This window comes from Saimiri boliviensis, chromosome 16 (assembly GCF_048565385.1).
Source record: "Saimiri boliviensis isolate mSaiBol1 chromosome 16, mSaiBol1.pri, whole genome shotgun sequence".
In the NCBI taxonomy this organism is placed as follows: domain Eukaryota; kingdom Metazoa; phylum Chordata; class Mammalia; order Primates; family Cebidae; genus Saimiri; species Saimiri boliviensis.
In genome coordinates this window covers 59,681,910-59,940,000 of record NC_133464.1, presented here as the reverse complement: position 1 = coordinate 59,940,000, position 258,091 = coordinate 59,681,910, and the positions used below count along the sequence as shown (strand labels likewise).

The window sequence follows — 258,091 nt, the reverse complement described above, 5'->3', positions numbered from 1 at the left end:
GCACGGTAGCTCATGCCTATAATCCTAGCACTCTGGGAGGCCGAGATGGGTGAATCACCTGAGGTCGGGTGTTCAAGACCAGCCTGACCAACATGGTGAAACCCCATTTTAGAATTAAAAAAAAGAAAAAAAGAAAATATATATCTTTTGTGACTAAAATTCTCTGAACTACCAGTAACTCCAGAAATCCTATTCTGGAAAACAGTGGGTAACATCTAATTCATTATCTTTGAATTTTCACAAAAGGAATATGAAAATGTGGTTTCTACTATAATGCCGTTAGGATGGGTATTCTTGGAGGCCATGATTCCAAGAAATTTGTTTGACAACTGTACTGAGTAGTATATTTCTCCACTTCCTTTATTTTTTCCCTTGCAAAAAATTAATATGTTATTCTTCCCTCAAGTTCTTTTTTTTCCTGGCTTACATAGTGAGTATGTTACTAGCAGAACTTTCTCTAAAATGAAAGTCATTGCTAAGAAGAAACAAAAAGTTAACAGGATTAAGGAAGTAAAAAGGCACATGGAATTGCTGGGTATGTCCAAAATCTTGAGAAGATTTGAGAAGAGGAGCAGCAAGGATTTTTGTATTTTAGAATTTGAGGGGCTCTCCTGGCCTAGTTTGAAAAACACAATCAGATTAAAATTTGAAAAAAATCTGGTAAGATCTAGTGGGAAGATAAGCTAGAATCTTGTTAACAAAAAGGGTCACAGGCCTTGATTGTATATTTTAAATGAACTTCTTAATTTCATATCAAAATGCATAGATACCCTCTTACCCCCTGTTCTTGCCCTCCTCCGTTTCCTTGTTTCTGGCGCGTGCCACATCCTGTGCTGCACAAGGTTCAAAGACCTAAGAGGGAACGGTGGGGGATAAAGAAAGACACAAACATAACATAGAGAAAGCTGAGACTGGGTCTGTGAGACCCTTTAAGCCTGGGATGCTTTGCAGGATGCCAGGCGGTCGGGGAGAGTGAGATGTCAGTCTCTCCAGCCCAGGCCTGTCTCAGAGTAGTACTTTATTTTATATGTTTACAAAGCACATAGCAGAGGGAGGGTGCAGTTACCCAGAACAGCCTGTGGTTATAATTCTCATACTTCTGTTAACATATTTCAGCTAACAACATCTTGCAGCAAGGTCAGTGAAGGCTGGTTATCTCTCTAGGTCCTTCTGCTCTTCTCCGAGACATACACATTTTCCTATTATGGTTTCACTTCTCTGGAGTTCACCCAAAGTTCACAACAGCCTTGCTGCTGTTCCCCCAAGAGGGGTGGGCTACTCTGGCTCTCTACACTTGTTAAATCCTGACCTTTCTCTGTATCCCCTCCCATTTCTACCCTGGAGGTCTGGCTGTCAGGACTACTCCCAGGTTGCCTGGGTCTCCAAGGTAGCACCCATTGGCCATCTTGCTTCTGGACAGGGCATCTGTTTCTGTGCAAGAGAAAATGCTACGGTGAGTCACCAGTTCTCCTTTCCTAACAAAAGAGCATTGTACTGTGCTGTTTGATTTGGGCTCTTGGGTGCAACTTGTGATGGCAAACTAATGGGGCCATGAGGCACCGCCCCAGTGACACACCTCTCAAGTTGCGTTATAATGATCTGATTGGGACACGCTGCATTAGACTGTGAGACCCTTTAAGCCTGGGATGCTTTTAATTTTGTGTTGCCAGCCCTAAGTACACTGTGCCTAGCTCAGGGTAAGTGCTAAACAAACGTCTCTTGATGAGAATACTACAGGAGGAAGGGAAGGGTTGTGCTGTACACCAAGAGTGGAAGAGCTACACTTTAAGGAACAGGCTCACCTTCGTGTGGCCTGCAGAGGGTGCTCTTGCATCATAGCTATACCGTGCATCCATTGCCCATCAACGGTTTCCTTGAGCATACCTTTTCGGTAAAACCACAGATGGTGAGACTGCCTGGAAATTTAGACTTAAACCTGCCCGAACACATTAGGATATCATTAGTTACACAGAACATTACAGTTAGTCCAAAGGCACAAGAACATTCCAGAATTTGCATAAAGAATACTAAGCCATGACATCTCAGAAAGTCAAACCTAAGGAAGAAAAGTTGCCTATTTAGTCTTCTGTTTTAATAATTCTTAAATTGGAAGGCTCCTTATAATTACTTGATGAGCCAGTTCAATTAATCCAGCTACCGCATTTCTCAGATGAGGAAACAGGTTTACAAAACTGGTCCTTTAGACTCCTCAAGGTGATATCCACAGAAAAATTATACTCTCAATTCAGGCTTTAGATTTGTGTTGAGAACATGTGTTCATTTTTCCATTTGGAAAAAATGCACTTAAAGCCCTCTCTCTCCCTCTCCTTATTTAAAGAGAAAGATTTAAAAATAAAAATATGGCCAGTCATGGCAACTCATGCCTGTAGTTGTAGCACTTTGGGAGGCCAAAGTGTGAGGATTGCTTGAGCCCAGGAGTTTGAGACCAGCCGGTACAATATGGTGAGACCCAGTCTCTGCAAAAATTAAAAATTAGCCAGGTATAGTGTCATGGGCCTATAGTCTCAGCTACTCAGGAAGATAGCTTGATCCCAGGATATCAAGGCTGCAGTGAACCGTGAATCACAGCACCGCACTCCAGCCTGGGCAACAAAATGAGATCCTGTCAAAAAAAAAAAATGGTACTGTAATAACTGCTGAATAAAATACATAAGATTTTAGAAAGACACTATTTTAATGGTGAATCTGGACAGCACTCAAAGGGTACTTTTTAAAAGTTTGGAAGTAGGCTTTTAACATATTATGGGCAGGATCAATTGTGTAATAAATGATATAGAAGTAAAAAATGTTGGTTAGTCAAACTGACCATCAAATTGAGAGCCAAAAAGCCATTAAGTTATGATTCTGGACAAGGCTCTGATTGCCACAGATCAGAAAAGTTATCTGACATCTTTTTCACATTGGAAAGCTTAAAAAACAAATCCCAACCCAAATCCCCAAACCCTTAAAGCATCAAGTGCTTAAAGCATTTCTATTGTACCTTCCACATCAACCCTCACCTCCTTCTTGCTTCAGAGAAACTATGACCCTCCTCCAGGCTGTTTCTTAATCAGCACCCGCCTCCCTTCCCCGGGTGCCTCCTATTTATAGGCAGCCATAACTGGATGTATTTTGGTTGTGTTGAGGCTGGCAGGAAAGAGGAACAAGGATAGCATGTTCATGTGGCGTGAGTGGTCTTGGCTTCTGGGGAAGTTGGGGGAAAGAGCTGTCCTGTGGGCCTGTGAGAGGCCCACTCAGAACCTGGCCCAGCTCTAAGGGCTAAAGCAGCTCTGAGTGGTAGCACTTTACTTCTGTCAGTATTAGAGGCCCTACTTGGGGAGAAGAACAGCAGAAAAGCCCTCAAAGAAATGCTACCATGGGACATGGCCTCAAGAGAGGAGCCTCAGCCTGAGATGAGTTGGGGGGTGGCCTTGAAGAAAGGAAAGGGGCCCCGAAGAGAGACCCTGGCTTCAAGGGTCAGGAGGAAGACAGATGGTTTGTTGGAAGGAAGCCACTCAGGATTCTTTGGAAAGTGAGGACAGTGAAGCTAGAGATTAATGACTCTTAAACAGGGCAAGTTACAGGAATTCTCCCCAGCCAATGGGAGGAGAAGGACCTGAGCACTTTCCTGGCCTCTCAGGTTTGCAGATGCCTGGAGATCATTGAGGGATCTTGTTGAAATGCAGAATCTGATCCAATAAGTCCAGAATCCTGCCTCAGATTCTGGATTTCTACGAAGCTCCCTGGTAAGGCTGCAGGTTCTTAGGCCCTACTTTCAGAAGCAAGAGTGTCTTCTAGACTTCAGAATAGAGAAAGTTGAACAATAGAGACTATGTACCAGAGAGTCATCTATGGGCAAATTCTTCCAGCTCCAGTTCAAATCCAGGGTTGTCCTTGTAGATTCCCAGGTAGTAAAAGGACTTAAGGAGTTCAATTATTGGGCAAGGAAGGAAAAGGGTCCCAGATTTAGGAACTCCTCATCAATTTCCCTTGGGGGTGGGAAGAAGAGTGGCTGGTTTTTCATTAGGTAGTGGGGCCAAGATCACCGATAATCAGGGAGATCTGGTGAGGTAGAGGAAGATGCCAGCAAGAAAGGCCCTGGAGGGCCTGAAGCAGCTCCTGAATTCCCTATAGGCAGCTTTTCGCATGCTACCTGGAGGAGGCCGCTGGGAGGTTTTGAAAGAAGATGCTAGGTTACTCCACACTAGCACTTGCCAAACTAGATGACCTGGTGAGAGAAGCTGCTAATTGTAATAGAAGCAGAATGTTATCTGTACTGAGTTTAAAACAGTTTTCCATGGGGAAAGGAGGACAGGCCAATGCAGCCGAAAAGCACCAGGTGTTGGCTTTGCAAAAAGCTTAGTTATACTCACAAACAGGGTTGCCAGGTGTTCTGTGTTGAACTGGACAGCGTGGTATTTTAGCTTCTGGTGGATGAAAATGCAGTAAATGCCTGTTTTGTTTTATTTTGTTTTTGAGACGGAGTTTCGCTCAGCTGCCCAGGCTGGAGTGCAGTGGCACAATCTTGGCTCACTGCAACCTCCATATCCTGAGTTCAAGTGATTCTCCTGCTTTAGCCTCCTGAGTAGTTTAGACTACAGGCACACACCACCACACCCAGCTAATTGTTGTTATTTTTAGTAGAGACGGAGTTTACCAAGTTGCCCAGGATGGTCTCGATCTCTTGACCTTGTTATCTGCCTGCCTCGGCCTCCCAAAGTGCCAGGATTACAGGCGTGAGCCACTGTGCCTGGCCAGTAAATGACTGTTTTTAAAAAAATAATAATTATTACAGTCAGAGGCGGTGGCTCACGCCTATAATCCTAGCACTTTGGAAGGCCGAGGCAGGCAGATCACGAGGTCAAGAGATCGAGACCATCCTGGCCATCATGGTGAAACTCTATCTCTACTAAAAATATAACAACTAGCTGGGCATGGTGGCCCATGCCTGTAGTTCCAGGGGCTGAGGCAGGAGAATCACTTGAACTCAGGAGGTGGAGGTTGCAGTGAGCCAAGATCATGCAAAAAAAAAAAAAAAAAAAAAAGGATTGGGCACTGTGGCTCATGCCTGTAATCCTCATACTTTGGGAGGCCAAGGTGGGCAAATCACAAGGTCAGGAGTTTGAGACCACCCTGGCCAACATGGTGAAACCCCATCCCTACTAAAAATACAAAAAATTAGCTAGGTATAGTGGTAGGTACCTGTAATCCCAGCTACTCTTGAGGCTGAGGCAGGAGAATCACTTGAACCCAGGAGGCAGAGGTTGCAGTAAGCCACGATCACACCACTGCACTCCAGCCCTTGTGACAGAGTGAGACTGTATCTCAAAATATATATATATATATATAAATTATTTCACATGTGCTTTATCTTACGTTTTGATTGATTTTTAATCAGCAGTGGTTTGTAATTTCAGCTTTTAATTATTTCTGCTGCTCAGTATTGAATGGACAAACACTACTTAAACAGCCTTACACTTCTTTTAAAATGTGAGGAACTATTTATCTGTGTGCAAGTAACATGTTCCAACACTACTATTAAGTATTCTCTTCATATTTACAATAAAAACCCAGTCTTTCCAGGACTTACATTATCTGGCCTTACATGATCTGGCTCCCCATTGCTTCATGCAAACTCTTCGTTCATTCATTCAACCAATATTTACTGAGGGCCTGCTGTGTGCTGGGCACTCTTATAGCTGCTAGCATATTGTACAGAGCTCACATTCTAGTGAGAGGAGACAGTAATCAAAGAAATACAATGTATGTCAGGTAAGTGGCATGGAGAAAAATGAAGTGGGAAAGTAGACTAGGGAATGCTGTGTGGCAGTGAGAGGCTACCATTTGTAATAGGATGGCCAGGAAGGTCTTCTCAAGAAGGTGACATCTGAGCAGAAACCTGAAGGAGAGGAAGGAGTGAGCCAAATAGACTTTGGAGGAAGAACATTCCAGGCAGAGGGAAAAGCAAATGCCAAGGTACTAAGGAAGAGACGAGTTTGGTGTGTTTGAGGAATAGCAAGGAGGCGGATGTGGCTAGAGCAGAGAGTACAGGCAGAAGTCAGAGAGGGCTTGGCCATGGGCTGGAAAGAGGGCAGACCTGTAGGAATCTATTGGCTCCCAACCAAGGTACTTGGACTTGGACTAAGTAGGTGGGAAGCTAGGGAAGGGATGTAACCAGAGCAGTGATATGATTGTGTAGATGGACGATGTGGCTGTAGGGAGATGGGCTCAGCATCAAAGACAGAAACAATATATCACGGTGGCATGGGCCAGAATGGTAGCTATAGAGGAAGAAAGAAGTGCTCAAATGTTGCTGAATGAATAGTGAATAAATGAGTTCACTCAATGATGGAGCCAAGATGCACACACAGCAGTTTGACTTGAGTGGCCTTGCTCTTAGTGAGGGTGAACAAAAACTAGGAGAGAGGGGCTGCTGCAGCCCCCTTGGACTTTTCTAGCTCTGAGATTTTAGCAGCTTCCCTTCTGTGGGGTATGCAGGGAGGAAGGAAAATACTCCTATAATGGAAGCTTTATTGGAAAATGCACAAGGTAGAAAAACATCTGGAAGGACAAAAACAAACAAACAAACAAACAAAAAAAAAAACAACCCAACAGGCAACCAACCAGTCAACCAGTAACAATGTACAGGTCTGAGACTGGGGCATTGATCAACAGCCACTTAAGCCACACATAATCAATACATGTGGGTTTTTTTTCCCCCAAGAGAATGCATTAAAAGAAATGATTTGGAATTTAAAAAAAATTTAATTACCTTTTTAAAAAATAAACTGAATAATTTGTAAAACTATGGAGAATATGGTGTGAACACAAAGGCTATGACTTTAAGTCACCTGGGAAAGCAACTGGTTTAGAAGATTAAACTATGCAAACAAAAAGCAAAGATTCTGAACCATCCGGTCTAGGGTTGCACTTCCATTTTTAGGTTCATGAGGGATGGCTTGGAGCTGCTACGCTTGTCATGCAACATGTATTCCTCCGTGTTATTTTCCATTTGCTAATCAGTTGGATCCATTTGAGTCAAACTGTGCCTTTGTAGACTCGGCTGCTTCTTCTGGAAGTGTTTCTTCTTTCAAACTAGGTTACAGAAACAAGAGCTGAATTAGACACACAGCTGCAGAAAGCAGATTTCTACTATCAAATTTAAGATGAAAAATATTAATATTGAGAGTATTTATTTCATGTTGAAACCAAGCAACTTTCTTGGTAAAGTTCTATTTCTTAACTCACACAGTCAGAAATTGATAGGAGTGACCACATGCCCCGAGGAGGCAGGTAGGCCCATACAGAGCAGGAGCTCGGCTCATGCAGATGGACCTTTGACCCTAGCTCTGTTCCTCATAGTTGGATGACCCTGGCCAACTCACTGCACCCTGTTACTTTCCTCATCTGCAAAATTCATGTCTCTAAAATCCCCTTGTGGGGTTGCTGTGAGGATGAGCTGAAAAGATGTGTGTGGTGTCACAGCATGATTTGCTTGATCAATGGAAGTTGTTGTTAGCAGTCTACTTCTTGCTTTTGTAGAGTTGCGGTTTTTGTTTTGTTTTGTTTTGTTTTTCTGAGACGGAGTTTCGCTCGTTACCCAGGCTGGAGTGCAATGGCGCGATCTCGGCTCACCGCAACCTCCGCCTCCTGGGTTCAGGCAATTCTCCTGCCTCAGCCTCCTGAGTAGCTGGGATTACAGGCACGCGCCACCATGCCCAGCTAATTTTTTGTATTTTTAGTAGAGACGGGGTTTCACCATGTTGACCGGGATGGTCTCGATCTCTCGACCTCGTGATCCACCCGCCTCGGCCTCCCAAAGTGCTGGGATTACAGGCTTGAGCCACCGCGCCCGGCCTAGAGTTGCGTTTTTTGTAGAGTTCTAGCTCTTCTGTTCACAGACAGGGTGACTATGTAATTTATCATCCAAACTGGGAATGAATAAATGACATAAAAGATTAAGTGGAAGAGAGTCTGGACTCAAAGGTGTGGTCAGTACTCTTCCCAAAAAAACCTGAACAAATATGGTTACCTTCCCTAAGACTAATGCATGGTCAGACTGAGCAGCCTGTGGGAGAAAGCTGGCTGCCATCATTTTCTGCCACGTACTGCTGGAGGAACAACAAGTCAGAAGCAGACTGGCAGGCAAAGCTAGACCTTGTCTGTGTTGGGAAGACTTACATGGTGGGCTGGTGAAGAACTAACAACCACTGAGCACAGTGGCTCATGCCTGTAATCCCAGCACTTTGGGAGGCCAAGGTGGGAGGATTGCTTGAGACCAGAAGTTTGAGACCAACCTGGACCACGTAGTGAGACCCTGTCTCTACAAAAAAATCATTTTTAAAAAAATTAGTGGGTCCTGGTGACATGCATCTGTAGTCCCAGCTACTGAGAAGGCTAAGGCAGGTGGATCATTTGATCCCAGGAGTTAGAGATTGCAGTGAGCTATGATTGTGCCACTGCACTACAGCCTGGGCAACTGAGCAAGACACTATCTCAAAAAATAAACAAAAAGACTAACAACATGGTCTTTGAAAAATATTGAGTAACCAGGCACGGTGGCTCACACCTGTAATCCCAGCACTTTGGGAGGCTGAGGCAGATGGATCACTTGAGGTCAGGAGTTCAAGACCAGCCTGGCCAACCTGGCGAAACCCCATCTCTTCTAAAAATACAAAAAAGTAGCTGAGTGTGGTGACAGGCAACTGTAATCCTGGCCACTCAGGAGATTGAGGCATGACAATTGCTTGAACCCAGGAGGTGGAGGCTGCAGTGAGTCAAGATCAGGCCATTGCACTCCAACCTGGGGGAGAAGAGTGAAACTCTGTCTCAGACCAAAAAAAAAAAAAAGAAAGAAAGAAAAAGAAAATTACTGAGTGAAGAAGCCTCCTTCCCTTCCTCCCCACCACCTTATAATTTGGCAAAGGGCCTCCCTCTTTTGGGCCTACATTGGTTTCTAGGAGATAAAAATAGCCATGTGCCAAGATAGCATCAAACCTGCAGGGGCAGGTGAGGACTTCAGCATGGGGGTATAAGCAGGTCTTTTCTTGTGAGCCAGGCTACATGGCTTTATGCTACTCTGTTTATTTCTCTTTGTTACTTGCCAACACAGTGATACCAGAACTTGCAGAAATTTAAGAGTAATTGGTATTACTTTAAAATACTTTTTCCAAGGCTCCCACTGCAGACCTTCAGAATCCAAGCCCCTCAAGATTCAGTATATTTAAACTGGTGTCCAGAGCAGTTTCTATGACCTCAAAAGGTTGGGAAACATTGCCCTCACGTTTAGAAAAGTCCTTTAAACTTTTCAGCTTTGACTTAGTTGTGCTATGGATGTTGAAAAATGCCTTTTGTCAGGCCGGACGTGGTGGCTGAAGCCTGTAATCCCAGCACTTTGGGAGGCTGAGGCAGGCAGATTACAAGGTCAGTTCGAGACTAGCCTGACCGACTTCGTGAAACCCTGTCTCTACTAAAAATATAAAAATTAGCCAGGTGTGGTGGTGTGCACCTGTAATACCAGCTACTCAGGAGGCTGAGGCAGGAGAATCATTTGAACCTGGGAGGTGGAAGTTGCAGTGAGCCAAGATGGTGCCACGGCACTCCAGCCTGGGCAACAGAGTGAGACTTCATCGCAAAAAAAAAAGTATCATTTTGAAGACCATGGAAAAATGCAGAAGTGATTAACATCTTCAGTAGATATAGTGTAATGCAAAATGCTACAATGTTAAAAATCAGGGTGAGGTGCTATTAATTTTAAGAAGGCACTGTAGGCCAGGTGTGGTGGCTCACACCTGTAATCCCAGCACTTTGGGAGACCAAGGCAGGCAGATCACCTGGGGTCAGTAGTTCAAGACCTTTCTGGCCAACATGGTGAAACCCTGTCTCTACTAAAAATATAAAAATTAGCCGAGTGTGGTATCATGTGCCTGTAATCCCAGCTACTTGGGAGGCTGAGGCAGGAGAATCACTTGACCTCGGGAAGCGGGAGATTGAGCCACTGTACTCCAGCCTGGGTGACAGAGCAAGACTTTGTCTCAAAAAAACACAACAAAACAAAACAAAAACAAAGGCACTATAGCCATGTAACACAAAGATTATAGAATCTTACCCCTAAGCAATAGCCACACACAACCACACCCAAGGTTCCCCAAGGAAAACAGATGCATAGAGAACACTAGAAAATAGAATTAAAGCACCACTTTGCTACAAATACTCCAGTAAGTTGGGCCTGAGCACTGCTTTGGACTTCCAGGCTCTAGGCTTCCTCTGTCTCCCAGGCATAAACAGACTTACCTTAGCGAGAGCACATCAGACAAAGATGCCTGGTTCTCTTCCTGAGAGGCAAGAGATCCCGGTTTCAGCAGTGAACAAAGAGGCAGCAAAAAACAGACCTGGTTTCAGAAGTGAAAAACAGGCAGCAGAAAAGAGGCAGTGAACAAAGAGGCAGAAAAAAAAAAATTGGCTGGGGAGAGTTCCCTCTCATCATCTCTTCTCAACTCTGCATTTGCTGAAATCAAGTTGGTACCTTGAAACCAGCCATGTTGGGTGTCTTTATATCTTGGAAATGGGCAAACATCACAAAGTAGAGCTGCCCAATCCCCATCCAAAATTGACTGTTAACTATTTATCAGCATGCAACTGGGAGAGACCAGAAAGCATGCTAGCCTCCTCGACCTGTCAGATGGCCCTGGTTTTGTGCACCACTCTGTTTCACTGTAGGAAGAGAATGAAAGCTATGTCTGGATCACAGTGATAAAGATGATGACGATGATGACAATATCTATTGAGCACTTCCAGTTACTGTGTTCACTGATTCAAGTGTTTCATATGCATTCCCTTAATCTATACTCAAAGCACTTTATCAAATGAGGATTGCCATGATCTCTACATATGAGGAAACTGAGGATCAGAGCAGGGAAGTAATTTGTCTAGTGTTATGCAGCTGAGGAATAGACAATTCTGGATTCCAATTCAGGCAAGGCCATTCTAAAGGCTCAGCACTGACCTCAATAGCAACCATTTCCTGGGGAAGCCTGGCAGAGAGAATGGCAAAGCTTCTTCCTTAACTAGCAGTTGATAGCATGGATTGCCAATTGCTATAATAGAATCATTTATATTTTAAAATGTGCATCCTGGCATATTGTAATACAGTTTTTACATAAGGTTTTCTTTTCTTTTTTTTTTTTTGAGATGGGAGTTTTGCTCTTGTTGCCCAGGCTGGAGTGCAATGGTGCAATCTGGGTTCACTGCAACCTCTGCCTCCTGGGTTCAAGTGATTCTCCTGCCTCAGCCTCCCAAGTAGCTGGGATTATAGGCATGTGCCACCATGCCTGGCTAATTTTGCATTTTTAGTAGAGACAGGGTTTCTCCATGTTGGTCAGGCTGGTCTCGAACTCCTGACCTCAGGTGATTTGCCCACCTCGGCTTCCCAAAGTGTTGAGATTACAAGCGTGAGCTATATATCTCTTGGGTATAGATCTAGGAATTGATTTGTTGGATTATATGGTAAACCTATTTTAAAGTTTTCCGGGAACTGCCGAACTTTTTTACCGAGTGTAGGTCAGCAACTTTTATTTATTTATTTTTAAGAGACGGGGTCTTGCTGTGTTGCCGAGGCTGAGTACAGGGGCATGATCATAGCCTGCTGCTTCCTTGAATTCCTGGGCTCAAATGATTCCCCCACTTCAGCCTCCCAAGTAGCTGGAACTACAGGAGCATGCCACCATACCCTGGCTAATTTTTAAATGTTTTGTAGCAATGGGGTCTCACCAGCAACTTTTAGAAGAACTTATTTTTATCACTGTAAAAGTAATACAGTATAGAAACTTTGAAAAAAACCCAGAAAATTATAGAAATTTTGAAAAACCTAGAAAAGAATCAGGACAAAATACAAATAATTCTCACTTTTCACTACTGTGGGTAGCTACTGTTAATGTTGTAGTCCGTCTTCTTAATTGTGCATATGCACATGCACACACATACAAATACAGATAGGCCCTGACTTATAATGGTTCGACTTATGACTTTTTGAATTTGCTATGGGTTTACTGGGGCACTAAATGTATTGACAGTATTTTCAACTTACTATAGGTTTACCAGGACATAACCCCATTGTAAGTAGAAAAGCACCTGTAATTGGCATCATACTGTATATAATCTTTCAAAAAATTTTTTTTGGCAAGGCGTGGTGGCTCACGCCTGTAATCCTAACACTTTGGGAGGCTGAGGCAGGTGGATCACCTGAGGTAAGGAGTTTAAGACCAGCCTGGCCAATATGGTGAAACCCTGTTTCTACTTAAAATACAAAAACTAGATGGGCGTGGTGGTGCATGCTTGTAATCCCAGCTACTTGAGAGGCTGAAGTAGGATAATCTCTTGAACCCTGAAAGGTGGAGGTTGCAGTGAGCCAAGGTTGCACCACTGTACTCTGGCCGAGGTGACAGTGAGACTCTGTCTCAAAAACAAAAAGAAATTAGCTGGGTGTGGTGGTGTGTGCCTGTAATCCCAGCTACTCTGGACGATGAGGCATGAGAATAGCTCGAACCCAGGAAGGGGAGGTTGCAGTGAGCCGAGATCACACCACTGCACTCTAGCCTGGCAACGGAGAGAGATTCTGTCTCAAAAAAAAGAAATTTTTTTTTCACTTAGCAAAAAGTTATGATATTTTCAAGTTGTAATCTTCCAAAACATGATTTTAAAAGTTACATATTATTTTATATTAATGTACCAGGATTCATTTAACCCATATGAATAATGGGATATTCATCTTTTGATGAATAATTAGGATATTCCTAATTTTCCCCTGACAACTCTACAATAAATATATTATACTTGGTAAAAATATTGTGGTGTTTATTTTTTCCTAGAATAAATTTCTAAAGATTGGATTAATTATGTGTATTTTGAGTGTTTGGAATACAGATTTCCAAACCTTCCTCCAAAAGTTTGTATCCATCTGTATTGGGCTCCAGCAGCAAACAAGATGGTCTGACCACTAGACAGAAGTCTATGGTAATTATGATGTTTTAAGTATCTGCCAATTTAATTGACTGAAAATAGTCATGCCAGTATTTTGCTTGGCATCTCTTAGATTATCAGTGAGAATGGAATTTTTTTCTCATGCTTACTAATCATTTGTATTTCTTTTTTTTATGCCCTGTTTTTCAATCTTTGTGTTTGTCTTGTTATTCATTTGGAACAGTCTGTATTATAGATCCATACATTGCATGTATTTGTTCCAATTGAGTTTGTCTTTTCCTTTTCTTTTTTTTGAGATGGAGTTTGGCTCTTGTTGCCCAGGCTAGACTGCAGTGGCATGATCTCAGCTCACTACAATGTTTGCCTCTCGGGTTCAAGTGATTCTCCTGCCTCAGCCTCCCAAGGAGCTGGGATTACAGGCACCTGCCATCATGCCCAGCTAATTTTTGTGTTTTTAGTAGAGACTGGGTTTCACCATGTTGGTCAGGCTGGTATCAAACTCCAGACTTCAGATGATCCACCCACCTTGGCCTCCCAAAGTGCTGGGATTACATGTCTTTTCCTTTTACAAATTTATCTTTTTTTGGTTTACATTACAAAAGTAATAGATATTCCATGTAAAAATATTTAAAAATTATGAAGGAAAAATGAAGTAGGCAAACAAATCAGTATATAAATAAATAAAATGAAAAATAAAAATACAAAAAATTATGAAACTATAAAAAATAGATATTGAAAAATTCCCATATTCCATCCTTTCAAATTCAGAATTTGTTGTATATTCCTATAAATATCTTTTATTTTCCATTCTGTCAATTACATTTCTTTTCAAAATTGAAATCATAGTATGTTGGGATTCACTCAGGGTGGTTGGCAAAATGTTAAGAAAAACATTAGGGAAAGTTGTAAGATTAGTCTCAAGCCTTTTGGAAGTCCAAAATGTTTTAACGGGACAGGCTGAAGACAGTTAGTTCTTACCTTAGAGCATTAGGTCATAGAGTGAAGATTAGGGATAATAGAAGCTTCCCCAGTTAAGTGTGTTTACCTCTTATTCCTTTTTCTCTACTCTAACTACTTGTTTAGGCATGTAAACTTTGTGCTGGATGGTCTTCTCAGGGGGAGGTAGAAGGGGACTTACCCATTAATGGTGTTTACTCTGGGCCCTGGAACCAAAAGCTTTTATAATTCCTAAAACCACTCTTTTAACCATGTTAATTATCCATAAGGTGCTGTCTTAGAATCTCTGTTATTAAATCTATACCGAATAAATGTGAGGAGGAACAGCTAGTAAAGGTCAGGCAGCTGCAGTTGCCCTCTGAGAGTAGCTAACGACCTCCCTAGCCCACTCAATTCACTGTACTTTGTGTGTAAGTGTATTTATTCATCCATCATGGAGTCAGGGTTTGCAGGACAGACTCCCACAAGTGGTGATCAATGTCTCAAGAGTACATACACTGTTTTTAATTTGATTCTTCACTTACTATATCATATACATAGCTCTATGTCAATACATACAGCTTTATCTTCTTAATAGTTGCATACTATTATATGACATATGTTTTTTAACATTAAAAAGTTTTACATTTTTATTTAGTCATATCATTCCATCTTTTTATGGCATATTGCTTAATGTTTATGGTTAGAAAGAAGGTTCTCAAGTTTTTATAAGTACTCTCTGGCCAGGTGCAGTGACTCATGCCTATAATCCCAGCACTTAGGGAGGCTGAGGCTGGTAGATCACAAGGTCAAGAGATAGAGACCATCCTGGACAACATGGTGAAACCCTGCCTCTACTAAAAATACAAAAAATTAGCCAGGCATGGTGGTGCATGCCTGTAGTCCCAGCTACTTTAGAGGCTGAGGGGAGAATCGCTTGATCCTGAGCAGTGGAGGTTGCAGTAAGTCAAGATTGTGCCATTGCACTCCATCCTGGTGACAGAGTGAGACTCTGTCTCAAAAAAAAAAAAAAAAAAAAAAAAAAAAAAAAAAGGAAAGAAAATGACTATCAGCACATCTGTGTAAACTCTAGGAAGAGTTGGACAATAGAAGGAGCATAGTAAACCTTGCTGTATAAAGAAAGGATGGAAAGCTACTTTGTTTTGATAAGATAAAATGTACTGTAGTGCCTATTTGAAGTAAATTAAAATTCAGAGTACTTACCATTTCAGCTAGTCTCAACAGCAAATTTTTAGAAGTCTGAAATACATCAATATTGGGAAATAGAGGACTGTTGCTTCCTTAAGATTTTCATGAAATCACTGGGTTAGGTGCTGGGAATGCAATAATGAGAAAACACACACACACACACCCCAGCACACATACATACAATCCCAGCTCTTATGGACTGTATAGTCAAGTGGAGAGACAAACATTCTTTAAATAATGACACAAATAAATATCACAAACTGCAGTGTGCATGATGGAAAAGGAGTATTAGATGATATGAGATGATTAACAGGGATCTGTTATTGGCCTGAAATGTGGGAAACCTAACCTGAGACTGTCAGTTGTGCTATGGCTGGAGGATGGGGATGGGAGGTGGCTGGTGAGGGCCTGCATTAGGGAAGGAACTAAGGGTGCAGGAGCCCTGATGCTGGAAGTGGTATGAGCCTTGGATAACACAAGGGCTAACCCAAATGCCTACAGAGAGTAAGGATTGTGGGAGAGGAAGAAGTGACATCCTTCTTCTAAAGTATTTAAATTCAGTTTTCATCATTTAAAAATAGTCTAACAATAGGCAAACAATTTGTGTTTTTTATAGGGATTGTAAGAGTCAATAAATGATTACTGAACTCCTAAGAAGGTCCTAAAACTGACTGTTTGAGGAATTCCAGAATTTAAATGTTGGGTAGAAAAGGATGACCCAACAAGTATTCCTGAATCGGAAGAAGAAAAGCCAGGATTGAGTTTAGTGTTCCTAATGGCAGAGGAAAATAGGGACTTTTTTTTTTTGGTGGGGGGGACAGAGTTTCACTCTTGTTACCCAGGCTGGAGTGCAATGGCGTGATCTCGGCTCACCACAACCTCTGCCTCCTGGGTTCAAGCAATACTCCTGCCTCAGCCTCCGAAGTAGCTGGGACTACAGGCGTGCGCCACCATGCCCAGCTAATGTTTTGTATTTTTAGTAGAGACGGGGTTTCACCATGTTGACCAGGATGGTCTCAATCTCTATTTTTTTTTTTTTTTTTTTTGAGACGGAGTTTCACTTTTGTTACCCAGGCTGGAGTGCAATGGCGTGATCTTGGCTCACTGCAACGCTCCGCCTCCTGGGTTCAGGCAATTCTCCTGCCTCAGCCTCCTGAGTAGCTGGGATTACAGGCACGTGCCACCATGCCCAGCTAATTTTTTATATTTTTAGTAGAGACAGGGTTTCACCATGTTGACCAGGATGGTCTCGATCTCTTGACCTTGTGATCCACCTGCCTCGGCCTCCCAAAGTGCTGGGATTACAGGCTTGAGCCACTGCGCCCGGCCTTGATCTCTTGACCTCGTGATCCACCCGCCTCAGCTTCCCAAAGTGCTGGGATTATAGGCGTGAGCCACTGCGCCCAGCCAAAGAGGGCCTTTTAAGAAGGAGGCAGTGAGGCCGGATATGGTGGCTCATGCCTATAATCCCAGCATTTTGGGAGGCCGAAACAGGTGGATCACCTGAGGTCTGGAGTTTGAGACCAGCCTGACTAACATGGAGAAACCCCGTCTCTACTAAAAATACAAAAAAATTAGCTGGAGGTGGTGGTGCATGCCTATAATCCCAGCTACTTGGGAGGTTGAGGCAAGAGAATTGCTTGAACCCAGGAGGCACAAGTTGTGATGAGCCAAGATTGCACCACTGGACTCTAGCCTGGGTGACAAGAGTGAAACTCTGTCTCAAAAAAAAAAAAAAAAAAAAAAAAGGAAGCAGTGGTACTCAGAGTTGAAAGCTACTAAAAGATCAAAGAAAATGAGAACTGAATAAATATCTATTGGATTTTGCAACAGGGAAGCTAATGACTTTCACAAAATGCTTAAAATACACAGATATTGTATAATCAGCTCCAAGCATCTTCCTGGATTATCTGTGTCTTTTGTCTAACTGGGAGAGGTGCGGGTTGCTTTAGACGGAATTCATGCTTCTGGAGATCTGGGGGGCATTCTAGCAACAATCCAGATGGTGTTACAAATAAGACCATTATAAGATAAACACATTTTAACAAGACATTTATTACTCAATGCTTTAATATTAGAGAGAATCAATTGGGCTCATGTTAAAAACCATGAAGCATCTATTTCTTATGCAATGCTGTATAGCGAAGTATCTGAGAAGTCTAGATCCTCAGAACCAGAAACTTCTATGCATTGATCTATTGCCTTTATTTGAGACAGACAATGTGCTTATGGTACAGGTATCTACTAGCTACTGAAAACTGCAGAAGCCCTACTCATGATGTATCCTTATTTATACTCTAAAATGTATCCTTATGTATATTCTAAAAATCTCTCAAAACAGGATGAAAGTAGTTTTCTAACCCAAAATGTCATCATAATTGGCACTTCTCAGGGTAAAAATTAGCACATAATGATGAATGAACTCAGAAAGATTCAAAATAAACAATGTATACAAATCAAGCTCTCAAATAATTGCAAATATATAGTATCTATTAGTATTTAGCTGAATTAATCATTTCTTAAGCCCCTCATAAAGTTATTGTTTATAAAAGATAAAGTTCTATGTATATGGGAATTAAATTTAGAAAAACATTTGTCATAATTAAATGTAATCATTGTTAAAATATCAAAACAATAATACATTTCAGAGAATATATACCTAATGATTTTTAAAGCTCTAGTGAAGCATACTCTAAAATGTAGCTAAGCAATCTGTTAACACCCTTTTACACAACACAGTTACAATTATTCTAGTAAGATAAATTGGCTGGGTGCAGTGATTCATGCCTATAATCCCAGCACTTTGGAAGCCTGAGGTGGGTGGATCACCTGAAGTCAGGAGTTCAAGACCAGCCTGGTCAACATGGCAAAACCCTGTCTCTACTAAAAATACAAAATATTATCTGAGCAAGTGAGCCAAGGTTGTACCACTGCACTCCAGCCTGGGTGACAAAGCAAGACTCTGAAAAGAGAAAACAAAAAGATAAATTATACATACGACTGATATACAAGGAAATTATGTGTATTCACATATATATAATTTCCTTTTGGAAGATTTTAGAAAAATATTTGCCACAGTTAATGGTTTTTATATTTTATTTATACATTGAATATTTTGACAAAATATTATATTAAATGGTTCAATAGGATTGAACCATATAGGCTGTACTTTTATATATGCTATTGCATTTTTTAAAATCTGTAATTTTCAGTAACCTCAAGATATTAAAATGAATTTCTTGGCATAGTGGCTCATGTCCATAATTCCAGCACTTTGATTGGCCAAAGCGGGTGGATCACCTGAGTCCATGAGTTTGAGACTAGCCTGGGCAAAATGGCAAAACACCATTTCTACAAAAAATATAAAAATTATCTAGGTGTGGCGCAGGGTACCTGTAGTGCCAGCTACTAGGGAGGTTGAGGTGGGAATATCTCACTGCAGATCCGCTATTGCAGTGAGCTGTGACTGGGCAATAGAGCGAGACCTTGTCTCAAAATTAAATAAATAAATAATTAATTTTCTTCCTCTTAAAATCTTGGACCTAGTTATCAGATCAATCTTGCTAAAATTCTGCTTTCATTCATGCATATTATTCAGTGGTTCCTCACTTCCTACAAAATGAAGTTCAGCTCTTTGTTCTCACATGCAAAACATTTCAATATTTGGCTTCAAACTTTATTTCCAAACCAAGCCACGCTCATCTCCACACTGAGCTTGTGCCGTGTTCCTCATCTCGAAAGCTCTTCCTCTTTCTCTTCTTCAAATCTTGTGATCTTTAAAAAAGATGCAGTTCAACTCCCACCTACCTCCCTTATGAAATCTTCCCTTATGTTTCTGGTGCCTTCCCCGGCCTTGTCTTCATCACTTATTTTGGAGTTTAAACAACCACTATTTTTTTTTTTTTTTTTTTTTTTGAGAAAGAGTTTCGCTCTTGTGGCCCAGGCTGGAATGCAATGGCGAGATCTCGGCTCACTGCAACCTTGGCCTCCTGGATTCAAGTGATTTTCTTGCCTCAGCCTCCTGACTAGCTGGGATTACAGGCATCTGCCACCACACCCAGCTAATTTTTGTATTTTTAGTAGAGACAGGGTTTTGCCATGTTGGCCAGGCTGCTCTCAAACTACTGTCCTCTGGTCATCCACCTGCCTCAGCCTCCCAAAGTGCTGGGATTTCAGGTGTGAGCCACTGCGCTCGGCCTTGTGTCTCTTAACCAAATGGGAATTACCTTTGGTGCCTAGCACAATCCTAAGAATTATAAAATTTGGCAGAGTACTAAATTATAAGCATATGCTAGTATTACCTTAATTACCTCTGACTTATTTTACTTTATTTTTACAGTTTTTCTATCTACAGAAATAGTATAACTAAAGGCCACGTTTACTATTGCTTAAGTGTCTCTCATTCTCTTTCAAAACGAACTGATCTTGCTGTTGTCTCCATTTAATGCATGATCTTCACTGTGCAACTGAAATATAAAGGGTCTGGAATTTTCCTCAAACCATGGACTAATTCCCTTTAATTTCATCAAGTCTTAGGTAAGTTTCTGTGTTTTGTGATAAATGCATTTTTAGCTTCCTTTTAATGGAATATTTGAATGTTCAATTTCTCCAAAAATATGGAACTTAAACCCAAAAAACAGTAAGGTCTTCCTTTCATTGAGTTTGAAGTTTTTCATTTTTCTCTCCTTTATCCAAGCACAGAGGAAGAGATATAAAAGTGGAGAGATATATGTTTTTAAAGGCCACCCTGGGCTAGATGCAGAAAAGCAGAAATTATGGTGCTAGCTTCCTCTACTGCATAGGCAGTTTAACTCTGCTTAAGACTATTGTACTTGAGTCCCAAGTTTACAGATCTAGGGAAATCATGCCTACAAATGAGCATGGTTTTCTTCTTGCATATAACAGCACCAATTACTTATTAAACACCTACTGTATGTCAGACGCAATGTTGGTTGCTTTATATATTACCTAATTTTCATGATCTAATGCATCATGATTCCCATTTTACAGAGGAGAAAACTGAGCTTAGAGATGCTAAGTAACTTGAGCAACTAGTAAATGGCAGAGCTAGAGTTTAGATGCAGAACTGATTCCAAACCCTATGCTCTTTTCACGACCTCTTGCATTGTCAGTGTCTTTTATTGGCAGGAATTCTCACTGGGGAATGCTGGGGCTTGCATCTGTAACTGGCAGCTAAAGGGAAGGACAGAATAATAAAAAAAAAATCCATTGTATCTGAGGAGTTTTATCAGACCTCTTCCTCTATGCACAGTTGCTCCGGGCTTTATTAGATGTTCCTCACTCTGACAATTTACACTTCACTGTACACTAAATTTGGCACTGTTCCTTTTGTTATAGAACATCTGATCACTTCTGTCTGGGTAGGTGGGGAGGAGAGATGAGAAGATTTTATCTTTGTCAAGGCTCAGGATGAAAACAATACCAGGAAGTAAATCAATGCAAGAATATACATTTTATACTAAAAATTTATATATGATAATATGTAGTATATTTTAAATTTACTATTTATATATTTTTCAGGGGCCCAGTGGTGGTGGCGGGTGGCATGATACATTTATCACACAAGATGAAACTTAAAGTCTAGATATATCTATAGTCTTAGTGCTGTGCTGATATATAAATTCCAAGTTTCAGTTGTTAGTTTATCTATTTGAAGATCAATAGAAGGAAATTCCAGTGTGACAAGAATGTTGACAATCCCTGTGTTATCTCTACCAGGATTTAGTTCCACTGTGCTCTTCCAGGAAGGATATAGCTGTGTATGCAGGTTTTAGTTGGGCAATCAACTTTTTCTAGTCACTTTACCTGTGGCAGTTTCTGGTTCACTGTTCTGTGTATTAGGACCACAGGAGGAGATAAAGGGTTATTCCTCCTTCTCCATTTTTCCACACTTAAGAGAGTTTGACATACTACATTTTCTAGTTAGTAGTTAATTTCATTTAACAGTCTAGATTGCTACACTGATTTAATGAGTTTTACACTTAGTTGGGCAAAAGTTTATTAGTATCTACCACCAACCAGATCTAACTAAATAAATATGCGTCATATAATTTTATTAAGGATAATGTGTGGGTTTTGAATGTGAACCCTGAAAATCTGAGCCACATTCCAATTAATTTAGAAAGTTTATTTTGCCAAGGTTGAGGATGCGTGCCCATGATAATGGCCTTAGAAGGTCCTGACATACCCAAGGTGGTCAGAGCACAGTTTGGTTTCTCATTTTAGGCAGACATGAGACATCAATCAACATAGGTAAGATGAACTCTGCTTCGGTCCAGAAAAGGTGGAACAATTCAAAACAGGGAGGGGGCTTCCAGGTCTTAGGGAGCTAAGAGGCAAAACGTTGCATTCTTTTGAGTTTCTGATTAGCCTTTCCAAAGGAGGCAATCAGATATTCATTATCTGTGAGCAGAGGGGGTGACTTTGTATAGAACGGGAGGCAGGTTTGCCCTAAGCAGTTCCCAGCTGGACTTTTCCCTTTAGCTTAGTGATTTTGGGGTCCCAAGATCTTCCTTTTACATGAGTTAGTAACTGTTCACTCTTGTGAAATATCATTTTAATGTCAGGATATCTGAAATGTTTCCATATGGCTGGGCGCTGTGGCTCACGCCTGTAATCCCAGCACTTTGGGAGGCTGAGGCCTGACGAACACTTGAGCCCAGGAGTTTGATACCAGCCTGGGCAACATAGTGAGACTGTCTCCACAAAAAATAAAATTAGCCAGGCATGGTGGCACATGCCTGTGGTCCCAGCTACTTGGGAGGTTAAGGCAGGAGGATCACTTGAGCCCGGGAGGTTGAGGCTGCAGTAAGCCTCGATCCTGCCACTGTACTCCATCCAGCCTAGGAGACAGAGATAGACCCTGTCTTTTTTTTTTTTTTTTTTTTTTTTTGAGACGGAGTTTTGCTCTTGTTACCCAGGCTGGAGTGCAATGGCGCGATCTCGGCTCACCGCAACCTCCACCTCCTGGGTTCAGGCAATTCTCCTGCCTCAGTCTCCCGAGTAGCTGGGATTACAGGCACGTGCCACCATGCCCGGCTAATTTTTTGTATTTTTAGTAGAGACGGGGTTTCACCCTGTTGACGGGGTTGGTCTCGATCTCTCGACCTCGTGATCCACCCGCCTCGGCCTCCCAAAGTGCTGGGATTACAGGCTTGAGCCACCGCGCCCGGCTTAGACCCTGTCTTAAAAATCAATCAACAAACAACGATAACAAATAATGAGATGTTTCTATAGATCACTTTGTTTTTTAAAACACTAAATTGATTGATTGATTGATCGAGATGGAGTGCAGTGGCACGGTGTCGGCTCACTGCAACCCCAGGTTCAAGCGATTCTCCTGTCTCAGCCTCCCAAGTAGCTGGGACTACCAGCGTGCGTCACCATGCCCGGGTAATTTTTCATTGTTATTTTAATTTTTGTATTTTTAGGAGGGACGAAGTTTTGCCATATTGGCCAGGCCGGTCTCAAACTCCTGTCCTCAGGTGATCTGCCCGCCTCGACCTCCCAAAGTGCTTGGATTACAGCTGTGAGCCACTGTGCCTGGCCTAAAAACACTTAGTAGGGAACTGGGGTGCAGTTTTGTCACTGACAGTTACGGTGCTATAGAAAGAACCCATATCTGGAATCTGCCTTTAGCCTCAGCTCTGTCTCCTTTTACCTTGGAAAAGTGACTTCACTTGTTTTCTCATTTATATAGGGTGAGGATCATGATTTCTATATTGCAGTGTTCTTACGAGACTGAATGACAGAAGTTAAAAGAAGTTTTCTAAGAAGGCAAAATTAGGTTTCTTAAAGCAGGAAGAGAGATGCTCAAAGAGAAGTGGGAATCTCAGGAGAAGGATGTGGTCAGGGGCTTTTATGGAGGTTGGACTAAGGATTATTAGCCAAGGGGCTCAACTGCCATGTATGGTAAGTCTCGAATACCGTTTCTCCAAAATAACCGATGTCCCCCCAAACCCAAACTTCCTCAACTCGGATCAAACTCAATCCTGCAGCATGTTCTGAGATTCTGTACTCGCCTCACTTCCCCTAATTGTCAATTTTGGAGGAGCCATTCCTTCATCATCCATGTCTGCATCCTTCACACCGCTCACTGGTAAGTGCTTAGTGCGTTTGCTATCGTGGGATGGACAAAATAATCAGGTTAGCGACTTAATAACTGTTAAGTGGTGGATCTTTAAAGCCAATTTGAAAGTTCATCCTTTCCCCCAAAGGCAAAGCAGGGGTTCCTTTTCTTAAAAGAGAATTTTAAACAGAACTGGGTCTTTGGTGTCCTGCGTAAAGCCGGCAAAGAAAGAGGGTCACGGTTGGGGGTGGGGGTGAGGGGCGATACAGAACCCTCTTCTAAGGTGGTGCCTTGCCCGGAGCCCCAGGCTAGAGCCCTGGCGCGCTCCCAACGCGAATCGGTGACTCCGTGGGGAGCGCGGTGCGGAGGTGCCCGTCCCACCCTACCCCTTGTGGGGTGCGGGGCTCAATTTCCCGGAGCCACGGGGCCGGCTTCTGGTCCTGAGATGCGGATGAAGTGGTGTGAAGGGTTGGGCTTTTTTTTTTGTTCCTAAAAATGCAACGAACAAAAAAAAAAGTACAACAATCCAAACCCAACCATCTTATTGCACGGCGGCTTAACTGGGAGACTTTCTTCCTGGGCGGTTCCATCCGGGATGGCGCCGCGTCCAGTCGAGCCCACCGTCTGGGCGAACGTTGTCCACTTCCCGGAGCTGCGGCCCAGCCCCTGCGGGCGGACTTCTGGCGCGCGCAGGCCTCTGGAAGGGAGAAAAGCCCGCAGCCTGGCCCTCCCCTTCCCAGGTGGGCGGCGGGAGCCAGCGGCGGTTGGAGACGCCGGAAGAAGCGCGGCCGCACCTCCCGGCTCCCTCCGCTGGGACAAGGCGCGGCTGGGGAGGCCGGACGCAGACGAAGCGGTCGGGGAGGCGGGGCCCGAGGTGCCGGCGGACGCGGGCGCCGGGGTTTGGGAGGGAGGGAGGGAGAGGGCGACGAGGGGGAGAGGGGAGGGAGGCGGGGCGGGGGCGGGGCTCGCCGGAACTGCGAGTCCATTTTGCTGCCTTGCCGGGCGCGTACCGTGCGGTCCGTGCGGTTGGAGGACAGGCGGTAGCGCGGCCTCTCCCGCTTGCCGGAGGTCGGAGATAAGTACCCGCCGCCCGGCTACTCTCGGGGAAGCGGGGTGGTCCTCGAGCTTGCAGTGAGGGTGGGGACTTGGCCAGGCCAGCAGGGACCTGCGTGGGTGGGGGACTGGCGAAGGCCTTCTGAGCTCCAGTCCCGGCAGCGCGTTGGAAACCAGCGGGGCACTGTCACGGGCGTGGGGAGGAGCGGTCTGCGGTCGGCGCCGGGGCAGTGTATCTGTTGTCCCGAAGACCTGCTTCGGCCCTGCTACCAGCGTCTCCATATCTAGAAAAGAAAAGATGGGTGTGGGCCCTGGGTTAGAGCGCGCTGCTGCGTCTGGCGCTGACCTGGAGACGTTGCATGGCGCCGGGGGAGGGCGCCCTAACCGAGAAGCTGCTTAATAGAAAGAGCTCCAGGCTCCTGGCGCTTCACTAGGTCTAAACAGCCTGGCTTTATTTGTGGGGGCGATTGAAAAAAATGAGGGTCAAGATTTAGGATCCTGTGCACACAAATGCGTAATACTGTTCTTTTTCTTTCTTTGCAGTAGCCTCTAGTTCGTTAGTCAAAACGTGAAAAAAAGATCTGGGAAATAGTAACCCTGCCAAATACATCAGCTTGTAGCAGACAGAGGTAAACTACAATAGTTTTCCTGTTATCCTCACTTAAAAAAAAAACAAAAAAAAAAAACACCAAATTTCAATAGGCTCCCCCACAACCTTCCAAAATGGAACTGTGTGAAGAATACGTATGTTCCCATCCACTTTGACTGTGGTCTTTGTTCTTTCCATATTTTGTTAAAACTTAGAAAAATAGAATTCACTTTTAGCAATGATTTATGTGGTATTTATCTTAAATATATCCAAACATTTATATTACAGAGGGGCTTACGCACTTTTTTTCCTATTTTTTTTTTTTCCCCTCTTCTATGCTTAGTGAATTGTCAGGCTGCTAGGGCTTGTAGAACAGGGCTTGAGTTTTCTAGAGACCTTTATACAATAGGCATTTTAAAAGCAGAATTTCATTTACACAGGCACTCCTAGTAGAACTTGATGGAGCTGTTGATTAACTGGTTATACTTCCTTCTTGCAAAATGGAAGCCTCCCTATCCTTCCCTACAAATACCTTTTTTTTTTTTTTTAAACGTTTCTACCAGCTGGCTTACTAAACCTCCCTGGGAAGTCCTTGCATAACATAGGGCTGTTCTGTTCATTCTATGCATTTATGATTGGTTATCTGGCCTTAATTCTGCCACAGCTTTTGTTCACATATACTCATTTTCATGACACTGCTTTGTATCTGATATCCTATGTAATATTTGTTTTGCCTTGCCTTGAAATTACAGTTCAAGTTTAGAACCTTTTCTTGCTTGATACACTGATGCTACAAAATAACACCTTAAATGTGTAGAGTTTGCACATATGTAATTAAACTGTATGTTTGTATAGTTTAGTAGTTTATGGAATTCTGACACATTACTGTTTCTAACAACACTATTAATAAAGGAGTTAACTAAATTATTTTTGGGTAGCTAGAAAGGGCCAAAGTTATCAGTGGAATTCTCCTTTAATAAAAAGTAGCCCCTCCGGGTGCAGTGGCTCATGCCTGTAATCTCATCACTTTGGGAGGCCCAGGCGGGCTTATCATGAGGTCAGGAGTTCGACACCAGCCTGACCAACATGGTGAAACACCATCTCTATTAAATATAGGAAAATTAGCCGGGTGTTGTGGTGCACACTGGTAAACCCAGCTACTTAGGAGGCTGAGGCAGGAGAATCACTTGAACCCGGGAGGCAGAGGTTGCAGTGAGCCGAGATTGCACCACTGCATTCCAGCCTGGGCGACAGAGCAAGACTCTGTCTCAAAAAAACCCTTGGCTGGGCACAGTGGCTCACACCTGTAATCCTAGCACTTTTGGAGGCTGAGGCAGGTGGATCACTTGAGGTCAGGAGTTCCAAGACTAGCCTGGCCAATATGGTAAAATCCCATCTCTAATAAAAATACGAAAATTAGCCAGGGACTGCTTGTAATCCCAGCTGCTCGGGAGGTTGAGGAAGAAGAATCGTTTGAACCCAGGAGGTAGAGGTTGCAGTGAGCCGACATCGTGCCACTGCACTCCAGCCTGGGCAAGAGTGAGACTTCGTCTTGGAAGAAAAAAAAAAAAAAATTGGCCCCTAAAACATTTCTTTTCTAACAGAAAGCAGCCTGAAAAGTCAAGCAGCAAGCAGAAATATGCAAGCTAGAAGCTTTTATATGTAAATGTTGCCAGCTGTATTTGGAAGCCAGGTACCTTCAGTATGGTCTCCCACTCCCTTTTCCTTGTCACCATGTGGGGTGTCATGGCGACCACCAGCTAAAATTGTGGGTGCAGGTATCATGGCGGCCCCAGGTAGAAGCCCCATTTGCATAATGAAGTAATTTTTTTTTTTTTTTTGAGCTGGAGTTTTGCTCTTATTGCCTAGGCTGGAGTGCAATGGTGTGACATCAGCTCACTGCAACCTGCACCTCCCAGGTTCAAGCAATTCTCCTGCCTCAGCCTCCTGAATAGCAGGGATTACATGCTAATTTTGTATTTTTTGTAGAGATGGGATTTCTTCATGTTGGTTGGGCTGGTCTCAAACTTTGGACCTCAGGTGATCTGCCCGTCTTGGCCTCCTAAAGTGCTACGTTTACAGAGCCAGTTTTTCCATGGGCTGTGTAAATGGCACACCTGGTCAAACCAGTCTCCTGGGCCCTATGTAAATCTGTCACACCCTCCCCACCACCTTTTCAATTTTCTGTACAAAATCGATTGCATTCCACCTCAAACCCAGAGACCTTCTCTTGGGTGACCTGCTTTCTCAGCACGAGGAAGCTTTCTTTATTAAACTTTCCTCTTCTAAGCTCTTAAACCCACTCCTCGTGTGTGTCCCTGTCCTGAATTCTTTCTTGGCACTAGACAACAACAAGGGGTATCCCCGAGACAACAGAGCCCTTCATTACGAGGTAAATACTATAAAAATAATTCGAAAATTTTTTTCCAGTAGATGGGATTCTCAGCTCTGTTGCCCAGGCTGGTCTTGAACTGGGCTCAAGTGATCCTCCTGCTTCAGCCTTCAGAGTAGCTGAGCAGGTTCTGTGCTTTCTCTTTCACTGGAGAGCCTCTTAAACCTAGTTTGTAAAAATTGAAGAATTTCAGAAGGGATTTTAGAGAGCTCATGATTATACTTCTTCATTTTATGAATAAGAATATTCATGAAATGCCGGGCGCGGTGGCTCAGCCTGTAATCCCAGCACTTTGGGAGGCTGAGGCGGGTGGATCACGAGGTCAAGAGATCGAGACCATCCCGGTCAACACGGTGAAACCCCGTCTCTACTAAAAATACAAAAAAATTAGCTGGGCATGGTGGCACGTGCCTGTAATCCCAGCTACTCAGGAGGCTGAGGCAGGAGAATTGCCTGACCCAGGAGGCGGAGGTTGCGGTGAGCCGAGATCGCGCCATTGCACTCCAGCCTGGGGTAACAAGAGCGAAACTCCGTCTCAAAAAAAAAAAAAAAAAGAATATTCATGAAATTTCATGAGTCACTTTATAGGTAGTGCCAAGGTCTAAGAATTAGAAAACTCAGGCTCTATGATGCCTAGTTTGCTGTGTAGAGTTATACATCTCCATTTTTTGAGTGCTGGAGGTGTCTTGGTTTTTTGACTCCTAAAGGTGGGTATTTATCTAGATGATTTCTAAGATGCTTGCCTAGTATTTCTTTTATTTCTACCCCATAACTTTTATTACCATCTATTGCCAATATATATATAGGTAAGACACAGATGCAGACTAATGTTAACTTCCTTAAACTGTTTTATATTTTAAGCTCAGGTAGGTACGGTAACAAGTGTGTCTTATTCTTGTTTTTTTACTAAGTCTTATAAAAATATGGTTTTGTTATAAGGTTAGGAACTGCATAGAGAAGTGGAGCACTCTGATACATCATTTGATTAGAGTTCATAAAGTGATATATACCCTTTCTAGAGAGAAACCTAGTCATCTTTTCAAGAAAAGTGTCCTTACTCTTTAAACCAGAAGTACATTTAAAAGAATTGTCTATGGAGATAATCAGAGCTGTGGAGCAAGACTTTTCTCTACAAGGTGTTACTCTAAATGTTACAGTACCCCCCCCCCAAAAAAAAACCCCACACACAAAACAACAAAAACAACATCAAACCCATAAATAAGCAATAAGAAAGCATGTCATCAACATGGACTGTTATATTTTTCTAGAATATATAATGATAGGGGAAAGACATGTAATAAATGGATAAGGTAGATACACAATTGTATTATGCTACCAGTTTTGTTAAAATGTGTGCACATGTGGCCGAGCACGGTGGCTCACGCCTGTAATCCCAGCACTTTGGGAGGCTGAGGCGGGCAGATCACCTGAAGTCAGAAGTTCTAGACCAGCCTGACTAACATGGTGAAACCCCGTATCTACTAAAAATACAAAAATGAGCCAGGCATGAGGGCACATGCCTGTAATCCCACCTACTCAGGAGGCTGAGGAAGGAGAATCGCTTGAACCCAGGAGGCAGAGGTTACTGTCAGCTGAGATCGTGCCATTGCATTCTAGCCTGGGCAATAGAGTGAGATTCTGTCTCAAAGAAAAAAAATGTGTGCACGTAGACAGACACATGGGATTGGAATAAAGACACCAAAATAATAGTGGTGATTTCCTGCAGATGTGATTATCGATGGCTTTTTCTCTCTATTTTCTGTAATAGAAACAATTATAATTTAAGAAGACACAAAAGCTAGTTGCATGGATAACTTCCATTTTAGTATCGTGTATTTTATGGTTTTCTTTTAATTTTGGTAAGAACATTTAACATGAGATCTATCAGCACAAATTTCTTAAGTGTATAGTACAATAGTGTCAACTGTAGACATGAGCGGATCTCTAGAACTTATTTTTATGTGACTTTCATAAGGTATTTATCATACCTTTTAGAATAAAAGCACTTGGCTGGGTGTGGTGGCTCAGGCCTGTAATCTCAGCACTTTGGAAGACTTGAGGTAGGTGGGTCATTTGAGGTCAGGAGTTCAAGACCAGTCTGGCCAACATAGTGAAACCCCATCTCTACTAAAGATAAAAAAACATTAGCCAGGTGTGGTGGTGCATACCTGTAATCCCAGCTACTTGGTAGGCTGAGGCAGGAGAATTGCTTGAACCCAGGAGATGGAGGTTGCAATGAGCCAGGATTGTGCCACTGCACTCCAGCCTGGGCGACAGAGTGAGTCTCTGTCTAAAAAACAAAAAGAGTAATAGCATCTTTGTAAATGTTCTACATTTCTGAATTTATGTCAGGAATTATTTTTTGGCTTATCTTTTATCTTTTTAAGTATCTTTAGATCATTGGATTATCCATTTTAGTTCTTCATGAAAGACACTGCTATTGTCAGTATGTTGGTCTGGGACTCTAGATACTAGAATGAGAATAAAAGACTAGAATGCTGACTGGACACAATGGCTTATGCCTGTAGTCCCAGCAATTTGGGAAGCCAGGGTGGTAGGATCACTTGAGGCCAGGAGTTTGAGACCAGCCTGGGGAACATAGCAAGAGTGTCTCCACAAAAGTAAAAAAATTAGCTGGGCATGGTGGCATGTAGTTGTAGTCCAGCTACTCAGGAGGATAAGGCAGGAAGATCACTTGAGCCTAGGAGTTCAAGGCTGTAGAGAGCTATGATTGTATCATTGTACTCCAGTCTGGGTAACAGAGCAAGACCTTTTTTCTTTCTTTTTTTTTTTTTTTTTTAAAAAAAGGACTGTGTTCACTTCTAATAACAGTGCAGGTGTCCTTTCACATATATAACAATTATATTCCAGTCAAGCTTCCTATAAAGCAAATCTCCATAATATGAAGTCTAATTCATTTCCTTTTTTATTCTCTCCACCTTTCTTTGTGGAGATGAGGTCTCACCATGTTGCCCAGGGTGGTCTCAAACTCCTGGGCTCAAGCAATCCTCCTGCTTAAGCCTCCCAAAGTGCTGGGATTACATTCATTTCTGTTAAAGACACATTTCTAATGAAAAAACTTTTTTGCAGATAGTTAAAATTACTGTCTCTCCTTGTGGCATAAGCCCCTCAGGTGTATCCTACTTGGCAGTAGTCTGACTCACAATTTAAAACTCTCAGAGGAGCTCTTCTTTTTTCTCCCTGCCTGTTTGCAGTATTGACTATGAGCTAGGCATGCCAACAGAACATATAGCCAACCTGAAAACTGCTTAAGGTCAAGGATAATTAACTTTTTCTATTTCATATATTAGGAGGCCAGGTTTACTTAGAATAAGATATGCATATAATTCTGCACTGAGCTGTAGGAACTTTGTCCATATTAGTAATGTTTCTAATAGTCATCTCATAATGCGTATTTTTACTTGACAGAATATTAGAGACTAAATAAGTAGTCCATATGTCTAGATAAAACTATCTACCAAATGCTGGACTTTAACAGTACCTTTTTTTTTTTTTTTGAGAGATGGGGTCTTGCTCTGTCACCCAGGCTGGAGTGCACTGGCACAATCACAGTTTACTGTAACCTTGAACTTTTGGGCTCAAGTGATACTCCTGTGTCAGGCTCCCAGCTATCTGGGACTGTAGGTGTGTGCCACAGCACTGGGTTATTTATTTTTTTTTTTTTTAGTTTTGGAGGAATGGGGTCTTGCTATGTTGTGCAAGCTGGTCTTGAACTCCTGGGCTCAAGCAGTCTTCTTGCCTTGGCCTCCCAAAGTGTTAGCATTGCAGGAATGAGCCACCACACCCAACCAACAGTATTTTTTGAAAGCAGGCATTAACCTCGAATACAAAGTCATATGATTGAATATCACTCACAAAAGATTATTTTGTTTCAGGGAAAAAAAAAGCCACCTTCATTTAAACCCATTTACTTTTATTTGGGAGAAAAGAAATCAGACATTTCTGGTTCATAAAACCTTTTCAGAAGGCTGTAATTTCAACTTAACTTTTTTTTTTGTTTTAAAGACAGCCTTGCTCTGTTGCTCAGGCTAGAGTACAGTGGTGCGATCTCACTTTCCTGCAACCTCCACCTCCAGGATTCAAGCAATTGACCTGCCTTCAGCCTCCTAAGTAGCTGGTACTACAGGTGCCACCATCATGCCTGGCTAATTTTTGTATATTTAGTAAAAACGAGGTTTCACCATGTTGTCAGGCTGGTCTTGAACTCCTGACCTCAGGTGATCCGCCTGCCTCACCCTCCCAAGGTGCTGGGATTACAGGTATGAGCCACTACACTTGGCCACTTACTTAAGTCTTAACAGTTAATTCTTACTCTTAATTCAAGTTCTTAACAGGTCAAGAAAAATATCTGAGTTTGGTTGGTATCAGACAGGGGAATAATTTAGTCTACATTATGCTTCAATTAAATTCAGATACTTTTTCTCAAACTGATTTCATCTGGGTGTGGGAGAATGGCATTGAACACCTTTTAGGGTCTATCTAGATTTCTAGTAATCATATATAAATAGGAATATCTGATCTAGCTGGTATCCTAAAATACTATTGATTTAACCTGTTTATGGCTAGTGTTCCATTATTAGAACACTAAATTAGTGGGAATTATATCCTGCTCAAGGTCATTGCCAAGGTCTTTTCACACACAAAAAATTGCAGCTTCCAGAATAAATGGGTTAATGCTGCAGATTTACAGGAATTACAGAATAACCTGGGTGATTATCAAGTGAAACAGGAAAAAGGAAAAGATAATAAGGTAGAGGGGTGAGGGATAAGGACAGAATGAGAGGAAGTCTATAGTTTGTATTTACTGAAACACTATGGGGAAGATGAGTTAAAAGAAATACAAGGCCGGGTGCGGTGGCTTATGCCTGTAATCCCAGCGGTTTGGGAGGCTGAGGGCAGCGGATCACTTGAGGTCAGGAACTCAAGACCAGCCTGGCCAAAATGGTAAAACCCTGTCTCTACTAAAAATACAAAAAATTAGCTGGTCGCGGTGGCAGGCACCTGTAATCCCAGCTATTTGGGAGGCTGAAGCAGGAGAATCACTTGAACCCAGGAGGTGAAGGTTGCAGTGAGTCCACATCACACCATTGCCCTCCAGCCTGGGTGGCAAGAGCAAAACTTTGTCTCAAAAAAAGAAAAATTAGCAGGAAAAAGTCAAGGCTTTTCAGAGTACAGAGAAGAAAATGAAGGAAAGAAAGTTTCTGAGTGGTCTGAACTAGTCAGGTAATGAATGGCCTAGTTTATATTTTTGAGAATTTTACCTTAGTCTGACAACCCTTTGTGAACTTTCTGAGTAGAGGAACTTTCCAGGCTGGTGAACCTTCTGTCCTAGCTCTATTTTGCCCTGTTAGGATCCCTGCTAGAAATATTTTGGAAATTGTAGCTACTCTTCATTCTATGATAATACCAGAAAAGGTCGGTTACTTACTGACTTAAATGGACACATAGGTAACTTTTATATTGTTTGCAAGGCCACATAACAATCAGATACATTAGATACTGTCTGTAATATATTTTCATTTTTAGAGATTATATCTGAAACCTGATCTGTTTATCCTACTTTGTCCTGTTTTGATCATATAAGTCACAGAGATGCTATATGTAATATATTAATTTTCATTTATAGAGATTATATCTGAAACATGATTTCTGTATCTTATTTTGTCCTGTTTTGGTCATTGAAATCATGAGACAGTCTCTAAAAGAATAAAAAAGAATAAAGAGTAGTAACATTGATATAGAGTATTTAAAATAAAAATTTGTAAATAATAATAATTTTCATATGCTTTTTTTTTTTTTTTTGATAGTCTCACCCTGTTGCCCAGGCTGGAGTGCAGTGGAGTGATCTTGGCTCACTGCAACCACCTCTGCCTCCCAGGTTCAAGCGATTCCCCTGCCTCAGCCTCCTGAGTAACTGGGATTACAGGCACGCACCCCCATGCCCGACTAATTTTTATATTTTTAGTAGAGATGGGGTTTCACCATGTTGGTCAGGCTGGTCCCCAACTCCTGACCTCATGATCTGCCCGCCTAGGTCTCGCAGAATTCTGGGATTACAGGCATGAGCCATCACGCCTAGCCCTCATATACCTTTTAAAACAGCTGTACAAATGAGGAGAGAAACTAATATGTATAAGTGGTTTGTCAGAGGTCACAGACTGACAGCCAGACAAGTATGTCAATCTCCTTACAGGCCTGGATTCAGAGACTTTCAGTACATTAAAATTTTTTTTTTTTTTTTTTTTTTTTTTTTTTTTTAATAAAAGATGAAACTGTAGGCTGGGCATGATGGCTCACACCTGTAATCCCAGCACTTTGGGAAGCCAAGGTGAGCAGATCACTTGAGGCCAGGTGTTTTGAGACCAGCCTGGCCAATATGGTGAAACCTCATCTCTATTAAAAATATGAAAATAAGCCAGACATGGTGGCAGGCACCTGTAATCCCAGCTACTTGGGAGAATGAGGCAGGAGAATTGCTTGAACCTAGGAAGTGGAGGCTGCAGTGAGCCAAGATGGCACCACTGCACTCCGACCTGGGTGACAGAGCAAGACTCCGTCTCAAAAAAAAAAAAACCAAAAAAATCCCCGTACTATGGGAGATTAAACTTCTTATGAGGCTTATATGTAGCTAATGTTTTCAAAGTGTTACTTTTTAAACTCAGTATATTTTTCTTACAGTTGGCTCTTTAGTTTTTCCCCATTTTATTGTGAAAACATTCAAACATAGAGAAAACTCAGAAGAAAATTACAGTAAGAATTCTTATATCCTCTCTCTATATTTTAATAGTTGTTAATTAGACCCTTAGTTTCAAGAAAACATTTATTAATGGATGTCTTTTTTTTTTTTCTTTTTGAGACGAAGTCTGTCTGTTATCCCAGCCTGGAGTGCAGTGGTATGATCTCAGCTCACTGCAACCTCTGCTGCCCGGTTCAGGCGATTCTCCTGCCTCAGCCTGCTGAATAGCTTGGATTACAGGCACCTGCCAATATACCTGGCTAATTTTTGTAATTTTAGTAGAGACAGGGAACCATCTTGACCAGGCTGGTTTTGAACTCCTAACTTCATGATCCACCTGTCTCAGCCTCCCAAAGTGCTGAGATTACAGGTGTGAGCCACTGCGCCCAGCCTAATGGATCTCATACTAAAATACAATAAGATGCAGTGTCTCATACCTGTAGTTCCAGCTACTCTGGAGGCTGAGGTGGGAGAATATAGTATACTATTTGAAAATAATTAACTAGTATGCTGAGAGGAAATGATTTTTATTTTTTAAAATGAGCCATTTTATTATAGGAATTATTTTGAAATAAGATTTGTGGCTCTCAGTTCAGTAAAGCTTAGCATAATTTAATGTCTGTGAAGTGTCAGTGTTCGCTGTCTAGCCACCTGATAGATATTTAGGTACCGTTTTGAAATTCCTGCATTCAAAGATGCCTCAAAGCAGGATGGAAATTTCATTTAAATCCTTAAGATAAAAGCATAATATATTGGGTTTTCTTTTTGTTACCTAATGGAAAATGGAAAAACAAAAACAAAAACATGGGTAACATTTTGAACAACTTTATATTACTAACAGGCAATGGAATTTAAAGATCCTAATAGGAAAGTTTCTTTTACTAATAGATTTTATAAGGAGAAATTAACTTTTGTTTGATAGTGCAAATTAACTTTTGCAGTATAATCATTTTAGGTTGATCTCTTAAGAGAATTCTAGAAGTCTAATATTAACATAATAGACTTTAGTATGTAGAGTTAACATATTAACTATTAGTAGAGTTAACAGATTAACTCTATTATTTTATGATGGTTTTACTTTGTAAGTATTGGCTTTTCCATTTTTATTATTTTAGTGGTTGTGTTTTGGTTCTTATTTATAGAACCTATTGTGAAATACTAATTGAGGTAGGATTGATAAAGTACTTTTTGTAAACTTTCTGGTTTGTGGATAGCTTCACAACTTGTTCAAAAGTCTGTAGTGGTGGTATGCAGCTATGCATTTGTTTAAAACTGTAAATCAAAACGTGAATTTTATTATATGGAAATTTAAAGCATATATATTAGAAAATATCAGTATGGCAGGAGAACAAGGTTGACTTTTATCCCACAGCTAGTGTCTACTACTACCTCTCTAGAAACTTTAAAAAGTTGTCAGCTTTAAAAATTGGTGGTAGAAAACACTTGGGAAGTTTTTAATTGGTGGGAAAAAGGTATTTGTGCTTCAAAATATAAGAGTTTTCTAGGTATTCAGAAACATTCAAAGGAAGAAAATGAATTTTGGAAAACTTGTTTGCCTTTATGTGCTTAATTTAAGTTGAAATTTGAACAGTGAATAATTTTGTTTACATAAAGTCTTTTGACTTTTATATTGGGGAAGAAAAACCTAGCTTGATGCCAGGTGCTGTGGCTCACGCCTGTGATAAGCACTTTGGGAGGCTTAGTTGAGCAGATCGATTGAGCTCAGGAGTTTGAGACCAGCCTAGGCAACATGGTGAAATACCATCTATACAAAAACCTACAAAATTGGGAGTAGTGGTATGTGCCTATAGTACTAGCTACTTATGAGGGTAAGGTGGGAGGATTACCTGAGCCTGGGAGGTCAAGGCTACAGTGAGCTGTGTTTGGGCCACTACACTCCAGCCTGGGCGACAGAGTGATGTTCTCTCAAAAAAAAACAATAAAACAGACTGGGCATGGTGGCTCACGCCTGTAATCCAAGCACTTTTGGAGGCTGAGGTGGGTGGATCATTTCAGGTCAGGAGTTCAAGACCAGCCTGGCCAACATAGTAAAAGCCCATCTACTAAAAACAGCCAAGGTGGTGACACAGCACTCCAGTCTGGGTGACAGAGACCCTGTCTCAAAAAAAAAAAAAAAAAAAAAAAAGGCGAGCAAGATGGCTGATGCCTGTAATCCCAGCACTTTGGGAGGCCAAGGAGGGGGGTGGATCACCTGAGGTCAGGAGTTCGAGACCAGCCTGGCCAACTTGGTGAAACCCTGTCTCTACTAAAAATAGAAAAATTAACTGGATGTGGTGGTGTGCGCCTGTAATGCCAGCTACTCAGGAGGCTGAGGCAGGAGAATTGCTTGAACCTGGGAGGCTGAGGTTGCAGTGAGCCGAGATTGCACCATTGCACTCCAGCCTGGGTGACAAGAGTGAGACTTCCTTTAAAAACAAACAAAAAAACCCAGAAATCCTGAAAAAGGGTTAGAGGGGATGCATGCTTTTTAGTTCATGTCAAAGGAGTAAGCTGGGTTGATTACTTCAAATTTTCTGTTAGCCATACTTTTAAGATTCTGTAAGTTACTTTACTGTGAAGAGTACCTTTTATTTATGAGACTAAAAGCTTTAACTTTTATTATCCTTTAAAGCTTTGGAGGCAACAAAGAAGCCTGCCATGGTTTCTTGGACCAGGTAATAAGAGTCTGTGGAAGTGGTCACATAGTTTTGTCTTAGAGAAAGTTTTGAGTATAAAGAGAAGGCATGAAACTAAAAAGGAAGGAAAGTATTTAAAGTGAATGAAAATAAGAATCTTTAATTTATAAACCAAAATTTATAAGTTAATTCACTAAAAATAAAATGAGGATCTGTTGTAATTTTGGTGCAATTTTTTCAAAAAGAGACTTTCCAAATAGTATTCTTTTCCCTTCTGGTTCATTTTAAGTGCTGTAAGTTGATCATGACCTTGGAATGACTTTATTATTTCTAAGTTTTCCTGTGTATGACATTTTCCTTTTCACTTTTGATCACACTTGATTACCTTAAAATTCTTTCTGTGTTGTATCCTTCTCAATTTTCTTCAAAGTTTCTCTTTGCCTTGTGAGCTCTTTTTCTCCTCCTCATCCCAATCACTTGGTATATTGTTTTCTTATTTAATATGTTTGGATAGGATTCTCTGGAAGTATTAATATTGCAAGGATGAGTACATTAGGTTTATTTTATTGAGTGTTGGCCCTTACCACTTTCCTATTTGTATTGCCTTCTCGAAAAACCTGGCCTTTGTGGAGTAGATTTCTTAGGCAAAAAAGATAGTGGAGGTGAGAAGTATGGAGGAGGACTGGGGTTGGCAGATCATCAAAAGTTTGCCTTCATTGTTCTGAAAATTTTTGTGTTTTATAGCTGTGTGGTAACCTCTTTCAGAAGACATGCTAGGTTCAGTCTTTGTAGCCATTCTTTTTCCAGTGCGTTTCAAAGGTTATATGATTTGTCATATCACAAAAGATTTTTCAGAAAAATCAGCTAATTACACATTTTTTTTGCAATATGACACTAAATTTGAGACAGAATAATCTTTGCTTTAGTTCTCCATATGTTATATATTATAAATACATGTATCTTACAATGTAATATATAGCCATAAACTGGCTGGTGCAGTGGTCATACCTGTAATCCTAGCATTCGGGGAGGTTGAGGTGGGTGGATCACCCGAGTTCAGGACTGTGAGACCAGCTTAGGCAACATGGTAAAACCCCGTCTCCACCAAAAGATAAAAAAATTAGCCGGGCATGGTGGTGGGCGCCTGTAGTGCCTAGTTACCAGGAGGCTGAGGCAGGACAACCGCTTAAACTTGGACGCGGAGGTTGCAGTGAGCCAAGACCGTGATGCAGCACTCCAGCCTAGGCAACAGCGAGATTCTGCCTCAAAAAAAAGTATTTTTTAAATTTTTGAGATGGAGTCTCACTCTGTCACCAGGCTGGAGTGCAATGGCATCATCCCTGCTTACTGCAACCTCTGCCTGTATTTTTAGTAGAAACAAGGTTTCGCCATGTTGGCCAGGATGTTCTCGATCTCTTGACCTTGTGATCTGCCCACCTTGGCCTCCCAAAGTGCTGGGATTACAGGTGTGAGCCACTGTGCCCAGTCAGAAGTACTCATTTTTTATTATACATGGTCTACAGATTAAGTCCTATTTTATTATTTTGGTGATAATATGTTATGTGTGTATGTGTATGTATCTCTAAGTAAAGTGAATGTAGAAATATGTATTACTCTGGTTTTATAACTTTAGAGATAAATGTATATTTAAAATAAACTTGTGGCCTGGTGCAGTGGCTCACACTGTGACCCCAGTGCTTGGCGAGGCTGAGGCAGGAGGATTGCTTGAGGCCAGCCTGGTCAACATAGCGAGGCCTGGTCTCTATTAAAAAAGTAGCTAGGCGTAATGGTGCATGCCTATGGTCTTAGCTGCTTGGGAAGCTGAGGCAGGAGGATTGCTTGAGCCCAGGAGTTTGAGGCTGCAGTAAGCTACAATTAGGCTACTGCACTCCAGCCTGGACAACACAGCAAGACCCTGTCTCTAAAAAGTAATAAACCGCCATTGAGGAATGTTACTGCCTAGATCAGGGATCTCAAATATTTTGGTCTTAAGACACTTTCACACTCTTATGAGAATCCTGGCCTGTAATGTCAGTACTTTGGCAGGCTGAGGTGGGAGGATTACTTGAGCCCAGCAGTATGAGACTAGTCTATGCAATACAGTGAAACTTCGTCTCTTCAAATAAACTAAGAAAAAATTAGCTGGGGCTGGTGGCATGTGCTGGTAGTCCCAGCAACTCAGTGGTTGAGGCTGGAGGATGGCTTGAGTCTGAGAGGCAGAAGTTGTAGGGGACAGAGATTGCACCATTGTACTCAAGCCTGGGTGAAAGAGCTGTCTCAAAAAAAAAAAAACAAAACTGGGAACCCCAATAACTTTTATGTTTATACTGTCAACTCTATTAGAAATTAAAACAATTAAAAAAAATACTCATTTAAAATAACAGTGATAAACTCATTACAAGTTAACAAAAAATTTAGGAAAATAACTGTTTTCTAAAACAAAACTAAGAGAAGCATGCATGCATTGCTTTTTATATTTATAGGCCTCTAATGAATGGCTATTTAATAGAAGACAGCTGGAGTCTTTTGTCTGCTTCTGTATTCAACCTGTTGCAATAAATTATTTTGGTTAAAATATCCAGAGGCGGCTGGGTGTGGTGGCTCATGCCTATAATCCCAGCACTTTGGGAGTGGTGGTGGGAGGATTGCCTAAGAGATGGATTTCTAGGTCCGCCTGGGTAACATAATGAGACACCCTATCAAAAAATCTAAAAATAAATAAATAAATAAATAAAAAAGGCTGGTATGGCTCATGCCTGTAATCCAAGCACTTTGGAGGCCAAGGTGGGCAGATCACCTGAGGTCAGGAGTTCAAGACCAGCCTGACCAACATGGTGAAACCCTGTCTTAAAAACAAAAAAAAAAACCCCCTAAAAATTAGCTGGGCATGGTAGTGCATACCTGTAGTCTTGAGTTATTTGGGAAGATCATTGGCGCCCAGGAGTTCAAGAGTGCAGTGAGCTATGATCGTGCCAGTGCACTCTAGCTTGGGAGACAGGGTGAGACACCCATCTCTTAAAAAAAAAAATGCACAAAGAAAAATCTAGGCTTACACACATACGTAGTTGGTAAAGGAAGGAATATTATTTAAATAGCCTTTTCAGGTAAATTAATCTTTTTTTCTCCCTCTCTCAAGGTAAGATCTCACTGTCACATAGGCTGGGGTACAGTGGTGCCATCTCAGTTCACTGTAGCCTCAGCCTTCCGAGTAACTTCCAGGCACATGCCACCACACATGGCTAATTTGTATTTTTTGTAGAGGCAAGGTTTTGCTATATTGCCCAGGCTGGTCATGAACTCCTGACATCAAGCAGTCCACTCTCTGCAGCCTCCAAAGTGTTAGGATTACAGGCGTGACCCACTGCACCCAGCCCGAATCTTCTGATACTATTCAGGAACTCAGCAAGTGCTGGTTTCTTTGTTGGGGTATGGAATCTGAAATTGTATTTGTGAACCTGTTGGTCTTTCTGGAACTTCAAATGGATTTTTTACCCATGCCTGATTTATAACATGCATTGGTGACTTGAAAAAATATTCACTGTGTTTTGCAGATCTCCAAATATTGACACATTTCATCATACAGTACTCCTTCCCCCTCAAAAAACCCTCACATTAGTTAATATTACTACTCATCTCATCATAAGTCTTTAATTAATGGGCTTATGTCAAATGTTTTTCAAAATTGCAATTTTTACATAAAACCCAACTTTTTCATTGGAAGAGATACTGTCATTTGTTTCTCTGAAATAACAAGCTCTTTTTTTTTTTTTTTCAAGAAGATGTCTGTCAGGTAGCTAAGTCTGAATAGCCATAGTTTATCATTTGTTCTTTCAGAAAGTAAAAATGGTGTTTCATGAAAAAAGCAGCTGGTTCAGCTTGCAGCTCATCACTTAAGTGCTTTTTCTCCAGACAACATCTGCTGGTATGAAGAAGTGCTTTGTGTATACTGCCTATTTTGTCACACAAAACACTAAAAAGATGTATACAGGCTTAAGACTTAATAAAATGAATAATTTTTACTGCTAAATCAAGAACATTTAAAAATGGAACTGGTACTCTAACCCCAATTTGGGTGGTAATGAAGAATACAATTCAGTGCCTCTTAAAGCTTTGCTTGATCTCTTCTAAGGCTTTGGCAATGTCCACCCACCATTGCTTTAAATATCGACACGGTGCAAAAAGCAAATAATATCTTAGTGTTATAGTTTTGATCTCACAGATGCCCTGAAAGAGGGACATCCACGTTTCTGCCCACCACATTGTGAGAATTGATGATTCTAAATAATACAAAGTGGCTTTGATTACTGTTCTGGTGGTTTAAAAACAACAAAAAAACCTCATTTAGTTTTCTACCTAGAAGAGTGAATTGCAAGTCTCATCTTGTGCTTTTATCTGTGATTTTTAAAATTGTAATCTTGCCTTTGAAATAGAAAAATATGCCAATTCATAATAAAGTCTGCATGAGAGTATATGTTTGAATTTCTATTTCTGTGCTTCTTTCTTTTATATAGCATACCATTTTATATTTGTGGGCCCAGAGTAAAGAGCTCTTTCTATTACAGACACTGAATAGCTTTGTTTTTGTCAGTAGTCAGCTCTGTTTTAAAACAATCGGTTGGGTCCTGCTGGCTCAACTTGCAGTTGTCCTAGTCCTAACTCTGTCTTAGCCAAAGACTGTTATTGGAAAGCCCGCACAAAGGCCTTGTGTATAGGGTGCCCTACTATTAAAGGAGCATGTTCTAGTCTCAGCGGATTAAATTTGCTTTGGTGTGCATTTCCTTACTAAATTTCTCACTTCCTTTGTTTGGCTAGTTATTTCACTGAAAGATCATTTTAATGTGAAGACAGGTTCTTCTAATGATTACATAGTCCTAGTCGTGATGATTATTGGAGTAAAATTTTTTTTCTCTCTGGTAGGATGTGATGGAGCTGCTTGAAGAAGATCTCACGTGCCCTATTTGTTGTAGTCTGTTTGATGATCCTCGGGTTTTGCCTTGCTCCCACAACTTCTGCAAAAAATGCTTGGAAGGTATCTTAGAGGGGAGTGTGCGGAACTCCTTGTGGAGACCAGCTCCATTCAAGTGTCCTACCTGTCGTAAGGAAACTTCAGCTACTGGAATTAATAGCCTGCAGGTTAATTACTCCCTGAAGGGTATTGTGGAAAAGTATAACAAGATCAAGATCTCTCCCAAAATGCCAGTATGCAAAGGACACTTGGGGCAGCCTCTCAACATTTTCTGCCTGACTGATATGCAGCTGATTTGTGGGATCTGTGCTACTCGTGGGGACCACACCAAGCATGTCTTCTGTTCCATTGAAGATGCCTATGCTCAGGAAAGGGATGCCTTTGAGTCCCTCTTTCAGAGCTTTGAGACCTGGCGTCGGGGAGATGCTCTTTCTCGCTTGGATACCTTGGAAACTAGTAAGAGGAAGTCCCTACAGTTACTCACTAAAGATTCAGATAAAGTGAAAGAATTTTTTGAGAAGTTACAACACACGTTGGATCAAAAGAAGAATGAAATTCTGTCTGACTTTGAGACCATGAAACTTGCTGTTATGCAAGCATATGACCCAGAGATCAACAAACTCAACACCATCTTGCAGGAGCAACGGATGGCCTTTAACATTGCTGAGGCTTTCAAAGATGTGTCAGAACCCATTGTATTTCTGCAGCAGATGCAGGAGTTCAGGGAGAAAATCAAAGTAATCAAGGAAACTCCTTTACCTCCCACTAATTTGCCTGCAAGCCCTTTAATGAAGAATTTTGACACTAGTCAGTGGGAAGACATAAAACTAGTTGATGTGGATAAACTTTCTTTGCCTCAAGACACTGGCACATTCATGAGCAAGATTCCCTGGAGCTTTTATAAGTTATTTTTGCCAGTTCTTCTGCTTGGTTTCGTCATTTTCTTTGGTCCTACCATATTCCTAGAGTGGTCATTATTTGATGACCTGGCAACTTGGAAAGACTGTCTTTCAAACTTCAGTTCCTATCTGACTGAATCAGCTGATTTTATAGAACAATCAGTTTTTTACTGGGAACAGGTGACAGATGGGTTTTTCATTTTCAGTGAAAGATTCAAGAATTTTACTTTGGTGGTACTGAACAATGTGGCAGAATTTGTGTGCAAATATAAACTATTATAAAATCTGTTTCAATATATGCAGTTCTGTCTTTTGTTAGAAATTGTTGGAAAATAGATAATAGTAATTCAGATTTGGTCAGTGGTTCTAGTCAGATATTTTCCTCCAAAAGTATTCCTTCCAAAAATAATGTCCCGTACTCTTCGTATTAGGTAGCATAAAGAGAAAAGTGAAATATAGACCTGAACCATTTTTTTTTTTTTTTTTTTTTTTGGATAGAGTCTCGCACTGCTGCCTGGGTTGGAATGCAGTGACATGATCTCAGCTCACTGCAACCTCCACCTCCCAGGTTCAAGTGATTTTCCTGCCTCAGCCTCTTGAGTAGTTGAGATTACAGGCACCTGCTACCATGCCCAGCCAATTTTTTTTTTTTTTTTGTATTTTTAGTAGAGATGGGGTTTCACCCATGTTGGCCAGGCTGGTCTCAAATCCCTGACCTTGTGATTCACCTGCCTCGGCCTCGCAGAGTGCTGGGATTACAGGTGTGAGCTACTGTGCCCGGCCATGAACCCCTCCCCCTCCTTTTTAGAGTGCTTTTGAAATAAGCATCTACCCCAAATATTGATTGTGTTTATGCTGTGATAAAAATAGGTGAGAGATCATATGATCTAATATTATATTGATGAGGTATAAGTAGTATAATAGTGATTGTTCAAGCATGCAGTAAAGACTACTCTTTCTTTTTTTGAGATGGAGTCTTACTCTGTTGCCCAGGCTGGAGTGCAGTGGTGTGATCTTGGCTCACTACAACCTCTGCCTACCAGGTTCAAGCAATTCTGCCTTAGCCTCCTGAATAGCTGGGCAACAGTGTGTGCTACCATGCCTGGCTAATTTTTTGTATTTTTAGTAGAGAAAGGGTTTTACCGTGTTAGCCAGGATGGTCTCGATCTGACCTCGTGATCCACCATGCCCAGCCAAAGACTACTCTTAAAGCACTTTTTTTTTTTGACAGTGAACATGCTCTAATGAAATATATTGTAGAAGATTTCACACATACACACACACAGAGACAACTAAAGATACTAATGAATTAGATTTCCAAAACTTTGAGAGTTAATTCCTTTATCCCCAAAATGTGAATGTACATACAAAACCTGGCATTTCTTGTGATAAGTTTACATTTTTAAGAGGGTGGAGCTTTCAGTCTGCCCTTTTCTCCTTTTTGTAGTTTTCACTGAAGATGACCAACCAGAAATGTTAGGTGGGTGTGCAAGCAAAAGCATAGATAGGTTAAAGAAAAAAAGATCTAGTGGCTGGGCATGGTGGCTCATGTCTAATCTCAGCATTCTGAGACACTGATGTGGGAGAACTGTTTTAGGCTAGGACTTCCAGTTTGAAACCAGCTTCATAAACATAGCAAGACCCAGTGTACCAAAAAAAAAAAAAAAAAAAAAAAAAAAAAAAAAAAAAAACCAAAACACCTGTCTCTCAAACACATGGCAAGAGGAGGAAATGGGACAACTACCTTTTTTCTGGCAGCTACCTGTTTTGTTTCAAAGATGGCAACTGTATAACCAAACCACTTGCTTACAGAAACAATGTTTAGTAAGACTAATTTCAAAACAGATGAAACTGTCAGCTATTACAAAGTACAAATTAGCTGAACAGTAATGCTGTTGTCTGCTCATATGAGGTGAAGATTATGGAATAAAAGAATTCACGTTGCTTAGATTTCATATAACAAAGAACTAACCTTGTAACTGCTCTCTAGTCTGCCTTATTTCTGTCATAGAGTAAGATACTCCTTGAAAGCCCGTTAAGTAGACTAGACTTTCTGAAAATAGAGGTTATTTACCTCAGTCTTCCTTTAATTTGGTTGAGAGGAGGTAATAAACATGGGGACAGGATAAAAGGTGGCAACTAAATTTAAAGCACAGAAGAAATTATTTCCTTCTAGCTATGAGAAGAGTAAAATTGAGCTTGCCAGAAGAGGTAATGGCTGTCTTGTTCCTAACACATAATTCATGATTTAGCCCCTAAATTGCTAAGGAGATCATCGTTTGCTAACCCCTGCATGGTAGACAAGTATGGGGAAGGAGAAGTGCTTTTCCCCTCCCAGTAATTTTAAAATTCATGTGTGTGTGTATGTGTATGTGTGTGTGTATGTGTATGTGTGTGTGTGTGTATATACATATATGTATATATATAGTTTACCAGGTTTTCATGGAGAATTTTTTAAAATGGAAGACAGGAATCTATTTGATGTATATCTTCAGATATATTGGCAGTTTTCCTTAAACTATTTAGTTCCTCATCTGTTGCTTTTTCATATTGTATACTGCAAATTCCCAGGCAACTCAAATTTGCAAACACAGCTATGGATACACTATTTACCTTACAGTAGTTACCTGGGAATCCAAGTCTCTGGTTTTTGTTATTCTTTCCTCCCCTCTGTTGTGTAATCATATATAACAAGCAACACTTACGGTAGGTTGATTTCCTAAGTGTGGCTGATGGTAGCCTCTAGTTTGAAGTGAGGGAAGAATGAGTAGTCAGGAACTGGTCACTTTGAATGTGGGAGGAAAGACAGATATTCACAAAAAGGTTTTCTACGATAAAGCAGTTTCCTTCTCGGTTGGCATGCATGTTAGATGGCAGAGACCAAGAATTCAAGATGGTTGGTGGCCAGATTTTTGTAAACAGAGATGGTGTTTTATTTAGTTTCATCTTAGATTTTCTGAGAACTCACCAGCTTTTATTACCCAGTAACTTTTCAGACTATCTTAGGCTTCAGAGAGAGGCTCTTTTCTATGAACTTCATTCTCTGGTTGATCTCTTAAACCCGTATCTGCTACAGCCAAGACCTGCTCTTGTGGAGGTGCACTTCCTAAGCCAGAACACTCAAGATTTTTTCAGAGTGTTAGGCTCTTGCAGCAAAACAATTGAGATGCTAACTGGGAGGATTACAATGTTTACAGAACAACCTTCAGCACCAACCTGGAGTAGTAACTCTTTCCCTCCTCAGATGACCTTACTTCCACTGCCTCCACAAAGACCTTCTTCCATGACCTGGTTTTCCAGTGCAGATCTGACAGCACTACTGATAACCAAACTGGAGTCAGGTATTTTGCACTTTGCAGTATCTCTCTTGTGTATCAGTTTGTGATGTTTCCCTCAACATTTGAAGTTTCTCAGGCCTGCAACTTCTCCTGTAAAAGATGATTATTCAAAATCACGTTTTGGGGTAACCAGTGGAGTTGGAAATGACCAAATAATTATTTTCCAAACTGGGATACGTTTTAGAATGAAAGGGGCTATTGGGTGGGACAAAAGGAATAAATGAAGACTGCCTAGAAAAAACTGGGACTATGGACATTCAAATCATGGGAGAAAATAATTTTATAGATTATGTTCCATTGCTAATGAATTGGACTTAGAAAAGAATTGCCTTATTTTTAAGAGATTCTTTCAGTGGTTCACATAAAGTAAAGGTTCGCTCACTGGTTTCTCTTGATTTCTTACACAGTATATAATTTGTTCTTTCAGTTCTTATGATTCAACTACTGTTTTTTCTTCAGCTGACTTTATTTTTCAACACCCTTAAAGACAGATATATCTCATGGCAAATTTGGTATCCTGTTACAGCCTTGGCTCTTAAACTACTCAAAATATTGGGATAGGCTGTCAGTATGTTAAGGATAGTTGCTCCTGAGTTAATTCTTTACTTTCTCCCTCTATTGTTCTTGGCTGGATCCTAAGGCTGATTTCCACTCTGCTGTCACAAACATTTCTTCCCCCTGTAAAATGTCTTAATGCTGTCCTACCATTATTTTACCAACTGTGAAAGCTGGCTTTAATTTTTAGGAGGAAAAGAAAATCCTGCATGTGTTCTTTATTGGTAGCATTTAAAATATACTTTTTTTTGGGTAAAGGTAGCCATATTTTAAGATATTTTCTTAACTTCAGCAGTAGCCAACAGAAAAGACACCAGTGTCTCTCTTAACAACACATCCTTTGGTCTTGCTTACCAACTGGAGGACACTAGGTAATATAACCGAGTATGACAATTCCTAAGTGTTTACATTTTATAACTTCCTGTCCTTCCAAACAGGTTGAAATATTTTGGGAAAAAAGAGCTAGTTAAGCTAGTAGGCTGATTGTGAAGAAAACCTAATGCCTTATCTTTATCTCAAACCTCTGTACAACTTTATTACCATTGATGGGATACTTAAGAAAATGATCAATTTTTTTGTTTTTAAAATTTGAGTGATTATGACCTCTTTGGGGATCATGCTTCAAAAAGTCAGAAACCTAAAGAAAAAAAGTGTCATTGATTTTAAGAGAAGAAACACACTAGGTCAAAAGAAGATGTCCTGGAAATACGAAATACTCTAAAAACCATGAATTTGGAGAAAGTAATTGTTACTTGAAAAACACAACTAGAAACTAAAACTGGGATTTTCCTGTGTGTACACAGTGCCAAATGGTTTCCCCTTTTTATGTTATATGTTTGTGTTTTAAAAAGAGCACAAAAGTTTTTTCCATTTAAATGTAAGAAAGACATTATATTTAGACTTCCGTAATAATTCCAAAACCAGAAGCTATTTTAAAATTAGCATGTTCTTGCATCACCAAATGGTATTCAATTGTTTGAAGCTCAAAATTTTTCCCATGTTTGTCAATTTTTAGACAGTGCCAGTTTAAAAGTAGAGCTAGCCAATCTGAATACAGTGACATTATGGGTATCTCCAGTGACTGGGATGAAAACTCTGGCCTTAAAAAGGTCCACCTGTAGTATATAATTGCCTAGTTAGTAATAATTTTTATTTTTTGCTCACTCCCTGGTCTAAATCTGTCTATTCAGATATTTTTGGAAGGTTTGGAAAATGGAGAAGTGAGCCTAAATGGTGCCCAATCGTCTGGTATCATTCACCTTATTCAGTTTGTGCCATCAATATTATTTACCACTCAAGGTTATCCTAGTAGGTTGCTCTGTTATTATCTCTCAAGTTCACAGCACTAGAAGTACTTCACTTGCATGTTTCAGATGGTCATTCATGTGATACCAGTTGGTCACAGGATTCTAGAGTCTTTATTTGACTTCTCCTTTTTGAACTGGCTCAAATGGAAAAGTGTAGTTGCTTTTAAATTTTAAAAATAAGTTTAGACTTTCTATTTCCCATTGGTTTCTTCTATTCTGTCCTTTCTTTGTGTGCCCTGAAATCTTTTTATTTTTCAATTTGTCCTCAACGGGAGTCAAGTATTTTAGTTGGTGATTTCTTGCAAGTACATTCCACTTTGTTACCACCTACTATCTGTATATACTATTTGTGTCTTAATTCTTTTATGAGATGTTCTGTAACTTTTTTCTCTTTGACAAACATTTCTATACTATACAGTCAAGATCTGGGGCTTGGGGGTAAATGAAATGATTTGCTAATATTGAGAATCTGTTGTATCCAACATAATAAACATTTTTTGAGATGTGCTTTGCAGTTTAATAATTTTTAGATTTTACTATTGGTTTCTTTGCCTAGAATGAGTTTCTAAATGTAAGCTACAAAAACCACTCTACTTCAAGCATGATCATTAGAAGGTTAGGGATGTCCTCAAGTATCCTTTTATCCCTTAAAACTACAAATAGTTTAGGATTCTGCTTGAACTAATCTAAGTTAGCTTTTTCTTTTGAGACAGAGTTTCACAGTGTTGCCCAGGCTAGAGTGCAGTGGCACCATTTCAGCTAACTGCAACCTTTGCCTCCTGGGTTCAGGCAATTCTCCTGCCTCAGCCTCCCAAGTAGCTAGGATTACAGGCACCCCCACCATACCAAGCTAATTTTTTGTATTTTTTTTCTGTGGCGGGGGTGGGGTAGGGTGGGGAACAGAGTCTTGCTCTGTTGCCCAGGATGGAGTGCAGTGGCATGATCTCAGCTCACCACAACCTCCGCTTCCCAGGTTCAAGTGATTCTCCTGCCTCAGCCTCCCGAGTAGCTGGGAGTACAGGCATACAGCATCATGCCCAGCTAATTTTTGTATTTTTAGTAGAGACGCAGTTTTGCTATTTTGGCCAGATTGGTCTTGAACTCCTGACCTCATGATCTGCCCACCTCGGCCTCCCAAAATGCTAGAATTATAGGCGTGAGCCATTACGCCCTGCCTAAGTTAGCCTTTTCTTCATATCTCATAAACAAATGGTGGGAGGACACAAAGAATTTTATGAAAACATCGTTGATGCCAGATAAGGAAGGAGTCAAAGGCTGTATCCATGCAGATGTGTTATGCTGACAATATTAAAGGCAACAGACAGCTAATCTGAAAAGTTCACGTGCACTTTTCTTGAATTGGTTTTATGTACTACATTGATTCTGTGGAGCAGCTCAGGGAATAGATTTTGCTGTTTCCACTCCAGAGGCTTTGGTACTTTTTTTTTTTTTTTTCAGAGATGGGAGTTTCACTCATTCACCCAGGCTGGAGTGCACTGGTGCAATGTCAGCTCACTGTTACCTTCACCTCCTGGGTTCAAGCAATTCTCCTGACTCAGTCTACCAAGTAGCTGGGATTATAGGCATCTGCCACCACACATGGCTAATTTTTTGTATTTTTAGTAGAGACAGGGTTTCACCATGTTGGCCAGGCTGGTCTTGAACTCCTGACCTCAGGTGATCTGCCTGCCTTGGCCTCTCAAAGTGCTGGGATTACAGGCGTGAACCACTGTACCTGGCTTTTGCTTTTTTTTTTTTTTTTTAAAAGTAGAGACAGGGTTTCACCACGTTGTTCAAGCTGTTATCAAACTCCTGATCTCAAGTGACCCACCCACCTGAGCCTCCCGAAGTGCTCCACCAAGGCTGGCCCAATCCAGAGGCTCTTGACCCCAAGTTGTGCTCTTTGGCATGGAAAGTTACTGCATAAAAAGTGAAAATAAAAATCTTGACATTTTATATCTGCAAAATTTCACCTGGAAAAAAAAAAGGTGGATTTGATAGGAATGAGTCACAAAGAAAAATCCATGTCAGTGCTAATAATTGATAAGACTAGATCTGGAGGTTATGAAAATTGTTAAGTGCACAGCATTCATGAAAATGTTTGATTTAATCAACTAATTGAATCAAAAGTAGCAAATTCAAAACAAAATTGAAAAGTTACATAAAAAATAAGATAATTTAATTGATCAAACTGTTTTCTTTAGAAAATAATCTCTCAGATTGATGAGTGTTGGTTTATTTCAATTCCATCTAAATATGGAATTGAAATTACTTTCAAAATCACAGCAAGTTCTCAATTTTCAGCACCTGAAATTATTGATTTGGATTTTTCAATTAAATCTCAAAAAAAAAAAAATCTGTCTTGAGATGGTATGATGCCTGTATGGTTGTAAGTAAAATTTATGTGTGTAGTTTTGCTAGTTATTAAAGAGATGCATTATAATTAAGCTTTTTCTGTGTCCTAGGTATGTTTCTAGGTATGCCTGATAACCGAAAATTGGCCAATGGAATAAATGTCCTCGGCTTATTGATTGACACTGTATTAAAGGAAGGCTTTCGTTTGGTCAGTATTAGAACAGTATCTTCTGAAAACAAAACTGAATACTATAGCTTTTAAAGGATAAAAAGCCCTGAAGCATTCATCATCAATGAAACACCAAAACCAGAGACTATCATCATACCAGAATAATCTCAGATAAATAAATGAAGTTGCCTGTTCTCTTTTAAAGAGAAATTTCCATTTTTCTTGTTTCATTACATATTTAGGGCATACGTGTTAGCCAAATCTATACTCAGCCTAACTCTTGGCTTCATCTGCTACCATGCAGTCTCTGGGCAGCCAGGCCCCAACTGTGCTTAGGCCATAATGATTGCTGCTCTCTAGAGCGATCCATGTACTTGGTGCTTTGGTAAATGTCCTACCTTCAATATATCTTTCCATTGTTCTTCTTCATGAATGCTTATGAGCAAAGATTACGTCACTGCACTCCAGCCTGGGTGAAAGAGCAAGATCTGTCTAAAAAAAAATAATAATAATAATAATTAAAAAAAAAATTGATCAAACTGATGGATACCCTAAGTACCTTGACTTGATCATTACACATTCTATACATATAACGAAATATCACATGCACCCCATAAATATGTACAAATATTACATATTTGTAATATTTGTTGGGTCTCCCATATTTTCCCACTTATGTTTGTTTCAGCATGTTTTTATCACTCACAGTTTCATTTCTGATAAGGCATCAAAGATTCATTTATTTAATACTCTTTATATAATATTCTGTCACCAGGCCGGAGTGCAGGAGTTGGAAGATGTAGTGAGTTCTGGTGTAATCATAATTCACTGCAGCCTCAAACTCCTGGGCTCAAGTGATCCTCCCACCTCAGCCTCCCAAGTAGCTGGGACTACAGGCGCACACCACCATGGCAGGGTTATTATTTTTTACTTTATGTAGAAACCAGGTCTCACATGTTGTCCATAATCCTGGCCTTAAGTGATTCTCCCACTTTGGTCTCTCAAAGCACTGGGATTACAGGTGTGAACCACCATGCCTAGCCAAGGCACCAAGATTTTAACTTATGATTCTTGAACCTCAATAATTTACCTTATAAGTGATTAGAAGTTCTCCCTACAAACATTTTCTGAAAAAGAGCTCTAATGCTTAATTACTTTTGCATTTAATATACAAGTGGTAATTACAAAGAGTTCTTAGGGTATGGTAAAGTCAAGATTAATTTAGGCTTTTTTTTTGAGACGGGGTCTCTGTTACCCAGATTGGAGTGCAGCGTTGCGATTTCAGCTCACTGCCACCTCCACCTCCCAGGCTCAAGCAATCCTCCCACTTCAGCCTCCTGAGTAGCCGGGACTACGGGCACGTGCCACCACTCCTGGATAAATTTTTGTATTATTGTAGAGGTATTTCACCATGTTGTCCAGGCTGGTCTTGAACTCTGACCTCAGATGATTTGCCCACCTCAGCCTCCCAAAGTGCTGGGATTACAGGCATGAGGTACTGTGCCTGGCCTATTTGGGCTGCTTTAAAAATGTATTTGAAATTAGGAGCCTGAAGTAGTATCAAATGGTCACAAGAAAGCAGCTTGAGAAATATATGGTTTAGGGAATCATAATCTGTTTCTAATTTGTCCTGTATACCATTTTCAACTGACAAACTTCAGCTTTGCTTTATAAATTTTTGCACTGATTCTCTATCATAAATCACAGAAATGTTCATATTGATAGAGAATTATCCCACTAGAGGCTATGCTGGGGTAATAAAAGATTTGCTAAGAGTACTCAATCTCCTGTATTTTACTATTTTTTCCTCTGTGCTACGAAAGTTGACTGTTTAGCAAGTTACACTGCAAGTGTGAGGAAACTGCAAGTGTGAAGAAATTTTCAAAAATAATTTACAAAAATTTATGAAATTTTATTACCTGGAGCCAAAGGACTCATGGGAGAGAACAGACTTAGCATATTTTTTTAGACAGAGTTTCATACTTGTTGCCCAGGCAGGAGTGCAATGGCATGATCTTGGCTCACTGCAACCTCCACATCTCGGGTTTAAGCAATTCTCCGCAACCTCCACATCCCGGGTTTAAGCAATTCTCCTCAGCCTCCCAAGTAGCTGGGATTACAGGCATGTGCCACTATGCCCGGTTAATTTTTTATTTTTAGTAGAGATGAGGTTTCTCCATGTTGGTCAGGCTAGTCTTGAACTTATGACCTTAGGTGATCTGCCCACCTTGGCCTCCCAAAGTGCTGGGATTACAGGCATGAGCCACCTCACCTGGCTGCCCAGACTTAGCATTTCTAAACAAATGCTCAGAAATAAAGAGAAAAAATTTTAAAATTACAAAAAAAAAAAAAAAAAACAAAAAAAACTTAGATTTCTGGAATATCAATGACCTAGTAAAAAACACAAGTACTGGGCTGGGTGTGGTGGTTATAATCCCAGCGCTTTGAGAGGTCAAGGCGGAAGGATCCTTGAGCCCAGGAGTTTGAGATCAGCTTGGGCAAAAAGAGTGAGACCCCCATCTCTATTTGAAAACAACATTAACAACAGCAACAAAAAAAACTCCAAAAAATCGCAATTACCAGCTTTGCTATGGAACTATACCCCAAGACTTATTAGGATTTCTGGCCAGGTATGGTGGCTCATGCCTGTAATCCCAGCACTCTGGGACACCAAGGCGGGTGAATCATCTGAAGTCGGGAGACTAGCCTGGTCAGCATGGCGAAACGCTGTATCCACCAAAAATTACAAAAAATTGCTGAGCATGGTGGTATGCGCCTGTAGTCCCCAGCTACTCAGGAGGCTGAGACAGGAGAGTTGCTTGATTTCGGGAAGTGGAGGTTGCAGTGAGTCGAGATTGTGCCACTGCACTCCAACCTAGGTGACAGAGTGAGATTCTGTCTCAAAAAAAAAATTATTAGAATTTCTGTTGGCCTATTACAAAGGAAAAGTATAATTTTTATGAAAAAACTCATCATCTTAAATGCCTTAATATTTAACTATGAGATAGATTCAATCACAAAAATATTTTCATGGATAAAAAGCTGAAGTCTCACATGGGTGAAAATGGAAAATGGATATTAAACATGACACAGAATAAAAAGAGAACTAAACATGTAGCAAAATAAATAAGACCTTGCTTCCAAAACTAAACTGTACTTAAGACTTATTTAACCACACAACAGGTTTTAGGTAGGCAGTCTTCTGCACCTTCATATTCCACATCAACACCTCAAAATCCAGAAATCATTAAAACAAATGGCTATTTAAAAAATGGCCTTTTATCAACATGGTAAAACATACCAAATAACTGTTTCTATTTCATATTATTCTTCATCATTTCAAAACACTTCTGGAAAGAATGTGAATTTCTTTGGGTTCATGAGTATGAGGCCAAATAGGAGAGATTTATTTTATCCTTTTGATTTTGGTTTTGTTGTTGGTTTGTGTGTGTATGTTTTTGTATTTTTTTTTAAGCAGTATTTCACCCTGTTACTCAGCTAGAGTGCAGTGATGCTGCAATGGCTCACTGTAACCTAAAAATCCAGAGCTAAGGCTATCCTTCAGCCTCAGTCTCTTTTTTTTTTTTTTTTTTTTTTTTTGAGACGGAGTTTCGCTCGTTACCCAGGCTGGAGTGCAATGGCGCGATCTCGGCTCACTGCAACCTCTGCCTCCTGGGTTCAGGCAATTCTCCTGCCTCAGCCTCCTGAGTAGTTGGGAATACAGGCACACGCCACTATGCCCAGCTAATTTTTTTTGTATTTTAGTAGAGACGGGGTTTCACCATGTTGACCAGGATGGTCTCGATCTCTTGACCTCGTGATCCACCCGCCTCGGCCTCCCAAAGTGCTGGGATTACAGGCTTGAGCCACCGCACCCGGCCCAGCCTCAGTCTCTTGAGTACCTGGGACTACAAATGCATGCCACCATGCCTGGCTAATTTTTTCTTTTTGTAAAGATGAAGTCTTACTGTGTTGCCCAGGCTGGTCTTAAACTTCTGGGCTCAAGCAGTCCTTCCACCTCACCCTCCCAAAGTGTTGGGATTACAGGCATGTGCCACTGAATCTGGTCTACCCTTTTTGTAACAAGAGACCTCCAAAGAAATCTGGCTGCAATATTTAAGGTACCATGAGTTCTTTCAAGATGAGGACTGAGACTATGCTATAGTGGTCTTCATACTCCCCAACTGTGTTGTGCATCTAACAGGCTCAAGTGAGCTGAACTGAAACATTTGGAGACTATAGTCTGAGTGAACAGATGCTTGGAACAACAAGATTTATAATAGATTCAAAGATGGATGAGGACAGTTTAAATAATACAGTCTGAAAGAGTTGACTCAAGTTACAGATTACAGAAAGTACCCCAGAGTATCTTCAATTATAAGTTTACTTGGGTAATGCCACATGGAAATGAGATGAAAATATAAATGTTTATAAGGATATAAACTTATTGCAAATTACACAAAACTGTACATTTAAAGGGTAAAATAGTCCAGTTAAAATTGAGATACACCTAATTTGCTAAGAACAATGTAATGCTACAAGACTGCTTAGCAATTAAAAAAACTAAGAGAATGTAAGTTCAAAATGAATGTCACATGACTATAATTGATAGTAAATCTTAACTTACCTCCATAACTTAGGAGTCATGAAAAGAAAGGAGAAGTTAGCAGACCAGGCAGGTAAGTCAGATGTAAACAGAATGGAAATACAAAAATATTCCCAGTTCTGGGTAACCCAATTTGAGGTCATAGGTTTACTGAATTTGGATTAATCAAGTGGTTCAAGAATTAAGGTAAAATGGTCTAAAAGATCCTGATATATCCAGAAGACATATTACTGAGGTTTTACAAGACTAATTTGAAAATGCAGATTAACATTTTAAGGCTTCATTACATATCATTAAAAAAGACCACATTAAAAATCCATTTCAGAAGATGTTTTATGACGATTAAAAAAACAAAGATATAGAATAACATCGTATTTCTATCTGATGCTGGGAGGCTATTTCTTATGGCAAGTAATAACTGGGTAAACAGTGATACTTTAACTTTACAAATAGAAATCCTAAAAAACAGGTTTTGCTCCTAGAAAACCAAAATATTTGCTTTCAATTAATTTTCTAAAAATGGGTTGCACTGGTCACTTTTTAAACTCCTACAATCTAAGCATCACTGAATTCCTATTTGATTTTTTTTGGCTAAAAGTTTTCTTCAGAAGCAAACCGCTTTAGGGTGAGAAAAAGTTTCAGACCTTAGACAGAACCTTCATTTCCTCTTGTGTGTTTCTCCATCAAGAACAAGTATTCAAATAAGGAATCGCAATTATCTAAACCTATTTTTGGCCATCTTCCGGAATTTCTTGTTAAATCTCCTTTGAAATGCCACAGTTGCACTCTTGGAAAACTTGTCTTCCTGGTTTTCAAATTTCTGTTTATTATTACAGCTCTTCAGCTAGAATGCCAGGTCTTTGTGCTATACTGTTTCTTGAAACTGGAGACTAGCACACTTCCCCCAATTCAATTACTTGCTTTCCATTTGAGAAATTAAAGCCATATCAATTTTATAAAGTTTTAACTGACTGAATTATTTGGACTTTAAGTTCTCATTTTCATTCCATTAGCCTAATACTGGGAAAGATCTTCGTTTTATGAAGAGAAGGTAAGGCTCAAGAGTATTATTAACACATTTCAGTCATTGATTCTCATAACTGTTGTAAGTATAGGGATTTTCTAACAGGCACAGGCTTGAGATATGACACTACAAAAAAAGGCAGAGTTACTCAATTCTAAAAATGTCTAAGATTGCATACCTAATGAAATTATTTATTTACACAAGTATGTGTTAGAAAGGGACCTACTGTCCTTCATAAAGAGCTTCAGTCAGCTTTTCTACCCTTATCAGCTTTATGTAACTGCCAAATTTACCTTTCCAGCCTGACTTTTACATGGAACTCCAGTTTTGTATATCCAGGGACCTTAAATGAAGGCATTTGAAACTTAATGTCTAAATATCAAAAATACATTGCAAAAATGGGACACATTTCCCCTCTCTTAGTTTCCTTTTCTTTCTTCTCTTCTTTTCCTTACCTTCCCTTTCTCTCTCTCTCTTTTTTTTTTTTTTTTTGACAGAGTCACTCTATTGCCCAGGCTGGAGTATAGTTGACAGGAGCCTCCACTGCCCGGGTTCAAGTGATTCTCCTGACTCAGTCTCCCGAGTAGCTGGGATTACAGGCATGAGCCACCACATCCAGCTGATTTTTGTATTTTTAGTAGAGGTAGGGTTTCACCACGTTGGCCAGGCTGGTTTTGAACTCTTTTTTTTTTTTTATTGCATTTTAGGTTTTGGGGTACATGTGATGAACATGCAAGATTGTTGCATAGGTACACACATGGCAGTGTGCTTTGCTTCCTTCCGTCCCCTCACCTGTATCTGTCATTTCTCCCCATGCTATCTCTTCCCACCTCCCCACCCCCCGCCCCTCCCCCATTTCCCCCCAACGGATCCCAGTGTGTAGTGCTCCCCTCCCTGTGTCCATGTGTTCTCATTGTTCAACACCCGCCTATGAGCGAGAATATACGGTGTTTGATTTTCTGCTCTTGTGTCAGTTTGCTGAGAATAATGGTTTCCAGGTTCATCCATGTCCCTACAAAGGACGTGAACTCCTCGTTTTTGATGGCTGCATAATATTCCATGGTGTATATGTACCACATTTTCCCTATCCAGTCTATCATCGTTGGGCATTTGGGTTGGTTCCAGGTCTTTGCTATTGTAAACAGTGCTGCAATGAACATTCGTGTGCATGTGTCCTTGTAGTAGAATGATTTATAATCCTTTGGATATATACCCAGTAATGGGATTGCTGGGTCAAATGGGATTTCTATTTTTAGGTCCTTGAGGAATTGCCACACTGTCTTCCACAATGGTTGAATTAATTTACATTCCCACCAACAGTGTAAAAGTGTTCCTATTTCTCCACATCCTCTCCAGCATCTGTTGTTTCCCGATTTTTTAATGATCGCCATTCTAACTGGTGTGAGATGGTATCTCAATGTGGTTTTGATTTGCATTTCTCTGATGACCAGTGATGATGAGCATTTTTTCATGTTTGTTGGCCTCCCGTATGTCTTCTTTTGTAAAGTATCTTGAACTCTTGACCTCACATGATCCGTCTACCTCTGCCTCCCAAAGTATCAGGATTACAGGTGCGAGCCACTGCCTGGCCTTAAACTATTTTCTTGCCTCCTTTTTTCTAGTGATACTGCCACTGTCTTCCAGTATAGAAAACGTATAATCTTTTATACCTCCCATTTATCCAACCCATCATGATGTTCAAAAATATTTTCTTTGAGATATCTCAAATTTATTATATCACCTCCATTTCTCATGCCACTATTGCTGTTCAGGTTTTCTTCACCCCTAGATTACTACAATAGTTATACGCCCAGTTTCCTTGCTACCTTACTTTATTTCTTAGACATTTCTATATATAGTATTGCCACATTTATTTCCAAACAAGTTAACAGGCTATAATGCTCCCTATTCCCTGCCATATCAAGACTAAAATCCTCTAATTGGTTTTCCAGGCAAAGCTCAACAGCCTAGTTTTAACCTAGCTATGCAAATTCACATAACCTTTGCTTCAGGTTTTATGGCACAGATCCCAGGTTACTTCTGGGGGAATGCTACATTCAATTTTGGCTTAAATTCCTACCTACAATCCAGACAAGTCCATTACTTGACAACTCAATGTATCTTAATTTACAAGCATGCAGGCCACAAATTATAAAATGAAGACATTTTTACTGAGTCAGCAGAAACAACTGTTCAATTCTCCTGCAAGTCCCCAGAGTTACTTACAGTTTTCTGCTGAGGGGATCATCTCATGTGGCATTTATTGCCCTCTACTAAAGTGAGCTATTGGCTGACACTCTGCTCTGTACAGACGTCTGCTTCTGTTTCCAGTTTCAGTTCCTTCTCCACATGGTCTAAATACCAGTAGTTTAGTCAGTTCTCACCTTTTTTGAGGGGAGGGTGGCAATGGTGATATCAAAATTTACACCTGGAAAACAGGTCATAAAGAAAATCAATATAGAAGGTAAAGTGCATCACCACAGGAATTATTATTTAATTGCTGGTTGAATTCTTGACTTTTGTTTAAAAGGTAAATATAACAAATATGTCAGCCACCCTCAAAGCCAAACAAAACCAGCAGCAACAGTCTTTTCAATGTAATTTATACACTGAGTTCTAGAAAACAGACATAAATGTCCTATAAATTTTATATAAATGCTATACAAGGATACATAAAAATGAATCCTTATTAGGACTTAAATGTCATAGCAGTAAACAAATGGTATTTATTTGATCCACAACTTTCTTTGCCTTCTTATATATTTTTTAAAATTTTGGTGTGACTTCCCTGGTTTGTTTCTTTTTGAAAGGCAGAGCTGGGAAGAGGAGGAAAGGCATTTGGTCTCTTATAAAATTGTCCAAGAAAATTTATGTGAAAGCCTATATCATTCAATAAGGTGACTCCAGTAAGTTCAGGCATTCAAAAGCATTCCATTAATTTTAGAGTTACCTTAAGGAATTACAGTAAATCCTCAATGCTTTTATTTCTGTGATTATGGAATGGTGTTTCTTGAAAAATATTTTTAAATGTAAGGATTCTTTATACTACTACCATTTCCTGTCTCCTCAGAGATACACAAATAAAGGCGAAAAAATAACAATTAAACTTTATAGAATTTCACACTTCACTGGAAAGGTTAGAAATTATCAATTAGATCACTAATAACCCCCCAAAAGATATAGAAATCTTATAGGCCTGATTATTCATACCCCTACCCACACGTTTCTGGTTTTGGTGGAAAAAAAAAATGACATTTTAAGGTACCCGAGACCTGAGGAATGAATGTTAATAGCTGGTATAGAATGAGAAGAGCTCTAGTCAGTGAAGTAGTAAAAGGTAGAGCACTCCTAAATTACCTGGAAATAACCTGCATATTTCTATATTTGTCTAGCTGATATGTAGCCTTTCTACTACTTTACCATGAAGGTATTACTGCTGATTTTCAGCATCAATGGTCACTTGTTTAACACCCACTATGTTTAAGATACTAGGCTAGACTTGCAGAGTATACAATAAAGAATAAGATGGCCCCTTCCCATAAGGCAGCATGTATTTGTTCTAAGTCAGGTATGGAAGCTCAAATGCGAGAAATGGTATTTTTGGCTGAGGAGGAAAAGTAAACTGGAAAAATTTCATGTAGAGGGTAAACAGCGTAAGATTTAGACAACTGAAGATGAGTGAAAGGACATTCTAGTAGTAAATAACGTGAGCTAAGACTTAGAAGAAAATCTGAGTGAGGTTTGAAAAAATATTATTTCTCTTTGGTTTAACAATAGTATTATGGTATTCATTCACAATTATTATTGTGGTAAAGTCACTTATTCCCATAGTGGTAAAGTCAATCTTAACCTAAGGCAAAAAATATCCTAGATAGTAGCATTTTGCCTAGGCAACCCTTTCCTTTCAAGATTTCTCACCTGATTTGCTGAGTTAAAAGCCACATACCCCCAATTATTTAAGGTAAACTTATTTATGCCTAGGTTTCCTTCCAGTATTTCTCAGAAGTTTTTGTTTTCTTTTTTTCTTCAAAGCAACACACCATGGCTCTCGAAGGGCTGCAGGCAATCTGAATACCCTTGTTTTCTTTGTTTAGAAATGAGGGTACCTTATGCAAAGGAAGGAAAACAATCTCAAACATGATTAGACTCATTTCCCTACCAATTCCCTAATTTCTGCTCTTTGCCTTCATTCTACTGTATCTACTCCTTCCTACTTCATCATGTCTTGGTTCATGTTTTTTCTGCACTTGCAAGTTATCATTCCTTCATTTCACATAATCAATCTTAACCACTTTTTAAGCCCAGCTCATCTTTCCTATCTTTTTTTTGAGACAGAGTTTTGCTCTTGTTGCCCATGCTAGAGTGCAATGGTGCAGTCTCGCTCACTGCAACCTCCGCCTCCTGGGTTCAAGTGATTTTCCTGTCTCAGCATCCCAAGTAGATGGAATTACAGGTGCACACCAACATGCCCAGCTAAATTTTGTATTTTTGTAGAGACAGGGTTTCACCAGGTTGGCCAGGCTGGTCTTGAACTCCTGACCTCAGGTGATCCACTAGCCTCAGCCTCCCAAAGTGCTGGGATTAGAGGCATGAGCCACCGCACCCAGCCTCATCTCTGCTTATAAGTCTTCTCTGATAAGTTTAAATCCACATTTCCTTTGAGCTTCTACCACACTTCAGGTTAGCAAGCCAGAGATTACATTCCATTATTCTCCACTTGTTTATTGTATGTTAGTATAATATTCCCATATAGGTTAACAGTTCTTTGCCGGCAGGGACCATCTTTTATAGACTATAGTGAAGTACTGGGCCTAGAATAGGCCCTTAATAATAAAGATAATGTCACTTTAAAAATGCAAGCAGAGGCCAGGTGTGGTGGCTCATGCCTGTAATCCCAGCACTGGCAGGCTGAGGTGGGCGGATTACCTGAGGTAGGGAGTTTGAGACCAGCCCGAATAACACAGAGAAATATAAAATTACTAGAAATACAAAATTAACTTGGTGTGGTGGCACATGCCTGTAATCCCATAAGCTATTTTGGAGGCTGAGGTGGGAGAATCTCTTGAACCTAGGAGGTAGGGAGGGTGCAGTGAGCTGAGATTGCGTCATTGCACTCCAGCCTGGGTAAAAAGAGTGAAACTCTGTCTCAAAAATAAATAAATAAAAATTTAAAAATAAAAATGCAAGCAGAAAACATGGCATTTAAAAGTAGTATTTTAACAATAACTTATGGATGAAATAAAACTATATTCATTATTTTCAGAATTTGAAACCTCAAATTATCACCACCTCAGATCATCATGCTATTAAAAAGTAGATTTGCATATGAATGAAACTGTCCAACTCCATCACTTATACAGAACACGGTCATGAACAAAAGCAGCAGCCATTCTTGATAACCCAGTCCCCTCTGAACCAAACAATTTCTGGCAGTAGGAGAGATTTACAAGTACATAGCCTTGCTAACAACTAATAGGTTATAATGGAAAAGGTTTGTAATTTTAGTCCTTTAGAGTGTACATCTTTAAAATGCGTAGGGAAATCATAAGTACAATGTAATTTTGTTCAGTTTGGAATGAAGTAAAATTTTGCTTAAAGAAAATAAAATTATTCAAGTTGAAGCTTTAGTTAACCTGCATTAGTCACTAGCACTCTACTTAAAAACAATGTTAATCTTAGGAAAAATTGTAATCAAACATCCTTGGCTTAAAACTCATTCAGCACAATTTTTAAAACCTCTATACCGATATCACATAATACAGAAGTTCACCTTTATCTACAGGGTATACATTCCAAGACCGTCCGTGAATGCCTGAAACTGTGGAGAGTATGAAACTTTATAAATATATACTATGTGCTTTCAAATACATATATATCTACGATAAAATTTTATTTATAAATTAGGCACAGTAAGATTAATAGTAAAATAAAACAATTTAACAAAATGCAAGCATCACTACTCTTGTACTTTGGGGCTATTATGAATAAGAGTTACTTGAACACAAGCACTGCCATCCCAGGACAAAGGATCTGATAACCATGATGGCTACTAACAGGCAGGTAGTGTCTATAGCATAGCATAGACAATGGAAAAAGGGATGATTGCCTTCCTAGGCAAGATGGTGCAAGATTTCATCATGCTACTTCAGAATGATGCACAATTTAAAATCTAAGCACTGTTTATTTCTTGAGCTTTTCCATTTAATATATCTAGACTTCAGTTGACTGCATGTAACTAAAAATGTAGAAAATGGGAGACATTACTGCATTGTATAAGACTGGATAATAAGGTACATCTTTATTTATAAAATGTAATAATATTCAACATACTTTTTTTTTTTGAGATGGAGTTTGACTCTTGTTGCCCAGGCTGGAGTGCAATGGCGCAATCTCGGCTCACTGCAACCTCTGCCTCCTGGGTGCAATTCTCCTGCCTCAGCCTCCGAAGTAGCTGAAATTACAGGCATGTGCCACCACGCACGGCTAATTTTGTATTTTTAGTAGAGATGGGGTTTCTCCATGTTAGTCAGGCTGGTCCCAAACTCCCGACCTCAAGTTATCCTCCTGCCTCAGCCTCCCAAAGAGCTGGGATTACAGGTGTGGGTCACTGAGCCCAGCCAAGATAGTTTCTATGATGGCAAAGTTAAATACAATTTCCAGAATTCTAAGATGATACCGAATTTTCCACATAAATCTACGAGTTTATATTTGTTTCTGTCTGCTATTTTAAATAATATGTCAGTGTACTAAATATTTGCAAAAGGAATATATTGAAGGCTGCCTTTTAGTATTATAAAAATTTGTGACAAGACAGGGCCAAGTTCAATATCTTACTTAAAATTTAAAGGCTTGGAGAGAGACAGTAACTTGCTTAAGGTCTCCCAACTAAGCAATAGCAGAGCCAATTTTCAAGTATTTGAATATGATCGTAATTAACTTCTCAGGGATAGAAACAGTTTAAGCTTCTGTTTACACTGTCATTCCTCTGGCAAAGTTACCGAGCTACCTAAAATACTTCCTTAGCATAATATTCAGAAATATAAATTTTATTATAGCACATTATAACCTTTTATTCTGCTTCATTTCATGGCCTTCTAAACCTGTGGGTAAGCTTTAGCTTCTTGTACATGCTCAATTGTTATCTTAATAAAATGCATCCCAATGACACTGAAGAGACTAGTAACAGAGGCAAGTGCCTCTGAACAGAGAGACTTGTTGGATGAATGAATAGCTGTACACACATAACTGAGAAGAAATAAAAGTTTCATTGTTTGAGACTTTAAAAATGAGGACAATGCAGAAAATAACTTATAGATTCCCAACATGAACATCATCAAATTAATCTAATGAACATTTTCACTTATAATTTGTATTTTCACTTCATTTTGCATATTATTCTTAATTCTTATATGAATTCTTCAATGAATCCTAAATTATTTCTTTAGATATGCCTATGGTTAAAGCATTTTCCCCCCATCAGAGCAAGTAAGATAATTGAAAGATTATAGAAAAGATTTAATCTAAAAAAATCACTTTATTATTTATGTGAGAACTTTTATCATTTCAACTGAAACTAAATAGAAAAATATTGAATATGAAAAGTAAATACTTTGAAAAACAGAGAATGCCCTAAGATTTTAAGACTGTACTGGAAACAGGATTCTTACAATTCTGATTTATCTTTTAAAATTGCCATGCTAAGGGCCGGGCGCGGTGGCTCAAGCCTGTAATCCCAGCACTTTGGGAGGCCGAGGCGGGTGGATCACGAGGTCGAGAGATCGAGACCATCCTGGTCAACATGGTGAAACCCCGTCTCTACTAAAAACACAAAAAAGTAGCTGGGCATGGTGGCGCTTGCCTGTAATCCCAGCTAGTCAGGAGGCTGAGGCAGGAGAATTGCTTGAACCCAGGAGGCGGAGGTTGCGGTGAGCCGAGATCGCGCCATTGCACTCCAGCCTGGGTAACAAGAGCGAAACTCCGTCTCAAAAAAAAAAAAAAAAAAAAAAATTGCCATGCTAAATAAATCAGATCGTTCGGTATTAACTCAAATAGTATTTTCTGTCAGATGGTTTCATTTTAATGTTTTCTTTATATATGGAAATTATGTTTAAACTATATTAGATATCACAAATTATAAAATTATACATTCTAAATGAATACATTAAAATGAAAATTAAGCAGAATTTTATAGAAAAGATTGTAACACTGTAACAGGTAAGATGAAAAGTACACTCAGCTTTAAAAAAGGGAATTTTCAGCAGGGCGCAGTGGCTCACACCAGTAATCTCAGCACTGTGGGAGGCTGAGGCCGGCAGATCATAAGGTCAGGAGTTCAAGGTCAGGAGTTCGAGGCCAGCCTGGTCAATACAGCAAAACCCTCTACTAAAAGCACAAAAATTAGCTGGGCCTGGTGGTGTGTGCCTGTAATGTCAGCTACTTGGGAGGCTGAGGCAGGAGAATCGTTTAAACCCTGGAGGCGAAGGTTGCAGTGAGCCGAGATCAGGCCACTGCACTCCAGCCTGGGCAACAGAGAAAGACTGTCTCAAAAAAACAAACAAAAAATTAAAATAAACAAACAAACAAACAAATAAAAAAGGGAATTCTCAACTACTTTTTAAAAAAGGAGTTCTCTTCATGGAAGGCCTAATTTGGAAATATACGTGGGTCCCTAAACAAAGTAGTCCAGAAGCCAACTTCAGGCCAGAGCATCTGAATGCTACGGATTTGGGCAGGCAAGATCCAGAGGCAGAGTACTGTTGATTTGGGTGGGCAGGTAGAATTCAGATACTGGGTAATCAGAGAAAAACAGAAATGAAATGCTAGGAAAAGGGGTCACACCCTTCAATCCAGGCAGAACAGATACAAGTGAAACAGTTTCTTAATGAGGTAGAAAGAGGAAGTTACTAACTCCTCTTCTGGTTGGATTTTAATATACAAGCTGATATGAATTCATCAGCCTAAGCAAGGTTGCCTTGGATTTTGAAGTTGTCTTAAGGAATAAACTGTAGAGAAACCAGAGGGCCAATCAGATGAATGATGAAATGGAAAAACAGCCATTAAATACTTTTAGAAAGTATTACAACTTAATACTTTAAAAACCCTGAATCTTGAGCTAGTAGTAAAACTAACTAGAATTCCTGACCTCCATAGTGCTTTATTGCAACATCTCAGAAAGAACATCTGGGGATTCATTTTAGTCTGCGAAGAGTCTTTTTCTTAAGATTTACATCAGCTATATCATCAGGGTTTATCTTGTCCTTGTTACCAAGGAGGTAAAAGAGGCTTTGTGAAATTTCTTCCTCAGCTGGCACATTATCTCAATGAAAAATAGAGCCCTTACAAAGACTTACTTTAGACACAAAACTCCATTACTGTACTTGGCAATTACTATTTCATGCTTCTCATTTTTTTCTTCTCTGATCCTTTAATGAAACTGTGATGCTGATGATCTATAAATTTGATCTGATTGAGCCTAGACTTTTACTGACAAAAATAATTTCTAAGTAGCCATGCCAATATTAATACCGATGTATATTTTTTTTAAAGATGTAGTCTTGCTGTCGCCCAGGCTGGAGTGCAATGGTGTAATCACGGCTCACTGCAACCTCCGCTTCCCAGGTTCAAGCAATTCTCCTGCCTCAGCATCCTGAGTAGTTGGGATTACAGGCGCCCACCACCACGCCTGGCTAATTTTTGTATCTTTAGTAGAGACAGGGTTTTACTATGTTGGTCAGGCTGGTCTTGAACTCCTGACCTAAGGTGATCCACCTGCCTCAGCCTCCCAAAGTGCTGCTATTACAGGGGTGAGCCACCACACCTGGCCAATGTATTTTTTAATCAGAGAATTAACATGTTACTGAATGTATATGGGGTTACCAGCTCTATTTACTATACTAGTCACCAAATGACCTGAGTTCAAGTTCAATAAGACAGTCTGGGCTCAAGCCTATTAGGCTTACAGGATAAAAGCAGGGAAATATAGAAACATATAAATCAGATAATGATTTAATGTAAGGAATGAGACTGTTTTAAGGGTGACAGTACAGAAAAGGCAGTTATTTTTTTTGAGATGGAGTTTCACTCTTGTTGCCCAGGCTGGATGGCAATGGCGCACCCGCAACTCAGTGCAACCTCTGCCTCCTGGGTTCAAGCGATTCTCATGCCTCAACCTCCCAAGTAGCTGGGATTACAGGTGTTCACTACCACACTCAGCTAGTTTTTTTATTTCTAGTAGAGACAGGGTTTCACCATGTTGACCAGGCTGGTCTTGAACTCCTGACCTCAGGTGATCCTCCTGCTTCAGCCTCCCAAAGTGCTGGGATTACAGGCATAAGACACTGCACCCAGCTGGCAGTCATCAATTTTCAACACAAGTTATCTATGTGGTAGGGGGTTGTCCCTCTGAGGTAATACCAGCAGTCATTAATTTTCAACACAAGTATATATGTGGTAGGGGGTTGTCCTTCTGAGGTAATACCTAAGAAAATGTCTGAAGGATGAATAGAAATTTGCTACACTACCATGATTGCTCTAGAAGAGGTAGAATGAAATTAGTTATTATGAAGCCTTGCCAAGAGTCCAAATTTTTAAATTGGCATGAATCAAGAAAATTTTATGTCTAAAATAATTCTACAATTTGGATTTATGTAGTCTGCAGCCTTTAAGTTGCAAAAGGTGTATTTTCTCTTCTAGATTTTGGCAAGCATCCAGAGGGACAACGCCCTTAAGTGAGATGACATTGACATTTAGTGCTTCTATATACATACCTACACATATGTGTGTGTGTGTGTGTGTGTGTGTGTATATATATATATATATATATATATATATATATATATATATATATTTTTTTTTTCCCCTTCTTTCTGAGACAGAGTTCTGCTCTGTCACCCATGCTGGAGTGTGGTGGCATTATCTTGGCTTACTACAACCTCTACTTCCTGGGTTCAAGTGATTCTCCTGCATCAGCCTCCCAAGTAGCTGGGATTACTGGCATGTACCACCATGCCTGGATAATTTTTGTATATTTAGTAGACAAGGTTTCATCATGTTGGTCAGGCTGGTCTCGAACTCCCAACCTTAGGTGATCCACCTGCCTTAGCCTCCCAGTGCTGGGATTACAGGCGTGAGTCACCGTGCCTGGCCTGGTGCTTTAATACTTTAAAAACGACCAAGTCTGACCTTTAGATTGTGTAGACTTACTTTGTACAATAGGATGAAGGTAGTTTTCTCAGGGAACTGTGCCATTACATTAGGGGCTCTGATTAAATTCATTTGTCTGTATGTATATCCATGTACCACAAATACACACAGGACATGGACACACAGACACCTCATCTCCATTGTTACTCAAATATAGTTCTCAGCACATGACTCCTTGGTGGTGGGACCATTACACAATATGAGAAGATAATTTGTACTTAGTACAGTATTTTCACATACAAACCTATCTTTAAGACATTACAAAAAGTAAGTCGTAAAAATGTCAGTTATAGTCTCTAATACTTTTTTTTCCCTTCTAAAACAAGTTCTTAAAAGCCTTTCATACTATTTCTGATGTCTATTTCAATGGAAGTAGTCAGTACAACGTGTGAAGACCTAGGCATTAAAGAAGCATTAAAAAAGACAATAAAGTAAGACTAAAAGGACTTTGGAAACTAAAAGTACTACCTAAAAGGAAGGCATCACTCATTTTGAGCATTTTATGGTTTAGTAGTTACGTAGTTTTGTCTCCTCTTCCTCTTGTTGGCTATAGGACAGAGAAGCTGTAGATATAATTCCTAGAAGCATAAACTTTGAAGTCAAACCATCTGAGCTTAAACCTGGACTCCTTGGCTTTCTAGTTATGTGACATGAGGCATGCTATTTCTGTGACTTGGTTTCCTTACCCATAACAACGGACCTCTCTCAGAGGGTAGCTGTGAGGACTAAATAAATTTACAAACCTGAAAGTTGCTGGCAAAGGATAAACACTAAATGTGTTAGCAGTTACTATTTCTACTGCTAATAATAGCACCTAAATGTTGAGTTTTCCGTATATACCTTAGAAAAAATCAACAACCCTTGCAGGTAGGTATTGAAATGGTTTTATTTGATGGTTTGGGTCCTTTTCACTTTGACAATCACTTAAACCATAAAAATTTACTGGCCTATTTTCCAGAGGGGCAAATAAATATTAACAAATGTGCCAGGGCTGATGTTCATTTACAAGTCTTTCTCATATCAATAATCTCATATATAATTTGGAAGAGAACCAGGGTAGTCTAAAAAGTACTTGAAAACTGAGGAGCCTGCATTAAAGGATGCACTAAAACCAATCTTTTCAACCAATCGATACCATTTAAACAACTCTCAACAATGATTTAAGTTCAAAAGACTGGCAAAGATAGTAAAGAATAAATATTTTCTGCATATATGCCAGAATCAACAAGACCCTCTGCCAATTTCAGAGACTGATCTTACTGGGAACATTTCTTTTAATCAATAACTGAGCACCTATTATGTGCCTGGTAGGTTAAAAAAAAAGAAACACAACTCTAATTGAAGCGAAATTCCTATTTAACTACAGAACAAGAATTTTAAGAGCATTATGTCTAAACCTAACCTGTGGCTTTGTAGTCTCATTAGTGTCTAAGCGTCCTAAAAGACAAACATAAAAAAATCCTCTTTCAATACTATTAATTCTCCCCAAAAGTGTATGATTATGTATCTTCGTGGAATTGATTCCTTCCTGTTTATCCAGATTCTTCACCTTTATTCACTTATGGTCTTAAGAGGGAAATGACTACTTAATAATCCAGTTCCATACTGGGTTTCCTACTGCCTCCAAGAAATTATTCTCGAAGACAAATGCTAACTTATAAAAGCTTTTAGAGATATTTTAAAACTATGTTCCTAGCTCTAGTATTTTCATTGCTTATATATATTTGAGATAAAGTCTTGCTCTGCCACCCAGGCTGGAGTGCAGTGGTGCAATCTCTACTCATTGCAACTTCTACCTCCTGGGTTTAAGTGATTCTCCTGTTTCAGCCTCCTGAGTATTTGAGATTTCCAGTGTAAACCACCACACCTGGCTACTATTTTGTATTTTTTAGTAAAGACAGGGTTTCACCATGTTGGTCAGGCTGGTCTTGAACTCCTGACCTTAAATGATCTGCCTGCCTTGGCCTCCCGAAGTGCTGGGATTACAGACGTGAGCCACCGTGCCCTGTCAACATTTTTATTTTATAGGTCTCAATACTGGCAGTTCTGTAAAAACTATGCTCATTTCTAGTAAAAACTATTCTAAAATTTAAACAAAGTCCAACTTTCTTATCATTTCCTTTTGTCAAAAATTGTCTTGTGTTAGCATCAATGCTTTAGATGTTTAAGGCAAGGATTTGTTCAAGCTGATACGGTAATTCTCTTCACTTCGAAAGATGCCTTATCTTGATTAACAGTGTTTTTCCCATTTTACCAATTTTAAGGTCCTGTAAGGCAGTCATTTCTATAATGTACACATCCACAACAGTAGAAAACTCTTGCTTTGGAGTTTATATTTGCCACCCTGAAACTGATGTGCCCAGTTTTGCCCTCTGGCGCAATAAAGAGTAAACAAGTCTCAAGATTGTTATTTTTTTTTTTTTTTTCTTTTTCCAGCAGGCTTCTCAGTATCTCTAGCCAGTCCTCATAACATTCAAACACCTCAAATAGTTTCCATTCTCTCAATCCACTCTAGTTTGTTCACATTCATCTACATATTCTACATGTGGCCTGACATAAGCTACATACCCAAGGCTGCCAATTAACAATGGTCTGGGGGAACAAATGTTTATCAGCAAACAGCAATAGTTTAACCCAAATAAAGATTTTGCATGCTAGCTTTGAAATTTGTTGAACTCTTACCTATAAACTCCAACTAAAATTCTCCAAAATACAGAAACCAAGACCATCTGGTATTACTGAAAATAAAGAAACATCGAAGGGATCTGGTTTCTTCATGAACTGAACATAGGGGATATTTTTAAATCATTACAATTTTTTTCTGAAGTTATACCTCTGTAGAACTTTCTGGAAAGAACCAGTTATCAATTCTTAAATCTTCAAATTCAGGCCAGGCATGGTGGATCATGCTATAATCTCAGTACTTCAGGAGGCTGAGGCAAGAGGACTACTTAAACACAGGAATAGATATGCCTAGGAAACAAGGTGAGATCATGTCACTAACAAAAAATTTTAAGTTTGCCAGATGCAGTGGTACATGCCTGTAGTCCCAATTACTCAGGAGGCTGGGTGGGGAAATCACTTGAGCCTGCAAGATCAAGGCTGTACTGAGCCATGATTGTGCCACTGCACTCTCAATAGAGCAAGACCCTGTTTCAAACATACAAACAAACAAAAAACACAAAAAAACAAACCCATAGACCTGAAACAAAAACCAAAAAAAAAAAAAAAAAAGCTCCACATTCCTTAGTTTTGGAGGTATCCAAACACAACTAAAAATTGTAAATTCAAAAATGGCACAACAGCTAAACTACTATGGACCTGAAGCTTTACTCTGAGTCATTTTTTTATTTTTTCTTTTCTTTCTTTCTTTTTTTTTTTTGAGACAGAGTCTCACTCTGCCGCCAGGCGCTAGGCTGGAGTGCAGTGGTACAATTTTGGCTCACTGCAACCTCTGCCTCCTGGGTTCAAGCAATTCTCCTGCCTCAGCCTCCCGAGTAGCTGGGATGACAGGCGCACACCACCACACCCAGCTAATTTTTGTATTTTTAGTAGAGACGGGGTTTCACCATGTTGGCCAGGATGGTCTCCATCTCTTGACCTTGTGATCCACCCGCCTCGGCCTCCCAAAAGGCTGGGATTACAGGCTTGAGCTCTTATTTTTTCAAAGAATGCAATGCCCGTTAAAATGCCGAGAAAAGTGGCATAACAGATTTGACTTCAAATCTGATCCATAGGTCTGTTGTGGCAACAAACACCCCTCCTCCTAAACAGCCAGACTTTCAGACCTCCAAAACATAGTTTCTTTATTCTGTTAGCACAGCTGTTTCTCAGGTTCTAAATCTTTTTTTTGTGACAGAGTCTCACTCTGTCATCAGGCTGGAGTGCAGTGGCATTATTTCAGCTCACTGCAACCTCCGCCTCCCATATTCAAGCAATTCTCCTGCCTCAGCCTCCCAAGTAGCTGGGACTTCAGGTGTGTACCATCACACCCAGCTAATTTTTGTGTTTTTAGTAGTGTCAGGGTTTCAACATGTTGGCCAGGATGGTCTTGATCTCTTGACCTTGAGATCCACTCGCCTCAACCTCCCAAAGTGCTGGAATTACCGACATGAGCTACAGTGTCCAGCCTATAAACCTGTCCTTTCTAATTAAAATTACTGTTACCTCTTTTAAATTATAAAATTAGTGTGTGAGACATTATAATGGTTAAGACACATCATTTTTGCTTATATTCTAAATGGGTCAAATTCTGAGAAAAACATTTATTTTTCTAGACAGGCCTAACATTTATTGAGTTTATTAGTGTCTTGTTTACATTTTATAAGCGCATGTTTAAACTGAAATATCCATAACTACTGGTTGTCATTAACAGTAAGAAATAATTTTGAATATGCAATGTGAATTCCACAATTTCACAACAGTTCAGCTTTTGCTAAATGTAACTACTGAGGTACAAAAGAAACAAACTCCTAATTTGATATGCTGGTCTTAGGTTTTTTTTTTTCACCCCCCCTGAGGTAGGGTCTTGCTGTCACCTAGGCTGGAGTGCAGTGGTGCCACCTTGGCTCACTGCAATCTCTGCATCCCAGGTTTAAGCAATTCTCCTGCCTCAGCCCCACCGAGTAGCTGGGACTACAGGCATATGCCACCACTCCGGGTAATTTTTGTATTTTTAGTAGAGATGGTGTCTTGCCATGCTGCCCAGGCTGGTCTGGAGCTCCGGAGCTCAGGTGATCTGCCAGCTTTGGCCTCCCAAAGTGCTGGGATTACAGGCATGAGCCACCGCGACAGGCCAGATTTCTATTTTTAAGCAAATTCTGACTAGTACACGTATTTTAGAAGTTATTTTTTTTACTCTCCTGCTCAGAATACTTCATGACCTCCCTTGCTTCAAATTGCTTTTTTCACTATGAAAAGGTATCCTTGGGGATGACATGAAGATATGGTACAGGAGGTAGCCAGAGTAAGCAAGATGTGTCTTCCTATATCCTCAGTCTTGAGGAAAACTAAATTCTAACCTTAGGTATTTTTATATTACAATACTATAAAACATTATAAAGTTAGTGGGATTTTTTTGATAAAACTCAAATTTGAAGAAAATATTTCTGAGTCAGAGCATAGCACTTAATCTCTTCTCTAGAGGTAAACATAATCTTTCTAGTCCCTGGCACAGTAATGAACTGGATTAAGAAATAAATTCACTAATCCAAATATGCAACTAGAAGGCAATATAAGGCTAGTAACAAATGCCTTTGGATGATGAAAATACGATTTTTAAATAAAATTTTTTTTGCTCTTCCTGAGGTTTCTGTGTCTACATAGTACTTTTATGCTAAGGAAAATCAAACTTAACAGAAAAATCCTTAATTTTTAGATGTGCAACTTTCACTGCATTATCAAATCTTTATAAAAGAAACCAGATTTGTATTTCTTTACTAATATAGTTTCAAATTAAAAGAGATTTAAATACCCCCTTTCTTACACTTACCTGTGTCTGAGGTTTTAAGGGCTTGAAGAGTGGGGAAATGACAGTGAAATCTCTCAATCATGAACTCAAGAAGGAATTCTTGAATTCCTTTTCAATATTGCTTTGAGAATTTAGAGCAAGCTGTTCCTCTGAAGCTGATTTTAAACTTATCTGATTTTGAAATTTTTCTTCCATTACAGTTAATTCTTCATTACCTTGTCTAAAGTTCCCGAACACAGTAGGATTCCCTTTTATAGATTTCCAAAGTTAATCATTATGTGGAGGTAAGGTTGCTTCAAATAAATACTTTTATTTTTCAAGAATTTCTCTCTCCTTTTCAAAAAACAAACTCTGCCCATCACAAAAATCATACATGCTTATTTATAATCAAGACGATCCCTCCCACCCCAATAAGATTTACCTCTTACCCAAAGTAAACCAGTAAAATAATTTAGCATGTTATTATTCTAGTGAATCTATTCAAACTATTTGATAATCTTTTACTTAATAATAAACAACTTTTTAGCTCATTATTCAATTGCTATTTTAAATAGCTGCACGGTATCCTACTAAACATGTTATTCAATCAACCCTTTATTATTGAATGCTTAATAAACAATACCATCACAAAGACATGGATTAATTCTTTAAAAAGTGTATTTGTTAATTGCTTTTACAATATTGGAAAATTGAAATAATTATTCTTTTAATGTTAATAAATCTTAAGAATATATTGCAACTGGTTGATACATAACTATTTGAAGAATTTAAAAAGTCAACTATATAACGTGTCAGCATAAAATTAATATCTGAACCTTAGGACTGATGTTTAGGCTACTGTTCTGAAGTTTCTTAAATTAAAAAAATTTTTTTTCATATTGCTAATACATTTAAAAGGTTAACCTATATGAGTAAATGAGAAACAATGAAAGAAGTGTTATGTATCTCAGTGTGTGAAGGCAGAGAAAAAGGTTAAGAACTACAGGTATAATATGTTCATACCATGGAAGGATGGTTAATGTCAGTCTGTTAAGGTCAATAAACAGTATACATGAGAAATTTTGCCTTATTAACAAAAATGTGCAGGCATTAGTTGGGGGAGAACTGTAGTAAAGAAATGGCATAAAGGCAAAGAGAAAGAAAAACTAGCGGATTAGGACTAGTTAGTTCATCTGAAGAATAATCAGCATAGAAAATGTTAGGACAAAATCACAAGGTATCAAAGTAAGCAATTTAAATGTTACACCCTAGGAAAAAAAACAGTGCTTTGGGAAGATTAAAAAAGTAATATATACTATATGGAAAATGAAATTGTTAGTTCAAAACAGCTAGAGGCAAATAACTAGTTAAAATGCCGCTAAATAGAAATAAGTGAAAAACAATGAAGTACTTATAGTAGAAATTTCAAGGATGAAGAAATCAAAGACCATTATGGTTCATTTGGGTATATGATAAACATGAGCAAATTCAGTGTATCTCTTGGAGTCATTAGTCTTGGCTCCACCTAAACTGATCACGCAGAAAACCATTTCAAAGCCATCAATGCACAATTCTCAAAGTCCTGATCACACACACATACCTATTCACTATCCGTTTAAACATTCTGTTTGTATTCTAGTCTGATGGAGGCTCTAATGTTGAATCAGACTCATAAAAATATTGTCCTATCTGCAGAGGTCAAATAGGCTGAGGCACATATGCCTGTCAAGAGTGTCGTAAAGAAGTATGAAAAGCTGTGCTGGGCAGGGTGGCTCATGCCTGTAATCCCAGCACTTTAGGAGGCTGAGGTAGGTGGATCACAAGGTCAGGAGTTTGAGACTAGCTTGGCCAATATGGTGAAACCCCATCTCTACTAAAAATACAAAAATTAGCCAGGTGTGGTGGCAGGCGCCTGCAATCCCAGTTATTCAGGAGGCTGAAGCAAGAAAATTGCTTGAACTGGGGAGGTGGAGGTTGCAGTGAGCTGAGATCACATCATTGCACTCCACCCTGGGCGACAGAGTGAGACTGAATCAAAAAAAAAAAAAAGAGAAAAGAGAAATGAAATCTGTAGATCAAGGTAAAAGCTTTAACAGCTATAAGATAAGGCCCCTATCAACTCTCTGATCCTATTAACTACTATTCCTCTTTACATGTGGTCACAGCCACACATGCTTTCTTGCTGTTCCATGTACAAAAAATGCTTCAGCCTCAGGGTCTTTGTATTTGTTATTTCATCTGCTCAGGTACCTACGTGGTTTGCTCCCTTATTGTTTCTAGGTGTTTGTTCAAATGCCATCTCTGTAGAGTATTTCCTACCCATAATATTTAAAAATACATCTCTCCTGCCTTCCAGACACCTTTATCACGTAATTGCCACTTTCCCTGCTTTATTTTTGCCACAGAACTTACACTCTCTGACATACCAAATATAGTAACTATCAGTTTTTTTGTCCATTCCATCACTCACTCCTCTACCCGCAAGATTAGTAAGCTCCATGGAGGCTGGGATATATCTTTTTTATTCAGTGACAATCTTCAACACCTTAACAGTAAATAAATGTGTATCTCTCTATATATAAATGTTTCAAATCTATTTTTAATGTTGCTTGTCAAACATTAACATTTTCACACTTCTAGAAATGACATTAATAAAAATATAAACAAATTGATATAAAAATCTGTATAGACTCAGCTAGAATTTACGAACTCTTAATAAAAGATGTATTTAAGCTTTCTCAACTATGGGACAACAAATACTAGACTTCATTGCTTAATACTAAAAATGGCATTTTTGACTATTCACATGGAAACTTAAAAAAACTACCCTATAGTTATTATCATAGGAATTCAGTTCAAGGAGGAAAAAAGTTTTAGTGGTACTATGAGAACCTGTATCTCTGAAAATGTTAGCTCTATAAATGTAAGCACTCCCAAAGATTATAATAAAATGTGGAAACAGGCAAACTATGGGGTGATTTCAAGTTGTTACCACTTCCTTAAGATTTTCTTTAATAGAATCATTCATGCTAAGTGGATAAAAGTTACAAATTACAAAAAAAAGACACAGAATACATCCAATAAGAAATTAATCATACTGAGGAATATTTAGTGTAGAACTGGCCTAAAATTTTTTTTCCAGCAGAATTTCTCAACATCTAACACTATAGCAAATAATACAAATAAGATTCTTCAAGCAGTTGGCATTTCTTCAAAACACAAGGGTCCAATTACAATATCCTGTTGTTCAAAGTCCCACAGAATTAGAGAAGAATCTGTACTACTCAATGTTTTTGCATAAATTCCCTGATTTATAAAAATAAACCCAAATATAAATTATGAATATTTAATTTCAATATAAACAAAAACAGCAGCTAACTTGTCATGTTTCATAGTAATTTTAGCATAAAACATTTAAACATTTATTTTGCCAATATATTTTTCATTGCATATAGGCTTAAAAAAAAAGAAAGACATCAGAAATACCTGCAATGTATTTTATATGCAAAGGAGATAAGAACATAAAGTTAAATTTCCAGTGGAGGAGTTAGTTTTTCCATATAAGTGTTCAAGTTATTAGTAATAAAATGGAAGTTATAAGTAATCCCTTGACATATGTAAAACAAAATTTTTTAGTAGATAGGAATGTATTGATGATAGCCTCTTATTTCTTCTCCCAGATATGCAAGTGATAGATCTAAATACTTACTAGAGCCAAATCTATCTCAAAAGTTTAGGTCATTTTTTTTCCTTTTTGATAGTATTCAATGAGAAATAACACTTAAAATAAAACTTTTTCCATGAGGAAGGTACAGTAATTATCCACCTGCAAAAGGAAAAAAAAAAAATTTGATTTAGAATGTCAACTTCTAAATATATTAATATATTAATTTAGAGAAAGAATAGTTTATGAAAGTATAATCTTGCTAATTTTAGTAGGGCTAACTGGTACATGTATCAGTAACAACATTTAGTGGCTTAAAAAACACCTATAACTCTGAATTAATCAAAAAGATACATAACTGGGCCGGGCGTGGTGGCTCAAGCCTGTAATCCCAGTACTTTGGGAGGCCGAGGCGGGTGGATCACGAGGTCGAGAGATCGAGACCATCCTGGTCAACGTGGTGAAACCCCGTCTCTACTAAAAATACAAAAAATTAGCTGGGCATAGTGGCGTGTGCCTGTAATCCCAGCTACTCGGGAGGCTGAGGCAGGAGAATTGCTTGAACCCAGGAGGCGGAGGTTGCGGTGAGCCGAGATCGCGCCATTGCACTCCAGCCTGGGTAACAAGAGCGAAACTCCATCTCAAAAACAAAAACAAAAACAAAAACAAAAAAGATACATAACTGAAGAAAATCTTTAATATTAAATATGGAATTTGGTCTATGGCTAGGTCAAGTTTTCAAATCTATTATCACATATTAATCCGTGCCATCTGGAGAGATTTGTCTTTGAATATAAGATGCAAATAGAATGACTGAAATACATTTCTTGCTACCTCCTGGACACTCTCCTGCAGTCCTCTGAGTAAGCTCCAAACTCAATCCATACTCCAAGTAACAGACTTAAGATGTTCAATACTGAAATTCTTTGGCATCAATTTAAAAAGAAACCTAAATGAAAAAGATTAGTATTTTTTCCAAATAAGAAAAAATGAAAACTTTATACCCATATATAACTATGTATGGTTTTTTTGCAAAACAAGAAGCCAAAATAAGATGAACACTGAAAGGTACAAACTTTCATTTTAGTACTGGCTCCTTATGTGTTTCAAAGTTACAACTCTATAAATAAAACATCCAGTCCTGTTGAGAGTTTCCTAAATGTTGTTTCATTAGATATCGACAGGTAACCTCCTCTTCTCTGAGAAGAGACTGGAAACTAAATAATATTTCAGTAAGTTTTAATGCAGGATTTTTCCTATATTCTCTTACTTCTCAAACATTTCAATTTTTCTTTAATCCACTGTCAGGATTAAAAACAAGAGAAGTTTTCATTTATCTATAAAAGCTCCAAATAATCCTTCTTCACATCTAGAGCACTTAATGATATAAACAATCATCTGGTAAATGGAAAAGGCAAATTTTTCTTGTCATTTAGAAGACAGATTGAATATAATTTTCTAAAACCTGACTTCAGCTACATTTAGGATACAAAAAAAAAAAGAAAGAAAACATAAGAAAGAAAGAAACAAGGAAAGAAAAAGAAAAAGGAAACAAAAACACGTAACTCCTGGGTTGTTCTGAAAACAGTATTCGGTAAACTGTGTCATTCATTCAATAAATATTCTAAGCATCTGTGTTAGGTCCTGGAATATTTTTAGTGGAACCAAAAGTTATATATTTGGTGCAATCTTTCATGCAAAGATTGAAATGAAATGAAGAAAACAAGTTAAGAGCTTGATAAATGATTTTTAAAAGCACCAAGGCAGTATTTCCATGTAAATGCTGGCATTTAGTTCTATCCACTATATATGGTATATTGGGAACAAAATGTTGCTGGGTAAAAAGTGACTGTTTTAAAAAATGACAGCTTTGTTTTATATAATATTTTATCTTCAAATTAGAATTTAAACAAAAAGGTCCTTTAGCTTTCAAATACAATGTTTTGTTTTGAGACAGTCTCACTCTGTCACCAGGCTAAGTGCAGAGGCACATCTTCGCTCAGTGCAACCTCTGTCTCCCAGGTTCAAGAGATTCTGCTGCCTCAGCAACCCATGTAGCTGGGATTACAGGTACCCGCTGCCTTACCCAGCTAATTTTTGCATTTTTAGTAGAGAAAGGGTTTTGTCATGTTGGCCAGGCTGGTCTCAAACTCTTGATCTCAGATGATCCACCACCCGCCTTGGCCTCCCAAAGTGCTAAGATTACAGGCGTAAGCTGCCACTCCCAGCCTCAAATACAGTTTCTTAAATTATAACTAAAATACTTCAGGAGTTTCCAAAATAGACAATTATAATTGGGAAGGATTAATTAACAACTGTTTTTATTTTGTAGGTTTTCTGCATGGTTACAATTGAAAACTCTAAGACACTCCTTGTAGAAAATAACACAGAGTTATGGTACACTACACAAACATACTCATCTTATCCTGAACATCATTTTTAAATTTAATGACTTCCTCCACCTCTCCGATTCAAGTGATTCTCCTGCCTCAGCTTCCTGAGTATCTGGGATTACAGGCGCCTGCCACCAACCACATCTGGCTAAATTTTTATTTCTAGTAGAGACGGGGCTTCATCATGTTGGCCAGGATAGTCCCGAATTCCTGACCTCAGGTGATCAACTCACCCTGGCCTCCCAAAGTGCTGGGATTACAACAGGCATGAGCCACTGCGCCCGGCCTTCTGTTCAGATTTGAATTAAATTAGGCCAGGTGTTTCTACTAAAACTTAGCTGGACATGGTGGGGGGAACTTGTCATCCCAGCTACTTGAGGCAGGAGAATTGCTTGAACCTGGAAGGAGGAGGTTGCAGTGAGCCGATATCGCGCCACTACACTCCAGCCTGGCGAGAGAGCTAGAATCCATCTTAAAAAACGAATAAAAAAGAAGACAGAGGGCCGGGCGCGGTGGCTCAAGCCTGTAATCCTAGCACTTTGGGAGGCCGAGTGGGTGGATCACGAGGTCAAGAGATCGAGACCATCCTGGTCAACATGGTGAAACCCCGTCTCTACTAAAAATACAAAACATTAGTTGGGCATGGTGGCTCGTGCCTGTAATTCCAGCTACTCAGGAGGCTGAGGCAGGAGAATTGCCTGAACCCAGGAGGCGGAGGTTGCAGTGAGCCGAGATCGCGCCATTGCACTCCAGCCTGGGTAGCAAGAGCAAAACTCCGTCTCAAAAAAAAAAAAAAAAAAAAAAAAAAAAAGAAGACAGAGGACTAAGACACTAATCTGCTATGTGTAGCAAATTGAGTTTTATGTTTCCTCAGCTATCCAGTGAGTGGGTTGGTTACCTACAAGGGTTTTCCTACCTTTAAAGTTATGGTTAAGTGTGTCTTGAGAATCAGAATTTCAGGTATTTAATTTCCTTATTTTGATGCCTTTTCCCCTTCACATATAAAGAAATATTTGGAAACAGTACTAAATATAGTCTTCTAGGCTCTGTTCAAAATGCTTAATATATTTTATAATTTATCTGTGAGACAATGGCATATTTTAAAATTAATTTCAAAACAAAGGGAAAACTTGAATTTGTTTTATCCCAAGTAAAATTCTGAATTAATGTCTATGTTGAATGTAAATGTGCATTAAAATAAATTCCTCTAATGCTGCATAAGCTCTTTCAAGAAACTTGATGGCATTTAATACAATTATTAGTAAATTACAATTATGCTATTTTAAGAGACACAATACATCTGATAAATTAATATTAACATTTTTACAGAGGCATACTAAAAATAACAAGATTATCAGTAATACTGAAAAGACATCAATAAAACTAAAGACACATTAGTAAACATTAATATACATTAAAATACAATTGTAGAGTATGGTCAACCTTACTTCAGCAGCACAGTTAATACTGGAGATAATTTTAGAATCTTAACGCCAATATTTACGTGCTGCTAAGGCACTGCTGACATTGCTATCATAAGAGCTATGAATAAGAAGAAATATATTTTTTTCAGAAGATCAGATCCTTGTATTTTTGAGGCAGCACAATATGGCCTGCACCTTTTCAAAATCCACAAACCATTATGTGCTGCTACTTTACTCCAAGGTTTTGTTTTGTTTTTTTTTTAAGACACATTAGCACCTAAAGAATGTAAAACATATTTTTTCAGAAAAAAAATGCATACAAAAATATCTCTCTAAACATTATAACACTGATGTAATATGTGTTATCAGTTATTTTTAAGAAGATTTAAAGTAGAATAATAAAACATTTCTACATCAAAAACTTAACTAAAGTCCGTTCTGTGCCCAGCACAGGGCTATCGGTTAGGAAACAAAGAATAAAATGCAGAAAAGAAAAGCATTTATTTGCTATGACAACTTATCAGGGGAATACAATTAAATGTTTAAACTTTTGAATATATTCAATATATTGTTATTTTTCCTAGTATAAACCAAAAAGTAAATTTATAAAATTTGATCTTTACCTTGGTAAAAGCAGAATTTACATTTTGTCCCTTGCAGTACACCTTTCAAAAGACATCTTCATCTTACCTACGACTTCACATCAAGGGAAAAATATGAAATGACACACAAGAGCTCAGTTTCAATAAACTTAAGCTAGCAAAATGCAAATATACTTTTAAAGAAAAATATTTTAATTCTAAATAAACTTAATTTTATTAAATTTCTAATTAAGACATTTAAATTCTAAATGTAGTTAATTAAAAAAAGCTCCAAACAATCCAATTCTCCCTTAGGTAATTTGTTATTAATAATCTAAATATTTTCATTTCATCATTGATCTCCACATTAGAAGGTCTCTTAGAGTTAGAGATAATTTCGTACAGTAACTAATTCTAAAATATGAATCCTTAGGATCATGAGTTAATTTGGTATCCTGAGATGAGAAATCAAACAAATCCTATAGCTCTTGATCTGGTCCATTTACCAGGTAAGAAAGAATACTCCTAAAGTTTCCACTTACTCAGCTGTAGAAATTAAATTCCTTTTCTCTAAAAGTGTCAGAAAATTGCCACCACTCTAGTGGTGCCACCACTCAAGCCTAGACATTCTTTTTGCCCCATTTTCTCATCATTAAAATGGCTATGCTAAAATTACATCTATTACAGAATAGTAAAGTGATGTATACAACCAAAGCATTAAAATTTGCCCCTCCATTCTAATATCTAATTACTTATACAAAGCACAGGGTCACATTTCATATTAATTTTTTCTGAATATTTTTCCCATTAATAAAACCTATCTGTAGCTAATCTCCTATCTAAGCAACCTGGATTTCACATATAACTCTGCTCCTTATTGTCTCAAGTTTCTGCACAACATTTTTTTTGTTTTTTTGTTTTTTTTAAGAGATACAGCAATTTCTGGTATCTTTTAGAGAAAAAAAATTTCATTTCTACATCTGAGTAAGTGGAAACTTTAGGAGTATACTTCCTTACCTGGTAAATGGACCAGACTGGGAGGGAATAGGAAGACCAAGGGCTACAGGATTTATTTCTCATCTCAGGGTACTCTTGCCCAGGCTGGAGTACAGTGTCATGATCGTAGCTTACTGCAACCTTGACCTCCTGGGCTGAAGTGATCCATCCACTGTAGTCTCCCATGTAGCTGGGACTACAAGTGCACGCCACCACGCACGACACTTTACATTTTTGTTTTATTATAGAGACAGGGTCTTGGTATGTTGCCTAGAATGATCTCAAACTCCTGGCCTCAAGCGATCCTCCTGCCTTGGCCTCCCAAAGTCCTAGAATTACAGGCAAGAGCCACCGTGCCTGGCCTGCACAATTTTTAACATGTAATCAAAATAAATCTGCTTGCATTCACTTGAGAAATACATATGTTTGTATTTATCAATTAAATTAAGGAATTGTGCTTCAGGCTCTCCCTCACCGCATACACTTTCCAGATTAAAACTTACACATAATTTTCTTCAAATATAAAAGGTGCCTGTAAATTATTTAACAAATATTTTACTGAATACTTACTATGCCTCAGGCACTATCCCAGTTATTACACTAGTTAGCAGTATACCAGATACACAGTCTCTTTTCAGAAAGAATTTTAAATCATTTAAATTTTAAGACACAAAATTATAAAATAGGATGGGTGAGGTGGCTTACACCTGTAATCCCAGCATTTTGGGAGGCTGAGGTAGGCGGATCACCTGAGGTTGGGAGTTTGAAACCGGCCTGACGAACATGGAGAAACCCCATCTCTACTAAAAATACAAAATTAGCTGGGCATGGTGGTGCATGCCTGTTATCCCAGCTACTCGGGAGGCTGAGGCAAGAGAATTGCTTGAACCCGGGAGGTGGAGGTTGCAGTAAAGCAGAGGTCTCGCCATTACACTCAAGCCTGGGCAACAAGAGCAAAACTCCGTCTCAAAAGAAAAAAATTAAATAAAATAAATAACTATTCAATACCACATATTTTTCTTTGTCCCTGAATAGTCAATGTAGACATCAAATAATTATTCTAAACATTAAGTGATTATTCCAAATTCAAGAAGAAATCACCTGGGTTATTTCATTTCCAATCCTTTTTTGTATGAAGTCCATATATTTTCAACTAAGCCAAGAGTGCTAAACTTGACAGAAACATTAAATATTCACCTATTTAAAAAAAATTTCACAGCAACGATATTCTCACTTATTACACTTGACCTGTGGAGTCTCACTCTGTTGTCCACACTGAAATGCAGCAGCATGATCTCAGCTCACTGTAACTGCTGCCTCCTGGGTTCAAAAGGTTCTCTTGCCTCAGCCTCCTGGATAGTTGGGATTACCGGGGTGTGCCACCATGTTGAGCTAATTTTTTTTGGTATTTCTAGTAGAGATGAGGCTTCACCATGCTGGTCAGCCTGGTCTTGAACTCCTGATCTCAAATGATCTGCCTGCCTCAGGCTCCCAAAGTGCTGGAATTATATGCCTCAGCCAGCTACATTTGACTCTTGAACAACGTGGGTTTGAACTGCACAGGAATACTTATATATGAATTTTTTAAATATACTGAAAAATGTTTGTAACAATTTGAAAAAACTCGCAGATGAACTGCATAGCCTAGAAATAGCTAAAAAATTAAGAAAAACATGTCACTATTGTGTAAGATATATGTATGTAGATTCTAGTCTATTTTACAATGTGCTCTCATAAAATATATACAAATTATGAGTTAAAATTTATCAAAACTTACAGACTGTACATACTGCTATTTGCAGGACAGAAACAAACATAAGATGCAGTATTAAATAACTGACTAAAATTATAGTTCATACAATACTACCACAATAATTTCGGAGTCACCTGTTATTGTGGTGAGCTCGAGTATCTGCTTAAAATACTCTGTGATACTAATCATCTCAGTGTTAGCAGTTTTTTCAGTAAATTGCATATTGCAGTAAAAAGTGATCTCATCTATTTTTCATTGTGTTTAATGCAATAGTGTAAACCATGAATAAAACTATGAGACCCAAATGAAGTGCCACTGGTGATGCTGAAAAGTGCTTCCAAAAAGCTGAGAAAGGTTATGACATTACAAGAAAAAGTTAAATTGCTTTGTATGTTCTGTAGATTGAGGTCTATAGCCACAGTTGCCATTTCAAGATAAATGAATCCAGTGTGATCATTGTAAAAAAAAAAAAAAAAAAAAAGGTGGGGGGGAGCGGGGATTTATGTAGCCATGCTGCAGCTACACAAGCAGTAACAAAAAACTTGCACTTTTTGTGAAACATTTTACTTCATATTAAAAATGCAGCTTTTATGTAGGTGTAGGATTGTTATAAAAAAGGCGTACCTATAGACTCTTATGATTTGAGAAACAGTAAAGTCATTATAAGACTGCTTTAAAGTAAAGGAAAGTCAAGGATCTTAAGCTGAAGAATTTAGTGCCAGCGAAGGATGGTTTGAGTTTCAGAAAGACGTTTGGTTTTAAAAATGTCAAGGTAACAGGAGAAACAGCTTTCAGGCAGATGAGTTCCTAGACACCACTAAGAAAATCGGTGGGGAGAAAGGATATCTGCCTGGACAGGTTTTTAATGCTGATATATGTGCCCTATTCTGGAAGAAAATGCCACAAAGGACATTATGAGTAAGGAAGAGAAGCAAGCACCAGGATTTAAGGCAGGACGGGATAGGCAAACTATACTGTTTTGTGCAAATGCAGTAAGGTTTGCTGCCCTTAGCCATAAAGCTGCGAATCCCTGAGCCTCAAAGGGAAAACAAAAACCGGCAGCCAGTCTTTTGGTTGTACAACAAGAAGGTGTAGACAATGAGAATGCTTTTTCTGGACTGGTTCCACCAATGCTTTGTTCCCAAAGTGAGGAAGTACCTCGCCAATAAGAGACTGCCTTTTAAAATTCTTTTGATATTGGACAAAGCTCCTGGCCACACAGAACCACAAGTTTAACACCAAAGGCACTGAGGTGGTCTACATTCCCCGACACAATGTCTCTATTTCATCCTCTGTATCAGGGTCATAAGGATCTTTACAGCTCATTATACACAGTACTTTGTGGAAATGACTATCAGTGCTGTGGAAGAGAACCTTGATAGAATATCATGAAAGTCTGGAAGAATTATACCACCAATTATGCTACTGTTGTTACAGAAAAAGCTGTGAAAGCCATCAAGTCTGAAACACATTCCTGGAGAAAACTGTGTCCAGATGTTGTGTATGACTTCATAGGATTTATGAGCGAGACAATCAGATATCATGAAAGAGACTGCGGATACGACAAAAAAAGGTGTGGTGGGGGAGGGGCAAAGGGTTTCAAGAAATGGATTGAGAAATTCAACAGCTAACAGACACCAGAGGAATTAACAGACGAGGTGACTGCTTCTGAACCAGTGCCAGATGATGAGGAAGACAACATAGAAGAAGCAGTGCCAGAAGACAATCTGACATTAGACAGTCTGGCAGAAGGGTTGCAATTATTAAAGACTAATTTTGATTTCTATAACATGGGCACTGAAACTAAAGCACAAGGTGGACAGAGAATTGGTAACCTACAAAAACATTTTTCAGAAAAGTAAAAAAGCAAAACTCAGACAAAAATTACGATGTATTTCTGTAAAGTTACACCAAGTATGCCTGGCCTTTCCTGTCTCCTCTCCCACCTCCTCCACCTCTTCCACCCCAGAGACAGCAAAACCAACCCCTCTTCTTCTTCCTCAGCCTGCTCAATGTGAAAACAGTGAAGATGAAGGCCTGTATGATGATCCACTTCCATTTAATTTTTTCTTTTTGTTATTATTTTCCTAATATTTTGTCTAGCTTACTTTAATATGGTATATAATACATATACCGTACAGAATACGTGTTATTGACATTATGTTATTGTCAAGGCTTCTGGTCAACAGGAGGTTATCAGTAGTTGAGTTTTAGGGAAGCCAAAACTTAAAGATTTTCAACTGTATGAGGGTTGGCACCTCTCATCTTTACATTGTTCAAGAGTCAACTGTATTTTTAAAATTGTGGTTTAATATACATAAATTTCTATTTTTAAAATTGTGGTTTAATATACATAAATTTCACCATTTTAACCAGTTTTAAGCATACACTTCTGTGGTATAAATATGTTTGCCCTGTTGTGCAACCCTCCATCTCCAGAACTTTTTCATCTCCTCCAACTGGTACTGCTTAAACGCTAACTGCCCATCTCCTCTGCCCCTCAGCCTCAGGAAATCACCATTCTACTTTCTGTCTCTATGAATTTGCCTATTCTAGTTATCTCATATAAGTGGAAACATACAGTATTTGTCCTTTTGTGACTGGCTTACTTCACTTAGCCTAACTTTTTCAAGGTTTATCCACGTTGTAGCGTGCAACAGAATTTTCCTCTTTACAGTTTAATAGTTTTCCATCGTGTGTGTATACATTTTGTTTGTCCATTCATTTGATGAGCATTTAGGTTGTTTCTGTCTTGAGCTATTATGAATAATGCTGCTACAAACATGGTGTAAAAAATATCTCTTTGAAATCCTTCTTTCAATTATTTTGGGTATTTGCCCAAGTGAAACTGCTGGATCATATAGTAATTCTATTTTTAATTTTTTTGAGGAACTGCCATAGTGTGTTCTAGAGTGGCTACACCATTTTACATTCTCACCAGCAATTTATAATTTCTCTCATCCTTGCCAACATGTATTTTCTTGCTTTATTTCTGATAATAGCCATTCTAATGAATGAAGTTGTAACTCATTGTGGTTTTCACTTTCATTTCCCTAATGAATAGTGATGTTGAGCATCTTGTGTTTGCTGGTCAATCGTATACCTTCTTTAGAGGAATATCTACTTAAGTCATTTGCCCATTTTTTGACTGGGTTGTTGGCTTTTCGATTTTATACATTCTGAATATTAATCCCTTGTTAGATACATGACTTGCAAATATTTTCTCTCATTCTGTGGGCTGAGTTTTCACACTGATAGTATCCTTCGATGCGCAAGTTTTAAATTTTGATAAAGGTCCAACTGATGTACTTGTTTTGTCTGTGCTTTTGGTGTCATATCTGAGAAATCATTGCCAAATCCAATGTCTTGCAGCTTTTGCCCTTTGTTTTCTTCTAAGAGTTTCATATTTTTAACTCTTATGTCTAGGTCTTTGATTCAAAAATTAATTTTTAGCTAATTTTTGCATATGGTGTAAGGTGACGGTCCAGCTTTCTTCTTTTCTTGTATAGATATCCAGTTTTCCCAATACCATTTGTTGAAGACAGTCCTTTCTCTACTAAATGAGGATCTCTGGCATTTCTTGGTATCATTGCTGAAAATCATTTGAACATATATGCTAGGGTTTATTTGTGGGCCCTTGGGTCATGAATCTGTACGTCTAGCTTTATGCTAGCAACATTACTGTTTTGATTACCATGGTTTTGTAGTAGATTTTAAAATTAGGTAGTGAGACCTCCAACTCTCTTTTTAAATTTTATTTTGGTTATTTGGTTTTCATTTGGTTATCTTCGAGATTCCATATGAATGTGAGAATAAATTTTCCCATTTCTCCTAAACGAAATTTAGTATTTTGATAGAATTCACATTTAACCTGTAGATCATTTTGGGTCGTACTGTCATTTTAACAATATTAAGTCTTAAAATCAATAAACGTGGAATGCCTTTCCATTTATGTGTCTTTAATTTCTTTCAGCAATTTTTTGTAGTTGCTATACACAAGTCTTTTACCTCCTTGGTTAAGTTTATTCCCAAGTATTTTATGCTTTTTGATGCTTTGTAAATTGAATTGTTTTCTTAATTTCCTTTTTGAATTGTTCATTGTTAGTGAACAGACATACGATCGATTTTTGTGTGATTTTGTATCACACAACTTTGTTGAATTCGTTAGTTCTAAGTTTTTGGTGGACTCTTAAAGCTTTTCTACATACGTAATTGTGTCATCTGTGAACAGAGATAATTTTTCTTTACTATTATCTTTCATATCTAAAATTTGTTTAAGAGTTTTCTGGCAATCTTGGTCTATTCATTCTCTCATTCTCCTAGAAAAACAGGGTACAGCTGTGTCCCCTTCTCCTCTTTCAAACTTCTAACACCTTCCCTTTCATTTTTACTTTGAGAAAACGGAAACTATCAGAAATTTCCCCAGTTCCCACCAAATCTAACATGCATCTGTGCACATATTACTCTTTCTTCTATTATGAATGAACCCTCACTGTTAATAAGACAAATTCCTTCTCTTTTATCCTTACTTGCTTACTTACTAAAGGATATTCCTTTAGTCTTTCCTGCATCATTATTTAATATTCCTTTCTGTTGCATGATTCCTATCAGCAAACATGCTACAATTTATCTCAGCATAATTTTATCTCTTAAAGATTGTTACTATCTGTGACAATATTACAATTTTATCACTGATATTTTAGTAAACAACCATGAAGATTTTTTTCCTTATCTATTTTCCTTTTATTTCTGATTTCTATTTGAAAGCCTAATAAATTTAAACTATTAAAGAAAATATTATAATTCTCCAGAAAAAAGGTATGAAAATTCTTGATTTAAATATATTAACAAATTGAAAGATTCGGTGGAACAATTCCAGGCACATAGAGAAGGTATATCTCTTTCTTTTCCTTTGTTCAATAGCAATAATAATCTCCTCCCAGTGTAGTATGGTCTATTTTTTCCTTTCCATTTATCTTCAATTTAGGTGCTGCCAAAGTTGGTTTTATACTATACCTTCAAAAAGGGACTATTTTAAATTTAAAATTCCCTTGATCTGCAAGTTTATATTGTTCTAACTCACATGATGGGGATATTCAAATACTAATACATGTCCTCAACATGGTTTTGCTAGTTTGTTGTTTAGACATGTCCTTATATGGCATTATGTTACTTTAAGTTTCCTGAACATTTAATTTTACTTTCAATCCAGCATCAACACAATGTGTAATGGTAATTACTTTCTCCACATATGCCTCAATTCTGTACTTGAAGCTCTAAGGAATTGTCTATATACAGTGTCCGAGCCGAAGAATGACTATCTTTGCTCAATGACAGTGGAATAATACACAGTAGGTCAGTATTATATCAGAAGGAAAATTTTAAAATACTATTCTTTAATATCTTTATGTAAAGTCCTGATTTATGAGGTCTAAACTAAAATGCATGACAATTTCACTAAGCAGTATTTATTTATTTATTTATTTTTAGACAGAGTCTTGTTTTTTCACCTAGACTGGAGTGCAGTAGTATGATCTTGGCTCACTGCAACCTCCTCCTCCTAGACTCAAGGCATCCTCCCATTTCAGCCTCCCAAGTAGCTGGGAAATAAAGGCTTGTGTCACCACATCCAGGTAAGATTTATTTTTTTTTTAGAGACATGGTTTCACCGTGTTGGCCAGGCTAGTCTCAAACTCCTGGCCTCAAGTGATCCTCCCCACTTGGCCTCCCAAAGTGCTGGTATTACAAGCGTGATCCACCATGCCTGGCTAAACATAGTAATTTTTTTTTATTACCCTATTATGCAGTTGAAAGTCTTACAAAGTGTCCAAATATATAACATTTACAGGAAAGAATAAAACGTACTTTTGTTTGATTCTTGTTTCTGGAATATAAATACTTAAAAAAAAAAGGCTATATTAACTAGAGAACATACCTTTAAAATTCAGTGTTAGGAATAGGCATTCAATAAAATAATCAGATTTAATCTAAAATGAGTATTTTATAATATAAACAACCTAGTTGTTGAGCTTAAGCAAATATAAAGTTTTACTGTTTCTACACTGCCTTGATTTCTGACGAAGTAATGAAAGATTGCTTAAAAACTGTCTATGAAGATTTCACTCTAGAATATTCCAGAAAGTCAGACTATATAAATCTGCTAAATGTTAATGTAATATTAGATTCCCTTACAATCATTTCCTTATACAAATAGTTAAATTTCTTAGAAACCAAACATTCATATTTTTTGACTTTAGTTCCTAAATATGACTAAATTACAAATATATCGTGTTAGTCAAGAAATGCAATATAAAAGGTTTGATAAATATGCTATTTACATTTTTTCTTCTTAGATACATTCTTCTTTTGCTCCCTTTTACATTTTTTTCATACTTGCCCATTTTTATTCTTTCTTAACACTCAATTTTCATCTTGTACCAACCATCTTTTGTATTCAGCTAGTCAATAAAACCAATTGATTCTTTAAGACCTCAGTTCATTGATTTGCCATTCTTGATTTCGTAACTTAAATCTAGGTTTAAGTACCTTATAACTCCAATTGCATTTTAGCTAGACCTCCTAGTCCTCAATCAGTTAATAAAACTTCCCAAAGCGCATATATTCAAGAATATATCTAGGCTGGATGAGGTGGCTCATGCCTGTAATCCTAGCACTTTTGGAGGCTGAGATGAGAGGACTGCTTGAGCCCAAAAGTTTGAGAGACCAGCCTGGACAATGTAGCAACACCCCATACCTACAAAAAAATTTTATTTAGCTTTTCTTTTAAGTTCAGTGGTACAACTACAGGTTTGTTACATAGGTAAACATCTGCTATGAGAGGTGGTTTTCTTCTTTTTTTTCGAGACAAAGTTTTACTCTGTCACCCAGGCTGGGGTACAGTGGCATGATCTTGGCTCACTTGTGACCTCAACCCGCTTGGTTCAAGCAATTCTCCTGCTTCAGCCTCCCAAGTAGCTGGGATTACAGGCCAGCGCACCAAGTCGGGCTAACTTTTTTTGTATTTTTAGTAGAGACAAAGTTTTGCCATGTCGGCCAGGCTGGTCTTGAACTCCTGACCTCAAGTGACCCATCTGCCCTGGCCTCTCGAAGTGCCGGGACTACAGGCATGAGCCACCATGTCAAGTCTGTCACAGGAGTCTGTTGCACAGATTATTTCATCACCCAGGTATTAAGCCTAGTGCCTATTGGTTATTTTTCCTGATCCTCTCCCTCCTCCTTCACCCTCCACTCTCTGAAAGACCCCAATGTGTGTTGTTCCCCTCTATGTATCCATGTGTTCTCATCATTTAGTCCCCCCCAAAAATTGTAAAAATCAGCTGGGCACCTGTAATCTCAGCTACTCAGGAGGCTGAGGTTGGGGGAACCACTTGAGCCCAGAAATCTGATGCAGCAGTGAGTCATGATCATGCCACTGCACTGCACTGCACTCTAGCTTAGGTGACAGAGCAAAACCCTGTTTCAAAAAAAAAAAAAAGAAAAAGAATTTCTAGTTTTCTAAGTAGAATCTCTACTTTCTGCCTAAGTATCAGGGTCTGTATGATTAAGACCTATCCAGTATTACCTACTTTTCTCCAAAGAAAACAACTTCCATTTCAGTTAAATGGTCTCTTTATCTATTTTAGTTATTTAAATTCAGATAGCCAACAGAGTGGATCTATCTGGGGACCAACGGCCTGAGAGCCTGTGGGGCTTGCAGCTCTCCAGGACTGAAGTCCTGTTTTTTGTTTGTTTTTAGAGTGAGTTTCACTCTTGTTGCCCAGGCTGGAGTGTAATGGCACAATCTTGGCTCTGTCTTCCCTGCTCAAGTGATTCTCCTGCCTCAGCCTCCAGAGTAGCTGGGATTACAGGCATGCGCCACAATGCCCAGCTAATTTTGTGTTTTTAGTAGAGACGGGGTTTCTCCATGTTGGTCCAGCTGGTCTCAAACTCCCGATCTCAGGCAATCTGCCCTCCTCAGCCTCCCAAAGTGCTGGGATTACAGGCATGAGCCATAATGCCCAGCCTAAATGATCTCTTTTAAGAGACATAGCAACCACTAAGAACTTTTGAATACAGAAAATTATTCTCATTATTGAGTACTGTACTGGGCAGAAAACTTGTTTCCCTATTCCGTACCTACCTCTCCATTCAAAATGGACTAGCTGTGAGGAAATCTGTACTAGTATAGACCATTGCCATTTCTTCAATCCTTTATCTTGGTCCACTGGAAGTTTCACTACTCTATCCCTTAAATCTCTGCTTTTAAGTTTGCTGGCTAAAAGAAAAGCCACTTTCTAACCAGACATGAAAAAAGCCCTAATGGCTAGATGTAGAACCCAAGAAAAGAGCTTCTAAGAAAAAAAAACCTAAAAAAAGAAAAAAAGAAAAAACCCAAAACAAACAAACAAAAAAGCCCGAAAATATTCCGAGGGCTGAATCATTCAGTCCTTATTTTTTACACAACAGTCATAGTTCAAGTCTGGTAGTTTATATTCTGGGCTATGGGCCTTTAATAGCTCTAATGGCCTTTGACATACCACAAATGTTTATTCTTATAATCTTCCAAGAAAAAAAAGTAGTCATGTTGCAAGGTGAGACAAATTAAGTAAATTAAATGTACTGCCTAAGAATTCAACTTGAATATGATAAATCTGAGTAGATGGGAATCTTTAAATATCTTAAGTTGATTTTCTTTCTATATTAGAAGTTATTTTAAGAAATATGGGGCCGGGCACGGTGGCTCAAGCCTGTAATCCCAGCACTTTGGGAGGCCGAGGCGGGTGGATCACGAGGTCGAGAGATCGAGATCATCCTGGTCAACATGGTGAAACCCCGTCTCTACTAAAATTACAAAAAATTAGCTGGGCATGGTGGCTCGTGCCTGTAATCCCAGCTACTCAGGAGGCTGAGGCAGGAGAATTGCCTGAACCCAGGAGGCGGAGGTTGCGGTGAGCCGAGATCGCGCCATTGCACTCCAGCCTGGGTAACAAGAGCGAAACTCCGTCTCAAAAAAAAAAAAAAAAAAAAAAAAAAGAAATAAATAAATTGTATAAAGTTAATGTTTTTTCCCTTAATGATTTACAACTCTTATTTCCAATCACATTTCTTAGACATTTATTTTCTTACATGTGCTCTAATATCAGTTCATCTGTAGTTTACAGTCATTATTGCATTTAACAAAACTATTTAGAAATTCTTATTTACTTATTTTTGTCCTCACAATCTGTTCTTATAGAAATTGTAGTCATGTCTCCTAAACCATATACAATACAATAAATCTACTGGTCAATTTCTACATTTTAAACTTATTGTCAGTAAAATAAGCAGAAATTTATACAAGCATGTCTAGTAGTGAACAGGTGTTCAATAAATGACTACTGAATCTAAGTTTACTGTAGGATTTGAAATTCTAACACACTTAAGTGTTTCAGTGGACTGCAGCTCAACATGACCAGATAGTATTAATGAAAAAAAAAAAGATAGTGCAATCAGACTGCACTACAGAACTTTACTCGTAAGAGATGCAATGTGTTTTGTACCTATACATTATTATTTTAAAAGGAATACTAACAAAATATAAATGATCCAAAGTTGTGTATCCAGAATATTAATGGTCTAGAAACGAATGCTATGACAACAGTGGAAGAACCTGAGAATGTACAGCATAGAGAAAAGACATAAAAACGATTTTTAGACAGTAGGATCTAGGGTCAAAGTTATACACATAAGATCTTCAAATGATGTTGTTTCATTCCACATCATTTCATTTTTTTTTTTTTTTGAGACGGAGTTTCGCTCTTGTTACCCAGGCTGGAGTGCAATGGCACGATCTCGGCTCACCGCAACCTCCGCCTCCTGGGTTCAAGCAATTCTCCAGCCTCAGCCTCCTGAGTAGCTGGGATTACAGGCACGTGCCACCATGCCCAGCTAATTTTTTGCACTTTTAGTAGAGACGGGGTTTCACCATGTTGACCAGGATGGTCTCGATCTCTCGACCTCGTGATCCACCTGCCTCGGCCTCCCAAAGTGCTGGGATTACAGGCTTGAGCCACCGTGCCCGGCCACATCATTTCATTTTTAACACTAAAGAGAAAAAATACACAGATTTCTGTCTGGGACTACAATGTGTGAAGTTTCCACGTTCTCCCCATGTCTGTGTGGGTTTTCTCCTACATCCCAAAGATGTGTATGTTACATTAGTTGGCACATCTAAATTGTCTCAGTATGGGTAAGTGTGGGGGTATGAGGAAACCCTATGATGCAATGGCATCCTATCCAGGGCTGGTTCCCAGCTTGCATCCCTGAGCTTCTGGGATAGATACCAGCCACCTGCAACCCCAAAGTGGAATAAGTGGGTTGGAAAATAAATGAATGTAAATTATTGCAAAATAAAAACCTGTCAAATTAAAATCATCATACAAATGCACAACAACAAATGATGCAGTATGCAAGTGCTCAGCAATGCTGCCATATTTGTTATTGCTTGCTTTTGAACAATATGGTGGTAGGTGCTCCTTACAGTTTTTGCTTTGCAAACATTTATTCCTTAATTTAACTCACCACCACTATGACCATCATCACTCATTGATGGTCACCAAAAATTGGGTAAATATTTTGTTTTGATTAATTTTCTTAAATGTATGTATAACTCACATTTATTTCACAATGTCTAATAGCAGAAATGTGTTGGATCTTTATTCAGAAGTTTGATGATGTTCTTTGTGACCAGAAATACGCTGTAGGAACTTAAGTCTTGTTTATATCAACTAGCCTATGGTGAAACTAGTTTTATTCTATGCCATTTATCTTAATTCTGCAGTTTCTAAGAATCTATTAAGTTGAAACCTACCCTCTTATGAGAATTTTATTTTGTTATTATTAACATAATGCAATTTATAACATAAAGGAAAACATTTGTTTACTATGATTCTAATTCTAATATTCTAGGGTCAAAATAAAATAAATAAAGTTCAATTTGAAATAAAATTGACTTAGAAAAATTCAGTATACTTTACTATTTTGTCTTGTTAAGGATTTGGAGGACAGATTGCCAATTCTAAGTTCTGACTACAGGGCACCAAATACTAGAGGCATAAAGAAAGAGCTGAACTAAGAATATAAAAACTAAAAATAATAAGTATTATTATTTTTTATTATTATAAAAAGTATTATTATTTTCCTAAACATTTTATTTATTTGAGATGGAGTCTCCCTCTGTCGCCCAGGCTGGAGTACACCTCCACCTCCTGCCTCAGTCTCCCCAGTAGCTGAGATTACAGGCACCCACCACCACACCTGGCTAATTTTTGTATTTTTAGTAGAGACTGGGTTTCACCATGTTGGCCATGCTGGTCTTGAACTCCTGACCTCAAGTGATCCACATGCATCAGCCTCCAAAAGTGCTGGGATTACAGGCATGAGCCACCACATCCAGCCTCCCTAAACATTTTAAACTGAGTTCTAAAATTTGACTGGTGATAGAGTACTTGAATTTTTTTTTTTTTTTTTGAGATGGAGTCTCACCTGTTGCCCAGGCTGGAGTGCCGTGGCATGATCTTGGCTCACTGCAACCTCCACCTACTGGGTTCCTGGGTTCCAGCAATTCTCTGCCTCAGTCTCCCTAGTAGCTGGGATTACAGGTGTCCACCACCATGCCCAGCTAATTTTTCTATTTTTAGTACAGACTGGGTTTCACTATGTTGGCCAGGCTGGTCTTCAACTCCTGACCTCATGTTCTACCCACCTTGGCCTCCCAAAGTCCTGGGATTATAGGTGTGAGCCATCCTGCCTGGCCAAGGATGGCATTCTTCGTGGTAATACTGTTAAATATATCAAAACTTCATTTTTAAGAGCTACAATAGTTTTACTTTAAGAAACTGAGATTTTTATAAGATATTTTGAAGTAATTTAACAGAAAAATAAGCATTAAGTTAGTTTACTGGATATAACAGGAAAAATGAAGCTTATAGTGTAGGCAAAAAATCAGGTATAATAACAGACAACATATATTTTAATTCTGCATTCAATTTATTTCTGCTTTTCCATGGAGATTAAGTTTAAAAACTCAAGATTCAGACTAATAGGTAGTAGATTAGGGCAAAAGTACATAGAATAAGTCATGGGATATTACCTTTCGCATTTATGTTTATAACTTGAGACCCCATGACAGCAGAGTTGATTATATCTGTACGATTATAATCTATTTAAATCAGGCCCCATGCTGTTAAATTCTACCTTGTTTTAGTTTTCCTAAGAAAACCAAATAACTTCATAAATAAAAAATTCCCTGTTATTCCTCTTTGAATCATCCATCTAGAAGCTAAGAAGTTGTTCAGGTTGGGAAAACAAGCCCAACTCCTTTCTATAATTTTAGCACTAAAATTCAAATTTTATGGCTGCAATTTTATTAACAGCAAAAACACAGCCATTGCTTAAACATAAAAGCTAATATTTAACTCAATAATTTTGCTAAACACATATATGACAAATATGTAAGAATGAGGACATGGAATACCTGGCATTTTGATTAAATGTCCAATTCTCAAAAATAGCAATTATCTGAACAATGAAAAACAGCTGAAACATATTGTGAACTTTCTCTGCGTTCATTAATCATAGAACAATACACAAGAGCCTAGATTTTATATATTTGCTAAATTAACAGCACCTCAACATATGAATAGGTTTATAAGACATTCCCTTTACTATCAAATGTTGATAGTAGCTTGTACCTCTTTGAATTTTTTGTTTTATAACACTCTTCACCACTAATCCAACTAACAAAAGAGTAACTTACTTTTTCTCTTTTGGCAAATTCCCTTCTCCCAGAAACATTCTCCTCCCCCCACCTTTTTTTTTAAAGATGGGGTTTTACCATATTGGTCAGGCTGGTCTCGAATTCCTGACCTCAGGTGATCCGCCCGCCTCAGCCTCCTAAAGTGCTGGGATTACAGGCATGAGCCACCACGCTCAGCAACATTCCCATTTTTAAACTATTCAAGATAACTGGAATTTCCTTATCAGTGGCACAGGTAGACAGCAATTTACACAAGATTTCTATCACAGTAATTTCTATCATAATAATTAAAAATAGGAGAATCTTTGGCTATGTGTAGTGTATAATATAATTACATCATGGTTTTATTGAAAGCACAACAGATTTTGTATCATCTGCCATATCATCGATTACTTACTGCTCTATGGATTGAAACACTGTCATTTTTTTATTGTAGTATTTTCAGTCAGTCCTACATTTGTATTATTTATAATTTAACAATTGACAGTATTTTCTAGACTGGTATGATTACATGTCATTGCTTTTATTGCTAACTTGATAATACTTCTAAAAACTTATCTTGATAACTAGTCATAAGTGAGAAATAGTTTTTTTATTTCTTTTTATTAGTCTTGCTCTTGATAGCATCCAATTTACTAAGTCTTTGGAATTAGGAAGTAATTTATCTCTATCATTTTTGTTTATGGGACTAACATTGACAGAACTGGTAAATCTTCTGCTTCATCTTTCCTTTCCCTATCTATAAAGTCAATGTTTTAAGATTTTTATTGTTGTAGATTATTAAAAAGAGAGATGTAATGTTCTTAACTGCTGACAAAGCACCTAAAAATGTTTTTTAAGCACCAAATGACACATTAAAATTTACGTAACCGATATAAACATGTAATTACATTTACAGGTAAAAATATGCTTACATTTACAAACAGAAATACATAATTTAAGTGTCTGTATCAAAAGTGCAATACGAAAAATCAAAATAGTTCAAAAAAGAAAAAGGAGAAAAAAAGACATATAATTATTTCTCAATTTTTTGTTAGGCAACGAAAGTTTAAGGTCTCTAAATTGAAAAATAAACTTGAAAAATATTCCATCTCTATATTTAATTTGTAAAAGTGAACCCAAAACTGCCATTGTTTAATTGACAGCACTGTATACAGAAACATCACTATTCTACAACTTCTAGAACATCCACATTCCACAAATGAACAGCTTAAAAAAAAAAAATCCCATCTTAAAGAAACAATGGCATTAAACATTAAAAAAAAAAAGGAGGGAAGGAGAAGACACCATCATACAGGATCGCTGACTACTGCAGTCACTATGTACCTATATTTCTGGGTATTGTTTAATTGAAAACATCATTATTTTAGAATCTGAAGGGAATTTACCTAGAACAGACAATAGAAAGCATTCCAACTATGAAATATGACAAATGGCCTATGTTTAAAAGATGCTGGAAAGTATCCAAGACTGCTTGCTTAGAGATTTATAAAGGAGATGAAATGATGTTAAGAATGTGATGTTATCTGTGCTTATATATCTGTTAGAAACTAAATGATACGTATTTCTTTTTGAAAAGTGAACTGCCCTCCAGTCTGAGTGTATTATGAATTAAAAAGGCTTCTTTTTCTAAGAGTTAAGTTGAAGAAGGGCTGTGCTGGCTTCCAAGGGACTAATTAAGGAATCGAAGCCTGGACTATATAGGATTCTTTAGGGATTTGCAAATGTTTCCATTCTAATTTTCCAGAGACAAAAATGTAACCAGGAGAAAATCAGAAAAAGAAAGTGACCTGTGGCATTTTGGCAACTTCTTTGCAAACTGGCTTCTTATTAACAGTTTTCAATATTTAACTGATCTCCTACCTAAAAATTCTCACCTTACTGAGTTCAACGGCTGATCATCTATGATCATAAGACCATCCCCCAACACATACACATTACTTGAGTCACTGGGTGAGATAATTTAATGAAGGCATCTGAAGAACTAGTTTCATTTAAATAGAGCCATGTCCTAACATCATTAAGAACAGAAAGTCTTGCAGGTGAGTTTTTCTTTAGAGATGCAGAATTAGCTCAAGGAATGGATGGAAATGACATTTTTTGGTAACTTCAATAAAGGTGCCTGCTCCTGACCTTCAACCAAACAGACTGCCTTCTTGTCCACCCTGAAGATATCACTGGGGTGTTGCTATCCATTGCATTCCCTTCTGCAAACTTCCCTGACAGAAGAAAGGGGGACTTCCAGCTGGACACTGCTCTCTGGAGTGGGTTCTTTACACTGTGCTTCTCTACAGCATGGACCACAGATGAGTTGCTGGCATCCTTCTCAGGGAGAGTCTGCTAAAGTTGCAGGGTCCTGGCCCCTATCCAAAACCTCTGACTTTGAATCCATGTCAGAAATGCTTTAAATTATGTACTTACTTGTTTATCAGTTTTGTTCACTGCTATATCTTCACCTCCTAGAAAAGTACTAGGAACATGGCAGATGCTCAATAAATATGTACTGAATAAATGAAAATTTTAAAAACGGAAGGAAAAAGGACTGCCTTCATGTTTCTCCAACCTCTTCAAGTTTTAACAGCTAAATGTTAAGCTCTTTACAAAGTCTCAAGTGTAACCTACTGAAATTAAAAACAATTTTAAAAAAATCGTTTCTCGAGTGGAGAGAAAACTCTCAATTTATAAAACCATAAGATCAATAAACCTGTATAATGATGGTAGTAAAAAAGAGAGTTAATTGTTAATTCCTTTGAAGAAAAAGGGCTCAAAATTGTGATTCTCAGACTTGGAGATGACAGGGCCAGGCTATAAAATACCTCCCTAAATAACTTACCAAGACAATGGCATTATTCTTGCTTTAAACTATTAATTAACATCAAATCTCAACATGTAGAGGGTTAGGGGAGGTTAGAAAGTTACCATACTAGGATAAACAGGAAAAAAAAAATCAGAAATAAACCAGAACATGACACCAAACAGTAACTTTTATAACAATGATTGGGAGATTCAGAGTTAATACTTACAAGGTAAGAATTGCTGACTAAGTAGAGGTCTCTTATTATGGTCTTCATTCTATCATTATTAAGCCTAGGAAAAAGAGGGAAGACTTTAAAAATGTGATCACATTAGGTAAGTTAAAACATTTCAACTGAGATTGCCACCACTGTATTCTGATCCTTATGCAGCACAGAACAATCACAGATTATAAACACTCAGCAGCATTTCTGTTTCCGCCCAGTGCAGCATTCTTGTTATTTTGTTGTTGTTGTTAAGAGATGGGGTCTTGCTCTATTATCCAGGCTGGAGTGCAACGGTGTGATCATAACTCACTGCAGCCCAAACTCTTAGGCTCAAGCTATCCTACTGCCTCAGCCTCCCAGGTAGCTGGAATTACAAGCCTGCATACCATTACATCCTCCTTATCACTGGCTTTTAAAATTCGCTTTTCTATTACTATTGTCCTCTTGAAGTTTAAGCTAAAAATTTAAATGTAGCTAAAACTCTAACTTGGAGCCCAATGAGCTTCTAAACAATACCACATAATTGCAGTTATTTTAAGCTAAATTCAAGATCATAACTCAAGACTGATTAATCTTTCTCACACACATACAATTGTATAATCTATAATCCATGTATTGTATATTACACAATTTCAAGTACACAAAGGCAGGAACATATGACATATTTTTAGATATGCTAGTAATTTGAGTTGGTTAGGATGTTTAGTTTCTATGGGTCATGATTCTAAATTGTAGTTCTTACATCAACTAATAGTTAAGCATTTTCTACAAGACATAGAATAGAAAGAATTGATAAACCCATCCATGTTCTTAATGGAGCACTAGAAGTATACATTTTATTGTAGACTAATCTTTATAAAAAGGAACAGCATGTTTTTAAAAATTTCAAAATCATTTGCTTCAAAATCCATAGAAAAATCATAGGAATACCAAAATGAACCTCTACATCCTATCTCTGGACCCCAATCCAGCTCTAATAAAATCTAATAGTATGCCATGCTTACTTTGTTTTTTATGAAAATTGATTTCATATACAGATGATGTTCCTGTGAGCTATACCCTGATTCCATTCCACTTACCAAAGATGCAATCACAATCTTGAAATTGATATTTATTTCCTATGTTTTTACAGTATTATTACCAATTCAAGAATTTAAACCTTATCATTGCTTTTAAGCTTTAGATAAATGGTATAATATACATATTTCACATGTTATTCTCTATATAACCTTTATGCAACTCATTTTTGTTTGCTGAAGTAGGTTATGCACTCATGATGATAAACACAGCTCTCATTTAATAGCTATACAGTTCATCACATGACTATGTCACAACTTGCCACTCTCCTGTTACTTAACATTTATATTTTTTTCCTATTAAAAATAACAAAGACTATTTTCTACATCTGAGTTTATCTAGAGCATCTAGGAATTAAATTGTTGCATTCAAGCCTATTGTATCTTCAACTTTACAAGGATATTGCTAAATGTTTCCACAAGCAGCATAGGAAAAGTTCCCCATTTTATGTTTCCTCCAACATTTGGAAGCATATTTTTTAAAAATGGCTACTATCTATATCAAAATTTAAAAATTCATAAGTGATCAATTCCTTTTGTTTTTCATCAAATATTGGTTTCACATAGGTATACTAAATGTTCCAAAGAGTACAGACTGAAATTTGGCCCAAGGTACTTACATGAAAATAAAGCTTTGATAACACCGATTATCCTCATATGATTGAGGAAATACCAAGACTTAATCTATTTTTTTAATCAGCTGAATTTAAGATTCAAGAACTTAATCTAGAACTATTGTAATAGAAATGATAAGATTCCTAATTAAATATTGAGCTTAAATCCAAGATGACCAAAGAGGGAAAAAAGGATGCAGGAAAAGAAGACAGTTTGTTGGTATGAACAATCCTTCCCCCAAGTTCATTTTGGGAAGTGCTTGTCACACATGTGGTGCTCCTAAGAAAAATCTCTTAGAGCTTGTAAAAAGTGCAAGTTCCAGGTCTGGAAAAATGTTTTTATTTTTTAAATTCTAGGTTATTCTCATACAGGTGGTTCGCAGGCAGTAAGCAGTAAGTAATGATTAAAAAATGAAGTGTTTTCAACAGAAAGGATTATATAACTCATGTTTTAGTTAGGGGAAGTAACAGTAATTAATATGTTATCTGTTAAATTACATAAACATATATTTTTAAAAACCTCTAGCATTAGTCAACAACAACAAAAGTAACCTCAATTTATGGCTGAATATGCTTGACTTCAAAATGCCAGAAAAGATTGTGGGCTCATTTATTTTTTCAGATAACTAAGCACATACTATGATAAAGCTTTTAAAAACAATATTACCAGGGAACTAATATTCTGAATTTACTATGACTGGCACAGGAAAATATTTAGAGTGATCAGGAGTGATTTTAATGAAGATTACCAGAAAGCAACTATAATTATATTTTAAATAGAATGCTATTGCAAATGTCAAACTTGCAATTTGGCTTTATACATCAAAAAAAAAAAAAAAAAAAAAAAAGTCATTAGTTTCCCACCAAGAATTCTACAAATAAATTCAGAACACTTGTAGAAATTCAATAGTTAAACTTCCCTGTATCTCTAACCTATTGAAATTGGATGTAAAACAGAGAAAAAAATGAGTATTTAGGTCATACAAATCTGTGCAAATTTAAATTATAAAAATAAAAACATTCTTCTATATTATTTGAAATTACAAAGTCCTGTTTCCAAAAGATTTAAAATAATCTAAATTTTCAGATAAAAGATATTTCAATGAGAAATGTTATATAGAAAAAGTAAACAGTAGTAAGAAAAAACAGACATAAGTTTTCATCTGTGGCTTGCTTTTAGATAACACCAAGTTAACATAGAATGTTGTTTTCTTCTATTATAGTGCAATCAAGAAGAATTCAGCCTTGTTAGACTGGGCTTTTATAAAACAAAGATAATATGGTCCATAAGTGAAGAAACACTACTGTTTTCTTTCTATCCTCAACATATTATCTAACTTGTGATATCAGCAACTAATTATTAATCTTTTTCAGTCTACCAGCTTAAAAGTGAAACCATGAAACATACCATATCTACATGAAACATACCATATATACCTCCAGAAGCAAGACAGTTTTCCATTCTAACAGATGGAATTAAATGAATAAAAATTAAATGAACTAAAGCCATAGAGTAAATAGTAAAAAATTATAGAGTCCAAGAACTACAAGCAACTACTGTTCTCTTTATGCTGCAGCCTTTCTGCCAAAGAATGTATTCTCTATACTGTGTATGTGGTACAGTGACAGTGGGGATCTTCCCACCTAGGTTTGTAAAAACGAATGGGCGCAGGCTCCTTTGGCTACCATTATTGCATATTGATGCTATTCTGCACAACAGCTGACAAGCAGCATGGATCTCCCAGCCTCTGCTCCCAGCTGTAAGGGGTAAGAACAAGGGCTGTGGTGATAACTTGTTTATTTGCTGCTGCTGCTGCTTCTTAAAACAGTAAGCTGAGAAAAGAATATGCAACTGACATGCAGAGAAAAAATGGTTCAGAGATCTACCTACCTACCAGGTCTGCTATCACTACATGGTAAAATTAATTTTAAAAGAATTAAAAAAAAAAAAAAAAGTGGCGTGGAGAGAGAAAAAAAAGACAAAATCGGTGTTTTGATTAGAAAGGGAACCTAAAATATATGCAAGGAAAAATTAATGATATATACAATAATCTTTAGCTTGTAAAGTTTAGATTTAGCTGCTTAATTATCAAAATTCTCTGAAGAGTTTTAACCAATGTTGGGGTAAATTTATAAAGAGTATCTTCTCTACCTATTCTCCTGGAAAGTAAGAAAATGTCAAACTCCAACCAAGAAATGACACTTTATTTTGCTTACAAAATGCCTCTGGCTCCCAAGTACCCCAAATCTAATCACAGTAAGTTTGACTTTAGACAATATTAGCAAAGAAACAATATTTTAGTTCATAATGTTTTTTCATAAATCCCATTAAAAACACTTCCACATGCAATTTACCTGTTTTAAATATGGAATACAAAGTTAAAAACTTGGTAAGTATATAGTATTAATTGATTAGTAACAAATAGAACTATTCATTGTTCAATTACCTTTAAATGTAATGTGATGCTATTTATAGACTTACAGCTTTAAATCTAAATGCAACTCATCTTTTAGAACCTGAAGCAATTTGTGATTCTGAAAAATATAAAAAGTCAGAAAAATTTGGACATCTATAAACTATTAAAAAGAAAAACCCACATAGGCTAAAACTGGCTGGTAAACTTAAATAATGATACCTAATCAAGAAGGCTAAGTTTGAGACATTTTAAAATAAAAGTATAAAACAGTAGCAACATTTTTAATTTAGATCATATTTTCTACAAAATCAAAACCAAACCCCAATCTTCTATTTTTTATCAAAATTGAAAAAGTAATTTTTCTGCTTAGCAGCTCCATGAGGGACAAATAATGTTAATAGTAATGAAATAATTTTGAAGATCAGAGGATAACAAGGCACTTTAAATATATTTAATATGAAAGCGATAAAAAAGACTAACAGCAAATCCTAATGAAAGATTTTTAAAAATTCAGACACTTGGAAAAGGAAGTGGATTAATAAAGTACTAACCACTGGGATTAATCAGTCTCAGCAGCCACATGTGAAACATGCTTCATGTTTCTCTTCCAAGACTCTAACCATGAAAATAGGAAAGTAAAACTAAGTCAAATAATATATGTTAATGAAGTATCAAAACCGTGGTTTGTGGTGCTGTGAACAGAAATTTCACTTCAAAACATATTTAATATAAATTTAGAACCCTCTGAAAAATGCTTTGAAAAATGCTTACCCTTTGAAAAATGCTTATCAGAAAATATAATTCTAATACATTAAGTCTTATTTGAAGAAAGATAACTAAAATAGGTTAAGGATGTTATTTGCTAGTTTAAGAAAAAACACATAAAATGCACAGATACAAAATTACTTCAAATAAATATTTTAAAACTTTTATTTAAAAAGTAAACTGTATCTATTCTTTAACAAATACTCAGCAATATATAAAACCTCTATTAAATAAAATTGTCATGGCTGTCAAACTGCCTAAAATGTAACATACATATCCTTATAAACTAGCATTATACATCTCTGACAAATAATAAATAATTTTAACTTCCTTCTTAAGTAGATATGTTATCTGTATTCTAGTTTATTCAAATATTCTATCCTCAAAAAAAAACTATTTCAGTAAGACAGGAACAGTGATGATATAACTGTATTTTAGGGACAGCTAAGAATTCTTCCCAAAAGTGAATGTTATTTAACCTTGATTATACATTTAGCCAAAAACATACATACTAAAGAAATTAGATACAAATCACTGAAAGAAAGATAAAAATTAACATAATAAATCTCTTTCCCCAAATTCTGACATAATTAACCACATATCAAGGTTTAGATTTAGATAATCAGGTCTGCAAATTTAAAACAGTCAAAATCTTTACAAAATGTCTTTTAACTGCCCCCTTCAAGGGGTAGTTAAAAAAGAGCCAATCACACATAGCAGTTGAAGCCTTTGCTAATTGGCCTCCTAAAATAACACATACTCCTAATTAGGTTAAAGTTTCTCACCCTGTAAGAAATGATCAAATACAAGTTAACTGTTAATATTTGTACTGATTCTTTTAGATACCAAATTATTTACTAAGCTACATTAATAGTTTATAACCCAGTATATAACTATAGGGAGAACAACTATATGATGCTAAATATAAGTAAATTTTGCTATCTTCAAAGATCACAAATCATAAACTCTCTAAATTAGGAACAACTCTGTGGATTTATATCTTATCTACAATATAAAATCAAATTCTGCCTCTCTTTTCCCATTTAACTCATTAAGGCTGTTTCTAAAGATACCTGCAATGTAAGTGATAAATTGAACCTGGATTTTTTTCCCAGACACTAAGGTAACCATATTTTCCACTTTTCATCTTAATGTTCTCTAACCTGAGAAATACTTTTAAGTCAGTGAGGGAAAAACTGTATTTATTTTCATACTATTCAAACTAAGCTGCTTTTTCATAAAAATCTCAAACACATGAAGATATTCTATACCTTATATTTATTTCAACCACCTTACAGTATGACACCAATATAAGAGTAAACTTCATCCTTATATTAAACTCTGATTTCTAAACATCTTTCCATTTTATTTAAACGTCAACTATTAATAGATTCATTCTTGGATTATCTACCTAATATACAACAATATAGAAATATCAAATTTCAGTTTTTAGTATTTTGCTGTGTATTTCAACATTGACTCTTAAACACATCTCAGAATTCATCTTTAAAAATTTTACATTGTTGGAAGTTAAAAGCAGTTCTATGATCATGACAATATACTTCATTCTTAAGACTAAAAAATTTTATCATAAAAACAAACCTTTGACATTTCCTCAAAGTATATAAATATTTTTTAGGTAAAAAAAAATTTTTTTTAATTGTACTGTTACTAAACCTTACTTTAGCAAATAGTTTCTAAATAAATGGACACAAATATATGTATACATAAGATTAATACTTTATTATGAAAGAATTAACCAAATAATACTTAGTAATACTGTTCAGTAAGTTCATTTTCACTATACCAGATTACCATTTAGAAAACAAAAGTTGTATTAGTTAAACACTATCTGAAATTTTCAACTAAAACTATAAAAATCACTGAAGGTTTAGGGATTCTACAATTTTATTTTTAGAGTCTGCAACTTTTGATATTAACAACTTAAATATTTTACTCAGCGTATCTGAGTAAGACACTAGTAATTTCTGCTTAAGAAAGTGGGTTTTTCGGTTTCAACCACATTGCCACTTTTGGTTAGGATAGTACTTGGAATACTTTAAATTTGCTTAAAATATTCTCATCAATCTGACCTAATTTTGCAGGCTCTATCTACTACTCTACCACCTGTCAAAGAGCCAAGCACCAAATTCCATTTGATGTAAACGCTCCATTTTATAAGATGAAAAGTTCATAATTTTACTGAGTACACTGCATCAACAACCTTAAGAAAATAAAAACTACTACATATACTTATTTTTGGAATAAATACATTCAGCTGAAGTTGGACCTTAGGATGATGAGAAGATCAACTGCATAAAAAAAATCTGGAGTTTTAATAAGCAAGACAGCTCAGCTATGGCCACTTCACATGATGATTTCTGTTTATTAGTAATTATTTGATTTTAGTTCATAGGTTTCAGCTTTTTAAATTGTCTAGTCTGATTATATTGCAAAGACATAACATTATATGGTTTTAAAATTCATTAGTATACCTTAATCTTGTGTCATGTTCCAATGCATTATGTGAGTATTCAATCAAAGAAGTGAGGTTGTTCTCCAGAATTGGTTCTCTCCTACAGGTCAAAACCTGTAATAAAAATGTCATGTATTTTAGCATGAAGACACTCAACAGATTTCCATCTCCTGCAGTTCCACAGTTGATCCCTGAACACAGAGGTATGGTCTTCAAAATGACCCCAATCTTGCCTATGTTCAGAGAAATTCTAACTTGAAAATGTTTTTAAAACAGAAATAACTTGATTAGAAACACCTGTGATATATTTTATCATCTAAAGCATCTTCAAAAAAATCAGATTAATATGTTTCTGCTTTCATTTCTCTTTAGGGCATTCATGTTTAAAGTGGTATGGATGAGTGTGTATGCGGGTAGCTGTTAGAGGACTAATTAGTACAAGACAGATTCATAAGGAAAATATCAGAAATATAATTTGTACTTCTAAAATTCACAGAGTTTAAAAAGTTACTGAAGGGACAGGGACAAAATTTAACTTTCTCTCCAAAGGTTTTAATGACAGAATTTGCCATTATTTTTTTCTTTCTTTTTTTTTTTTGAGACAAAGTTTTGCTCTTGTCGCCCAGGCTGGAGCACGATGGCACGTTCTTGGCTTGCTGCAACCTCTGCCTCCAGGGTTCAAGTGATTCTCCTGCCTCAGCCTCCAGAGGAGCTGGGATTACAGGCGCCTGCCACCATGCCCAGCTAAGAATTTATCAATATTTTCAACTTTAGTATATTGCCAAGCCTAAGTGAAAAAATATCTACATTTCCAAACATTTTAATACATTACAATTCTGACAGACCAAAATGTGGAGCTTATTTTTTTTTAACAATAACATATTTATAAATAATAAACGAACCACTACTGGACCAAATGGTTTTTTAATGTTTCTAAGTAGTGGTGAGATGTAACTGAACATACGTGTTTTTTTTTTTTCATTTGCTTCACCTTTCTGAATTATAATGATTCAATAGCAATCGATTATATAAAAAAATTACCAAAGGTGTATCATGTACTATAAGTAAATCATAATGCTCTGAATAAATTTTCCACTTTTATTTAATAGTTTAGGAAAATGAGAGAATAAAAACTAAAAAAACCCTTTATTCCTCTGTTGCCAAATATTTAATTGTATATTAAAACTCACACAATCATCCATAACTCATAAACACCAATGCAAATACCATGACATTTCAAAAAATTACAATCATTTATACAGTGACTTCCTCAAAATAGACAGTTTTCTATATTTGAGCACTCTGAAAATTAAGGTATCTTAAGTTTAAAAATCATAGAAGGAAACAGTAGAAAACAAAATGTACTACATGTCAAATGTTAAGTTTTTAAATAGTAGGGAGATGAAAATAACAAGCAATAAGAAGCAAAAGAGGTTTGGACATAAAATAATAAATCAATGTGTATGATAAAAAAAGACAGCATTAAAAAAACCTCCCAATAGTAAAACTCAAATCTAAAATGTTACAAAATACAGCTTACTATTATTCTTAGAAACCACTACAAGTTATTTCAGTACAAATTTTCTTTAGTGAGATAAGGCAGAATTAAACCAAAGCATAATAACCTTTTTATACTTTGATAAGAAATATTAATAAAATTCAAATATATATTTAATATCAATTCCAATATTTAAAACTTGTCTTTCTAAAAGGTAGAGGCTTTAAAGCATCTCTGATACAGGCAAAAACAAAAACAAAAAACCAACCCAGGCAAAAAATAAATAAATAAATAAATAAATAAAATTCAGTTCCCTACCAGAAAGTAATATTTATTTGAAGGATCTACAATCATTTGTAGTTGCAAATAATGAGATAAACAAACACACAAACAGTAATGTGATATTCTAAAAATCAATCTTGTTACTCTTAAGACAATCACGACGTTAAAGTTCTAATACTGTGACTTCTAAAAATTGAATGCTTAATCTCATTTTCAACGCTTATTTGAAATAAAGAGGTATTTTATTACTGATTTCCTTTGGTCTTATGAGATTTGGGGCTACAAAATTTCAGCAAGTCATAGTTTGAGTCTGAGCTCTAATTATGTGCCAAAATTAGTTTCCTGGCATACAGTGTTTCAAAGTTTGCTGAATTAAAAACAAAACCAAACCAAAAACCCCCACAAAACTGTAAGTATGACTTTTTTTCTTAGATGTGTTTTCTAGTTTTTAGACCAAAAATCTGTATCTTCTAAAAAGAGGATAAAAGGAAATTAATATGTGAATTTTTAAGCTTCATTAGATAAAAGAAAGAAAAGAGCCAATTTTAGGCAATATTTTAAAATAAGAAAAATTTTTATAAAATAATTTTTCAAAACTATAAATTTATCATCTTCTTTTGAAGAAAACTAATGTGTCATATATAAGAATTACCTAATATAGTCCCTGGGAATTTTTTTCATTTTGTAAACCAAATCAACTGACCCATATTTCTGGCTTTAAGTATTCTATGACATTCTAAATAGTTACTGCCTACCAATAAACAAACAAAAATACACACGAGTCTCCACAAAACAAAAAAAAACAAAAATGTAGTACATAAAGCATGATGAAACTAGGGATCCAGAATATGAAAGCTACTTGAAATTTTTTAGCCTTAGCTATAGTTGTTGCTAAACATTAAAACTGATATTAATCTGATTGGAAAAAATATGCAGTGTTACATACAAACACCCGAGGCTACATTTTGTAAATGTATACAAATAAGTTAACAGTAGTTTTTAAAAGTCTGAAATTACATTTTTACTTTAATATTTAAAAATAGTGTGGGGGCAAACAAATGAAAATCAATGCTACCAGGAAGACTGATACCTTGAAACTGCACTTTTATTTGAATTTTTAAAAATAGCATCGGGGCAAACAAATGAAAATCAATGTTACCAGGAAGACTGATACCTTCTCTAGTCCCCTTTCCCCCACAATATGTAAACAAGGCTTTAAAAGAGGTGACCTATTGTAGCAACACTACACCCTGCAGTTGCTTTCCTATGGTAAGAAATGACTTTATTAATCCTTGTAACACAAAATAAATTACAACTGTCAATTTCTACAGAGAAATATGGATAAGTGCACATAAACATTAAAAAATACAAATTGGTTGGAACTTGTATCTATATGCACACAAGTCTAAAACCGGTATCTTCCTCTTAGGAAGCGTCACATAAAAGTGAAAATATTTTGAATGATGTGGATTTTATTTAGGTGCTAGTGTGTTCTCAAGTTTGAAGTGATGTATTTTAAATAAAGGAATCACTCCTTTTAAAAACGACTTATTAAACAAAACAATCCTTTACTCATCACTCGCTAAACAAAAAATCCCATAAACCAAAGTGCTAAAAATGTGTGGTTAAATTTAAAGCTTACCCCAACTCTCCCCTAAACTCGCATAATTTGAATGGAAATGCAAAACTCAAAACAAAATCTTTCAGTAAAAAGCAAAACCCACTAGTTCAGGTACTTTAGGTTTAATTACATTTAAAATAGAAATGAAATCTCCTACAATTTCATTAAGTCAAATTTTATTGAGAAGATAATTAGCACCTTTTATGAAATTTTCATGAGATGACCCAAAATAAATAGCTTTGAACAAAGGTAATGAAAATGGGTTCTGTTATCACAATTCTTGTTATGATGACAACACAAAATAGTATGAATTATAAACTCAGCTATTCCACTTACTAATATAAATTATATTTACAGCCATACAGAGATTTATAAAAGCTGTAAGATTTTTTATTTGAATATTTTCTAACAATGCATATAGGACTTAATGTGAACATACATTATAAGCTTCAAAATTTCAACTACTTTTCATAAAAAAAAAACTTCTATTAAATTAAAATACTTCTTTCTTAAAGCATCTACAGGTGGTTATCAGTGAGTTTACCACTTTTCTTTGAAAACCACACCTGCCTTTTATCAAGATGCAATTAAATGGAATGACAAGCTTGGTAATAAATAGAAATACACTGACGGCTGTCTCAAGCAACACTGAACAAAAATCAACTGAAAATCAACCATATAAAAAACAGCACACCCACACTGTTGTATACAATATATTTCTTCACAGTGAATTTATTATCAAAGGAGCGAAATAATATATACGCACCTGTGCTTACCTGTTGTCTAAGAAACATAAATGTCTTGCAAATTAAAGTTTTAGTTCACTGCAGTTACTGACTTAGCAAAATCTGTACATTTTCATTCGATGTGAAATTTTTTTAAATAAGATGTTCAATTTTTATGGAAAATGTGAAAAAGATCATTGATGAACATTAAGAAAATTGAAGTTTCTTTCCATCAAAATAAAAGAAACAACTGTCTCGTAATGTGCATCCAACAAATACATGCAGTTTAAGGTGAAAAACTCACATCAAAGGAAAAAAACTAAATTTTTCACTCCGTTTTTAACCAATAAAGAACAGTGACAAGTATGTAAGTCTTGTAATTTCAACCAACAGAGACTTAATTTTGCGTAAACAGCCTCTTCAGTTTTACTTTTAATATGCATTTCAGAACCACACGAAAGTCCTTTCAGGGAGAAAAACAAAAGTATTAAAAACCAACTTTTCCCCTAAACTCTCGTCCTAATGTTTCGTAGCCATTTCTGTGGTTCTCTGGCTAAAAGTACAATTTTTCGGAAAGTCGAGAATTATAATCCAGCGTTCAACATTCAAAACCCCCCAGGCCCGCTTCCTTCCAGCCAATCAGGAGGTAACAAGTCCAGTGTTTTGGGAGCTCCGTTAGACACAATTTGAAAAACATCACATTGCACTCTTCTGTTCTCCTCCGAGAAACATTCTAAGCGAGGGCGGGTCCCCCAGTCTTCATAGAAATATAAGATATAAATCAATCGTTATATCAATTCCAGGGGGAAAAACTGTAGGTAGGTAGTGCTAAAGAAGCGTGTCACTGCAGTTCGCAGGAAGCCTTATTCCTCTTTGCAAACAATTGAACACAGCAGCTGCTGCAAAAAGCATCTCCGGAATACTTGCAACCCAGAGCCGTGCACCCCACACGCAGTACGCCGGCAAAGGGTTAATCTAGTGGTGCCTCCAGCGCGGAAAAGAACTCAAGATCTAATACATCCTTAACGCGGGATTTTTACAAAGGCCATAAAAGTATTACCTAAAGTTAATACCGTCACTGGCTCACATCATTCAAAAACTGCAGAGTAGGAATTGATAGAAAGCACCAGCTAAGGGGGAGAAAAAAAATCACCGAAGGGAAAGATAAATAACTCGTCCCTCCTCCTCAGCGTCAAGAGTTCCCAAGAAAAGGTGGGGATCCCGAAATTACCGTTAAGTTGTCCGGGTAAAGAGTTTTGTGGGAGGAAAACACTAATAGTTTCGTAGATTGCTTTTCTTCCTTGCTACATGTTTCAAACACCGGAGGGGAAAAAAAAAAGTCTTCTAAGAAAAGTGCGAAGAGAAGGAAATAGCCAGGACAAGGAAATCGCTAGCTCGAAGCCCCATCTTTCATCTCACCCGTGAACTCCCCTCCCCCTTGAGAAAGGACTACGCCGCAAGTCAAATGACAAAAGTCCTCAGAAAGCAGCTCAAGTCCAGCATCTCTCCCAAGAGCGGGCTACAGCCTCCAGAGCCTGCCCCTGCCCCGTCCTGGAAGCGCGAGCCGCGGCCAGTCCTACATACCTAGAGACCTCACGGGAACCCGGCGCGCCGGGGGAGGGCGGCCCGGGCTTGGGAAACTCTCATTCCTGGGGCACCTCACGCTTCAGCGTCAAAAGAAAATATAGATACATGGGTACCGGGCGGTGTCGGAGGGAACTGTCGCCACCACCGACCGGAGGGACCCATGACTCCGGGTCCTGAATTTTGCCGATCTTAAGTTTCTTGTCAAGAAATGACGGCCATCACCGGGTCGGGAAAACGGCGAGAAAAGGCGGCCCGGTTCGGAAAAGGGGGAGGGGAGCGCGTCCAGTCCTCCTGTCAAGGAGCGGCCGCCTGCGGAGACACCGCCGCGCATCCTCCCGGCTCCGGCCCAGGGCTGGGGGTCTCGCTGACAGATCCGCTGGGCGGCGGCTGCTCAGCCGCAGCCCGTCCGCGTCCCGCTCAAACTGCAGTTCCCCTCCCCCCACAGCCCCGTCTCTCTGCGCTCCCGCCACATTCCGCCCGCTGCCGCCCACTCGCAGATGCCCAAGTGACCCCTAACCCTATTTCCTCAGATTTTTGGCAATTGAGAGCCGACCCAGCGCCCACTCCCTGCACCCCCCGACTGCTCGCGGGTCCCACCACTGCCACCTCCCGAGTCCTGCTCTGCTACTTCTTCAGGCACTTACCGACTGCGCCAATCTTGGCGAAGCTCCGCCGACTGCCCTTTGCTCCAAGTAATTTTTGGCGATTTTTAAAGTAATTTTTCCGGCGCAGTCCTAGTGGCGCTATACTCGGACAGGTTAGCCTGTCTCTCCCGCTAGATTGATGAGATCAGGCATCACTCGAAAATGGCGCCGAAAGCGCTGAAGCTCCTCATTCAAATTCGTTAGAGCCAACCCCGCCGCCCCGGGGCATGCCGGGAACGCGGGCTGCCTCCACAGCTGTCAATACCGCCTCTTAACCCCTCTTCTCCCGCTTTCCCGACATTTTTGCGCAAGCGCAAACTCCAACCCTCGCCGCCTCCCGCCAGGCACATGCGCAGAATCATCGTTGTGCGCGGCTCTGCCTTCGCTTCCTCGGTCGCAGTCCTCCTGCTTCTTTTTTTGCGCGTGCGTGTAGCGCTTTTGCAAAGCCGTGGAGGTTGAGAGAACGAAGAGGCTGTGGGGCCGAGGGTCCACAGATAGCTATCAGTCCGCAGGCATTAAGTCTATGTTGGAGGTAAACAAATACGGGTCCAGCTTAGGGAAAAAGAAAAACATCTTACAGCCGGTTTCTAAGCTTCAAACAACGGAATGTGTCAATGAGACCTTTATGTATGGATACACGTGCATTTAAAACGGCCCCGCCAGCGCTTAACAGGTGTTACCGCACTTATGTCTCGGAACAACTTTACCAGGTAGGAACTATTACTGTTCTCGTTTTGAAGACAACGAAACCTAGGCTCAGAGACGTTAAGTAATTTGCCGAAGACAGCACAGGTAGCACGGAAGTGGATGAGTCCACATGTCAGATTCAGCAGCCCTGGGGTTCTCTACCACGCCGTACGATCCAATCTGAGCCCACAGAGGAGGCGTGGTCTCCCGCCTTATCAACGTACGTGTGTGTGTGTGTGTGTGTGTGTGGACGCTCGCGCGCGTGCCACTGCCTAAAGTTAAGTTTGCTGAAGCCCTTCTTCCCTGTCCTAAGCTGCCTGTTGCGAAGGCGCTTTCATTGAATCCAGTTTCTCTTACCGTCTTACTTGTCCTTAAACTTCCTGGGATAGGAATGGGCAGTTTTTGTGTGTCACTTAGGGTGATTTTTTTTTTTTTTTTTTTTTTTTTATGGCGTGGTAAGTGAACTGAATCCAGCAAAGAGGAGTTTCTGTTGCGCTACGCATTGGTAAACTGACAGCTATCACGTATTGACTTGTGTACTGTGTGCTGGGCACTATGCTAAATAAATGATTTACCGATTAATCCTATTTATTGCTCACAACAGCCTTATGAAGTAGTTATTATCTTCACTTTACAGATAAGGACCTCTGAGGCTCAGATTAAGAAATCTGCCCCAAAGTCTTATAACTGGTAAGTAGAAGCACAATATCTAGGCAAACCTGTCTACCTTCAAACAAATGGGCACTCCGATAGGACAGTTAATAATAAAGTTGTAAATATTTTAAAGCCTTCATTGTGAATGTTAAATAAGACTGTAGATATGAAAGTGCCCGAAGTACTAAGTAACGAAGTGGGAGAAGGGGACATGGTGTGCTTTATTGAGGTGCATTGGAAAAGAAATGGATTTTAGCAATTTTGAGATCAGTAAGAAGTGACGTGGCAGAGTAGCATAAATACACTACCTAATCTCTGGTACTTTTGTGCACTACTTAAGTGGGCTGACTCTGGAACCAAACTGCCTGGGTTTGAATCCCAGCTCCACTACGTACTAGCTGTGTGGCCTTATTGGGTAAATCATCTGTTGGACCTTTTGTAAAACAAGTACTATTAATACTTCATTGGGTTGTTTTAAGTATGTAAATGAGCTAACATATTAAAGGAATTTCAGCAGTGCTTGGCATATTAGTAAATGTTTGTTATTGTGAGTCAGTCATTAACACTGATCTTTTAAACTGGCTTAATAGTTGTTTTAAAAATCAAACTAGTCCTGGCGCCGTGGCTCACGCCTATAATCCCAGCACTTTGGGAGTCCCAGGTGGGCAGATCATGGGTCAGGGGTTCAAGATCAGCCTGACCAACATGGTGAAACTCCGTCTCTACTAAAAATACAAAAATTAACTGGGCATGGTGTCATGTGCCTGTAATCCCAGCTACTCGGGAGGCTGAGGCAGGAGAATCGCTTGATCCCGGGAGGTGGAGGTTGCAGTGAGCTGAGATCGCACCACTGCACTCCAGCCTGGGTGACAGAGGGAGACTTCATCTCAAAAAAAAAAAAAAAATCAAACTACGGTTAGCATCATTAGGGGTTAGCATTCTTATTCAAGAGCCCCTTAAAATGGTAAATCAGACTGACAAGTTATTTTTTTTCCCCAAATATGAATAATGATCCCTGTTAGGCAAATAAGGATGTTAATTTATTTTATCATCTCATAAGAATAATATATGGAAATAAAATTGTTTTATTGTTTTCTGATTGAAGTTAAAAAACCCAGGTCCATCTAAAATACATAAAGTAAAAATCATCCAAATTTCTAGCATCCAGAGATAACCACATATTACTTGTACTTTAAAAATATAATGTATTGGCCGGGCGCGGTGGCTCATGCCTGTAATCCCAGCACTTTGGGAGGATGAGGTGGGTGGATCACGAGGTCTGGAGTTCAAGACCAGCCTGGCCAACATGGTGAAACCCCATCTTTACTAAAAAAAAAATAGAAAAATTAGCTGGGCATGGTGACTGGTGCCTGTAATCCCAGCTACCTGGGAGGCTGAGGTAGGAGAATTGCTTGAATCGGGGAGGCGGAGGTTGCAGTGAGCCAAGATCGCACCACTGCAGTCCAGCCTGGGTTACAGAGCAAGACTCCATATCGAAAAAATAAATAAATACACACACACACACACACACACACACACACACACACACACGATGTACCTGTGGGGATAATCAGCTGAGGGAGTCTGGGTAAGTGGTATATTTGGGAGACATTTGTAAAATTGTACTAGAACTTACAAATAGGTAAGTAACACTTTCCTCACTGTAGAATTTTTTATCTTAGTCCCCTTCTTTATATAATCTGTCGAGAATTCTAAAGTGATGATGATAAATAACATTTATTGAGGACCTAATATGTGTCAAGCACTGGGCTAAGCATGTACATGCATTTTTCCATTGAATTCTCATGTAACTCAAGAAGTGGGTGCAATTATTATCTCTCTTTTCCAGAGACTGAGGTTTATGTGGAAGTCACCTTTAGAAGACTTAAATCCAAGTGTGTTTAAAGTCTTATTTAAGAAACTAAAATTATTTATTTCATGAAAACTTCTTGATTCGCTAAAATGGGAGAAAACAAAATCAACTAATAAAACTGTAGTTCCTATGCCTGAACAAAGAACCCAATAGTAAAAAATGGTCTTTTGGAAACTAAGAATTTTATGTTTGACCACAAGGGGGTGCAAATTCCTGAGATAATTTCAAAGAAAAACGGAAAAATTGCTTTTACTTCAGTCCATCAAATTCATGGGTTAAAACTGGTAAGAATTCCTGCCTGGAACTTTAATACTCTACAAAGTAATATACTTTATAAGAAGAAAGAACTCAATTATTTAGGTGCTTAATTAGGGCAGAAGTGTCAGCTTGCTTTTTTCAATACAGTCAGGAGTTAATCATCCCTCTCCCACCCCTTTCCACTCACAGTTTAGTTTATGTCTCTGCATATTCCTCTTTACTTGTCATAAGAGTAGAACAGAACTGAAGTCATAATTTTTAAAATCTGGGGGTTTGCTCTTGGCAACTGGAATGCAACCACTAGCAAATGAATAGTAAATATGGGTAGCGTGGAGAACAGAGGTCTTGTAATTTCTTTGCTTATTATTACAACTTTTTTAGTTAGTCTTGCTCTATCACCCAGGCTGGAGTGCAGTGGTGCGATCTCAGCTCACTGCAACCTCCGCCTCCTCAGCTGAAACAATTCTGGTGCCTCAGCCTCCCAAGTAGCTAGAATTACAGGCTAGATTCGAGCCATCATGCCAAGCTAATTTTTTTGTTGTTGTTGTTGTTGTATTTTTAGTAGAGACAGGGTTTCACCATTTTGGCTGGGCAGATCTCAAACTCCTTACCCTCAAGTGATCCTCCCACCTTGGCCTCCCAAAGTGCTGGGATTACAGGCATGGGCCAACGCACCCATCTTATTTGCCCTTTACACTAGACCTGCAGACTTGCTTTGGAACATTTTCTCCCCTAACTATAAAATACATGTGCATTAAAGAAAACTAAGAAAAAAATCAGTAATGATTGGAAGGCATTGCTTCTGAAGGCCTCTTAACAATATACCTCTCTCCTCATCTCCTTTCTCAGTTGACCAAAGAAGACTCCATGTTTGTCTTTTATTATATTAGCATGATTGAGTTTCATCTATTTAGCCTTATTGAATAGTTTACTTGTTTCTCTTCTTCAGGAAAACTACAGTTTGATATCTTGTGGGATAGAAGGTTTCATCTTTCAGGCATCAGAGAGCAAAGTAGGAAAGACTTAGAGAGGCAAAGTCCCTCTGATTCACCTAAGGATACGCTATTTTTACTCTAAAGGGGCCATGATAGTGTATTGTTATCCATGACAATAGGATGGGAGTGGATGGAAGCTCCTTTATAGCAGTTCTACTTCCTGATATATGGGTATGTGTGTCATTGTGTGGGTGGTGTGTTTTAAAGAGGTTCTGGTGAATTAACAAGGTGTAATAATTGTATTTTGTTATATGTCATTATTGACCAAATTGCTTAACATGCAACTTAATTATTACGGATCTCTTTAAATATGCCACATTCACTTTATTCAAAAGTGAACTGATAAGCAACAAGCTGGTATGTGCTGAACAATAAGTACTGGGGTATAAAGGTTTCTAAATGCTGCAAATAGTGTAAGCTAGGTATGTTTCTATATAGCCTTCGTGGTTTGCTAATAAGGTAATCTGTCATCATTTCATAAATTGAAATACTAGGGGGAATGTTGTAAAAGTGCTCATTATTGTTACTTAAATAAATGGAGTTTTTTGTGTGTGGTTTTACAGTCATGGTGGGAAATCATTAGCTTTTGGACTAGGGCAGTGATGGCTAGGACAGAAGATGAGAGAAAAATCTATAATGACTCCCTTGTCCCTGGCCTGGTTGTAGAATGCAACGGTGGTATCATTAACTAGGTTAGGGACGAGTGGAGGATCAGCGCTTGAGAGAGTGAGTGAGAGAGAGAGAGAGAGAGAGAATGTGTGTGTGTGTTGAAGGGTGTGGGATGGAACACTGGGACAGGGGAAGGGGATGACAAGTTCAGTGAGGACATTTTGAATATGAACGATTAAGCACCCATGGGATACCTAAGGAGAGAAGTTCAGTCACGAGCTCAGTATACACAACTGAGGTTTAGGAGAAAGGCTTGGGCTGGGAATGGATATCACTAAATAGGTGTTGGTTGAGATTATGAGGAAAATGGATGCTGTTCCTCACAGAGACTAAACATAGAGGAAATGAGAACCAAAATGGACAAAGTAAGAGGAAGCAGCAAACGACTGAGAAAGAATGGCTGAGAGAGGGGCAGTAACACCAACAGAGCCTCAAGGTTATAGGAGCCAGTGGTAGAGAGGTTTCAAAAGGAAAGAAGTTAGGAGTGTCAGAAGGTAAAAACAGGCCAAGTAAACTTAAAAAAAATCAAATGATTTGGCAGTTCTGTCATTAGTAATGTTTGCCAGAAAACTTTGAATGAAACAATGGTGGCAGAATTCTGTGTAGAGTTGAAAAGTTATGTTAAAATAGAGAAAGGTTACTATAAATTTATATTATTTCAAGGCTCTTGACTTTTTGTTAAAAAAACAAAGGATGATAATTGTAGGGAGGAGTTTACAGAACAGAGGAGGGGATCTATAGGAAAAGAGAGTTAACATTTTTATAAAGTATGGGGACAGAGTCATTAGAGAGGAGAAATTAAAAAGAGAAAGGATAAGGTAAAGCGAGATCCGGTAGGAGATAAGGGTGCAGGTAAAGGAATTAACCCGGAAAAGAGGAAGGATACTTTTTCCTCTGAGACTAGAAGGGAACAGATGAAGATAGTTTTATGTATAACAGAGAGTTCACAGTTGATTATTTTTTTTCTGATAAAGGAGTCATAAAAAGGCGGGGCACGGTGGCTCTCGCCTGTAATCCCTGCACTTTGGGAGGCTGAGGTGGGTGGATCACCTAAGGTCAGGAGAGAGCAGCTTGGCCAACATGGTGAAACCCCATCTCTACTAAAAATATAAAAATTAGCTGGCTGTGGTGGCAGATGCCTGTAATCCCAGCTACATGGGAGGCTGAGGCAGGAGAATCACTTGAACCCGGGAGGCAGAGGTTGCAGTGAGCTGAGATGGTGCCAGTGCATTCCAGTCTGGGTGACAGAGTGACACTCTGTCTCAAAAACATAAATATTTAAAAATATACTTAAAAAAAAATAAAAAAGAATCATGAAAGAGATAAGGGTAGAGGTGAAGTAGCAAGTTTGAGTTGAAGTAAGATGGTACAAAATACATGTTCTAGGTAATGAGAGAGGAAATTAACGAGGGAGGAAGGCTGCTAGCAGGAGAGGGTGATACACCTGAGAACCCAGGCTGGATAGGAAAAGATACGAAGCATGGAGGAGACTGTAGTTTGAAGAAATGAGAATAGTTGAGGAATGGATGTCAAAATTAGGCAAGAATGCAAGTTATCAGAAGCTTGAGGGCGTAGCTTTGGGTGTGGATTGGTGAATGAAGTGGTTTTATGGAGTCAGAGTTCATAATTTCTCAGTGGGTTTTCCATATGGATACTGAAGTCGGAGGTGATGGCAGAAAATGCAGCAGAAGCCGATACTGTTAGCAAAAGGCCAGAGTCTTCAACAAGAGGGAATGACTGGGTAATTAATGAGAATGAAAGACAGGAGTAAAAAATTCCCAATATTGTTTCATCATGCCTTTTTTTTTTCTCATAAATTAAGAGACATGAGGGCAAGGATTATGTCTGAATTAATTCAACAAATGAAAATATTTGTTGAATTAGTAAGTGAATGGTAAGCTCATGTTGAATAAGTATTTCAGAAAACTTTAGATTTTCTTATTATAAGCAATTGATATTAAAGAAAATACAAATGAGCAGGATGTAGGAAAAAATAATCCCATCAACCAGAAATAACTACCCCCAACACCCTTTGTTATTAAACTTTCTACCTGTTTGTTTATATATATTTTTTCCTAGCAATATTCATTATATACTTTAATGACTAAATAAGTATTTTCTTATGAATTATAGGGATGTACTATAATTTAAGCAGTTCTTATTTTGTGGCATTTTTGTTGATTCCACTCAAGTTTTTTCTACTGGTAAAGCAAAAAATCTAATAGCTATTTTTTTTTTTTTTTAAGACAGAGTTTCATTCTTGTTGCCTAGGCTGGAGTGCAATGGCACGATCTTGGCTTAATGCAACCTCTGTCTCCTGGGTTCAAGCAATTCTGCCACCTCAGCCTCCTGAGTAGCTGGGACTATAGGCAGGAGCCACCATGCCTGGCTAAGTTTTGTATTTTTAATAGAGATGGGGTTTCACCATGTTGACCAGGCTGATCTTGAACTCCTGACGTCGGCTGATCCGCCCGCCTTGGCCTCCCAAAGTGTTGGGATTGTAAGTGTGAGCCACCATATCTGGCATAATAGCTAAATTTTTGCCTTCCTTATTTTCTTAGGATTCTTAGAAGATTTTCTGGTAGGGGTTTCATAGAGATACTATTTATCTTTCCAACAGGCTTGTCTATGTGCATTCCATCCAGGATTAGGAACCTGGACAATGGACAGCGTTGCAGGTATTGACTGATGCAGGCATGCTGTCAGCCACACAAGTGAGAACTGTTAAATACAAGTCTTTCTTCACAAGAAGAATGATGAGTATTTTTAAAACCTGGAATCAAGTATAGTTTTCATGAGCACAGTAAGAGATGATTCATGAGCTGAATACAGGATATAGTAGTCATTTCAGAAATGCATATTCAAGTTAAAGAAAAACCTCTTAAAATAGTCTACATTTGTTGATAATATTCAACTTTAGTAGAGGTTTTTTTTCCATAAGTTTAAAAATTGTAGCAAAATACTCATAAAGCATATCAAGTTAACCATTATCAAGTATACAGTTCAGTGGTATTAAATACATTCATAATGTTGTAACCATCACCACCATCCACCTTCATAACTAGAAGAGGTATTAATATACCAATCTTGAATAGTCATCAAAATCACTGCACCTCAAACTTTTCCACAAAAGTATGGTTAATAGCAGCGAAGAGTGAACAGTTGCCTTAACAACTTGGTTCCAAGCCAGAATTTTCTTTAGCTTCATGTTTTATCTTAAATTTAATGCAAATATAGTGTTATATACCAAATGTGCCTATATTTAGTAAAATATAATGATTACACTTTTTTTTCTTTTTTTTTTTTTGAGACGGAATCTCGGTCTGTCACCAAGCTGGAGTGAAGTGGTGTGATCTCAGCTCACTGCAACCTCCACCTCCCAGGTTCAAGTGATTCTCCTGCCTCAGCCTCCCAAGCAGCTGGGACTACAGGCATGCACCACCACACCCAGCTAATTTTTATATTTTTAGTAGAGATGGGGTTTCACCATGTTGGCCAGGATGGTCTGGATCTCTTGAACTCATGATCCGCCCACCTCAGCCTTCCAAAGTGCTGGGATTACAGGCATGAGCCACCATGCCCAGCTTGATTATACATTTTTTCAAAATCTGAGGGAGGTTGATATCTAAGGAAATGGCCCATGTTTATTCAGTGGCTTTTAACCCCTGGTGGTATACCAAAAGTCCCCCTTGTCCCAAGCAGGACTTTCAGAGGCAAGGTTCTAAGCTAATAGTTGAATAATACGCTTCTTTTCATCTTTCTTTCTTTTTTTTTTTTTCTGAGATAGAGTCTTGCTCTGTCACCCGGGCTGCAGTGCAGTGGCCTAATTTTGGCTCACTGCAACCTCCACCTCATGGGTTCAAGTAATTCTCTTGCCTCGGCCTCCCGAGTAGCTGGGATTATGGGTGCATGCCACCACACCTATTTTGTATTTATAGTAGAGATGAAGTTTCACCATGTTTGGCCAGGATGATCTTGAATTCCTGACCTCAAGAGAGCCATGCACCTTGGCCTCCCAAAGTGCTGGTATTACAGGCATGAGCCACCGCAGCCGGCCTTTTTTTATTTTATTTTTTGAGATGGAAATCTCACTCTGTCTCCCAGGCTGGAGTCAATTGGTATGATCTTGGCTCACTGCAACCTCTGCCTCCAAGGTCCAAGTGATTCTCATGCCTCAGTCTCTCAAATAGCTGGGATTATTATAGGTGTGCGCCACCACGCCTTGGCTAATTTTTGTATTTTAGTAGAGATGGGGTTTTGCCATGTTGGCCAGGCTGATCTTGAACTCCTGATCTCGGGTGATTCACCTGCCTTGGCCTCCCAAAGTGCTGGGATTACAGGTGTGAGCCACCACACCCAGCCTCCATTTTTCTTTTATGGTTTAGCCAGGGCTGTATATAGTAGTGTATGTCAAGAAGTAGACTGATTGATGCTCACCCTCTTCAAATGTGAGAGTGTTACAGAAACTGAAATTCACAAAGTAAAAATTCAGAAGTATCCTTTTATATTATATTTGCCCTAATAATCATATATACCTCATCATTATTAATGCCATGAGACAATCGTACTGTACAAATAAAGTGAATGATTTCATGTGCTGGCTAGGGCCATAGTCCTACCTTTCCAAAGAGTATCGGCTTCTCAACTACCCATACATTATGACTCTTGAGACTTGGAAACCCTTTCAGGTGTAATAATTTTGTTCTTCATGCTTGATCCCATTTCAGGAGATTGTTGACCACATTGAAGGATAGTTGCAAAATTGGAACTAAAGTCTGGGTTTCTTAACTCCTAGTTAAAGGGTCTTTCCAATAACACCAAAAGGAAAAGAGTTACATATAACAAGAGATAAGACACTCCTACCTGCCCCCACAAAACCACTTTAAGCCATCCTAAGAACGGTCTCTTTTTTTCTCCCTCTTTCTCCCCTTCCCTTCAGCTTTCCTTTCTTCTTCTTCCTACCTTTTTTGGGGGTAACTCCCAAGCACTGCAGTTCTCAGAATAAAAAGGTTAAGAATATTTTAGTACTCTCCAAGATACAAAGGGGACTACTTATTAGAGTTTGTTTCTCAAGCTTGGCACATAAAGCCCAGAGCTCAGAACAGTACTGATTTTAGAAAGGAATAGATAGACGTGAAAGAGGCTGCTGGAATATGAAAACACTAGAGTAAAAATAAGCAAATCAATACTTCTGAAATAAAGCCTTCATTGGTAGAAAAAGAACGTAGGTCACAAAAATGAGTTTGCAGAGATTCTTGATTTCTAATTCTTGAAGATTCCTATCTAATGGTATTCTAAAAGGCTTACCAAATTATGAGTTTTATTACTTTTTAAAAACCTAAAAACAAATCCAGAGTTACAGAGTGACTTGGTTTCTCCTGTGTGGTAAGTTTTCAGTTTCAGTTACTAGGCAAAACAAAAATTGCCAATAGGTAGCAGTGTTCAAACAAGTAATTGGTAGAATAAAACAAAAGGGATTCATATAACTTTTGTACTATCTTCTTGAAAAGGACATATTTGGCCATAAAAGCTCATACATGCTTTAGGAATGGAAATGATTTTACCTGATTTTTTTCAAGTGAGATTTGTTGAAGAATAATGGACTTATGTTGTTAGCTATGGGCTTAAGCATTAATTCACTTTGGACTGCTTTAATTCAACAGTATGCTGTCCGTACATAGAGTTACATGGAATTTAATTTTAGCAATGGAATCTATTTGAGATAACATTATCTTTGATATTCAACTGAAAAAGTATGGGGCTCTAGAATGAAGTGTTATTAAACTGATATAGGCAGAATAGCTGTATTACAAGGAAATAAGCAAGGATAATATGTGTATAGGGTTTGAATCATATAGTCTCACTAGGGATGTGTTCTTTAAATTGTGAATGTTTGTTGATTCAAAACCATTTGAAAATTGTGAGGTAGACAGAAAAGGGGAGAATATTTGGATATATAATTTAGATGTATAGTTTGCTTATCAGGGAATGGTTAAGTTCCTTTTTTCTGTATATTTTAATTGGTGAAATTAACAGCGTTTGTTCTTCAAGATTACTTTGTAAAAGAACATGGCATTTTATAAATGAGATAATTGAGGTTCATATATGTTGAGTTATAATGTGTGGAGGAGTCTGATGTGCATCCAAGTCTGTCTGCCCCTAATGTCTCTGTTTTTAACCACTATCCTCAGAATGAAATACATTCATATTTTAGAGACCAATTCTTAAACAAGTCATTTTTATTCACAAAATTAACCTGTGAAGTACTCACTGTTCTCAGTTTCTCTCCCTCTCACTTTTTCTTTCAAGCACTTTGTGGTTTTTAATGAAAGTGAATTTTTCTGAAATTATCATTTTCATGTTTTTTATCAGAGGATTAACTATGTTGCTAAGATCATTTAGTAAGTCTTTTGCAAGGCTAAATCCTAAACTTTAAGATTGCCTTGAAATATATTATTTAGCTATTGCATTATTATTCCCTAAGTAATGAGCCACAAACTGAGCACTCCTTCACAAATCACAAGAATAAGACCCAAAGAATCAGACTTTTCCAAGTAACTTAACTGCATTCCAGGACAAAACTCAGGAACATTTAGAGGAACAGAAGAATATTCAGCGACCAACAGATAAAATTCATAATGCCTTGCCAGGCATGCAAAGAAAGCCAGAAAAATGATCCACAATGATGAGAATAATCAGTCATCTGAAAGTGACCTTAAACATAGAAAGATTTAGTAAAGACACTGAACATTATTATAGCTATATTCTATATTTTCAGAAAGTAGAAACATGAAGGACATTTTTAAAAACCCAAGATGCAGTTCTAGGGATGAAAACTACAATATCTGAGATCTACTAATGGTATTTGTAGCAGATTAGACATGGCAGAAGAAAAGGTTAGTGAACCTGAAGGATATAGCAAAATAAACTATTCAAAAATGAAAGAGAAAGAAAAGAATGACAAAAGCATCAGTGAGCTATGGGACAAACCTCCGGAAGCCTTATGTATACATAATCAGAGACATCAAAGGAGAGGAGAGGCAGATACAAAAGGGATATTTGAAAAAATAATGGTCAGAATTTTCAGATTGGAAAAAACTATTAACTCACAGATTCTAGAAGCTCAACAAGAAGAAAACTTACACCAAGGAATGTCATAATCAAATTGTTCAAAACCAATAAAATATATTGAAAGCTGCCAGAGAAAATACATGTTATAGAGTAATGAAAATTGACAGATTTCTCATCAGAAATATTGCAAGTGAAGAGACAGTAGAACATAAAGTTCTGAAAGAAAAAAAAAATGTAAACCTAGGATTTGATACCCAGCAAAACATCATTCAAAAAACAAAGGCAAAATAAAGATGTTTTCAGACACAAGAAAACAAATAACTCTTTAATATCAAGTAGACTGAAGGTAGACTGTGGTAGTTTGAAGATGTATACTGCCCTAAGACAAGCAGTAGAATAATAAAACAGTTATAGTTAATAAGTCAACAAAGGAGGTAAGATAGAATCATACACAAAAAATACTCAACCCAAAAGAAGGTTGAAAAAAAGGGGAAAAGGAACAAATAAGAGGTGAAACTAATAGAAAAACAGCAAGATGATAGACTCTAATCATACCAGCAATCACATTAAATGTATATTATCTAAATGTCCTACTTAAAAGGCAAAGATTGTCAGATAAAAAGCAAGACTTCTTTTGGACCTGGATGAGCAGGAGGCACCATCATGGAAGTCATCTGCCACAACAAGGAATGAAACATTCAACACCAGGAGCCTAAAAGCCGGGACATCTACTGAAGGCTGTTGGTTAAGCTGTATATGTTTCTGGCCAAGAGAAACTCCACCTTCAACCAAGTTGTGTTGTGTTATTTATGAGTTGCACCAAGTGGCCATCTCTGTCTCTTTCCTGGATGATCTGGAATATGCAGCTTCCTGTCCAGGAAAACAAAGTAGCTGTGGTTGTGGGGACCATAATGGGTTCAGGAGGTACCCAAACTGAAGGTGTGTGCACTGCATATGAACAATTGCTCCTGCAGCAAAATCCCCAAGGCTGGGGACAAGATTCTCACCTTGGAACAGCTGGCCCAGGACACCCCCAAAGGCTGTGGCACCCTCCTGATCGCTGGTCCTCACAAGGGCCAAGAGGTGTTGTACTGGCATTTTGGCAAGACTCTGGGAACCCAGCACAGCCACACTAAGCCCTGTGTCCACTCTAAGGGCCAAAGTTCAAGCATATCAGAGGCTAATGGGCCAGCCGAGGCTATAAAAACTAACCGTGGATCCTCTACTCTTATTAAAAATATTTTGGCCTGGGCTCAGTGGCTCATGTGTGTAATCCGGTGGGCAAATCATTTGAGCCTAGGAGTTCAAGACCAGCCTGGGTAACAAGTGAAACTCCATCTCTATAAAACAATTCAAGAAAGAATTAGCTGAGTGTGGTGGCACATGCCTGTAGTCTCAGCTTCTTGGAAGGCCAAGGCAGGAGGATTGCTTGAGCCCAGGAAGTCAAGGCTGCAGTGAGCCATTATCGTGCCATTGCACTCCACCTGTCTCAAAACAAAACAAAAAACATTGGATGCTGGGGGCAAAGAAAATAAACAAAATCCAACTACATACTCTCAATAAGAAACATATTTTAGGCTGGGGGTGGTGGCTCATGCCTTTAATCTCAGCACTTTGGGAGGTCAAGGCAGGTAGATCACCTGAGGTCAGGAGTTCAAGACCAGCCTGACCAAAACGGTGAAACTTCGTCTCTACTAACAATACAAAAATTAGCCAGGTGTGGTGGTGGGTGCCTGTAATCCCAGCTACTCAGGAGGTTGAGGCAGGAGAATCACGTGAATGTAGGAGGCGGAGGTTGCAGTAAGCAGCAATCATACCACTGCACTCCAGCCTGGAGACAAAATGAGATTCTATCTTGAAAAACAAAATAACACACACACACACACACACACACACACATTTTACATACAAAAACACAAAGACATTAAGAGTAAAAGGATGACCAGGTGCAGTGGCTCATGCCTGTAATCTCAGCACTTTGGGAGGTCAAGGCAGGAGGATTGCTTGACCCCATGAGTCTGAGACCAGCCTGGGCAATATGATGAGATCTTGTCTCCACAAAAAATTAGCCAAGTATGGTGGTGCATGCCTGCAGTCTCAGCCACTTCGGAGGCTCAGGTGGGAGGATACCTTGAGCCCGGGAGGTCAAGGCTGTAGCGAGTGGTGATCACGCCACTGCACTGCAGCCTGGACAGCAGAGTGAGATTCTGTCTCAAAAAGAAAAAAAAAGTAAAAGAATGGAAAAAGATACATCATACTGATGCTTGCATTAGTCAAAAGGAAACTGGTGTGGCTATATTAACATGAAATAAAGTTGATTTCAGAGCAAATAATATTACCAGGAATAAAGAAGGCCATTTTATAATAATAAAAGGGCTAGTTAATCAGAAGGAAACAATCCCACATGGTTTTGCCTCAAATAATAAAGCTTCAAAATATGTGAATCAAAAACTGACAGAAGTACAAGAAGAAACAGACAAATCCATAGTTATAGTCAGAGATTTTAGTACCCCTCTTTAAATAACTGGAAAACAAGTAGAAACTTACAAGGATATAATAAACTCAGTAACACTGTAGCCAAACAGTACAGGTTGAGCATCCCTCATCTGAAAAACAAAATGCTCCAAAATCCAACATTTTTTGAGCACCAACATGACCCAATATCTTGAGTCCTATTCCCAGGATATCTCATTATGTAAATACAAATATTCAGAAAATCCAAAAAACTTTGAAATCTGAAAAGTTTCTGGTCCCAAGCATTTTGGATAAGGTATACTCAACCTGCAACAGAGTATATATTCTCTTTTAAGTATACATGAAACATTTACCCAGATAGATAATATCTAGGACAGAAGTTAGCAAGCTATGGCCCTGAGGCCAAATTGTAGTCTGTTTTTGTATAGCCCATCAACTAAGAATGATTTTCACATATTGAAAGATTTCTTTAAAAAGAAAGAGACCGTATGTAGCCCACAGAGTTTAAAACATTTACTGTCTGACCCTTTATAGAAGTTTGCTGGCCTCTGTTCTAGGCCATAAAACATGTCTCAGTAAATTTTAAAGGACTCAGATCATGCAGATTATGTCTTCTAACTACTAACTACAGTAGGATTAAAATTAGAAATCAATAACAGAAAGCTGTCTGGAAAATCTCCAGATGTTTGGAAACAAAATAACATGCTACTAAATAACCTAACAACCCATTGATTAAAATAGGAACGCAGTAAAATTAGAAAGCATTTTGAGCTGAATGAAAATAAAAACAAAGCATATAAAATTTTGTGGCATGTCACTAAAGCAGTATGTAGGAAGACATAAGCAAAATGCTTATATTAGAAAATATAAAAGGTCTCAAGTCAATGAGCTTCCACCTTAAGAAATTGGAAAATAACAAATTAAACACAAAAGAAAATAAATAATAAAGATCAAATAACAAATCAATGAAATGGAAAACAAAATCAATTGAGAAAATGAAACAAACCGTGGTTCTTTGAGATAAATAAAACTGATAAATCTTTTGCCAGGCTGATCAGGGAAAAAAGAAGACACATATTACCAACATCAGGAATGAGAGGTGAAATATGACAAATTCTACAGATACTTAAAGGATAACAAGGGAATATTATGAAAAGCCTTAAGCAAATAAAATTCAACAACTTAGATGAAATGGTCAAATTCCTTGAAAGACAAACTACTAAAGCGGCTGGTCGCGGTGGCTCACACCTATAATCCCGGCACTTTGGGAGGCTGAGGTGGGCAGATCACGAGGTGAGGGGATTGAGACTAGCCTGGCTAACATGGTAAAACCCCATCTCCACTGAAAATACAAAAAAATTAGCTGGGGGTGGTGGCACATGCCTGTAGTCCCAGCTACTTGAGAGGCTGAGGCAGGAGAAGCACTTGAACCTGGGAGCAGAGGTTGCAGTGAGCCAAGATCTCACCACTGCACTCCAGCCTGGGTGACACAGCGAGACTCCATCTTGGGAGGCGGGGGGACTGCAAAAGCTCACACAAAAAGAAATAGAGGCCAGATGCAGTGGCTCATGCCTGTAATTCCAGCACTATGGGAGTCTGAGGTGGGTGGATCACTTAAGTCCAGGAGTATGAGACCAGCCTGGGCAATGTGACAAAACACCCATCTCTACTAAAAATAAAAAATAAAATAAATTTTAAAAAAAGCTGGATGTGGTGGCTCATGACTAGTCCCAGTTACCTGGGGGCTAAGGTAGGAGGATCACTTGAGCTCACAAGATTGAGCCCTGATGAGCAAAATGAGAGAGACCTTGTCTCAAAAAAAAAAAAAAAAAAAAAAAAAAAGGAAAAAGAAAAAAAGAAGTAGATAACCTCTACAGCTATATATCTATTTTTTTAAAATTAGTAGTTAAAAATATTCTCACAAAGAAAACACTGGTGAGTTCTTCCAAACATTTAGGGATAACACTGTTTAGACCAATTATACACAAATCTTCCAGAAAACTGAAAAGGAAGGAATACTTCCCAATTTATTTTTTGGGGCCAGCATTACCCTCATACCTAAACTATACAAAGCCATTACAAGAAAAGAAAACTACAGGCCAATTTCCCTCCTGATTATGGATATAATAATTCTAAACTATATCAAATCAAATCCAACAAAATATGAGAAAGTTAATATTACTGGATGAGGTTTATCACAAAAATATGTCATTGCTTTAAATTAAAAAATTAATCATTGTAAGTCACCATATTAAGCTAAAAAAGAATATCTGATCATTTCAATAGACACACAAAAAATTCTGACAAAATCCTATATTTGTTCCTGATTTAAAAAAAAAAAAAAAAAAACTCTTAGAAAACTAGGAATAGGAGGGTACTTCCTCAACCAGATAAAGGATATCTATAAAGATCCTACAGCTAGCCTTATGCATAATGATGAAAGACTCCATGCTTTCCCTTTCCCCCTAAGATAAAGAATAATATAAAGACACCAGCTCTGACCACTTTCATTCAATATCAGGTTCTGACTAGGGCAATCAGGCAAGAAAAAGAAATAAACCACATTCAAGTTAGAAAGGAAGAAATACAACTGATGATAGCTATCATTCCTAAGAGTGCCTCTTTATAATCCTTCCCTCCTCTTATAATCTCCCCAGGAAACCACTGGCTTGCTTTTTGTCACTATAGACCAGTTTGCATTTTCCAGAGTTGTACATATGTGGAATCATACAGTATGTTACTCAGATTTTTTTTGGTCAGAAATTGATAACTTATCTTGCAACCAAAGTTCATATATAACCATTTGTTCTTCATTCCATTTCCTCATTAGTCCATAGAGTGTCAATCAATTTTTCTTTTATTTATTTATTTGTTTAATGAAACAGGGTCTTGCTGTGTTGCCCAGGCTGGAGTGCAGGCTTACTTCAGCCTCCAACTCCTGGAGTCAGGTGATCCTCCTGCCTAAGCCTCTGGAGTAACTGGGACTACAGGGGCATGCCACCATGCCTGGCTGTTTAATATTTTTTGTAGAGATGGGGTCTTGCCATGTGCCCAGGCTGGTCTCGAACTCCTAGGCTCAAGACGTCCCAAAGTGCTGGGATTATAGGCATGAGCCAGTGAACCTGAACTCAATTTCTTTATGATAACAACTTTCACATGTACATTCAGGCCCAATAGCTTATCAAGAAATCTTGTCCTCTGTCTTCTAGTACTATCCCACTTAGATCTGACATTAAGCTCACTTTTTTTCTTCAAGGTGTTTCTTCCAAATTTCCTGGCTGTTATTGGTGACAACACAAGTTTTTGGACCTTTAAGTTTACAATCTTAAGTTCATTTCCTTATTTTATTTCTTCCCGATAGGTAAATGATTGCTAAACTTGTTACTTCTTACAGTTACTTCTTTGTAAAATACTGCAGATATGTTTCTTTTAGTTTTAAAAACTGACTATTTAATCCAAGCTATTAAATGTCAAGCTTGTACTACATAGCCTCTTGATATTTCCCTTAGCCTCCCATCCTAGCATACCCATTTCCCCACTAGCCTACATAAAACATAAAATACTTTTCATTAAATTCTCCGTAGAGAAGTGTTGCTGGGCGAATAAGAAAAACCTGATTGACTAGAAAAAGAAAATGCAAATGTAATTTCCTTTCATTTCAGTGATTCTACCAGAAAGGAATGAAGAACAGAACCTTCAGGAATTGAGTCTCAATGCAGACAAATATCAAATCAGAGGTTGTTGCAAGGAAGAGATTGATGATAGTATTTTCTACTAGCCATTGGGAATATAAAAGGAGACAGAAGATTGAAGCCTTTGCCAGCCATTCTTTCCCTTTTTGCTTTCAAATTCCTCAACTGGGAACCTTCATATGTGCAGTATTTATATTGGATCATACTGGTGATTATAAAGGTTCCCAAGAGGCTAGAAGAGCCAACCAACAGCGACAGGAAAGCAGTCTGTTCTGAACATAGGGACATAAGTTCATTCATGCCAAGTATCTTTCCAGCATGTTTCTCCCATTTAGAAACATCAAGCATGTAACGCCTTTTAATATTAATATAAGCCCAAATACCAGCTCTTTCCCTTTGTATTTCATCTCTTTCTACTCTCCTATTTGTATTCTGTTTTCCTATCAGTGTCATACCTGGGAGATGACCTGCCTGTTCCTGTTCTGTAAGAGTTTTGTTTGCTGCTGTGTCTCTAGAACAATGCCTGGCACACAGTAAGCACTCAATAAACCTTTGATGAATGAATGAATGGTTATCTTTTCTCTCTGGCAATCCAAATCCACCACTCCTTAAAAAAATTTCTATGTAAGATTTGCCAGCCGGGTGGGAGGCTGAGGCGGGTGGATCACCTGAGGTTAGGAGTTTGAGACTAGCCTAGCCAACATGGTGAATACCTGTCTCTACTAAAAGTACAAAAACTAGCTGAGTGTGGTGGCCATTGCCTGTAATTCCAGCTACGTGGGAGGCTGAAGCAGGAGAATCGCTTGAGCCCCAGGGGTGGAGGTTCCAGTGAGCTGAGATAGCCCCACTTCATATGCCACTTCATTCCAGCCTAGGCAAAAGAGCAAAACTGTCTTAAAAAAAAAAAAGAGATTTGCCTATTCCAGCAAACTTCTATCCAATATCAATCTAGATTTAAATCATGTCATTTTCCACATCCCTTGAGCAATTATGTAGTTTGCACTTCATTAACATACCCTTATTTATGTTACTTTTCACATATACCCATATCTCTTCTGTATGTTTATTTTCAATCAAAAGATAATGCCTTAAATGTTATATATATTGTATGTGTGCCACTCAACAGTGCCTTGTGTGCTGCAAAAAAGGGAAAAAAAAAGATACTCAGTAAACAAGCAGGGTACCTTTTGTCTTTTAAGCCATATCTTCTGCGTCAATATGGTCTTTCAAGAGAGTTTAGACTCAGGCCCTATTTTTTGTGATTCAGTCCTATAGTATGTGACTCTGTAAATTGTTTCTTCAGTGTTCAATTTAGGTACAAACTAAGACGAGAAACTGTTTCCTAAAGAAAAACATTTTAAAGCTACAGAGACACCTATATGTTGGTAACATTTCTCCAGAAATATTTGAAGTAATGTAAAACTTCTGGACTGGTCAGTTTGAATCTTTTCTTGGAGTTTCTATAGAAATTTCTATGGAACCGTGTTATATCGGAAAAATTAATAATTAACTATAAGAAAAGTCCTAGTTTATTATTCACAGAGAACCAGCAGGGATATCTTGGATTTTCACAGTATTTAAGCCACTCTTTAGTTGTCTCATGAAATAATTAAGGGAGTAGAACACATTCAAGGAATTTCTGTGGTGTCAAAATAAGGCTGTACAAAGTCCAACAGTTTTTTTCTCTAGTAGATTTTCAAATAGTTAAATTAAAAGACTCTGGCCTCTTTCTCTATCCATATTGTATTCTGGCAATAATAAAGTTGGGCAGCCTGCACATAAAAGCAATTTCTAATGATGCCAAATTAATAGCAGTTTCTTGCCTCTTTCCCTCCATGAAAAGTTATATTAGGTTATTTCACAGATTTCCCCTGTGCTCCTCATGCCCAATCTAAAACTGTTAGACTGTCAAAGAAAACTAATCAGGTAAGATTACTGTTTGCCTTTATGAAGTCATTCTAAGTACACACAAAAAATCAGACATTAACATGAAAATATAGGGGGAAGAGAAACATCAAACCATAGAACTGAGTTTTAGTTTTACTGACATTTATATAGCATATTTCCTGTTTTGATTTCAGAAGTGCAACCATGCAGTGCTTCTATTAAAAACTGAATAGTTAAGTACAGTTTGATTATAACAACTTATCCAAAGGAAACAAATAGACCCAACTTACTGCTATTTTCATTTGTGGAACTGCTATCTTTGTTGTAAAAAGTCGAATATTTTTCAAACATCATTTAATAATAGGGTAGCCCCTAAAACAAGGAAGGAGATATAAGTCTGAGTTCTGAATCTGACTAGTTGATGGAATAAGAAAACCAACCCAGGCCGGGCGCGGTGGCTCAAGCCTGTAATCCCAGCACTTTGGGAGGCTGAGGCGGGTGGATCACGAGGTCGAGAGATCGAGACCATCCTGGTCAACATGGTGAAACCCCGTCTCTACTAAAAATACAAAAATTTAGCTGGGCATGGGTGGCACATGCCTGTAATCCCAGCTACTCAGGAGGCTGAGGCAGGAGAATTGCCTGAACCCAGGAGGCGGAGGTTGTGGTGAGCCGAGATTGCACCATTGCACTCCAGCCTGGGTAACAAGAGCGAAACTCCGTCTCAAAAAAAAAAAAAAAAGAAAACCAACCCAAACTCTGTCTATATATATATATGTAAAAGTAATGCTTGTAAAAAACCGCCTTTTCTTTGAGATTTCAGTTGCTAGTTGACTATTGGTATGCATTAATTAACAATTCTGCTCCATCTAAATATATATATAAAGGTAATGCTTGTAAAAATTTGCTTTTTCCTCATTTTGAGATTTCAGTTGCTAGCTGACTATTAGTATGCATTAATTAACAATTCTGCCTAAAGGAGGGGAAGGATAGAGGCTAGTTCTTAAATTAAAGTCCCTTTTTTTCACTATTAACTTCTTCTATTTGAAGCATAATTGTGTCAGCTAATTTATTTTGGTAACCACTTAGAAATTTGTGAGGGAGGGGGGCACTCAAGTAAGCAATAATAGCCAGCTCGACATCAAAATCCATGTTCTCACTTCATGGCCATACAGATAAATTTCATTTCCTAGCCTCCCTTGCAGTTAGATGTGGGTATGTGACTAAGCACTAGCTAGTGGGATGAGAATGGAAGTGACATCCACTACTTTAAGCTTCTATCCCTAAAAAACTCCCAACAGACTGACCCCTCCTAGGAAACCTTGGAAATTAGGCCCTAAATGCTTAGGTACAGAAAGACCTTGGAAACTAGTGAACAAGTAGAAAACTTGTTTAGGAAGAAACAACTTTGAGTCACTAGACATTTTGGGGATGATCTGTTATGGCAATTAGCCTACCCTTATTTGATATATAAAACATACATGCAATGTCCCTATGATACACAACTCCAGTGGTCACCATTTACAATGTAATATATGCAAATAGGATTTTTCTGAAGCACAATTGAGAGGCTAAAGGTATGCATACATATGGATATAGGTAAATGTTCCTCCCAGAAGTGCTACAATGCTGTAGCTTTGCCAACTACAACTTTCACGGGTTTTATTGTGGATGAGTACTGATTTGTGTAAAGGAACTCCCCTTTTGTGTCTGTGGTAACAGACAAAGGTGGAATGGATTCTCCAACAAGAATCTTAAGAGGAAAATATATACTTAGGATCAAAATATCTCTTTCTTGGGTTTTTCCAATAGTAATGGCTAAATATTCTTCCTAAAACCTTTTATCTACTGGCAGGCAGTAGGCCATAATAGTATTAAAGCCCCTCAATTTCTTAAAAAGAAAAAAATAAGTATACTGCTCTGAGCAGTAAAGATATTTAATTTAATATACCTGCGCTTCACGTTCCTCATCTGTAAAATGAGAGGTGGATTATATCAACTCAGAAGTTTCCTTTCTTCACTGAACTTCTCCCATCTATGACTATAGTACCCAGAGCTACTGACAGAAATAATTCTTAACATGAGTATTTCTTCAGATTTCAAGTTGATATTGTAGAGGCTCAAATGCTTCATAGACACTTGAAATTAGTTTTTAAAATTATGTTTACTTTTCATCAAGGCATAACAGAGGTTATACTCTTCTCTCAAACAAGCTATTAAATTGAAAAGATTTTTAACTCACTCGAGATTGTTTAATTTATTATTATTTTATTTATTCATTTTTTTTTGAGATGAAGTCTTGTTCTGTTGCCCAGGCTGGAGTACAGAGGTGTGATCATAGCTCACTGCAGCCTTGACTCTCTGGGTTCAAGCTATCCTGCCTCAGCTTCCTGAGTAGTGAGGACTAGAAGTGTGAGCCACAGTGCCAGGCTAGTTAGAATAATTTTAAAGCACTGTGTCACTTCCCTGATTTCTGTACTTTATTGCATGAGTGGAGACGTATCAAAGCTAATACACAATATGATAGTTATCAAAATAACACTATAAAAAGTCAAAAACAGACAGCAGATTTTATGGTTTTTCAGTGAATTCACCACTTAAAACCTTAAATTTTACTCTTCCTAGTTGTATATTTATACTGATGTTTCGGTGTAATAACAATTTATACAATAGCACATTCAGAATCATGGCAAAATCAGCCAAGTCATAGTTAACACTCTCTGTGTCTATGTATGTACTGCTAAGTCATATTTTCAGTATAGCTAACAGAAATGATTGTCTGCTGGTGGGTTTTTAATCTTCTGGACTTCAACTTTGGCTAAAGCTAAAATATACACTATCCAGACTTTATACAGGCATGAACTGGCTTTAATTCACATTATTTTGCTGCAGGAGAGCTGCAGAAATAAGGACCTCACTCAGGGATGATACTGTTTTAGAAAGGAGAAAGGACAGTCTGTGTAACATTGTCCAGAGTGGAGTTTTCATGTTGAGAGAAAGCCATGTATAGGCTGGAGTACATGAGAAGAAGGAATAACAACTCCCCCTGCCACCACAAAGGAACAAGAAGAAGAGAGAACCAACAATAGTGTTTTGACTATTCGTTGACAAGTATGGGTTCTAAAAATATCTTTACATAATAGTAGAAATTGGGGAACAATCTAAATGTTTAAAAATAAGGGGATTGATAAATTTTGGTATAGCTATATGTTGGAATACTATGCAGATGTTAAAAACAGGTTTTCAAAACTATTCAGTAACATGAAAAAATGGTCATTATAAACTACTGAGTGACAAAAATAAGACGTAAAACTATATGGTAGTAATTAACAACTATATATTTTAAATACAGGAAAGAAACATGAGTGTTAACACTGGTTTTTCTCTGGCTGGTGGAATTACAGATGACAATACTTTTGTGGTTTCCAACATTTATCTAGTTAACACATTCTGTTTACAATTTTAAAACATTACTTTCAAAGAAAAAATTTCATATATGTAAATATGGTTATATAAAATCTGTATACGTATGTATCTTATTTCTGTATATCAAAACCAGACCAAAAATAATGAGTTTGACTGTTTTCAGAGGGACACTGTAACAGAATACTTTCCTTGACCCTTATTTTATGTTGAGATCTTTATGGCAAGTGAAAGGGCTAGAGAGAAGCATGTACTTTAAGAATTTCTGAAATGACACGTACAGTATGAAAAAGGCAGAAGCTTTCCTCTATTTTCACATCTTGAATTTTAACACAACCTGTAATTTTGTACATTTTAACACAACCTGTAATTTTGTACATACTAAATGAATGTATTAGTTTTCCAAGCTATAGCATTGGTGGTCAGTTAGCAGTTAGTAATAATATTTTTCAAAGAATAATAAATGAAAATATATTTCATTTATATTTTCATTTATATATCTGGGAGAAATGCCAGCTATAGGTGAAGGGGAGGAAGGCAGCAAATCACGCTGCCATGTGTGTACCTGTGCAACAATCTTGCATGTTCTTCACATGTACCCCAAAACCTAAAATGCAACTTAAAAAAATATTTAAAAAATAAATAAATGAAAATATAGTCGGCCAGGCGCGGTGGCTCACACATGTAATCCCAGCACTTTGGAAAACCAACACAGGCAGAGTGCTTGGGTCCAGGAGTTCCTGACCAACCTGGGCCACACAGCGAAACCCTGACTCGACAAAAAATAAAAAAAATTAGTGGGGCATGGTGGCATGCGCCTGTAGGCCAAGCTATTCAGGAGGCTGAGGAAGGAGGATCACTTGAGCCTGCGAGGTGGAGGTTGCAGTGAGCCGAGATCCTGCTACTGCACTCCAGCCTGTGTGACAGAGTGAGATACCATCTCAAAAAAAAAAAAAAAAAAAACAACCAGGAGTTATTCATACTATTGGCTTCAAATTTGCAAATATATTGGATTATGCTGTCTCCCAAATCGTAACTCTAAATTCTACAGTTTTACTGCATTTTTCTGGGTATTTAATTTTGTGATGCGTTTCTGGGAGACTAAGAGACCTAAATTCAGATTTTAAAATTAGTTCATTTTTTACTTTTTTCCTAATTATTTCACTCAATGAAACTGTAGCATATTACAAAATTTCAAAATAAATGATTTTCTGTTATATGTTTCACATGTCAAGTAAAGAAAGGGTTCTGCAGCTAAAATAAAGTTTAAAAAGGAAATGTGGCCAGCAGCACATTCAAAGTTTATGAGCACAGACTTGGGGAATCAGGTAGATGTAGGTTCAAATTCTTATGCTGGGTGTAGGAAAGAAAGATGCATATGAGTGAATCTTAAAGTTTGAAGGGATTTTAGAGATCATTTAATCAAAATCCATTATTTTGCAAAGGAAACTAACACACTGGAAAGTAAAATATCTTACCTAAAGTTTCAATCCCAGCATTGCTACTTGTGTTCTCTACATTTGCTTACTTACCAAATTCGGTACACTCTACTTTCTACTACAATATGTCACTTTTGAGGCCGGAGCAGACCAGATTATAGAAAGTACTGAAAATTAGACCAAAGGGTTTGAACTTACTTTAAATTTGTCTTTTTTTTTTTTTTTTTTTTTTTTTTTTTTTTAGGAGTGGTACTGGGCATGATGGAATGATCTATGTTTCCTAAAAATTCTGTATCATACTCAGTACAGCTTAAAACATTCTTAGGGGAGAACCGAACTCATTTCTTTGTCTCGTTTAAGTAATACTGAGTAATGGAGCTGACAAGATTACAGTTGATAACTATTTTATTTTTTCACTTGCTTTTGTCATTTTGGTCCATACATATGAGATTAAACTGATGCTGAGTTGGGAGACAACACTGTTGGGTTTTGAAGAGGAAATTTTTCCTTAAAAGTTAAAATATTAAGAATAAAATCAAAACAAATTTAAATACTACTCTCAACTTTAAAAGGTAGTCCACATAAATTTTTTAGATTTTTCAATATCAAAATATTTTAAAATGTAGAGAATTAAAAGACAAATTTAATTTTTTACAGCAAAATTTTTACCAGATAACAAAGCTTAAAAATGACCTTTTAGGCTGGGCATGGTGGTCCACACCTGTAATCCCAGCACTTTGGGAGGTGAGGCGGGCAGATCATGAGGTCAAGAGATCAAGACCATCCTGGCCAACATGGTGAAACCCTGTCTCTACTAAAAATACAAAAATTAGCTGGGTGTGGTGGCAGGTGCCTGTAATCCCAGCTACTCGGGAGGCTGAGGCAGGAGAACAGCTTGAACCCAGAAGGTGGAGGTCGCAGTGAGCCAAGATCAGCCACTGCACTCCAGCCTGCCAAGAGGGTGAGACTCCATCTCCCAAAAAAAAAAAAAAAAAAAGGTTGACCTTTTACCTCATATCTATGAATTTATTCTAATTTAGGAAAACAGATTTATGCATAAAAAAGCTCATCACAACTTTATAAGAAAATAACCATTTAGGGAACTAGTAATTCATACAAGGAACATTATGCAGCCACTGAAAACTCTTCAAGAGTTTTTACTTTATGATACATCTGAGGAAACATTTATGATACACTGACAGTGTATACAAACAGTACACTGACAGTGTATCATAAATAGGCAGTGTACACAAGCAGTTTAAACCTCGTTAACCTCATCATATAAAAAGGCCATGTACACAAGCAGTTTAAACCTCATTAGCTTAAGCAACTGCCTGGAAATATGTCAGCTCTCAACAGTTGCCTCTAAATAAAGGAACTATTAGTTATTTTTTCCTGGTGTCCTTTAAAATATTTTTTCCTTCATTTTAACCTATTTTCATACTTTCTTCCCTTACCACGTACTACTACCTCTGTAATCAGATATGTGTTTATGTCCTAATGTTTTTCAGAATCATGAGTGTGTGTGTGTGTGTGTGTGTGTGTGTGTGTACAAACATTGTTGACCAAGAGAAAAGTTGCTGTTATTTAAATCCAAGTAAAATTTCCAAAACACATACATATCCTACAACTTGTAAAATTATAATGGTTAAATACAATGTACTAAGTATTTTGACACAGCAGGCTTTCAGTATGTTAGCTGATGATGTAGATAATTAAAGAAAGGATACTTCAATTAATTTACCAAGGTCCTTGAGTCTGTCAGCAACTCTCCCACCAATAATTTAATAATATAATGGCATTATATATATATATATATATATATATTTTTTTTTTTTTTGGAGATGGAGTTTCACTTTTGTTACCCCAGGCTGGAGTGCAATGGCGCGATCTCGGCTCACCGCAACCTCCACCTCCTGGGTTCAGGCAATTCTCCTGCCTCAGCCTCCTGAGTAGCTGGGATCACAGGCACGCACCACCATGCCCAGCTAATTTTTTGTATTTTTAGTAGAGACGGGGTTTCACCTCGTTGACCAGGATGGTCTCGATCTCTTAACTTCGTGATCCACCTGCCTTGGCCTCCCAAAGTGCTGGGATTACAGGCTTGAGCCACTGTGCCCGGCCAATGACATTATATTTAATAATATGACATTAAAAGGCTGGTTTGCATTGGTGCAAACTATTATTTTGTACTTCAAAAAGAACAATCTCTTAAATGCTAATTTAAAAAAACTAATTAAAAAATAAAAAAATTTTTTGAGACAGGGTCTTTGTCACCCATGCTGGAGCACAGTGCCACGATCTTGGCCCACTGCAACCTCTGTCTCTGGGGTTCAAGTGATTCTTCTACCTCAACCTTCCAAGTAGCTAGGCTTACAGGCACACGCCACCACACCCGGCTAATTTTGTGTATTTTTAGTAGAGAAGAGGTTTTGCTATGTTGCCTGTTTCGAACTCCTGGCCTCAAGTGACCCTTTTACCTTGGTCTCCCAAAATGTTGGGATTACAGCATGAGTCATTGCACCCAGCCTTAAATGCTGTTTTGACACACAAAAAAAGAAAAATTCGTTCTGTTCTTTTCATTTTGATCAGCTGTGTGAGGTTCAGGCAAGATTTTACGATCAGTAAAAAGAAGGTTTCTTGTGGAATTAACTGGAAATAAGTTTTACCTTGTAGGGTCATTTTAAGTTTTAGAGATCATGTATATAAAGTGCCTAGCATAGTGCCTGCCTCACAGGTACTCAGTAAATGGTGGCTATTATAACATATATTATGATGACTCCTATTGTTATATTTCTATACATAGGATGATCTGAAAAAAATATGAATTGTAGTCCAATTAAAAACATGATTCTAGGGCTGGATGCAGTGGCTCATGTCTATAATCTCAGTACTTTGAGAGGCTGAGGTGGGAACTGTGAATCCAGTACTTTGAGAGGCTGAGGTGGGAACTCCTGAGCCCAGGAGGTCGAGGCTGCAGGGAACTGTGATTGCCTCACTGCACTCTGGCCTGGGCAACAGAGTGAGACCTTGTCTCATAAATAAATAAAAACACATTTCTAAACTTCCAGATAAAATGGGGAGTGAAAGCAGACCATACAATCTCTCTGCACATATACTTTACAAAACGGGAAAAACAACAGTAAAGAACTCCTTTAAAAGCATTACTAGAATCAGCTAGAAAAAGAAAGTGTCCACAATGTAAGGCAGCAGAGGCCAAAATAATGCAATTATTTCAAAATAAATTTGGAACAGCAAGAAATGAAATAGACATAGCTGGAAGTCAAATTGTCACCAAGAGAAAAGATTAGCAGTCTCAGAACATTCCCCTAAGGAATTCATTCTTTTCTTCTCCAAAATGATTATGTCCCATCTCTTCTTTCCTAAATCTCCCACATCTCTGTGCTCCTCACTTTAAACTGTTCTTTCATTGACAAATAGAAGTTGTCACAAAAGAAATTCATCTTCCCACATCAAATCTACTAATGTGCTTTTATCTGTACTCAGATATACTTTCTTCCTGTTATAAAGGATCAACTATCTGGGCTCTTATCTAAGGCAAGCCCCTCCACTCTGTCTTAAGTCCCATCTTCTCTTACATATTCCAACATTTTGTTCCTGCGATTATCCCCTCTATATCCTGTATCCCCAGTTTCTCCCTCATCACTCTACAGTCCATATCCACATCTGCTTACAAAGAGAATAGAAGCCCCTTTATATCAAAGTTCTTAAAAGACTGTCTGTAATTGCAATCTCCACTTCCTTACCTTACGTTATCTCTTGAATCCATTCCAATTTGGATTACTGTCTCCATGGCACCGCTTAAAGTGCTCTTGTTGAGATCAGCAACTACCTTTTTGCCAGATCAATGTCCTCTTCTCAAATGTTTGGGAGTCCCAAGCATATTCCTCATACCCACCAACAACATTCATTTCCCTTCAAGGTTATGTCTTCAATCTCTTTGTATTAAATACTGTCTACCATTTTAGGACTCCTAAAATTTATATTCTAATGCTGATACCTCTGTGGAGCTCTGGACTCACAACTGCCTGTCCGGCAACTCCACTCAGATGTCTAAAAAGAACCTCAAAGCTAGCACATTTAAAATAAATCTCGATTTTCTTCTCCACATTTTACTTCTAAGTCTTCCCCCATGTCAATAAATGGTGTAATTTCTAGTTGCTCTGGGCAAAAACGTAGAAATCGTCCTTAATTCCTCTTTGTCCCAGTTATTAAACTGTTATCTCTCAGCAATAAACCTTTCCATACACACTGCTTTGTGACACTGGGACTGGGGCTCTGCAAACTATATTTCTACTTTGCCAGCTGAATTCCTGCCATGTTATCAATAAATAGTAGGGGAAAACTAGAAGTCAAGAAGAGGAGAAAATAACTTTCTCTCCCTCGTAGGCCTTCTGTACCTGTCAGTGTTGCCCCAGCTATGGGCCTTCACCCTGACAATGGTAGTTAGCTCAAAATTGCAACTGTGTTCGGCTCTCCTAGACCCACCCCAATAAACCCTCCCAGTGGTACCAGCAGCAGCAGATGGGCAGCACTTCTTCCTCTGAGGTCAGAGTTCCAGCTCTGCCAAGTCCCTCCTCCTAGATCCTGGGTTCTGGGAACTTTGTTTTTACCCAGTACCAGGGGCAGTAGCTGCTTCCCCAAGTTTGTCTGTTATCTCAGTGCTCTCTTTTTGCTTTTTTTCAGTCCTGTAACACCCATTTAACCGATCTCTTATACTCAGTGATTGTTCTTGAAATACTTAGCAGCAGCCAGAGTGGTTCTTCTACAGCATAAACCATCTGCCTGCTCCTCATCACACTTAGAACAAAAATCAAATTCTTCCCTAGAGCCCACAGCTTCTTTGGTGATCTGGCCTATCCATTTCTCTAGTCTCACTTCATGTTGTAAGATCTGGATTTTTAAGTATAGATCAAGATGAAATAACTAAATTAATGGAAGTTACAAAACAAACATTAAAACTTGACTTTAAAACTTGACCTTGTAAAAATAACATAATCAATAAAAATATATTTTTTCATAGCAGAGTCTGCTGGCATTTCTGAATTTGAAACACAGAGATTAAAAAGTCTCTAAAGTCTAAATTTTTTAAATCTTGGGTATTTTAGTAACTAAGCTCTCTTGTGGCAAAGAAACATTTTCAAAAGTTCTGCAGTTCCTTCTATTTCTCTTCCTCCAAATTAGAATAATTTTAAACTTAATACTTTTCAATTTAAAAGTACTGTAATGGTCTCATCTTAGATTAAAATGACCTTATTTGTATAAATGCATAGAAATATATCCTACAATGATATTCATTTATATTGATGGTAAAATCTAGGATCTGAGATTTAGAAACTTTCCTGTAACTTTCTATATTGTTTATAAATAAGCATGTATTTTTGTAAACTCAATAGCCATTATCCATAAAATATTATACACAACAATGTTAATATACTTAACACTACTGAACTGTACCCTTAAAAATGAAGATAGTAAATTTTATATTTACCATTTATAATTTTTGCCACAATTAAAAATAAAATTTAAAAATACTATTGTAAAATTTATAAAATAGCTATACAGATGGATTTACAGATTCTACCAACATTTGCTCCAACGACTTTTCCACCGAAATGTGAAACCTCAAATTATACCCTTGCATAATACTCTATATTTGCCTGTACATTATTTTAGTTAGCAGAGATTATTCACTGGCAGATACTGTTATAACTATGCAAAATGAAAAGTTGCTTATGAAAAGTAACTAATAGGTTACATTACTTTATTAACTCTCCTTGTGATGTAAAGCTGTAAATATATGTCATTTGATTTAAATATTTAGAAGAAAATCTTTTATTTTTAATGACTTTTTTTCTGATTGTTAAAATAATATATGCTCTTTTTAAAAAATATACAAAGGTAAAAATGACCATAATCACAGAATACATTTTGGTGTACTTTTTCCACCCTTATCCTATGCATATAAATACATGCATTTTTAAATAAATGAGAAAAAGTTTTATAACCTAAAAATCTTAAGTGTATATTAAATATTATGTCATTAAATATTTTAATGGATGCATATTTTGTTAGATTGATACACCATGGTTTATTTAACCACTTTCCCACTGTTGACTATTCAGATTATTTCCTCTGTATTGATACTCTTAGTGAATATGCATAAATCTTTGATTTCATATCTGCTTATCTCTTTCAGACTGGTTCCTGTTAGTGGAACTTCTGTGTCAAAGAATTGGACATTTTTAATACTGCAGAAAGGTAATACAGTAATAGATAAGACAAAGTTTTTCTGGTTTTTTTTTGAGACAGAGTCTTGCTCTGTTGCCTAGGCTGGAGTGCAGTGGCATGACCTCGGCTCACTGCAGCCTTCCCTTCCCGGGTTTAAGCGATTCTCCTTCCTCAGCCTTCCTAGTAGCTGGGCTTACAGGCACATGCCACCATGCCCAGCTAATTTTTGTATTTTTTTAGAGACAGGGTTTTACCATGCTGGCCAGGCTAGTATCGAACTCCTGACACTGTGATCAACCCGCCTCAGCATCCCGAAGTGCTGGGATTATAGGTGTGAGCCACTGCGCCCGGCCAAGACTGAAAGTTTTATTGCACTCTTAGCGGCACTGGTTATTAGCACTTATTTTCGATCTTTGTCAATCTGATGGGACAGGGGTTTCTTTCAATTTTTGCTCACATATTCATGAGAATAACTTTAGTACTTTAAGAACTTGTAATTCTTTTTTTACTTAAGAAGATTGCCTTTAGTTCTTAATGTATTTGTAGACAGAGCATTATCACTATTAGCTAGCAAGGTCATATTTTCTTTTCTTTTATGTGGTCCTGATGTATTTTCTGTACTGAATTTATTTCTCAATGTGCCAGTTTCACTATAGTACTTTCAAAATGCTACTAAATGCTTTAGTTTATAAGGTTTTAAAAATTTCACTGGATAACTACTTTAAAATAATTTCCTCAACCCTGCCTTCATTCAAAATGTCTGGAGACAGACTAGCCCACTTCCAATTTTCTTTCATGTTATCATTACTGTGAAGTCATTCTATAGATAGGAGAGCATTCTGGCATATAGAAAAACAGCATCTGTGAAACTATATTATGGCACAGTTTGGTTGGGGTTGTTGCTCCTTCAGAACTGCATTATGTAATTTTAGTGTTTACTTAAGCTCCTTTGGGTGCCTCCATGGTAGCTATGAGCTCACAGAGAAGTAAGTACAGTTTGGATCCGATAGTAAAGTCTATCAGTTTAACCTGAATGCTGCATCCTTTCCCACCCCCCCCCATCATTACTGTATGAGAAACTTTAAAAACAAAGGTATACCTTCTTCATTTTTTAAAAAAAGCTACTTCAAACATCATTAAGTAGTACATCAAAAAATAAAGGGTTCATAAATATATATTTTCTTCTTATCTGGACATACTTATTTAAAAACCTGTATTCTGTAGTATGAACTTACAATGTGATTTTGGTTCAATATAAATACAAATATGCAAAATTACCAAAATTAGAGGTATTAGCCTTTAGGAAAGTACAAATTATTAAAATGACCTAAGCACTATTTCTATCTCTAAGTCATAAAGGAAGCACATTTAGTATTTCTAAAAAAAAAAAGAAAGAAAAAAAAAACCCAAAAACCCACCAAAGATGTATAAGTTAGTATCAGCTTAGGGAAAAATTTACAAGATACTAGGTTATAAGAAAAAAATATTTAACCTTGATTACTCAATGAAAAGTAGTATTTTTGGTTTTTTAGAGGGATAACTCTTGAGCCCCTCTACCAAACCAATTATTATATGGGCTGGTTTTGAATAAAAATAAATCAGTTTGCATTATAAAGAAATAAGTATCCATTTTTTTATTGTAATAATCAAGTGTTATGTTGCCTTAATAGGAAACATGCACATCCTTATAAAATACTTAAAGTCTCAACTGCTCCTTTAGAATTACTGATTTTGATGAATAAACAACCCCAATAAAGTCAATATTGTAACATCTAAAAGCATATAGTCCATTTTGAAAAATGTCATTTTTTTACTTTTTTGTTAAACTCCCTAATCTTTTAGTGGTAGGTGAATTATGTTTTAATTATTATAAAATTACTTATTGGAATATTCTTCATAGCATTTTGCTTTTTAATTTTGAGAAAGAAGGACATTATGCTATTGATTGTCAGTGATCCTGTGAGGTCCAAAGTTGAAAGGACTCATGAAGGACAAAGAAAAAAGTTTTCATAACCCTGGAGGTATAGCTACTGGGAATGTCCTAACTACGTTGGAAGAGACAGCTATGTGTGTACAGGAGGCCTGAGCTGGAGGGAATGATTGGTCACAGGGAGAAGAAGGTACAGGAAGAATTACGAGACTGACTGCCTACTCAGGTTGGCTAAGGATTAGCTTTGCTGGAACATTTAAATGTGTGGGTTTTTATATTTTATTCTAATATCAAAAAGAGGATATTCATTAGGTTTCTCGTATTTAAACTTTTCTAATATACAAATGTAATGTTTATAAATCTATTTATCTGAAGTTATGTTTGGTGATCTTAAACATGTTTCAAATTCTTTGACACTCCTACCATTAAAAGATGGAGTCTAATTCCCCTTCCTAGAACATATATGGCCTTAGTAATTTGCTTCTAACAAACGGAAATGATGGATATGATGCTTCATGGCTTCTAAGACTAGGTTATATAAAGTGATAGTTTCCATCTGGTTCTCAGTGTTAGGACCTATGGAACTAGCCACCCTGTTGTGGGGCAGCCAGACCACATGGAGAGGCCATGTGTAGGTGTTCTGGCTGATAGCCCCAGGTAAGGTTCCAGTCATCAGTCAGTATTAACTACTAGACAATCAAGTGGATAAATTTTGAGATGATACCAGCCCCCAGCCTTTGAGCTGCTCCAGCTGTCATCCAGTGGATTAGAAACAAGTTTTCTCTGCAGAGCAAGGTAATGTTGTTTTCAACCACTAAATTTTGGGGTGTTTTTTTTGTGTACTTGAGTCACTGCTTCCAATAAATCCTTAGTCAGGTTAACTGTAACAGGTAGGAAGGAAATGGAAGGAGCAAAGGAAAACCCTTTCCTCCCACAATTTCCTTATTTTCTTAGCCAAACTGTGATCTTAGCACTTTCTGCTACTAACTGTTGGAGATTAAGTGTGGTTTTGAAGTGCAAAAAACACCATCGTGGAGATGAAGTCAATCCCAACTCCTTTCCTTGAGGGCTCAGATACTGAGCAGGTGAAAGAAAAAGTTTAATTTCTTCCATTTTTCCTTTTTCCTTAGGTATGTCTATAGTTTCAAAAAAGGGGAGAAACAGTACTTTATCCTCTCCTACCTTCACTGCCCTTCTAAATTCAAATCTCCAGAAAGACAACTATGCTCTCTTTTTCACTTGAAGAGAACACAGCTTTTTTAGTCATATTAAGGGAACAAAGCAGCAACATGTTTCCATTATCAAGGAAGCAGGACTTTTTCATCAGTTATATGCTAAGGACACCACTCTGTTTTTAGTCACTCATCATGGTTCCGCAAAAATTCCTTCTGCTCCCCTTCTTCCCTTGAATGTGGGTGTTGCCAGGGCTTTTCCCTCAGACCACTTTTTACTAGGCACCTTTTGTGGTCCATCTAGGCCACTCCCATGACTTTAGCTGCCACCTACATTTTAATGGCTTCAGACTACTTCAACACCCCCTACTCCCCTCAATAGTTCTCTGATACTTCAGATTCTACAGGGACAAAACAGTTCCTCCCCCTGGACTCGGGGCCTACTTCTCCTTTCAGTCCACACCCTAAACCACAAACCTGGGTATCCCTTGCTCCTGCCCCATACAGCCAACCAGTTTTCCCATTCCACCAGTGGAATTCCAGTGGAATTCGAATACTTCCTCGAATTCGTCTTCACTCCATCCCCACTATCCCTAGGTACACAGCTGTGGTCCTAATTGATTCTTACTTAGGTCACAGGCTGTTTTACATTCCATCTTCAAGTCTCCAGGACTTCATTGTACACCTCAATATGACATTTCCATTAAAAAATCCTTTTATGGCTCTCTCTTTCCTGTTTTAGTCCTGAGGCAGAATAAGAATTTATTCACAAAGCAGAGTAACCCCCCTAAAATTGTACGCAAAATTTTAGTATAGGGATGTAAGTGCATTTTTTTTTCTTTTCCCCCTGGAGAAAGAGCCCATTGCTTTTTTTCCCTCCCTTCAAAAGGCATGTGTTCCCTCCAAAACTTGTAGGTCTCAGGCTAAAGTCCAAATTCTTCAGCATGCAGGGTATACAAAGCCCTGCACGACCTGGCCATCTCTGGAGCCCCTTTTCACTCCCTTCACTGGCCTCACCTTCCACCCATATTGATTTAGCTGTAGTTCTTCACTATCAGCCCGTGTGTATGTATACATGCTGCTTTGCATGCTCAGCTTGAAAGCCCTTTCCTTTCTTAACTGGCCTAACTTCTGCCATCCAAGAAAACACCTTATTTCACGAAGCACTTCAGGTCATACTACTTACAGAAAGCTGTGCAGGCTCAGCAAACTGAGTGTGAACTCTTGCCTCCCTGCAGCTAGCCTGGCAATTACGCTCTCTTAAGTAGATACTTCCTGGATTTACAAACTGGGGTGGAGGTGGGAAAAAAGAATCAAAATCATGAAGTGAAGCCAAAACTATGTAGACACCGTTGAAGAACCAAAGGCCTTTTTTTCGTAGTGCTTTTCAGAAGGGAGAAATTGGATTCTAAACATTTAATTTATAATCCCCAGATTTTTTTATTCTAGGTAAATGCCATATACACCTTCCTGTTACAGAATATTGCATAGCAACTTTCAGTATCATTCACTTCTTTTTATACCTATCCACCACATGATGCTATGTATTTAACAAATTCTGCAACTAACAGAATTTAGTTATTTCTTCATAGCCTGCGATCTACTAGGAGGACTACTCGGTTTTCACTTCAATTATTGCTCGTGGTTCACACACTAACACCCAAAAAGACAGTCTACGGGTCATGACATGCCCCTAAAAGCCTCCATGTACTCCAAAAAATGTTCTAACTTTTTGAGACAAACTGTTGTTAACTAGTCTCCGGACGAGACCTGCTTTGTCTTACAGCAGAGGCTCTAACAGTCACATCTTTTTCAGAAGTCTTTCAGTTGCTGCCTCCAAATGGAGCTCTTTGCAGTCCTAGGGCAGACAAACGGACGGATTCGAGCGAAGCTTATTTCCCTGCTCCTAAGACATCTACCTATAAATAGCGCTCACCGCGCTGAGTCACCAAAACCCCAAGTTTCCCCAAATAGCGCGTAACAACTGCAGGGATCGCGTCCCTCGGGGTTGTGAGACTTCAACCACACACCCGACAGAATGGACCACCAGCCCGTATGCCTCGGCGGGTCTCTCACCACCCAGCGTCCCGGGGACGTGGGCGAGGCCGCGACGTCCGGGCCGAGTCCAGAGCGTCGGGCTTCCCGCGCACGGACGGCGCTCTGGGAAAGGAGGAGCGGGCGGGCTGCAGGACTTGGCCTACACTGCTCCGGGTCCGCCCCCGCCCCTTCGGGAGCGCGGAGCTGCTGGGGGCCGGCACCAGCCTCCGCCCGGCGCCGCCCGCTCACACAATGGGGCGCGTCAGGAGCGGGCGGTCGCAGCTCGCGTTCAGGTCCCAGGGCCGGGACTCCAGGCGGCAGGAGAAGCATTCAGGGGCTGGGGACAGAAGGAAAACCTCTTTCCCTCTGCCCACTTAAAACTGCGAAAGGGCTCCAGCCGGCAGTGCCAGAGGCTGGGGGAGCAGCTGGGGAAGGAGCGGAAGTGCCACCCCCTGCAGTCAGGGGTGGTGACGTCACCCCTGCAGCCAGCCTGTAGCGGGGGTGTCTGTCCATCACGTGACGACCCCCCCCCCCCCCCCGGCGAAGCCCGCGCGCACGCTCCCTCCCCCAGCCCCGACTCCCACCTCCCACCCGCCCCCTCTCCCCAACTTTCGCCCTCCCCGCTCCGACACCGCTGTCAACAGCGCCAGCTCCGCCCCCTCCCCGCGCCCGGTGGAACCGCCACGGCGGCGCGGCGGGCGCTCGCTCTCAAGTCCCGGGCTCCGACAGGCGAGCGTGCGCCAGTTCCACCCTGCCCCCCAACTCCGGGCGCGCTGTCTGCGTGGGCACCAGAGCCAGGGGCACGGCGGCGTGCGGCGAAGGCGCTTCTCTGCTCCATCCTCCCACAGCAGTTAGAGGACGAGGCAGAGGCGCCGGGTCCGATCTCGGAGGGAACGGGGCGCGCCCAGCGGCCTCCAGGCCTTGACGCGTCGCCGCTGGGGGTCGGCCCACGGGCGGGAGAAGCAGCCGGGAGCCCGCCCTCGACCCAAGCCCGGCGGCCCGCGCCTCCGCTCTTCCTACCGCCCGGGTGGCGCACGCCAGTCCTGCCTCCTCCGTATCTGGCTGCGGCGCAGGCACCGGCCAGACGACGAGGGGCCAGACGGGGACCGCCTCCTTGAGCCCCCTCGGCCACCCTCGCCGTGGACTGCTGGGGTTGCAGATTTGGTGGCTGTTGCTGCAGTGCCTCGTTCTATTTTTCCTCTCAGTTCCCTTCTAAAAGTGGAGGCTCGGGGGAGGGAGAAGAAAGCCCCCAGTGTTGAAAGGGGCGGTACGGACTGACCTGTCAGCGGCGGAGGAGGAAGACCCCCGTTCTGGGCGAGCTCTCGAGCCCGCGCAGGGATCGGAGCTCTGGGCTCGCGCGGAGAGGCGCGGCGCAGCTGTGCCTCGGCCAGGTGTCCCCCCCCTCCGCGGGGCCGGCGCCGCCGCGCCCGCCCCCTCCCCCGGCGCTGCGCTCCCCGCCCCATCGCCGGGGATCAGGGAACCCCCCAGCTCGATTTTTTGTGCAGTTTCAGCAAAGCTCCGAGGAAGTTGGTCCTTTTGTTCCACTATTTATAGATTGCGTCAACATTGCGAAAAGGAGAAGGCGGAGCGGCGGTCCCTCCCCCTCCCCTCCCCTTCCCCCCACCGGCTCCTGGGAGAGAAAAGCCCCAGCACACGACCTAAGTACACAGCGCGCCAGCCGCCCGCCCGCGGCCTCCAGCTCCCCTCTTCTTCCCCCTCCCAGCCTTGGCCCGAAAGCTGCCAACCCCGTCACGTGCCCGCCCGGGAAAACCAGCTCCCTGGGGCTCCGCGCCGCCCGCCAGGCTTCGTGGCGGCGGCAGCGGCTTCGTGGCGGCGGCAGCGGCCTCGCCCAGCTCGTGGGCTCGGGCCACGGCTCCGGCGTCACGCACAGCGTGGGCACCCACGCCCTCGCCACTCGGCGAGGATCTCAGGCTCCGCGACTCGTGGGAGTGCCGCGGGGCGTCCCGCGCTTCCGCGCCCTCTCTCCTCCCGCTCTCCAATCGCCGCCCCGCTCGTAGAGTGTGCGCGCATTCCGGCCTCGCCTCGGAGCCGGGAGACTGACCTGTCCCCAGGCCCCTCGCGCGGCCGCTCATCCAGGCATTGCAATGCTAGCCCCTCTCCGTGGAGAGGGCAGAGGTGTGAGGGATGCGGTGGTGGCTCGCAGCCGCTCGCGGGCTGGCGGGGGGAGCGCGGGAAGCGCGGTGCGGGCGTACCGTGGCGCACCCAGACGCTTTCCCTCCTCCGCAGGTGCAGCGAGGCGTTGCGCGAGCACAAGTCTCCCTTCCCGGACAGCTAGGGAGCAGGGAGTTTGCAGACCGGAGCTACAGTTGGAAAATACAGTTTTTGAGAAGTTACTGGAAGTTAGATGTGAGACAAACACAGACGAACTTTCCTTCAAAGCCTGATGACGAAATGATAGGCCCTGCCATACCCTTGAAATGAAACTGAGCTCCCTATCGGCCTAAAGCCTCTGTTCCCGGGCTTGATGTAAACAAGGAGGGCGGTAAACACTAGAGGAAGGCCTTTAAACAAAAACCAAGTGCAAGTACCTTGTTTGAGTGTTATTTACCTTCCCAGATTCCCTGAGCGATTTATGTATATTGCAATTTAACTTTACAGGGTGGGAATAAAATAATTTAGCTTCTCAGATCACTGGTGGAAGAAACTAGAGCTGAGCTAGGACGAGGGCAAGAACCGCAGCTGAACAGTATGATGAACCTTTTCCGGCAGCTGAGCAGTATGATGAACAGTCTGGAAAGGTTATGTTATTGCTTACGGGGTTTGGGGAAACCGTTCCTGCGCACACATCCTCAGTCGGGCCATCTGCAGGACAGTGTGTAGGGGGGAATATCTTCAAGGACTCACGCCTCACGCACCCGGAGTCGAGCTTCCTGCCTGGGCGTTGGGCTCGTCCAAACCTGGGAGCGCTTTCCGTTGGGCCAGGCAAGACAGCAGTAAGTTTGCCTCTATTTGGGAAACTTTTCCAGGCTTGCCTGCCCTCTTTTAAGAGGGAGACTTTAGTTGGTGGGATCCTCAGCTACCAGTGTGTGCACTCGCTCTAAAGAAGGCGAGAGGAAATAAAGTGAACCTGTGCAGCGGTTGCTGGGTTTCCACAGCGCGGAGCTTAGTCGACCCCCCAGTTAACCTGACGGCGCTTTGGCCCCCTCACACCTGACGGCGCTCAGAGCCTGGTGCGAGAGTTGGCGCTCTCTCTCCCGGTTTCCTTCCAATTTAGGGAAAAGCCCTGGCCGCCCGTCTTCCTGCTTCTACTGTGCCCTGCCACTGTCCTCCTAAGGCAGCGAATTCGTTTCCGCGCCAATTGTGTTATGAATATCTACAAACCACTTTTCCTTGCATGAAGAAAACAAAGCAGGGCCCTTCCCACTCCTGTGAGAGGCAGAGGTACCGAGGCCTCGGGCCTCAGCCTTCATTTACCCGCCCTCACTTCGGGCCAAGCTGCAGTGTCCCCGCTACTTTGTTAGGACGCGCGCTTTTCGCCCCTACTTTGTTCTTGCATAGTCTTCCCAGCCGCGGAGAGGAGGGAGCGAAAGCAAAACGAAAGCACCCAGGGCGCATCAGTCGCAGTAGCTTCCCTGAGAGCGGCCGTGGGAAGCCAAGATCTGGGGTCGCGAGGAGAAGGTGGGGGCCCGAGCTGTGCAGAAACTGGATGGGGGCGGTCCCTGGAGGGCGCCCGGGAGCTGCTAGAAGTTCCCCGGAACCCCTCGTCCCCCTGGGGAAAAGCGAACGCGGATGTTAATATACCAACCCCGCAGGGAACCATTTGCCCCGAGTCTTGAGCTGAAATTCCAGACTGAATGCGACCGCGCTGAAAGCACGACGGGGCAGAGGAGTGTGGCGCGGGGGCGAGCGTTGACCCCCAGCTGTGAATCCCTGGGAGAGGCCCAGATTCCTGCTCGCCAACGAGGGTGCGCACAGGCCTCCTGGGATTCGAGGCCCACAGATTTGTTGCTCCAGTGAAGTTGGATAACACCCAGTCTCCCCGCAAAAACCAGAGTTCTAGGCGTATACACACTTAGGAAACTCTGGTGACATCCTCCGCCCTCGCTCCTTGCCCTCACAGCAGTCACTGCAGGGACAAAGGCGGCCTGCGCGGACTTGGAAGAGGCGCGGCCCGCGTGAGCAGCTTTACCGGCCAAAGACATTTTCAGTTAAGGGGAGGCATCTTCAGAGGTGAGGGTAACTCCCCACAGCCACACTGCAGGCAGGGCAGCCAACCCCAATCTGGTCAGCTTAAAAGTGTCCCCCGTTTCGCCCCCTTTCCCAGCGAACCAACACTGGCAGATTGGCCTGCGAGCCGCTCGCTCTGTTACTCTAGCACATTTTTGTAGCCAACCGGTCGAAAAGCCCCATCTTTAAGCCCGACAAACACTTAACTTTATTCTATTTAATAACACATTTTGTTGTGGCAGTATCTGTGGATTTTGGAAGGTGTTAAAATCCGTTAATCCTAAATGAGTCGAATGTGGAAATGCAGTATTCTCTGCGAGTAAACAGCTCTGTGCCTACTCTCACTGACACCTGACACAGGGCGCAGCCCAGGGCTATTACACCTCTGGCTGCTTCGACGCATCTTCGCACTGCGCCCCCTCACTCTTTAAACCTGGGAGACTTGTAATTGGTACCTGTTTACATTGTTCAGCCTGTGCATCGAAGATTATTCATTTTACTAACAGGACGCAAAAACAGCCGTAGTTTTCAAAGATGCACGATGGCGTTCGCTTAGACGAACCTCGGGAAGGCAGTCTTGGTTTCCTGCTAATGTTTTGCCGGTAACAGGCAGTAGTCAATCCCAGACCAGCTTTGTTGGTGTTTATTCCTCCCCTCTTTACCACAACGGCAAATACCAGAAAGTCCCAAGTATAAAAAGGGCGGCCCACTTCGCCCAAATTTTTCTATACCATTATGAGAGGCGAGCTACAGGTGAAATAGACTCTTAAGCACTTCTTTTAGAAAAAGCCTTCTATTTCTTCTTTGAAAATACTCAGCAAAAGCTGTTTTTGACTCAGCATACTACAAAAACTGCCTTCTTTCACCATGCTCGCCCTTTGGTTTCATACGTAACCACTTTTCTCACTTTCTTGCAAGTTCTTTTTTTTTCCTTTGTAATATATTTTTGTGAAACAGCTTCGATTGGGTTATCTTGCTAAACCATGCGTCTAAAATTACGAAGTTGATGTTTTTCTTCTCTTCTCTGTTTAAACAAAAAGGACTCACACGGATGCGAAAGCCCGTGGTTGCCTTTATTCTGCACCCTTCCTTTTTCTTCCTCCGTATTCACAAATAAGGCTTTGCCTGGACTAGGTTCAGACTTCAGTGCCTAAAATGTTTTGCTCCTGGGCAGTCCCCGAGAGCTATCGAAAGCCCCAGCCTTCCTCACCCCACTGAAACCCGCTTCAGAAACCTCGATTTAGAGTGCAGTTTGGAAACAAATCTGTGCCTTTCTCGGTGAAATGGGAAGTTGCCTAAACGATGCATCTGGCTTTAGATTTTATGGGGAATATGATCTGGAAGAGGGAACGCCTGTTTCAGCTGTGGCTACACGCCCCGCGCGGGTCCCCAGGGGCTTATCCTGCAAACAACGCGCGGTATCTCGACCTGCAGAACCTCAGTCGACCTCTGGGCACCAGACTTGGGGTTGACCCCACACCAGCGCCCTCCCTTCCCGGCCTCGCCTGGGGTCGCTTGTAGTGGCTGACGAAACTTGTCGACCAGAGGAGAAAGTTTGAGGCTGCAGATCAGATGTCCTTAAAGGATCTGGGGAGAGGGAGAGGCTCTTAGCAGTTGGTGCCAAGAAACTCGAACAGCCCGCGCTTGCCGCAAGGCGCAAAGAACTATCCTGGGGGAGCACAAGTGTTCCCGAGACTTTGCCAAAGTTTCCAGAGTCCGGAGGTAGTGTGCCTCCCACCCCCGCCCACCATCGGGCTATTTCATAATCCCCTCTAGGCTGCCTCCGGCGAGGACCCACGCGGGGCCCGGGGTGGCGGGGCGGGGAGAATGGTGGGGAAGATGGACTTTCTCTAATTCTTTTCGAATTTAATAAAACCTTTAAGGGGTTAAAATGGCGCGGCTGGATGGGCGTGGGGACTTTTGACAGCGTTCGGCCCCGACCGGGGAGAGAAACGGGGTGGTGGGGTGGGATCCCGGAAAGGGCCGGAAAAGCCGGGAGCACCGGGAGGTGTGAGACCAGAATTTCTGCTACTGGGGGCTGTTCCAGGGAAGACGCTGGCGGGAATGGGACAGGGCTGGCAGCAGGGGAGCCCAGCGGTGGCTATTGCACGTCTCGGCCCCCCTGGACAGGGTTATGTCAGGAGAGCACCCTGGCACTGAGCTCTGGCCGCTGGAGGAGATACTCCCTTGCCGGTTCTCTTCGTGAGCGGAGCTGGGCGGGCGCGGAGGGGCGGGCGGTGCGCCTGGCGGAGCCCGGGGCGCTGAAGTCGGCCAGTCGCCTTCAGAACTGGCGGCGACGCTTCTCCTGTCGACGTGGAAAAAAAAAAAATCTTCTCAAATAGCATACCCCCTCGGCCTGCAGCCCTTTAGCACGGGTAAAGTAGATAGCAAGAAACTCTGCGGAACGAGGGAAACTCAGTTTAGAACGTCCCAGAGTTTCCAAGTTTGTCAAGCGACTGGGAATTTTGGTCGCCGCGTGGAGAGCTGCGCCCATTTCCCCTTCCAGAACAGAACTGAAGGCGTATTCCTCCAAAGGAAGGCTGAAGTGGGGTCCCACGCAGAACACAAGCAGTCCTCTCTGGCTGATCTTGCGCTCGCTTCTCCCAGGGCCGTGGGGAGCATCTTTTCTGAGCAGTCCAGGGAGGGCAGCGCGCGGCTCCTGGCGCTCTCCGCGCTGGGCCCCGCCGCGGCCGGTGCGTTACATCAGGAAACGCTTGGTCCGGTTTTTGGTCTCCTAGGCAAAACATTTGGCTCAATCTCGAAATAACTTTTTTGATAGTCCGGAAAAGAAACACAACAAATAGACTCACCATCAGGCTTCCGTCAGAGAACCATTTCCTCCAGACTGTAGTGCGATTGTTTTTTTCATTAGTTGCAGGAACTGAATTTTTTATGATTTACCTGCCTGCTGCAGTTCCTGACTATATGCTTCTACCCTCTTTTCCTCCACTTCTTCTGATTGTCAACTCCTTCCCCTTCCCCTCATCCCTTTTGAAGCTCCGTGGTAACGATTTGTGTGCGTGTGTGTGTATCCAGCTAGTCTAGCCCAGCCTTTATCAATGGTCAGTACAAGCCACAGCGTTTGCATAGCTCTCACAAAATGGGTCATATTTTCGGTTCCTTTGATTCTCAGCGACGGAAAAGTTTTGCTTTGCATATTCTCTTTTTTGCACATCGAGTTTACTGACAATGCTCTCCTCACAAGTAACAAGTTCCCTTCCCTTCCAAACAGTTATAGGGATCTATTTTTACAGGGACCTAAAGAGTTAGGAGAGATCCAGCATGTGCTAAGACTCACCTTCACTTTTTTTCCCCCCCAGACAAGGATTAACATTAACGATGTAATCAGTTAAAACAGACTTTAATACCACTGAGCATGGATCTCCCGATTAACCTTGGCAATTATGTCACTTCAAAGAAGGAAGTATCAATGAGAACGAAATTCTTTCGAATTAAATAAAATTATGGAAATTGTTCATCTGAGGTCTGGGTGCAGAAGACAGACGTTTCGGTCTTTTAAAAAAGAGCTTTTATTGATGGACAATTATTAATATGAAATAAAATTTGTAAAGCTAGCCCTATCAGGGTACCTACATATACATAGGTGCTTAATGAGTATTTAATCTCCCTCCCTCCATTTTCTTCTCCCCATCCTTGAAAATTGTGGCAGGAATTACAGACTTTCCAGTGGCTAAAAAAATTATGCTCAAATTTCTCTTTTGGTTCATGTAATCCCTACTCACTTTAAAACACACACACACACACACACACACACACACACACACAATTTATCCAGGGAACTTTAATAGCTTATTAAACCTTAATGGAACTATCTAGGCAACATAAAAAGAATGGTGATTACATATTCTAAATCTAAAACACATTAAATTAACTCGATTTTTTAATGGTTCCAATAGGTAACTATTACCACCTGATTTCGTTTACCAATTTCTACAGTAAAAACGAAATTTGAGAGAACTTGTTTGCTTCTAGCATTTCTGCTAGAGCAGCCTTCGTCAAGAGACTGATCTATCTAAACCTTGTCTCTTTCAAAGCGCCAATTTTATATTGAGCCTGTTCAGCTATCCATTTTTAAAAGAGGCTGGTGCGCTTTTTTCCTTTAAAAATCAAATAAGAAAATGGAGAAAGAGTTTGTAGCACCCTCGGGTGGAGAAAACCCTCCTGCCTGAACCTCTTGTCCCTATCCGGAGTCGCTGGAGAGGAGAGGGTCCTGGAGCCGCTTGGCGGATCCTAGTGGGTCACCTGGTCCTGGTTTATTCTCTTCGGGGCCGGTTCTCCGGGACTGAATAGACCAGAGACTCGCGTAGCGAGTTTCCTGGCAACTTTGCACTGCTCTTTAAATAAAAGAGAATTCCCGCAGTTTGCCTGCCCTTATAGGCTTTCCCGCCTTAAATTGTTGTTGTTTTAAGTGCTCCTCGCAGTCTTTTTGCCCCTTCTCCCAATGGCAAGGCCAGTCCCAGCGGGTGACCTTGGTGTGTACCGCAGCGTTCAGGCTCTTGGAGCCTAGCTGCCTAGCGGAGAGAGTGGGAGGATAGTCTCACCTAATTAGAACGTGGATCCCGCGGAGATGAGTGCGTGGGCACAGTGCGAGCATCTAGCACGCGACACCAAACTTCAAAGCGCCCTTCTTATGAAAACCTGGGGCATCAATATCTTCTCTTTACTCGAGCGCCTAATAGGAAATCTGGACAATTCCAGGGGCGCAGTCTTGGCTTCCGGACCAAGACTTTCTTTTGTTTAGATCTATTTAGCTAGTTGTAGAAAAATACACCTTACATGAACATATACATAGCTATTTCCTCGCCCTCCACTGCAGTGGTCTGCAAGACCCTGGGTGCTAGTGTGAATCCTCTTGAGCTCTGAGCGGGTTCCCGCTTGCGCAGAGCCGAGAACATTGCGCGGAGGTCACTGTAAGTTCAGAGCCGTACATCACGGTTAGAATTGGGAGAAAAAATTCTAAACCCGGCCCGGAGCTGCTCAGAAAAGATGGGTCGTAGTTCAACGACCCCTCAAAGTCCTCAGTGCGCAAAAGTCTTGGATTACTGTGTTTTGCGCGAATTGGACGCCACGCCTGAAGGGCCCGCGGAATCAATCGCTTGCCTTCTGTGGGGTCCTGGCATCACTGTGACCGGGACATTATATTATTTTTGCGAACTGAGACTTGAAGTGGACCCTCAGCCTCCACCCAAGCCCTGGGGCCAGGGAATAATTCCAAGGGTCTAAGGTTGGAGCAGTCTCGGCTCCCTGGATCTTCTAGTATCCTGGCACGTAGAGGCGCTCCGCAGCGGGGCAGAGGGAATGGCTTCGCAACCCCGCCAGGGGCACGAAGGGACAGCTGCCGAGGGAAGCTCACGCGAGCTTTGGCGCGGCAGCAAAGCTGGAGGCGTTTGCTCGGCTCTGCTCTGCCCGGAGCGAGGAGCGCGCAGGGGAAACCACTTGTGGAGCTCGTGGCGCAGGCAAGTCTGGCGGAGAAGGGATCAGGGGCAGAGGGAACTCTGTATTCTAGTTGTGGATCTTTCGGGTATCTGTCAGTCAGCACAAGCATTTGGGGTGAGGGTCCGGGACGCCGCTTTGAGCCCTGAAACCTTGCCTGACCCGGCGCTCCCAGCCACTGCGGTGCAGCGGCCTTCGCCTTTTGAGTGCCGGACACAATCTGGCCCAAGGTCGTTCTAGTCCGGGCCGGCCTACCCCTCAGAGGCTCTAGGCTCTGCCCATGGCTCAATGGCAGGGAAGCCTCAGGCTATGGCCTAGACAGAGTATTCACAAGGGCATTTCTAGGCCCCAGTGGCCTCCGAGCAGGGAGTTAACTCAGACTCAGGTTTCTTCTGCGAGCAAAAAGAATTACACAAGTTTTCCAACTCTACAATCAGTGAACTTAAGGCCGATTACCTTCTTAGAATCCTCTGAGTATTTTTGCCTGTAGAAGTGAATTTGGACTTTCTTCTTCTCTTCCTCATACGGCTGGTCACAGACAAAACGTGGGTTACCGGCCCGGGGAGGAGTAATCTCCTGTTCACAAATGTGGCTCTTTCTTGGGACGTTGTCTGTTCTCCACACTCCTGGGCCGGCCAGGATAGGTCCTGTGCTGTGCTAGGGAGGTGGACTTTTCCTGCAGGAAGAGTGTGGAGGGAAAGGCCTATCTGGCCTACTTGGGAGGGAGTGTCACACATGGCCTGCAGAAAGACATGACCATGACCAGGAGACAGGACCTGGGCCAATGTGTGTGAAGAATGGGGATCTGGAGGTATTGGGAAAACTCTCTCTCAGTGTAAAACAGGCCTGAGAATTCTGCTGCTTGCTCTAAGAAGACAGGGTGCTCAGTCTCAAGGCGGAATGGGCCAGCGTTCCTTGCGACCAAACTAGGATTGGAAATCTGTATTTTCCTGGTTGAATTTCTTGTATTTTAAGCTTCTTTCTCATTTGCTTCCCGTTTACTCTTTAGTCGAGTGTTTCTGAAAATCTTGCCAAAATCTGAAAATCTTGTCATTCAGTTAACAGATATTTATTGAGAGACTACTGCATGTCAGGCACAGGAATAGAATAGTTAAGAAGACAATTCTTGTCCTTATAGCTTACAATCCAATTTTTATCTTAAGAGAAAAAAAAAAAAACAAAGAATGCTGTGAAAAGGGATACTCAGTGTGAAGGGAGCATGGCTTTTTGGGGCTACTTACAAGACGTTTAGTATCCCTGGAACTTAGAGGGCAGAGGCCTTGCTGGGGGAGCCAAGAGACAACTTGAGGAGAGGAGCCTGGGCCCTGAGAGGGGGAACCAGGGGTTAGTAGTTCATCATGGGGCTTTCATGGTAGCAGATAAAGCCGAGGGCTGCATTAGATCAGATGCCCTCTAGTTTCCTTCTGGTGTGAAGATTTGAAGGATTCACTTTTATCAAGGGAGCTGATGTTTCATTGCCAGGCCCTACGTATACCCCTGTGCTAGTCCACATGATTAATACTTCAAACTTTAACAACATGCAACTAAAAAGTACTTTCAGGAGAATTCATCTAGCAGAAAGTTTTGTAAGAATATTGTAGTTAGAAAATTACTATTGGAGATCAAATCATAGATAGTAAGCAAGACACTGTCCTGTCATCACGGTTTACCATCCAGTTGAAGATACAGAGAAATATATACAAGACATTCAACTTCCCTAGAGAATAGAGAGCAGGCCTTATGCTCTCAGAAAGTTGGGTTGTAGGGGTGGGGCATTTAGTTCAAGGTAGCTTGGGGAGGTCCTGTGAAGAAATCTGGGCGATCATTCACAGAATAACTGCTTTTGTGTGTTGACTGAGACCTTATTCTAATATAGCATTCAAAATCCTCTCTGCAAACACAGTACTTCTGGGGCTCAGGACTGCCCTGAACTAATAACTGTGTTAGACCAAAAAAAAAAAAAAAAAAGACCTTGCAACTGGTTAGACTTTAAATCCTCTCTGGAAATGTTAAGGCTTCACAATGTTTCTAGGGCTCAGGATTGTCAAAGGCTGTTAACTCTGCCAGAGAAACAAAAGAAAGGTCTTGCAACTAACTACACTAAAAAAAGTGCTAGTTTGATGTTACAGCGATTAATTATGAAAATAGTCAGGCATGATGCCTTTAATTGAATCCTTTTGTAGCGTTATTGGTAGGGGCAGTAGGGAACAGCATTCCTTGAGTGCCTGCTGTTTCATAGGCACTTGATATATTGTCTCTTTTAATTCTCATGGCAACTCCATGAAGTAGGTATTTTTATTTCCATTTTTTAGATTAGAAAAATGAGGCTCAGTGAGGTTATGCAAGGCCACTTGGGGATTAATTGGCAGACATATCTGACTTCAAGTCTATGTTCTCCTCCCTTTTCTCATGGAGTGCCTTCCCAACCCAGAGGGTGATGAGTCTAAAAAAAAAGATCATGTTAAGAGAATTCACATCTGAAAAATGTAAATCTCTGTAAAAAATAGGTTTGAATGAACTTATAATAGCTCTATAAATTATGTTTTAGGGTTACCAATATAAAAAATTAAGGAGCTCAAAATAAACACCAAGAATGTTTTATACAAATTGAATTAATAGAATGCAATTAATTTCTCATTACCATTGCTTGCTAGACATTTTTCAAAATAAAGAGATGCTTATCCATTAGTTTTGCTATATTACACAGAGAAACACATGTGTGTCTAGCCTTACACTTCAGTGAAAATTCCCTTAGGTCACTTTCCCTGGGTTGTGACTGAAAGTGGCTGTCATTAGCAAATAGACCATGTGAGGTTTGTGACTGGAGGAGGGAGTACTGTCACATTACAATTTTATAAGTTGATAAAATTTTACAGGTACAAGGAAAAGCTTTTTACTTAAAAAGAAAATCCTAGGATTATATCACTCAATCAATTCAGCAAATATCTGTTGAGCATCTTCTGACTACCAAGGACTGTACCGTGTGCTGAGGACATAACATTGATCAAGACAAAGTGAGTCCTGGCTGCTGGAGACAGCCTATCAGGAAGGAAGGAAAACTAGGTTTGCTTGGCTTCTGCCGTGTGCCAAACACTCTTCTAGACTCATTTAATCCCTCAGATGAGCCTGCTGTCTGTCCCTGTATATACAGAACATGTGCAGGAAAAAAGTGAGCCTCAGAAAAAATTAAATAGCTTGTTCAAGATTATGCGGCTTGGAAATGGCAGAGCTCCAATTCAAACCCAGCAATAAAGACAAAGTTCTTTTTCACTATGCTACGCTGCATCCTTGACTATGAAACTACCAAAAATTGTGAGTACTTGTTAGTCATTTTATCCCTGCTTGGCCTGTTTCCTCAATTAAAACAGCTGGGTGACTATTATACTATTCACCTCACAGAAAACTCTTAAAACCCAAAAGCACTGTAGAAAAGTTTTTATAGCACTTTTCAATTGTTTAGCTTTATTTAATCATATAGGAGAAGAAGTATATGAACCCTAATAATAGGTGTGTCATAATAATCTATTGGTAGAAAACAAATCCTAGTTCAATAGAATCAGATTTTGATGAATTTTATTGTTTCTTTTTCTTTTATTAATTTAACACCAAGCATTTATTGGAAACAGTAGAATTATGCCAAGCCTATAGATACAGAGGTTTCTGAGCCTGTAGATTCAGAGATACGGAACAAGGCCAAATTTCTTATCCAAAAATAAGCTCTAAGTCTAGTGGGTGACAGACACATAAATAGGTAAATTATAACAATGTGCTGCAACAGGTGCCCAAGGTCTCTGTTGCACAGACTGGAGTGCAGTGGTGCGATCATGGCTTACTGCAGCCTCAACCTCCTGGGCTCAAGCGATCGTCCCATCTCAGCCTCTCAATTAGCTGGGACCACAAGTATGTGCCATCATGCCAGGCTAGTATTTTGATTGTCTGTAGAGATGGTGTCTCCCTGTGTTGCCCCGGCTAGTCTCGAACTCCTAGGCCCAAGCAGTCTCCCAAAGTGCTGGGATTACAGGTGTGAGCTCCTGAGCCTGGCCCCAGTTCTTTATTTTAAAGTTCTTCAATAGTTCTTGTAAAGCCTACTTACACAGGCATTTGGGAAAGTGAGCTAGACCACTTGAGTCAGGTGACCTAGAGAAAAACAGTTTTACAGCCTCTGACAATGTTGGCAAGGATGTGGTTATATTCTACAAGCAGAGTTTAAGGATCCAAACAGATTTAGATAATTCAGTGTGCCATGGATGGGAAAGGTTGATGGGAAATCTTCAAAGCAGATATAGGTGACATAAATTATAACACATTATGCCAGGTGCAGTGGCTCATGCCTGTAATCCTGGCACTTTGAGAGGCTAAGCACCTGAGGTCTATTCAAGACCAGCCTGACCAATATGTTGAAACCCCATCTCAACTAAAAATACAAAAATTAGCCAGGCTTGGTGGCATGCAACTATAATCCCAGCTACTCGGGAGGCTAAGACAGGAGAATCACTTGAATCCAGGAAGCAGAGGTTGCAGTGAGCAGAGATCGTGCCATTGCACTCCAGCCAGGGAAACAAGAGTAAAATTCCATCTCAAAAAAAAAAAAAAAATTTATAACACATTATATGGGGGGAGCATTTTGGCTAGTTTTACCCCTGAGTTCATTTAAAACTGTTAGTAGATGCCACGCACCTCTGGGGCATCTAGTTGATCCAGTAAGAGTACAGCAAAGACAGGAGTTCAAGACCAGCCTGGGAAACATGGCAAAACCCAGTCCCTACAAAAAATACAATTAGCTGGGTGTGGTAGCATGTGGCTGTAGTTTAAGCTATTCCAGGGGCTGAGACTGGAGGATCACTTGAACCTGAGAGGTCAAGGCTGCAGTGAGCTGAGATAGCTCCACTGCCCTACAGTCTGGGCAACAGAGTGAGACCGTATCTTCATAAGTAAGTAAGTAAGTAAGTAAGTAAGTAAATAAATAAATAAAAGAGTAGCTGGGCTCGATGACTCACACCTGTAATCACAGCACTTTGGGAGGCCCAGGCAGGCGGATCACCTGAGGTCAGGAGTTTGAGACCAGCCTGACCAATAGGATGAAACCCCATCTCTACTAAAAATACAAAAATTAGCTACGTGTGGTGGCATGTGCCTGTAATCCCAGCTACTGGGGAGGCTGAGGTAGGAGAATCCCTTGAACCTAGGAGGCAGAGGTTGCAGTGAGCCGAGATCATGCCATTGCACTTCAGCCTGGGCAACAACTCTGTTTAAAAAAAGAAAAAGAAAAGTAGAGTAAAAAGTTGTAAACGTTTTTTTTCTAAGCAAAGGAGTGTTTTATTCAAATGAAACTTTAACGAAAATCTAATATATAGAGAACTGCAGCGGCTGAAGAAGATGGATGAGGAAGAGGGATGCCCTGACAACCACTAGAACAGCCATGCATTCAGTAGACCGAAGGGCCTGACATCAAGTCCTGCCTTCTGTGTATTCCAGGCTTGGCAATAGGCAGCCACATATGAGATACACAGTAAGTATATGATGACCGAATGACTAAATGAATGAAATTCTATTGTTTTGCTTCAAAATATAATGGAGAAACACAAAGCTGCTAACATTTTCATTAGTAAAAACCAAGGTAAATAATCCACTTAATAGCTCATTTTCATCACCAGATTCTTCTGGCTGCTCAGCGTTCTTACTTGCCTTCTTTGGACATGAACTTAGGAAGCATTTGACTGTTATAGACCAATTTCCTTTAGGACTGTTTCCGTTCAACATAATCAGGAAAAGAACCCACATGAGTTCAGGAAACTTGGTGAAATTCAGGCTGCATTTTCGGGGGTGAGTGGTGGGATAGGACCAAGAGAGAAAAAGAAAATAATTTTCTTGTAAGAATCATGCATGGCTAACTTAAAAAATAAAATTTTTCATCTGATTATATAAATAATGTCTTATCATTGTAGAAAGTATGAAAAATACATGAAAACCCAAAGCAGGAAAAAAAATTTACTTTCCCTGCCATCACCTAGAGATAATGCTGTCATTGATGTCTATCCCTCCATTCATACCTTTATAAAGCACTATAACATATATAACATCCCAATATGTTTTAACTTGCTTTTATGACTAAATAATATATATGAATATTTTTATATTGTTAAATATTGTTCTAGAACATGATTTTTAAATTTCTGTATCATCACCAATGGAAGAATGTACCACATTTTGTTTAACGAATTTCTTATTTTTGAAAGTTTGTATTATTTCCCCTTTTCTTTCTATTACGAATAATGCTATATTGAGTATTCTGTAGTCTGGGTGTGTGTCTGTTGAGTATTTATAGCATGCTACTTATTTTTTATGTTTAGTGGGCACATACACAGTAGGTGTATCTATTTATGGGGTACAATGACATGCTACTTTTTTTTTTGTTTTTTGTTTTTTGAACCAGGGTCTTACTCTATCGCCCAGGCTGGAGTGCAGTGGAGTGTGATCACAGCTCACTGCAACCTCAACCTCCTGGGCTCAGGTGATCATCTCACCTCAGTCTCCCAAGTAGCTGGGACCACAGGCATGCACCACCACACACTGCTGTTTTTGCATTTTTTGTAGAGTTGGGGTCTCGCCATGTTGCCCAGGCTAGGCTCAAACTCCTGGGCTCAAGTGATCTGCCTGCCTTAGCCTCCGAAAGTGCTGGGATTATAGGCATGAGCCACTGTGCCTGGCCGGGATGCCACTTTTTAAGGCTTTTGATGCATATGACCAAATATTTCCTCTAGAATGCCTGTACTGAACCATCGTGGACAATACATTTGGGTTCTTGTTCCACACACCAGAGATTCAATTTTCATCTGCAATGGCATTCTGACTGTTTTTGATAAGCATTGGTTATTTGACACTGAGCATACCACTTTCCTAACTTAGAGAAGAAAGAGAGGTATTAAAGGCTTGGGTGTGGCTACTTTTAGGAATTTACAATTAAAAATCTATCTCAATATTTTGTTGTCTTTAAAAAGCAGTGAAGTCTGAGAGAGGATATTAGTGGATTCAGTGGCTGCTGTTCCTTGTGTCTGCAGGGCATTTCCAGCGCTTCTTTCCCAAGTTCAGAGCCTCATCCTTGCATCTACCAGCACTTCTGAATTCAGTGTATCTTTGGCTGTCAATTTGCTTTGGGGACCTTCTCTAGAAGTTAAATTTATTTTTGTGGAGGTTGAAACTAGTTACATGATCACATTTGTGATATGAGTCACATTAGAATAAAGATCTAGACGAGTGGTTGACAGTTCCTACCTAACTTGCACAATATTAGAAATTGAGGTACAAACAATATTTCTCCTAGTCCCTCTCAGTTCAATCTAGATTTAAGACTTACTTTTCATGATCTGACACAAAGTAGGTGTATGTATATGTGTATGTGTATTTTGAAAATTTTGGATGTAAGTCCCATATGATGTTGAATTAATCAAATACACAAACACACACACACACACACACACACACACAGAGAGAGAGAGAGAGAGAGAGAGACAGACAGACAGACAGACAGACACAGACACTTGACTCCTTTAGGGAAAGTATGCTGACTTTCTTTTCTTTGCTCACAAAACTGAGAAACTGGCAGAATCTTTTACTTGTAACTTGGCAGTATTGCAATTTACAGGCAAGAAAGGCAAGCCAAATTGGCTGAAAATTGTTTGAGATTTTTTTTCTCAGTTTTAGACAGTGGAAATCACGGAGCTGAGCGTGCGCATTCAGCCATTTTCTACTAGATTTTTAACCGCGTTCATTCATTGGCACTGCCTAAGGTAGTTAAAACTTCCTGGTGCAAGACTGTGATAGCTAGGGGAAGGTGTGGGGATTGGTGGCTGTCCTCCCCATGCTGTTAATGTTAAAATGACTATTGTTTTAATTGTTTTGAGATACTGATTAGAGAAATATGAAGTGTGATATTATTTGAGCTTCATAAATCCATCTTAATTATGAATATATAAACACAGACTTAGGAGTGGGAGATCCAAATCAGACATGTTCACATGCCTGGGCTTTTTCCGTGAGTTTCTGGAACATTGTGGTGCCTGAGACACAGCGGGAATCCGGGAATCCGAAGACTCTGAGAAGGGACTTTCCCTTTTAAATGCTGGTGGCTTTGAAATCCTCTTCACCACGAGGGAGGATTCATGAAGTAATGAAAAACTGTTTCCTCTTTAAAACATTCAGACAACAGCACAAACATCTGGGAATTTACTTGAATATTCGGGTTCCCTGAATTACCCATTTCCTTAACATACATTTTACTTACTTTTCCACGGGAAATACATTTCCACTTCACGTTTTTCCCAGTTCAGCTATCTTAGGCTCTTCATTTTAGCATTTAGGTTTCTTATTGTTTAAGGATACAGGTTAAGGCCGCATCATGAAAGGTATGATTTGGGTGTGGGGGAGCATAATGTTGTAGTGTGTGAGGGACAAAGCGATTTGTGTGTGTGACACGAGTTTCAATTACATCATGGTGCCATCCTTATAAATTAAATTTAAAAACAGTTGTGCTGAAAAAAATAGCCACTAATGTCTCTTTTAAAAAATAATTAAGCAGTAATATTTACTCAATACTTGAATTAAGCAAAACTGTCATCTTCGGAGAAACAATTCCTCTTTCGACTTCAGAAGTCATCAGACTTCCCTTTCTTTCTCCATTCTCTTCCTCACACTACAGTGTCTCAAAGGTGAAAATGTCTGTGTGTGGGAGAGGTAGTGGTGGTAGGGCAGTGGTCAGAACATTCTGGAAGTCAGGATAAGAAAAACCAGCTTGATTTCTGCACTTAGGACATAGTTTATATTTATTTAGGGATATGCTATCTGGACTGGTGTAAAAATGTGGACATACTTAAATATTTCAGTATGTATTATCAGATGATGAGACAGTGCAGCACTGAGCTTCCTGGTTGTCAGTGTGGCTCTGTATCTTTGCTTTACTTGTCATATTTGTACTAAGACAGGTGTGGTTTTAAATGGTCAGTATTGAACTATTTTTGATTAATTAGACTGTGTTATATGTAACTTGCTAGTTTATAATTAGTTAACATATGAGAAAAAATATGAGATATATTGATTGGTATAACTATACTAAATATAATTAAATCTAGTTGTTTTTTTAGTAGGCATTTTAGGATACTACAGTTACTACTGTGAACTTCAATGGGTTATAAATGACAATCATTACTCTGAAGCATCAGACATGTAGAAAGTATAGGGATTGAGTTTAATACAAATTTAGTGGCATAACCTGGCAGTTGCCTATTTGATTATAATTCTGCTGTTATTTTGAATGCTGTTCATTTGTCCTTATCTCATAAAGTAGGTCAAAGAACATATTTTAAAATTCTGGCTAGGCACAGTGGCTTATGCCTGTAATCCTAGCACCAATCCTGAGGTCGGGTGATGGCTTGAGGTCAGGAGTTCAAGACCAGCCTGGTGGGCAACATAGTCAGACCCTATCTCTTCAAAAAAAAAAAAATAGCTGGGCATGGTGGTGCATGCCTGTAGTCTCAGCTACTCAGGAAGCTGAGATGGGAGGATCACTTGAGCCCAAGAGTTGGGGGCTGCAATGAGCTATGATTGCATCACTGAACCCCAGCCTGGGTGAAAAAAATCTGGCTATATGAACTGGCTATTTTGTTTATTTACTTTAAAAGTTGAACAGCAGTTAATTGTGATTTGTGAGTCACTTCTTCCCCATTGACTGAATCTTTGCTTACTTGAAAAAATTAAGATACTATATATTCTGGATTTTATTTCCTCCACCTCAAATTTAGGAATATTGTGAAGTGAGACTATGATACTCGACTGTGGAAAGGGATATATTTGTACCCCATTACCTAAGTTTTCTTCTTGGTATCTCTCTCTAGTTTAGATGGAGCTATCATTTAAATCTAGGTCTGATGAAATAAAACTGAGTGAGAGGGGTTTTCGGGTCCCCATTTCTTAAAATGTCATGTTGCCTGATGTGAATGAATGCATAGCCACACTCTGGTTCCCTGAATCTGTCAGTCTATGTGCACAGTACGCAACTAGGATGGGATACCCTGTGAAGAAAATACACCCATTAAACTCCTTTAAGTAAGAGGGTTGCTTTCGACATGTCCCAAGCAATTATAGTTGAAATCAAGACTAACATGTTTGGCTGGGTGCAGTGGCTTATATCTGTAATCCCAGCAATTTGGAGGGCTGACGCAGGTGGATCACCTGAGGTCTGGAGTTTGAGACCAGTTTGGCCAACATGGTGAAACCCCATCTCTACTAAACGTACAAAAATTAGCCAGATGTGGTGACTCATTCCTGTAATCCCAACTACTCTACTCGGAAGGTTGAGGCAGGAGAATTGCTTGAACCTGGGAGGCATAGGTTGCAGGGAACCAAGATCATGCCACTGCACTCCAGCCTGGGTGACAGAGTGACTCCATCTCAATAATAATAATAATAATAATAATAATAATAATAACAACATGTTTGGATTTGTGGTGCAAAGCAAGGTTTTCATTTGCAAAAGTGAAAGTGTCTAATATCCTGTTACATCAAATTTGCTTGACTAATGAGAGGGATTAAGATCATGGATGTTTTTGTTTGTTTGGCAGGGTGTGTGTGTGTGTAGGGGATGTTTAATGTGAGTCAGGCAGTGCGAGAATAGTTTTGGGGGTCTGATCCCCATTGAGAACAACCTTATTCTGGTAATCGTTGACTCATTTAGCACATTACGTGGGTCTTAATAAATGGATCTGCTTCATAGTTGCAATAGAAATTGACCCCTCTGCCATGTGGTCCCTTCTTTCCCTCCATTTGGTCTTTTATTCTTGGATTTGGGTCACAATCTTTGGGAAAGGGTGGAAAAAAAGCAGAATTGGCAATTATCCCAGTGATCTGGATTCTAATTAATTAAGGCCTACTTTTTTTCTCCTTTTTTGGGGAATTGTGCCTGTAGGCATTTTGTGGGAAGGATACCTTTCTTTTTTTTCTTTTTTTTTTTTTAAAGGTAATTGGTTATTTAATTAGATTATTAGGACATTTAAAATACCAATTTGTGAGGATAAATTCCATTTGTTAGGGCAAACACAGATCGCAGGTAGCCCTGGAGCTGAGGAATAGCTTTGATTTTTGGTAAAATCTGCGAGTCCACAGCTTTCTGATCAATCTTGCGCTGCTCTGTAATCTCGTATTTCTCTTTTTCTGTGTCAAAGATCTCACCTTCCTGGTGTCTGGGCTTTCGCAGCTTCTTCTTCTTGAAGTAAGCATCAGTAAGATGTTTTGGAATTTTTACATTGCTGATATCAATTTTGGTTGAGGTGGCAATGACAAATTTCTGGTGTGTTCTTCGCAGAGGAACTCGATTGAGGACCAGAGGTCCAGTCACAAGTAATAAGCCACTAGCCAGCTGCTTCAGGAAAACCACCCTCTTGCCCCCGTGGCGTCCAGTGAGGATGATCAGAATGGTCCCGGGGGTGATGCTGGCTCACAGTTTTCTCACGTGCTGACTAAAGGGTTTTCTGCAGTGGCTCAACGGCTTTCGAGGCACATCTTCAGTAGGATAATACCTAGGCATTTGCGAATATTAACCACCCGGGTACCGCCGTTTTTGTCACCACCAACTGGCTGTGTAACAGTTGCAAGAAGCTTCTCCTTCTTTTTTTTTTCAACCTTGGATTTAGCCGCTGAGCACTTCCTCTCGTACACGGCCGTTCTGGGATACAGGGCAGATCGGGTACACTTGCCAATTCCTCTGACAAGGACAGGATTGCGGCTACAACGGGGCTTCCCCTTCTTGGGCTTTTTAGCCTTGAGGTGACCCTTTTTCACTTCACTACCAGCATCAGCCTTCTTGGCTTCAGGTTTCATCTCTTTAGTATCCGACTTCTCAACTTTTTCACCCGCCATCTTGCAAGATGGAAAAGAGCAGAATACCTTTCTTAATGAATAACTATATCTCAAGCTTTTTTTTTTTTTTTTTTTTTTTGGACCCAGGAAGGGATATAAAAAATAACTAGTTACTAGGGGCACCACCAAAAGTAGAAGATTTACACTCAAGCCAGGAACTTTATTTGCATATCAAATAAAGGACAGAATCATGCATGATGTCTCAGAATCTCTAGCTATCCTAATCATTAAAGAACACGAAACCAAGGGCCGGGCGCAGTAGGTGGCTCATGCCTGTAATCCCAGCACTTTGGGAGGCCGAGGCAGGTGGATCATGAGGTCAAAAAATCGAGACCATCCTGGCCAACACGGTGAAACCCCGTCTCTACTAAAAATACAAAAAAATTAGCCAGGTATGGTGGCACGTGCCTGTGGTCCCAGCCACTCAGGAGGCTGAGGCGGAAGAATCGCTTAAAGCCAGGAGGCGGAGGTTGCAGTGAGCTGAGATTGCACCACTGCACTCCAGCCTTGTGACAGAGCAAGAATCCGTCTTGAAAACAAAACAAAACAAAAACAAAAAACAAAAAACAAAACAAAACAAAAGAGCATGAAACCAGATGCATTCATTTCAGCTTTGAATTGTGTTACTATTAGCATAAAAATTAAGTTCCCTTAAGTATCCTTTTAGGTCAAATCTAATCATATCTCTAGATATAATTATCAGAAAAGCCAATGGTATTTTGACAGTGGAACCTGGTATTTTGCTGGACTTAACAGTTCTCTGTGAAGCTACATACAAATTTTATCCACTTGCCATTATGCTGTACATTTCTTAAAGGGCTATTTTTGTTGTGGTTTCAGTGATTCTCATCTAAAACGTAGCTGCATCATGTCATGGAAAAATACTGGACTGGGAGTAAGAATCCATTCTTCTCTCAGCTCTTCCATTAAATGAAAAGATTTGTGCTTTTGGAAAATCACTTTAATTTTTTAGACCTCAATTTTGTCAGCTGTGTCAGTCTGCTACATAAGGTCCCTACCTTCATTGAACAGTTTAAGTCTTTATTAGAACATGCTCGACATGGTGAGCTAAATAAAAACTCATCTGTAAAAATTTGACATCTTAAGCTTCAGAGTAACCCTGCTTAGTATTTAAAAGCAAATGTCAATGTCAGAAGGTTGAAGTCCTAACAGTATTAGGAAAACAAACACCATTAACTTATTGTACCTACATTTTTTTTTTTTTTTTTTTTTTTTTTGAGATGGAGTCTTCCTCTGTCACCTAGGCTGGAGTGCAGAGGTGTGATCTCAGCTCACTGCAACCTCCGCCTCCCGGTGAACTTACAATTTTTAAAAAGTTGTGTCTTAATAATATTAATGTTTTTATCTGTTATACTGGTAATCCATGTTCACTGAGAAAGTTTATAAAATTCAAACAAAATTGATCTTAATCTCACCACTTGGAACTATTAGTATTTTGATATATTTTCATTCCTTTTGGTTCTCTATATCTCTTATATTCTATGCTATTTATGATTTATTTTTATGAAGTTGGAATCATATTGTTTTTGGTATTTTTTTTTTTTTTTTTTTTAGACAGAGTCTTGCTGTAATGCCCAGGCTGGAGTACAATGGTGTGATTTTGGCTCACTGCAACCTCTGCTTCCTGGGTTCAAATGATTCTCCTGTCTGAGCCTCCTGAGTAGCTTTACAGGAGTGCACCACCATGCCTGGCTAATTTTTGTATTTTTAGTAGAGACGGGGTTTCACTGTTTTGGCCATGCTGGTCTGGAACTCCTGACCTCAAGTGATCTGCCTGCCTCAGCCTCCCAAAGTGCTTGAATTATAGGTGTGAGCCACTGTACCCAGCTGTTTCTATTATTTTGTACTTTTTTCTCTTTTACTTGGGGAAGCATTGTGAGTTGCTTCCCATGTCTTTATGCCAAAAGATGGTTTTTAAAGGCTTTAAATTTTTGTTTTTGAATTATGTATACTTATATATAATTATAATTATATATGTAGTTTTATTTTACAAAGCAGAAAATTAAACTGTCTCTCTCCCTGCATTCTGCCAACCCACTCTCTCTTTCTCACTCACATTCCCTGTAGGGAAGTCCATTTATAGTTGGGGGTATATTCTTAAGGCCTGTAATAGGTATAAGTATATACATGTAATAGATGTATTTAAATATATATGGCTATGTGTAAGAGTTTTTTACTTAAGTCAGGCCATTCGATTCACACTACTCTATACTCTGTGATCTTTCATGCTGCATTACTGGGAGTGAGGAGGTATTTTCTAGTTAATATACACAGCCCCAGCTAGTTCAGTAATGGCTCCGCAGTGATTCCTGCTGTGGGTGTCTGGTTTTTTTTTTTTTTTTGAGATGGAGTCTCTCTCTGTTGCCCAGGCTGGAGTGCAGTGGTGTGAACTTGGCTCACTGCAATCTCCACCTCCTGGGTTCAAGCAATTCTCCTGCCTCAGTCTCCCAAGTAGTTGGGATTACAAGTGCATGCCACCATGTGCAGCTATTTTTTTGTTTTGTTTTGTATTTTTTAGTAGAGACAGGGTTTCATCATGTTGGCAAGGCTGGTCTTGAACTCCTGACCTCATCGTCTACCAGCCTTAGCCTCCCAAAGTTCTGGGATTACAGGCATGAGCCACCGCACCTGCCAGATGTCTGTTTTTATTTAATCAATCACCTATTGCTGGACATTGTGGTTGAAGTTACTTTATTTTGTTTTAAAAAGTGTTACATAATATCTTGTGTCCAAATCTTTGGGTACATCTTTGATTATTTCCCTAGAATGAAGTCTTGAGTCCACTGGTACATTCGTGTAGCTTTTGATATTGCCAGTTTTTCTGCAGAAAGGTCATCCTGTTTTATATTCCTGCAAAATGTGTATGAGAGGCACTTCTCTGACCTTTTCCCAGTCTGAGTTGGTCAAAACTTAAGACAAATTTTTCACCATTACTGTACCAGTTTTTACCTCAGTTTGAATCCTCCAAGACATTCCTTTCAGAGTATGAGGAAAAAGGTCCTCCAGATTCTCTGGTGCCTTGATCATCTTTGACTTTTCTGATGAGACTTTGTAAAGAATCCTTGGAAGTTATAAGTTCCACTATATTATATTTCTATTTTTATTTGGTATGATGGACTCATAGATTAATAATTTATTCCCTTTCTTAAATTTAAAAACTGGCTGACTTAGATTTCCTCTCTTATTAAAATATAAAGTCCTTTGGGAATGGTAACATAGTATTGAATACTTCGATTTATATTTCAGTAACTAGAGTCTGGTTTGATTGAGCTCCTAAAAATCCTTGTTAGGGAGAGAGGAGAAAAGTGCCCAAGATCAGTGGGTAGGGCACATGGTCTATGGGAAAGAGTCATTGTTAATTTACTACCATTAGTAACAAACCATTCGTTAAATCCATGAAGACAAATCATGTGTTACATTTTGGTTGAAAGTTTCTTGATCTTTAGATTTTGTGACTCTGGAGATACACTGCAGTTATTGATATTCTTTTTTCCTAGGAAAGAAAGTTCACAAATAGGCAATGTTTTGATACATAACCAACACTATTTTTTTTTTTTTTTTGAGACAGAGTTTTGCTCTTGTTACCCAGGCTGGAGTGCAATGGCGTGATCTCGGCTCACTGCAACGTCTGCCTCCTGGGTTCAGGCAATTCTCCTGCCTCAGCCTCCTGAGTAGCTGGGATTACAGGCACGCGCCACTATGCCCAGCTAATTTTTTGTATTTTTAGTAGAGACGGGGTTTCACCATGTTAACCAGGATGGTCTCGATCTCTTGACCTCGTGATCCACCCGCCTTGGCCTCCCAAAGTGCTGGGATTACAGGCGTGAGCCACCGCGCCCAGCCCATAACCAACACTATTTTAATGTAGCAGTCCACTGTGGGGGTTCAGTTTATGACAATGGAATACAGCAATAACTAGCCACAAAGGAACCAAGATCATGCTATAATGGGGAACAGGTACAATCCTAATGCAGGATGCTTGCATTTGATTCTTAGCCCTGTGCAATTAGTATCCTGAATTACTCTGGGCAGGTAATGTAGGTCATGACAATATAGGCTTTATATGCTTCTAATAAATAGCACTGTAACCAAGCAGTTCAGTTCGAAGTAGGGTCCTACCACTCCATGACATCTTCATTAAATCAGATAATCACAATATAACTGGATAAAAAGATCACCTGGCCATTGTGTTCAGTTTATGCTGTACAGATAGGCCTTTTATTCCTCTACCTTAATTTTTCCAGCTACAGAGAAACATTGGTGCCAATATAACATGAGATTCAGAATCTATGACTTTTTGTCTTCATTCATTTATTTGGCAGATGCTTATTTGAACATGACCATGTTGACTATGTGCCAGGTCCTGTGCTATCCACTTAAGTAATAAGTGGGAGTTGGGGAAGTCAGGCCAGAAGACACCTAAAAGGAGCCCACTCTACATCTGGTATCCCCGGATCCTGCATTGCAATGTAAATGCCCCTGTCAAGACCTTCACTATTGGCTCTGTAACAGGAGGTAAGAGCCCATCTGTGCAATTTGCTGCCTGAATCTTCTTTCAGTACCTGGAGGCTGGAAAAAAGCAAAATTTGTGTATTAAAAATATCCCTCTCCTTATCAATATAGATTTCTGAATTTCATTATGGTGCTAATACCATTCATCATTTATTTTACAGATGGTAACAATTTGTTTTTGATAAGCAACTCCATCCTTTTCAATCAGTGGCTAAGACCAACTCGCCCAACACCATAGGATGGTAAATTAAAGACACATTCTAAATATACACACAAGTCACAGATGTATGCAGGGACCCACATACAACTGTTAAGGCAGCCTGCTTTGGCCCTGAAGAATATAATTTGATCTACAGTTGAGAAATACAAACTGAACTCCATTTATTTCAGGAAAAAGTCTGCCTTAAAAAAAAGGACTGGGGTAGAAATACTGTACTTGAGAAACGAGAACTTGTAAAACACTCCACTGTCTTTGTTAAAATGGGCATAATAGAAGTAGTATTTTGCTAAGGTGTTTAACCTTATTGAGGCCACAGAGTAGGAAAGGTTTCATTTTTAATTTTGTAAAACCCAACTTTCTTTCTTCCTATTTCCCGTTTTCCTCCCATCCTCCCTTCATTCTTCTGCCTTCCTTCTTTCGTCTTTTCTTCTATCCTTCCTTTTTTCTCTCTCTGAAGTCTCCTGTCATAACCAAGAGTAAAAAGTTTATACATTTGAATGCATTTATTCATGGATTCTTATTTAATAAAAATAGAAAAAAATACACTTGTGAAGAAAACTCTTGGTGAGTTACATGTGGCACATTTCCTTTGGGGCATAGGAACTCAGGGTGCTTTTAAACACCTTGACATATTCAAGACTTTCTGTCACCTGGGATTTAGATCAAAACTGCAGTGCATGTCAGACCATCTTAGAACAAGGAATGTTTGTCTCAGACATTATTATGCCTCATCTCTTGATGAAAGACTGGGATAGAGTCAAACCATGTGTCTTGGTGTGTGTGTTTAATATTTGTATTCAGCATTTATTAGCTGATGAGTTACTGGAGATTTGCATTCTTCTGAGTCAGCCAATATGACCTAACTGTTTTATTGCTGTCTAAAGTTGTACTGAATTGTGTTTTGGAAAGCATGTTCTCCAAATGTTGGTCAAGACTGACATTCACAGAACTTAAAGCTGGACGTAATGTTATCCAATGACAGCCTTGAAAAGATGATGACTCTGCAAGAAATTGGGGGAAATTCAGAATGGCTGTTAAGACCACTCATAAGACTATCTTGATTGTATGATTTCTTTCTCCAGTTTTTCCTCCCTCACCCCAGTTTGTTATCCCTAGCTCCTGCTTCATAGGCCTCGAAGTCTCTCTCCAGTCCACTATAGTGCCTTAAAAACTCAGATTTCACTCCTAGTAGTCTACGGCTATTACATAAATTAGAGCAAGAAGAGAATACGGGGGGGGAAACAAAACTGATTAAAAGTTTGAAAAAATAAGACTTATGAAGAAATGTTAAAGGAGCTAGGATTATTCAGCTTGGAAAAGAGAAGCTAGTGGGTGGCTTAATAAAAGTTTTCAAGTGTATGAAAGGTTATATGGAGACTGGTGACCAGCTGTTCTCCTGCTGCTGAGAAGAGAACAAAAGGAAATAATCTTTAACTTCAGCAGGGGGGAGCTAGCTTGGAAATAAAGAAGGATTTCCCAGTAAACATTAGAGTACATTACCATGGAGTCTCTTTTTCTGGAGATCTTTGGAAATAAGACAGAAACTGATGTGGAAGGAATGGTTTAGATAGGTGGAGACTTGCCTAAGTTACTGGAGAATCAACCAGTTGACCTGTGGAGGCTCTTTGCTGGTCCTCTGAGTCTACATGGAGCCAACTGGACCTCAGCCAGACAAGGTATGGAGAAGAGCCAGCCTAGTTCATGAGCCAGTGTTCACCTCGTCACAGGCTCAGTTTTCTTGAGATCTAATTGTTATTTGGTGGTAAGTAGTGATTCAAGCAGGGATGGGAAGGAGGTTGAAAATTTCAGCCAGCTAAAACATACATAAGATCTCCCTCAAAGAATACTTAAGTGAATAAGGGCCCTTGTAATTTTTTTTCAAGACTTCAAACATTTTCCCTCAACACTGTACCTTCTTTGTATTCATGTAAACTGCTCCTTCCTTTAAGCTTTTGAGATATAGAAGGTATGAGTGTCTCTGAAAAATGGAAGAAGTGTTCCATTTAGTTATTATTAATAAATGAATAAGGATTATGGGATTTTGGACTCAGATGGAATGTTGGAGAGATCATTTAGTTGAATGCAATGTTTTTCTAGCCTTAATAATCCTAAAATTATATTGCCATGACACATAGTGTTATAAATACTTGCCACAGAATATAAGCATAATCATGTTAACAAAAACAACTCAGTGCATTACTTTTCCCAAACAATATGTTAGTATAATATTTTTCAATGAATTGAACTTATCTGTTTTTAAAATTACTTTATTATTTAGACATAGTCTAAAAGATGTTGACAATATATTCCTTTTTATTTTTAGATTGAAGGGTTTTTTAAAATTGAGGTAAAAATTTCCACAATATTAAATTTACTATCTTAACTTTTCTTTCTTTCTTTTTTTTTTTTTTAAATTGAGACAGGGTGTCACTGTGTTTCCCAGGCTGGAGTATAGTGGTATGAACATGGCTCACTGCAGCCTTGACCTCTTGGCCTCAAGTGATCCTCCTTCCACCACAGCCTCCTGAGTAGCTGGGACTACAGGTCCATGACCCCAGGCCTGGCTAATATTTAAATTTTTTGTATAGATGGGATTTCACCATGTTGCCAAGGGTAATCTTGAACTCCTGGTCTCAAACAATCTTCCTGCCTTGGCCTCCAAAAGTGCTAGGATTACAGGCATGAGCCACTGTGCCTGGCCCATCTTAACCATTTAAAATGTGTATTTCAATAGTGTTAAGTATATTCATATTATTGTGCAACAGATCTCTAGAACTTTTTCGTTATGTAAAACTGAAACTATACTTGTTAAACACGGATTCCCTCTCTCCTTCCTGCCAGCCCTTGGCAACTCCCTTCCTACTTTCTGTTTGTGTGATTTTAACTACTTTATATACTTTATTTGAGTGGAATAATACAATATTTGTCCTTTGAGACTAGCTTGTTTTGCTTTGTGTAATATCTTTGTGGATCATATGGTAGTTCTATTTTTAATCTTTTTGAGGGAACTCAATACAGTTTTTCGTAATGAATTTTACATTCCCACCAACAGTGCAGAAGGGTTCCAATTTCTCCCCATCCTCACTAATACTTGTTATTTCTGTTCTTTTGATAGTGACCATCTTAATGAGTGTGAAGTGATATCTTACTGTGGTTTCGATTTGCATTTCTCTTATGATTAGTGATGTTGAGTATATTTTCCTGTGCTTGTTGGTCATTTGATATCTTTTATGGAGAAATGTCTACTTAAGTCTTTTGTTCATTTTTAAATCAGGTGGTTTTTGTTGTTGTTGTTGTTGACTTGTACAAGTTCCTTAGATATTCTGGATATTAACCCCTTATCAGATACATGATTTGCAAATTCTCCCATTCTGTAGGTTACCTTTTCATTCTTTTGGTGGTTCCTTTTGAATGCACAGAAATTTTAAATAATTTACTGAGCTTTAAGAATTGAAATTTGAATTCTGGTTAAAAATATTGCTGATTACTTCAGACACATTATTGCAATAAAACCACAAAAGGGATTAATTCAGTAGAAATCATTGATTACAAACACACACACACACACACACACACACACACACACACACACACAACCAAACATAAACCCCTTATTCCTGAATAGTTACGATAAAAGATTATACTACTTCAGTTGTTAGCCTAGAGATTTTTCTTTCAAGTATTTAAGAAGGTTTGAGATTAAAACTGTTTTAAACTTCTGATATAATTCTATAAAAATGTCATTAAAGAAAATGAAAGTCACTTTTTACTATGCAGCATCAAATAATGGACATGGTATATTCTTTCTCTTTTAATCATTTCCTTTAATGCTTTATTCACAAAGATTCTTAAAGAAGCAACCACAGTGAAGACGTGCTTTGGCAGGCAAGGAGCGGACTTGGGCTCTGTCTCCCACCCCACTGTCTAACTTTGAACTATTAATGTAAATCCCAGAAACCTAAACTGTTAACCATTTCCTTGTTCAATAGGGGTAACCAGACCTATTCTCACTAACGTGGTGAATGTCCAAAAACTACATAGGCCAGTCTAATATTTTTGGGACTTCCTAAATTTTCTTTGCTTTTGCAAGATACTCAGATCTATACAGCCTAATTTGTTTTTAGGAAAACCAGCAGAGTACTTAAGGTTGGAGTTTTCACCTAAAGAATATAACAAATTGGGAGTAGGTTTGAGAAACCAGAGGGAGCTTCGTGCTTCTGGCACAGATAAGACAGCCAACTCAAGTTCACAAGTCTTTTGGCCTCGCTAACAATGGCTGCCTGAAGCTTGGCCAATCCTCTGTATCTGCCCTTTCTGTAATCAGAAAGTTCATATGCCATGGAAGGTTTTTCTCAGCTTTTAAAAATCCTCTGGCTGGTTATCCTTATTCCTTAAAACAGTTTTTTGAAAGTAACAAAGGTAGAATGTTCGATGCATTTTATGGGTCCAGGGTAGAGTTAGATACATGTACATATGAACACGCATTCTTAAGACTTCTGTGTCGTCAAGAGAGCTGAATGTTCAGAACTCAAAGTTGGCCTAATAAAAGACACCTGACTACAGTACTTGCTTTGTTTGTTCCGTTTGACTGAACTGTCTTCAAGTTTCGTTTTCAATTTTTATCATAAAATGCGTGAAAGCAAGGTGTTTGCTTACTGCTGGGGTTTGATTCCATCCTAAAGACCTGGAGCAGAAGTTTACATGGATTTCAGAAAGTAGCTGTTTTATGTGCATACATGGTACAAGGTAGAAAAATATAATGTAACCCAGTAAGAGTAAACAACAGTATAACAAAAACTTTAAAAATTCAAAACTCGAAATGCAGTACACTTCTCACAGTGGAAGTCCTGGCTTTTAAGAAATTGCTGCAAGCATTTAACATGAGAAATCTGTGAATGTTCATTCCTAGCAGAAAAAAGATCAAATGCGATTGTATGTTTCTGTGCTGTTGCTCATACTGAGCCAGCTGTTCACGTATTCAGATGCATCAGATACATGGGAGAATTTCTAGCATGAGTTCTGGTATATCACTCTGTGTTATGGTTTCTCTATCTATCTTTACGATGCACATTCTGTTGATTCTACTTATTATGGCAGAATAAAGAAATATATGTGCATTATGATAGTGCTATTGATATGCACTTGATACTCTGGCTAAGATGATCACAAATCAGGTAAAGCCAAGTGTATTTTAGTCTTTAAACCGAGATATGCATTCCCCACCTGCTCAGACAGAAAACTGTCTTGTAGGATTAAGAGAATGGGGAGGGTGCATGGAAAATTATTTTTTAAAGGAAGAGGAATAATATATAGACTTAGAAATATTATAGACTGTTAAAGGACCAACATTTCAATGCAAATGACATCCAAGTTATATAAAAGCCCTGTGTATGATACGTTTATTGTTATTAGTTTTTTAGCCTTTGCAGTCTTCGGAGACTTTGCTGGCCTGGATTTCGAGTTTAGTAGAGTACATTCAGCTGCATTGTGCATTTGAACTCTATGGAACCGTTGTGCTTCGTCCCTGTTTACCTCATCCTGTGGGCAAGCATCTGCTTTTGCGTCTTACTTCTTAGAATTGCAGCTGGATTTCTGGATTTCTGTGGCTGTCTGGTATTTTCTCCTGCATATTAATAAGATTAAATTGACCAAAAGTTTTCTTTTTTTCCTTCAAAATTTTTCCTAATATTTTTAGAATATGAAATTTATATATATAGCTTTATTGTAAAAATATTCAAGTAGTATTTAAAAATATAAACATCAATAACAACAACAGTCTCAGAGATAATCACTGGTAATACAACATATTGGTGATCATCCCTACAGATGACTCTCAATGCATGTATATTCACATATAAATATATATATAAGTATATGTATATATATACTCTTACAGAATGAGAAAATACAATACAACCTTTTGTAATCTTTTCCGTACTAATCACTATAGATCTACATCATTATTTTAATGGATGCATTATATAGAACACTACCTGGCACTCAGTAGGCCCTCAACCAATGGTTGAATAAATGAGCAATAATTTATTTAATCAATCTTCTGTTAATGTACATAACGTATTTTCTGTTTTTCACTACTATAAATCACATGGCAATTAATATGTTTTTGCATCTTCTTTGTTCACATGTGCAATGATCTGTTTAAAGAAATCTTAAAAGTTGAATCAAAAGGTGAAAACAATTTGATAGTGATAAACTTGCTGAATTGGTTGAGATTATGCTCAAGTCATACATTTACATTATAATCAACAATACACAAAGGTATCTGTTTCCACACGTTCTGCTGCATGCTTACATTGTTGTCAGTCTTTTAGAGTTTGCCATTCTGATAGAAAAATTGCTGTATTGGTTTTCCTTGCATTATTTAAGTTGCAAGCAAGACTGAGCATCTCTTTGACTATTTATTGGCCATTATGTATTTCTTTTATGCATTGTCTGTTCTTTGTCCAGTGGTTTTGTCTTGAAACACCAGAGACCTATTTTATCTTAATGAAGTTATTTTCTTTTATAATTCCATAATATGCCCCCAACAGGGAAAGATGCATCTTTTAGTTGGATATACTGATAAGTGAACTTGTATGGACCCATAGTTCTCATTTGTCAAAGATAGTAAAGAAGGGAATTTGGATATTTTTATCTCTAGGTTGATATCTTTTTTTTTTTTTTTTTTTTTTTTTTGAGACAGTGCCCTGCTCTGTTACCCAGGCTGGAGTGCAGTAGTACAGTCTCAGCTCACTGCAACCTCTGCCTCCTGGGTCCAAGCAATTCTCTTGTCTCAGCCTCCCAAGTAGCTGGGATTACAGATATACGTCACCACACCTGGCTAAATGTATTTTTAGTAGAGACAGAATTGTGACCTGTTGGCCAGGCTGGTCTTGAAATCCTGACCTCAGTTGATCTACCTGCCTCAGCCTCCCTGAGTGCTGGGATTACAGGCATGAGCCACCATGCCCAGACCCAGTGTCTTTTTATCTGAGGACCACTATTAAAGTTTTAAGAGATTTCTTAAAAAGGCAATCATCATTTGGAAATAAAGATTACCGACATCTGGATTCCAAAAAGTGGGGAAAAAGTCAGTTATTCATATATATTAAAATGACACACTTCATTTCCAGCTGCTAAGTACAATGTTCACCTTTATTCTGTTTGTTTTAGCTTCATCATGCTACTGAAATATGTGTGCATGCGTATTTGACCAAAGAAAAACTCACTCCTAACCCCATGTTTAGTGGTGGGACCATCACTTATTTAGTGAGGCTGTTTTTTTTTTCCCCCAGACCCAAGTTACTGTCTCCCATGCTGCTGAATTCCCAACATGAATAAATTCATATTCATATGATTATACTACATCAGAGGTTTCAGCACTCTACTACAAAATGATAATAAAATGCTCATTTAAAAAAATAGTAGGTTGTGTTCAATGGTGTTAATTTAAAATTTTAATGCTCAGGCCAAAATGCCAGAAAGTGAACCTCAGTTTCTTGATAATAATAAAGTGAACTGGCTTCCAGCAGAGAAATTTTGTGGCTTCTGTGTTCTGCCACTGCACTTCTCCCTTCTCCTGCCTCCTTTCCACTTGGTGGTGCAGAATCACCTTGGTCAGCCCTTTGGCCTTGCTTGGAAAAAGTCCTCATCAGTGAGTGAGTGTGGGGTTGGAGTGATAAAGATTCTAAAGGAACGCCTTGTTTTGATTCAAATAGTTGGATTAGTCACAGAGTTACTTAATCCACACACATAGTAGAAACCTCCAGCAAGCTTCTTTGTTTTCATCAGAGCTTTTGAGAGGTATTATATTATATCTCTACCTTTTAAAGATAGGGTAGAAATCCATCTATCAAGAATAGTTTTAGGTACATTCCTGCCTGAACACACAGTTGGACAGTCTTACAATTATGTATCTTCCTGAGATGCATTTTGAGCCATTTCTACCCAGAACTTAAAAAAATATTTCATATGAGTGCTGGAGGTTCTTGCTTCTCTTATCCCACTAACTTTTTGAAGCCATAAGAATATCTTACTAAGGATTATGCAAAATAACCTCCTACAAATCCTGATATTATTACACTGCCCAAAAAACTTCAAAGCATCAGGAAAGTTTTTTTTTTTTTTTTTTTTTTTTTTTTTTTTTTTTTTTTAGCTAAACCAGATTCAGCTGGCTACCTCACTTGGCTACAGAGTACTAAAGAAGAGACTGAACTTGATCCTGCTGCCCTTGCATACACAACACTCCCATTGACTCTAGTGAAGACTTAAGTGCATGAAAGGATTCCAGGATCAAAAGGTTAGCTCTACGGGGAGCTGTATCTGGCTCAAGCAATCCATTTTTTTTTTTCTATTGACAGTGAAAACGTTTTATAGTTCTTTTTCAAAGTTTTCTCAAACTTTTACAATAACAGGCAACTTGTAAAAAAGTGAGAAGGCATCTAATTGAATTATATGCAGAGGAGATCATAGCAGAGACCAATGGGAAGGAAAACATTTTCATACCACAGTGATATTGCTCAAATCAATTGTATTTGAAAAACAAAGCATTTGAGGCGTTGGCTGAGAAAAATTTTCATTATGAAACTTGGTTGGACTATGAAGCAGAATGTGACATAAAATAAAACACAAAGCTCCGGAGTTTTTATATTTGTCTGCTAATGACTTATGCTGGCAGGATTATATAATTTTTGTGTTTTATGAGATGTATGAACTAGGAAGAAAATACATGCTATATCTAAATGGATTAGGTGTGCAGATTCTTAACTAACATTTAATTCATTGCTGGTAAAACAAATGCCTTAAAACATTAAAAAAAAAAGTGAACTTGTCTTAAGGAGATAATAACAAGCAGAGTAGAATAGCATTTTTTAAGAAAGAAGAATATGGTTCTACATGGGCATTTTCTGCATTTATTGAAGATACTTTGTCTATCCAATAATTCACTCAATCATTCTTTCATCAAACATTTCTTTGTGCATTTACTATATGCCCAATGTTAATCTAATCATTTTACAAAACCTCAGTTGAACAAGTGTCTGAAGAAATGGATTGTATCTAATCAAACAAGACCCACCAACTGTGGATGGGGTGATGTGTCTAGAGTATTTTGCATTCCCAAATCACTCTTTGGGAGAAAATTCGTGTCAAGAATTTTGTCTAGCTTCACCTGGAATGTACACATTTTGATTGGTGAATGGCTTCTGTGATTTGTCTCTTAGAAATACATTGTAATGTTATCCTAATATATGTACTAGGACAGAGAATGTATGTTGAACCAACTTGACTAGCATATTTTATAATCATAAAACTGATTTAATATTATAGTTTTGATCTTAAGCCTCCTTTATTATATGAGCAACAGAAAGCCTTGGTGAGGAGCTTGTCTAAACAGTTCTCTTGCATTTTCACATAATTGGGCTTGACAGTCTTTTGCCATTGTAGAGGATAACTTCAGTTGATGGTGATCATGTTTTTGCTTAAGGGTCATTGAATTATATTAGAAATTTTATACTATATTCTTGTAATCCTATAAGTCATTTTTGAGTTACATTATTGAAAGTGAATAATAATATACCACAAAACAAAAATTACTCATGCTGTTAAAGCTTTTTTTAAAATATGTAGTTTTAGAAACAACAAGTCCATATAGAACAGGGCTCACGAAATAAATGAAAATACAGGCTCATCTCCACCCCACTTCTTGTTGTTGGGGCCTGGTCAGAGCTGGTGAAAACATTAAGCCATTTACCTTAAGTGGTATTGGAAAGTTAATTTATTCAGCTTCTTGAAGGTACCAGGCAAATGCTTGCAGAGGCAAGATTTTTTTGTGTGTGAAGGGAGAAAACTTTTCCACTTAACACATACCTGTGGAAATAAGGTACTTATTTTTTCAGCTACCTTAGCTTTTCTTGGGAATTTCACGGTGTTTTATGGGTTATGTTCTTATGTGGTAGTTAAATAGACTTGCTGGAATGGATCTAGAAAAGACCTATGTCAGTGACTGGTTGAAAAAGGGTTGAAAGAAAATTAAGGTGGTATGACTATGAGCAGTTTCTCTTTCAGGTCCCCAAATCACTCTTCTAGCCAGTTCACATTAAGGTCTGAAATTTCCCCCATTGGTGTCATTCTGGCCATTGTTTCCAGAAGGGACTTCCAAAAATGCAAATCTGTTCCTATGGAGCATTCACACATTTGGTGAGTTTTTCAGGCAAAATGAGCAGTTGTCTTTGGAACTAAGAAAGAAGGGTCTTAACAGAGAACCAGGTTGGAGGAAGAAAAATCCTGAGAGCATTTGTGGGAAGTAGACCAGGGAAAGGCATACAGCATGAAACTTTGGCAGTTTAGAAACAAGGGAAATAACACTTGTTAAGAGAGCTTAAGGGTCACTGAAGACAAATATAGCTCATTTCACAGCCTAATTTGGAATTTGGTCTTCACAGTAGCTCTTCATGTGATATCCAAAGGCCTTAGCTCAGGTATGGGGAAAAGACTTCCTCTGACTTCTTTGTTCTGCTTGATTGAGACTGCTCGAGGGTGTTAAAGGGTTCAAGAGAAGTTCTGAGGCCAAGTTCAGAGTCAAGGGAAAGAATTCCCTCATTTAATGATTTGTGCCATGGATCCAGGAAGGAATGATCATCACAACCTTAGACTCTGCTGCATTTTTGAGGATGTAGTAAGTAGGCAATGGCAGTGACAGCTCAGTCGAGTTCTCATCGTGTGAGAAGAACTTGGGACATCCAGCTAATGGATCTACAAGAGTTCCAGGTGGCCCTGAGGAGCTTCAGCACTTCTTCTTGCATATTTGTATTAACCTGGAAAATTGCTTCTTGAAGAGGAAAGGAAGTGATATTTTTAGAAGGGGATTAGTATCTCCAGCACGTTTATTGATGGGCTAGCTCCTCTGTGTTTACATGGCAACAGGATGAACTATTATTAGTACTGCTCACATCATGGGGTATCAGGATGTTTTCTGGTATAGTAGACCAGCTATTCAGATAAGGAAGTAGAGTGCATCGATTTATGAATTTATTGTTGACATTTTAACTGCGATTCTTTCTCAGTTTCTTCCCTAATATCAGGATACAAATTTTCATATTCTCGAGAGAGGATTTTTTGGGAAGGGTAATAAAGACATATTTTAACAATGAAAATAAATAAATTGGCAATCCTGTAAAGCACTTGATCATATTTAGAGCAGTGAGTGTTTCCTGAATGTTTTTGATGTTTCTGATCCTATGCTTAAGCACTGTGGGAATGCAAATGAAAAAAAGAATACACGGTTTCTACCCTCAAGGAACTTATAATTTATTAAGAGACAGAAGGCACTTGAACCAGTTAAATAATGAGAAAAGACAGTATACAATACACAAATGCTTTAGAAGTTTAGAAAAAGGAAGGAACAACGGCATTATTTAAAGAGCTAAATAACTGTAGTCTGCTGTTCCTACCTTATTGGTGGATGACTCCAAAACTCTGTAAGAAGGGGGATAGGGAGAGTTGAAGGAGGCTTCCCCATCTCTTACTCCCTCACTTATGCAATGTTGTTCTTGTATAGTCAGTGTCTATGGAAACTTGAGGACTGATAGGGAAATCATTTTCAGAAATGGAGATGAATGAAAGCAGTCATGGTGGAATATTATCCAACCATAACTCTTGCCTTCTGTTCCATCCATCCACTAAGAGAGACAAGTGTACATATATGGCTCTTCTAGCCACTAAATTCCATTTCTACATAGTCATAGGTTTTCCAAGGCCCAAAGGCTCATCTTGGTTTCTGGTTTTTCAGTTGAGTCCCAGTCAAATGGCTGCCACAGGAGACAGAAAGCCACTAAACTTCCCCCTTTCCTCCTCATTGCTTCTTCCCTTTTCTGACCTCCATGCCTCATTCCTTATCTTTATCTTTTTACTGATTTCTGTCTCCTTCTTCCTCCTGGTCAGGCATCTATTTTTTCCTACTATTCCTAGTTGTTGTTGTTTTTTTTTTTTTTCCCCTCACAGCTGTTCATGGCTCTCTGTATACCACAGTCTCTGTTTAAGTCTGAAGAAGTAAAAAGAGATTAAGTGTTGCCAAGCAAGATCCTTCTCTTCTTTTTCCATGTTTGGAAAACTATCTTTTTGGAATATAGCTCTTGAAATGTAGGGATTAAATTATTTTTGTGTTTTGTACACAGCCCAGTGTGCTCAAGACATTTCAAAAAGGAATGTCTACTGTTAAAAGACAGTAGTAGTAGTCTGCTGTCTTACACAAGACATTCTGGGCTTCATCCAAGATAGGAGGAGCATTGCCGTATCATGCTCATGCGTTCATTTGCTCATTTATTCTCTGAATAAAGAGATAAGAAGAGGCCAGATCCTGTTAGGCCTTCCAGACCATAATGAAGAATTTGGTTTTGATTCTAAGAACTGTGGGAGGCCAGGGGACTGACATGGTCTGATTTGTGTTTTTAAAAGCTGTCTCTGGCTGCAGTGTGAGAATGGATGACAGAGGTCAAGGGCAGGAGCAGATCAGTTAGAGAAACTATTGCAGAATTCTAGGCTAGAGATAATGGTGGCTTAAACTAGGATAGTTGAAGTGGAAATAGAGAGACGTGAACCAATTCTTGCCAAAACATACATTTGTAAGCTGAACCCTTTTCTTACATGAGTGGTGCCTTCATTTAAGGCCAGGCTTTTGGCTCCAGAATTTTAATGCTTGGGTTAGTGTGTTAGAAGCTGGTGTGGAAGCCTAGAAGCCTGGCCCCATTGGACCACCTTACTGGGTCAGACATAATCCTGACCCACTAGCCATTCATGCCTCTTGCAGAGTCATGAAGCTGCTTAGAATTTTGTTCAGTAACTTAATTACTGTTTCACTTATATTCCACTGGCTTAAATTCTTTTTTCTTTTCTTTCTTCTTCTTCTTCTTTTTTTTTTTTAAATAAAAGATATGCTGGAACTGATGGTTTAATACATTTTAAAAATGCTTTTCCCATCTATTTTCTACTCTGTTTGCATTGTCATATGGGATATTTCATCCAAGAAATCTGTTGAAATGAGAATTTTAATATTGTGGGCATAAGGATGCCAGTATTGCTTTGAAAACACAACATCAGCTGTCACCAACACTGGACACGGCAAAGTTTATTTCCACAGATATTTGCTAAGGGCTGGGTGTGTGCAAAAATCAAAGTGTGGCCTATGCTTCCAAGGAGCTTGAGAAGAAGGGAAACTAATGCAAATTCTTGAACATCTTTTAACTGCTAGCCTTTTATCCATGACTCATTCAGCTGTTGCAATACCGTTGAAGTGGATGTTACTCTTATCTTTGTCTTAGGATGAAAAAAGGGGCCCAGCCATCTGTCTCAGGTCACACTGCTGTTTTGTACCAGCCAACAGCTAAACCCCAAACCCATGGTCTCCCCACCTTATGCCATAGGTACCACTTCAAAAGCTGTCATATTTTTTGTTTGAATACCCCTTCACAGCTGCAAGATCTTGGGAAAAATGTCTTCATCTCTGAGCCTCAGTTATCTTATCTATAAAATATGGATAATAGTATTTACCTCAAAAGGTTGTGCATGAAGCATGTATGAAAGTTCCTGGCACATGGTAGCCAGGAACTAAATTTTGTTAGTTTCCTTTTTTGGTGGACCAGTGTATGGCAAGAAAATTTGTGATGTGATTTTGCCTTAATGTCCTAAGCAAGCATGGCAAGTATTTTTTGTCTGTTTTCAACTTCACAGTTGTTAGAAAAGCTTGTGTTGTATATTTATGTTTAGACTTTAGGAGAGAGATTCTTTCTGGAGTTGCAAGATTGTAGGATTTGTTTGCAGAGTATCTGTGTGTGGACAGAGAGGCATTCTCAAGCTCCTGGCCCATCCCACCCAATTCAGGTAGCAACAGGAAGGGAAAGAGGCAGTTATTTATATAAGGCATGTAAATGAAGGCTGAAAATCCTGTAGGGCCAATATGTGTATCCTTTGGAGCTGAAATTAATGGATATTTTCCTTTGAAGGATCAACTCTACAGGCAATATCCAATAGAATACAGGGACCTCACACTGTCTTTTTGTGAAGGATCATATTTATTTTTTCAGTCCTTGGTGAAAACCAATTTGCCTTCCCTGAAACTAGGCATTTAAGCTTTGATGAGCTGACAAAGCGGGGACAGGCAGACAATAATAACCTTGCAGTCCATATTAGGCTCTCAAAAATAATACATGGGACAATAGTATTGCTAGCTTCTCTACAAAGTGCCCCTTTATAAGCATGTGTGCAAGATAGGAAACTACCAACATGAGAGGGGAGAAAAAAGGCCAAGAGGCTGATCTTAGTTTTTGAACTGAGCTGTGTTGGTCTCCGCAGTTCTTTTAGAGTGAATGGTGGAGGTGACATTTGTGGGAGATTCTGTTTGTTGACAGTAGTTTGTCAAAATAATCGAGACATAGATGATTTTAACTTTTTTTTTTTTTTTTTTTTTTTTTTTGTTGTTGTTTTTTGAGGCAGAGTTACACTCTTTCACCCAGGCTGAAGTGAAGTGGCTTACTTCAACCTCTGCCCCTGGGTTCAAGCAATTCTCCTGCCTCAGCCTCCTGAGTAGGTGGGATTATAGGTGCCTACTACCATTCCCAGCTAATTTTTGTATTTTTAGTAGAGACGGTGTTTTGCCATGTTGACCAGGCTGGTCTCAAACTTCTGAGCTCAGGTGATCCACCTGCCTCAGCCTCCCAAAGTGCTAGGATTACAGGTTTGAGCCACTGTGTCTGGCTGATTTTTGCTCTTTAATATTTACTTTGATTCTTTAAGAATGACATTTACTCTTTAAGAATACCTTTATTCTTCTCCCCTTTTACAGTGTCTACTTTGAACCAAGTCTTTGATATATAGAGACCCTATTAGACCATCAAATGTCCTCTCAGCCCTTGGATTATTCCTCTTCCAACTCTGTTTTTCTATAACATGATCTACTGCATACCAGCAGCCAGTTTCAAGCAATATAATGAAGGCTAGCATTATGTTCACATGTTATATGTATTTCTAAATTTTGCAGAATCAAGATGTGTTAAGCGCAGTCACTGAAGATCACTTTCTCTTTCCATTCTGACTTCCTTACCATCATCATTCTCCTCCCATCAGATGGTATCTAAGTGATGGGCACGTTTTGTATCTGACTAAAGGAAGTTGAACCACGGATACATGTAGTTTATTTTAAAGGAAGTTGAACTAGGGATACATGTAGTGTGATATTTTAATGTAGTTTACAGTCTTTTTCATAAAGGAATAGCTTGTAGGAATATTCATACCACCCACTGGACAGCTCACCCTGCATGGATGGGGCACAAAGGCTAGGAGTCCTAAGGCTAGGAGTCAGTCCTGTGGCACTCATCCTGGAAATATGGAGTAGTGGAGAAAAATGAGATTGGAAACAAGGTTTGAGAAGCTCAACTCTAGAAAATTCTTACCTCTGCAGACATAAAATTGTGAGCAGAAGAATTGATGTCTAGCCAAATATATTCTCTCCTGTTTGGAATATGTGCAGTAATGATGAGTATACAATTATAAATTCACTGTGTGTGTGTGTGTGTGTGTGTGTGTGTGTGTGTGTGTGTATGTGTGTGCGTGTATACTTATATAAAATATATAAGTATACACGCACACACATACACACACACACACACACACACACACACATATATACTTGTAATTTTCTTTTTTGTGAGAATAGTGTGGAGTAGATTTTATCAGAATTCCTGTGTTTGTAGAGCATGAGCCTGAAGGCATGGAGCAAGAATGTCTGTGCGAGAAGACGCATCATTTCTGCCTCCTATTCTGGATCTCGTATATTTATCTTATTGCATTTGTTGCATCTTGTCGTGAGACAGCCTGATGGTTCCAAGGAAAGGGTGTGCAAAATTGCCACTAAAGCAAGGGACATGCTCTGAGAAACAAGCATTCCATGAAAAACTGTCACACATTTTTATCAATAATCATGGCATATGGTATAAGAGGAATTCAATGATCCAATTACATAGCTCAGTTCAGTGTGGGAATATTTGAATTGTTCTTATGTATGCCTTAATTTCAGGTTAATTTTGTATGTTTTTTTCAGATTCACTGTTCATATCAAAATTCAGATATGATTTGGGTGATGAGTTCATTAGAAGCCCAAACCCTAGCATTACACAATATACCCAAGTAACAAACCTGCACATGTACCTCCTGAATCTATAAGAAAACAAAAACAGCTGGGCACAGTGGCTCACGCCCATAATCTCAGCACTTTAGGAGGCCAAGGCGGGCGGATCACCTGAGGTCAGGAGTTCAAGACCAGCCTGACCAACATGGTGAAACCCTATCTCTACAAAGAATACAAAAATTAGCTGGATGTGGTGGTGGGCACCTGTAATGCCAGTAAATTGGGAGGCTGAGGTAGGAGAATTTTTTGAACCCAGGAGGCAGAGGTTGAGGTGAACTGAGATAGCGCCACTGCACTCCAGCTTGGGCGACAGAGTGAGACCCTGTCTCAAAAAAAAAAAAAAAAAGAAAAAAGAAAACAAAAACAGAATTCAGATATGACAGGAAGGACATATTCCTCTTCAAAGCCATAAGTGTAAATTGAAAGAAAATATTTGTGTATTTGCCAGCTTCAAACAAGTTTGTAAGTTGTGTGATTTCTGTACTCATTCTCAATAAATATTAATTTTTTGTATCTAATTTTGTATTTTTTTTTTCTTAAAGAGGGACACAAAATTTGTATACTCTTTAGGTTTCATAAAGCCTGGACCCACCGTTTTCCACACCTACGTTGTGGATATATTCATAGCAGTCTGATGGTACCTGTGAGATGAGGAAGCCATACGCTGTAGTAGAAGGAGAAGCCTTGATTCTGCAACTATGAGCCGTGTGGCTTTAGCATGTTTCTTAGCCTCTCTGAATTTTGGTTTCCTCAGCTGTCAAGTTTGGATGGTAATCCATCACAGAATTGTTGAGACTTAAAGGAACCCTTAGTGTAGTTCTTGGCATGTGATAAACAATAAATATCACTTCCTTTTTTTCCCATGAGCTCTCTCTGATGGTTTACAGATTTATCTTAGGTCAGGGACCCAGGTGAGGAAATGCATTGTCCTTTCAAAAGGAATTTTGATATGAGGGTAGTAGGTAGAGAGTTGAGGTTTCCCCTGGGATTCTTGTCTTTAATAAACCTGAGACAAAATGAATCACAATGGTGTTTTCTCTAGATGTAAAGCAAAATAGGCAGTGCTTTCATTAGCTGTGTAGAATATTGGGCTAAAAAGTATTCCAATTTAGTGTGCCTGCCACTACACACACACACACACACACACACACACACTCTCTCTCTCTCTCTCTCTCTCTCTCTCTCTCTCTCTCTCTCATTTGGTATAACCCAGGGATTATATTATTGTGAATCACTGTAGTTTTTTTGATATACTTTAATTCTTCAATAAAAAATATTGAACAAAGCCCTGGACCAGGTGCTGGATTCCCTTGAAATGTAGGAATCTGGGAACTAGGATTTGGCATTTGTGGGTGCCCTAATGAACCTAGAACAGCACATTCTTTTCAATATATATGTCTTGGCCATATACACCAGCAATAGCCTCTGTGAGGTGGGGATAGGATGGGAACCCCAGGTTAGCTAAATACTGACTTGCTGTCAGGTTGTGATTTAGTCATCATAGCAGACTAGGTTAATGCCTGTGATACTGGACTAGGAACTCTTTTCTTTGAGGACAAGATCCAAGACTACTTTTTTCAGTGCCTACCATGGCTAGTACATAGTAGGTGTTTATAGTATTTATTGAATTGATTTACAATCTACATTCAGTAGGAGTTAAAAAAATGCCTTTTAAAGTGCCCAAAGGATTTTCCTTTTTGAAAGAAAATTGCAGCTTTTGATGAATAGCATGATAATTGTGTTCCTTGCCCTGATGTTGTGGAGGAAGAGGACTTGTTTTGAAATAGGGAATCAGAGGCAGTCTACTTCACACACTTTGCTCACAAGTGATTCCTCCAAGTGAAAGAAGTCAAACTGAAGCTAATCCGGGGAAGTCTGAGAAGTTAGCATACTTGCAAAGACAAAACAGCCACAAGTCAACTGTCAACTGAGTGCATACCTCTCTGGACTGTAACCTGCAGGCAGTTAGGAAGAAAAGTTATTTGAAGATCCCTGTTGCCAGCACACGACTGATTTCTTGTCCGAAGAGGGATTGTGAGTGAAATAAGAAAAAGTCTGTGTAATATGTGTCATAATGAGTTATACATTTACCTATTAACTATATATGAAACTGTGTGCATATACATTATTCATATTTTATATGGGTGCCATCTGGTTAATTTGCCTGCTTTCTAAACTATTGAGTCAAATAAGCTCACTCAGGTATTGTCAGAATGAACCCACCTAATCTGGTTAACATTTTGTTGTCTGGGCAAAGTCTACCCAGGATCAAATCTATTGACACCCCTGGTCCCCACCCTGGCCTTGCCCCTACCTACACACCTGCTTTGTTTAAAAATACTCATTGGTGCTTACTCTGTGTCAGGTGTCAGGTAGTGTGCTAGCACAGAGGATGCATAATGCTGTCTCTCTTTTTTTTTTTTTCCTGGATGTCTAGCTCTGTCACCCAGGCTGTAGTTCAGTGGTGCAATCATGGCTTACTGCAGCCTTATCTTTGACCTCCTGGGCTCAGGTGATCCTCCCACCTCAGTACCTCCTGAGTAGTTGGGACTACAGCTGTGTACCACCACCTGGCTAATTTTTCAGTTTTGTTTTTTTGTAGAGTTGGAGTATTAACATGTTGCCTAGGCTGATCTTGAACTCCTGGACTCAAGCAATCCTCCTGCCACAGCTTCCCAAAATGCTGGATTACGGTTGTGAGCCACTGCACCGGGCCTCATCATATCCCTCTTGAAGCTTGCAGTGTAGGACAGATGAACCCAGCAGCCACATCTCTTATTTGGGTATTGCAGGAGACCTGGCCTAGTCAGCATCCAGCAGTGTTTCCAGAGTGGCTGGTCTTGCTGCTTCTCCTTACTTTCTCCCCAAGGGCAAGATGATATGCAGGTTACCACTGAGACAAATGTCCCATCCATTGTCTTTTGGGTCACTGATCCAGTAATTAATTATATGAAAGAACAGAAAAAGTTTCAGATAATGATCTGAAATGATCTCTTTTAATGATCTCTTAAAATTTTCTTATTCATATATAATAGTTGTGTTTTTGGGGTACATGTGATATTTCAATATGTGTCTACAATGTGTAATGATCAAATCAAGGTAACTGGGGTATCTGTCACTTCAAACATTTATTTTTTCTTTGTGTAGGAAACATTGCAATTATTCTCTTCTAGTTAATTTAAAAAATGCAAAAAATTATCATTAACTATAATTTCCCTACTGTAGTATCAAATACTAGAACTTATTCCTTATAATAATTATTTTAGTCATATTTAAATGCTGATTTACAAATGAAGTACAATATTCAACAGAATTGAATTGATAATTTTGAGGCCTTTGTTAATAACTACTCTTAATTGCAGCAATTTTGTTTTGGACAGAGATTATAGGAATACATTTTAATTCTGGTTGGAAAATAGTATTGAAATAGCACTTGTCTTATTCTTTCAAATTTTTAGTACTTGGGTACTTGGAGTTATTGAGATTTACTCTTTGTAAATGTTCTTTTTCAGGAATATTAGTTGTTTCAGACTGGACAATGGCTGGTTGTAGCTAGCTGAATAAAATCCCTGCAGTTCATCCATTCTTCTCCTACCAGCAGGTGTCATTATGGAAATATGAAAATAGTGTAAATTCCAGAGTTGTAGGAACTGGCTGTGAGAAAGAGAAGTAATACTTTGGATATTAAAAAACAGCAAATCATGAAAAAATCATTTGGCTTTAAGCAAGCATGGCATGTTTAATTACTGATCTGGCAGTGTTCCACAATGTGACTGACACAGGATTTTATAGCACATAATTTATTTTAATTAGATTAAGCAAATATTTATAAGTACCATTGTAGGCTCATAGGAGTCTTAAAAGAAAAGTAAGATGTGATTCTTATCCTCGAGGAGCTGACATGATATCCAAGAAGGATACATTAATGAAATAATTAGTTCACAGAAGGAGTCAATCTTTCTTTTTTACATGCTGGATTGAAGAACATAGACAGTAAAAGGTGCAGAAACTGAAGGGGCTGAGTAGTGTTTTTGATTGTGGGTTAATCAAATAATAAGTTTTACAAATTCAAGTAGAGAGGAACTTCAAAATTATTTGGTAACTTGATAGCTCATTCCTTCCTTTCTTGCTGCCTATCTCTCTCTATAATCTAAAGTAATAATTGTAATAATTACATATTACATCTGTATCCAAGGATGTAACAATTGGATTTAACAGTTTGCTATAATCAGCTGGGCTCCGTGGTTCATGCCTGTAATCCAGCACTTTGGGAGGCCAAAGCGGGCAGATCATGAGGTCAAGAGTTGGAGACCAACCTGACCAACATAGTGAAACCTCATCTCTATACAAATACAAAATTTAGCTGGGCATCATGGTGCAAGCTTGTAGTCCCAGCTACTCAGGAGGCTGAGGCAGGAGAATTGCTTGAACCTGGGAGGTGGAGGTTGCAGTGAGCCAAGATACCACCACAGTACTCCAGTCTGGGTAACAGAGTGAGACTCTGTCTCAAAAAAAAAAAATTTGCTGTAATCAATTGACTAATATGATCAAATCTTTCTAAGAACTAAGGTAAACATTGTAAGTGAGCATTTATATTAGGAGACTTGTACCAGGAACCTGGATCAGGGTCTAAGTGTGCTTGATCAGGATCAGTGCTTCATTCACACTCTTTTCCATACTAGACTGTGAGATTTTCTAAGGTATGGGTCATGTGGCATTCCTCTTTGCATTGCTGGCACTCTTAATTCTGCCTCTGAATCTGCAGTGAGCTCTTGATACATATTTGTTGAATGACAGTATCACCAAAGGATAGGGTATTTACAGTCCTTAGTACATTATGTTGTTAGAATGAATGCATATTGATACTAGACTAGGCAGCCTCAGGGTGAATATTTCAGAAAACTGGATTGAGAAACCTGGCTTGAAAAGTTGACAGCATAGATGCTGAAGTTTTCTCTTTTGATTCCACTTGTCCATCCAAGGAGATATGTTTCAAAAAGTGTTTCAGTAAGCTATGTGATTTCAGGACATTGCCCATGAGATATAGAGGACATTGTACTTCATCTACATAAAACTGAGTTTAATTTTAGGCCGAAGGATGTATATAGTGTTATTTTATTACCTTTTCAACAACTTGTGTTTGTGTTAGTAATCAATAGTTTTCAATGAAGACAGTTTGTTTACCACACTCATACTAATTTTTTTATTTGAAGGCTATAATTAATTTAACAGCTGCCATATGGTAAGGTGGCTGTCCTCAGCCTACCTTTGGTAGTTTGAACTAATTATACTTTGTTCATCACTTTCTTACATCCCCAGCTGCTTATTAGACATCTCTGCTTTGATTTTCCATTGTCATCTCCAGTGTAACATGTCAAATAGGAAAATCATCACTTTGACCTATAAATCACCTCTTCCTTTAAGGCCATACCTTTTCTTTTAATGTTATCATTATTTTCCAGTTCCCCAGGCTAAAATCTTTGATGTTTCCTTGTTCTCAACCCCTTTCCTGATCCAATCAATCAAAAAAGTATCTATACTTTCTTTGTGATGCCTATGCTATCCATTCTTTTCTTCCTTTCTATTTCTACTACCAAGACCCTAGATTAGACCATGCGTGAATAACATAGCTTCTTGAATCATCCTATTAGCATTTTCTCCTTCCCCCCCCCATTAATGAGTAGGAGCATTTTAGTTAGAATCATTCAAATATCAGTACCAAGTCCAAACTCTTAATCAGAGTTGTTAGGGCCCATCATGACCTGCTATCTGATGATCACTCTAACTCAACTCTTGCACACTTAAAACTGCTCTGGTTATATGGAAAAATGCAGTTTTCCAATCTAGCCATGTTCTCTTTGACTTCTAGATTATTTTTATTGTGATAGAATACACATAACATAAAATTGACCATTTTAATCATTTTGAAGTGCACAGTTCAGTGGCACTAAGTATATTCCCATTCTCTGTAACCATCACCATCATCCAAGAAATGTTTCATCTTCCTAAACAGAAACTCTGTACCCATTAAACACTAACTACCCTTTTCCCCTCCTCCCAGCTTCTGGCAACCACTATCCTGCTTCCTGTCTCGATGAATTTAACTACTCAAAGTAGCTCATATAGCTGGAAGTATACAGTATAGGTCCTTTCCTGGCTGGCTTGTTTCACTTTGCATGGTGTTCTCAAAGTTCATCCATGTTGTAGCATGTGTCAGAATTGCCTTTCTTTTTAAGATCAAATAATATTCCATTTTATGTCTATGCAACATTTTGTTTATTCATTCATCTATTGAGAGACATTTGGGTTGCAGTTTCTTCTCTTTAAGTGTCTTCTGATCATTAAAAACAGGTTAATTTTCCTGACACTTCCTTCAGTCATGTTACTTTGCTGCTCAGAAGCCTTCAATAAGTTCCTTTTTACAGACAGGATCGGCTGCAGCATCCATAGCCTGACACTCAAGGCTCTTGCCTCTCTGGGCCCTGACCTATATATAGAAGCTTTTAGTTCATTATTAGTCTTCAATGTTTACTCATGAAACATAGTTTTTGAGTGTCTGGCATATGTTGGACCTTGGGGTAAGTGCTAAGTAAGCCAAATAGATATTGTCCCTTGCCCCATAGAACTGACTTTGGTGTTAAGTGATTCCTTACCTCAAGCCAGAAGGCTCTCCTTTTTACCTTGGAAGCTGGCTACTTCACCCAACATGAATATACCAATAGCCCTTTGGTGAATGACCAGCTCACCAAAGCTAGTTCTGCAAAAACCACTTGACCAAATAATGATTTTGCTGAAAAACAGGTTGACATTTTTTGCTTTTTCCCTGTTGCCACTACAGTTCTCCTCCTGGGCATGCACTGGCCAAATGCTGTTTATTAAGAACTTGGCCTGTTTTTCACATTCCAAACCTAGAGAGTTTTGAGAGCATTCAACATTTTCTATGGGATGGTCAAGTGTTTTCTGTTTATTTTTTAAAGCACTGGTTTTTGTCTAACTTACTTTTGTCCCTGTCCGTATTGCTTCTGCTTCTGCTCCTGCTTGTGCCCTGGTGAAATGGCTATGAGAAATTGCTGTAGACCCTGTGTAAAGTATTTACCAGATGATTGCTCAGTGAATCAGTTATTCATTGAGTTAGTAAGAAGCTGATCACTTGACAAATTAGGTTTCAAACATTTAAAAATTTCTTCTCTCCTTGGTAGGAAATCAAAGGGAAACATTTTCGATTTTTTTCATTTCAGGTCTATCCTCTCTGTTTGAACCATAATTTTTTTTTCGTTAGATGGAGTCCTGCTTTGTCATGCAACCTGGAGTGCAATGGCACAATCTCGGCTCACTTCAACCTCTGCCTCCCAGGTTTAAGCAATTCTCCTGCCTGAGCCCCCTGAGTAGCTGGGATTACAGGTGCATGGCACCATGCCTGACTAATTTTTGTATTTTTGGTAGAGACGGGTTTCACCATGTTGGCCGGGCTGTTCTGGAACTCTTGACCTCAAGTGATCCACCCATGTTGGCCTCCCAAAATGTTGAAATTACAGGTGTGAGCCACCGCTATCAGCAAAACCATAATAGCTTTTAATAGCTCTGTTGATTTATTTTTGGAAGTAGTCTTCTTATATATTGCGCTCAGAATCAGTAGTTGCTTGGTTAATCTAAAGAAGCTGGTTAAGGTGTAGAATCATAAAAATGATATAGACACATCTTTTAAAATAAAACACCAGTGTGCATTCTATTAACCAATCCTTTAGGATCAAGGCATTTTCTTCCAAAATGAGCCCACTAATTATTCATATCATCTCTCTTTCATAACCATACTCATTATGAATTACCTATGATTTCCAGTTTCAGTTTCTTTAGATAGGAGCAAGACCTTAAAGACACTGTGATACAATGAGTAAAGAATCCTGGTGTATTGTTACTATTTTTCCCTGCCATTAACACTTTTTATATGCAATTTAAGAGCAGATTATTGGCTGGGTGTGGTGGTTCACACCTGTAATCCTAGCACTTTGGGAGGCCGAAGTGGGTAGATCACAAGGTTAGGCGTTCAAGACCAGCCTGGCCAAGATGGTGAAACCCCATCTCTACTAAAAATACAAAAGTTAGCCAGGCATGGTGGATGGCACCTGTCATCTTAGCTACTTGGGAGGCTGAGGTAGGAGAATCACTTGAACCCGGGGGGTGGAGGTTGCAGTGAGCCAAGATTGTACCATTGCACTCCAGCCTGGGCAACAGAGTGAGACTGTCTTAAGAAAAAAAAAAGTGCAAAGGCCGGGCGCGGTGGCTCACACCTGTAATCCCAGCACTTTGGGAGGCCGAGGTGGGCAGATCACGAGGTCAAGAGATCGAGACCATCCTGGTCAACACGGTGAAACCCCGTCTTTACTAAAAATACAAAAAATTAGCTGGGCATGGTGGCGCGTGCCTATAATTCCAGCTACTCAGGAGGCTGAGGCAGGAGAATTGCCTGAACTCAGGAGGCGGAGGTTGCGGTGAGCCGAGATCGCGCCATTGCACTCCAGCCTGGGTAACAAGAGCGAAACTCCGTCTCAAAAAAAAAAAAAAAAAAAAAAGTGCAGATTATCTTAGCAACACATCTGTATTGAATCTTTAAAATAACTCAATCTATTTTTTTAAAAAAAGTATTTTTATTGTCATATTCATCAGACAACATATTTAATTAAATATAATCATAATAACAAATACAAGTAACACAACTTTTCTATAAATTGCCTGTTGGTAAGCTGACTATGCAATTGCTGGGAATAGAAGCCTACAGGCTTACAAGGGAGGAAGCTGCGAGCCAGGAGCACTGAGCATGCTTGGTATCAGCCAGTATGTTTCCCTGAAGACACAGGGAGCACTGGGTTAAATGTGTAGTCATTAGTGCAGGTCGGCTATATGGGCTTTTACTATATTTGTTCATCCTTATAGACAAAGCTGTGTTATTGCTTACTATCTTTTAATAAAGTAGGAGTTGAGGGGAGATCTATGAGAAATTGATATGGAGAACTGCACAAATCCTTAGCTTCAAATGACAAGAACAGGGAATATTTACATTCGATGTAAATTTGCCTCACTGCATCAGAGGTCCAGAACCTCTGGGAATGGGGGTGGAGAGAGCAAAGAAGCGGTTTTAGACTGTCATCATTGGCAACTTTATCTTGGGGCAGATGGAACCTGCCAGGAACTCTACTCCTCTGCCTAAATGACTATACAGCCTCCCTCCAAGAGAAGTCCCTAGGTGGATGTCATGTGACTGCCCATCCCTTGGTCTGCACCCACCTTCCATGTAAGGAAATGTTAGTGGCCTTCTGTCAGGGTCTCTTCCACTGACTTCTCTATCTGTGTGTGGGAAGGAATTTTGTGTTGCGTGTAGGTGGTGGGGTCAGGGCTCTGTGGCTGTGTAATGCATCCAGAAATTCCTCAACGTTTTTGAGAATGGATGTGCCCTCTCTGTTTTCTAGAACTGATAAAAGCTTTTCCCTGTTTTTATATTTCACTTGTCATTTCCCTGGAAATCCACATATAAGGGATTGGAAGTCTGTTCTCTTTTATTCCAAACCTTCCTCTTCCCCTTCAACTCAAACTTTGTACTTCAGGCTCTTAAACTGGTCTGTACATATCTTTTTCCTCTGCTATAAGCACATAACTAATAAACTATAGGTTAGAGTGAGATAATTGGCAGGTCTATGTTTCTTAGTGTTTGTACCATTAAAATGGTTTTACCAAATCAGACCCAAGGCAATGGAATAATAATAATGATACATTATTTTGCACTGTGTCTTATGGTTGCACCATGATTTAGTGCTTCATTTAATGAGATAAATAACCAGAAAAGGCCAAGTGCAGTGGCTTACTCCTGTAATCCCAGCACTTTGGGAGGTCAAGTTGGGAGGATTACTTGAGGTCAGGAATTCAAGACTAGCCTTGGCAATATGGTAAAATCCCATCTCTACAAAAAATTAAAAAATTAGCTGGGCATGGTGGCCCATGCCTGTAGTCCCAGCTACTTGGGAGGCTGAGGTGGGAGGATCACTTGAGCCTGGGAGGTCAAGGCTGCAGTGATCTATGATCATGCCACTATACTCCAGCCTGGGCAACAGAGCAAGATCCTGTCTCAAATAAAATAAAATATTTGGAGCCCTGGTCTGGGTACTCTCTGAGTTTCTCCTCTCAGCATTGCCTCATGCAGGTGCAGTTATGTCAGGCCATTATCTTGTTGGTGCTATTACTTTAAAAAAAATACAGTTTTTGAAAAATATAGACAAATAAAATATCAAGGACACCCAAGACAGACCCTAGCTTCAGTCTTGAGGATAGCATTCAGAAAATCATGGCTGGATTTCCTTGCCTGTGATCTTCTTTTCTAACTGCCTAAATCTGCACTGTCACAGAAGGGCTCATTTTTGCTCGATCAAGGAAAAGATGAATTTGGTGGCTTTGGAACAGCACTTTCTTCATTTGCTCAACCACAGGGAGAATAAGGGCTATTTGAGAAATGGAAACAGGACAGCCGGCATCTTTCTTCCATCAGAAAGACAGAAATGGATCCTCTATCTGTCTCACCACACAACCCTTGCTGTATGTGTCAACTTGGGTTGAAATCTTACAGACACTATCCTCGATCTTGGAACTCAAAAATCTCTTGTATTACTATAAAGTATGACTGTAAATTACTCTTATTGGCTTCCCTAAGTATTCTCAAGTTTCTCTTCTAAAAATATTCCTCCAGGGATCTGCAGGGAAGGTGAAGTTTTTTTTTTTTTTTTTTTTTTTTTCTGGGCCATGGAATGCCATGAACTCAGTCTCTACTTTGATTTGGGAAGCCAACCATATCTGAGGCAATTCTCCTATAGCTGTGGTTGAACTCTCCTTTTTGTTGCCTCCCAGGCTGGGAACCTCTGATTGCGTGAAGCTAGAGTAAGTAGCATGGCTCTCCATAAAGAAGAGCCCATGATTACTCCCCAGATGAGGCAGTGAGACTTAATAAAAAAGGTGCTGGAAATAATCCTTTAAGACAGTGAAACACGAGAAATGCTTAACAGAATATTGTGCACATGTTAGACACCCAATCAGTATTTGTTGAGTGAGTTACATGAATGCAGCAGGGAGTGGCAGTCATGCTAGGCCATCTCTGGTGCAGCCTCCATGTCTGTTTACCTCTTCAGATCTTAATTCTTCATCTCCTTCCTTCTCCTTATCACAGTTCCATTATTGCTCTGCCTTTTCTCTCTAACCCAGGGGAAAAGACAAGGACTAGTTTGGGGATTACATGTCAAGGCTGCGCTGGGCTGATGGCAACTGGAGAACAGAGAAAGGGAACTGCAAAGGATGCTTCTGAACCGGATTCCTGTACAAGTTTGCTCAAATGCAGACATAGACACCTGCCTCTGCCTGTCTTGATGCTAGGATAGGGGTGATGGTCATAGGTAGCCAAAGAGCTTGTGTTTTTGTTTTTTTTTTTTTTTGGAGATAGAGTCTCGCTCTGTCACCCAGACAGGAGCACCACTTGATCTTGGCTCACTGCAACCTCTGCCTCGTGGGTTCAAGTGATTTTCCTGCCTCAGCCTCACAAGTAGCTGGGACTACAGGCATGTGCCACTGCACCTGGCTAATTTTTGTATTTTTAGTGGAGACAGGGTTTTGCCATATTGGCCAAGCTGATCTTAAATTCCTGGCCTCAAGTGATCCACCCACATCTGCCTTTCAAAATGCTGGGATTACAGGCATGAGCCACCATTCCCAGCCCCAAAGAGTTTTCTTAGAAAAGTGGCTGCTCAGTGCCCCAGCTGGGTTTCGAATACTTTATAAACCAAGGTGTTTAAAGTATGTTCATGCCACATCTCCTTATTCTAGCATTGTTAGGATGAGTTGCAAACTCATGACTCTGAAACTGGAAAGTGCTCTCTTCTAACATCTCAGCTTTAAAAACATGGCTTGTGTCTGTTCCCGTTGTCATTTCTGGCCTTTCATATGGCCACAACTATCTGTAAAGTCAGTGGAAAACAGATGGTGGCTTTTCTTAGATATTTTTAAAAATTTACTTCTTCTGGGGCAACATCAACTCTGCCCCAGAAGAAGTTAATTTAAAAAAATATCTAAGAAAACTGTCTCTTCTCTCCACCTTTAGGATAATGCTGTGTCTCTAAAGAAAAAATGGTTTCTTTTTTTTTTTTGAGATGGAGTTTTTTGCTCTTGTTGCCCAGGCTGGAGTGCAATGGCACAATCTTGGCTCATCACAACCTCTGCCTCCCACATTCAAGCGATTCTCCTGCCTCAGCCTCCTGAGTAGCTGGGATTACAGGCATATGCCACCCCATTGTGTATGTTTAGTAGAGACGGAGTTTCTCCATGTTGGTCAGGCTGGTTTTGAACTCCCGGCCTCAGGTGATCTGCCCACCTCAGCCTCCCAAAGTGCTGGGATTACAGACGTGAGCCACTGTGCCCAGCCCAAAATGGTTTCTTTAGAGACTTTCAGCCTGGTGCATTTGCTGTGAGGCTAAACATCCAAATAGATTTAGAGTGAGTGACGATGGATATTCAGGTCAAGTCCACACTTTGATGTTCCTTCTTTTCCGTACTTTTTTCCTTCAGAATACAGTCAAGTCCCCATACAATGTATGTGTAGCTTAAACAAATTTAGTTATACTATATAATTTTGCTTTCCATTCCAACCAGTGAGTGTTTTCCCTGAGCATGCAGAAGATGATACTTGCTTGGTTCTTTTCTTGATCGTTTTTGTTCCCATGTGCTGCTCAGAGTGTGACATTTTCATTGTGCCAAGTATAATTCTAATATTTATCGATATGACTTGTTACCATAGTCTCTATGCATGATCTTAGCCAAAAGCCTGAGAAGCAATACCACATGTCTCTAAATGGAAGCTAGGTCTGTGGTCTCAACCAAAGTTATAGTCATCTGTTATAACTTTGAAGGAAAATCTGGATGTGTTGAACTTAACTGAGAAATGTGTCTCCAACATGGTGCATTCCTTAGGGATTTTTCAAGGGTAATTTTGAAGACATGTAATTTTAGTCCTAAGTGCTGACTTTTGAATGTAAATGTGACCTAAGATATTATACAACAACAGTGTCTGATTCCTCTTTATAGTGCCTTTTGTGATAGGTAATTCACAGACTGGTTACAGTCTGCTTTCCTTTTCTTTTTTAACTTAAAATATTTTCTAGTCATCTCAGGTGATAAGATTGTAGGTTAAGCTGGTATTTGTAAACCTTTTCTACATTTGCTCTACAGGGCTGATGTAATCTTTCTATTGGTTTGAGATATTACAGAGGAAACCTATAGCCATGCCTGGAGCCAAATGTTGGACACAAACAACAACTCAATTTGCTTTTTTTGTTTGTTTGTTTTAGAGTTAATTGATGGGTGCTGAGATACTAAGTTACTAAGAATTATAAAAATATGGAAAGACTTCTGAAAAGAGTTAACAGAAAACACCAAAGCTCAATTCTTTCACTTTTCTTGATGATGACCCCACTATTTATAGTGGATTGTAGGTTGTTATAGTAATGGGAAAGGTCTGTGCTCATCGGCATTAGGAAAGATTACAATTGGAAGATGGACTTTGTCTAATGCACTATAACTGACAAAGCCAGGTCTCCTAGTATGGGTTCAGTCTCTTTGTGGTTTAAAATTCAAAGAAACAACAGTCCAACCTGAGAATCTTTGAAGAATAATGTAAATATTTGCTGTGAGTTTTATTTTTAAGAGGTTTTGCATAGGGATTTTATATAGTGAAAGCATACGGAAAGCTTCCTAAACAGTTTTTTGACATCTCTTTTCTTTTTGCCGGTTTCCACTCATGACAACTCTGAAAATCTCTCTCTTGCCCTGCCTACAGCGTCTTCACTCCGAGTTGTTCTCTCATCCTTGGTGCCCCTGCACACCACGCTGACCTTCCCTGGTGTATGCAGTCCTCTGGAACATGCTCTGTCTAGCTTTGGTGGGTTTTCTTGTGACAATAAACCACTATTGCTCCAGAATGTTGGTGAATGAAATTTTCACATTAGTAGGAACATTTTGCTTATTTTAAACTCTTTGGTCTGGGCTCATTCTCACTTTGATATGATGTGTTCAATAAAGTCATCAAAGACCCTGCAAACCAGATCCATCTGCCTTTACACTTTCATTAAATCAGTAAGAGCACTATGAGGAGAGGTATACCGTGATTATTACAGTATTTACCAAACAGTGGGCCCAAAGTCACACTCCTCGCTTCTCCTCTTGGTCTCTCCTTAGAAATAAAGTTGTTTAAAACCACCTGCTTCCAGAAGGCCATATGAAGGTAGTGAATTTAGGTGTTAATTCGGAGCATAGTGGTGGTGCTGTGCTTTTGTAGTCTGAGGATGACTTCTATCCCAAATTATTTTTTGAGTTACTCCTGGCGGGATGAGAGCAGGACAAAGGGCTCTAGGGGAGAGGAAAATGGCAAGATGACTTAGCATAGCTTTATCCTTTATACAGCTTTACTATAAATTTATAGATGTATCTGTATTATCCAGGACTTTCCACAGAACAGAACCAATAGGATAGATACAGGCTCTCCATATATACAAACACATACATATCTCTCTCTCTCTCTCTCCCTCTCTCTGTCTGTCTATAAATACATTTATTATAAGGAATTGGCTCATGTGATTGTGGAACCTGACGAGCCCCAAAAGTCCAAAGATTTGCAGGGTGAGTTGTCAAACTGGGACCCAGGAGAGCTTATGGATCTTAAGTTTTACCCCAAAACTTTACTGCAGGCTCAAGACTGAGGAAGAGCTGATATTTCAGTTTGAGTCCAAAAGCAAGAAAAGAGAGATGTCCCAGTTTGAAGGCAGTCAGACAGAAGGAATTCTCTCTTATTCAGCCTTTTTGTTCTGTGCAGTCTTCAACTGATTGGATGAGGCCCACGCACATTAGGGAGAGTGATCTGCTTTACTCACTCTACCAATTCAAATGTTAATCTCACCCACAAACATCCTTACATACACACTAAAAAGAATGTTTGGCCAAATGTCTGGGCACCCTAAAGCCAAGTGAAGTTGACACACAAAATTAACCATCACAGCATCCATGGAGAATATAGAAACATGTAAATTACAACTGAATTTCCATGCATATATATGGATATTACTTAAGGGGTATGATCATGTTTTTATAGCTCAGTGAAAAATAAGGCATTAGGGAATTGCAATAAATAATAAAATTCTTTATTTTGGGTGCTCAAAGAGTTTTATTAATCTCTTCATCCCTTTCCCTGCTTCATCTAACTCATAGGGTATACATTTTATATTGCTGTGCTTAGCATCAAGAACTGTTGTGGCAGCTCTTCCTCTGTTCTATGAAGGTGATGTGCTTCTTTTAAAAAAAATGTTTCTGTAGAAAGTGCTTATATCCACTCAATAAAATCTCTAACAGGTCTACCTACTTTAAAAGGAACAGTTAGGCCAGGCATAGTGGCTCATAACTAATCCCAGCACTTTGGGAGGCTGAGGCAGGTGGATCACAAAGTCAGGAGATCGAGAACATCTTGGCCAACATGGTGAAACCCCGTCTCTACTAAAAGAAAAAAAAAATCAACCAACCAGCCAACCAACCAACCAGACTAACAAAAAACAAGGTTTTGCTTGAATGATAGCCCAGAGGTTTTGCTTGAATGATAGCTTAAAGAATTCCTATTTTTTTTTTCTTTTTTTCTGGGTAGATTCTAGACTCCAGGCAGAATTCCTGCATTTTATCCCATTAGCTCCAGCTAACTTGGGTTGTTGTGGAGAAATCCACTGGAGCTGACCTTCCTCAATAAGATACCTTTTGGGTATTGTTTTATCATCATTCTTCATCTGAGAACAAGAGAGAAAAATCTGTCAACAAGTTATAGCTTTGTCCAGTTGGTGGAGCTGTTTGGGCCACAGCACAGGACATACTTTTTGGGTGGCAAGTCCCTTCTGGGTATAGGGCTCTTTCCTTTGGAGGTGGCTTATCCAAGGGAGTGGGAGACGTAGCTCCTAATGTTCTTAATCCAATTAACTGGGATGCTAAACATGATGTAATGATGTTACTTCTGTGGCAAAACTTCTCAGAGATCTTGGGCCCAGTAACTGGTCCAAAAGAAAGACTTGAGAGGAAGAATGGCTTTACCTGCAGCCTATGGTCATTTTTATTGCTGTTTGTTGCACCTTCAGTTCAGACTTCCAGCTTGGTCACTGCTCTCTTCTTCCCCTTCCTCTATGTGGTTGGGAGCTGGCAAAGGGTGTCCCAGTTGTTCCAGACCCTATCCTGGACTGCTCTTTGCTCCTATCTATCTAACTTCTCAAAGTTCAACTTGCTTTTCCTTTTCTGCAGTGTACTCACCCCTTTGGGCTAATGAGATTCTCAGCTTTTTCCAAACTCTGACTCTTCTCATCTCTAGGTCCTTTGGGTAAACATCTCTTCCAACCTTGATCTAATTTTTAAAAACTGCCACTTAACCACTAATTTTAGAAGTTGCAAACTCATTATATAGATTTAGATTTAAAAATTTAAGTTAAAATATATATAATTACTGTATTGCTGGATTTTGTTCTTTTCAAACTTCTTGTTCGATTCTGAATTTTGCTCCTCTAGGATGTTCTTAGTAAATACCTAAGAAAAATGCAAAATCCGTCGCTAATAACAGAAGCCACTGACATGGGCGAAAGCGAAGGGGAAAAAATGGGAAACTTCAGAAATAAGATAAATGCTTTTTTTTTTTTTAAATCAGAGACATGATCTTGCTATGTTGCCCAGGCATTTCAAACTCCTGGGCTCAAGCAATCCTCTCGCCTCAGCCTCCCAAAGTGCTGGGATTGCAGGTGTGAATTTTCTATTTCTGAATGGATATTTAAAAAATTATCTATTTATCTAGTATGCTCCCAGTATCTGCAGGGCAGATAAGAATTCGTTGATGAAAGGGTGAGGTGGTTAAAACATACAGGAGGCCAAGCCTAGTAGTTGGTCCTGTGTAGGTATCACAGAATCACTTAGGTCAGAGTCTCAAACAGAAGTCTCTTTAAAGCTTTTCTAAATGATCGACATTGTTGGAATGGGATAAAGTTGTTCTACTGCAAGAAAACGCTTCATCAGAAGGAATTAAGAATTATTTGTATCTAGTTAAACTAGGTGTTTCTCAGTAACAAGAAAAAGTAGTTGCTGCTTGCATTGTTTTTACTCTGGAACTAGTACAATTCAGTCATTATTGGTCATAAAGTACTCTAAAACCAATTAATTTGTATAGCTTATTTTGACAAGAAGTAAATACAAAGGTAAGGCATAGTTAGCATAGTGCTGCTATCATGGCACTCTTGGGCATAATTTACATATAAAAAAATAAAAGGGCAAGTATAACTTTCAAGCCGATTGCCTCTAAAGGACTTAATTGAAAACAGTTTTCTGCTTTTAAAAAGTGGTTTATTTTAAATGCACTTTATAAAACAAAGGTCTTATTGATAACCGTTTTAAGTATATTATCTGGATGTGGGATTTAAGTAAAAGGTCAAATCTTGTAGAAGTATTTTTGGTATGACTCAGTTCTGATCACAGATAAACTTTATCAAGAAAATGAAATTAGTTAAACATTTTCATGCCTGAGCACTAGTTTAAAGAGGCAGCAATTTTTTTTTTTTTTTAATTTTCACAAATAAAGACTTCAAGGAGAGAACTATGGTTGAGAAACCTGGAAAACAAAAAACTCAAAATGTTATTGTATAAATGTCCTTTAAACAGGTTAATGCTATGAGAGGGGAAAAGCGTTAGGTATATTTCACTAGAAGAATAAACAATTCCCATCTATAATTTTTGCAGCCGATAGACAAATCTCAGATCTTTTCTGCCTGATGTTATTTGCGTTTATTCAGCTTATTCAAGTAAAAGACTTATATTTTATTTCAGAAAAACTAATGTGGAATTTTAAATTTAAAATTTATTTTCTGTTGAGTGTTAATTCTCGCTCCCCTGCCCCTGTAGCCTCCTAAACAGCTCTGACTTGCTTTTTTTCCTGGATCCAGCATGACTCCTACAATGAGTTCATTGGCCAAGCGATGGTCACGTGACTGATTAGAGTAGAGCAGGCTCCATTTGCTGATGGGCTGTGCGAGTCAATGTTCACAAATGTTTAGCCATCTAGCTCCTTTCCAAGGAAGAATCCTCAATCAGGCAAGTAATTAACCTTTGCTAGTCTCAAGGTTTGTTCATTAGAGGCAGGGAGGAGGACTCTTCTCACTTTTCTTCTCAGTCCTACTGCTTGCCTCAGCTTTATGACACATGAGCTGTGTCCTAAGGGAAGAGCAAGTGGGCCTCAGGTCCTCAGAAAGCACTGCAAAGCTCCTGAGATATTAACTAATAGGAGTCTATTATTTCTTACTTTTCCTGGACGGGGAAACCTCTTTAACATTAGACTTCATTGTCTTTACCCCATTTCCTGTTCCTACAGTGGCTATTCAGTGAGCATAATGGCCAGTGAGACTCGGAGGTCCAGCAGTAGCTAAGACGTCCAGGCCCTACCCCTGTTTGTACCCCTGGCAGCATTCTGCCTTAGATATGAGAGACACTTTCAGGCTCTTCCTGAATTTTCATCTCATGCCCTGGCAAGCAAATGCCAATCCTGGCTCTTTTCTATTTAAAACAGTCCCACTTTATCTGCTGTGTGAATTGGGGTTAGAACTATTAAACTGCACCAGACTCTGCTGCCGGCTTGCCCATTCTTCCTGACTAACGGAAACCAGAGTTTGTTCATATATTGGTAGCAATGTACTCAGCCTGGGCAATGGATGCTGACTGGTTTCAGTCAATTAGACTATCTTTCATTAAGGATAAGGATAGCTTCCTTGCAGCTAGGGGTGGCTGAGTAACCTAGTTCTGACCTGTAAGATTTAAGCAGCAGAAGTCCACTGTGAAGAAGGGAGTGGGGAAGGCAGACCCCTGGGAAAGCTTTTGTGCTGTTGGTGAAAGAGTATAAAAACGACTGTGCTCCTTGCCCCTTCATCTTGGCTTGAAAGCAGATGTATTTCCTGGAGCCGGCGCAGCTGTTTTCTGACCATGAAGTAATAAGCCTGATGGTTTGTCATGTGAATGCAATAAATCTCTACCCACATAAGCTACTGCCATTGGAGGATTCCATTACTCGGCACAGAATTTCTAATTGACACACACTAAAATTCAGATATGCAAAGAAATATAGTTTCTGTAATGTTTTGACAACTGATTTCATCTTCTTCCTGAACCTTTAAGGTTGAAAGTAGTGGTGGTAGAGGTGGCAGTAGCCACTTACCTTTATCATTAATGAAAGTTTATTTATTATGGAGAAGTGACCCAGTTGTTCAATTTTCCTTCCAGTTTCCTCTCCAAGTCGATATCTGGGGTAAATGGGTGTGAGCTCTTAAGCAGTAGCATGATCTACTGGCTCACACTTGCTTTCTAGAGCTGATTATTAAGTTTAGGGGAATTCTGCAAGTTAGTTGTTAAACGCAACCATTATTAGATAAGTTATGTGAAACAATAGCAGAAAGAAAGGTAGTACTCAAAACTCACCACTTTTTAATTATGTAAGTACATTTTACTGTTATTCCTGCAATTGAAGTTATTTATGACTTTTTGTTTTGTTTTAGCGACAGGGTCTTGCTCTGTTGCCCAGGTTGGAAATCAGGCCGGAGTGCAGCGGCACAATCAGCTCACTGCAGCCTCAAACCTCTGGGCTCAACTGATCTTCCCACCTCAGCCTCCCAAGTAGGTGGGACTACTAGGCACAGTGCCTGGCTAATTAAAACAAAATTTTTTTAGAGACTGGAATCTTACTATGTTGCCCAGACTGGTCTTGAAGTCCTGGCCTCAAGTGATCTCCCAGCCTCAGCCTCCCAAAGTGCTGGGGTTACAGGCCTGAGCCCCTACACCCAGCCTATTTATGTCTATTGTATTTGTAAATGGAAATACTATATAATGCTGCAGTTAATATGAAAGTACAGCTATCTCTTTGACATACTGACTTCATTTCCTTTGGATATATACCCAGGAGTGGGATTGCTGGATCATATGGTAATTCTGCTTTTAGTTTTTTGATGAGCCTCCATACAGTTTTCATAACGGCTATGCTAACATGCATTTCAACCAAGAGTGTGCAAGGGTTTCTTTTTCTCCATATCCTTGCCAACACTTCTCGTCTCGTCTTTTTGATAAAAGCCATTCTAATGGGTGTGAAGTAAGTGATATCTCATTGCGGTTTCGATTTGCATTTCTCTGATGATTAGTGATTTTGAGTATTTTTTTTCATACAGCTGTTGGCCGTTTGTAGGTCTTCTTTTTTTTTTTTTTTTTTTGAGACGGAGTTTCACCCTTGTTACCCAGGCTGGAGTGCAATGGCGCGATCTCGGCTCACCGCAACCTCCGCCTCCTGGGCTCAGGCAATTCTCCTGCCTCAGCCTCCTGAGTAGCTGGGATTACAGGCACGTGCCACCATGCCCAGCTAATTTTTTGCACTTTTAGTAGAGACGGGGTTTCACCGTGTTGACCAGGATGGTCTCGATCTCTCGACCTCGTGATCCACCCGCCTCGGCCTCCCAAAGTGCTGGGATTACAGGCTTGAGCCACCGCACCCGGCTGTAGGTATTCTTTTGAGAAATGTCAATTAAGATATTTTACCCATTTTTAAATGGAAAAATACTCTACTTTTGACTTTTCCTTTAACCTTTACCTCAAACCTCTCAATTTGAGATTTAAGTCTAAGGCAAAGAAACAGTGTTTTCCTGCTCATGTCTCCATTTTTTAACATCTTCTTACCCATCACCATGAACTTTTCTTTCCCCTTCTGTTTGGCAGAAAAGAGTTTTAAGTTATGTCATTCTCCTTCCTGAGCAGTTGCTTTTTCCCTTTCTCTGAGGCCCTATTGATGAAAAGGCTGCAGAGAACCTGATTCATAGGGGAGAATGAATTAAAAATACATTTTAATGTATATAAAAAACGATCACCATCATGCTTGTGACTGGGAGTCACCTTGTCCAGCCTTCCACTCCTCACTACTCCATGGTTCCACAGGTCTAAGAGTAGGGATGTGGTGAAGCATGGCTGGCAGACATACAGCACTGAAAAGGCATCATGCCTTTATCTTGCTTGCATTTCCCTTTGTACATCAGCACTTAAAACGGGATCTTTAAAATAACATCCTTGAATCCTTTTGGGTGGTAGAAATAAAATTGGAGCTAAACAAGAATAAAATGGCCTTTTAGAAGTTAGAATAGGATGTTGTATGAGGTAGGAAAAGAGTATTGTCACTGCTTTGCTATCTCCATTTTCAACAGCTCTCTCAGTGCCTCTGGCGTGGCTATGTCCCAGCTCTGTCACCTAGCCCCTCCCACGATTAATCATTAATGACTTAAGATGTCATCCCCTCATTAATTGTATTTAAAACTTAAAAAAATATGCATTTATTCTTTCCCATTACAAATAATTCATATTCATTTTAGAAAAATAGAGATAAACATAATAAAAGTCACTTACAATCCACTGCCTAGAAACAACTATTACTACCCTAGTATATACCATTTATTATCCATTCTTCTACAAATTATTGTTGTTATGGTTGTTTTTAATAACCATAGACCCAAGAGAGGGCCTCACTGTGCTGCCCAGGCTGGAGTGCAGTGGCACAATCATAGCTCACTACTATGAGCTATGAACTCCTGGGCTCGAACTCCTGGGCTCAAGCCATCCTCCCACTTCAGCCTCCTGAGTAGCTTGGACTACGGGCACATGTCACTATGCTTGGTTAATTTTTTCCTTTTTTGTAGGGACAGGGCCTCACTATGTTGACCAGACTAATCTCGATTTTCTGGGCTCAAGTGGTGCTCCCGCCTTGGCCTCCCAAAGTTCTGGGATTATAGGCATGAGTCACTGTGTCCAGTCTACAAATTACTTTAAATGACTGTAGGGCAGAGGTCACGTTCATCCTAATCATCTGCAAATAGCAACTTGTGGTTAAATAATGACTTTAAAACCACTAGTTAACACCCAGAACCTATTGACAGATGATGGGGAAGACCTTTTTGTCAAGGAGGTCTTTCTGGTGCATCTCGAATCACTCCATACCTTTGCCGTTTTGCCTGTCGAACCTTGAAGTCTCTTTCCTCTCTTTTCACATCTATCAAGATCTTCCCTATCTTTTAGGTCCACCAATTTTTTGCCCGCCTCCTTTAAACTTGCTTCTCATAGAACTCATCTCTTCCCCTGACCCTTGATCACTTGTACTGCTCATCTAGCACTCATTTGTACGCTTTCTCAAATCGTTGCCAAACTGTTTAATGGGTTATAGAAGTGTTTATGGCCAGAAGGAACTTTGGTGATCATCCATTGTCTTATTTTCGTTCCTGCTGCTATAATAAAATCTATAATAAAATATCACACACTGGGTAATTTATAGAGAATAGAAATTTATTTCTCATAGTTCTAGAGGCTGGAAAATCCAAGATCAAAGTACCAACAGAATCTGGTGTCTGGTGAGGGCATACACCTTCTTGCTGCATTCTCACGTGGCAGAAGGGGCAAAGGGACCAAACTGCTACCTCAACCCTTTTTTTAATAAGAGCACTAATCCTATCTATAAGGCAGAGCCCTTATGGCCTAATGATGTCGTAAAGGCTGTACCTCTTAATATTGTTACATTGGGGATTACGTTTCAACATGAATTTTAGAGTGACATCAGACTACTACATTGAACTCCTGGGCTGAAGCCTTCCTCCTACTTCCTCCTGCTGAGTAGCTGGGACTACAGGCACATGCCACCATGCCTGGCTAACGTTTTTTGGGTCTCACTATGTTGGCCACGCTGCTCTTTAACTTCTGGGGTTAAGCGCTCCTCCTGTTTAGCGGGCACAAACATTAGAGGGACATGAACTTTCAAACCACAGCACCAGCCTATTTAAAAAATGAGACCCAGGGATCCTGTGATTACACAAGATTCTGTAGCTAAGATTACATCCCTCTTACTCTGACTGTCTCCCCCAGCCCCTACCAATCCAACTTTCACTATCTCATATTGCATCTTCCTCTACCCAATTAGCTAGTAAGCCCTAAGCACTAGAAGCAATTATTAGCACCATTTCTATTTTAGGAATGAGGAACCTGAGGTGCAGATAGGTCAAATAATTCAACTTAAGGTCAAACAGTTTGTCATTGGTGGAAACAGGACTGTACCTAGGCCACTAACTCCAATGTCCATGCTTAATCCTCCTTCAACCACCTTATCCATGTCCATTCAGTAGCTTCAGAAAGATGAAGACCTTTGGAGGAGAAATAAAGACTGAGTTTGACAAGTAGGAAATGGTTAACTTTTGCCAGGGAATCTTTAGCATAGGTGTAGGATTGGGAGCTAATTTATGACAAATTGAGGGATGAATGGGGAGGTGAGGCAGTGGAGGGCATGAGAACCAAAAAGAGGTGGGTCCTCATGGAAGGGCAGCCACAGGTCTGTGGTTTGAAGAGAATGCAGAACTGAGGGAAGTCTTGCGTTAGTGATTGATTTTTTTGGATGAAGAAGTCTGTAATTCATGAAACATCTTAGAAGAGGAAGGCCAGGATCAAAATGCTGGTGGATTGACTGGCCCTGGATAGAAGTGGGATACTTTCTTTTTGAACAAGAAATGGGGAAGACAAGTAGAAGTAAAACTTGAAAGGGATAGAAATTGTGGATGATTGCTTTTTTTTTTTCTTGGACATTAGGAAGCTGTGTTGTCTTATGAGGATCAAGGGGCTAGGACTGGGGTAGGGGACTTAAGCAACATGGACCACATTTGGAAATGCTGCTATAAGGAAACAGTACAGGAGTATGCAGGGCAGAGCTGAGGTTTGAGCTTTAAAATGTAATTTAGATAATCAACATAGTTTTATATTTTCTTTTCCAACAGTGCCAGAATATTCAGAATTGAGGAAAACAGGGTTGCTGTGGAATGTCAAGAGTGAGCAGAAGGACTCAGCCAGAGGGCAAGAGAATGGAGATGTTGAGAGTGTTGTTGAAGTGATTGACTAGGATAGGCTCTGTATTATTGATGACCAAAGGTTCAGCATATAGGTCTATCTCATATGCTTTGCATTTTGTCTGTTATATTCTTTGTCTAATGACAAAGAACATACATGCATACATATGCTTTCACATTAAACTACAGAATTCTACTTTGTTTCACTCCCCAGCCACCCCTGCAAACCTTGGTCTTGAAGAAGAGGGAAGGAAGGTCTCTACTAAAGGGCACACTTTACTGTCGCATTCATTCAATGGCAGCGGGTGCATGTTGACAGTAAAGGGTGTGAGAATATTTTCCAGCCACTTGTGGAAACCCTAGGGTGCTGAGTCACCATCTTCAAGATGGAGGGAGACAGCATGTCTTTCAGTGGATGCCAACAGTGACATCACGGTCAGAATGCGCTCCTGCTGGATCAAGCTGCCCTGAGAGGAAGCCCGGGGCCTCATTTTTATGAGGCCAACTGGGAGTAGCCATGGTTCTTATCATGTGCCACCTGCCATCAGCTGTTTTCTCTCCACTTGGTTCCAACCAATCTATCACACTTATTAAAGTTCAAACCAGCACTTACATCACCATTATAGCATTGCTTACAATTTTAGGCCTAGAGGATTTTACTAATTTAATCAGTAGTCTGGTGATCAAAGAAAGGGAGTTTATTGCATGGGCTTTGAGCCAAAGAAATAGTCTCATGGGGATTTTCTCAGCATTTCTTCTGACCACAGGTATAGAAGGAAGAAGCATCAGGAAGGATTGATTTGGAATAAAGGCAAGCATTGAGAGGTTGAACATTTGATGAGGCCAAGGAAGAGGTCTGGTGGGAGAGGAAGCAAGGTGATCGTGTATGGCCAGAGAGCAGGAGTTTCAAGGTACATTCCAAGGCTGTGCTGTAATGAGAGGAGAGCATGGACTTGGGAGTCTGAGCAGCCGGTTTAGAATCCTAGCCCCTATCTAGTCATTGGTTGGGCCATCTCTATGTAGTAGTACTACAGTCTGACTTTACATTATCTTTAAGGGTTACAGAAAATGATGTGAAGTTACTAGCATGGTGCCTGCCACTTGGCAAGTTCCGAAATATAGTCATGACTGTTGTTATTATGCAGAGTGTGGCCTCAAAAACAGGTTACCAAAGATGAAGATTGCCATTTAAAACAGAAGAAATCAGATTATCTAAGTTATCAACATGAATGTTGAAATTCCTCCATTAGCTGGCAGGAGTCCAGCAAACAGCAAACCAGATATCAATGCTCCCAGGCACACTGTCGGAGAGGATGGGAAAGCAATGATATCACAGGAGAGCCCACAGTTCAAAAGAACAGACTACTGAGGAAGGCGAAAACAGCAATATTTTGGAAAAGACAATGAAGAGTGAGAGGGATGGCCTTGTGATGAGGCAGGCCTGAAGGAATGTGCTGCCTCTAGTCTCCACATCACTTCAAGGTCTATCTACTCCAAACTCCAGGGCCAGTTCAGATGCTCATCCTGCCTCTCAAATGTTTTTGTTTTTCTTCTCTGCTTCAGGCTCCTGGGATAGAGTCTACTTTTCTTTCCTTTTAACAGTTGCCAATACTCCTTTCCCTTAGGTTTCTGGTCTCCTCAAAATTAGCTGTGGGGTGGGACACATTGATTTGGTTACCCTTCCCTTTTCTTTATTGACCTTGAAGACTAGCAAATACCATTAACTTTTTTTTGTTTCTTTGAAACAGAGTCTTGCTCTGTTGCCCAGGCTGGAGTGTGATGGCGTGATATTGGCTCACTGCAACCTCCACCTCCAGGTTCAAGTGATTCTCATGCCTCAGCCTCCTGAATAACTGTGACTACAGGCTAATTTTTGTATTTTCAGTAGAGATGGGGTTTTGCCATGTTGGCCAGGCTGGCCTTGAACTTCCAACCTCAAGTGATCTGCCCTCCTTGGCCTCCCAAAGTGCTGAGATTACAGGTGTGAGCCACTGCGCCCGGCCCCATTAACTTAAAAAAAAAATGTTGTAAAACATGGATAACATAAAACATACCATTTTAACCCTTTGTAAGCATACAGTTGTGTGGCATCAAGTACATTCACATTATTGGGTAACCATCCCCACCATCCATATCCAACACCCTTTTCATCTTGTGCAACTGAAACACTGACTTCCCATTTGCCACTTCCCAGCCCCTGGCAACCACTGTTTACTTTGTCTCTATGATTCTCTATGATGTCCATTTACTACAAAGGAGTGAACAGAGAGGAGAGTAAAAAGAACAAGTGAGAAGGCAGCAATGGTAGACTTGTGTTGTAGGAGCCCCATCCTTTCTTACCTCTCTAGGATGTTTATTGTCAACACACTGATGGGGAATTTCAGGAAATGTAGACTTGTTGACTGTTGGGGGATATCTTGGCTGCTGGACTGTACCCACCCCACCACCCCTAACTCTTGCAGTCAAATGATACTCAGGCCTCTGGCTCTGATCCCATTCATCAGGCCAGTCTTTGCCAGAGATAGAGGACCCTGAATGAGGACATGATGCTTCTGTTCTTCCTCAAGGGCCTCCTGCCTTGATGGTCTTCCATAGGTAGAACCCACATAGGATCATGACGGATTTGGGTGGCTGATGTACCTGCTTGTTATGAAAGGATCAAAGACTGTGACTATCCAGCATACTCGTTATCTTATTCCCTGCAGATAGATATATTTCTTTGGGAGAAGACATGCTCTCCTTCTTGGAGGAAATCACATAGGTGGTTTTACCCCAGAGGAATTTAGGACTAACTTAGTCATACTGCAAGATCATATTAAAGATAAATATATTAATAAGCTTACATCAATTACCTGGTATATAATACTTTTCAAGAATTAAAAATGCAAATCATTTAGACATTTACCTGTAGGAGGACCTTCCTCCCATCCTTCTGCTCTTTTAATTCTATCTAGAGTGAATCCTAAGCAGATATTGATTCCGATGGCAATTGGAGGGAGCCCTTTTCTTGCGAAGGGCTGTCCCCATCCTCTGGAGGGGGCATCCTACTGCTGTATTTCTTCTTATGTCTTGCACACTTGAGCTCATCAGGCTTTCTGACAGCTAATGGAGCACCCTTCCTTGGGGGATGGGGTGACTTCTTGGCCTTATTGCATGGCCTCTGGAGGTGGGAACTCTACAGTGCCTTCTGTCTTGTGGCCTGGGTAGGCTTGCTCAAACTGGACTCTGAGGAGCACTGGAGGCAGCTCTCACGCCGTCTCTGAAAGGCTGGGCGAACCCTGTCTGGCAGAGGCCTTCAATTCACAGTACTCTTTTCTGACTTGTATCTCTAGGATCAGACCTCTCCGTGTGTGTGTGAGAAATGTTTAAAGTTCTCCTGTTTGCTGAGGAATAAAATTAAAAATGATTGCCGCTCAGCTTTATATTCTGAAATCACAGCCAATGTGATAGAGCCATTTCTAAGTTCAGAGGCTGCTTTTTTAATAGTCAGGCACTGACGTATTTTACTTCTCCCTTACCGAAGTGAAAAGGCACAGGCAGATTAAGAATTTATGGTTTAAACAACGAAACAAAACAATGTATTGGCGGCATTATACTCCTTAGAATTTCACACATTTAATTTTGTTATTTTTACTTTCTTGTATCAGGCCTGTTAAATCCTGGAAGGAGAGCAGACATTTGAGATTTTTTTTTCCTGTTCTGTTTGGAATTCAGTTCCCTTAGTGTGACAGCTAAGATAAGCTATTTGGACTGTCTTCAGGGAGTGCTCCAGAGGTGGGCAGAGAGGAGGGCTGCTGGTTCCATGACTAAGGCATGGCTGCATTGGGAACTCGGCTCAGCCATTCCTAGTGAAATACAGTGGAAAGTGACAGCTGGAATCAGATCCACAAAGAAGAGCCTGAGTTCTCCAGACCAAAGTTATATTTTTAGGTTTGCTTAGCTGTTTAAACCAAGTCACAGGCAGGGCAATGGCAGTCATTTCTAAGTATCATTCCAGTGGGACTCATGTACCTGGGATCCAACGGTGGGACTGCTGGCTCTGGAGGGCTAGCCGGTCAGTGCTTCTGATGTCTGCTTTGGGCATCAAGCATGGGAATGTTTCCTGCATCTCACGTGGGCTGGCAGATGCTTCCATTTACCATTCTGTATTTTTGCTGAAGTAATTGTACCTGATGTCACATACGAAGCTTCCTTGCCTAGAACAGTAGTTAGAGTAGGAGCCTGTTGAGTTGCCGGCCTGGGCTTAGACACTGGCTTTACTCCCTAACTGGCAAATTACTTGGCCCTTTGATGGGTCTCTTTTTCCATTTATGAAAGAGGTATAACAGCACCCACTGTTTGGGCTTGTAAAGATGAAATGAGTTAATACTTAAAAAGTGCTGAGACACTGAAAAGGTCAATAAAGCCGCGATTACCACGACATCTTAAAAGCGCTTGAGAGACAAACCTCTTGCTAAAATTTTTATTTCTATCTTAGGCAAAATGCTGGGACAGACTAAGCATGACCTTGAGTCCTTTTGGAGGTGCTGCCTTGTGATCTTCTTGGTGGCATCTCTCCCGCTCCCTTCAACCTGGGGTAGTGACACTTTTCCTCCTCCTGGAAAGAGCTCCCTTGTTTGCTGAGGAGTAAAATTGAAAACTGTTTGCAGCTCAGCTCTGTATTCTGAAATCACAGCCAATCTGATTGAACCATTTTTAAGTTCAGATAGTCAGATGGCCAGCACCCTGAGATGCAAATTTACCAGGGACATGCACATTTTGACAAAGGACAAAAGGATGAGTGAGATTGAGGAAAGCATTTGGGGGACAGCCTAATGACTTCACAGATCCCTGACTATGATCTAGAGCCCTGAGAGTAGGGACAATCACCAGAGCCATCAAGTAACACCCAAAATGCACCTTACTGAAGTCTTTTGGCCCATAAATTCTGACAAATAGAGATACTTTGGTTTACAAACTCCTTGGGCATTATATACACTTTCGCGTAAATCGCTTGAGGTATTCAGGTTGCTTTCTTCTGAAAATCTAGCAACAATCCCATTCTGAAGGCCTGGGAGTTTTGTTTGTGGATCCAGAAGAAATGAAGGGGCAGAGGTACATTTTGTTAGGAACATGTGGTTCTCTGGGGGAGGCTGGCTTGGCTTGGATAGGGTGCTGGAGTGGGGGCTGTGGCTGACAGAAGCATGGGGGCCTTGTGGATCTAAGGGGAAAGGAGAGGCAAAGAGAAATGGAGCTGGAGTGTAAAGGGAGGTGAAGGCCTGTCTAAGGCAGCACATAGTAGTGTGACTGTCTTTGGACAGGTTTGGGTCAAACCTTAGCTCTTTACCTAATAGCTCTGTGAGCAAATTATTTCATTCCCCAGTGATAGGAATTTTTCTATTCCGGATCTTAAACAAATAGTTCCCTGATGTAGTGGCTCACTCCTGTAATCTTAGTATTTTGAAAGGCCAGAGTGGGCTTCTCTTGAGCCCAGGAGTTTGAGACCAACCTGGGCAATAGAATGAGACCTTGTCTCTATAAAAAATTTAAAAGTTGTTGAGCACGGTGGAATGTGCCTGTAGTCCCAGCTACCTGTGAGGCTGAGTTGTGGTGATCACTTGAGCCTGGGAGGCAAAGGTTGCAGTGAGATGTGTGAGCAGTGATTGCTCTACTGTACTCCAGTCTGAGTGACAGAGAGACCTTGTCTCAAAAGAAAAAAAAAATCTGATGCTATGACTTGATTTCTGTAGCTTAACATTTTTTTGTTTTTTTGTCTCGAAGCAGACCAGGATTTTGGAAAGTGAATTTTTTTTTCAGTGTTTCACATCTTTCTTCTTTCTGGTATTAAAGGGGGCTAAAGAGATTCATTGGTTTGCTCAGGCGGCCCCAAATACCAAACTGGGTGGTTTGGAACTACGGAAATGTATTGTCTGACAGTTCTGGAGGCCAGAAGTCTAAATCAGAGTGTTGGCAGAATTGGTTCCTTCTGAGGACTGTGAGGGAGAAATGTGTTCTTTGCCTCTCTTAGTTTCTGGCAGTTATCTGCTTTCTGTGTCTCTTCACATCATCTTACTTCTATATGTGTATGCCTCTGTGTCTAAATTCTCCCCTTTTTATAAGGACACCGGTCATACTGAGTCACGCCGGCCATCCCTACTCCAATATGACATCGTCCCAACTTAACTAATTGCATCTGCCATGGCCCTATTTCCAAATAAGGTTACATTCTGACTGGAGATTAGGACTTGGACATATGGATTTTTGGGAGGCACAGTTCAAATCACAACAGGGAATTTGGAAGAAGTCAGAGTAATCTGATACTTTTTTTTTTTTCTCAGTTAAAAAGGGGAGGGTCATCCCCGTGCATCAGGGCTTATACAGTAAGAACCAGTTTTCTCCAGATTCTGTTCCTTACTTGGAGCCAAATCAACAGATGACATATATTTCCATCCTTCCTCCTAAGGTGTCTGTTGCATGTATAGCTGCCATCTGATAATCTTCTCATCTGCATGTATTTTGAGTATGCAATGGCTATGATAATTCTCTGTATGCTAAGGTCTTATCTGTTGGCGACTGCAAGAATTATTTCCCCATGGGTCAATTCCCTTAGGGTAGTTGTATAATCACTTGTCTAATTAATTTATAAATATAATTTAACACTGCTAAGTGTCAGATAATAGGACAAATATTTGGGGCTGTCTTTACTAGCATCTCCATTGTATGGGCCAATGTTATAGACCATATTGAGTGAATCTAACACCATCCTTGGTGCTCCAAAAGCAGTCATTTCTTCTCACTTATACTTTTGACCTAGTGGTTCCTGGGCTCATTCACACACAAAATTATACATTTGAAAGTAGGGCATTAAGCAGACTGCAGAGAAAGGGAGGGCTTTTCAGTTTACTCAGTGGCTTCCAGTTGGCTAAGGGCATCTTATTTGGGTAAATGTGGGTGTGGTCATTAGGCTTCTGATTTGAAGAGGATGCCTGGTGCCCACAAGAAAAACCCCAAAACCCTGGAAAACTAAGTTTAGAGTGCTAAGTTTAAGGAGTCATGCTGCAGAAAAGTATATGGAAGAATCACTTGAAAATTTATCTGATTTTATCTTATTATAAACTTGTTACCAGTGAGAAACTCCTTCTAATGAGTGGAATACAGCAAATTTTGAAGAGCTCTGAAAATTTATCCTAAGGAGTTGATTGGACAAGTAAATATAGATTTATGTATAAGTGTGCTCATTTCAGTGTCTTTTATAGTAGCCAAAACCCAGAAATCATTTAAACACCCAGTGGCAGTGGACTATTTAAATAAAGTATGATGGCATGCCATCTACTGGAATGTCACAGGGTCATTAAAATGATCCTGTAAAATGTATTGATATTGACATATATTTATAGTATTTTTAATAGTATTTTGTTAAGTTTACAAAATAGTGTTTATAAATGAAACATTTTTTACTATACGGAAACATGGCAAAATAATGACAGTAATTATCCTAGAAGATTTGGGTTATTAATTACCCTCTTCTTTTTCTTATAGAGACAGTGTCTTGCTCTGGCATTCAAGCTGGAGTGCAGTGGTGGGATCATAGCTCACAGCAGCCTCAAACATCTGGGCTGAAGCAATCCTCCCAGTTCAGCCTCCCAATTAGCTGGGACTACAAGTGTGCACTACCATGCCTGACTAATTTGTGCATTTTTTTGTAGAGACAGGGTCTCACTTTGTTGCCCAGGCTGGTGTTGAACTCCTGGCCTCAAGTGATCCTCCCACCTTGTTTTCCCAAAGTGGTGAGATTACAGGTATAAGCCACCATGCCTGGCCTTAATTATCTTCTATTAAAAGCAATTTTGCTGTATTTTCTGAATTTTTTTTGCAATAAGCATTTTTATAATAAAAGTAACAATGAGTGATATGAAAATTGCCTTTGGAGTCTCTTGGTAGCCACTTGACATCTAGAAAATTTGCTTTTCCCAACTCTGTAGTTCTTAAACAGTTGGCCCCATTTTAGACTGATATAATAAATCTCCACACTGTGGATGAAGATGCTTGCATTTGATAAAGCTTAAGGATGACCTTTTTCCACCAAAACAGTTTAATGCCCATTCTGCCCAGTCAGCTCTGTTCTTCCCTAGGCTGCTGACTTTGATTAACTTCATGAGTTGGAGTCCATCTTGATGAGTCCAGAGCAGTCTACCCAATGTTCAGAAAAGAGCAATACCTCACCATCTGCTTGTGAGATTTTTGAAGCATATGGATCAGTTCAGAGCACCAGCATTCCAGGCCCTGCAAGAGCAAACCATCTTAAACTATCTGTTCTTCATCACTTTCATCAAAGGTTGGCTGAGAAACGTGATATTTATGGAAGATGGTTTAGAATACATCCTTTCCGCTAGACGTTACACGTTCTATGCTTGAATCAAGCCAAAATGACAGAAATTTCCATTCTTTGAATATGTGTCTAAGCTGCTCCTGAAATTAAATATTCATTGGTTGCATTTTAGTATTATCCAAGAAAAATAGGTTTATTAAAAGGCCACAATAGTGTTAGCTCACAGAACTCTCTGGAAAAAAGCCCCTAGGCCTCAAGGAGACCAGGAAGAGGACTCGAAGGCCAGAAGGATGCCTCTCACCACCTCCGGTTTCTGCTTCTCCCTGTGTCAATTTTGTTCTGCTCTCTCTTTGCAGACCCAGCCTTTCGAGCATCCCTGATCCCTGTAACTACATGTACATAAGTAAAATAAACAAGGTGGCTAGGGTGCCCTCTTCCCCAAGATTGGCCAGGGTAGGGGAGAGAAGCAGATGATGGGGAGATTCGGAATAGTGTTCAGAGAAAGAGCATCTATTACATTCTAGAACTTTAAAAGAAAAAGGTGTTGTCATATTTTTCTCGTTTATTGGGCAGAGACTATGAGATAAAATCTTATTTTATTTACTTCTATCTACTCCAAACAGCTTTGGAGGTTGTCTATATTTGTGTCATCTGGAATTTGCTTTACTAGAAGTTCTTGCCTTTGGGATAATCATTATTGGGCTCTAGATTTTTTATTCAACAATTTGTTGAGAAATCGATATAGAATATCTTTTACTAAATTTTATTTCTTTAGGAATGGTGTTGAGAGGGCTGTCAGTGATACCACTAAATATTTCTCCAAAAGTTTCAAGGACAAAATTGCTTTAAAACATTAAATTAATTGATTCAGAGACAAATATTATGCTCAACTGCAGCTGTTATCCTAGGCTCCCTTGTTGTGTATAATTTGTGTTTTTCTTTTTCTTGGTCTAAAATCACTGCTCTTATTTGTGTTTTCCCTAGTCCTCATGCTGTCTTCTTATTACATTTTATCAATTATTGCACTAAAGACCAAATCTTAATATCCAGTAAGAATTTAATGTCTCTCTCTCTCTCTCATCTACCTATTCATCTATCTGCTTTAAGTTAAGTTTTCTAAATTACTGCTTCTTGTAATGTAACCTAGAGGCATTAGTAGTGCAGAAATGTCATATAGGGATAGACACAGGGGAGAGATAAGGGAACTGCTTTTATTGCCCTGCTTCTAACGTGCTATATTAATAGCAGCTCCTTACAATACTTGTCCATAAGCTTGGTGCTCAGTGTATGTATTTCTGTGCATGCTTTTTACGTGTAAAACTGAATTAACAGATAAAAGGTCTCATATTGACAGAAGTCTGTCTGTGTCTGTGACAAAATAAAATGTACTTGATGCTCAGTTTGTTAATTCATATGATGCCTTTTAAATTACTCTATTATTTTAATATAAAACTGGAATTTTAAAATATAAAACTAGAATATATGAGTGTGTGTATATCGGTGGCATAATACAAGTAGGCTGTATTCTATTAGGTTGGTGCAAAAGTAATCCCAGTTTTTGCCATTACTAATATGTATACATCATATGGATATGAAAGTCAGATGTAACACTTGTCTTCATACGATAATACCTATATATAAAATCTCATACCCATTAACAGTTCTCAAAAGCTTTAAACCAACATTTTATTATAAAATTTTCAAACTTACAGAAAAGTTGAAACCATTTTACAGTAAACAATCCATTTGGATTATAATTTAGATTCTGTAATTAACATTTTACTATACTTGTTTTATCACATAAAGATATTCATTTTATCACATATAGATATTCATCTACCTATTCCTCTATCCATTCATCAACCCATCTTATTTTCAGAATATATTTAAAAGTAAGTTGCAGACATTAAAATACTTCATTTAGATGCTTCAGCATGCATATTTTTAATAGAGTTAAATAAATATTTTCCATTTTTTTCTCTTTGAGGTCAAGTCTACATACATTGAAATGCACAAATCTTTTTTTTTTTTGAGACGAAGTTTCGCTCTTGTTACCCAGGCTGGAGTGCAATGGCGCGATCTCAGCTCACCGCAACCTCCGCCTCCTGGGTTCAGGCAATTCTCCTGCCTCAGCCTCCTGAGTAGCTGGGATTACAGGCACGCACCACCATGCCCAGCTGATTTTTTTGTATTTTTAGTAGAGACGGGGTTTCACCATGTTGACCAGGATGGTCGCGATCTCTTGACCTCGTGATCCACCCGCCTCGGCCTCCCAAAGTGCTGGGATTACAGGCTTGAGCCACCGCGCCCCGCCGAAATGCACAAATCTTAAATGTACCACTAGAAGGGGTTTGATAAATGAATACAGCTGTGTAACCCAAACCACTATTAAGTTATAGAACATTAAATTATCATCATTCCAGAATGTTCCTTCATGTTCCTCCCTAGTCAATTCCCTTTCCCTCACCCACAAAGCAACTGTTGATCATATTTTTTCCTATCATATATTAGTTTTGCCTGTTCTGACACTTACAACTTGAATCATACGATTGCTTTTGAGAACTAAAAGAAGTGTTTTCTTTTTATTGTTAACACTATTTAAATTTCTGGGATGACGAAATGTGGCCTCAGTGTTCTAAGATATATAGAATTATAGATCATTGTAAGTGGGGTGTTATCCAGGGCAGAGCAATAGCTTACCCTTGGGTCTACTTGACAGAGATGGGGTTTTACCATGTTGGCCAGGCTGGTCTTGAACTCCTGACCTCAACCAATCTGTCTGTCTCAGCCTCCAAAAGTGCTGGGATTACAGGCATGAGCCATTGTGCCCAGCCTGGATATGGTGAAATGATTTTTAGTCAGTCACAGCCTCTGGTGAGGACAGTTGGCTAATGTAACAAATGCTTGGCACACACATGACTCTTGTATCCTGCTGACAGTCTTCCACAGATTTGTCCCTTTGTCTTAGATTTCTCTTGGTGAAGAGATAGTTTGAAGTATGTTCTTAGGCAAGTCACCTACATGACATGTTCTCCTTTGTGGAGTGAAAAAGTGAAAGGCTTTTGGATGAGAATCTGGTGAGCAATAAAAAACACACAAGTTTATAGGCTTCAGGCCAAAGTATTTTAGTCAGTTGAAATCAGGGAGACACTGCCTGGCTGGCTGGCTGCCTCTGGGGACAGGGACATCCTGCAGAGGGGCCTCCAGCTAGGGGAGGAGCAGGGAAGAAAATCCCAGGCCTAGGAAAGGGTGAGCAGTCCACTCTTGACCAACCCACCTTATGCACTTCTTTCTTTCCTCTTTTCTCTTCACTTTCTCTGTCGTCTTGACCTTTAATTTCCTCTCTTTTCTATCTTCCCCGTGGCAGCTGTGAACATGCGGATCCCTTATGCCTGTGTTCTGCTGGTAGCTCCTGCAGCCCGCCAGATTCCAGGCTCAACGCTTAGCAGGCGTTTCTTCCCACAGTCTCCTGGAGAGTGTAATGTACAATTTCTCCATGCTCCTTGGGGTTGCTCAGTTCAGCCGGGCTGAGGAAGTGAGAGCTGCTAACCGGCTGTGGCTGTGAGTCAGCATTTCTCCCCATGGACTCAGGTCTGGGGAGAGACCCTGGGAGAGGATGTGGAGGAGGCACTTTCCTTTCCCAGACTGGAGATCAGGCATCCCCAGGGGCAGGGGGCTGGGGTGGAAGGTCAGGGAGTGAGGAGTTGTGGAGGGTGAGTGGTGTCTGGAGCATAACTGTTCTATGTATTCATGCAGGCACTGAATTAGTTTGTGGTGATTAGGGTCAGTTCTAAAATGTGTTCTTATAAAGTCTTAGGCTCCTAAAAAATCATTTGAAAACAGATTTTAAATATTATCAGATGTTTGAGAAAATATTCCTACTAACTATGAGAGGGAACAAATACATACAAATTAGTTAAATATCATTGTCATGCTAAAACGCATAATGTGATTTTGAAAACATGCTAAAGAGTTAAAAAGTCTTCTTAAAATTTCTTTGTTTATTTTTCATTTCCCTCTTAAAGTGTAAAAAATCTTTAAGAGGGTATTTTTCTTTTTTCTTGATATTTAAATTTTTGGTTTGATGCTCAGAAAAGCTTTCCACATACTAGGCTCATAATGGATATTCAGTATTATGTGATCACAGGAAGTAAAATAAATTAAAGTGATCAAAGAGATTATTCTATATTTAAAGGATTGAGATTTTATCTTATTTTTAGCCAAAGAACAATATGCAGCCTTGAGCTAAAAGATTCCTTATTACTGATTGGGAGTTTGACTGTTTTGCAAAAATTGTGCTTGCCACATATTATCAGATGATGGTGAAAAATCTAAGTTTAGGCTTGACATATAGTGAATTATGTGGCTTTCCCCCAACTTGAATAAACACACTTAAAAAAAAATCCCACTGGTTTATTTATCTTTATGTAGCTTGCTTACCTTACAAGGTTTATTTCAGTAGTCATTTAAAACCAAATTCCTGAATTCTTACATTGTATGGAAATATCCCAGGAACCATTTTTGGGTTGAACAAGACTTTTATATTTGTTCCCAGTCATAACAATATCTTCTTGAAGTTGCAGTAATATATTCTTGAAGGCATCATAATATGTTCTTGACGATATTATTGAAATTCAACTTATATGAGGATATGTTAAGAATATATTATATGAGATATATTAAAGAACATATTAAATGTTGATATTACTTATATATTACTTATCACCATTTCTAGATACAATGATATATATTTTTTTGAGATAAGGTCTCACTCTGTCACCCAAGCTGGAATACAGTGGCAGGATCGTGGCTCACTGCAACCTCGGCCTCCTGGGTTCAAGAAATTCTCATGCCTCAGCCTCCTGAGTAACTGGGACTACAGAGGTGCACCACCGCACCTGGCTATTTTTTGTATTTTTTATAGAGACAGGGTTTCACCATGCTGGTCAGGCTGGTCTTGAACTCTGACCTCAAGCAGTCTACCCATCTTGGCCTCCCAAAGTGCTGGGATTACGGGTGTGAGCTACCACACCCGGCCTGGATATGGTGATATGATGTTTAGTCACAGCCTCTGGTGAGGGCAGCTGACTAATTTAAAAACTGGCCCACCAGGCATGGTGGCTCATGCCTGTAATCCCAGCACTTTGGGAGACCAAGGTGGGTAGATCACCTGAGGTTGGGAGTTTGAGACCAGCCTGGCCAACATGGAGAAACCCTGTCTCTACTACCAATACTAAATTAGCTGAGCGTGGTAATGCATCAAGGTTGTGATGAGCCGAGATCATGCCATTTGCACACCAAACTGGGTGACGAGTGAAACTCAGTCTCAAAAAAATCACATGAGCGTTGTAACTTGCTGACAGTCTTCCACAGATTTGTCCTTTTGTCTAACTTAGATTTCTCTTGGTGAAGTTTAGACTCATTTCCTTTTGTTCTACTCTTAATGGTGTCTAAGACCAGCTATACTCCAACCTCTGAATACTGCCAGAATTCTGAAGCAGTAACTCTTCCAAAAGGGCCTGACTTACCTGAGAGAATCAGTCTGGCCATTGTGTCCTTGTCTCCTCTATGGCGAACATGGATTTGCTTTTCTTTGCAGTTGGTTGTAGCTTGGACCATACTGCATTGCTCAGTAGTGTAATGTGTGATTTATCAGGCCTCAGGTGACAAAGGTGGATTTCCTTCAGAAATAAGTAGTAAACATTTTGGCCCCTCTTTGGGTGCCAAGCACCATGAGATAAGGGGGTACTTTATACACCCCTAGAGATCCATGGGTGCTTTAGATATTTCATCGCCTGGATCCCTTCTTAGTGCTTGTTAGGAGGATGTCTGTGGAAATGGCTTCTTTTCTCTACATAAAGGTTTTCTTTTTTTAGTTTTTAAAATTTGGACCACCAGGCAAGAACACATCAGGAATTTTTCTGTTTAACTTGAATGCATGTGTTAAGAGGCCAGAGTACAGAAAGAAGTCTGAGACTAGAGAGTCTATTGGAGTAACTAAGAGAGTTTAAACCCTAGGATAATGGAATGAACTATGATCTAGGCTATGAATCTAAGGGGTATCTTTGTTCTAAAATGAAACATGACACAGACATGACAGATGACAAAGAATACAGTTTATTGTAGAGCCATATAATACTGAGAAAATTATTTTTCTGCAAATCTCCTTGGAGATCAGGATGGGGTTCAGCCTCATCTGAACCTCAAGTCATGGGCAGTGAAGGGGAATTTTAGGATGGCACGCAGTACAATGATCTTTAAAATGAACAGCAGAACACTGATGTTCTTCTTGCAAGATCACGTTGTTTTGCCACTAAAATATTGGAAAAATAAGTGTCTTTTCTTGATTTTAAGAAAAATACTTTCCCACAATTATGGATGCTTTTCTCCCAATACTTTCTAAACCTTTGGTATTTGTTCTGTACTAGAATCTAATGTAAGAAAGATGTGACTGAGGGCACATGTTCTCAGGATCTCCTGAGGGCTGTGTCACAGGCAAAAAGTTGAAATAAAGTAAAATAAAGTATCTGACTAAGCATAACACACTAACTTTAAAAAACCTAAGTGTAGCAATATTTCAGTGTTTTGTAAAGATGCCATTACTTTTATGACACCTACCATCTGAAGAAATGTGAGAACCATTGATAAGGAACACAGAAGTAATTGTCAAGAGGACCAGGTTTGAATTGTGCAACTGCCATTAGCTAGCTGGCTGTCCCTGGATAAGCCTAGAGAAGCTGCATTAAGGAGGAAGGATTTGAATTGGACCCTGAAAGAAAGGCAGATCTTGGAAAAGCAGAGAGGGGAAGGGGAAGTTAATTCTAATGAGAGAAGAGGAGGGTAAGGAGATCAAAGGCCTGAGAAGTATAAAGTATATGTGAGTAATAGAGAGGACATCTGCTTGCCATGAATTTCTCTTGAGTTTGTTTTGGTTCAAATGCAGAATTAGTGTCTCTGTTCTCTGTTGTGATCTCACCTGGAAATGTCTATTAGTTTATTGTGCCATCCCAGATTGAAGGAAGACCACAGAGAGGTAAGTTCAGAGATTTATGTATTATGTAATACATTATAATTATTTTTATTTAAATAATTATTTTTTATAAATGGATAAATTAGAAAAAAAATGATTTGTGTTATTCACATATATATCTTGTACCTGAAGTCTGCTGGCAGTAAATTCTCTCAGCTTTATTTTGTCTGAACCTGTCTTTGTTTTTGAAGGAGTTTTAAAATTGGATATAGAATTAGACAGAGAATTGTAGGTTATAGCTTTTTTTCTTAGCATTTTAAAGATGGCACTCCATTGTCTTTTGCTTTGCATTGTTTTCGTGAGAAATCAGTGATGTTTTAAATTATTGCTATCCTATCCGTAATATATCCTTTTTTTTTTTCTGGCTGCTTTAAAGATTTTCTCATTATCATTTGTTTTCAACAATTTGATTATGATGTACCTTTGTGTTTGAGTCCATGTATTTATTTTGCTTGTGATTCAGTGAGCTTCTTAGAGCTAAGGGCTTGCAGCAATTCAGGGAGCATTTATTCAAGAAAAAATGGCTGATTATTTTTGTTAAAAAAAGCAAAAACAGGCCGGGCGCGGTGGCTCAAGCCTATAATCCCAGCTCTTTGGGAGGCTGAGGCGGGTGGATCACTAGGTCAAGAGATCGAGACCATCCTGGTCAACATGGTGAAACCCCGCCTCTACTAAAAATACAAAACATTAGCTGGGCGTGGTGGTGCGTGCCTGTAATCCCAGCTACTCAGGAGGCTGAGGCAGGAGAATTGCCTGAACCCAGGAGGTGGAGGTTGTGGTGAGCCAAGATTGCGCCATTGCACTCCAGCCTGGGTAACCAAAGTGAAACTCCATCTCAAAAAAAAAAAAAAAAAAAAAAAAAAAAAAAGCAAAAACAAAACAGAGCTTTGTGGTGCTTTAACTTGTCCTATTACAGACTCCATAGTAGCCTTGAAAATCAACAGCACATAAATCACAGTGAAACCCAGCAGTCTGGTAGCCACAAGAGAGGAAGACTAGGGTTGGAGTTCCTTCAAATCTCCATTCCTAGAGACTTTTATTATTTGACTTCTCTGGTTGTTGCCTGGAAGGTCTCATTTACAGGGCTGTCTTTATTTGACCTAACTCAGAGGTCATCTAATGTGAACAGGCATTTCCTTAGGGCGTTCATCAAAAATGATGAGAAGCAAATGTTGAAATTTCAACTCCTTGAAGCACTGAATAGTAGTTGTGGCAAACAGTAAGCTAACCAAAAAGCTTAAAAGGAAATCCTGGGGAATGAGATGTCCATAGGGGTCTTTGAAAGGCTCCAACATATTACTCAGAACCTAAAAGGTCATGTGAGTATGTGGGGTTGTTTATGAGCCTAGAGCACATACTCAGGAAAGGCCTCAAATGTCCCACCTTTGGCTCTTAGCTTTGCTGGCTAATCATGAGGTTCTGCATGAGCAGGAAGTGAAGGCTAAGGCAGAGTTATAAATGGCCTGGGTTAGCATTGCCTGTTGAAAGCATGCCTAGACATACAGAATTCTTCAGCAAAGACTGGTAAACTTATTGATTCCAGATATCTAAGGAAATCTCTGTCTAATCATTAGCTGACCACTATGCTAACTAAGCAGAGATTTCAGTGGCAAAACATGACAAAGTATACAGACTACAGAATTAGTTTTAAAAAGTCACTAAACCACTCTCAATACCATCACTAGCAAACAGTAACAACCGAAAACCGTAGAAAAGGAGGGGAATCTGTATTCCAGGCTTTCCTCATTATATCAGTTAAAATATATAGTTTTCAACAGAAAATTGTGGATAAATAAATAAGAAAATATATCCCATACACAGGGAAAAAAAGCGGACCATAGAAACTGTCCCCAAAGAAGCCCAGATTTTGAACTTTCTAAAAAAAGACTACAAATTAGCTATTTTAAATGTATTTCAAGAACTAAAGGAATATATGAGAACAATATCTCACTAAGTAGATAATATTAAAAAAGAGAAATGATAAAAGGGGCAAATAGAAATTATTGAGTTGAAAATTATAATAATTGAAATAAAAATTTACTTCAGCAGTGAAGTTGAGTAAGCAGAAGGCAGAATGAACAAACTGGAAGATAAGTCAATTGAGATTCAGTCTGAGGAGCAGAAAGGAAAAAAACAATGGTGAAACATGAAAAAAACTTACAGACTTACAGGACATCATCAAAAGTACCAACATATACATAACGGGAGTCTCAGAGGTTCAGGAGGGTGGTAGAGAAGAGAATAAAGTATATTTTAAGAAATAATGGCCCCAAACCTCCCAAATTTGAGGAAAAATATTAATCTAAATATCCCCAAAGCTCAATAAATTCCAAGTAAGATAAATATCTAAAAACAAAACAAAACCAACCAACCAAACAAACAAAAAACCCATAGCTTTACAGATCATAATCACACTATCAAAAGCCAAAGATAAAGAGAATCTGGAAAGTAGCAAGAGAGAAGTGACTCATCATCTACAAGGGACTTTCAATAAAATCAACAGCTGATTTCTCATTAGAAACCCTGGATCCCAGAAGGCACTGAGATAATATGTTTAAATTCTTGAAAGATAGACTGTCAAACAAGAATTCTATATCCAAAACAACTATCCTTAAAAGATGGAGGTGATATTAAGACATTCCCAGATAAAGAAAAACAGAATTTGTTGCTATCAGATCTCTCCCATAATAAATACTACAAGGAATCCTTCGGGCTGAAATGAAAGGACACTGGACAGTAACTAAAATTCATATGAAGAAATGAAGAACACTACCAGTAAAGGTAACAATATAAGTGTGTATGTGTTCAAATGTAGTTTTTATTTATAACTTTCTTTCTAACAGATTTAAAAGACAATTGCATGAAGCAACGATTATATAACTATGTTGATGGGTGTAAAATATATACAGAGGTAATTTGCATGACAATAGCACAACAGTGGAGGGAAAATGGTGTTAAATAAGAGCACTGTTTTTATATGCTATTGAAATTAAGTTGATATTAATCTAAACTATATAAAAGTAAAAAATAGTCAAAGAACAGGGAATTAAAACGCTATGTTAGAAAATGTCTATTAACAACAAAATGTAGTAATGGAGAAATAGAGGAACAAAAAGATATAATGTATGTATATAGAAAACAACTGAATTTTAACCTATCAGTTAATATGTTAAATATAAATGATTAAACATTCCAATTAAAGGCAGACATTGAGAGACATAAAAATCATGATTAAACTATATGGCATCTCCAACAGACACACTTTAGATTTAAAAACACAAAACAGTTTAAAGTTAAAGGGTGGAAAAAGACATGCCACACAAATAGTAAACAAAAGCACTGGAATGTCTCTGCTAGTATAAGACAAAGTAGACTGTAAGACAAAAATTGCTACTAGGTACAAAGAAGGATATTTTGTAATGATAAAAAGACCAGTATATCCAGAAGTTAGAAGGATTTTATATGTATGTGTACCTAGCCACAGAGCCCCACAATACATGAGGCAAAACCTGACAGAATTAAAAAGAATTAGAAAAATCCAACAATATAGAGTCATAGACTTTAATACTGTACTATCAATAATGGATAGAACAACTAGACAAAAGATCAACAATGACAGAATTGAGTAACACCAAAAACCAAGTAGATGTAACAGACATCTATAGAACACTCTACCCCTAAGGAGCATAATATACATTCTTCTCAAAGTGCACATGGAACATGGAGCATACGTCAAGCCATGCCACATCTCAGTAAGTTTAAAAGGATTGAGATTATACAAAGCATGTTCTTTGACCATGATGGAATGCAATTATAAACGAGTAACAAAAAGACATTTATGAAACTCACAAATATGTGGAAATTAAACAACACTGCTAAATATCCAAAAGGTAAAAGAAGCAAGTACAAAGGACATTAGAAAATGCTTTCAGATGAGTGACAACAAAGGCACAACATACCATAATTTGCGGGCTGCAACAAAAACAGTGCTTATAAGGGAAATTTATAGCTATAAATGCCTATATTAAGAAAAAAGAAAAAACTTAACTGGAATAACCTAATTCCTTAAGAAGCTAGGAAAAAAGGAGCAAACCGAACCCAAAACAAACAAAAAGAAAGGAATTAATAAAGATTACAGTGGAAATAATGGAAACAGAGACCAGAAAAATAATAGAGATCAACAAAACCAAAAATTAGTCCTTTGAAAGATTAACAAAATTATTTAACTTTTGTCTAGATTGACCAAGGACAGGAGAGAGAAGACTCAAATTACTGCAATCAGGAATGAAAGATAAGACATTACTACCAACCTTATAGAAATAAAAAGGAATATATAGGAACACTGTGAATAATTGTATGTCAACAAACTAGATCACCTAGATAAATTAGACAAATTCTTAGGCACAATCAACTGAAATAGACTCGAGAAATAGAAAATATGAATAGATCTATAACAGAGAAAGAGTTTGAGTAAGTAATCAGAGAACTTCCCACAAAGAAAAGCCTAGGCCCATGCAGCGTCACCAGTAAATTTTAACATATGTTTAAAGAACACCAATTCTTCACAAACATTTCCAGAAAGATCCAACTTATCTACTAATTTTAATACCAAAACTGGACAAAGACATTTCATAAAAACAAAACTACAGGACAGTAATTCTTATGAGTGTAAATGCAAACATCCTCAGCAAAACACAAGCAAACCAAATCCAGAAGCATATAAAAAGATTTGGTTTATACACCCGTTGGTAGGTGAGATGTATTCTAGGAATACAAGGCTGGTTCAACATGTGGAAATCAATCAATATATATGTCATATTAATAGAATAAAGTTAAAAAATTATATGATCATTTCAATAGATGTAGGAAAAGCATTTGACAAAATCCAGTACCCTTTCATAATAAAAGCACTCAACAAACTAGTAATAGAAGGAGACTTCCTCAAACTGATAACATCTACAAGAAGCTCAAAGCTAACATTATGCTTAATAGTGATAGATTGAAAACTTTCTTCATAAGGTTGGGACCAAGACAAAGAAAACCATTTTCACTGCTTTTATTTGACATTGTCCTGGAAGTTCTAACCAGCGTACTTAGGCAAGAAAAAGAAATCGGCATTCACACTGGTAGGAAAGAATTAAAGTGATCTCTCTTTGTAGATGGCATGATCTTGTATATAGAAAATCCTAAGAAATCTATAAAAATTATTAAAGCTAATAAAGCAGTTCAGCAAATTTACAGGACACAAGATGGATATACAAAAATCAATTATACAGTTCACCCTTCGACAATATGGGTTTGAACTGTGTATACACTTGTATGATTTTCTTCTACCTTTGCCATCCTGAGATAGCAAGACCAACACCTCCTTTTTCTCCTCTTCCTCTGCTTTCTCAACATGCAGACAATAAAGATGAAGACTTTTATGATTATCCACTTTCACTCAATGAATAATAAATATGTTTTCTTTTCCTTGTGATTTTCTTTTTTATTCCTTTCTTTTTATTTTTAGAGACAGGGTCTTGCTCTGTTGCCCAGGCTGGAGTGCAGTGGTGCAATCATGGCTCACTGCAGCCTTGACTTTCTGGGCTCAAGTGATCCTCCCAACTTCATCCTCCTAAGTAGCTGGGGACTACAGGTGCATGCCACTATAGCTGGCCAATTTTTTATATATATTTTTTGTAGAGACAGGGTTTCACCATTTTGCCCAGGCTGGTCTGGAATTCCTGGGCTCAAGTGATCTGCCAGCCTTGGCCTCCCAGATTACTGGGATTACAGGTGTGTGCCACCACACCTGGCTACATTTTTTTTTTCTTTTTTGTACAGACAGGGTCTTGCAATGTTGCTCAGGCTGGTCTTGAACTCCTTCAACAGCAGGCTATTAGTAGGTAAGTTTTTGGGGGAGCCAAATGTTACATGCAGATTTTTGACTGTGAAAGGGGTCAGTACTCCAACCCCTAATTGTTCAAAGGTCAATTGTATTTTTATACACTATCAGTAAATAATTCAAAATAACTTAATAAAGCAATTCCTTTTTTATTTTTATTTTTGACAGAGTCTACCTCTATTGCTCAGGCTAGAATGCAGTGGTGTGATCTTGGCTCATTGCAAACCTCCACCTCCCAGGTTCAAGCAATCCTCCTGCCTCAGCCTCTGGAGTAGCTGGGACTAAAGGTGCATATCACCATGCTTGACTAATTTTTAAATGTTTTTGTAGAGATGAGGTGTCACTATATTGCCCAGGCTGGAAAGCAATTCCGTTTAAAAGAGGATAAAAAACAAAGAAATACTTAGAAAGTGCAAGACTTTTATCCTTAAAGGTACAAAACTTTGTTGTAATAAATTAAGGAACACCCAAATAAATGGAACAATATTTCAGGTTTATGGAATGGAAGACTTAACATTGTTAAGATGGTAATTCTCTCCAATGTTATCTACGGTTTTAGTGTAATCCTTATTAAAAGCTCAGTGGTTTTTTTTTCCCCTCATATATTAACAAGCTTGTCCTAAAATTTATATGGAAATGCAAGGGATTCAGAGTAGCTGAAACAAGATTGACAAAGAAAAACAAAGAAAATTCACACTTCCCAATTTTGAAATTAAATATGTAGCTGCAGTAGTCAAGATTATGTGGTACAAGGATAGATACAGAGATCAGTGGAATAGAATTGTGAGTCCAGAAATGAACTCATACATTTATTGTCATTTGATTTTTGACAAGGGTGCCAAGACAATTCACTGGAGATAGAATAGTATTTTCAACAAGTGGTGTGGAACAACTTGAAACTGATATGCAATTACTTCCTTACCTTGCACTACATGTAAAAAATAACTAGATAGATATCAGAAACCTAACTATGAAAGCTAAAAATATAATTCTCATTAAAAAAATAGGTATAAATTGTTGTGACTTTGGAATAGATAATGGTCTTAGATATGACACCCAAAGTATAAGCAGAGAAAACATAGCTAAATTGAACTTTTGAATTTCTTTTTTTGTTGTTGTTGTTGTTTGTACTTTAGGTTCTGGGGTACATGTGCAGATCATGCAGGATTGTTGCATAGGTACATACATGGCAATGTGGTTTGCTGCCTGTATCTGCCCATCACCTATATCTGGCATTTACCCCATGTTATCCCTCCCCAACCTCCCCACCCACTGCTGTCCCTTCTGTACCCCCACCAACAGACCCCAGTGTGTGATGCTTCCCTCCGTGTGCCCATGTGTTCTCATTGTTCAACACCCGCCTATGAGTGAGAACATGCAGTGTGTGATTTTCTGTTCTTGTATTAGTTTGCTGAGAATGATGGTTCCCAGATTCATCCATGTCCCTGCAAATGACATAAACTCATCCTGTCTTATGGCTGCATAGTATTCCATGGTGTATATGTGCCACATTGTCCTTGTCCAGTCTATCATCGATGGGCATTTGCGTTGGTTCCAGATATTTACTATTGTAAACAGTGCTACAACGAACATACATGTGCATGTGTCTTTTTTTTCTTTTTCTTTTATTCTTTCATGTGCATGTGTCTTTATAATAAAACAATTTATAATCCTTTGGATATATACCCAGTAATGGGATTGCTGGATCAAATGGAATTTCTATTTCTAGGTCCTTGAGAAATCGCCACACTGTCTTCCACAATGGTTGAACTAATTTACACTCCCACCAACAGTGTAAAAGTGTTCCTATTTCTCCACATCCTCTCCAGCATCTCTTGTCTCCAGATTTTTTAATGCTTGCCATTCTAACTGGCATGAGATGGTATCTCAATGTGGTTTTGATTTGCATTTCTCTAATGACCAGTAATGATGAGCATTTTTTCAAATGTTTGTTGGCCTTATATATGCCTTCTTTTGAAAAGTGTCTGTTCATATCCTTTGCCCACTTTGAATCGGTTTGTTTTTATCTTCTAAAACTGTTTTAGTTCTTTGTAGATTCTTGATATTATCCCTTTGTCAAATGGGTAGAGTGCAAAAATTTTTTCCCATTATGTTGGTTAACAGTTCACTGTAATCATTGTTTCTTTTGCTGTGCAGAAGCTCTGGAGTTTAATTAGATCCCATTTGTCTATGTTGGCTTTTGTTGCCAATGCTTTTAGTGTTTTAGTAATGAAGTCCTTGCCTATGCCTATGTCCCAATGGTTTTGCCTAGGGTTTATTCTAGGGTTTTTATGGTGTTAGTTCTTATGTTTAAGTCTTTAATCCATCTGGAGTTAATTTTAGTGTAAGGTATCAGCAAGGGGTCCAGTTTCTGCTTTCTGCACATGGCTGGCCAGTTTTTCCCAACACCATTTATTAAACAGGGAATTCTTTCCCCATTGCTTGTTTTTTTCAGATTTGTCAAAGATCAGGTGGTTGTAGATGTGTGGCATTGCCTCCGAGGCCTCTGTTCTGTTCCATTGGTCTATATCTCTGTTTTGGTACCAGCACCATGCTGTTTTGATTACTATAGCCTTGTAGTATAGTCTGAAGTTAAGTAGCATGATACCTCCGGCTTTGTTCTTTTTGTTTAGGATTGTGTTGGCTATGCGGGCTCTCTTTTGGCTCCATGTGAAGTTTAAGTGTTTTTTTCCAGTTCTGTGAAGAGGGTCATTGGTAGCTTGATGGGGATAGTGTTAAATCTATAAACTACTTTGGGCAGTATGGCCATTTACATGATATTAATTATTCCTAGCCATGAGCATAGAATGTTTTTCCATCTGTTTGTATCCTCTCTTATTTCCTTGAGCAGTGGTTTATAGTTCTCCTTGAAGAGGTCCTTTACGTCCTTTGTTAGTTGTATTCCTAGGTATTTTATTCTCTTTGTAGCAATTGTGAATGGGAGTTTGCTCATGATTTAGCTGTCTTTAAGTCTGTTATTGGTGTATGGGAATGCTTGTGATTTCTGCACATTGATTTTATATCCTGAGACTGCTGAAGTTGCCTATCAGTGTAAGGAGATTTTGGGCTGAGACCATGGGGTCTTCTGAATATACAATCATGTCATCTGCAAATAGAAGCAGTTTGACTTCCTCCTTTCCTTATTGAATACCCTTTATTTCTTTTTCTTGCCTGATTGCTCTGGCTAGAACTCCAATAGTATGTTGAATAGAAGTGGTGAGAGAGGGCATCCTTGTTTGGTGCCAGATTTCAAAGGAAATGCTTCCAGTTTTTGCCCATTTAGTATGATATTGGCTGTTGGTTTGTCATAAATAGCTTTTATTATTTTGAGAAATGTTCCATCGATACCTAGTTTATTGAGAGTTTTTAGCATAAATGGCTGTTGAATTTTGTCAAAGGCCTTCTCTGCATCAATTGAGATAATCATGTGGTTTTTGTCTTTGGTTCTGTTTATGTGGTGGATTATGTTTATAATCTTGCGTATGTTGAACCAGCCTTGCATCACCTGGATGAAGCCTACTTGATCATGATGAATAAGCTTTTAGATATGCTGTTACAATTGCTTTGCCAGTATTTTATTGAAGATTTTTGCATCTATGTTCATCATGGCTATTGGCCTGAAGTTTTCTTTTTTTGTTGAGTCTCTGCGGGGTTTTGGTATCAGGATGATGTTGGTCTCATAAAATGATTTGGGAAGGATCCCCTCTTTTTGTATTGTTTGGGATAGTTTCAGAAGGAGTGGTACCAGGTCCTCTTTGTATATCTGGTAGAATTTGGTGGTGAACCCATCTGGACCTGGGCTTTTTTTGGTTGGTAGGCTATTAATTGCTGCCTCAACTTCAGACCTTATTATTGGTCTATTCAGGGTTTCAAGTTCTTCCTGGTTTAGGCTTGGGAGGGTGCAAGAGTCCAGGAATTTTTCTGTTTCTTCCAGGTTTACTGATTTATGTGCGTAGAGTTGTTTATAGTAATCTCTGATGGTAGTTTGTATTTCTGTGGAATCGGTGGTGATATCCCCTTTATCGTTTTTTATTTCATTGTTTGATTATTCTCTCTTTTCTTTTTTATTAATCTGGCTAACAATCTGTCTATTTTGTTGATCTTTTCAAAAAACTACCTCCTGGATTTATTGATTTTTTTGAAGGGAAGATTTTTTGAAGGGATTTATTGATTTTTTTGCTGAGAAGAATGTATATTCTATAGATTTGGGGTGGAGAGTTCTGTTGATGTCTATTAGGTCCTCTTAGTCCAGATATGAGTTCAAGTCCTGGATATCCTTGTTAATTTTCTGTCTGTTGATCTGTCTAATTTTGGGAGTGGAGTGTTAAAGTCTCCAACTATTATTGTCTGGGAGTCTAAGTCTCTTTGTAGATCATTAAGAACTTGCTTTATGTGTCTGGGTGCTCCTGTATTGGGGGTATATATATTTAGGATTGTTAGCCCTTCTTGTTGCATTGATCCTTTTACCATTATGTAAAGCCCTTCTTTGCCTCTTTTTATCTTTGTTGGGTTAAAGTCCATTTTATCAGAGACTAGGAATTGCAACTCCTGCTCCTTTTTGCTCTCCATTTGCTTGGTAAATCTTCCTGTATCCCTTTATTTTGAGCCTTTTTGTGTCCTTGCATGTGAGATGGGTTTCCTGTATATAGCACACAGGTGGGTTTTGACTTTTTATGCAATTTGCTCGTTTGTGTCTTTTGATTGGGGCTGCTACCCCATTTACATTTAAGGTTAACATTGTTATGTGTGAATTTGATCCTGTGATTTTGATGCTAGCTTGTTGTTTTGCCCATTCATTGACGCACTTTCTTCTTTGTGTCGATAGTCTTTAACATTTGGTATGTTTTTGGAGTGGCTGGTACTGATTGTTCCTTCCCATGTTTAGTGCTTCTTTCAGGAGCTCTTGTAAGGCAGGCCTGGTGGTGACAAAATCTCTCAGCAATTACTTATTCATAAAGGATTTTATTTCTCCTTCACTTATGAAGCTTAGTTTGGCTGGATATAAAATTCTAAGTTGAAAGTTATTTTCTTTAAGGATGTTGAGTATTGGCCTCCACTCTCTTCTGGCTTGTAGAGTTTCTTCCAAGAGATCCACTGTGAGTCTGATGGGCTTCCCTTTGTGGGTGACCCGACCTTTCTCTCTGGCTACCCTTAGCATTTTTTCCTTCATTTCAACCCTCGTGAATCTGATGATTATGTGCCTTGGGGTTGCTCTTCTTGAGAAATGTCTTTGTGGTGTTCTCTGTATTTCCTGGACTTGAATGTTGGCCTGCCTTGCTAGGTTGGGGAAGTTCTCCTAGATAATATCCTGAAGAGTGTTTTCCATCTTGGATTCATTCTCTCTATCACATTCAGCTGCACCTATCAAATGCAGATTAGGTCTTTTCACATAATCTCATATTTTTTGGAGGCTTTGTTCATTTCCTTTCACTCTTTTTTCCTCTAATCTTGCCTCTGGTTTTATTTCATTGAGTTGATCTTTGACCTCTGATATCCTTTCTTCTGTTTGGTTGATTCGGCTGTTGAAACTTGTGTGTGCTTTGTGAAGTTCTTGTGTTTTGTTGTTTTAGTTCCATAAAGTAATTTATATTCTTCTCTAAGCCACTGTATTCCTGGGTGACAGAGCAAAACCCCATCTCAAAGCAAACAAATGATGCTCTGATGCTGCATATGGCATGGATTTTGGGAGCAGTGGTGGAGTGAGAGAGCAGTTAAAAGGCTAATGCTGAAGGCAAAAAGTGATGGGGTGCTTGGTGGTGGACAGAAGTTGAGAAAAAAATTAGGAGGTGGAATTAACAAAAAAGTTTATGGAGGATAAAGTATATCATTTATAGATACTGATAACGTAAATATACAGGTAGCTGTACTAAAAAACCAACAGAAAGTATTTATTAAAAAACAAAAGACAAAACCACCAACTAAAATAACCAACTAATCAACCTAAGATCAAATTAAAACCAAGACCCAGGTCTGATTAAAAAAAAAAACAAAAAACAACTAGCTATAACAATGAAATACGTGGTGTTTTTAAAAAAACACGATTATTCCTTCAAAATAGTGCCTATGGTGTCTTTCAGAAAGCTGCCTTTCTCTTTTTCAAATCATGTAAGATGTGTCACATAAGACTTGGGTGTTTCCCCTTTGCCGATGGTTGGAGAGTGGTGATGTGTCTTGCGAAGTTAAACCACAGAGAACGTCGATTTGAAACTTTCTGAGGTAGCCCTGGCTCAGCTGCCAGTGCCCAGTAAGATGGATTCAGAATGCCGTCCCAGCGGCAATGCAAGTCACAGGCAGGGCAGACTCACGGCCACAGCGTCTACAATACACACAGCTGCTGCCTGGCTGCCTGACAAAGGTGTCTCGGCAGAAGCTTTTTGGCTGTCTGAAATATAGCCTTTGCACAATCCTGAGACTATATTTTACAAGTTCATTTTCTAACATCCAGGCATGCTTTTATGGCATCTGGAGCATTTTGCTGAATGACTTGGTAGTGCACTGCTGACCAGACAGCACATTTTCAGATTTAGATTATAAGAGAAAAACAGCAAGTGGTAAGTTCAGCTGCAGGTCAATGGATACTTATACTACAGTTCCCTCACTGAGCACTGGGCTACTTTATCCCATGGGGACCAATCCTGTAAAGCATATTCAACAGAGATGGCCCTAGGTGTTTGCTTTTAGGCTTGTTAGCCACATTCACACTGGGAATGTGCTGTTATCACATTGTAAACATTATTCTTAATATCTGAAAGAAAATTGGGGGGAGTGTCAAGAATTGGTATGCACAAATTGATAGAATTGCCAATGGACGTTCTTATCTGAGCATTTATGAGCTGCAGGAGGTAGGTGCAGCCTGAAAAGCAAAGGTGGTGAGAAACATTAACCATTGTTTACTGATTTTATTTCAAACTGTGTACATCTTACATGTTTTAGGTTCTTGGTAATGTTGGGATAATTTGGAGGGAATATAATGATGTTCACTGACAAATAGCTTTCTGAAAAAATCAGGAGTTCATACATTATTCTGCATGGATCAAAGATTTTCAGAACTTCCCAAGCATTATTAGACTTACTACTTAAAATTTTTGTCCAGCTTTTTCAATTTTGCTTTTAAGAAGAAGGGAGGATTTAAAAAATACGGTAGTATTAAATATATGAAATCTTAATTTTAAATGACGAATATCAGCAAGTGTGCCCTCAGTGAGAACAAACATTTTTACACATTTGTACTAGAGATGCCTGGCAGTGCTTGCTCACTCACGGTCCCTGTTGTCCTTAATAATCATGTCACGTACAACACAATTTAACCCTGTTTGTTCCTTCAACATACCTCCCTTCCATACCTTGAAGTAGACTTGAGTGGTACCTTGACTTCACATCCAGAAATGTCTCCAGTCCAGACTGACCAATTACCAGGTTCCATGTGCAATGGCCTACACAGATATTATGGGTCCTTCAGAATCAGAAGATGGGAAACTGAAGCCTAGGCCAGCCAGCTAAAAAGGTCATAGGTAGACTGATATCTAAGGCAGCCATTTTGGTCATGTGTAGGAGATTATCGGTAAAGGGGAAATAAAAAAGAAACTCACATGTAGAGAGAGATGTAATTAAAGAAAGAAAAAATATGAGTAACTGCCTGGGATCCGGATAGTTTCTGAGCCAGACCTAGGCCATTTGTCTTTAAAATAAATCTCCTTTTTCCTTGAGGTAACCTGAGTGAAGCTCAGTCTTTATAGCCAAAGAAAAATTATCCTTATTAATGATGTTTGCCTGGTGACTGGTGAATGGCAAAAACTGGTAGGAAAGACAGATCCAATGGGAAATCGAGGTCAGCTGGGAAATTTGGTTTTAAACCATAGAGAATATTTAAGACTGCTACCTCCTTATTCAGACCTGGTCACTAAGGGGGAATCAACATTACTTCCATTGATCCAAGGCATAGCCGTATATAAGTATTGTCTCACTTTGGGTGAGATTTCCTTAAAATAAAATACTATAATCATAATGGCTTACTTATGCTTTGGCTTTCATAAAACAAAACAACAACTATGCAAAACCTACTTGTGTCCTCTGCGGTTGGATTGAAAAAAAGGGGTAGGTTGTGAAATTAAGCTGACGATATGACCATGTGTGGATGACTAAGATGGAACCCATGTAGGAGTTGAGTCAGTAATAACATGCCTCTTGCTGCAGCCCGACTTGCCTGCAACCCCCTACGCTTTTTAGCAAATATTATTTTGAATGTCAGAGTGCACAGAGCCGTTCTCTAGGGTTGGGCTAAATTTGACTCTGTGGGAGAATAAACCTAGAATTCCAAATGTGGTGATCCCAACAGAGTATGTGATGCAAGCCCAATTTTCCACTTGTGCCGGGTGGGTTTGTTCAAATCTCACACAGAAATGAGAGATGCCAGACGGGGTGTTGACTTGCCCTGAACATAAGGTAGTAATTTAGGTTTTATTTTAAATAAGAATTAGAGTCTGGGTAATCCAAAATTTTAATTTAGGAAGGAGCCTGGGAGAATGGCAGAAGACAAGAGCTAGGCAGCCCTGTGAAGAAGGATCAGGAGTGGAGAGATGAGGCCTCGTGTGCTTTAGTCCAGTTCTGGAAGAACTGCTTTGTAGTAAAAAAGAGGCAACTTCAAATCTGTGTCCTAACATAGTTTTGTAGAAAAGCCTAAAGGTGGTTCTGGGTGCTGTGATTTGAAGCAGTAGTTTCTTTCTTTAACATGCAGATGAAAGAGTAAACTTTAATGATTAAAGCATTATAAGCTGACTGCAGTGTTTAAACACTGACCCAGTTTCAGCAGTGACCTAATAAGGGTGGCCTGGGAGAAGGGGGGGCTCAGGGGCAGCTTGGAAGAAATAGGTCAAAAGGATTTCTCCCAGCTCTTCTCAGGCGGACACAATGGGACTTGGCATTCTTTATGCAAAGCCCGGCAGTTGCATGAACAATTTTCTCCTGAAATGCTTCTCTATGCAATTTGCTCTTGGTTCAAGTTGATGCTTGTGATGCTGGGTCATTCTTTTGGTTTCAGGAGGATGTACAGTGTATTTATTAACAAATATTTATTGAGCATCTACTATATCTCAGGTATACTGTGTGGATGGCTGAGAATACAGTAGTGCATAAAACAGTCTCTGTTCTCATGGAGCTTACTTTCTAGTGGAGAAAAGCCTCAGTTCAAATCCCTACTCAATCAATTATTAGCTTGGTGAGTTACTTAACCTTGGGTAAGTTAACCTGCTTGTACCTTTGATTTCCATATCTGTAAAATGGGATGACAGAATTGTACTTACCCCATAAGACTGTCATGAGGATCAAGTTGAGGCCACACATGTCAAGAGCTCACAACAATGAATGCTTTATAGTAAGGACTTCACATAAACAATTACATGTCAAAGTGAGTGAATAAGCTTTAGTTGTCCAATGACAGAAGAACAATGAAAACATTCACATGGAATTCTCATGAGTCTGGAGTAAGCATTTAAGCAAGGCTTTCCACTAAATGTGGCTATCAGGTGTGGAGTTCAAAATGTGTGAAAAGCCGAAAGACCCAGAAACCCTCATTTAAGTAAACATTAGCCTTTGAAACAGAAGCCTCACTTTAGCTATCACATTCATATTCTTATGCGAAGAGAGAGCCTGCGTAGAATTATAGGTTAATATTAAAACTTTGGTTCCTTTTAGGGAGGGAGATGTTACCCTTGCCCCAGTCTAAGACTTGTCGCGTGAATTTACTGGTGGGCTCACTGGGGTTGTGAGACATTGACACCACATTATACTTTGCATGGGGAAGAGTGATTTGCTAACTTAAGTTTTATATGATGTCCTGAGAAATCTGTGATTTCTCATCCTGCTCTTAATGTACATTAGGGTGTTGGAGCTGACCTATCACTCCACCACCTCTCTGCTCAATTTCTTCATCTGTAAAACAAAAGAAGCTGAAAGAATGACCTTTGTTTAAAGCAGTGGGACCCTAGGAACCAGACCTCCATGAATTTATGTCCACATGGCTAAGATACCTGCAATATTGCGTCCCAGATATCAAAGCACACATACCTCACTTTAAGTTGATGCTTACTCATACCTGGAGTAGATGCTGATGGGTGTTGGTTCTTTTATGTCTATAGACATGATGCCCTTTAAATAGAAAGCCATTTTTTCATCCCAGATGCTCCAGTCTGTATGGTCTTCTCCTTTGAGATTTCCAAATATGGTTCTGGAGAAAATGGATACGTATTCTTTCTTTCTGGAGCAAAGGCTTTTTGGAACAAGGGCCATGTTACTGATGAAAATGTTATATTGGGTCTCACAGCAATTCCTTTATTGCTTTCTTGACCCTGTGTCATTCAGGGAGTGTCAAAAACCACATGGTGATTCTGAGCCCTACAATTTTTGAATTTAGGTCTCTGATTTAGCGACAGATGTTAAAACACAGATATAGCCAGATAACTCCCCAATGACAACACAGATGCAAAACGGAAAAGTACAGTTACTCCAGCCTGGGGAGGGATTATATTGGATATTCAAAATTTTCCCTACTGATAGCCCTTACATTTTTCTTGTGTTTCTGTTAGGCTAATGTGGCCTAGGTTAGAGGAAACTGAGTCTCTTTCCTTCTGGTTGATTCGCTCTTTCATTCATATCCCCAAGAAAATGTGCCAATCTGGAGCTCAGGAGGTCCTGAGAACATTAATAGGCTGAAGTCTCTTTTATGGCTGGCAGGGCACTGACAGAGCAACTTCGGCTCTGAAGAGAAAAAATAAGATCTGAGATCTGGAGGGAAATTTCATTGGGAACTTACCCAGTCATTTTACAGACTAGGAAATACAAGGCCTGCAGTGACTTTCTCGGGGTCACAGACAGAGTAACAGAACCAGGACTAGATCTAGGTCTCCTAACATGCAATTGAGTCTTCCTCTATTGGGTCCTGGCCTCTTGTGTGTCCCTTGCATGTCCCTGAGGTTTTCCCTTGAGATTAATATTGGGGACTGGGACACTGGGTGGTGGCCGCAGTGGGGCCTTTTGCTCTCTCCTGTCTTGGGTGTGCGTCATCTCAGCCCATTGCCTTTGGAGAAATGCTAGCCACAAATATAGTGAGTTAAATTCTTGGACTATGAGATGTAATCCAGACTTTCAAATTGATAGATAAACTGAGGTTCAAAGAGGGAATGTGACTTGCTCAGCAATTCAGAAAATCAATTAATAAATAATTATGGAGCACTTAGGATGTGCCAATCCTGTGGAATCTGCTGGTCAGTTGAGTGGGTGGGGGTGAGGTGGGGCGTCATTTGACTAAAAATAAGGTAGATGGGTTCTTACCCTGGAAGAATTTACCATCCGGGAACAAGAGAGCAAACAAACAGCAGCTAGTGGGAGGAGTATTTAGAAGCATGGAGTCCTGTCGGAGAACTTGACCTGGTCTGACAGTCAGGAGAGGACTCTAATCTTCTGTTCAAATCTTCTGTTCCCTCTGTCAAGATGCTTTGTCTCTCTAGGTCTTGCTGACCTGAATGTGTGTGGAGAGTTCCAAGCCAGGAAAGGATACCTTTGAGGTAACCTGCCTTCCTACCCTACTTATATCTTTGGGTTAATTCTAAAAATGTTTCCCTTTTATATAAGGTTATTTTGATGTTTTTAGACCCTATCATTACCCTATTATTTATTATTTTGAAGAATCTATTTAAATATTGGCCTTGCCACAGGCCACCCTCAAAGTGAGCTGGTTCTTAGGGCTCATAGGGGAACTATGACCCAGTGTACCCCTAAGGAAATGCCACTGTCTCCGTGGCTTCTGGTTGCCTCTAGATAGAAATGTAAAAACCCACTCATGAGTTTGTGACATTTAGCAATTGCCGACCTTTGCCTAGACTACCATCATGTGTCCTGGGAAGATGTCCCCTTCCTGATCTCTTTTTTCTGTGTTGTATTTCTTGGGCTTTGGAACTTTTCTAGATGACAGCTGTTTTTCTTGCTCAAAGAGAGAGTAGCATGCCTTTCTCTGAGCCATGTCCCCTGCCCCCTTCCGCTCAGAGCCCACATCTTTCTGACCAGCTCCACCCACCCTTTTAGAAGCCCCCACCACCCTACGTGCCAGCTGCAACAGGTTTTGTGTATGATTATGTATTTAAAACAATTTGTGTTCCTGTCTCTCTTCATTATGTGCATCCTGTCGTCTCTGGATTACAAGTGTCCTGAGAAGGGGGCGGGGGGGTTGAGGCTCCTATTTCCTGTAGGGCTTAGATTACTGAGAGTGCAGTTGTTTGATGGCTGGGCAGACTGAACCCTGCTGTTCAAAGGCAGATGGGAGAGCCGGGGCAGGGTATCCGAGTCATCAGTCCATGGTCCAGAGCAGTAGTCTGAGGCAGGACATCAGGCTACAACACTAATTTGCCATATGACTTTATTTTGTTTTTATTTTCTCCTGCCTCAGCGTCCTGAGTAGCTGGGATTAGAGACATGTATCAACTCAACCAAAATACAACTAATTTTTGTATTTCTAGTAGAATGGGGTTTTACCATGTTGGCCAGGCTGTTACCTAACTCCTGACCTCAAGCAATCTGCCTACCTCAGCCTCCCAAAGTGCTGGGGTTACAGGCGTGAGCCAAGGTGCCCAGATGCCATGAGACTTTAGGCTTGATATCAGTTTCCTTGTCTATCCCAGTGCCTACTCACCTAGGGATCTTGTGGCGTGATGTCTGGAGAGTACCCTGAACTTAGTACTTAAAGTATTAATACTAGGTCATAATGCCTCATTCTCATACCCTGTCGAGTATGTGTAGGGCCAGGTAATGTCCTTCAGGCTTCTTTGAGTTGGGTCTAGTTCCTGAACCACTAGGTTTTAATCCTTGTCCTCATCAGTGGGACAGACAGTTCTGAATGACCCAGGGGACAGAGTCAACCTGTGGGCACTGGCAAGAAAGGAGGCTCTCAAATAAGGAAACAATGTCATGGAAAAGTTTTAACATTTGGTATATATATATAACGGTTAATACACATGCTTGTATGTTTTTGTGTATGTTCATGTGTATATGTGTGTATATATAAAAGCATCAAAATTGATACATATCATAGGGAAAACCAAAACTTGGTAAGATTTCATGTTACCTGTTATACAGTCTAAACCTTAAAACTGCTTATAATTTTAATTATCAATGAGTGGGCGCAATAATCTGTTCAGTGCCCAGGGGCTCTGAAGCCCTTACATTATTGATGTGGGAACTCTCCCTCCAACCCAGGGTTTTGCTTGCCACCTCTTCTAATCTGTCCTCACCTTCTCTCGTTTTCCATTGGTGAAAATATAGCTATGTCTCAGCTCAAGCTCTGCTCCTATAGCATTGGAACAGTGTGTAGCTTTGCACATTGTCCACACTCAAGAAAGAGTGATGCCAGACTCAAGAAGCCTTGGGAAGAGAATGCTTGTCCCCTCTATATAAAAGAAATCCTGGAGTGAGGTCAGGCGGAGTATTCTCAAGCCATTCCTGATATGTCATTTGTCCAGAGCAGAGCAAATTATGGCTGCCTTTTATGGGCATTTGAAAGGCCAAACGCAGTGATCCACTCTGAATATATACTTCAAAGAATTGAAAGCAGGGTCTTGAAGAGATATTTACATACTCATGTTCATAGTAGCATTATTCACAATAGCCAAGAATTAGGAGCCACCCAAATGTTCATTGACAGATGAGTGGATAAGCAAAATATGATATGTACGTATTCCATACATATGCCTACATTAGGCTAAATGAATTAGCCAGTCATAGAAAGACAAAATCTGTAGGACTCTAGTTGTACGTGGTACCTAGAGGAGTCAAATTCATAGAAACAGAAAGTAGAACAGTGATTGCTTAGGGTTGCGAGGAGGAGGGAATGAAGAGTTATTGCTTAATGGATATGGAGTTTTAGCTTTGCAAGATGAAAATAATTCTGAAGATTGGTTGCACAACAGTGTGAATGTACTCAACACTACTGAACTGTACACTTAAACATGGTTAAGATGGTAAATTTTATGTTACATATATTTTACCACAATTAAAAATAAACAAATCCTAATGCCCAGACTGCATCATAGACCGATTAAATCAGAATCTCTGTGGGTGGCTCTCAGATATCCTTATTTTTTCAATTTCCCCAGTCTAAACCAAGGTGGAGAACCACTGGACCAGAGGCAGGAAATGCAATCTTCAGGTGGTAGCTGTAAACCAGGAGTGAAATGAAAAGAATGGAGTCACAGGGAATTAAACAAATTGGATGGTTTGGACGGTCAGTCTTCAGATATGAGGGAAAAAGAAAAATAATGGATCAAAGAGGTTTCCAGGAGCCTAGACTCAATTGTGGATTTACGGAAAAACTGAATGTTTATGGGTAGGTGTTGGGAGTGATTATTTATTTTAGTTTATGGTAATGCAGTCAGATAGAAATTTCTTAGAGGCAGCTGGAAATTTTCATAGTCAAAATTATTCATCCATTTCCCTTGTAGAAGTCAGAGTTTCATTTTACATTCAAAATGAACCTTTAAAAAAACATTTGTTCATTTATTTGTTTCTTTTAAGTATTTAATTGTTAAAGGCAGATGGAAATTTTCATACTCAAAATTATGCATGCATTTCCCCTGTAGAAGCCAGAGTTTCACTTTACATTCAAAATGAACTTTTAAAAAAGTATTTCTTCCTTTATTTGTTTTTTTTTAAGTATTTAACTTACAGATAAAGATTGAATACATTAAAAGTATACAACATGATGATTTGATATAAGTATACATTTTAATGATTATCACAATCAAATTAATGAACACATCCATCACTACCCATACTGTACATTAGATTCCCCAGACCTTGTTCATCTTATAACTGAGAGTTTGTGCCCTTTGATCAACAGTCCTCCACTTTCTCCAGACCCCAGGCCCTGGAAACCAGCATTCCACTCTCTGTTTCTGTGAGTCTGACTTTTTTAGATTCTACATGTAAGTGGGATTATACAGTATTTGTCTTTCTGTGTCTGGCTCATTTGACTTAGCATAATGTCTTCCAGGTTCATCCATGTTGTCACAAATGACAGAATTTCCTTCTTTTTTATGGCAGAATAAAATTTGATTGCATATATATATATATATATATATATATACATATATCTATCCATTCATCTATTGATGAATGGTTAGGTTAATCCCATATCTTTGCTATTTTGACCAATGCTGCATTGCACATATGAGTGCAGATTTCTTTTGAGATACTGATTTCATTTTCTTTAGGTATTTTTATCCAGAAAACCTCAAAACAACAACAACAGAAGAAAAATTGCCCAGTGAGCATGATATCTTTAGGAGCCAAGAATAAACCTAGTGTCAGAGCTACTTTTGGCAAAGCCATGAAGTAAGCTGGAGAGCTTTATCTGTGGCAATCCTTCTCTTGCTGTCTCCTTTATAGCTGCCTCTGAATGTTCTATGGGTCTCGCCTTTCTCAGGATCCCATTCAAGTCACGTTGCTCTGTTCCTCCTCTCTTTATAGACATCCCAGGTAAATAGGTAAATCCCATAGTAAACAAATTCACATGAAGGTAATATAAATTCCCATACTATTTTTCTAACAGCATTCCGTTTTTAAAATAAACAGAACGAAGAGATCAATACCTAATATAAAATAATAAAACTAGAATGGTCATATTTCAGGAAGGAGAAATTTTGGATACAATTGCCATTCTCCGGCCTCTTGAAAGCACCTCTATAAACAGTTCTGCTTAGGTGGTCAGAGCTGGGTGGGCAAGTCGGAGATTCAGTGATTTGTGTGGACCCAGAGAGGCAGATGGGTGCTGATAGGAGGTTACCGAGTCACATATGTGGTCTAGACATCTGGATGATGGGAAACAAAAATCAGTATGACATTAAATATATCACCTTCCAGTATCATTAAATCGTGTTTTCTGAGCAGAGCAGAGTCATAGCTCCCTACTTTACCCTACAGTATTCATCAGACCAAGGATTTCTTTTTTCTTTTTTTGAGACAGTCTCACTCTGTCGCCCAGGCTGGAGTATAGTGGTGCAATCCTGGATCACTGCAACCTCAGCCTTCGGGGTTCAAGCAATTCTGCCTCAGTCTCCCGAGTAGCTGGGATTACAGGCGCCTGCCACCACGCCCAGCTAATTTTTTGTATTTTTAGTAGAGACAGGGTTTTGCTATGTTGGTCAGGTTGGTCTCAAACTCCTGACCTTGTGATCCGCCTGCCTCAGCCTCCCAAAGTGCTGGAATTACAGGCATGAGCCACCGTGCCCTGCGCCGACCAAGGATTTAAGAAAGGATTTCAAAAGTGTCTTTCTGATGCTTTCATCACAGTGCCTGAAATTGCATGCTGTGACTTCAAGCCTTTGTCATGTTTACTGATATGGTTTGACTCTGTCTCCACCCAAATCTCAATTTGAATGGTATCTCCCAGAATTCCCACCTGTTGTGAGTGGAACCCAGAGGGAAGCAATTGAATCATGGGGGCCGGTCTTTCTTGTGCTGTTCTCGTGATAGTAAATAAATCTCACGAGATGAGATGGGTTTATTAGGGGTTTCCGGTTTTGCTTTTTCCTCGTTTTTCTCTTGCTGCTGCCTTGTAAGAAGTGCATTTTGCCTCCCGCCATGATTCTGAGGCCTCCCCAGCCACGTAGAGCTGTAAGTCCAATTAAAGCTCTTTTTGTTTCCAGTTTCAGGTGCGTCTTTATTGGCACTGTGAAAACGAATTAATACAGTAAATGGGTAACAGTAGAGTGGGGCGTTTCTGAAAAGATACCTGAAAATGTGGAAGCAAGTTTGGAACTGGGTAAGAGGCAAAGGTTGGAATGGTTTGGAGGGCTAAGAAATGTTAGAAATAGGAAAATGTTAGAAAGCTTGGAACCTCCTGGAGGCTTGTTGAATGGTTTTGACAAAAATGCTGATAGTGATGTGAACAGTAAGGTCCAGGCTGAGGTGGTCTCAGATGGAGAAGAGGAACTTGTTGGGAACTGGAGCAAAGGTGACGTTTGTTATGTTTGAGCAAAGAGACTGGTGGCATTTTATCCCTGCCCTAGAGATTTGTGGAACTTTTAACTTGAAAGAGATGATTTAGGATATCTGGTGGAAGAAATTTCTAAGCAGCAAAGCATTCAAAAAATAACTTGGGTGTTGTTAAAAGCATTCTGTTTTAAAAGAGAAACAGCATAAAAGTTCAGAAAATTTGCAGCCTCACAATGCAATAGAAAAAGAACCCAATTTTTTGAGGTGAAATTTAAGGTGGCTGCAGAAATTTGCATAAGTAGCAAGGAGCCTAATGTTAATCCCCAAGACCATGGGAAAAATGTCTCCAGGCCATGTCAGAGGACTTCATGGCAGCCTCTCCTAGCACAGGCCTGGGGCCCCAGGAGGAAAAAGGGGTTTTGTTGGCTGGGCCTAGGGTCCCCGGATCCCCATGCTGTATACAGCCCAGGGACTTGGTACCCTGTGTCCCAGACACTCCAGCCTTGGCTGAAAAAGGCCAGCGCAGAGCTTGGGCTGTGGCTTCAGAGGGTGGAAGCCCCAAGGCTTGGCAGCTTCCATGTGGTGTTGCACCTGCACTGAAGTCAAGAAATGAGGTTTGGGAACCTCCACCTAGACTTCAGAAGATGTATAGAAATGCCTGGATGCCCAGGCACAAGTTTGCTGCAGGAACGGGCCCCTCATGGAGAACCTCTGCTAGGGCAGTATGGAATGGAAGTGTGGGATTGGAGCCTCCACACAGAGTACCTACTGGGGCACTGCCTAGTGGAGCCATGAGAAGAGAGCCATCATCCTCTAGACCCCAGAACGGTAGATCCAACATCAGCTTGTACTGTGCGCCTGGAAAAGGTGCGGCCATTCAACACCAACCCATGAAGACAGCTGGGAGGTAGACTGTACCCTGCAAAGCCACGGGGGTGGAAATGCCCAAGACCATGGGAACCCATCTCTTGCATCAGCATGATGTGGGTGTGAGGCCTGGAGTCAAAGGAGATCATTCTGGAGCTTTAAAATTTGACTGCCCCACTGGATTTTGGACTTGGATGGGCCTTGTTTTGTTTTGGCCAATTCCTCTCATTTGGAACAACTGTATTTACCCAATACCTGTACCCCCATTGTATCTAGGAAGTAGCTAGCTTGCTTTTGATTTTACAGGCTCATAGGCAGAAGGGACTTGCCTTGTCTCAGTAGAGACTTTGGACTGTGAACTTTTAGGTTAATGCTGAAATGACTTAAGACTTTGGGGGACTGTTGGGAAGGCATGATTAGTTTTGAAATGTAAAGACATGAGATTTGGAGGGGCCAGGGGTGGAATGATATGGTTTGGCTGTGTTCCCACCCAAATCTCAACTTGAATTGTATCTTCCAGAATTCCCATGTGTTGTGGGAGGAACCCAGGGAGAGGTAATTGACTCATGGGAGCTGGTCTTTCCTGTGCTATTCTTATGATAGTGAATAAGTCTCATGACATATGATGGGTTTATCAGGAGTTTCCACTTTTGCTTCTTCCTCATTTTTCTCTTGCTGCCACCATGTAAGAAGTGCCTTTTGCCTCCTGTCATAATTCCGAGGCCTCCCTAGCCATGTGGAACTGTAAGTCCAATTAAATCTCTTTTTATTCCCAGTTTCAGATGTGTCTTTATCAGCAGTGTGAAAATGGACTAATACATTTACTTTGGACAATTTAAGCAGGAAAGCCCAGGCTACTCCTAAAGATGAGGATATGAAGAGAGAAGAGATAAACCTCTTGAAAAAGCATGTAAAGTTGTTGAGCTTTTGTCTTCTTTCTGGTTCAGCATCTGGTACTGAATAGACACTTGTTGAATGAATGGAAGTATAATAGAAATAGCTTCTCTGTGATTAATTTTATGGTTTGTAGTTTTGTTGCACTATGTGTGGGTGGCATGTTGAAGGAAAACCCTGAAGGCCTAGATTCCAGTCCCCTTTCCCCACTCATTACTTCTGTGACATTGGCCCAGACACTTTGACTTCTCTGGAGCTCATTTCCTACATGTAAAATGGGGACAATAATGCCTCCTTCTCATGCACATGGTTGTTATTTGCATTAAATGAGATAATGAGCATGAAAGCAGTGGAAAACTCTAATGTACTCTACAAATATAGAATACAATCATTTTGAAAGCACCTGGCTTTATAGACAATTGTGTGAACTAATGTGTATTGATCAAGACATGTGTCTCGGTAGGTAAAAACTGAAAGTAAAACTCATGGACTTAAGATGTGAAAATAAACTCAGCCCCAGGCATAACACTAATTTCAAAAAGTAGCACATTAATTTCAAGTAGGAAATTAGAACAATAAAACTGAGATGTGAAAAATGTTCAACGTTGATGCCTCTGACCTACTTCTGATGTCTAACATGTTTTCAGTTCTCCCTATTTCCATCAAGTTAAAACCCATTAGTATTTGTGAACAAACACTGAGTTTCTACAGTGCACTGGGCACTATTAGGTACTAAGCATCAGGGGATGTTTCTACTGCTGTTCTTAGCTCTATTTTTGGTTTACTTGACCAATGATTGCTAGCTTTGCTGGTGTGTGTGTGTGTGTGTGTGTGTGTGTGTGTGTGTGTGACTTATAAGTTTCATTAGCTTGACAAAGAGTTTGCATATATTCGTTTATATGACAAATACATTTTTTGGATTAACAACTCTAAAAGTAGAGGGTATTCAGAAACTGCACATTTTTCTACCTGCAATTCTAGTCTTAAGTATGTTTCTTAACTATTGAACATAAGTTGAATATTAGCTGGATGAATAAAGTATTGGTTATTGAATTCTCTTAAAAATAGATAGAGCTTTTTGGTGCACCTGTAAGTAAAATTTTATATTAAAAAAAAATAGACATAGCTTTGTTACAGCATAGAAAACTTAACTGATCTCTTACTAGACTGGCTAAAATGAAGTCTGATTAAACATTTTGTAATGGTTTATGAAGTTCGCTTTTCTATAGTATATTAAATGATTTGTTTAAATGTTAACTTTAAGTTTGGTAAAAATGGCAAAGCAGCTTACACTTTTTGATGATGTTTGTTTCCCCCCAAAATACAGCTAAAGCTTTATCCATTATAATGAGAATTCAGAAAAGGCAAATGACCATGTAATTTTTTAAAACAATATGACTTTGTGCAGTAATTTTCTTGTGGCAAGTGTCATAATCTGGGCAAAGGTAGTGATAAAACTCAGATACGTTTCAAAAAAGCAAGTAAACATACCAATGACAATATTCGTGTATTACATGCATCTGCTGCTTATGTACTTAAAAAACTAAATAGGAAAATCTTACTCATCTCTGTAGAAAAACAGGGTGGAGATTACAACTTGGGGACTTCGTGATATTTTGTCTGTGTGCAGTTTGTCAAAAGGCAATTTATCTCAAGCTGGAAAAGGATATGGTTTGGCTGACTAAACTGTGGAGTGATACTAGTGATACGTAACGATAAAAATGCTTAGGGGAATTTTTGGGGCGCTCAAGTCAAGTGTACAGTGCTGTGTGGGTGTAAAAAGCAGACTTCTCTCTCTGTGAAAGTTGCTGACATTTTATACCACATGCTGGACCGTTAAATCACAATTTACGTGGTCACTTGTAAATACGCCTGGTGGTGGAGGGCGAGCTTGTTTGTGCACACTTTGACATGCTTCCCCGTCGTGCGCTTCTCCTTTCTTTAAATTGCGCTGAATACTTTTGTTCTGGAATCCGTGGCTGTCTAATCTGAGAGCAGTTGGGGTGAGAACTCTGGAAATGATTTATTTTCATAGGTGCTCCCTGAGGGGAGGTTTGAAGGATAATGCAGAAAAGCAAGCCTTCCAATCTTCTAACTAGAGTTCTCTTTCTAACTTGCTATTAACATAATTTCAGGCTTGTTATAGTGCCTGAAATTCTGACGTGAAGGGATTCCTTCCTTTACCACTGGGATTTGGAAGTCCCTAGAATGTTTGAATGGGGCAAGTTATTTAAACTCATTTTCAGTCTCCTCATTGGTAAAGCGGGGCTACTCATACTTACCAAAGAGGGTTTTTGTGGAGGTCAAATGAGA

General features: G+C 39.2%; 3 protein-coding genes, 1 long non-coding RNA gene and 2 pseudogenes across 10 annotated transcripts; 4 read left to right on the top strand and 2 right to left on the bottom strand.

Moving 5' to 3' along the window:
* Positions 1 to 14,933: 14,933 nt before the first annotated feature.
* On the bottom strand, positions 14,934 to 113,224 carry LOC104649969 (uncharacterized). Of its 3 annotated transcripts, XM_074387670.1 has the most exons (10): positions 112,842 to 113,224; positions 103,795 to 106,598; positions 103,274 to 103,361; positions 99,140 to 99,203; positions 77,008 to 80,686; positions 58,085 to 76,335; positions 50,627 to 50,720; positions 49,540 to 49,623; positions 24,223 to 24,549; positions 14,934 to 23,909 (listed from the first exon to the last, which is right to left on the bottom strand). In XM_074387670.1, exons 7-10 carry the CDS (start codon positions 50,643 to 50,645, stop codon positions 23,521 to 23,523), a joined length of 819 nt encoding a protein of 272 aa, XP_074243771.1. In that variant the 5' UTR covers positions 50,646 to 50,720; positions 58,085 to 76,335; positions 77,008 to 80,686; positions 99,140 to 99,203; positions 103,274 to 103,361; positions 103,795 to 106,598; positions 112,842 to 113,224; the 3' UTR covers positions 14,934 to 23,520. The 3 variants fall into 3 exon arrangements, with proteins under 3 accessions (XP_074243771.1, XP_074243772.1, XP_074243773.1); XM_074387671.1 differs by lacking the exons at positions 49,540 to 49,623; positions 103,274 to 103,361 and having other exon boundaries at positions 106,504 to 106,598; XM_074387672.1 differs by lacking the exons at positions 49,540 to 49,623; positions 50,627 to 50,720; positions 58,085 to 76,335; ... (3 more) ...; positions 103,795 to 106,598; positions 112,842 to 113,224 and adding an exon at positions 45,721 to 45,809.
* TRIM13 (tripartite motif containing 13) lies at positions 24,165 to 42,800 on the top strand. 4 transcript variants are annotated; one of them, XM_010330097.3, is made up of 3 exons: positions 24,165 to 24,280; positions 24,812 to 24,894; positions 41,557 to 42,800. In XM_010330097.3, the coding sequence occupies exon 3, from the start codon at positions 41,563 to 41,565 to the stop codon at positions 42,784 to 42,786; it is 1,224 nt and encodes a 407-aa protein (XP_010328399.1). In that variant the 5' UTR covers positions 24,165 to 24,280; positions 24,812 to 24,894; positions 41,557 to 41,562; the 3' UTR covers positions 42,787 to 42,800. The 4 variants fall into 4 exon arrangements, with proteins under 4 accessions (XP_010328399.1, XP_003942290.1, XP_010328400.1 ...); XM_003942241.4 differs by having other exon boundaries at positions 24,809 to 24,894; XM_010330098.3 differs by lacking the exon at positions 24,812 to 24,894.
* Positions 45,268 to 48,209, top strand: KCNRG (potassium channel regulator). Its single transcript, XM_010330095.3, is given in 3 exon segments — positions 45,268 to 45,312; positions 45,314 to 45,782; positions 45,785 to 48,209. Coding segments are annotated over 3 exon segments (675 nt in total). The 3' UTR covers positions 45,946 to 48,209.
* Positions 113,225 to 113,461: 237 nt separating the features above from the next.
* LOC141581625 (uncharacterized) lies at positions 113,462 to 145,308 on the top strand. 2 transcript variants are annotated; one of them, XR_012514366.1, is made up of 3 exons: positions 113,462 to 113,551; positions 114,166 to 114,218; positions 144,185 to 145,308. It is a non-coding gene; the product is annotated as an uncharacterized LOC141581625 (long non-coding RNA). The 2 variants fall into 2 exon arrangements; XR_012514365.1 differs by lacking the exon at positions 144,185 to 145,308 and adding an exon at positions 131,186 to 131,231.
* LOC141581624 (large ribosomal subunit protein eL18-like) lies at positions 125,784 to 129,383 on the top strand (annotated as a pseudogene).
* A 24,718-nt stretch (positions 145,309 to 170,026) lies between the features above and the next one.
* On the bottom strand, positions 170,027 to 170,904 carry LOC120365643 (large ribosomal subunit protein eL6 pseudogene; annotated as a pseudogene).
* Between the last annotated feature and the right edge of the window lie 87,187 nt (positions 170,905 to 258,091).

Bases quoted from the DNA above. Each gene is read 5' to 3' on its own strand.
- LOC104649969 (XM_074387670.1), bottom strand. The intron at 24,550-49,539 runs GTGGGTGGGTCA...TTTCTTTTCTAG, and splicing joins GAGCACTTCGGGAGGCTCAG to ATATGGAGACGCTGGTAGCA. The intron at 23,910-24,222 runs GTACGCGCCCGG...TCTCCCTTCCAG, and splicing joins CCAACCGCACGGACCGCACG to AGGCCTGCGCGCGCCAGAAG.
- TRIM13 (XM_010330098.3), top strand. From the start codon at position 41,563: ATGGAGCTGCTTGAAGAAGATCTCACGTGCCCTATTTGTTGTAGTCTG.